The 285,948-nt window shown below is 50.4% G+C and overlaps 2 protein-coding genes across 3 annotated transcripts; one reads left to right on the plus strand and one right to left on the minus strand.

Moving 5' to 3' along the window:
* The first annotated feature begins 36,238 nt into the window (after positions 1–36,238).
* LDLRAD3 (low density lipoprotein receptor class A domain containing 3) lies at positions 36,239–228,505 on the plus strand. Of its 2 annotated transcripts, none has more exons than XM_079789356.1 (6): positions 36,239–36,340; positions 102,370–102,516; positions 136,473–136,598; positions 147,325–147,459; positions 223,599–223,944; positions 225,559–228,505. In XM_079789356.1, exons 1-6 carry the CDS (start codon positions 36,295–36,297, stop codon positions 225,794–225,796), a joined length of 1,038 nt encoding a protein of 345 aa, XP_079645482.1. In that variant the 5' UTR covers positions 36,239–36,294; the 3' UTR covers positions 225,797–228,505. The 2 variants fall into 2 exon arrangements, with proteins under 2 accessions (XP_079645482.1, XP_079645483.1); XM_079789357.1 differs by having other exon boundaries at positions 147,328–147,459.
* A 17,593-nt stretch (positions 228,506–246,098) lies between these two features.
* Positions 246,099–253,484, minus strand: COMMD9 (COMM domain containing 9). The gene is made up of 6 exons (XM_079788453.1): positions 253,370–253,484; positions 251,566–251,691; positions 250,657–250,796; positions 249,419–249,453; positions 248,429–248,532; positions 246,099–247,159 (listed from the first exon to the last, which is right to left on the minus strand). The coding sequence occupies exons 1-6, from the start codon at positions 253,418–253,420 to the stop codon at positions 247,019–247,021; spliced, it is 597 nt and encodes a 198-aa protein (XP_079644579.1). The 5' UTR covers positions 253,421–253,484; the 3' UTR covers positions 246,099–247,018.
* Positions 253,485–285,948: the final 32,464 nt, after the last annotated feature.

Here is a 285,948-nt window from a genome sequence, read left to right on the forward strand (position 1 = left end):
AAGGGTGCGGCTGGCTGACACCTTGAGTTCAACCCTGGCAGACACTGAGCAGAGCCCAGCAGAGCTGGCCTGGATCCGTGGACTAGAGAACTGTGGGACAGGAAGTGGGTATTGTTTGAAGCTGCTAAGTGTTCGTTGCACAGCATACAAACATTAAGAAGAACAAAGAGAGTGTAGCTATATATCAGACAGAATCAGTATTACTAAATATACTCAATGTTACTACAGAAGGACAGTTCCTAATGGTACAAGAGAGTCATTCCACCAGGAAGACCTAACTGCTACCTTTTTATGCGTGTAATAGTCAAACACTGGAAATAACTTCAATGGCCATCCACCGGTGAATGGATACACAAATACAATGGAATACTAAGCAATAATAAAAAGAACAAACTACTGACACAATAATATGAATGTGTCTCAAATGCAGAATGCTAAGTGAAGAAACCAGACTCACAAGTCTCTGTACTCTATGATTCTATTTATATGGCATTCTGGGGGGGAAAAAACCTATAGGGATTAAAACAGATAGTAGTTGCCAGGGTTTGGAGTGGGAGAAGAGGGTGAGTGGAAAGGGGCTGGGGGAACTTTTAGGGGGTTAATGAAACTGGTCTATATGTTTATTATGGAAGTGGTTACATGACTATAAATATTTGTCAAAATTCAGAACTAAACACTAAGGTGAATTGTAATGTAGGTGAATTATCAATTATACCTCAAAAATCTTGACTTAAAAAAACACACACGAAACTTCTTAGATATACCATGTTTAGTTACTAGTGCTTGAAATAGTGTTGATAATCATGAGAAAACATCAGACAAACCAAAACTGAGGGACATTCTACAAAATAACTTTTCCGAAGTGTCAAGATCATAAAAGAGAAAGAAAGACTGTGGAACTGTCGTAGATTGGAAGCGACTAAGGGGACAACGTGGGAATCCTAGATTGGATCCTGAGCTACAAAGAAAACGTTAGGCAAAATGAGATTAGTTCATGGTATTGTGACAGTGTTAACTTTCTGGCTTCAGTATTGTATGATGGTTATGTAATGCAGGGGTCCTCAAACTTTTTAAACAGGGGCCCAGTTCACTGTCCCTCAGACGGTTGGAGGGCCGGACTATAGTTTAAAAAAAACTATGAACAAATTCCTATGCACACTGCACATATCTTATTTTGAAGTAAAAAAAGAAAACGGCAAAAACACCCACATGTGGCCCGCGGGCCGTAGTTTGAGGACGCCTGATATAATGTGTTACTATTGGCAAAAGCTGAGTGAGGGGTACACAGGAACTCAAGTCTAAAGTTGTTATAAGTCTAAAATTATTTCAAACTAAAAAGTTTAAAAAACACAATTCCTGTTTCTCAGAAGATGCTGTGAGGCTGTAAAAAAGCAGTCCACAGAATAGGAAAGTATATTTACAATATGAATATATATATATATATATATATATATATATCCGGCAAAGAACTCATTTCCATAATATATAAAGAAGCATTAGAAATTGAGAAGTATAGTATATAACACTCAGTAGAGAAAGGACAAAAATTGTTCAAGACACTTCACAGAATATCTGAATGGCCCATACACAGAAAAGGGTATGTGAATCTGTTAGTCACTATGAATATGCAAAATAAAACCACAGTGAGATGCCAATACACACTTAAAAGAATTGCTGTAATTAAAAGGCCAATAACACCAAGCACTGGCAAGGATTTGAATTGATGCTGGACTTTCATAGCCTTTTGGTGGGAGTATAAATTGGGACAATCTACCAAAGGTGAATGAACAGATGCATGCCCTGCCCCCAGCAATTCTGCCCCTGGGTACATAAAACTAAGAGAAATATGGACATACATTCACCAAAAACATGCAAAAAAATGTGATAGCACTATTATTTGTAATAGACCCAAAACGGATGCAAATCAAACGTCCATCAACATAAATTGTGGTATATTTATACAATGGAATACAAGCAGTAAAAATGAAGAAATTACCTCTATTCATGACAACACAATTGAAGGACACAGACATAATATTGAGCCAAAAAGAGGAAAAATTCATCTGTGATGATAGAAGTCAAAGTAGTGATTACCTTAGGGGAAAGGCAGATAGTGACAGAGAGGGGGACTGCGAAGGGGGGTGAGGGGACAAGCCTACAGAGGTGTGTTCACTTTGTGAAAATGTATTGAGCTGGATGCTTATCTGCATAGAAGCTATTCTTAAAGATTTTTTGGAAGGCAAATAATAACGAAAAATGGAAATGTTTTCTTGAAAATCCCTTTGTTTTGAAGAAATCATAATTGCGATGTTGTAAACACTTCTCTTTATGGCTCAAGCAAAGCATCGGGGAGGGCCCTTTTACATGGAGGAGGGACGTGAAATCCGAGATTTCAGTAGCAGCAGCATAATAACAAAAGCAAGGAGACATAAAATCAGAGGGAAACTAACCATGCACATCTGGAGAGCCAAAAATAAACAAAAAATTAGCTTCTAAGAAATCAAATTGGAGAAGAGAAAATACATGTTTTGTATCATCAAACCACCATGCCCATGGTGATTCCAGCAATCAGCCTCCTCAGAGGGAGCACCCCAAGGTTACTTTTGGGGGGCCGGAACAAAGAAAGAAAAAGATACACTGCATAATGAAAGGGCATGGAATGAATAGAAGATAATTCCTTTGGACATAAAATGCAATCAAGTCAAGACCCATATTTTATCTCTGCTGGAGGCAGTCTTATTTGTTAGTAAAGTGCTGGGATAATCAGCCATTGTTCTCCCTGCCAAGACTGTCAAAACAAATACAAGCTTCTTTGCTCAGCGCTAAAAACGTCTGAGCCTCTGAGAACAGCTGGGCAGAGAGCAATCTTGTTCAATTTCAGCACATTTTTCCCCAAGTATTAGGCTGTCCGAATGCAACCACATCAAAGCATCCTAGACACCCACTGCAGGGACAGACCTGTCATGAGAACACAGCCTATTAAATTCAAGCAAGCAGAACACACAATGAAACCACTTTAAACGTGGCCAGCTCCCTGTCTAAAGGACCAAGGGCTTTGGAGCATAAACAAGCTACTCCAAACAAATAACACCGTTGAGTTGCCTTATATAAATATAAAAGCATAATGTTGGTCTGCTTGCAAAATGCCGCGTCTTGATAGGCTCGGGGAGCGTTAGAAGTGATTTAATGATCTCTTGGCTCGCCAGATCCATGTGCCTAAGGGACGCTTTCTCCCGTGCTGTTGTGCCAGCTTCTATGAAAGCCTGTCAGACTTGTGGCCTTGTGACTTGTATTAATTAGCAGATATGTCAGGATGTTTGGGGATGCAAGTAACATAAAATTTAAAATCGACTCAACTGGCTTAGACAATTAAAAACATTTCTTTAAATCAAATAACAAGAATCCCAGAGGTAAAGCAGCCTCAGGTGGGTGAATCCAGTTGCTCAAATGGTGTCATCAAGGACTCAAGTTCCTTTCATCTTTCTGCTCTTCCATCCGCACGCTCGGTGCCCTCGTGGTCACAGGACGGCTGCCACAGTTCCGGGCATCACACCCAGCTCCTCACGTGTGATACGACTAGGGAGTATTCCTGTGAGTTTCTTTTTATCAGTGAGAACAAAAAAAATCTTTGCAGAAGGCCTCTCAGCAGATTCCTCGTCGTTTTGTTTTGGTCAGAATGGTGTCATGTGCCAGGGTCTAAGCCAGTGGTCGGCAAACTCATGAGTCAACAGAGCCAAATATCAACAGTACAACGATTGAAATTTCTCTTGAGAGCCAAATTTTTTAAACTTAAACTTCTTCTAATGCCACTTCTTCAAAATAGACTCGCCCAGGCCACGGTATTTTGTGGAAGAGCCACACTCAAGGGGCCAAAGAGCCGCATGTGGCTTGCGAGCTGCAGTTTGCCGACCACGGGTCTAAGCCAATCACTAGGAAGACAAATGGGATCACAACACACCAATGAGACAAATGCATTTCTAAATTCAGTGTTGGGGTCATCTTTCTACGACTGATACGAGGGAGGTGTGAACACCCAAATAAATGTGGGGAGACATCGGCTAATAAGAAAGGGGAGCAGGCTGTGAAGTAGACCACTCCCTGGATTTGGTACAATTGGGATCCAGGTGCTGGGGAGGGAAGCATGTCCTCTTTCCCCTCTTGGTTCTTCTGGCCAAATAACTAGAAATGACATAAGACAGATCAATGGAGAAAATAATCAAATCCAATTATGTATGTACGTACAGGGATTCCAAAAGACTATGGGGGCCGCAAGGACAAATGAGGCAGTTAAGGCCTATATGTCCTGTTTCCTCTTACCCCCACTCTCCCTTCCCATGCCTTCTCGAGGTTAGGGAAAAGGGGGTGAAGGGGAAGTGGCTTGGAACTTCAAAGGGGGAGGAAGTTAATTCGCATGGAGACGGAAGAGCAAATGTTTGGTAAACAAATGCTCCCTGGGCCATCTTGAACAATGGGACGGGGGGGGGGGGGGGGGGGGGGGGCGGGGCGGGACTTTGATCACAGGGGCCTCGCCAGGTTCCTCCCTGTTCCTCACGTTCAGTTCATGTTGAGCTATCGTTCTCTGTGTGAAGGCTCCCTGCCTAGAGCAGGTCCTCTGTCTAAATGCTTTTAGGCAGTTAGGGAGAAGGTCCAAGGTTCTTCCTCAGTCTTTTATTTCTTAAAAATGACCAGCTTGAAGTAATTCATTTTCTACAGAGGCATGCGTTGGGGTGTCAAACTCTGCTCCCCATCATAGAGTAAAATAAGCTTGGGCTCACCGAATGTCTGTCTTAGCGATGGGATGTGCAGAATACCTTTTAGATTGTGACTCTGGCGATTGAAAATGTTCCCTGCAGTGTAAAGTGGAATGACACCTCTGCTTCGTCTACACCTAATGACACCCCTCCCCGCTCTCTGAGAACTCCTGCTCTCTCCCCACCCTCAGGATGGCGGGAGTAAGCTTTGCCAGCCTTGTCTACACGATGGGCTCCTGCCTCCCATGGATAAGGTGTCCCATGCTCCCTAGGTGGACCAATCAGCTTCTTTTCCCTGGGAATTTGAAATGGGGACACCATTTAGTATCTTCAGGTGATCGGGCACAAAACCTCCAGAATTGTTGGGCATCTCTTTTTCTGCCATTTGGGATGTTCAAGAAAAGCTGATAGTTGGAAAGTAAAAGTGAAATAGGTATACACACACACACACACACACACACACACACACACACACACACATATCGCCATCCAAGCCAATTTGAGGTTTCTTATACACTTGCAACCAGAGTCCTAAGCAACACAGCAGAGCACTGAGACTTTTTTCACGGACCATTGAGGATTCTGCAGACCTTTAAGTCACCATTAAGAACTCCCCCTTCTCATTAGTCAGAACTCTGTGTAGAAAACAGAAGACCGTGAGTCATACCTGTAATAAGTTCACCCCAGAACTTGCTACAAAAATTGCCTTTGTTTGACTTAATTCTTCACTACTGGTCCAGTTGCTAATGTTTTGACTCTTTTTTCCTAAAGAAGGCATTTAAACAAAACCCTCAATAGTAACAACAAATAACTGAGTGTTCATGTGTATTGTGTGCTGGAGGGCCAAGGAATGGGATGAGTAGATACTGAGTTCCCACTCTTTGCTTCTCCCGTGTTGTTGACTTTAATCCTCACCACATACTGTGCAGCAATCACTCTAAAACCATTTACCAAGAGGAAGCTGAGTCTCAGAGAGGTACCTTGGTTTCGTTATGGTCATGTGGCTAGAAGTACGTTGATTTCGTTATGGTCAGGAGGAAGATTTTAAACCTAGGTCTGAGGAGAACCTAAGTGGATGATGTTTGAACTGTTCCATGTTACTACACAGAAAACAATGTGTCTTGATTGGGATGGCCTGTTGCACAGTCTATCGAATTCTGGACGTGTGGCTCTGGCTACCAGCACAGCACAATGTAGGGGGTTCTGAATATTCAGGGAAAGAGACAGAGATGGAGAACAGCCTCCTAGCACCAGATCTATTGAGAATACTCCTGCATTTTCTTTAATTTTTTTATTTTTATTGACTTCAGAGAGGGAGGGAGAGGGAAAGAGAGAAACATCAATAATGAGAGAGAATCATTGATCTGCTGCCTCCTGCTCAACCCCCACTTGGGATTGAGCTCACACCCGGGCATGTGCCCTTGACCGGAATCAAACCTGGGACCCTTCAGTCCATAGGCTGACACTCTATTCATTGAGCCAAACCGGCTAGGGCTACTTCTGCATTTTCTAAATGAAGCATTGCTACTTCAGGTGGGAGTAGAGGGCAGCAATTTTTAACATCCTATATAATAAAGAGGTAATATGCAAATTGACCCTCATGCCCTTGCACAAGATGGCTGCCCCCATGTAGTCAAATATGGCCGCCACAAGATGGCAGGCAGGGGAGGGTAGTTGTGGGTGATCAGGTCAGCAGGGGAGGGCAGTTAGGGAGGACCAGGCCAGCAGGGAGGGCAGTTGGGGGCAACCGGGCCTGCAAGGAAGGGCAGTTGGGGGGGGAGGACCAGGCCTCCAGGGGAGGCAGTTGGGGGCAATCAGGCTGGCAGGGGAGCAGTTAGGTGTTGATCAGGCTGGCAGGGGAGTGGTTAGGGGGTGATCAGGCAGACAGGCAGGCGAGTAGTTGGGAGCCAGCTGTTCCGATTGTGAGAGGGATGTCCGATGCCGGTTTAGGCCCAGTCCCACAGGGATCGGGCCTAAACCAGGAGTCAGACATCCCCCGAGGAGTCCCAGATTGGAGAGGGTGCAGACTGGGCTGAGGGACACCGGGCCTCTAGTTTTATTTATAAAGGCGGAATAACCGAACACCAGGCAAGGTAAGAGATGGGCTCAGGACTTTGTAGCCATCTGGGTTCCACCAGCTCAGTAGGTGTACATTCTTAAGCTGCTGATTTTTTGGGGGGTAATTAAAGTTGATTGGAGTCCCTCCCCCTCCGATATTCCACATACTCAAACATATTATCTGTTGCTGCCAATGAGCCGTAATGTTGGAGAAGCATTGGTCCTGCTGTTCCTTGCCTGCAGAGGAACATGTCCTGATGAGATGAGGTTGAGTCAGGTAAAACAAACAAACAAACAAAAAATGTTGACTTCAATGTGGTTTGTTCCTAGCAAGACAATCATACAAATCAAAGTTTAAATCAAACTCCTCGCCACTGATGCAGACACATAAAGCTGCCCATCTGGAACGCCTTGCAAATCAGAGCCCACTTTGAATCGTCCTTGCTGCTGCCCCAGGCCCGTTGACTTCCCTACCTAGTGAATGTTTTGTTTTCTTTTCTTTTATTAATATTTTTATTGATTTCAGAGAGGAAGGAAGAGGGAGAGAGAGAGAGAAACATCAATGATGAGAGAGAATCATTGATCGGCTGCCTCCTGCACACACCCCACTGGGGACTGAGCCCACAACCCAGGCATGTGCCCTTGACTGGAATCGAACCTGGGACCCTTCAGTCCCCAGGCCGACGCTCTATCCACTGAGCCAAACCAGCTAGGGCTGTTTTGGTTTTTTTAGCCTAAAACAAAACCAAACCCAGAACAGCTGACCTGTTTTTCTTGATTGCAAAGAAATGTTACATGTTTACTTTAATGCATTCCATCATTAGGGACAGAAAACGTGGAAAGGGAACATTTGATTTGGAATTTTTAATCCTGTCGGTAGCCTTTCCTGTCAACCCTGCCATTGTTGACAACACCTTAGGGAATGTAAACTACAGGAAAACGCCAATTAGTCAAAATGCCCAGGGAATGGGAGATTCCAGGTGATCTCAGAGTCAACCAGAAAAGCCTTTGAACATCAAACCTCGATGCTGGGAATCTTACTGAAAGGGTCTGAGTGGAGTTTCCTTCCTTAAGCACAGTTGACTCCAAATGTGATTTAATGCTTCTCTGAGAGGTGCGGGTCAAGCTGGCCCTCAGGCTAAACGTTCTGGACCCCGATTCCCGTTGTCCAGACAGCACGAGAGGAGATTGGGTAGAATTTGTCATTGATCCCCGGATGTGTTTTTGAAGTTCCTTAAATATGTTCCATGAATTTGGCTCCTTTTTCCTTGTATAGGGGGGGAAAAAAAGTCTGCTACACTGGGAGTTTTGCCTATATAAATCCCAGTTAACTCAAGATTTTACTGTATTAATTTTTTTTTCATTTAGTCCTAATGAAACGTGCAACCGAGGCCTCAGCCAGGTGGACGTGGAGGAGAAATGAGTCCCGCCCTTAGCCATCTCCTCCACCTTCACACCCCCACCCCCAAGCGGAACACAGAATGGCAGGGCCCTGCGTCTGGTCACTTCTTTCTTGATCATTTGTCACTGCCTAGACCAGTGTCTCTAAGCCTTGGCACTACTGATACTTTGGACCACACACGGCTTTTCTGTAGGAGACTGTCTTGTGCTTTGTAGGGTATTTAGCTGTATTTCTGGCCTTTACCCACTAGACCCCAGCACTACCCCCCCATACCTGCCAGGCTGTGACAACCAACAGTGTCTCCAGACATTGCCAAATGTTCCCTAAGGGGCAACATCGCCCCAGTTGAGAACTGCTAGTCTGGACGGAGGCATGATTATCCCCCCTCCAGTCCCCACTCTGGCCTTGACAAGATTATGCGTTTCCTTAGCCTTGGCAAGTAATTTCGTGACATGTTTCCTATGGCGTTGCATGGAAGAACAAAAATAATTCTCTGATGAAGGGAATGTTTTGACTTGAATTGCATGAGGCAGGCCTCCTTAAGTACAAGGCAGGTTCTGCCTTGTTTTGGGAGACGGTGGATTTGCTTTCTGCATCAGTCCTGATCGTTTGAATACTGCATTTTCACACTCGCCTGAATTTCCCTTGAGGTTACGGACATGGAGTCAGTGCCTTAGCCACAGCCTCTTGGGTTGTACTGTCATCCTCAATTTCAAGAGCATGTCTCTCTCAGAAACAGTTTTACTCCTATTGCTGCTTCCTAATGCCTCATAGATTTTTCACCCACTGATTTTTAAAAACCCATTATTCCCTCTCTCCAGTGACTTGAGTGAGGTTTAAAAACTATGTTCTTGACGAATATTTAGTAGATTGCAAAAATCTGCGAAGTTGGTGAAATTCAGGGGGTTAGTTTTACATCTCTGGTGTTAAGCCTGCAGTGGTGTTTGTGCTGTAGAAAGAGGCAGACGTTAACTTGTTTGGGCTGAGCAGATTTTCTGATTAGGAGGGTTACCTCACCTATGTTGATTACCAATTTTTAAACAATAAATTGGTATTTTATATTATAGGATATGTGTGTGTACACTTACACACACAGTTTTCCAGGCTCATCAGATTTGTTTTAGTGTTATTCTTCCATGGATTGTACAAAAAAAACAGCAAACAAACCTATTATTACTCTCTGACTACATATAAAATTTCCCTATACAGAGATAAATCCTAGAATATAAAACTTTAAATGGTTTTATTGATTACAGCTGATCCTTTTCCCTAGCCAAAATGATCTATAGGTTGTTTATATACATTTAAAATAGCACATATTTTTTTCTGACCTGAAAAGTAGCACATTCCCAGGAAGTTCAGTGAAAACACAAAAAGTGAAATGATGAAAACTTATATCATCACCTGAGACACTCACGATAAGCATTTAGAAAATGTTTCCTTCCAGTCTTTTTTCCTTTTACAAACTTAGATCACTCCCACAAACAGTTCTTTATCCTGTTTTTTTTTTTAACCACACCGAGCTTGGACATACATGCAACCAGTGCATTGAAACTGCACGTGAGATTGTAGGTGACTTCAATGAGTTCTTCACCATTCCATGTTTAATACAACAGTAAAAAAAAAAAAAATCTCTATTACATAATTCTTTGCAAACATGTCTGAATAGCACTTTCAGCTAAAACTTGAGAGAACAACCCCAGGGTCAAAGGGTCTGAATGTTTTAAGACTGAATACAGATTGCCAAATTACCTCCAGAAGGCTGTGCCCAATTTCTGTCTTTTTATTGGCAATTCCATTGTGTTCTATCAGCCTCCAGGCCCGTGGAGACATTGCCCAGGGGACAGTCTGCAGCTTCGCCAATGAAATCAGATCCATCTCGGGATGTCTGTCAGCGGCCTCGCTGGGCCCGTCTCAGGCCCTCTGTCAATAGCAACTCTGATAGATTTGGGGAAGATGCTGATGCACTTGGCAAAAAACAAGTTTGCAATCAAATCAGGCTTCCGCGTCCGTTCAGTTGCAGAATTGAGCTGTGTTAACGACGTGTGACAGACAGCCTTAGTACAATGCCCAGCGACTCCATGCAGGGATGGGTCCTTGTAAAGGTAAGGGCAGCTGAAAAAGGGAGAATGTGGGTTCCCTTCCATGTGACTTTTGTAGAGCTCACACTATCCCAGTGGTCGGCAAACCGCGGCTCACAAGCCACATGCGGCTCTTTGGCCCCTTGAGTGTGGCTCTTCCACAAAATACCACGTGCAGGCGCGCACGTACAGTGCGATTGCAACTTCATGGCCCATGTGCAGAAGTCGGTTTTCGGCCTGGGCGAGTCTATTTTGAAGAAGTGGTTCTAACGCCGAGCCACACTCAAGGGGCCAAAGAGCCGCATGTGGCTCGCGAGCCGCGGTTTGCCGACCACTGCGCTATCCCAACCATGCTGTAAACTTGGCAGCAAGAATCGATGGCCAAACTCTAGCTTCCGGCAAGACTGGGGAGAAAAATACCGCTTTGATGCGGGGCTGTATTACTTGGAAAGGTAGGGCGGTGCCATCTGACCATCACAGAGGTAACTGGTACCTCATGGTGGGCTGGTAATCCATGCCACCGAAGGATCTCTGCCCAAGACACATATATGCTTCCAGGAAGTGGAAAGGATCAGCTTTCTCACGGTGCAGGAAAATGTTCTGTGAATTGCAAAGCACGATACATACGTATTTAAGTTTATTACAGTTGTCCTTGTAGGTGTTTTTTAACAAGCTGAATTATCTTATAAGACTTCCTTTAGTTTTGAGGTTTTATTCTGCAAGTCCATGTGGGATCTTAGGATTTGCAAGTCTTATCGATTTCCAACTGTTGCTGATGCTGCCAGTTTGGGGACCGTGCATGGGGAGCCATTGCCTTAGGACCGTGGTCGGCAAACTGTGGCTCGCGAGCCACATGCGGCTCTTTGGCCCTTGAGTGTGGCTCTTCCACAAAATACCACGGCCTGGGCGAGTCTATTTTGAAGAAGTGGCATTAGAAGAAGTTTAAGTTTAAAAAATTTGGCTCTCAAAAGAAATTTCAGTCGTTGTACTGTTGATATTTGGCTCTGTTGACTCATGAGTTTGCCGACCACTGCCTTAGGTCTAATGAGTTTGCCGACCACAACACCCCATTTAAATACTGGTTGCACTTTAGACTACTCTGGGGGGTGTTGTAAACATATAGATGCCCAAGGCGCCACTCAAACCAATGAAATGAGAATCTCCTGGGGGTGGATCTCACATATTAGTATTTTTAAAGCTCATCGGGCCATTACAAAGCGCAGTTAAAGTTGAAAACCATTGCCTTAAAGTGAATCCTTAAGACAGAGGAACACGGGCTCCTCCTTTCACTACATCACTGAGGAGGGAGGCATCCGTCTGTGGGAAGTAGCCGCTTTAGATTGTCATGTGAACAAGACATAACCGTTGATTATGTTAGGCCCCTGGAATTCTGAGGATGACTTGGTATGATAGCCTGCATTATCTTAACTAATGCGCTAATGTGAACTATTAAGAACAAGCTTCCCAAAGTTCTCTTTATATCTCCTGTCTTCTTCTGCTCTGAGAAAGAGAGTATTGATCTGATTGGTTTCAGGACACTTACTGGCTCACATTTTCTAAAGGTGGGCATTTCAACAGAAATAAGGGTATAGCACCTATGACATAGGTATAGTCTCTTTTTCTTTTCCTCTCTCTTGGGACCAGAATGGCAGGGCAACCCTAGAACATTCTCTCCCTCTCTCCCCACCCCTTCACTTTCTCCTTAGACACACATTCATCCTCCCCCTTGGAAGCAGGTCCAGAGTTTTTGACTTGGCCTGCTAAATACGAAAGTAACCAGATTGGGCCCAAGATGGAGTTGCTCATGCTAAGCCCTATGTCAGCAAACCAAACTCAGTTTGGGTTCCAAGCTCAGCTTTCCCAGAAAAATGAAGGCCTAGGTCAACCAGTCAGCACTTGTGGCTCAGCACAAGTCACCTGACCTGCTCCAAGCCTTCCTTTTGCTCCATATAAGGAAAGGAAGCCTGCTTTAACCAATCAGCAAATGCCCAGTGTCACATCTTTATTCCTGCTTACTTTGGTATATAAGAAAATCTCTCACCTTGTACATCTCAAAGCTCCTTTCTCGGTGTTAGATGGGATGCTGGTCAGTTTATGAATGGCTGAATAAAGACAATAAGGTCTTTAAATTTTACTCAGTAGAATTGTTCTTTAACCTAGGATTTTGACAGCCACTGGGCAAAGGTGGCAAAATGCTCTCTTTTCCTTCCCTGAGGTACACTGAAAATCAACAAACCACGGAACAAAAAACCTGATCCAGCGCACACTGACCAGTGCCAGAGGACGTGGACGTGGAAAACAGACTGGCAATATCTGAGAAGTGGAGCTGAACAATGAGGAGAAGGAACATGAGGTCCACACACTCAGATTTGCATTAAGGTTCTGGACAAAAGCTCTCTCTGAAAGTAAAGTGCTGCTTATTGCCAGCAGGGGGCGCTGTGGAGAGAGGGGGTTGGTGGGCCAGGGCAGGGTTTAGTTGATTCCGGGTCCACTAGCCAAATGTTCTGCATATACCATTCCTTAGCTAAAAGAGTGGTGCCATTGAGACAATAACATAAGCACTTAAAAGGCCTGGTGACCAAAAGAAGAAAATCATGGATGACTTTCATGAAGGAATTCCACCCAGGCCTGTGTTCACTTTAAGGCAGGCCCAGCAACCACTTGGACCATAAACTGGACAGATGTCCCCCCCCTCCCCGCATTAAAATGCCCATCTTAGACGGGAGGAATGGAAAGGCTAATGGCTCCAAAAGCATCGTTTGCAGATTCCGCCTTCTGGTGACAGGTGTAAAGGGACAGCACGCTCAGGCGAGAATGGCTTTCCTGGCTGAAGGGCTGCGACTTGCTCTTCCTCAGGTGTGGAAACCCCTTTCACGTCCCGCGTGGTTCAGGGTTCCAGTTCAGGGTTCGGGTTCTGGAGAAGGCCGCACACAAATGAAAAGAGACTAGAAAAGCATTACTTTGCGAAATGGGGGCCAGGCAGAAGCCCAAGAGAGGACTACACCCCGCTCTGGCTTTGCCATCCCTTTTATTAAGATTATGGGAAACACCCATATCCCTCAGGCAGGAAATTCCAATAATAGCCAATCATAAGACTAACAGGTGGAGGCTGCTTCAACTACCAAGGTCTCAACCAAACAATGAGTGATTAGCCCTGACCTTTCAGAGCAATTAAGGTTGACCAGCCTCCTGCATTCCCTGTCCACACCTCTCTACTAGTGAAACGATCAGCTTCCGGCTCTTATTCTTAGAGCCTCCTCTGGACTTTTCCCAGTAGGAAACAGACAACCCTTTCGGTTGCAAGAAACAAAATCCAACCCGAGACAGCACCGCGCCCAAAGAGAACGTGTTGAATGCCGTAACAGCGCGTCTGGAAGCAGGGCTTGCCTCGGACATGGACTGCTTCGGGGGCTTAAGCCCTGTCCCCTGGACTCAGCGTCCTGGTCCTTTTCCTGGCTGGCCTGCGGCCTTGTCCTTTTCCCAGCCGCACTCCCTACGCGCAGTGGGGTGGCTCTGGCTACGGTGTCTCCAACCCCACGCCTCTCCACGCTGAAGTCCAGCAAGGAGAGAGTGAGTCTCCTTCCCACAGTTCTCAGCAATCGTCTAATCGCTTTTCTCACTGGCTCCAATTAAGCCAGATGATTATCCATGAACCCAGCGTGGACGGCCAAAAAATAAAAATAAAAAAGTTGCAATGCATCGATTGGCTTAGGCCAAAATCGCATGCTCTGCTCCTGAGCCAGAGGTCAAGCCGGGCTAGAAGCATGTGGCTGAGAAGGGAAAGGGACGGTGGGGTTGTCCAAAAAAAGGGGAAATTGATTCTGGGCAGCCAAACAGACAGATGTGCGCCTCAGTAGCCCCCAACTTCCAGGATCAGCCCCAGCTGTGTCCCCCTGAGAGGCAGTTCAGCAGACAGGGCGGATTTCCCACACAGCTTTTTCCAGCTCGTCGCCCTGTGGAGGTAAGAGTACATCCGAAAAGGGACCCGAACTCGGGGTGGGGGGGTAGCGGGGGGAAGGCCTCCTGAGAAGGACAGAGTGCAGCTGGCGGAATGGGGGCGCATTATCCCATCTGGTCACCCTCACTCCCCAGGCCAGCAGCCCATCGACACGGGGACTTTCGGATAAGTCTCACCAGGCGAGGCTTCCCCCCGTCCGCCCCGGGGCCGCGGCTGGCTCTCCCTTCGCTCTCTGGGCGCACACAGATCCTTTCATGATGCTCCATGGAAACAGGGAGGAATGCATCAGGAGTGCTCAGAGGAACCATTGTTCTCCCGGGTGAAAGAACCGAACCCTTGTTCATGTGTTGCTGGCCCTGTGCTGCTCCCCGAGAGGTCCCCACTGGGTGGAGGCTGTAAACAGGAAACGCGAACGCTCAGTCGCCCTTTGTCTTCCTGATGGGGGGCAACTGCAGGGGATGCACAGCCCAGAGCGTGTGCAGGGGTCGGATCCCAGTGGGGAGGGGGGCCGGGTGTATTTCTAAGACAGAGCCCCCAGCGGAGGAACGACGGTTCTTCAAAAGGAAAGCAGAAAAAATCTGACGAACAGAATGGACTGATGAATATAATAGAATCAGGGACACAGAAAGGGAGTGGACTGACAATTCTCAGGGGGAAGGGGGTGTGAGGGGTGCGGGAAGAGATGGGACAAAAATCTTACACCTGTGGATGAAGACAGTGGCGGGGGGTAAGGGCATGGGGTGGGGTGGGGTATCAGGTGGAGGGGAGCTTATGGGGGGGAAAAAAGAGGAACACCTGTAATAATCTGAACAATAAAGATTTATTTTTTTTAAAAAAAAAAAAAGAGATGAATGAAAAAAAAAAAAGGAAAGCAGAAATGAGGCTCGGATGAGGAAAGAGACATTTCTAAGTAGATTTGCAGGGATGGCAAAATGACTTCGGTTTGCGTGGTGTGCAAGCAGCAGGCACCCACACTGTGGCCAGAGGAAAATACCAGAATCCCTCAATTTCCTACCAAGCTGGACGGCTGCTCCTGAGAATACTGAAGCTCTGGGGTAGCCGGCGTCAACGGCAAGGCACAGCCTACTTCAGAACTACCCGCCCCCGAGCACCCAATGTGGCTCCTGTTCAGGTCCAAGGGAACCCTCACTGCAAAGATGGATCCCCATGAGGGTTAAGAACTAGGCTGCTGGTCCAGCACACTTCCCAGCTGGGGGACCTTCCCCTGCATCGCTTTCCTCATCTGTGATGTGGGCACAGTAATAGCGCCTACCGCACCGGGTTATTGTGAACATGAAATCAAGTGCTACATGTAAAGTGCTGAGACCAATGACCAGCACGGAGTAAGTGCTTGTATGTGTTAGCTATCATTATGACTAACCACGGAAACAGACGTAAACAATGTTGTGTAATATAACATAAATGCATTATTCTGTATTTTCTCTGTTCATCTGTGCAGCGGCCTCCGCGTGCCAGATGAGGCTGAGCCCAGCACCAGGGCAGTTCCTCATCACGTCTGCGTTTCTTGGGGGCTCAGGGCCTCTGTGCATCCACCTCACCCCAGTCTAGAGCCCAGCACCGTCACCCTCATTCTCTGTCCCTGGGGCTGCCTCTTAGGGGGATAATAACAACCCCAATATCTCTGGAACTCTCCCCGCAGGGCTATGGTCTCAAACTTGAACCTCAGAAGTTCTTCATGGCTAAGCACAGTGGTCAACTGTCAGTCTAGTTCTCAAAATCTGGGACTTTGCAGTATAGATCTCCAAATCTGGGTTATTCTCCCGCCTCTAGGACGGAAGTCTCTGAGGGTGGGGGCTGGACGGTGTGTGTGCACCGTGCGCCTCTGCCCAGAGCCGGGTCGGTCCTGGGTTTGAGTACTGAGTGGGTGATGGGTCGCTGGATGTCCAGGTTGGGTTTGCCCCGTTCGTGTTCTCAGCAGTGACTGGCGTGTGGGGAAGCTCCGCCTTCTCGGGTCTCCACTCTGTAATTCCTGGTAGCCAGCCACCTCTCGCCCCCTCAAATGCCCATAAAAATGCACTAAAGTCTAGTCTAAGTCCATTTAGGGAGGGATAAAAGCTTTCCTTCAAATAAGAAATAAAACCCAACAATATTGTCTGTGAAACAGGCACTTTACCAAATGGAACATTTCTCCCGGTGAGGACCAAATGGATTACTGGGCACATTCAGCGAGAATCTGGAGGTTATTTGATTCCGTGGGTTGTGGTGCCTTCCGCTGCCCTGAGCTGGTTTACAGCTTTGTAAGCGGTAGATAACTGCTCGCGGGGCAAATCATTCTTTTTTCGTAGACACACGAATGAGTTTTCTGTTGCTGCTTACCAAACTACCGCAAACTTAACCACGAACTCTGAGCATGCCCTGGTGTTCCCTGCGGGTCAGGAATGCGGGCACAGCTTGGCTGGGCCTCCTGCCAGGGCCTCAGCACCGACCCCGGGATGTGGGCCTGGTCGCATCTGCAGCTCAGGCGCCCCTTCCAGGTTCGCTGGTTGTCGTGCACGAGGGGGCATCTCCAAGGAGTCACTCACGCACGTTTGTGTCTTTCCACAGTGCCAGGTTCCTAGGGGGGCCCTCCCCACTAAGCCGATGGGGTCCCACGCAGGTTACACGCAGATAGACGCGAGCAGAACTAGCATCACGTGTGACGTCCGGGTCAGTGGCGGTGTCAGCGAGTGGAGAGGCGGGTGAAGCCTCAAGCCAGGCGGCTGCAATGGTGGCACGCACCCCGGGGAGTGGAAGTAGGCAGGGCCGCGAGCGTGACCCATGGCACAGCCCAGCTCCAGGGTTGGGTGTGCGGAGCTCTGAGTTCTTACAGCCCCAAAGGGTGGAGGTCCCACTCTTATTGGTGTCTAGATGGAGTCCTTGTCCAAGTGTCCAGACCTGTGGTGTGGGGCATTCCAGGCCCCTCGCAAGGGCGTTCCTGTTACAATCCCCAACCCTCCTCCATGCACACGCATGACCTCAGTCTTGACATAGCACCTGACATAGTGTCCTGGCCGGCAGCGACTCCAGCATTGATCGTCTGCCTCCTGCACGCCCCACACTGGGGATTGAGCCCGCAACCCGGGCATGTGCCCTGACTGGAAATCAAACCATGACCTCCTGGCTCATAAGTTGATGCTCAAACACTGAGCCTCGCTGACCAGGTGGCTCAGTGGTAGAGCATCTGCTTCTTGAACTGTCCCTTGAACCTGTTGTATCATCTCACTGGTTCCTTAATTAATGAACATGTTGAACAAAACCTTGGACATGTGTTCATCTTATATTTGTATGAGTCACGCTTTTACCTTTAAAACGATCACCCTGTAACCTCACTTTTGCGTTAATAGTTATTTCATCGTTTCCCGTAAAAGCCGTGGCTGTGTTGCTTACTTTTACCTGCAGAACTAAAGGGCGCTTTTCCTTTTCCAGAAATGCCACAAAGAAGTATTCAAACTGTACCTCCTGAGACCGAATACTGTTCTGCTCCTTTGAAAGGATGATGTTTCCAGCTTTTACCGATCTCACTTTACGTAGCTTAATCCCTGCACCCAGGACACAGCCCTTATTGCCGGAGCCTTAAAAGGGGCGGATGGCAGCCCCACCCCGCCACCCCTAGGCTAACTTCCTTGTCAGGAACCTAAAGTATCAAAGGCCCCTGCCGACGTTTTCTCTTGGGGTATTGGGGTTCCAGGATTTTGCTACTGGGATGGGCAGAAGGTTTTCTCCTCTTTATGTTCAAAATAAGATACTTCCCCCCCATTAGTTATGCTTTTGTGCAGAAAAAGTATCAGTAAAATTAAGTATTACCACCCTAGCCGGTTTGGCTCAGTGGATAGAGCGTCGGCCCGTGGACTGAAGGGTTCCGGGTTCAATTCCGGTCAAGGGCACATAGCTGGTTGCAGGCTCCATCCCGGTCCTGGTTTGGGTGGGTGCTGGAGGCAACCAACCAATCGATGTGTCTCTCTCACATGGACATTTCTCTCTCTCTGTCGCTCCCACTCCCTTCCACTCTCTCTAAAAATCAATGGAAAAACACCTTTGGGTGAGGATTAGCAAAAAACATCAGGTATTACTGAGCTGGCTTAGCATGGCGCCTGGTAGGGAGTAGGTGTTCAGTAAACATTAGCCCTCTGTTACCTTTTCTTTCCAACGTGACGCGTGAACAGAGAAAAGACATAAAGGGGCTCCCGGGTCCCCGCCTTGTCCTGGGATCAAACTCCTTGAAGGCAGGACAAGTCTTTCACACGTGAGGACGGCTCACAGCCCCCTTCTGCTGGCTTTCCTTGGCAGAGCAGGGCCTCGCTTCTGCCAGAGAGGCGAACGGAAGCCTAATGCCAGGTAAACAGTACGTCACCGTGAGGCTATGTCTTGTCTTCTCCTACTCGGCTAACTTTGTAATGTGTAAACACGTGTGGGGCGTACAAAGTCAGACTGTTCAGGCTGTTGTGGAAGGAACGATTCTGATTAGCCTGGAAGAACGCAAGACCCCAGGACTTGTATATTGCTCCCTTTTCTCTGGTCAGGAGCCAGGCAGACATTGCGGACGATCATAAAACCACTTTCCTGTCGAAGTTTAAAAGGCATCCTTCCAGTCTGTAAAGCTGGACCCCCCCCCCCCCCAGGGGACCCCCCCATGCTGCCTCCTTCTCTCTTTGCCTCTGTCTTGAAAGCAAAGGCCATGCCATTTTAGCTTTTCCCTCCAAAGCCATTAGCAAATATTGAGCACGTTTCAGCAAGGTGTATCCTGGACAGACAGAAAACCCACAGGGCTGCCTTTACCCACTTTTCATTACTACGTGGTAAGGATACAACAAGCTAATCTAGAAAAAGCATGAAAGAGCGGCTGAAGATGGGGGAGGAGGTGTCGCTTGCGATGTAAAACCTGAGAAGGCATTCAAGTGTGGGCCGTGCACATCTTTGAATTGCTTCCGAATCCATTGTTATAGGTTCCGTTGTCCGCTAGCTCTATTGATTATTTTTATGTAATTTATTCGTTAGAATTTCTGCTAATGGACGCTTCGGGATCGTCCTCTGCATTTAATGTATCTAATACCCATTGATCAGGTCATTCATTGGCTTATTGGTTATCTACTTTGCTGCCAAATGATTCTCTGTAATTGCTTTTTTCATTACACATTTTTATTTCAGGAGCAGCTTCTATTGTGTCCCATTACACTAATGGAAATTATTGATATGGAAATCACTAGGCACTGGGCTTAACAATTCTGTGATGCACAGTCACATTGCATTTCCTCAGCTTGTAGAACTGTTCTCCTGTAATTAGTGGTACATATTGACATGCTGGTCAAATTGGTTAATGAGTTTAATTCAACACAGAAAGGAAACAACAAATATTTTGCATAGCTAGGTATACTTTGGTAAAGGTAAACATAGCGATTTTGGTATTTATGTTTAACACTTTATGTGTTGGAAATTCTTTAGCCTCCCTAGTTAAGCACAAGAGTGTTTTTGATGACAGTTGCTGTAAATGTGCTCAAGTTACAGTTGGAGAGATAGCCCCTGGGGTGGCTAATATCTGGGTTGTGTTGTCCAGAATGGTAGCCATTAGCCACAGGAGGCTGTTGAACACCTGAAATACGGCTAGTTCAAGTTGAGATGTGTTGTAATTATAAAATACATAGAGAATATTTTTTAATCCTCACCCTCGGACATGCTTAGAGAGAGTTAGGAAGGGAGAGAAGAGGAAGAGAGAGAGGGAGAGGAGATAGAGATGGAGATGGAGATAGAGGGGGAGAGAGAGAGACAAAGAGAGAAACATCAATGTGAGAGAGAAACATTGTTTGGCTGCCTTCTGCATGCGCCCTGACTGGGAATCTAATCAGCAACCTTTCGGTGCACAGGGCGATGCTCAACCAACTGAGCCTCTCCGGCTGGGCTGAATTTTGAAGGCTTAGTATGAAAAAAAGAATGTAAGTCATCTCCTTAGTATTTTTATTGATTATATCTTGAAATGATAATATTTTGAATAGTCCATTATAATGAAATACGTCATTGACATTAATTTCACTGCCTCCTTTCTCCTTTTCTTTCATGTGGCCACTAGAAAAATGTTAATTCCATGTGTGGTTCACAGGGTTTTCCCACGGACAGCAGTGGTTTCAGCAGAAGTCTGACGTGGGGAGTGTCCACCCTTGAGCTGCCCGACATAGTAGTGACGAGCCTCACGTGACAATTACGTGCAAATGGAAATAACTTAAAAGTGAGTACATTTATTTTTTTTCTGTTTTTTAAAATTATTTTTTTTATTGATTTCAGAGAGGAAGGGAGAGGGAGAGAGAGATAGAAACATCAATGATGAGAGAGAATCATTGATTGGCTGCCTCCTGCATACCCCACACTGGGGATCAAAGCTACAACCCGGACATGTACCCTGAGGAATCCAACGGTGACCTCCTGGTTCATAGGTCAACGCTCAACCACTGAGCCATGCTGGCCTGGCAAAAGTGAGTACATTTTAAAATTCAGTTCCTCACTTGTAGCAGTCGCATGTCAAGTGCTATTGCTGCATGTGGCTGGTGGCTGACAGAACAGACAGGGAAGACTTACATCATCCCAGAAGGTCTCCCTGAAGGTGCAGGTCTCACCCATCCCTACACAGACCTGGCTGCTGAGAGGGCCTCTCCGCTCAGCCACTGCCCGCGGAGACTGTAATGAAATGCCCATAAATGTGAAGATGTCATATTAAATGGAAAGCTGTGCAAATAGTGATAGCATGCCGTTGGCAAGGCAATTAAATAAGGTGTTTGTCCTTGGAAATGCTAATCTATTAAGTGCTGCTCAGGAGAATAGCTTCAAAGATGCTATTTGTCCACTGGGGTGACCGCCGCATTGTGATGGGCAGAAAAGATGTAAATCAGGTGGAAAAAGCTGGAAAGCCTTCAGGTGTCTTTAGTACGTTTTAGTGAACAAGACCTTCCATGTCAATGCTACGCCACTTTAAAGGGGTTTGGAGTCTGAGGTCCAAAGAAGTTAAATGATGAAACGGGGCCTGTGGCCCAGCAGCCGGAGAACACCCGAGTTCCTTCCCCGGGGCGGCCCGAAGTTAAGAGAGCAGTGAGAGCTGTGTGTCCCATTAGGGGGTCAGGGGGCTGTGGGATGGGGAGGTCACAGATTTTAAAGTGAGCGCTTACGGGGAAATTTCTATAAAGTCAAGAGTCAAAAGTATTCTTTAAATTTTATTTTATTTTATTTTATTTTGCTTTTTAGAGAGAGAGGAAGGAAGAGGGATAGAGAAATAGAAACATCGATGAGAGAGAAACATCATCCATTGGCTGCCTCCTGAACCCCCCCACCCCAACTGGGGATTGAGCCCACAACCTGGGCATGTGCTCTGACCAGAAACGGAACCAGTGACCTGTGGGTTCCTGGGTTGACTATCAACCCCTGAGCCACACCGTCCGGGCCAAAAGCATTCTTAAACCGACGGCCTCGGGATCACAAGCCCAAGTTCATTTCTCCAGGCTGTCTCTGTTTCTGGCTGTGACCTCTTTCCCTAGAGCCACGAAAGACCCAGGTGTCGTCGGAAAATATGGGGAAGGAGGGAAATGGGGAAATCACTCAGGTTTCTTATTTTCTCCTTGGGCCTGCTCCCTTTTTTGTGACAGCGGGAGATCTTTGTCCAAACACACATATGTGACTGTCCCTAGGATGGAACTCCTCTGTGGTTTCGTTCCGTTTGTTCTGTTTGTCCAGAAGAAAAGATACCGAGGGAATTATCCCTCACGGAGTCCCTTCGTGTTACTGTTGTCCCCAGTGTTCAGAGGAGGAACCTGAGCCTCTGAGTTCAAGGTTAAGTCTACGGTCCAAGGTCACGAGCTGGTTAGAAGCTAAGCCAGGCTTTAAACCCAGGTCTCCCCTGGAAAACGAAACTCTTAGGTTTACAGCAGAAGACCTGCCTTGGGCACCCAGGTGGGCATGGTGGCGTCCCTGCCGCCAGCACTAACGCGGGTGTATAAAGGAGTTAACATTGCAGAGCGTGTGGGAGACTCAGGATGGGGCCTGGGAGCATCTCCGTGGACTGGAGCGCCGAGGCCACGCGCCTTTGCTTTGTCACTGATAAACGATCTGCAGGCCCCTAATCCCGATCCCATCTCCTCATTTGTAAAGCTGTTGGCATATTTGCACTGAGCAGATTGTGCTCTCTGCCAGCTTAGCTTTCCGTGGCAGTTGGGCAATGTTTTCCCCTTTAAGATTTCATAGAGCTGCATATAAAATGTGAATGTTTTCATAAATGCTTAAGCATCTTTAGGGAAGCTAATTTATAGAATTTAAATGTTCCTCTCCGGCAGTGGGGGCAGGGGGGCTGGGGCGGAGAAGCAGGAAACTTCATCGTTCACGTTCCACAATAAAAAATTAAACGGCCTAAAAAGTGCAAGCCAGAGAGGATTTTTTAGGCTTTCTCTCCTCTGCATTTGAGTGATGGTAATGAACACAAAACTTGGATGCTTCTCTTCGTTTGGTTCCCCTCACCCCCATCCTGGGGCCTGGCAGCCACGCCTTGGACCTCCGGGGTGACTGGGCCTGCGTGGCACAGTACTGGGCAGGACACCCAGCACGTCGCTCGGGTCACCTTTGCCAGCAGCTCACCTCACAGCCCTTCCCTGGGGAGCGCACCTGGGGAATGGGTGTCCTGGTGGCGAAGAGCCTGGAGCCATCACGAGGCCTCGGGCACAGCCGCTGGAGAGCTTGGCCCAGCCAGAGTCTGCGGCAAGGTTGCCATGGTAAGATCTTTTTGGAGCTACTTTCTGCTTGTGATTTACATCCCATCCTTGTTTTAGTGTCTGCTTTGATTTCCAGTTTCTGGGATGGCATGGAACCAGGCAGTGTATAAATACGTAGATATTGAATACACTAAGTGGGGAGGTCTTTCGCCTCACTTCTTTTTTTTATATCTTTACTAGTGGCCCGGTGCACGAAATCCGTGCATGGGGGGGTGGTGTCCCACAGCCCGGCCTGCACCCTCTCCAATCGGGGACCCCTTGGGGGATATCCGACATGCCTCTCGCAATCTGGGACCGCTGGCTCCTAACCACTCACCTGCCTGCCTGCCTGATCGCCTCTAAGCACTCTGCCTGCTGGCCTGCTTGCCCCCAAAGCCCTTCCCCTCCTCCCCCCCCCTGCTGGCCTTCTCGCTCCCAACTGCCCCCCCTTGCTGGCCTGATTGCCTCAACTACCCGCCCCCCTCTTCTGGCCTGCTCGCCCCCAACTGCCCCCCCCCCGCCAGCCTGATCACCCCCAACTGCCCTCCCCTCCTAGCCTGATCACCCCTAACCGCCTCTGCCTCAGCCCCGCCACCATGGCTTTGTCTAGAAGGACATCTGGAAGGTCTCCCGGAAGGTCTCCCAGTCTAATTAGCATATTACCCTTTTATTAGTATAGATTGATTTCAGAGAGGAAGGGAGAAGGAGATAGAAACACCAATTATGAGAAAGAATCATTGGTTGGCTGCCTCCTGCACACCCCACACTGGGGATCAAGCCTGCAACCCCGGGCATATGCCCTGATGGGAATCAAACCATGACCTCCATTCATAGGTCGGTGCTCAACCACTAAACCACACTGGCTAGGCTCTAGGGCTCCATTTACAAGGGCACTCATCCCATCCATGAGGGCTGCACCCTGATGACCTAATCACCTCCCAAGGCCCACTTCCTAATACCACAACCTTGAGGTGTAGGATTTCAAGATACAAATTTTGGGGCAGGACATAAACATTCAGACCATAGCACAAACCTTTCCTCATATCACTAAAATAGGAGTTTTAATGGCTGCATCTTATTCTTAGCCCGTAGCAATACCAATTATCTAACTATTCTGCAACTATTTTACATTTCAGCTGCTTCCAATTTTTCACTGTGGTAAGCAACATCTTAAAGAACAGCCTCGTACGTGAATCTCCAGCAGCATCTTTGATTAGTTGCTTAGAATATAATCAGAGAAGTGGGATTACTGGTTCAAAGGGCATGCAAATGCGCAGGGACCCGATAAACATTGGCAGGTTGCTTTCCAGAACGTTAGCACCAATTTACATTCTCACCTGTACTTTCCGCGACGCTGCTTTCAGACTTGTGCCAACATTCGGTTTTAGAATGTTTCTAATCTTTGCCAATTTGTTCCATTAAAGGCTGGTATTTCATTTTAAGACTGTTTCACTGCCTACCTCGCTCAATAATTATTGGGATTTGCCTAAAGTTGAATTTTAATCCCAGCTCTGGCAGCTTCTAACAAGATATGTGACATCTCTAAGCCTCATGCTTCTTTCTGTCAAAACGGTGATATTTATTCTGACTTCTTGGGATATTGGGTGGATTACATATGTTCAGGTTTATAAAATGCGTATCCCGGTGCCGGTCACAGGACAAATAGATGGTAGCTATTGTTATGGGTGTGATCATTCAAAAATTATCAACACGTGAAAAAGCCCAGCCTTTTTTCCTCCATGTCTTGAAGATTCTGAGTGTGCTCCATTGTGTTTTTCTCCCTTCCTTCTCTTCTGAAGAAGGGGCTGCCATTCTTTGTAGCTTTTGAGAATTCAAATGAGGAGTAATGAGACAGAAGAAGGAGAAAGAGACACATTGGCCAGGGACAGACGACCAACATCCAGTGACTGCCGACAAACATTTATTCTCCCACGTAGGGGTCCACTGTTGGCTGCAAGTAGGGGGATCCTGGCTGGGCTCAGCTGGGTGGTTCTGCTTTGGACCAGGGCTGCCTGGGCGTGGCGTTGGGTTATGAATGGGTCAGGTCTGCCCACGTGTGCTGGATCTGCGACCCACATTGAATGAGCAGAAAATACCCAGGGCATGTTCTTTGAGCAAACAAGGTCAAGCCAAAACCCACAAGCAAACTTAAGGCCTCTGCTCCTGCTGCATCTGCTAGTGTTCTGCTGGCGAAAGCAAGGCAAGTGGCCTGGCCCAACACCAGTAGGGGTGGGAAGTCTCCTCCTCCCACAGCGGGAGGGACAAGGGAGTGAGTATGTGCTGAACAAATGATCCTAATGGGTGTTGCCAGGAAATCTCAGGGAGAGGGTGCGAGAGAGTGTGTGGTCTCAGAAAAGTGGGAGAAAAGAAAAGTCAGCATCAGATATGCTGGGAACGTGTGAGAGTTTACAAATCATTTAATTTCTGAAAGCCTCCGGTGAAGAACTTGCAAATTACTTTTTGTCTGTCTGGGATGGGCTTTATCAAATAGCACTTCCCCTGGGACCTGACCTTATGGTGTACCGGCTTCCATGGTGTCACATAATGGAAACTATTACTCTCTTTTTTTACTATTTATCACCCTGCCCGGTTCTTCCTCTCTGGACACTTTAGACCTTTCAAACGTTTCCTGATAGTTCTCTTTCTTTCTCTGCCACTGGTAGGAGAGCGGGGACAGGGGCTTCCTAATTGTGCCTGACCAAGCAGAGATGCAGCCTCTACAGGAAATGGTCACCCTCTCCTTTCAGGCAGGATTGACATCAGCTTTGAGGAAACTTGGACAGGAGGGCCCAGGGGCAGAGAATGAGGGCCACCAGCTGGGCCTCAGTCAGGAAGAAAGAGCTCCAAGTTCACAGAGCCTTCCAGTGAAATCGAATTGATAGCGAGCCTGGGGCACAATACTGATGAAACAGCCGGGAGAGCTGTGATGAGAGGGACCGTGTCTTTTTACGGCCTTTATCCTCTGTGCAAAAACCTTCTCCTCGTATTCCTGGAGAGAGACCAACACCTGGAACCTGACAGGAGACTAAGGTCTCTGATCGCTGGGTTTGCTTAGCTCTGGGGATGGCTGGCAGGTTCCATCCAATATGTGACCCTAATTCTCAGGAGTACAAGGGGCTCGTTAATAAATTCCTCCCAAGTGTTTATTCTCATGAGCCCTGACTGTAGGTAGACCAGCTGAACGTGGACTTGTCGGCTCTGCTCCTCTCTCTAAATGTCATCTCTTTCACTTGACTCGTAACATTTTTGTTTGGCTGCAGAGAAAGCGAGGTTCTCAACCTCTTGAAAAATCTGGTTCGCAGCCTTCCCGGAGCTGTGGCGTGGGGTGTCCGTGGCCTCAGCAGCCGCTGAGCTCTCATTGGAATAATGGGAAACGTGTGCTTTTAAAGATTTGCAAACCTACAGCCAGATTGCCTGTCTTTCCCTAGTTCCATGCAAGGAGGGGAGTGTGTATATAAAGTCTTCCTAATACTGTTTCTCCCTCACTCCCACCTCATCTACAAAGGGTTGCTTTTTCTTTTTCTTTTCTGAAGTCCCAGGATAGGCAATATGTTCACAGCTTAGACTCAGGAGCTGAATAACAGGCTGAACCCTCAGCCATCTGCTGGCTCTGTGCCTTTTAATACGCTCCTTCACCTTTCCATGTCTCCGTCTCTTCTTCTGAAAATGAAGGAAGTGATAGGACCTGCCGATGGGATGTAAGACACCTGGCATATTGGAAGCCTACCCACTGACCATGTGGGGTTTGGGCTGTGGCCTCAGAGGGCAGGTTCCCCAAACCCTGGCTGTGTCCTGCCTCCATCATCCACCGAGTCTCTCAGGGTCTTTTCCAAAGTGGAAGTGGATTTAACACTCAATCAATGGGGGACAGGAGACCATGGATAGATGTCATTCCCCAATTTGAAGGGATAATGTGACGTTGGTCCTCACAGATCCCAGGGAGTCGTGATTAAGCCTCAGCTGCCCACAGCATTAAGCAGCTCAGCCAAGGCACCCTCCATTGACTTTTCTTCTGCTGTTGTCCCACTCTCTGCTCCTGCACTTCTGCTTCCTCCAATTGTCCCCAGTAAACTACGTGCACCCAAGTGGTCTCACACTCTGCTCCGGGAATCCCAACTGAGAAAACTCTCCATCAATATTTGCTGTTATTCCTTCTATGGAAGAACTTTCCTATTCCCAGGAAGACGAATATGGAACCAAAATAATGGTGCATGTTGGGACTTTTTTTCTTCTCATTTGATAGTTTACTTAAATGGAAAAATATGCAAACTAATAAACACTGTCTCTTTTAGTTACACATTTAGCAGATCCCGTGACCTCAGACTGTCCTCCGATAAGGAAACTCTGGTTCCTGTACTTCTCACTCCGCTTTGTCCTGTAGCCTGGGCCCCGGCCCCTCCTCCAAACTAGAAGAGGACAAGGTCTGAACGATTCATCTTCCTCTCCTCTCATTGTACCCACAGAGGGCCCTGCATATAATAGGCACTTAATAAATATTTGATTAATGAATGAATAGATGGATGGAGGGAAAGGGCACCGAGACCTCCAAAACCTCCTGCCCAAATCCTCCCACCTGAGGAGTTGGATTGATGTGTCTGGTTCGCTGTCTGACTTAGGCTTCAACATACCAGTACGGAGGAGGATGTTCCTTCCTTTTCCCACATGAAAACCACACCATCGATCTGCTGTCGCCATGGCAGGTGCTTGGTAAACAATTGTCAAGCCCAGCCGGTGTGGTTCAGCAGTTGAGCGTCAACCCATGAACCAGGAGGTCACTGGTTCAATTCTCGGTCAAGTCACATGCCCGGGTTACGGGCTCAATCCCAGTAGGGGGCGTGCAGGAGGCAGCCAATCAATGATTCTCTCTCTTCCTTGATGTTTCTATCTCTCTCTCCCTCTCCCTTCCTCTCTGAAATAAAACAAAATATATTTTTAAAAAAGGAGCTGTCAAATCAATGAATGAATGAACCAATGAATGATGGCTGTGTCCTATTTTCCAGTCGTTATCATCAGAAATGATATTCAGAAGTCAGGCACCAACCAGTAAGAATGTGGCCCCCTGCTGTGTGAAGTGTTCTTTCGTGTTGACTCCTGTGTGGTCCTTGGATCCTCCTCCCCCAGGCCCCAGGGGAGGAGCTGTGAGGCTGGGGTGATGTGGGAGGCAGTCAGGGGGCTTAGCACTGTTTACCAAATGGTCCAGAAGTGTTTTATTAGTTCGACAACTGGCTGTCTGTACCGATGTGTGCTGCCTGAATGGCAGCCCTGGTGGTCAAGACTGGCATTAGGTCCTCCAAAAGCTTTTCCCCAATCCCTTTTGATCCCAAGTACCGGCATTGGCAGGACCACCGAACAGGATGAAGATTTCAGCCAGCGCCCATAGAGCTTTTTTCTCCCTTCGGTGCACAGCCAACTGGCCCACACCAGTGTCAACCTCCGCCCGGCCTTCACTGGCACTGGCGCTGCGAGATCTGAGCCAACTGGCCTGCGTGGACAGCTTCTCGCATTACCTCGGCCCGCTCTTTTCCACCTTGGAAATTTTCATTGTAATTACTCTGGAGTTTCGCTGCGGCCAGGTTCACGGGTATGTGGCAGGGAGCTGAACACTCCGGGTGGGTTGGCACGGCTCTTGAATGGGCAAGTGTCCTCCTTCCAATTCCCTTTTAAACTCAATCCCTTCCTGGCTTGGCCGGGAGGACACAAGCTTTGCCAAGGTGACTGTATCCTGTGTATCCTGGAGTATACTATTGCCTTTTGTGTGTGTGGTTCTGTTTCCTGGAATTATTATTTCTAGTAGGTTTGGGGGTTGATTTCTGGCTATCTATTCCTCTTCCTGCTGAAATGTTTGATTCCTTCACTTGGGCGTTTTGGGAAGCTTTGCGAAACACCCATCCTGCTCTGGGCAGGTCGCTGTAGACTTTAGAGGGTGTTACTTCTCTTAGCTTCTCCTCCTTCCAGGCCATAGTGAGATAAGTTGCAGCTCTGAAGCTTGGGCTCTAGGACCTTGGGCTTAAAACTTGATTTCCCTGACCCTTTGTTTCCCCAAGTGGGGGTGATTATAGGACAAAAGAGTTCATGTAATTCAAACTACTGAGCAATCTAAGGTATTTATTCGTTTATAAATTTTGAAGGCACTCTTGTCACCCTCAGCTACAGTTCCCAGCCTTAGGGAGTTATGGTTTGGTGGGGGAAATAACATATTAATAGGCAATTAAAATACAGAATCATAAATGCTACCAACAAGGATAAATACAGGCGTTATAAGAACACAATGGAATGAGGCTTCACTCAGTCTTGAGGGCTTTTGGAGGGCTTCTTGGAAGAAGCCCAGGTAGATTAATAGCAGTATTAGTTGTAATTAGTAGGGTGCTTACCATACGCTAGTTAATATCCTAAGCACCACCTCATTTAGCTATAACAATCGTGCTTATCTCAGAGGGCTCTTAATCTCCATTTTATAGTTGAAGAAACCAGTTCAGAAAGGTTAAGTAACTTGCCCAAGGACACACAGCTAAGTAGCATGGTCAATCTGAATTTAAGTTTGATTGTACAACCCTTGGTTTTAACCACTATGCAAATCTGTTCATGCATGTTTCTGCTTAAAACCGACCATAGTGACTTCCTATTGCTCATAGGATAATGAATAAACTCCTTAACATGCCCCAGATCTCCTGTCCACTCCCCTGGTCTCACCTCTCTGCCCTCTCTCCACCCCTGACCCCCATGATAATCAGCTTCAGTAGTAGCTCATAAAGGATATTCTCAGCTAAGTCTAATCGTGTCCTTTGGGTAATAGGGAGCCATGGAGGTTTGCAGCAGATGGAGAAGAAGCAAGACAAGGCCCAAGAAGACCAGTTAGGAGAGGGCTGAAGCAACCCAGGCACAGGCACATGGAGGTCTGAACTAAAGAAGGGGTGCGGGAAGGGGAGGGGTGAGTTGGATTCAAGGGACATTCAGTAGGTAGAGTCCACAGATTGTACTAAACGATCATATCGAGGAGTAGAGGAAAGAGAGGAGTCCAGGGTCATACCCAAATTTCTGGTTTGAACCCAAGGCAGAAGGTGCTGGCTGTTTTTAAGGAGCTGCAATCAATGCCTGACAGAAGCCAACGATACCTATCATTCCACTGTGCTTTCATTACATTATGTTAAAGGGTCCAGGAAACTCAAAAATTTTCCCTTCTCTGTCCCTTTTATTCCCTCCCTTTCACACTGGATGTGGGAGTTCACTGAAAACGCAGCAAAGAAACAAACAAAAACAAACGAACAAACAAACAAAAAACCAAATGTAAAATCATCTTCTCTGCTCTCCCTCCCCAAAGCTGAACTACACACCCACGCAGCATCAGCCCCAGATCAGACAATCAAACAGCACCCTAAATTAAGCTGAGGGGCACTGAGAAAAACCACTCCCATTATTACAGCGGAGTTTTCACAGCGCAGGGAAGATGTTCGATAACGTCAGGTTAAATACGTAAATCTATTGACCTTCCAGATGGTTCTTTCCAGTGCTCTTATTAAAGCCTGCTGCTTACCTGTGTGTCTCGGAGAGTCGGTTACTTAGGGCATGCTGGAATCATTTTACCTGAAGTGTAGCTTTTGGCTCGTTAGCTAATTGCTGAATAAAGTTCCTTACCAAAATGGAGATCTTATTCAGTGTTGGATTCTTCTCGAAATTCAAGTGCCCAGTGTTCATGTTGTTTAAAAAGATGGTTTCTTTTTTTCTCTATGCATTTCCCTCCTTCCTTGACCCCGTGGTACATTTGTAATACTGAAATTACGACATTAAAATCACTTTTATATTTATATCGACTTGGATGCCTAGAACATAGGGGAGAGGGTCTGGAGGTGGAACTAGCTAGGTGGAGAAACTGGGAGGGACATGTCCTCTTGAAGTCAGTGATCTTCAAGTGGACTTGATTCAACAGTGCCACAAGGAATATGAATGGGTCCTGTGCTCAAGCACCAAATGAAAAATTTTCTCTGGAAGTTCTGTTGGGAGCCCCAACTGCAAGCCACATATGAAATGATAATTTTTTTAGGAGCCACATTAAAAAAGCAGAAAGAAACACGTGGAGTTAGTTATATTTTATGTAACCCTATACCTAGGGTTATATTTCAACATATGATCAATGTAAATGCTATTGAAATATTTGACATATTTTTGTACTGTCTTTGAAATTTTGTTTGTGTTTTATATTTAGAGCATATCATTACTCAAAAGAGTCCTATATCAAGTTCTCCACGTAGTGACACGTAGCCACAGATAGTGGTGGCTACCATACTGTACACTGCAGATCTGTACAGCCCAAGGTCAGTTTTCCCCTCAAACTGATAGACCAAGAATAGGTTTATACATTTAATGAATCCACGTCCCATCCCCCCACCCCCCATCCAATTGAGAAAGAAAAAAAAAGTGCTAGTGATGAAAATTGGCAAAACGGCTCTGTTGATAAATTGCAGGTTAAATTCTTTTTCATATCATTGTTTCTTGGTTCCAAGACTGGTCACAAGTGAAAAATCACCCTTTTAAGGGTGTAGACAACTTCATTCAAGGGGCAGTAAAACTGAGGCATTAAAATCAATCACAGGCTGTGTGTTGTTTTGAAATGAGGGGTAAAAATTCCATCCTTTCAGATGGTGCAAAATTTTCATTAATAAATGTCAGCAGATCTCTTCTGCAAGCTAGTGACTATATTAAACATGAATTACAAGAACTCTGCTGCTTCCCAGCAGTATTTTCCTGTAGATTAGTCTGACAATTTAAAAAAAATATATATATATATATACATTTGGCAGCTCTGGGATGAGTTTAATTTCTAGCTGGGAAAACTTCCATACTCAGCATTTTTGGGGGGTGGGGACTGCAATAACTAGATCTATCCAGAAAAGTTTCCTGGGCGGTGAACTATGTTACATAATAAATCAAGTTTGATTCGACATGCCCAGCATCTGTACCTGCCTAGCCCCAAACCCAGTAAGCACAGTATCTTCCCAGCTGCACACGTGTTCTGGGTTTTATGAATTGGAAGTGGTTTTGCAGGTTTCGAATGGCGACCTGGAGTCCTTTGGAATCAGAAGGAACCGGCTTCCAATCTCAGCTCTTTCCTGGGTTATTTTGGGCCAGTCGCTTAGATTCTCGGGGCCTCAGATTCCCCATCTATGCAAAGGGGAGAATAATCTCTAACTCGGAGATTGTCCTGAAGATAAATTTGATCATAAATGTACAGTGTCTGAAGCAGACACAAGTCTGCTCACTAATGATCATTCTGTCACGCTGCCTTCCTCAGCTCCCGGGGGAGGGAGGTTCAGTAAGTGTTCACAGACTCCATGTTTATGGTAAGACCGTTGTATTGGTATCTAATGCTGTGTAACAAATCATTTCAAAACGTCGTAGCTTAAAACAACGAGCACTTGAATTCCTACAGTTTTCCGGGTGGATCAGGAATCTGCACACCGCTAAGCTGGGTGGGTCCCCCTTGAGGTCTCCATGAGACTGTAGTCAAGCTGCGCCCGGGGCTGTGGCCCCATCTGTCACCAAGCTCACGTGTGTGGTTGTTGGCAGGATTCAGGTCTTTGTGGATTAATTTCTCATTGGTTGTTGTCTGGAGGCCTTTACAGTTCCTTGCCCCTTAAGCCTTTCCAGAGGGCAATTCACAACATGCAGCCTGGCAAGTAAGATAGATAGACAAACAGACAGATAGATAGATAGATTGATGAGAGAGAGAGAGAGAGAGAGAGAGAGAGAGAGAGAGAGAGAGAGAGTTGCATAGTGAATTACCCTGAAAGTTAGTGGCTTAAAACCACAATAAACATTTATTATCATGCCCAGTGGTTGAACATCGACCTATGAACCAGGAGGTCACGGTTCGATTCCTGGTCATGGCACATACCCAGGTTGTGGGCTCAGTCCCCAGGGTGGGGCCTGCAGGAGGCAGCCGATCCATGATTCTCTCTCATCATTGATGTTTCTGTCTCTCTCCCTCGCTGAAATCAATAAAAATACATAAAAAGAAAAATGTTTATTATCAGGAATTTGGGAGAGGCTGGGCGGTTCCAGCTCAGGATTGCTCACCAAGGTTACGGCCATATGAAGGCCTGACTGGGGCTGGAGGCTTCACTATCAAGATGGTTCATTCCAATGGCTGTCAAGTTGGCAGGAAGCTCGGTTGCTCCTGGTGTGGGCCTATCCACGTGGCTGCTTGAGCGCCCTCACCACAGGGTGGCTGCCTCGCCCCGGAACGAGGGATCTGAGAGAGGGAGAAAGCAACTGCTATGTTCTTGGTGACTCAGTCTTGGAAGTTGCTCATCGTCACTTCTACAAGAGCCACTGGTCACACAGGCTGGCCCCGTTCAGTGTGGAATTAGACTACACCAAAGCATGGACGCCAGAAGGCAAGGATCTCTGACAGCCACCTTGGAGACGGGCTACCACAGCAGCTGCCTTGTAGCGGGAACCACAGCCACACCCACAGCGACCTTCTCTTGAGCAGTGACTTTGGGCATGGTACTGAGCCAAAGGCTTCACAACCGTGAGCTCATTTAATCCTGACAGCAGCCCCCAGATCCCCCATTTTACAGGTTAGGACACTAAGGCTCAGAGGGGCTAATCCCTTGCTCAAGGTCACAGAGCTCATGGGTGGCAAGTGAGAAGAACAGCGGGGCACATCTCAGACAGACCTGAGCTCGGGGCCAGCTGTTTTTACCTGAGGTGCTGCTGGGCCTGCTGCGAGGAGAGCGTGGGAACATGGGCACTACAGAGTGTTACACCAAAGACCACAGAGAGACAGAAGACAAAATTCTTTCTTCCCTCCTCCAGCGCTGCGCAGCTGTGTCAGAGCACACAGCCAAGGCCACGGCGGCTCACTTCTGGTCAGTGAGACCTAAAGCACTCTGGCTTTGATTTTTATGAAACCAACCGTAAAAAGGACTTGAGACGGGTTCCCTGAGACCCCACTGTGTTTTTTAAAAAATTATTTTTTAATTGACTTCAGAGAAGAAAGGGAGAGCCAGAGAAACATCAATGATGAGAGAGACTCATTGATTGGCTGCCTCCTGCACGTCCCCCACTGGGACTGCACCAGCAACCCGGGCATGTGCCCTGACCTCCTGGTTCACAGGCCAATGCTCAACCACCGAGCCACTCTGGCCGGGCCAGTATCCTGTGTTTTTGATAGAATTCTAAAGAATTGGGAAGTAAGAGAGCATGATGAATGGTTTGACCTCCTGCCCAGCTTACATGGTGAGGGGTCTGGGGATAATTCAGCATAAGTCTAAAAACAGTTTAGCTTAAAGAGGGCTTTAAACTTATCCAAATGATTTTAAAGATATTAATTTATTTAAAAGGAGAGAGAGAGAGAGAGAGAGAGAGAGAGAGAGAGAGAGAGACTGACTCTAAATCATTTCCAGAGTTGAAGTTCAGGTGCCCAAAGGAACCTAAGGAAACAAGAATGACAGGACTGGGTCAGGGCCATTGTCCTTCCATATTCCTGATGTTGGGAGGCAAATGAACAACTGTAGGAGAAATTGCTTGCCTTCTTGGGTATTCTTAGCAAAGGCTCCAACATGTTTCTTAGAAAAATGCATGTACCACACACACCCGAAATTTTGCATAAAATACTAAGGACTTTAAAACGTCCCAAAGCCCGTGGATAGTATCGCTAATGTTCATGGATCCCAGGGCAAAAACACACGAATGCTAAATCTTTAGAAGAATTTATTTATACTTGTAATATGGAACTGGCTAAACTTTCCTACATGGCACCACATTTCCTCATTACCTTCCCTGGGCACTGGTATTTTTAACTCTTGACCTGATCTACTTTAGCTTCCATGTTTCCAGACTTGAGCAGACAATTAGAAAGTAAAGTCATTGAATCTTAGCATCATCTTCTAAGTGGTCTCCAAAGCATCCCCTGTACAACCTCCCCCTCAAGTTGTCCCCCTACCTGCACCCTCCTGATTCCTCCAAACAGGTACCATTTATGTACAGTAAAACTCACCTGTTTTAGGGATGCAGCTCTATACACGTTGACAAATGTACTAAGTTGTGTAACCACCGTCATAGTCATAAGCAAGATGCAAAATAGTCCCAGTGCTCCAAAAAGGTCCCCTTGCACTCACCCCTTTCCACCATGCCCAGACCCTGGCAACTACTGATCTGGTTTTGGTCCCTATAGCGCCGCCCTCCTCCCCGCCCTCCCAGGTCTGAGAAGTGGAATCTTACAGAACGTACCTTTAGGGCTGGATTCTTTCTCTTAGCATGCTTGAGATTCATTCAAGCTGTGGTTAATGACAGCACAATTTGTTTAGCCACTCACCAGTGGTTGGACATTTGAATTATATCCAGTTTTTTGGTTATTTTTGTTTTTACATGAGCTTTTTTTTCGGGGTGGGTGGGGAATGGGAGTGGAGCAGAAGAGTGTCATTGCATTCTTCCACCACCTAACTCTGCCGGGAATGGTCCCAGTGCCGTCCTGGAGCCCCAGATGCAATTGAAGCAGCTGTTCATCTGGCTGTTGGGTGCCTGCCTTTACATCTACTTTCCTTTTCTACAAACTGGGGCCCGGACGTGCCACTGGTCTAGGGAGAACGGATCCAGATGAAACAGCCCACATGGCTAACCTGACACCTGGACGGTGTTAGCCTCCCGCCTCCAGGTGTGCTTCACGGACCATCTGTCTCCAAATCGCCAACAAGTTCCTTAGAAAAGCAGAATTGTAAGCCCCACCCCAGACCAACGGAGCCAGAGTCCGCATTTTAACCAGATCCCCAGGTGTTTGGGATGCGTATTCAAGTTTGAGAAGCCTGGGTCACATTCATCCCACTCTCGCTACTAAAAATAAAGTGCGTATTTTCTCAGAATCTTTGGCCCCTTCCTTCCAGCCTTTCCCCCCCTCCCTGGAGTAAACTTCATTTGTAGTTGAGTCAAGAACTCAAGTTTGGGTCTGGGAGGGGATGAGCGCCGCATCCTCGGAGGATGGAGAAGCAGGGGGCGGAGGAGAGGGAAGAAAGAGAAGGCAGAGCCCGGGCCGGTAGGAGGTCCTCGCCGCCAGAGGGGGTGGGCGGCGGGAGGCCGAAAGGGCGGGACCCGCGGCGGCCTCTCCGAGTCGGGACACCCGGGCGTGTCGCGGGGCGGCGGCGGGAGCTCGGACGCTTGCAAAACTTCGCGGAGCCGGGCAGGGCCGGGCCGGGCCGGCTGGGCAGGGCCGGGCGGGCGGGGCGGGGGGCGGAGGGACCGCCGGGGGCGGGGCCGGCGCGCCGAGAGGCGGGGTCAGCTCCGAGGCCGCGGGGGCAGCGACGCGCCGGGCAGCGGGAGCGGCGGCCGCGCCATGTGGCTGCTGGGGCCGCTGTGCCTGCTGCTGAGCAGCGCCGCGGGTGAGTCGTGGGGGCGGCGGGCGAACTTGCCGCGGGGCTCGGGGCGCGGCGGCCGGGCTCCGACGGCGCCCCCTCCCCGCGCCCGGGCTGCGTCTCCCCGGGCGGGTGTGCAGGGAGGGCGGACCCGGCGCCGGGCTGGCCGGGACCCCGGCGAGGGGCCGCGGCGGGGAGCGCGCGGTCCTATTGTGTGGGCGTGCGCGCCGGCTCCTGCCGCGTCGCGTGTGCGCGGGCGGGGCTTTGTGTGGCGGGGCCCCGGGGAGCCCGGCAGCGGCCCCGATTGGGCGTAGCTCGAGTGAGTCTCTCTGTGTGTGTTGTGTGTTGGGGGAAAGAGGAGGGGAACGGAGAGAAAGCTTCCCCGATCCCATCTTCCCAGACGCCGGGTGCTGCAGGCAGGCTAGCCTCCCCAGAGCCTCTTCCTAGGTGTGCACCCTCGGGCCTCAGTTTCCCCACCTGGATGGCGGGGCGGGCCGTGTCGGCGCTTCCTTGCACTCCTCTCTGGACTGTGTTTGGTTTGAGCAGAGAGAGATGAAGCAGGGCTGGGCCTGGGAATTATGAATCTTTCCCACTGGTCCTGGGAACGGATCATTTATGTGTCATCGGACCATCCCCTCTCGCCCCTCCGTGGGCGCCCTGACTGGCGAGGTGCCCTGGGAGGGGACCCGCGCTTCACCTGGCATCAGGGTAGCGAGCGCATCCTGAGGTCCCGGGAGCAGCAAGCCGCTTTCCCTCCCAGACAGCCTGCTGTTCCCAGGAACTTTTCTGCTGATGTGGGCACGCTCCGGATTCCAGCCCGGAGCCCTTCCCCTTCTGTCCCTGCCCGCCGGCCACAGCTGTCAGCTGCCCCTCCTGGACCCCGCCCGCCTTTGGCCCCTGATGCTCATTCCTGGGCAGCGGATGCCCAGAAAGTGGGTGACCGGGCCCAGGGAACTTTCTTCAGCAGAAGCTCGCTTGCCTGACGTTTGAGCCATCCACATACCCAATGCATGCCTGATTTTCCACAAGGTTTCCAGCTACTTGCTGTGGGGGTGGCTTTGGCGGTGTGTTTGTTGGGGAAGTTGAGGTTCCTTCCATTCTGACCCTTCCCCTCCCAAGGTGTGCGCTAAGAGAAATCTCCCTTCCTTGAAGTCTCAGGTCCTGGCTGCTGGGCAGCCTCCCCACACCCCTACCTATGACATCATCCCCAGCCCTGGACGATTCTGTTTAGACATCTATGAATTTGTTGTGGCTTCCAGTGAGGGCGGAATGCTGGTGGCTGCTGTGGATGTTTAACCAGGTTTGGGGTTTCCCCTGAACAGTATATTATAGGGCCACCCCAGGGAGAGGGCTCCAGGGGACCAGTGGCATCCCCGGGTTGGTGCTCATGATTATTTGGAGCAGTTACAACAGGCAGGTTTCTTGGACATCTCAGAAGTGAGGATCTGCCCATGTTCCACTCAGTCTGTATAGCTATGGTGTGTGTCCCATGATTACACCCAAGTAGGATAGCCTGGAGCCGGCTCCTGTGTGTGTGTCCTCAGTGAGCTGCTTGTGGCTCAGTGGAAACTATTTTTTGCCTCTCCCAGTTGTCCTGGTTGCCTAGGTTGAGTCCCCACTTCTGTAAAAATAGCTATAAAGTTAATTTTGTCCTTCTCTGGTCAGGGCTGGTCATTGAACATGTGTCTGCATATAAAATAGGACTACAATAAATAAAATGGTTGTAATGGGGTGGGGTCACAGAACTGCTTCACCGTCCCAGGGGGCGGTTTTCCGTTATCTGTGGCCATGGAGCCCGTGCGGCTTTCAGTCGCCTTTGCACTTGCTATTTAGAAACCTCTGGGCAGGTCGGGGTGTGTGCGTGTTTCATGTTGCATTAAGCGTCTCCTCTTATCCGGGATTCCTCCTTGACCTGAACTGTTACCAGACACAGGGCTGGTCCTTTTTCCTGATGCCCGCCTGGCGGCCCTGGTTCCCAGCCCATAGAGAGGCCTGTGTGGTTGGGTAGCAGGACCGGAGACCCCGCATCCTACACCTGGATCCTCCTCTGGGAAGTCGAGGAAACAAGAGAGATTGTATAAACCAGTCCTCTTTGATAGTCTGTGGAGAAACCTGGGGTCAAAGTTGAGCCCGGTCTTTGTGGGGCTCAAAGGCCACGGACATTCCAAGAGCAGTTTGGAGGCCTTCGTTATTCAGGAACCTTCTCAGACACCTTCAAGGGTTTCTTCTTCCTTTGTTGGTATTGCCTGTGTTAGGGAAGTGAAGCATTGATGGTTGGCTGTTATTATTGTTTAATGTATCCTGCGAGAGAGCCGCAGCCCACGGGATGGCCAGGTTTCCTCCCTGCGGTGGGCGTGGGGGGTTTAAGTGCGCTGATGGTAGGCATGTCAGATGATGGTCAGGGCCGGCCTTCTCACCTGCTCCCAGGCTGCCCTGTGACTAGATTCCCTGACCTTCTCTCTCTGTCTGTGAAAAGGCTTACGGTTCCCCCATGTGTGCCCCCAGGAGCATGGGGATGGATTGACCTTTTCTCCTGGAAAGATCTGCTTCCTGGTGCCAGCGGGTGGATTATTATTTTTTTTACTGGCTGAGTCGCTTCTGCAGCCCAGCCCAGCCCAGGTAGATGAGACTGTGCACCAAGGACAAATAAACACACCTTGTTGCTTTTCATCTTCAAAGAGCTGAGCTGAAGGCTCCCCCCTGGGGTGTGAGGTGTTTTTTCCTGCCAGCCCACTTTGGCCATTTGCCTTGGGATTAGTGGGGGAGGGACAGGGATGTGAGTGGGAGAGGGCAGGAGGGTAAATTCTGGGCCTCCTAGACAGATTTGGACTTTTTTTTTTTTTTTTTTTTTTTTTGCCAAAGTCACCGGAGTAACTTGAGATTGGGCTTGTATCATCACTTTTGTAAAAACAGTTTAGAGAATTTGGGGATTAGGAAAGTTAATAATCAAATCATATATTAAAGACATGGCCTTTACCACCATGCCTGTGTGCATGATGGGGGGGGGCAGCGTGGGAGGAAAGGGAACCAGTATTTGTGGCACATCTTTGTGTGAGCTGATTTGCTCGCCACTTGAAGCTCACGATCTTGCTGAATTTTTCCAGTGACACGGTGTGGCAGGAAGTTATTTTATGGTTCATGAGAGATCGTCCATGCCCAGGGTGCCACAGGAGGGACTGAAGCTTGCAGGCCAGCTCGAGCTTCCCTTGGCTCCCACCCGGGTATTCCCACTGTTTCCAGGCAAGCGCTCCATGCCTTTCCTCGCACCTGCTTTTGTGAAGGAGCAGTCAGGGAGGCTGCTCCCGGACACCGCTTCCCCAATCTGCTCCCTGCGGTCACTGCTCTGCCCGGACTCAGCAGTCCGTGTTTTTGGTTAATACGTAAAATAAGTCTCAGTCCTGGAGGGAGGCTGGACCCTTTCACGTCACACTGGTCTTCCTGCTGTGTGCCTGGTGGGGAGCCACACGTGGCGGGAGGATGCCACTGGCCACCACCACCGTGCCATTTCTTGTCCCATGCTGTAGTGACACGGGGCTCGCTGTCACTCATTACGCTCTGTCTTTACATTTACCCTTTTCCTGATATGTTTATCGTATTTCCCAATTAATAAATAAAAGGTGACTGTGTGCCATGGATGCGACGTGGAGTAATGGAACTGTCTTAAGCTGTGAGATAGCCCCAGGGACAAATCTGGTTTTGGAGTTTTCTTGTTTGTTCTCTTTCCATCTTTCTTTCCCTTTGGAATATCTTGGAAGTGCTTGGGCCATTTTTAACTGTGCAGTTTTTTTGTTTGTTTGTTTGTTTGTTTTGTTTGTTTTTACCAGCGCCCCCATCTGACAACTGGGGAAATATTTAAGATGTCTCTTCCTGTGTGTGCATGCGCGTGTGTGTGCATGCTTGCATCCATGCATGGCGTGCGTGCATGTGTGTGTGAGTGCCCCTTTCAGTGTAATGGTTGTGAAAGAGTGTGGTCTCTTGGGTGCCGAGGAGTGCCCTTAATCGTGTTTGCTGGGAGAGCACTGGGCGCTCTGCAGATGCTGCATTTGCCCCGCGCGTCGTTTGCCTGATGGTGAGTGTTGCTGACCGGAGTGGGTGGGATTTCGTGGCAGGGTAGCCGCTCCGTCCATTTGATGGCACATACTCACTTCAGCAGGATTGTTGGTTTCTGGAGATGGTTGCGTGGAAGGTGTTAGTCTAGTGCAGGGTTTTTTTTTTTTTAGTCTCGGTGCTGTTGACCTTTTAGTCTGCATAGTTCTTAGGTTGGGGTGGGTGCCCTGCCATTGTAGCAGATTTCGCAGCATCACTGGTTCTAGGTGTCACAACTGCCCAACAGTTGTGACAGCCATGAATGTCATTACCAAGTGCCTTCTGGGGACCACGTCACCCCGGGCCCAGTGTGAGCAGACCCCCTCGCCGTACATCGTGAGCATTATCGCTGCTCATCCTAATCGTGTGTTCTGGGTGCCGTGGGTCAGGAGGTCCTCCTCCCCCCCAGGGCCCTTTTAGTCATCAGGGGTCTGCCGCCCCACAAGTTCATTGTGAAGGTCCATTCTTAGCTAGAAGTTGATCAACACTGACCCTTTCCCTCTTGCTTCCCCCCGGGTCATAGTGCAAACTTCTGGAGTTTTAGATTGTAGATTTATTTGGTTTTCTTGGGGGAGACATGCTGAGGAAGTAGGTAAAAGGCAGGTGGCAGCTCACACCGAAAGCCACCTGGTTCCCTGAACGTCGAACTGGGGGCCGTTCACCGGTGCTGGGAGGGAAGGAGAAGCTGCCTGAAAGTTTGCCTTGGGAGTCGTGTGTTGAAATCTTAACCCTGGAAGTCCCCCTTCCTCCACTCTACAGAGCCCTTATTGTTCTTTCCAGCTCCCCTTTCCCTCCCAGAATTCCGTTTCCCTCCCCATCAAAGGGCTTTACAACTTGAGTCAGTTCTGCAGGTGGTGGGGGAATCATCTCTACTAACAGTAAGTGGGTTTTTGAGAAACTTACATCTTGCACTTTTTTCTCCAGTCTTTTTTTTTAAAAACAATTTATTGCTTAAAGTATTACATATGTCTCCTTTTTCTCTGGTCTTTTTTTAAGTAATGAAGAGTGTGTGTGTGTGCACACACACACACACACTGAGTGGCCAGATTATTATGATCTCTGAACGCATAATAATCTGGCCACTCAGTGTGTGTGTGTGTGTGTGTGTGTGTGTGTGTGTGTATTAGAGGCCCAGTGCATGAATTCGTGCATGGGTGGGGTCCGGCCAGCCTGGCCAGGGGGAGGGGACATGGGCCTCTAGCATATATATATATATACACACACACATATATATACACAAACACAGATATACACACACATATATAAACTAGAGGCCTGATGCATGAAATTCATGCAAGGGACTTGGCCCACACAGCCGCAGCGACTTGCCTCTGCCTTCACAGCCCCGGCTTCGTCTTGAAGGTCGTTTGGCTGTCTGGTCTAATTAGCATATTACACTTTTATTATTGATACATTTATCTTGATTGTTGACAGGATTACAGGTGTTTCTCTGTGTCCCTTTGTAACACTTGGATTCTTTAAGACACCTTGCCTTCCAGCTGTTGTTTTTTGTTTGCTCAGTGTCCAGCCTTCCTTGAATGTTTGACATTCTCCTCTCTCCAGAGGCGCAGCCTGCCGTGTCTGCTGCTGTCCTGTTCTGTGCATGAATTTGCAGGAAGAAAGGAGGCACCAAGAGGAGAAGAGGGCTGCTGGGCTTGCAGGGGAGACGTGCCCTTTGACATATGTCTCAGATCGTGTCCTCTTCCAAAGCCATCTCCAGTGAGGCGCTCTAGCTTCCCGAGCGTGAGAATATTATTTCCCGTTTTGACTTGGGGTAACTAGGCCATTCTTCTTAAAGCTTTATCTGGCTGTTGATTAGTGTGGTACCTGCTCTGCCCCTGTGCTGTGCTCTAAGGGTGGAAAACTGTGTAAAACTGGTTCTTTTCTCGTGAAGACTCAGAGGATCCAGTGGTGGAAATGGGGTTGTTTACCCTCTTTCTGGGAAGAACAGAGGCACTTTTCCGCAAGTGGGAACTCAGGCATTCCTACATGTGAGACCTACTACTGTGGGAACAGAGCCGCATGGACACCCCAGGCTTGGGCAAACATGGGTGCCCTGCCCTGTCTTGGGGATATTTACTAATGGGTCATTCTTGAACAGGTTTCAGAGGTGATGACACATGCCCTAGCTTGCTTCTTTAGTTTTTCAGATAAAATGTTGGGGTATGTGTATTGGGGCTCTAAAACTCTAGGAGCTACTCTTTGTCGGTGTCTAGGAGTTGAGTAAGACATTTCTTCAGTGGCTTGTGGGCATCAGCCTTCTTTATTTTATGGTCATTCTGTCTATAACTATCTATCTATCCTCCCATCCATCCACAAACCCACCCATTCATCCATCCACTTATCTACCTGTCTCTCCTCTTTTAGCTCCAAATCCTACTAGATTATAGGATTGAGGGCCGGGATCATATGTTAAACATTTATGTCACATTTCTTATTTCTTTTGGATCGTCTAGCACAGTAATACCTACCTCTCATTGAAGATTTACTCTGTCTGGCAGGTGCCAAAACTGTGCATGTACAATTTGGTTGTAATCTTGAAGTGAAAACATTACAAAAGTCGAATACATGATTATTATAAAATTTTCAAACAAAATAGAAATAATTACAGTTAAACATTAAAATCTTTCCTCATCCTCCATTTGCATTTCTCTTCCCCTTTCTAAATTACTATTAACTATCTGAATATATCAATTTAGCCCTAAGACGAAGTTATGCACACATTCATAGGTATACACACACACATATCGTTTAATGAGCTCATACTTGTTTCTATTTGCTTTTTTTTTACTTACATGCAGTGATTTGTCAGTTCTGCTTTGAGCTTCATGAATTGGTCACATCTGCCTTCCCTTTGCTTTAGGCCGGTGGTCGGCAAACCGCGGCTCGCGAGCCACATGCGGCTCTTTGGCCCCTTGAGTGTGGCTCTTCCACAAAATACCACGGTCTGGGCGAGTCTATTTTGAAGAAGTGGCGTTAGAAGAAGTTTAAGTTTAAAAAAATTTGGCTCTCAAAAGAAATTTCAATTGTTGTACTGTTGATATTTGGCTCTGTTGACTAATGAGTTTGCCGACCACTGCTTTAGACAGTTGGGTTATTCCAAAGCTTGAGGCAGTCTCACTCACCTTCACTGAATGGCACTCACTCCTCTTGCACCCCTAGTTCAGAAGCAAAATGCCGTGTAGTTTCAGCTCTTTGTGAGTATCTTCCTCCGTAAGGCCTTTCAAGTGCTTGGCTCTTGCTTTCCAAGAAAATACGCAATTGCAGTCATTCTTCCAGTGACAGATATGTTTGCTTCACTGCTAACCACATTTATGCTCTGCTTCCTTGCTTCCTTGTGTGCACAGTAACTTTTCATTTCAACGCCAGATTGTAGTGTAATCTTTCAAAAGACGCTCTACATAGGTAAATTCAGCCTCTGCAGGACCACCACTGCACAGAACTGGCTGGACGCGATGGTGTATGAATGGCTGGGACCAAGTTCCCCCAGTCACTGCGCAGGACCAAAATATCACAGCTTCCGTTTAGGTGCTGTCATAGGATGCTGTTGGCTGTCGGGTGTATCTTGATTTCAGGGGTGTTATAATACCAGAGGTATGTGTCTTCTTCGTTTCTTGCAGTTCTTAGGAATCTTCCCATTCTTTAAAAAAAAAAAAAACACTAACAGCTTTAAAAACATCTTCCAGGATGTGTATATGCTCTGTGTAATGCTTCCACTGCTGATCAGTCTGACTTGGTTTTCACAGCAGTTGATTTGGGTGGGGAGTGAGGTCTGCCATTTGATAGACGAGGAGAGTTGAAAGGTAAGTGAGTTTCTCCCAGCCCTCAGCCTGTATGAAGTGGTTTCATAATTGACATGCAGGTCTGCACAGCTTCCGTCTGTGCTCCTAACCCCCGGCTCTCCTGCTTTGGAATTGAATAGACCGTCGAACCCATGTTTGTTGGCAGAAGAAGTGCGCTCTGTAGCTTGTGCTAGAGAATTCCATCCATGGGCAGTGTGGTCAGTATCGACTCCATGCTTAGGCTGTTGGTAGGGTGCTCTGTTAGAGAGCCGTTGGAGTGGGGGGCATCCTAAATGGATCTTACTCAGGTGGGGTCTTGGGCAGATTGGAACAGATGTTTTGCCCTCCCCTCCTCCTTCCCTTCCCACCTCTCCACCTCCCCCAGGGAGAACTTGTCATAGGCATTTAAACTGGCCTTTGCAGAAGAAGCTTGATTTATTAAAAGAAACAATCACAAAAACACAAGCAAATTATGTCAGCACCATGAGACTTGCCTTTGAATATACTAATGATGGAGAGTGTGTGTCCCTTGGGTGGGAATATTTTTGGTACTTCCCTCAAGTAGTGCTGGGTGCCAAATGGGAGGGCCCACTGTGTAAACAGTCTGGAAGTAGATTTTTAAGACGAAAATAATGCCGGTTATAGTGCCGCATGTAAAAAGAAACATTTAAAGGTTTCTCTTCCTTTCTGATCCTGAGCTTAAGCTTGCAGGGTTCACGTCTGAGAGAACTTTTCCTGAATTTCACTGTGCAAGGTGAACTGTTCATGTCCTGCCCCAGAAAGAAGCTGGAGATAAACGTGTTCCATCTTGTTCACTCGAACCCAGGGGCTGTGTGGGCAGGACGTTGTGCCTGGCCAGGCAGGAAGGCTGCAGGTCGGCAAAGTGTTAAAAACAGGCCAACCTGCATGAGCCTCGGGGTTCCAAAGTCTCAGTCCCAAGTCCTCCCCCCAAAACCAGTCTCTCCTCTAGGGAGTCCTTGTGATACTAGGAGACGGTGAATTGGGTGAAGGCGCTGGTTCCCATATCCACCTGTGATTTTGACAGACAAACAGCGCCGTGTGGAAGCGAGGGTTGTCTCTGGCCTGGAAGAGAGGCCTCAGAGAGGGAGGCAGCCATCAGCTTACTCTGGACCAGGCCGCCAGCAACTGGAGGGACGGGGGATTGATGAATAACTCGATTTAGAAGACTTGCAAACCCAAGGTGCCAAGTGTTGCACGTGGGACGTGTGTGTGTCTGTTGGCATAGAGAAACGAAAGCATAAAGGGTGTTTAATTTTACGGCGCTAGAAATCCCTTTCTGTTATTATAAGGCCCGGCGAGGCTGGCTTTGGGGATATCAGCAGCTTGTCGTCTTTGATGGCATTACTGGAACATTTCCCTCCAGCGTTAGCCTTGAATCGGAGCAGTGTTCCCCAGGAGTCATTAAACTAATTGGACATGGCTGGAAAGTGAGCCCTCGTCACATTGGTAGCTCCACCGTCCGTTGAAAGAAAGCCTCTCAATTGGTTTGGAAAGTTCTAAATTTATCTCCTTTTTTTTATTATTATAAAAATAAAATGAGGGTGTTTGGGGATGCTACGAGAGTGATTAGCAACGTAAGGTGTTTCATCAGAAAAAAATTTCATCAGGAAAACTTTGAAGCCATAAAAAGAATTGTTAATGCTGAGAGAAACCAGAACAGGACTGAACAAGGGGGTACAAAGACAGATTTTATAAAAACAGCGGCCTGAGTTTGATTAAAAAGTGTGATGGCAGCAACGGGGCCCAGCTGACAGGGGCCTGGAGAGGCAGAACTGGGAAGAGGGGATGCTAACTACCATTGAAGAGAGAGAGTTGGAGAGAGTGACTTGCACCACGCTGAGTCTGCATTAATGAAAGGTGGAACTCACCTTGAAATGTTACAGAGAAACTTGCAACATTGGCAGGTTCTGTGAAGGTCAACAGTGATGCCGAAGGGTGAAGATTTAGCATGCCCGACATTTATGTTGCCTCGTAGATGGTAATGACAACATAAGAAAAGCTAACGGATGTCAAAAATGTAATAAGGATGTTCAGTTTTTGAATCACAAACATACCAGAGGAATTGGAGATATACAGAAATTGGAATACATATTCAGGGGAAAGAACACTATCGGACATTGAGGGTGCAATACGGGTATTTTTTAAAAAAGATATCTTTTTATTGATTTCAGAGAGGAAGGGAGAGGGAGGGAGAGAGAAACATCAATGATGAGAGAGAATCATTGATCGGCTGCCTCTTGCATGCCCCCTACTGGGGATCTAGCCTGCAACCCAGGCATGTGCCCTGACCGGGAATCGAACCGTGACCTCCTGGTTCATAGGTCGATGCTCAGCCACTGAGCCACGCCCGGCAGCCCTATATGGGTACTTTTGAAAGTACTCGTAAAATGTGGCTCAGCCACATCACCAGAAGAATGAACTCCTCCTTTCTTGTGATTGACGTTCCAGGAGGCAGGATGGGATCTGTCACGGTCTTTGATGTCCGCCCTGTTCACTGTTTGACTCCAACACCCAAGTGGCAGAGTGTGAGTCACACAGTGAGATTTCCTGTAAGTTACTCGCAGGAATGGAGCTGATCACTACAGTTATGTGACTGTGACTGAAGAAGGGAAGGACTTGAGGGAAGAATTGAAATGTTCCTGGCCAAGTCACCTTTGCCCTTGGGTGGCACATTACTTACCCTTTAGATTTTGGGACAGTCGGATTCATCTCCCAGCAAAGAGATAACTTTGGCTTTAAAAAGGCAAAGAGAAAGAGGCCTTTGAGAGGGAAATGGATTATAGCAATTTAAAAATCAGATGATACGTTAAGACTAGCATGTGGCACGTATAAAACATTTCTGACAGGTTAATGGAAACTGCGATGCATCTTAATTCCATTTGAAGGGAGTTTATGTAGTTTACTTAATGAGTAGGAGACGTTACCAAGAGGGAAAAGGGAAAACAGTTCTGTTTTATAAAGTATGGGTGTTCAAAACATTACATAGAGGAAACTTAAGATTATCTTCTGGTTTAATTTAAAAGGTAATAAAAATTTGCTACCGAAGTCACACAAATGATTCAAGGAAGGAAGTGCATTAATAAATGTAATCTTAGAGGGAAATGGAAGGTGATAGAAGTACATCAATTATAGACTAAATGTTAAAATGTCACTCTTATTGGGAAAAAAAAGAATTACCCAGCTATTCGTTATAGGAGACACAGTAAAAACCAAGAGATATAAACAAAATGAAAAGTTAGGGAAATAAAATCCATTATGCAGGGCCTACTTTTAAGGCATCAGATAAGTAATTCCATGGCATTAAGCATTAAGATAGATAAACAGGATTACTGCAAGTGGCAAAGGTTCATTAAACAACGAATATCCGATAATCCCACATAAAAAGACTTGGAGAATTAGGAACATAATTAAAGGGTGTTGAAGGTTCTTTGAGTATAAAATTAGCTAGGGCTTGCCAGATTTTGGAAGGTTAAAATACATAGCGAATCCGTAACTTGAATGTCTCAAAGAAAAAGGATGGGAATGGGGAAATGCCTGATCTAAAGTGTGCTAGTGGCTTGGTGGCAGTGTCTGGGAGTGGTGGGTGGGACTGACTGGTTCCTGGGGACACCCCCCCCCCCTCACCCTCGGGTGCCCTTCCTCCCGGGATCTGCTCTCTGGATTTGTGGAGATGTTTGCTAATGGAAGCTCTGAGGATAAAATGCTCCCTGCTAATGAGATGAGAGGGTTGATGAAGCTTCGAGTTGGGCTTCGTGAGTCTGACCCCCGTGGCTGGCCAGGGGAGCGTCGGCCGTGGGAATTTGCAAGAGTAGTTTAGGGTCTGCCCTGTGGAGAGGAATGAAGATGTTATTGAGAAGAAAAGTATATTTTTGCTTCTCTATCTGAGTAAGCATTTATTTATTCAAATTCTTAGGAAAGCTGTATTTTCTCCTTGAAGATGACAGTGTAGAGATTGTGCAGAGCCTTGCTACTCCAAGCGTGGTCTCCGGGCCAACAGCATCAGCGTCACCTACATGGAATCTGTATTAGAACAAGATCTTCTGGTAATTCGTGTATAAATTAAAGTTTGGGGAGCCCTGATGTGGCGGCTAAGAATATAGGCTTTCCAGTGAGTCAGGCTGGGTTCAGATCCCCCTCACGGCTTTGACCTTGGCCTTGTTTCTTAAAATGTTTTCAACGTTCTGAGTCTTCATCTGTAAATAGGGATAATAATGGTCCTTAGCATGCGGAAATATTTAAAGTGAGACAGTGCATGTAAACCATTTAGCCTTTATAATTGTCTATGGAATGTTCTTTTAATAGTTACTTAGACTCATAAAAATTTGGGCAGACATATAGAAAAACACGTTATAGTTCTACAACCTGAAGACTGTTAACACATTGGTTTGTTTTCTTTTATTTTATATGGTCTTGATCATACTGGGAATATCATTTCATATCCTGCCCTTTTCACTTGTGAGTACGGCATAAGCGCTTTTCCTTGTTAAACTGACCTGGGAGAACAGATGGTTTAACACCACGGAACGGCTCGGCGCAGGCTTTAGTGATGGCTGTAAAAACCGTCTCACACACCGAGCCAGCGGTGTGCTCTCTCTCCGCTTGTTTTCCTAGCCGGCACACAGCGGATGGTATCACCCGCCCCATCGAATGTTACCTGGTAGTTGTGAGGCTCCACTGAGGGTCGTGTATGTGAAAACAGCTAGTAACAGGCAAAAGGCTGTGCAAACGTGTGTTGTTGCAAGTGGGTGGTCTTAATGTGCAGGAAAAGCCTGGAAACGTAATTACCCCTGGGCCTCACAGTTCCTCTTCCAGGACTTTATTCTAATGAAGTAGTTTGGCTTGTTACTAGGCAGACGGTAAGAAGGATGCTGTCTAGAGACCCGTCCTCTCCAATAAGATACCCGTTAGCCACCGGTGGATACTTAAATGAGTTAAGGTGAGAGAAAATCCAAAGTTCAATTCTTCATTCACACCAGGCACAGTTCAGGTGCTCGCTAGCCCCGTGTGGGTCGCGGCCACCTTCCTGCACAGCCCAGATGTGCACAGCGTGTCCATCATCTCAGAGTGTTCTTTTGGATAGCATTGCCCTAGAAAAATAATTCTTACACGGGAAGAAAATTCTTATGAAGCGGGATGACTCAAATTTGTAGTGTGTGTGTGTGTGTGTGTGTGTGTGTGTGTGTGTGTGTTTTACATTGAGCCCTGCTCCTTGGGGCAGAACATGGCATTTCTTACTTTTTCTAAATTCAGTCAACTCTGACCCTGATGCCCCCCCACTCAGAAAGCTAGAGATTTGGTAAAAGGCAACTCTTGACTTTCCCTCCCCCTGTAGGTCTCTGTTGCTTTTTGTTCCAAAGCCCTTTGCCTAGCATTGCATCTTCTTGTCTGCCAAACATTTCAGCCCACCTCTTCCCATAAATCCCCTCCCCCCATTTTACAGCAATCATTTCCAAAGGTTGGGGGAGAGAGAACCCCTGTACCTCAACCCCATTCAGATTGGTGGGGGTAGTGTTACCTATGGGGGGAAAGGCTGAAACCATACTACATTAGAAGATAGCCCTAACCGGTTTGGCTCAGTGGATAGAGCGTCGGCCTGCAGACTGAAGGGTACCAGGTTCGATTCTGGTCAAGGGCATGTACCTTGGTTGCAGGCATATCCCCAGTAGGAGGTGTGCAGGAGGCAGCTGATTGATGTTTCTCTCTCATCGATGTTTCTAACTTTCTATCTCTCTCCCTTCCTCTCTGTAAAAAAATCAATAAAATATATTTAAAAAAAGAGAAGAAGATAGTAGCAACAATGAAACGCATTCACTTGGAAATGTGTGCTCTGCTTCGGTCTGGTTTGCAGACTGCCTTGGACACTGCAGGGGTGGGGACCCCCCCATCCCCGCCCTCCCAGCAGCACCCAGGCCACCTTGGGAACATTCTCCCTGCCTTCGGGTGGAGTCAGCTGACCCAGCTGGTGCTCAGACTTCCTTGGAAGATGTCCTGGGTGCCCTAGTGCTCCCTGTTGTTTTTTTTCCCTCCCTGTTTCTTTTTGGATTTTTAGCACATGGTTCTGGCCAGCTTGACTGAAAAGGGACGGTATCTCCCAGCGCGTTCCTTTCCCCACAGCTCAATGCAGCCTTTATGCATGTAGTGTGTGCCTTTGTTTACTGTCTGGTCTTCCTATTGGTTTAGGCTATGCCTGTGTTTGTACAGCTTCTCAAAGAAAGCTTCCTATTCACCCTTCGACACTCTGCTGGTGAATCTCCTTGTCCAGAAAGCTGACCTCCCATGGGCAGCTGCCAACCACAAAGCAAATCTCACCTCTTTTTTAATTTTATTTCATGTATGTGCATGTTGCGGAGTGATCACCACAGTAAGTTTAGTTAGCATCCCTCACCTCACGTAGTTACAGAGGTTTTTCCTTGCGATGAGAACTTTTAAGATGTCCTCTGTTAACAACTTCAAATGTACACTACAGGACTGTTAACTATAGTTAATACGCTGTGCATCACATTCTAGAACCTATAACTGGAAGTTTGTACCTTCAGACCACGGTCACCCATTTCTCCACCCACCCCCACTGGCAACCACCAGTCTGTTCTCTGTTTCTCTGAGTTCGTGCTTTTAAGATTCCACGTGTGAGTGACATCGTGCGGTGTGTGTCTTTCTCTGTCTGATTTCTTTCGCTTAACATGACGCCCTCAAGGTCACAGATGGCAGGATTTCCTTTTTATGGCAGAATACTCTTCTGTAATCTCACTTCCTAACGGCTGCCTCCACTTTGAATTTGTTCATGTTGGACTTAAAAACATGGTATTCTGATTTATTTATGTTCGTTCCCTATCCTTGAGTGGCTGTGAAACCTAGATGACTAGAAGAGTAAGCTGGGTGTCTTGAATATGTACTTCTTCATTACCTTAAATTCTGGCATCTCTCGAACATCATGAAAGAACCAAGAGTAATATAACAAATACTAGTGTACCTATCACACACACCTATCAGACTTTTAACATTTGCCATTTTAATTCAGATCTTTTTTCAAAGAAAAACATGTGACAGATTGCTATCAAAGACTTCCTCTCATCTCATTACTTTTTCTCTTCTGCCCAGAGGTGTGTGTACGCGCCCTAAGTTGGCGTATATCCTTTCTGTCCATATTTTAATCCTTTACCACATTTGTGTGCATCTGTATCCAATACATAGTACTTGAAGTGTACCTAAACGCTGTCATACTGTGTATACGTTTGCAATGTATTTTTTCATTTGTTCTTATAATTTTGAGCTCCCTCTGTGTTTCCACCTATAAATGTATTTTTTTTTAAACTGCTGCAGGCTCTTCCATTGTGTGAATGTACATGCGACAGTTTGTTCATTTATCTCTCTCTTTTTTTAAAATATTTTATTGGATTTTTTACAGAGAGGAAGGAAGAGGGATAGAGAGTTAGAAACATTGATGAGAGAGAAACATCGATCAGCTGCCTCCTGCACACTCCCCACTGGGGATGTGCCCGCAACCAAGGTACATGCCCTTGACCGGAATCGAACCTGGGACCCTTGAGTCTGCAGGCTGACGCTCTATCCACTGAGCCAAACCGGTTAGGGCTCATTTATCTCTTAACCAGACATTTGGCTGTTTCCATGACCAGGCACTCTACAGTGAAAGCCCTCATGCACGAGACCAGGGCTTTCTAAAGTAAGTCTTGAAGAAGGATTACAGATCAAAGGGTTTGCACACTTCCAACCTGACTAGATATTGCCGTCTTAGCCTCGGAAATGGCCCCACCCATTTGTACTCCCGCTAGTGGTTTATGAGGGTGCCCGTTTCCCCACATTTCTGACGTTTGGAATAAAGAGCTCTTCATTAGTTTCCCAAAGGGCACAAAGGGGCAACTTGTTGTGGTTTTACTGTCCTTTCTCCTGATGACCAGTGAGGGGCATGTGGTAGGCTGTGGCTAGGCCTCCCCCACGCTCGTCCCCCCTCCAGGTGCCCCAGTGGAATGCGCATGGAGAGCCCCGAGGCCATTGGCACAGGTGCCTGTGCGAGGTGGTGGCTCCTGTGTTGATGTGGAAGGATTTCCAGGTCGGGAACTGCGGGCCTCAGGGCCAGGCGCTGAGGCCTGATTCTGCGGAAAAGTAGAGCATTTGCTTTTTACATGGTTTCTGGGGGGTTCCTACGGCTCAGCATCTAGAAGGCAGTTCTGTGTTCCTCTGGTCTGGTGGGCGTTTTCCTCCGTGAGGGCTGCCGAGACCACTGAGCTAAGGGTGCCCACTGTGAGAGAATCAGCAAAGCCGTGGGGACCCTGCTTCTGATGGGGTGGTGATGGCTCAGAAGCCAGGCTCTAGAATCAGGGCCTGGCTCACATCCCGACCGTGAGCTCGGCCCGTTGCAGGGCCTCTGTGTGTCTCGGGGAGTTCTTTCCCTGTGGAAGGGAGACAAGGATAATCAGCCTCGTCACATTCTTAGGGGGGAGTGGACAAGTTCGTGCACGCAGGGAACTGGGCGGTGGACTTTGGGCTTCTCGCTCCATGGCCCATGCTTTGGTGGGTGGGGGTGGGGACAAGGACCGAAGATGCCAGGGGGAGCTGGGGTGCCCGTGGTTGGCATTGGGAAGCCTTTGCTTTGATCAAAGCTGCTTAGCAAGGCTGGGTTGGCCCTTTGCATGGAGGCTCTCTTGGGTCTGAGTGTACCTGGGCCTGCCCTGGGCGGCCTGGAGGAAGGGGCCTGGATTTGGAGACCTCTGGGTGAGCAGTGTCCCTTCAGGGCTAGAGCAGAGGCTGGGGTTGGACATTAGGGTGAAGAAGTGGAGCTGGGGAGGAAGTGGAGGCAGCCATGCATCGCTTATTGTCGTAGCCGGTGATTCCCAGACTTGGATTGTGTGGACCAGTAAAATCATGAAAAATAAACCCAGAAAGGTCGGGATGCTGATGTAGGCAGGGTCACCTATTTTGATTTTATCAAATGAGAGCAATGAAAACAAATCACTGTTTCTTATATCGCCACCCTATTCTAGAAGAAATCATCTATAATCATAAAAGCATAACATGCTAATTAGACTGGATGTCCTTCCCGACGACCTTCCGGATGAAGCCGGGAAGCCGGTGCCTGCAGCCGGGGGAAGGAAGGCCTACTCTTGCACGAATTTCGTGCATCGGGCCTCTAGTGTTTAATATAAAATGTAAGGGTGGCTCACCCTTAGAACAAAGGATGGTCCATTAAAAAATCAAGTAAGTGGAGTTCTAAGGAGAGTTTGTAGCAATTGTTTCTTCAGTGTCTCATTCTGTTGCCGACCAATGAACACTTTGCAATGGACCGAGATGTTCTTGCATTGCCCACCTGGGAACCACTGGATAGATAGAGGCTGAACTGGCCCCTGGCATGAAAAGGGAGCCTTAGGGCAGAGTCTGGGGGCGGGGTGGGGGGATGTAGGTACTCGGTGTTTGGGTATGTGGGTATTCAGGGTTTTTGCGAAGGGTTTTCTAGGCCAGGGAGCCCTGACTGTGGGGAGAGGAACTGGGGAGGGCTCTTGTGAACATAGGAGCCGATGGGTGGGAAATGCCTGAGAGAAGAGGGCGGGAAGAGACACGGATGGGGCAGACCTAACGTTTATTTAGCACCCGCCAGCAGTGCCTTATGGGAGATCTCTCACTTCACCCTCATAAGATGTCTTTGCAGGAGAAGCCCTGTTGTTCCCATTTTATAGATGAGGACACTGAGGCTGCAGGCATTTGATGTACCTGTGTCACCTCACAGCCGAGTGGCGGAGCTGGGGTTCCGACGGAGTCTGCCACCTTCTTGTATTTCTCCGCGTGGGTCCCTAACTCTGGGATGGTGTGGCTGTTTGGAGCCTTCTGGATGACTGACGCAGTCTATTTTGAGTAACAGCAGTGATGTGTTGGGGCACGTCTGTGTTCCCCGGGGGTCGTTGGTTGCCCGTGCCGGTGACTGTTTCTGTTGGTTGTATTCCTAAAGCACAGCCTCGCCGTGTGGCAGCTGCCGGATGGGGCTGCATTGACGTGCGGATTTCCTTCTTGGGAAGAATCCTTTCCGGTGTGTGCACCAATCCCTGGCCCAGCCTCACGAGCTTCTACACGGGTCTGGGGCTCAGAATCCCCGTGCCTTCCACGAAGGTGGCAGCTGGGGCGCTTGTACCTCCCCCTCAGGAAGTCAGTAGCACGGGAAGAGGGAGGGAGGTCCCCCCTATTCCAGAGCAGCCAGGATTCGAACCCTGGCCCCTGTCTTCTCAGTCTACGGTCTTCTCACATCACCTCTGTGGGGGCTTCTCCCTCTCACTGGCATGAACTCCCCCCCCCCCCCAAGAGGGCTTTCCAGAAAATCCACGATGGAATCTTTGAACAGTTGCCCAAGGCCGGTGTTGAGATTTTTCTCTTGTAATGGAAGCTCTGTCTGGCTAGCTGGTTAATGCGTCCCAGGTTCTCCCAGGCCACTTACTTCCTAATTTTCAGGCATTATTCATGGAGAAAATCCACCCCGTAGGAGCGTAGAAGTTAATGGGCTCAGTCAAAGTCAATCTCAAGTTGTGGGCCGCAGCTTTGAACGTCCTGATGGGCGGTTTGGTTTCCACAGCGGGGTGGGGGTGGGGGTGGGGGTGGGAGAGTGGGGAGAAAGCTTGGCCCATGACTTATTCATCGCTTCCCTGGCTGCAGCATCTCCCGCGCCTCTCCTGGGAGGGCCCAGTGTGCGGGCTGCAGGGGATCCAGGCTCAGCTCCGGATTGTATCTCTGCCTGCAGCCTGTGGGCCCCCAGGGCTTTGTTTCTGGAACTGGTTGCTCAGCTGGAAGGCAGCCAGATGTTTGGGCCAGAGGTGTACACCTTGAGTATACCCTTTTCTCCTTTTATTTATTACCATTTTAAAAATATTTTATTGATTTCAGAGAGGAAGGGGTGAGAGAGAGAGAGAGAGAGAGAGAGAGAGAGAGAGAGAGAGAAATATCAATGATGAGAGAGAATCATTGGCTGCCTTCTGCATGATCCCCACTGGGAATCGAGGCACAACCTGGGCATGCGCCCTGACCTGGAATCAAACCGTGATCTGGTTCATAGGTCAGCACTCAGCCACTGAGCCACATTGGCTAGGCAACCCTTTTCTGCTTTTAGAGCAGCGCATGGGACCCCTTCTTCTCAGACCAGCTCCTTCTAGGTGTGTGTGTGTGTTGGGGGGGGGGGGTGGTCCACGTACCTGTGGGGTTTTCTCAGAGAGACCCACTGGTGAAATATTCACCCCGAGTGACTCGGTACCGAGCCCTGGTTTGTTTGTTTTGAAAGTCTTTTTTTTTTTTTTTTTTTATTGAGGTATTATATGTGTACATATCTTACCATTACCCCCCCCCCACCCCACACCCACACATGCCCTCACCCCCCAGAGTTTTGCGTCCATTGTTTATGCTTATATGCATGCATACAAGTCCTTCGTTTGATTTCTTATCTACCCCCCCTTGTTTTGAAAGTCTTAACAAGACATGAGCCATTATGATGTCAGCTTGTTAACTGTTGGTTTCTTTCGGTTTTTGTGTTTATGAGGAGTGAGGAAGCCAGGCCTGGGCTGGGAGGGAGCCTGCCGGGTGCGGGAGAGCGGCTCCCTTGGGTGGCTGCAGTGAGGGGCTCTCCCGCGTGCTGAGCTTCCTGTGTGCCCGGCGGAGTTCTCCGCGCTTTGCTTCGTGATTGCTTTCATTCTCTCACCATCTTCCAGGTGGGTTGAATTGTGTCCCCTGAAAAGATATGTTCAAGGCTTGGGACCAGTATTTGTCAAGGTGACCTTACTTGGGAAGGGGGCCTTTGCAAAGGTCATAGGTTAAAATGAAGTGAGACTGGATAAGGGTGATCCCAGAGTCCAATGACTGATGTCCTTGAGAGGACACACAGACACACACAGAGGAAGGTGGCCACGTGAGGGCAGAGGCAGAAATCGGAATGACATAGGTACAAACCAAGGAACTCTAAGGATTGCCAGCAAGCCCGGAAGCTAGAAGAAGCCAGGCAAGGAGGCATTCTTCCCCAGAGCCTTCAGAGAGAGCACGGCCCTGCCAACTCCTTGATTTTGAACTTCTAGTCTCCAGAACTGTGAGAGAATAGATCGCCATTGTTTTAAGCCGCCCCGTTTATGGCAATTTTTTAAGCACACCTGGGAGACAATACAGTAAGGGATTACCTAGAAGGATAACCCCATTTTGCTGATGAGCAAACCAAGGCTCAGAAGTGTTAAGCATCCTGCCCCAGATCCTCCAGCTCCTGCGTGGAGACAGACCAGTGAGGGGATTGTGTGATGGTGCTGCCAAGTCCTTCTGTCCCGGTGGGGACTTTCCGATGCCCGTTATCTAGGACGCCTTAATGAGCAGTTAGATCTCAGAGGCATGTTAACCAGTTGCAGGTCAGGTCTGCTTTAAATCCTGCATTCAGCCAGAGGTTTCCCTGTGTGTGACTCTGGGGGAACACTTGCTTTTCCTGAGGTGACGCAGGTATTTTCTGAACAGGGGATCTAGTTATGGGGTGCTCACGGAGGCATATAGTCACGGACCAAGCCTCATTCTACAGTGGTTAGCCAGCTTGCTCAGAGCCTGTCTGTAATTGGAAAAAGGAAGAAAAATAACGAAAGGCTGCCATTTCTACCCAATTTCTGGAATCCTGTCTATTTCCAGCTGTGCTCTTATCTCCATCTGAACTGCCACTCCCCCCACCCCCTCCTGTTCTCGGCTTGTATGTGGGGGGGGGGGGGAGAGCAGTCAGGGGTTATGTGTTGGAAAGACATTATGTCAAGGCCATTGGGACGCCAGTGAAGGTTTCCATTGGGAGTTTCATCGTTATGGGCTGAATTGTGTCCCTTCAAATTCAAATGTTGAAGCTCTAACCCCGGTACCTCAGAATAATTATATGTTAAAGAAGTTAGCCCTTTGTGATGCAAGTTGCAGACATATTTTCTCGCTTTGGTTAGATTTGTGAATTCTTTCTTTCTAGATGAAAACAATTCTTCTATATTTTCACATCACACTTAGGCCTTCCTTGCTCCACAGTTACACATTAAAAACTTGTGTTTTATGCCTTTTGAATTATTTTTTCATATTTAAATCTTTCCTCCATCTGGAATTTATTTCATGTCCTATGAGTCAGGAATCCAACTTTTCCAGGTGGCTAATGTGTTCCAATCATTTATTGAATAATTCCTTCCTGCCCACTGACTTGACCTGCATTAGTTTTTTATTGCTGTGTAACAGTATTATCCCAAACTCAGTGAGTGTCTTAAAAACAGCACACACGTGTTATTTCACAGTTTCTGTGGGACAGGAGTCTGGGCACAGCTTAGTCAGATTCTCTGCGTGGCTCCCATCAAGGTGTCGCTGGAGCTGCAGTCTCATCCGAGGCTGGATTGGGGAAGGATCCATTTTCAACCCACATGCTCGTTAGCAGCATCTGCTTCCTTGCAGGCAGCTGGATTGAGGCCTAATGTTTTTGTTGGCTGTTGGCTGGAGGCCAGTCTCCATTCCTTGTCACGTGGTTCCCCAACATGGTCTTCTGCTTCATCAAGTCAGCAGGAGAAAGAGGGGCCCTACGATCTTCTGTAACACAGGTTGCATACTTTCCATCACCTTTGCCTTATTCTGTTGATTAAAATCAAGTCAAAGGGCCTGTCCACATTCAAGGGGAGATGACTGGACAAGAGGGTGACACCAGGAAGGGGAGACCAGCAGGGGCCGCCTTAAGAATGTGTCTGTCACCCTGCCTTTGGTAGACTTTAAGTTCCCATGTCTATTTGAGCCCTTTTCTGTAACTCCACCGAATTTTACGAAGTGAGTAGAGGAAGAGAAGCCTGCTCAGAGATGGGGAGGAGGCTCCTTGGAGCTGCGCTCATCTTTTCCGACTCTCCGGCCTTGGAGCCTAACCCCGGCCAGTTGTGGACTCCCATTTGTCTGAGACTCTTTGGCAGCTGGCTTCGTTCCATGGCTGAACTTGATACAGAGGCTGCCAGCTGCCTTCACGTCCACGCTTCATGTCTCCAGGCCCAGATAACCTAGCAACTGTGTGGGTGTAATGAAAGTTTGCAGCCTCGCTGCCATGCACTTGGCCCTGGACTTGTGTGCTTTATTAGAGATTAGGCTCATCGTGATGAATATTGCTTTCTGGTCACACCAGTGCCTCTAGATGAAATCAAGTGTGTTGTTGTAACTTGAAAATGTGATCCCAGTAGAACGCCGTGATAGGATAAGCTGTGGGTGTTGGGGATGCTGACATATGGGTCCCAGACCTTGTCCCTGTAGAACAGGAGCGGACAGCACAGGCTTCTGGGAGGAGGGTGGGGACTCTGGCAGCTGTCTTCTCTCCACTTTCGTTTTTCCCATACTTCTTTAAGTCAATTTTGTTATCTGTAGTTTGCGGTATATATATATATCCCAAAACACAACCCCCTATTCCCTTTCCCAAAAGTCATTATGGATTGATTGGCCTGCTTGGAGTAGAGGATTTGAGCAGGAATTAAAAGACGATAGGTTAGAGAAAGTTAACAAAAAGCTCAGCAGTAATAGCTGTATGTGAACTGGTGTGCTGCAGAGTCATCTCTGACACTGGGCTTTGTAAGGTGAGAGATAGAGAATGATGCCAAGGTTTTGATGGTGGGGGTGGAACCTCTGGGTGGGCTGGGGCAGAGAGCTGGCCTGGAAGAGGAGGGAACAGTAGGGGATTTTTGAAAGAGTGGAAGGATGTGAGACAAAAAAAAAAAAAAAGGAATTTCAGTGTTGTTTGGATGTGCTGATGGTGGTAGAGACTTCTCAGAACAAGTGAGTAAGGAATAGAGTGCCCAGGCTCAGGAGAATGGCCGTTGCGAAGAGGCCTTTCTTTGGCGGGGTTAGAGAATCAATGGATGCAGAGTGGGGGCCATTTTGACATCAGGTGGGAGGAGTTGGACTGGTGTGGAGTGGAGGAGCTTAAGTGTCCTGCTCGCTGCTTCATGGCCCAAGATGGATGCCCGAGTACCAGCCATTTCATATGAATTCCAGCCTGGAGGAAGGAGGAACACTCTGAGCAGAATGAGCTCCTTTTCCCCAAGGACCCTTCCTGTGAATCCCACACAGAACGTCTTTTTACATCCCCTTGGCCAACACCTAGTCGCACGGCCACATTCTGCTGCAAAGGAGACTGAGGAGCGTGCTTAGGCCAGATCAGGAGCCTCCGAGTCACTGGAAGAGGACGAAGCACAGGACGGAGGGGGGGGGGGGGGGGCGGGAGGGGGGCGGTGTATGCAGGGTTAATGATGGAAGGGAAAGGACCCAATGCTAGAGTTTTACTTCTGAAAACTTGTTTTAGGGCAAGAGAGGGTAGAGGGGTTGTTTGGATGTGCTCCTGGTGGTAGATGGCCTCCCTGAATTAGTGTATTACAGAAAACATGTCGCATCTTCCCAGGCAGCTTTGAAAGAGGAAAACATGGTATCCTGATCGCGTCTAGGTAGGGAGAGACCTGATGAGGTGCCTTAAGGTGGCGGGGTTAGGGGACCACAGATGGTGGTGTCAGGCCTGAACCCCCCTGGCCACACTGGGCACTCGGGGGGTGGAGGGTGAATGCCGATTCAGCTTCACGCACGTGAAACGTGCTCTGGGAGTGAGGTCATTTTATTGATCTAACGATGACTTGTAATTCTCCAGAGAGATGCAGGATAAGGCGGCCAGTTTAAAATAACTGGGAGCTCTCACATCTTGGGGGAGGAAGGGAAATAACCCTGAAATATCTCCCCTGTTGCATCAAAGGCGAAAATCCAAACTGTGGCCCTCTGTGCCCTAGGTTCCTACTCTCTCAGGTCTCACTCCCCCTCAAGGTTTGCGTGCCTGCAGTTGTCCAGGCCATCCAGGGTGGTCCTGGGTGGTCCTGGGCGGTCCAGGGCGATGCAGAGCAATGCAGGGTGGCCCAGGGTGGCCCAGGGTGGTCCAGGGCAGAGCGGGCCCACCCTTTCTGTTTGTAATGTGACATGTGCCCAGTACCGATGCATGTGAACGGTTTTCCTGCATCGGCCCTTTATGATGGCCAGAGCTCCTGGGTTTAACGGGGGCTGTTTGTCCCACATATTTGGGTCCCCGGCGCTGCTCCGCTTGGTTCCTGTGGTTGGATCCAGCGCCTTAGACGGGTGAAGGCCCCTCTGGGTGCCAGTCCTGAAAGGGTTTTCCCTGCTTTCTTAGCCGCAAGCTCTCACCTAAGCAGGAGGCACCTCTTCACGGAGAGCAGGTTACTGAGCTGGAAAAGCCAGTTAGAAGGTAAATTGGTCACCAGCTGAGCCCGGCGAGTCACTCATTGAAACATTTTAATTTTAAACACTGGACTGGACTTCCAGAGTTCTCTAACGAATGCCTTGGGTTAGGGGAGGGTGGAGGAGTTCTTTTGGAGTAAATGGAGCTTAACCTTCGAGGGCTACAGCTATTGATTGCTTCCCTGAACTCGGGCTCATGTTGGATGTTGTTGACAGTTGCCCACATTTCTCCATTGTTAGTGGATACCAGCATCTCACGTTTGGGAAAGACTCTTTAATGAGGCCATCTGCTTCCAGCCTCTTCTTGCACTTTCTCTAGTATTCGAGTTATTTTTCTTTGCAGACATTGACGGATGCCCCGCTGTGGGTCAGGGGTGTCCGCCTGGGGTGTTAGTTTCATGACTGAGATGAGGAAAGACCAGAAGAGGCAGGTCTGATCTGTAGAAATCGGCCTGGTTGCTGTAAATCGGGGTGGGGTGGGGTGGGGGGAACCCGGAAGCAGGGTGATGTGGCTTCCACTTTGCTCACCCTCCAGAGGGACAGTGTGGTGTGAGAGTGTGGCCACAGGCCCGACCGGGCAGAAGGCTGTCCTGAAAAGGGTTTGCAAGAAAATGCCCAGCTCCAGTTTCCTCATTCCCTGCTTCATCATCTTGGCTAGTTTGGGGCTCCACCGACTTATGACCTCTTTGACCTGAAGTTGCATTGTTTAGCCCAATGGTGTGGATAGGGTGAAGGGTCCCAGGGTCCCTGCAAGGGTGCTGGGGAGTCTGATGGAGCTCCCTTCCTGAGGCAGCAGGGCTGGGCCCCAGGCAGTGGGCGGGGTCAGAGCCGGACCTCTTGGGTTAGTACAGCTTTATTTATCTTCAGTTGTCTGTCTTTTCTTTATTATAGCCACTGAAAAATTTGTAAATTGAGGAATAATTGACATATTAGTTTCAGGCGTACAATGTAATGATTTGATATTTGTATATCCTAAAAAATGATCGCAATAAGTCTAGTTAACATCCATCACCACGCATAATTATGATTTTCCCTTTGGGATAAGAACTTGTAAGATTTACTCTCTCAGCAACTTTCACGTATGCAATACAGTACTATTAACTGCGTCACCATACTGTGTGTTACATCCCCAGGGCGTGTTTTACCATTTCGCCCACCCTGAACCCACCATCTCTGGCAACCACTAACCTGTTCTCTGTATCTATGAGTTTGCTCTGTTCTGTTAGTTTGTTTATGTTGTTGTTGTTGTTGTTTTAGACTCAACATATAAGTGAAATCATATGATATTTGTCTTTCTCTGTCTAACTTATATCACTTAGCATGATGCCCTCAAGGTCCATCATGTTGTCACAAGTGGCAGGATTTCCTTCTTTTTAAAGGCTCAATAATATTTCTCTCTCTCTCTCTCTCTCTCTCTCTCTCTCTCTCTCTCTCTCGTATGTATGTGTCTCACAGTTTCTTGATCCATTTATCTGTCAAGACGCTTAGGATGCTTCCATGTCTCAGTTATTGTGAATAACGCTGCAGCGAACATGGGGGTGCAGATATCTTTTCAAGAGTGTTGAGACTGTGAGTCTCAGCGCTTCCGGTCCCTTTATTTTAGGTTCTTGCTGTTCCTTTGCCTCCTTTGACGGCATTGGTATAAGCAAAGTTAAATTGAGGCAAGTTGGTGCAAGTTCTTTCCCATGCTTGAAAGAATGTGTAAGATACCCTGACCTTGTAGCTCCGTGTAGAGAATGCGGCAGTTGATGTCCTGTCTGAGACAAGGCTCTTAGCCAGTGGCTGTTGCCTGGGAGGGATCTCCTGGTCTCTAGATTTTAGTCTGTCTGGTTCTCAACTATTTTGCAAAAAACATCCTCTTCCTTTCTTATTAGCCAACTGTTGATCAATGCAGAGCTTTATCAAGACTGTTAGAGAAATGTCTGAGACGGCTTTCAGTGTTCTTGTCTTTAATATAATGAGGTGATGGAAATTTTTAAGAAATGGAGCCTCTTAATTGAGCCTTAATTTCCATTGGAGTAGTTTTGAAAGATTTATAACTGAGTTAAGTAGCTCTCTAATGATACCTTCAATTTGCATAATGCCGATTATCGAGGCGATTCAAAGTCATTTATAGCTATATATTCATTACCAGGTGGCAGGTGTTCTCCCCATTTTATTGCTGGGGAAAGTGAGGCTTCGTGTAAAGAAGTAAATGATCCGTAGAAAGTCAAGTCACAGAGGAACTGAATTACCAAGCTTTTCTGGCGCCCTTCCCCTTTCCCCGTTGACTCTTACCCGTATGGACATGATTTCATTGGGGACAAATCTGCTGGTCCTTTTGGAAATGGCATTACTGCTTCTCTTCCTATGTGGGGTGTCCCCCACAATGTGTACACGTATATATTTTTTATAGCTCAATGGATGTTTCTTTCTTTTCAGATTTAACCTACTGGAATTAATAATTATTCAAAGCGTGTATAACGACACCCTGTATATGTAATGGAAATTCTAATTCCGTCAGCTCCCCGACCGTGAAGGTTAATGAATGAACGTGAACTTAGTTAAACAGTTCGGGAGAATGACAGAATGAGAAATGTTATTTTATTAATGATAAACTTGGGTTCTGCTACTGGGCTTCGTGAAGGCGCCTTCCAGCTTTCCAAATGTGGATGACACGCGCTGACGAATCGGTCGGTCTACTTGCGTTCTGTCTCACCCAGCCAAAGACTCTTTCAGACTGTTCCCCCACAAACCAGATGTTTTGAAATAGCTTGTTACCAAACCGCAATAATTAAATAATTTGTATTGCTAAAACATTAATGAAAGACATTCATAAGTGCAAGAGATTTCATTCGAAGGAAGTAGTTATTGTTACCACACGATTAGGTTTTGATTTCAGCCAAGAACAAAGACATCTGATGTGCTAATTACCCAGCATTTAGGCACATGGACAAGTTTGGTGGGTCCTTTTCAATGAATCCTGGGAATCTTTCCTTCCCCGGCATTATGGAGACTCAGATGGAGACTTCTCCGGCCACTGCTGACCCCAGGGGAGTTAAGGCATTCTTATTTGGGTTTTGGTTCTCATATTGATTGGGAAATTTCATATACAAGCATCCCCCCCCCCACCCCCCAAACACAAAAAAAAACAAACAAACCAGGAAACAATCTAGATAATTTTTCTCTCCAGGGTCCATGGTCTACTTAGAGCTGGGACTGGCTGCTTTTCATTTTCTGTCATCGATGCCCCCGGTCACACCTTGGGGAACTTCAGAAGGCAGTTGGAAGGCAAAGTCAGGGAATAGGATTTGATGGTAACGTGAGGGCTCTGTAGGCAGAGGGACTGTGGACCTGACCGTGGACGCTCTTCCTGTGTCAGCTGTGTGACTTTGGCCACGTCACTTAACCTCTCTGATCTCAAGTTGCTTCATCTGGAAAATGGAAGCAGTCACTACCTCCGTGGAGGTGTGAGGATTAAATGGGATACCATGTAAAAGGGGGTGACTTAGGCTAGCACCGGTAGGCTCTTACTATTGTTAAGAACAGAAGGCAACTTGTGGAGACCGAAGATCCTTGTTGGCAGGTACGCATCCTGTTGGAAGGTTTGTGTTCACATCCTCACGTTCTTTAAGAGTACGCTTCTCCCATGTTCCTGTAGAGGGTCCCGATGCTGTGACCTCGCCACTCCCTGCAGAGAGGGAAGTCTGTTTCAGAGCCGTCCCCTCTTAGCCTGCAGTTTGCCAAAGCTGCCAAGGGCACAAACAGCCTCCTGGCAAGATGGCCGCGGAAATCCGAGGGCTCTCGGCCTCTCCCATGGCCGTGGCATGAGCTACACGCAAGGGCAGGTGGTAGCCCTGCGTGGCCCAGGCTGTGGAGGTGGTGTGTGGGGGGGCACGTTTGTGGCTCACGGTCAGAAAAGCTGCATTTCCCACTCTTGGTTCTTCCATCGAAAGCTAAAGAAAGGTCACTTTTTACTTGGCCTCGTGACCTGGGAGTGGGAACTCCTCGGTCCTCCTGTCATCCGTTTTATTTCCTCAGCTGCTCTGGGGTGCAATCATTAGGCCCACCCTCAAGGTCTCCTCTGCCAACTCTTTGAAGACCAGGACCATGTCTACCCTATACTGGGCATACTGGGCTAAGTGAAATATTCTACTGAAATGAATTTCGCCTGTGCCTTTAAACTTTTTTTGTAAAATGGTTACTGGAAACATTTACATTATATATGTGGTTTGTTTGGTATTTCTGTTAGACAATGCCGGTTACAGCTCTCTCCCTTTATCCATGTAATAAACTGCGTGGATCTGCCCAGATTCTATGGCTGGGTTGAGAGTTGGGGGGCAGAGGTGGGCATGAGGTGCTCTGAATGGCTAGCTTACCTAAGCTTACCTGGCTCATGCTTAGACCTTTATAGTGGGGTGTAGGGAGTTGAATGGTGCCCCCCAAAAAGGTATGTCTCCCCAGAACCTATGAATGTCATCTTATTTAGAAAAACGGTCTTTGCAGGTGTAATTACATTAAGGACCTTGAGGTGACGTCAGTTCTGCCTTATTCAGGTGGGCCTTATGTCTAATGACAGGTGTCCATATGAGAACAGGAGGGGACACCGAGAAGGCCATGCGAAGACAGAGGCAAAGATTGGAACGATGCCACCCCAAGCCAAGGGGGACCCCAGGGGTTGCTGGCGCCACCGGAAGCGAGGGGAGAGGCATGGAGGGATTCTCCCTCGGAGCCTCAACCGGGGACCACCCTGCCAACGCACTGATTCTGGACCTTTGTCCTCGGAATCGCGGGAGAAGACACTTCTGTTGTTGTAAGCCACCCAGTGGGTGGCACTTTGTTAGGCAGCCCTAGGAAACGAACACATTTAACCGAGAGTTCATTGGTTTCCCACCACGAAGCCTGTTCTTCACTTCCACAAAGACCTGCAGGTGCTGCGGCAGGAAGGGGGAGGGGCCTGAACCCCTCATGGTCACTCCGTCCCAGGCTCCGTGCTTGGAACATTGGCATGGCCAGGGAAGAGTGGGCAGGAGTTGTCACGTGCTACTCTTCTGATCTTTACCCTGAATGGTACATGTCCCTTTTGACCACATTCCATTGGCCAGAACTAGGCACGTGGCCCTGCCCGAGCTGGGAACTGGGGGCGGTGAGGGGAGGGGGCTACAGGTGGAAGGAATGTCAGGTGAGTGCCACCGAGGACTCTGTTGGTGAAGAGTTCATTGAAGCTCAGGCCTGAGTAGCGTAGCGTTGGGCCCGTTGACTTGACAAGAAAAGGAAGGCCTGGGCTTCTCAACGTCAGGGGCTGTGTTTCTTTCTCTCTCACACCAGGCTCTTTTCCGCCCACTTTCTCAGCTCTCCACAACTGTTGGTTGAGTTGAATGAACGAGGCATTAAAATCTGTTCTGATTTTTGGTCTGATTGACAGTGCTTCTTGGAATAGTCTTCTGATAGAGTTATCAGCTTGGAGAGTTGCTCCTGCCTCATAGAGTGGAAGTGGGTCAAGTCCAGCTATGACAAATTTCTTTATTATGTTAGCAAGAAGATGTCAAAGGTATTGCATTTTTTTAAGGGATGTTCTTCTTACAACCTTCTCACAGGAAAACCAGACACAGTGGCAACATCTGGGCATGGGATTTATTTAAGAGTTAGACAACCTAAGCGTGAATCCCAATTCCTCCACTTGTTCTCTCTGTGACCTTGAACTCGTTACTTGGTTTTTTCCAAGCCTGTTTTCTCATCTGTAACATGCGGGATGAAGATACCTACCTCTCAGGGTTTGTTGTGTGTAAGGATTTTGTCGTATTAAATTGTCAGGGCTGCCGCAACATATTACCACAAACTAGGCGATTTAAAACAACAGGAATTTATTCTCTCCCAGTTCTGGAGGCTGGGAGGCCAAAATTAACATGTCAGGAGGTTGGTTCCTCTTGGAGGCCCTGAGCTAAGTCTGTTCCCTGCTTCCCTCCTAGCTCCCCTGGGTTGCCAGCACTCCTTGGCCTTCCTTGGGAGGTAGATGCTTCACTCCAATCTCTGCCTCCACATATGGCCTTCTTCCCTGTGTCTGTGTCCAGATTTCTCTCTCATAAGGTCACCAGTCATTGGATTAGGGTCCACTCTGATCCAGTATGACCCCTTCTTAGCTTCACTACACCTGCAAAGACCTTCTTTCCAAAGAAGGTCACATTCACAGGTACTGGAGGGTAGAACTTGCACCTATCATTTTGGGGGACAGAATTCTATCCATTGCAGTAGCATAGGTAAAGTATGCACACATACTAGGTAAGGTATGCACACACAATAGGCGGTCCATAAAAAAGAGTTCCCATTATTCTTCCGAGTATTTGGGGAAAACCTACATGGGACTTTCTAACTGAACTTCTCTGTATGTTCAGAGCTTCGAGGTTATAATAGCGATAAAAACAGCATTTCCTGTTGTTTTTGGGTGACGCACAGCTTTCGTTGGCAATGCAATGCTCTTCTAGGGTACGTGTAGGCGCTGCCACGCATCTCAATTACAGGGTGCATTTGGCATTGGGATTTTGAGTGACTTTAGCCCAGTGCTCTCATGGTTTCCTTCCAGGCACTCTTGTCTTGCTTAACGATGCAAAACAGACAACGCACACAAATGGTTCCAGCATGAGGCCTGTCGTTACTGCTTCTTTTACCTCCGGGGCCCCAAACTGCAGAAGCAGTATTCACTGCAAGGCAACGAGGGCTCTACATCTCCCACCTCCATAGATTACATTCCACATTACACTCCAACATGGCAAAATTAATTGTGGCCGAGGCAGGCTAGACAGGCAAAAGCCTATAATGGTTTATCATATTTTGCAGGCTCTGTGAGGGCCATAAACTGAAGGCATGCAGGGATTGTATTTATTCCTTGGGCTTCACGTATTTGTCACCTTCCCTGTCTCGGAGGATGACAAGTTCTTCAAGACACCAGGGTCTCTGATTTTGAAATAGCAAAAGGGGCGACCCTGGAGATGTTCCCAGTGTCCTAGACTGTAGAGATGCCCCTTTCAAGCTTCTTCGATTACATGGCTGTTAATAGCTGAATTATTGATGAGGGTTTGCTGATGGAGGGAGCTGCTTTTGACTGTTGCCTCTCTTCTGACATCAGCTCTTAATAGCCGCAGTTGTAGGAGTCGGATTTCATATGGAGCAGCTCATAAATTGAATCCTAGTAGTTGTGTGTGCATGTGGGTGTGTGAGTGTGTGTAGGAAGGAGCTCATCGTAGCCTCTGACTATATTTTGTGAGTGCCCCTGTGTGTGAAACCTTGCAATGCAGGAATTTACATCTTGGAATTGGATCCACCTTGGAGCTGGTTTAAAGTTAAGGGAAATTTACCCACGACCGGCTTCTGTTAGCAGCAGCTCCTGTCAGCTGGAAATGCCCCGTCTCCATCCTTGTGGGCAGGGAAGATGCATATTCCAAGGCTTGAAATTCTCCAAGATGATAGGAAAGCCCTCTGGCCATGGATTCCCTGGTGGCCGTGTCAGGAATGCAAGTTTGATTTGATGGTCGTTATTTCCTTCTCCAAATCGAACATCCATGAATTGATTTAAAATTGATTGGGGGGAAAAAACAATCACAGAATGGTGTAACTACCCCTTAGTAATCCTGTAGCCCACTGGCTCCAGGCTTTGTTGGCAGTGACCGTAGAAATACATTTATATGTCCACACACACCTTTGCACATGTGTGGTCCATAACTGTGTTATTTATAAGTAGAGGCCCTCGCAGCCCCGGCTTTGTTCGGAAGGTTGTCCGGAAGGACGTCTGGAAGGTCGTTTGGCTGTCCGGGCTAATTATCATATTACACTTTTATTATTATAGATAGCCCCAAGGTGGAAACAACCCAGATGTCTGTCAGTGGTTGACTGAGAAAGAATGTTATATACACGCAGTGGAATATTATTGAGCCATAAAAAGGCGTGAAGTGCTGATACTAGACGTGTTTGAACAGGCACAGACGACTGTGTTGTTGTGTGACGCTGTTTATATGAAAGGTTCAGAACAGGTAAATCCATGAGGACAGGAAGTAGAGTGGTGGTAGCCTGGGGCTATGGTGGGGGCTTAGGAGAAACGGGAGTGACTATTAATGAGTGTGGGGCTTCCTTTTGGGGCGCTGAAATGCTCTAAAATTGATAGTGGTGACGATTGCATAACTCTGAACATACTAAAAGCCCTTGAGTTGTACACTTGAAGTGGGTGATTTGTATTGTATGGGAATTATATCTCAGTGAGGCTGTTAAAATCACATTTACATTGCAAACTAGGACATTTATATGAACTTGACTCCAAACCCACTCTTTTCGTGTCCGGTACATTCTGATTTATTCCGACTAGTCTGTTCCGTTTCTTTAAAAAGCTGGTGGGAGTGACCCACCAAATTGATTTCATACCCACGCTTTTATAGATTCCTCTCCATTGAAGAAAACGAGCCCCAGAGCTGAAGAAGTGGGTTCAAGGTTACACAGTTTATTAGCGACCGAGTTGGGACCACAAACTGGGTAGCCTCCGTGCCCATCCACTGTGCCAGCCGAGAGCCTAGGTGTTCTTGTAAAAGAGTGAGTGGAACTTGGAATTGACAGAGGTGCTGGCAATGAATAGCCTCCTTGTAAACACCTCACCGTGGGTCTGGAGGGGGTAGGCAAGCCCGGGACAGAGCGAGGGGCTGGCGGCGTGGTTTTTAACCGAGCACAGTATTCATTGCCCGGCACACCCCACGGCCACAGCTTATCCAGGAGGCTCCACTTGTGTACTTTTCAGGCAAAGATGCCATTTTCTGAGCGTTGCAGAGTGAAAACGGTAGAAATTTCTAACTGCCGGGCTTCTAGCCCTTCTATGGAAAGTAAAATTCGAGGTAGGGACTAATATAAAAATGATGAAAAATGCAGGAAATTAGGGAGGAGAGAGGAGCTGGATTCCCCTACAGCTCTTGAATTAGCCAAGTGGTATCAATTAATTGTGCTGCAAGTACACAGGGATGCAGAGGAGAGAATTTTGCTGGGTAGAGGATAGGGAGGAGGGTGGAGAGGGGAGGTACCCAGGGGTCCTGGGTTAGCCTGTGGGCTTGGTACATTCTCTGCAGGGGTCATTGCTGAGGACGGAGGGGCCGATTCCCACCTGCCGCCCCTCCCATGTCCGTGAGAGGCCATTTCATGGCTGGGGCTATTTATTCACCAAGTTTTGCTCAACACTGGACAGCACACTCGACCTCCTTAGTTAATTATTTGCATAAATATTTGCTTCTTCCCGGCAGGACCGTTTCCATGTGAAAAAGGACGGTCACGTGTTTCTTTCCTCTCGCCCATTGTGAAGGTAGAGCTGGCGAAAGGGGCCACCCCAGGGACAGGAAGTCTCCTGCTTAGTGAGGGGTCCGAGCTGGCGGTGGCAGGAGCGGAGGTGGGGGAGGAGCACCTGTTCTGTCACAGGGCTGGCCTTCTGTGGGGAGCCCAGGCCCTCCCACCTGGGAGGGAACTCGGCCTTGGACTGGTTTGCATGGCTGTAGTGAGAATCCTGTGTGCATGGATTCAGTGTGGCGTGGAGGTCGGTTTCTGATCAGAATCGATGTCCTTCCTGGCCTCATCAAGAAGGCCAAGCGCAGGCCCGGCCATCATGGCTCAGTGGTTGAGCTTCACCCTGTGAACCCGGAGGTCACAGTTTGATTCCCGGTCAGGGCACATGCCTTTTGCAGGCTCCACCCCCAGTGGAGAGCGTGCAGGAGGCAGCCAAGCAATGATTCTCTCTCACCATTGATGTTTCTATCTCTCCCTCTTCATTCCTCTCTGAAATCAATAAAAATATATATATAAAAAAAAAAAGAAGAAGAAGAAGGCCAGGGCAAGGAGCACGCTGAGGGGGAGCAGCACATATAAATAATACTAAATAAAACAATAACAGTTAATACATTTTGGGTTAAAGTTTCTCTCAACCTCTCCCAACATCTTAGGATAGGCTAAGAACTGCTGAGAGTTGGCAGCCCTGCCTCAAGGCCTGGCTCCTCCATCGGCTCACTGTGTAACCTTGGGAATATAGGGTCACCCTTTCTAAGCCTCGGTTTCCTCATCTAGCAAACCAGGATAGTAATGTCCTCATCTCAAGAGATGACAGACAGCTGAAGTAAGGCAATGCACGCATAGCCCTCAGCATGCATAACGGCCCTGGGTAGGTGCTCACAAAACGATAGCTATTTGTATGAGGTGGCAGCTTTTCCGATCCCCATGGGACAGACCAGGAAGCCGAGGCCCCAACAGGTCATGTAACCTGCTCAGGAGTCACAGCCAGGAAGGAAGCAGTGGGGCCAGGACCTGAGCTCAGGTGTGTCTGACTCTGGACCTCACGCTCTGACCCCTTGCTCTCTGCACCGATCACCTGAGGAATGGCTGCAGAGGTCATTTGGAGAAGTCACCACGCACGGGCACCGGACCTGGGCTGCCCTTTCAGGCTTGCAGGGCTTCTCAGGAGGGAGGCGACTCACCCAGGTGACCTCAGGGATGTTCGCTGGAAGAAGGCGAACCGCGTGTAAGCGTGGACCTCCCTGATAAGCCCCTGTCTCTCACTTCCTCTTCCTCTGTGCCCAGAATCCCTGAGGCCAAGGGCGGGTTTCCCACTCCCTTTTGAACGAAGAGCTCCCAGCTGGGTTTTGGTAGCTCCCATTCCTGTGTCATCCAGTTGCAGTTAAGTGTGTGCCTGTTGTTCACCTGTCTGGTAGAGATTACAATCTGTCGTGTGGCAGATAAAGGCCTTCTCCCTCCCTCCGTCATCTTTGATGCTTGCAAACGTTCCCAGGGGCTAACCAGTTATTGGATGCATCCAAGAAATAGAATAAACACACTTAATACTGCATTGATTCCCTGAGGTCTTCCCACCAGCCTCAGCCGTAGCATATTCACTCTGTAGCCGGCTTGATGTGTGAAATCCCTTTAGAGCCTGTGGGGTGGGCAGGTCAAAACAAACAAGCAAAACCAATCCTGGAGCCCTGGCTGGTTTGGCTCAGTGGACAGAGTGTCGGCCTGTGGACTAAAGGGTCCCAGGTTCGATTCCGGTCAAGGGCACATGCCCGGGTTGCAGGCTCAATCCCCGGTGGGGAGAGTGCAGGAGGCAGCCGATCAATGATTCTCTCTTATCGTTGATGTTTCTATCTCTCTCTCCCTCTTCCTTCCTCTCTGAAATCAGTAAAAACAAACAATCCGAGAAGGAACCTCTGGAGAGGATTGGCTCGTGGTTTGTAAAGGCGGCGGATCTCTAATTGGAGCCTTGGTCTGATGGTTCACGGAAGCCCTTGGACTTAGTGTGGTAATAGTCACAGCAATTTAAAGTAGGCTCATTACTGGAACAGTTATTGCTTTTGTTCAAAATGGCCCATCGAAGTCAGGCCCTATTAAATACAGCAATTTAGCTGACACTTAGCGTCTTTAGGGAGATGAATGATCCTTCGGCCTGGTCACCTCCACTTTGAAATGTGGTCATTGGTATGAGTCCTGGGAGAGTGGTTCAGGCCGAAGCGTTGGCTCATGGGAGCCCCCGAGTCAGTCATTCGTTCAGGAGGACCTTTTAATGAGGACCTACTCTGTGCCCAGCCCTGGGTATATGATGAAAATGGGGACGATGTGGCCCCTGCTTTCAGGGAGCTTGCAGCTCTTATTCAGTTATGAAACGCTCATTGATTGTGTGCAAAGCCCTGCGGTTGGCATTGTACAGGAGTCAGAATACGGGCAGAATGTGGGTGCCCAGGGGGCCTTACACGCCTGTGCAGAGGGCAGGCTTGGAGTCAGTTCACGGGACAGCACAGGGCTGGGTGTACTAGAGCTGCACATCGTCAGAGAGGTGCAGGCAATGCTGTGAGCACGGCGGGGAGCGCGTCCATCGGTTGCACTGAGGAAGGCCGTGTGACCTCGATGGAGCCTTGAAGGTTGTCCTGTCTGATGAGTCAGCCAGGTCACCTGTAAATGACCTGAAAGCAGGGCTGCTCCTCGGGGCCTGGACTGGAGCCAGAAGCCTCTCCCATCTGTCTTGACCCTGCATGGTCGCTCCTGCTGGGTGTCCCCGGCTTCTCTTTGCATGCCTGCCCGCTGTGTCTCCATCCCACTTGCTCCCTGGTGTCCAGGCCATCGCAGCCCCAAGTCTCCCTCAGGCTCCTCCCGCTCAGCTTCCCTGCTCCCTGGCCAGCCTGTGTCCTGAAGACTCCAAGGGCGGAATGGGGGGCCCCTGTTGGACTTCCCCGGCCATACCGTGCACGTCTTCCCATCTTGGCTCGATGGCCTCCTCGGGTTCAGTCAGCAGTGGTCAGAGTCCAGAACCAGCGACCACGGTGGCCCGCTCCTGAGGAGCCCTGGGCACAGCAGTATCCAGGGCGGGTGAGCCCTGTGTCCTGTGGACCCGGCATTGTCGCTCACCAGGAGGTCCTGCATGTACCCGTGGAGATGCCTCTGAGCATGCTCACTGCAGCTCTGAATCCAGTAGTGAAATGTTGGGAATGGGCTCATGGTCCATCTCAGGGGACTGAGTAAGTAAATGACAGCATCGTCATAAAGTGAGTGCTATGTAGCAACCAAAGTTGAATAGGCTAGACCCCTGGTCGGCAAACTGTGGCTCGCGAGCCACATGCGGCTCTTTGGCCCCTTGAGTGTGGCTCTTCCACAAAATACCACATGCGGGCACGCACGTACAGTGCGATTGAAACTTCGTGGCCCATGCGCAGAAGTCAGTTTTCGGCTCTCAAAAGAAATTTCAATCGTTGTGCTGTTGATATTTGGCTCTGTTGACTAATGAGTTTGCCGACCACTGGGCTAGACCTGCACCCCAACGTGGATAGCCTCTCAAGAAATGTAGAGTGGGGCAAAGGAAGGATCTGTATGGTACATGCCACCTGGGCTTATTTCAGAACCCCCAAAATGGGACTGTCTGTCTGCTATCTGTTATATGTAATGTGTGTTTATACGTAATTACATATAGAAATGCGCACAACTGAATTATACATGTGTGTTACAAATAGAAATCATGGAAAGAAGAGGCACACCTGGATTGTAGTTGCTTCTGGGGAAAGTGGAAAGAGAATGTACGGTGGGCGGTAGGGTGCTCTCAAGCATCCATTCCAGTCGTACTTTATTCCTTAAAAAAGATAGGAACTGTGGCAGGTATATTTTTTAGGGCCCGTAACGATGTGTGCATTTATTTCTGTGTGATCCCTCTTTTGTCATATTGGCAGTTAGCAGAATATCTGCCTTGACTTTTATTTTACAGTTTTCATGACCTTCTTTTACTAAAGATCTTCCCACATAACAAACTTCGAAAAATGGGCAAAATATTAATGTTTGTGTATTTGGGGGCGGGGGTCTGGGTACATGAGAGTCTATTATGTTAAAATCTGAACTTCTTTATCGATTTGAAATATTTCATATTATTAAAATGTATGTTTACAGCCCTAGCCAGTTTGGCTCAGTGGATAGAGCGTCGGCTTGCGGACCAAAGGGGTCCCATGATTGATTCCAGTCAAGGGCACGTACCTCGGTTGTAGGCTCCTTCCTGGCCTGGGCCCTGGTTGGGGCGTGTGCAGGAGGCAACCAATCCATGTGTTTCTCTCACATTGATGTTTTCCTCTGTCTTTCCCTCTCTCTTCCACTCTCTCTAAAAATCAATGGGAAAATATCCTTGGGTGAGGATGAAAAAGAAAAGGATGTTACAGAATGAGAGTTAACGTGGGGTGTCTGGGACTTAGTTTGCACAGGGGATTGTCCTGGATGACGCAAGTAGAAAGGTACATGGGATCTCGGTCCTACAGGCTGAGGGTCTTCCAGCCAGTCAGGTTTTGGATGGAGGAGCTGGGGACACATGAAGTAGAGACTGTGACACGATCGGTCCTCTGTGTGAAAAGTGACAGGGGTCAGAGCTTGGGCGGGGTCCCTGAGATTGGGGAGAAGCTGCTGAACTGGTCCAGGCAGAGTGGATGAGGGCCCGAGTTCGGAGGGAGGGGGCAGGGGATGAATTAGAGCCTGAGCCAAGGCGGCAGGGCCTGGCGAGGCCCAGATGTGGGCAATCACGTCTAGTGGAGCCCTTGCCGCCGGAATGTTGGCTGTGGAAGTGGTCCAGCTGGTTTACCCAGATTTGAGGGCTCTCTGTTCTAGCTGTTCACTGGTACCTTCTCAATCAGGAACTGCCCTGAAAACCTGATTCTGGTTGGAAAGAGAGCTTGGAGGGGGGGAAATGACTCCGAGGACAAGGTGGTTGACTCCCAGGGTCTGACCGATCAGGTATAAGTCCATAACGTTCTGTGATTTGAGACATGTTTGAAATGAAATGTATCTGTTACTTTGCCAAGTCACACACTTAGATGCCACTCAGAACAGAAAGATTATGTGGGGAAATTATTTAAATAATGAGCTCCAGCCCTGACCGGTTTGGCTCAGAGGATAGAGCGTCAGCCTGCAGACTGAAGGGTCCTGGGTTCGATTCCAGTCAAGGGCATGTACCTTGGTTGCGGGCACATCCCCAGTAGGGGGTGTGCAGGAGGCGGCTGATCAATGTTTCTCTCTCATCGATGTTTTTAGCTCTCCCTCTCTGTAAAAAATCAATAAAATATATTTAAAAAATATAAAAACATGAAAAATTATGTGTTAATGTGTAGTTTCTTTGTAAAAAAATATCTTTAATGAAATACTACCATTTACGACAACACAGATGGATCTTGAGGATATCACGCGAAGCAAAATAAGTCAGACAGAAAAAGTCAAGAACCATATGATTTCACTCATATTGGGATATAAAACAGAAAGCAACAAAGAAACAAACAAGACAAACAAAATCTCCTGGACACAGACAACAGTATGGTGGTTACCAGAAGGAAAGGGGGTGGGGAGAAGGAGGTAGTAAAGGAAAGAGGGTGTCAAATATATGGTGACAGGAGAGGCTTGACTGTGGGTGGTGAACACACAATGCAGTATGAGGTGTCATAGAATTGTACCCTTGGAAAACCTATATAATCTTATTAACCAACTAGCGACCCGGTGCACGAATTTGTGCACATTGAAAGGAAATTAATTAGAAGGTGGCTGGCAGGGTGGGACTGGGCGAGAGGGGCTGGACACGCTCTGGAGCCTGCCTCTCCAGTGTCTGCAGAGTGAGCGGGGTCCCTCTGGCAGGTGCGGTCCCTTGGCCTGACCTGTGGGGATGGGGCCAAAACCTGCTCTCTGACATCCCCTGAGGGGTCTCGGAGTGCGATAGGGCACTCTGCAAAGTAGTTGTTGTACAAGGTGTAGAACGCAAACACAAGTGTGCAATAAACCAGATTCGGGGCCAACAGTGCCCCAGCAACAACATAACCCACGGCTGAAGGTGGAATCGCGTGGCCCTGCAAGGAATCGGGCTCCCTCCATTGTGGTTTCAGGGTGTGTCACCCAAGAACCACCTCTGCCAAGTCACTGCAGCTCGGCAGCTCCTACATTGAGCATCTGCCCCCTGGTGGTCAGTGCGTGTCATAGCTACTGGTTGGATGGTCGGACACTCAGCATATTAGCCTTATATATATATATAGATGTCACCCCATTAAGTTTAGTAAATTTTTGAAAGTATCTTTGATTTTTCAGTCAAAGCTCAGCTTACTTTGACCCTGTGACAGTTTGGTTCTGGGGTGGTCTTCACCCCCCTTAAGGTTCTGAAAAATAACATTTATTACTATTCTTCCTGCCATTTGTTGCTGAAGAAATAGTTAATCAAAAAGAAGAAAACAAAAATCATCAGTCATGCTACCATTCTGAAGAAAATTGGTGCATTATCCTTCATATGTGTTATATGTGTGAGTGTATAGTTTTTAACCTTTTTCCATTTTGCGCATGCTGATCATTTTTTCTCTAAAACATGTCTATTTTAGTTTATCTTCAATCTCCTTTGCCCCAACTCTATTGCTCAATATAATTTTTATTAGCTTTATTTCCTGTAATCTACATTATGGGAACAGTTGGCTTTTATGTTGTTTGTCTCCGAATTTAGGATGTCTAGTCTAATAGTAATTGATTTCCTGAAACCACACAGCATCCCTTTTAACCGGGCTGCCCTTCCTCTGGCCACCAGGTCTTCCACACCAGCTTTAGCGACTGCATTAACTTCTGTCCAGATGTTCCATGATTTATTTAACCACTCCCTAATTGGGGGCATTGGTGTTGTTTCCACGTTTTTTGTTTATTATAAGCATCACTGTGGACAACGTGTTTCTAGCTATTGTCTGTGTATGTCTGTAGTCATTTCTAGCAAACTTCCCAGAAGTTCCACACCCATAGGGGCCCCCCCCAAGTTGGACCAGGAGCAGACAGCTACCTAGCCCTGTCTCCTGGGGGGCCAGGGCCTGGTAGACGTTGTCACTTTTTCCTGAGTCATCTTTATCATTCCATTAACAACTAGGGTAGCTAGTACTGCGTTATTCCGTTACTGCCCTGACTGGAGAGATCATTTCAAAGGACCCCATGGATACCCCAAGGTAGCAACATCTCCTCCTAGTGCCTTTATTTTACTTTATTTTATTTTATTTTTTATGTCTGGCTCTTTGTCGTAGCATCCACCCAGGGTGACATTGGGTCTTCCCAGTCCGGGCATCAGGCCCCTCCCAGACGGGGGAGGGTCTGCCAGCATCTCACCTGGCCTCAGGATGATGAGCCTCACATCACAGTACAGGTCTCAGGAGGTCAGGAAGGTTGTTCCAGATGAATGGCTCTCACACAATTTTTATCCTGGCTTGCTTAGCTGGGCCAGGGGCCCCTATGGCACACCTACCCCGTGGCTTCCCACTTTTTAGTAGAAAAGAATCAAAGAGGGACCACCTAAGTGATGAGGGGGCGTTTATGCCTCAGAAGCTCACAGCCGTCCTACACGTTTATTCGTGTAAGGACAGCCATTTCCTATACAACGGTGTCAACTTTATTTATGGGCTCTCTGGTAGAGAGTAAGCCTGCATGTGATATTAGGTTACCATAGACATTTTTATTAGGTAAAACCATACACATTTCCAATTAGGACAAAGAATGTGCAATTTCCTGAAGTCGGGATTGAGGCCGTAACCTTGAGTGCTGAGGAATTCCAAGTCTAATTAATCCACCAAATTATTATTACTAAGAGGAAGCGTCCTATCAATATGCGATGTGACGTGACAGCGATCTGGCTGGGACAAGCCGCTCTTGCGATAGCCAGGCCTGATCTGAACTTACCTGGCTGGTCCAGGCAGTCTCTGCTGAGGGAGTGAGCACGTGTCCCCTCTGGAAGTCAGCCACCGTCTCTTCTAACGCCCTTCCTCTGTGGAGGCGCAGGCGACACTCCGATGTGTTGGAAGTTGGTGCGTTGCTTTTCTTCCGTGTTACCTGTGTTTTCCTAGCCTCGCTTTCCCGCCGACGTGCAAGTCCCTTCCGTCAGGAGGCCTGTGCGCTTTCCCCACGAAGTGGCATCAGAGAGATTTGGTTTTGTGTGAAGAGAGCCCTGCCGCGCCCTGCTCCCGGAAGGAAAGGGATGCTGTCAGAGTCTTCGCCCCTCTTCTCAAGAGCCACATTCTGCGAGAGCATCGTCTTAGTTCATCTTAGATCACGTGGTCTCTCCCTTTGACTGGAGCCTGGAGGACCCCTGATGGTGGTCCTGTGACACCATAGCCATTGAGGGAGAGGTGGTTGCACTAAAGCACACGTGGATGCTGGGAATCGTAAACAAAAGGACTGGAAAGCGGCCCCTCACTCTCTCCCCTGGGACCCTGTGGGAGCTCCATTGCATATTCTCCCTCGTCCTCAGCAACTGGATCTTTTACATCCTTTTCCTCCCCGGATCGTGTAGGCTGCAGAAGGATCGGAATTCTGGTTAACTCCCAGAGGAGGATCTCGGTTTGGAGGGGAAGGCTTTGAGTTTAGGAGATCTGGAGATGGGTTAAAATTGGGGCTCTGCTACTTACCAGCTGGCTGATCTTGACGTTGCCTCAGTTTCCTCCTCGGTAGAGTCGGCACGGGTTCCTTCCTCCTGCGTGTGGGTGTAGTGAAGGGTCCCGTAAAGATGCAGGTTTTGTGTGTTAGGTCAGTGCCCGGCACATGACCAGGGTGAAATCTCCGGGTGGGCTCCAGCCGGGGATCCAGACCTCACTTCCTGCGCCCCCTCCCTGCTGTACCCACCCGGCGCCCGTCTCCCTCTTGCAGGAGAGGCAGCACTTTTAGCTCCAGAGAGGGAGGAAGGTGCTGCTGAGACAGCATCGCCTGCTCTAAGTTTGCAGCCCTGCCAGCCCCTCGCTTGGGTCTTCATTCCCGTGGGTCCAGCCTCAACACCACACTGGGATCCTCTCCCCATCTGCGGGGAGAAAGTTAACCATCCTCATGCCAAGCGCCTTGGAAAAGTTCCACCTCCCCACCAGGCATTATTTATTTATGCTTTAATCTTCGGAGATGATTCTGAGTTGCTCGCAGCTCTCTGGAAAGGTGGGTGGAAGTGGAAGTAGGGCCTGCTCCCGAAGTAATTAATGCACTTTCTACGAGCGAGGGAACATGTAATTTGCAGGAATGTGTGTCAGGACCCACCCAGCTAAATTTATACCCTGTAATTTGCAAGGTTTGCTGGCACCGAATGGGCCGATTGGGGAGTCTAGCCTACCTGCTTTGCAATTATCTCTGCTGGCTGCTGGTCTTGCAGGATTGAGTAACTGGGAGACAGAGATCTCAATCACTTAAGTGAATTAGAACCGGCTCCTGGGACCCATCTGAGATCTGGTGGACGAGGCTGCTTAATGATGTTTCCTTTGTACGAACCTGAGTCCCTGATAAGGGCGACGAGGGGCAGAGGCCAAGACGCAAGTCCAGGCTTTCCTGGGTGAGGGTGGACCCCAGGCCTGGGGCGGCGTCTCCAAAGGGCCTCTGGAGAAGGAAAACACAGAACTCATATAACAGAAATGGTTTTATGGTCTGTTTTATGAGCTGCATCAGCCCTAATAGTCGGCTCTCGGGAGATGCTGGTGCGTCTTTAAAACTGGAAGTCACTTTGCTGCCTCTGCAGACCGGTGATTTTGTCAAATCCTCAGACATTTTTTTGTTTTGGGAAACCTGCGGAAGGAAGGATCGGGTGGGCTGACGTGCAGGTTTCTTGTTCTGCAGGGGCCGGGCGGAGGGTGTGAGGCTGCTGGGTTTCCCGAGGTTGTGTGTGTTTGTGGCCAGAGGAAAGAATCAACAGGAGAGAGAATGAACTGTAGGACCTGGTATAAATCCCGGATCCTCGCTTACTCCACGCTACCCTAGGCAGAGCTGTTTCTTACCTCCCTGCGCCGCCCTCCTCTCCTCATGGGTGAAATGGAGCTAATGAGTCCTTTGATTGAAGCTGTTATAAATATTAGATGTTTGTAAAGGCATCTAGCACATGGAGAACTCTCAATAAATGGTAATTATCATTTATATTTTGGGGTGAGGCATGTTATTTGCCAGTTGTAAAGAAGCTTGGCTACACAAACCAGGCAGAATTGGTAAACAAATTGGGGTAGAGTCCTTTATTCTTTCAAAAAGCCATTTGTGTGTGTAACCCGAGGCCTGAACATGCAGACTGGACCGAGGTGGTGCTATTGATTCGAATGGGCTGGGCGCTGAAGACAAGGCTCACTCAGCCCAGCTCTAGGGTTCACTGAAGAGGGTGGGGTTCTTATAGGGACTTCCTCAGGTCTCAAAAAATAGAAGGAGTGATTTATAATATGGAGAGAGAGAGAGAGAGAGAACGAGAGAGAGAGAGAAAGAGAGAGAGAGAGCGTGAGCGACTGAGGCACTGAGATTGTTTCCCCTGGGAGTTGGTCATGATCAGGGACCAGAGCTTGCAATGCGCCTGTTGCAAGATTGGGTTTGTAAGTACATGGACAATTCGTAGGAACCCCAATCCTGGGGGGGGGGGGTGATAAAGAATGAACATTCAGTATATGTGTATGCATGTGTGTGTGCGTATGCATATGTGACACACGTGCATGGTGTGTGTGTGCACATGTGGCACATGAGTGTGTGTGTGTGTGTGTGTGCACTTGTGCGTCCCAGTCTCCTTTATGGGCTGGTACACGGTAACTGGGAGAGGCCCGTGTTTAACTGGCTAAATATTAATAAGCACGGTCAGAGAATCGAGGCCTTTGTTTTGTCTTCCTCAGAAATGAATCGTCCTTATTCACTGTTTCTGCAGGAAGCTGTGCTGAGCGAGGAAGAAGTGAGGCTTTGTTTTCCTTGTAGGCTTTCCAGCTTGGACTTCTCTTTCTACTGAGGCCTTATTTTTAAAAACATGTTTGTGCAGCAGAAATACAGCTGTGGAGGCCAGAGCCGTCTCTTCCAACTTTGGTTATGAATGTCGTCTATGCAGTGTTTTTATTTCTTTCAATTGGCCATTCTCTCACCTTCCACTGTATTGTTTCCTGCCTCCTCCAACACCCTGCGGTCAAGGCCAGGTACACCCCCCTTCCCTTTCATCCAGCGTCCTGGTGTCCGGTGAGATGGGTTTTGTACTGTTGTAATGTTCATCCTTTCCTCCCAACTCCTTTCTGTGGCTGCTTCTGCTTTTTTCTTTCTAGAACTTTCCTGAAGAGTTCATTTCCTTATCTTGGCCTCACCTCCTAGGAAACTCCCTTTTCTGCTCTGAGACTGATTTTTTTGTTTGTTTGTTTCATGAAATCTAAGGCTTCCAAAGGACTGCTCAGGCCTGCGGGCTTGGGGGCCGTCCTCACTGGCAAGGCTTTAGACCGAGTCCATTGGTTGGCCATCCCGGGCACCGGGCTGATGAGAAGGGTAAGGAAAACAGTACAGGAGATGGTCCTGCATTATTTTCCCCTTACGTACCCCCCAAATTAGTGTCCATTAGAAGAGAGAAGGGCCTTTCCCCTGGCAGTGGTTTCTGTTGAAAGGGGCCAAGTGGACGAGGGAGGATGCAGTGAAGCTGCAGGAAAGAATGGGTCTCCCAGCCCTTTTATAACCCCTCCCGGGCCGGCTCATGAATGGGGTTGGTGCCATTCACTCTGTTATCGATTTGCTTACAGAGAGTCGCAGAAATTGAATCCATGCAGAAAGTGCTATGAGTCACTTGATCTCCTGCAAGAGTTCCTGTGTTGTTATTGCAGAAAGGAGCTCATCAAAAGGCAGGTCCAGGGAAACACAGTGTTCAAATAGCTGGTTTTATTTGTCTTACGGAGCAGTCCTTTTCCAGAAATCCGCCACCAGAATCAGGAATTTTCCACTTCTATTGCTCTCTGATTCTACTCCTTGCTATTTTTTCTCCTTGGTTGTCTTGTGGATTTTGAAGGTTGGGAGGAAACCGGTCAGAATTGTTTGCAGAGTGCTCAGGATCCCCCAACATGCCACCAGCACAGGAGACTGAAGAGTGGAATCTACTCTGGTGTAGGTGTGTGTCCGGGTTATCCCAGGGTAGCTTCCTGGATTGCTCCTGTGAGGCGGCGCGGGCTGAAGCAATACAGACAGAGTGCAGCGTTAGCCGGAGCAGAACCTATAACTAGGACAGCGGATCCGCTGCCAGAAAGACCATCTGCTGTTTTCCAGAGCCAGAGATTGATGGCCGGGTGTCCCCTCCTTCAGCAAATAGTCAGAGACTCCGTCTATTTACTTCTTTTAAGGGCGAGCAGCCTTTTGTAGTACTTATTGTTTAAAGGGGGAGTACATGTCAGAGTCAGTGAAGTGAGGCCCAACTCCTTGATTCCCAAATAGGCGCCTAAAATGTTTACATGGCTTCCCCATTGGATTCTCTGACTGTTGCCTACCCCAGGGTCTTTCGACGTAGGGCCGCCAGGTTAACCTGCCTGGAGCCTTTCTCATCTCACGTCACCCCCCTGCTCAAAACGGATGTGTGGGTTTCTCACTGTGGGCAGAGTCCAGTCCGAACTCCATCGTCTAGTCTGGCTTTTAAAGCTTTTCTCAGCCGTCCATCCCTTGATGGTCTTCGTGACCTTTTGCATTCGCGCCTCCACTTGGCTTACCGTTGCGTCTGGAATGCAGGTCCGCATTGTACTCACCCTGCAAAGCCAGCCTGGGTGAAAACGATTCCGCGAGGCATTCCTCGATGCTTCCCCGGAACCACGTCCTTCCTCCTCAGCGATTCCTGCCTCCCATTTCCTAGTCCTGTCTCATGGCCCCTTCACCCCAGCTTTCATGTAGGGGCCCACTCCTCTCTTCTGCTCAACGGTAGACTTTGAACGTGTTCAAACTCCGTTCCCCACAACCTGCGTATCCCAGGTGCCCAGGAAGTTCTCTCGGGATGAATGAATGAACCGGTTAGTTGAATGAATGCTTACCAAGCAGCAGGTGATGGGTAGGTATTAAATACCTCGTTCTGTGGACCCATTGCAGTGCCACAGAGAGCACTGGCTCCGCTGTTTGAGCAATGAGAATACAGCGGCTGCCCGTGTAGACCTGTTCCACGTTTGGACGGTCGACCCAGCACTTCAGGTGGATAATTAAGTTACGATGTGCATATCGGGGGGTCTGCTGTTCCACCAGTACTCACTCATGACTTTGAAAGGGTGGAGAGAGAACTATAGCAATTGAAGCTTATGTGTTCTTCATGAGAAGGGGCCCTGTTGTAGCTGTTTGGGGAACACGGTGGTGGTAGATAGGAAAGAGTGCTTTGGGGAGCCAGGGAGACCTAGGCTCATTGGCTGGTTTGTCATCTTAACCTCATTTCTTCATCTGTCACATGGGGGTAAACGCTACTCCCTAGGGATGCCGTGTGGATGTCGGCGTCGCTGCGAAGAGAAGTTTGCGTGGGGCCCGTCACTGGCGTTGCTATTCCTAGTCTGTGGAGCTGCCTGAAACTGCGTTTTCGTTGTTGATTTTAACGAGTAGATTTAGATGGCCTTCGTTCTGCAGTCTAAGGTTAGGAATTCTTCCGTATTCCCCAGAGGTTAGGAATTCTGAGTGCTCTGCCTCCGTTTAAAGACGTAAACTTGTGGGCATTTTGAAATAGGAATGAAAGGACGGCGTGGAAAAGGTAGAAACAAACACCCTGGTGCGTGGGGGCGGAGAATGGGATTCCGTGTGATGCTTACACCCTCCTCTCTCCACGGTAGTTCTGAAGTCGTGTTAATTTTGAAATGAAAAAAGTTGTGCTCGTGTTGAAGTCGTGTGTGCCTTTGCTCGCCCGTCGATGGTTTTGTTTGGCACGCCGAGAGAGAGGAGTGCCGTCCTATTTATGTGTGTGGACATTCTGGGACCTGTTTTGACTTCTCAACGTTCCTTAGCTTTCTTCTCTCTTGTTCTTTAAGACGTGATGGGGGAGTCGTGCCTGGTTCACAGGGAAGTTCGGTAAAAACAAACGTTTTCCTGAAATTATGTGCTTGTCGGTGGGGCCCCTTAGCGTCCTGGCAGCTTGCTCACAAGGAGGAGCTTTGCTTTTGCAAATTCTCTTCTCTTCTCCCCTCACCCGATTGTGACCCTCAAGGAAATGTGTTGGAGGCTTTTCTTCTGTTGAGGGGTTCCAGTGGCGGACAGTGGTTGTTCCTTGAAATCTTCCTGCCTCCCATTGACCAGTTTTGCTGACACCCCCCAGGCAGGAGGCTTTCGTGGCTCTGTTCCCCATTTTTGTGTGCTTCTGCTAGGGTCTGGAGGCTGAGCCGATGCTCGGCCAGGCTTGCTGGCTCCACTCCTCTCCCCCCCCATCCCCCTTTAATAAAGGAACTTTTTCTTCTTTTTTTTTAAGTCTTCAGTTGGTTCTTTCTTTTTCAGGCTTTGCTGGTGTGATCTTTGGATCTGTGACTGTGGCTCTGTGGTTCTTGGGCCTGGCCCGTATTCCACTGTGGCCTGAGGTATTCCGCTCACACCTCACCGCCCCCTGCTCTCTGGAGTCTGAGCTTTACGCTGGCCTTCCCGTGTTTACACCAACTTCGGGATTTTTTCCTGGAGTGGGGGAGGTGTCAGGAGATGGAGCTGCTTTCCCCTGAAGTTTGGGCAGAAGTGTTTGTTTTGTGGGAACACAAGGAGCTGATCTGAGAGAGACTAGAAAGGCAGAATGGTACCCAACAGCCATGGGATGCATCTGTGTAGAGAACACAAATGCGTGGTCTACCATCCTGGCCTCGAATGACATGCTGAGAGAGCATCGCGTGGAATGATGGTCCCTGCGGTGCCAGACAAGTCGAAGTGGCTGGGAGGATGCAGCGTGCAGATGTGGGCTGTCGCCCTTGGTGACGGCTGGAGTGCTCTGCAAACCAGACTCCCCTGGGCTGGGGGGGGGTTTGCCTCGCCTGCTCCCCGTTCTGCGGAGGGGGCAGCCGCCTTCCTGGTGCGCTAAGACCAGTCTTCCTTTCCCGGAGTGGAGGCCCCCTCCCTGAACATCTGGGCAGTGGTCCTGGTGACTTGGCAGGGCCTTTCTGAAGGAGTGGTTGTAGCAGGGGAGAGAGAGACAGCCAGATCAGACCGCTCACTGGGCCTCGGCCAGAGGCCCGCATGCAGTTGCCCAATTGGTGGGCTCATCGACTGTAAATCATTCTGCGTTGCTTTGCATTTTCTATAAACTTTACGTTTTTCTTTTTGTCAAAGATAAACAGAAACCTTTTGTACTTAAAAAAAAAAAAAAGGAGAGGACCCCTCGAACGAACTGCTTGGAAAAGTTCATTGAAGACCCCTAACACCCCTGATAGCCAAGAAGAACTCCGGAGGCGCTCGGGGAGAGAGGCCGAGAGAGAGGCATGACTCGTAGGAGGGGAGTCCCGCCCCGGCTCAGACGCGTTTTGGAAGGGGACCTGGAGCAGCCGTGCGGACTTCTCTGCATGCCTCCCGGCGGCCTGTGGCTGGGACCGCAGAGCCTCGGGCCAGGCCTGAGAGGTTTGCATGCTTGGGGCTGACCAGGGTGTGGCTGATGCCATTTTGGGCCCCGGGGAAAAGGGGTGGGACTGTTTTGATATTAGGGGAAAGTGAGCAAGTCAATTAAAAATAAGTGCTGGACGTTCCCCTCTCTTCACCCTGCCAGTCCCCTGCCGGTCGCTTGGCATGATTTGGACTCGGCGTGACTTGGACCAGTGGGTTTGCTGGTGGCTCCGGCCCTAGCGGGGCGGGGGGGGGGGGGGAAAGGAGAGATTGAACCTGGAACAGACAGCCACGCGTTCAAAACATTTCCTCTAATTATTTAAGTAAACTTCTCATAGTTAACACATATACTGAGAATCGCTCAGATGTTGAGTAGGGAGCTCCGTGAATTTTCATGAAGTAAACATGACTGGGAACCAGCGCTCAGATCAAGAACAGGATTACCAGCGCCCCAGGGCCCTCCTGTGCCCCCGCCTGGTCCCCCCACTGCAGATCCTGGCTCCCAGTGGCAGATTACTTTTGCCTGGTTTTGAACTGGCAAGAATAAGAGCGCCTGGCTCCTTTTGCTCAACATTAAAAGCATCTAATTTCCGCCCCCTCTCCCAGGAGGTGGGTTGTGGGATGACCCTCCACCCACTTGGGTTGCGAGGACAACTCTGAAACCTTGGCGACCAGACGCCCCGGCAGCCTGGGGCCCCGGACTCGGGCTCTCTCCAGGCGCCCTTGAATGAGCCCTTCTGTCTTCCAGCAGAACGCGTGGCCCGATGCCACCCGAAGGAGCCAGGAGCGCGGCGTCCAGCGGCCGTAATTGTGGGCTTGCAGTGAGCACGGGCAAGCCCGGGAGAAACAGGCTACACGCCTCGCAGAGGACACGTTCAATTCATAGCCCCACGCGGAGTCGGAGCCCCCGGGGCTCCCGCCCGGGCCACGGGTGGGGCCTCTCATGGGCAGGAGGGAGGGAGACGTGACCGTGGAAAGGTGGCTCAGAACCTCTTTTGTAGAATATATTCGAGTTCTGAAAGGGACTAAAAGGGAGTACAGCCCCAAGGCAACGTCCCAGAATGAGAAGCAGCCATCCACAGGTGTTTCCAAATGGTTTCCTAATGAGTTTTAAAAAATGTTTATCTTTACTTTGGGCCAATGTCTGGGGCTATTGGTTTCATAACTGTGTAAAAGTGCTCTTACCCAGACGTGTTTCTCTTAGGTTTTCAGGAATGCTTTGTCTTTTTATAGTTTGAACATTGGTGAGTAGGATGACCTTTCCCTGTTGGCTTCTGCTTCTTAAAGGAGCCAGTATCTGTGTGTGTGTGTGTGTGTGTGTGTGTGTGTGTATGTGTGTGAGAGTGTGTGTATCTATGTGTGTATGTGTGTGTGTGAGAGAGAGAGAGGGAGAGAGAGTGTGTGTGTATGTGTGTGTGAGAGTGTGTGTGTGTATATGTGTGTGTGTGTGAGAGAGAGGGAGAGAGTGTGTGTGTATCTGTGTGTATGTGTGTGTGTGAGGGAGAGAGAGTGTGTGTGTGAAAGTGTGTGTGAGAGAAAGTATGTGTGTGTATCTATGTGTGTATGTGTGTGAAAGTGTGTGTATATATGTGTGTGTGTGAGAGAGAGAGTGTGTGTGTATATGTGTGTGTGTGAGAGAGAGTGTGTGTGTGTGTGTGTGAGAGAGTGTGTGTGTGTGTGTGTGTGTGTGTGTGAGAGAGAGAGAGAGAGAGAGAGAGAGAGAGAGGGAGAGAGAGAGAGAAAGTGTGTGTGTGTGTGTGAGAGAGAGAGAGAGAGAGAGAGAGAGAGAGTGTGTGTGTGTGTGTGTTGCTGAGTGGTGGTGGGCAATCCCTCCCCTACCGTCTCAGTTGTACTTAAAAGTTCTCCAGGCATATTGACTATGGTGATATTTTAAGAAATCTCTTTTGAAGCAGAGACACCAGTGGACAATAAACCTATATTTTTCGAGGGCCTCTCAATTCCTTCTCCCAGAGTGTATGTTCCAGGACATTGCGGATCTAAACGTAAACGCAGGTGCCTGTATATTATCACATAAATCTCTAGAGGTAAACGAAAGGGACTCATGCTATGCATGTGGCTCTGTAGCCTGCTTTCCCCTAACTGCACTGTACACATCCTTCCACGTCAGTCCATTCTGTTGTGCGGATGTGCCATATCGCATTTACCCATCTCCCTCTTGTACATATTTAAGTCCTTTTGAGATTTTCCAACTAATTATGTAAAGATAAGAAAAAGCCTTCCCTATGTTTCTCTATGCATTTATATATTCCTAAAGATAGAGTCTTAGAAAGGGAAGGGGTGAGTCCAAAGGTGAGCTTGGAACAGATAGTGCTGGGTCCTGCCACATGGTCTCAGAGAGGGGGTATCAGCTTCCACCCTCACCAGTAGCAGGAGAGCGCTGGTTCCTCACACCTTGCCAGCTCGTGGTGGTGTCCCCTTTTTACCTTGTGCTGCTCAGATTGCTTTAAAAGGTGGCATTTCCCCTTGAATCGGTCTCACTACCGGAGAGGTTGTACATCTTTCCATTTATTTATTAGCCATCTTTATTTTTGGTGCCATGCTTGTTTATTTCCTTTATCCATTCTTCCCTTTGTTAGCACTTTTCTTATTGATGTCTAAGAAGTTCTCTGCAATTAGGGGCACAGAGGATTGTTTTAAAAGATCCATTGAGGGGGAAAAAAATCATCTTGATTGGCATTCCTGGCTAGGAAGGTCCATAAAAGATCAAGTAGCCTCTCTCTCTCTCTCTCTTTTTTTTTGTTTGGCACTGGTTAAAGGCTTTGGTGTTCTGCTTTGTTTTTATTTAATTAGGTGAAAATTTCCCCCCTGGCTGGAGAGTCCTGGCTGTCTGTAAATGCATTATCGTTTGTGCAGCGCCGGGTGGATGGTGATGTGAAGTGGAAAGTGCGCCGTGCCAGGCAGGGGTTGGCTCCCGCCGGAGCTGATTGTCGCGGATGTTCAGTGAGAGGCTGGATCCCTTGCCTGGTGTCTCTTAAAAGAACCGTGGCCTCTCCCGTCTTCAGCATCCAGGCACCCGATCAACAGAAGAGGCAGGAGAGTCTCCTGAGCTGTGCGGGCAGTTCCGGTTCCTTAGGTTTCTTCGTGCTGCTGGCATTTCCTCGGTCGGTGTGGCTCCCTCCACCCTCTTGGCAGGCCCCGGTGTTCTCCTCCTCACGTCCAGAGCCGCTGGAGGGTTGCCACCTTCCATATTGGTAAACACACCGGCTGTTGGTGCGGAGGAGGCCAGGGCTTTCGGAATTGGGGGAGGCAGCGGGCTGGGGTCCCAAGGCTCCCATGGCCATTGAGATGGGAGGCAGACCCTTGACCGAACCCCTTCCAGGCCCCTTGGTTCTGCCAGACCACCCTCCCAGGGCTTCTTTGCCTGCTGCTCTGGGTGACAGCCCCAGCCCCAAATGCCACTGTCTTCGCTGCAGCTGTCGCTACTCCCTGGATACAGAAAGAAACAAACAAAGGCAGAGGCAGGGTGCTGATGGTTTGGGATTTACCGTGAGGAGAGGGGAAATTAATCTCCCTGTGGATGGAGGTCCAAAGGCTTGACTGGGACCGCCTCCAATCCCAGGCAGAGCAGGAATAGGGGGCTGGCTCTCATGGGTGTTTTCAGCAGCTTAGAGGCACCTGGCCTGGTTCCTCTCCCCCATGACTTGTGTCCAACCTTGGTTTCTTGTGAGCTGGCTCTGAGACAATGGGCCACCACAGCATGCTGGATTTGCCTCATGGGCGACTGTGGCAGATATTGCTGACAGCTCATGCCATATACAGAGTCCTGGTGCCCCAGAGTTTTGGTGGCAAGCTCTTACCTCTGAGCTTATGGTATAAAGTATTGAGTTACATTTGAATGTTTTACTTTGAACCCTGGAGAATTATTGGTTTAAGCTCAAAATAATCCATAGGTAAAGACTGCCATCCCTCCATTCATTCATCCATCCACCCATCCATCCATCCCTTTGTCTATCCTTCCACCCCTCCATCCATCCCTACCTCCCTCCATCCATCCATCCCTACCTCCATCCCTCATCTGTCCCTACCTGCATCCCTCCATTCATTCTTCCAGGCATCCATCCATGCATCCATCCATCCATCCACCCATCCATCCCTCCATCTATCCTTCCATCCTTCCATCCCTCCATCCATTCCTTCCTCCATCTAGCCCTACCTCCATCCCTCCATTCATTCTTCCATGCATGCATGCATGCATCCATTCATAGAGTTGAAGGGGAGAGAGCTGAGTTGGAGGTTGAACTAATGCCAGGTAAGGTTGCTTATCTAGGGCAGATGCATCTCTCGAGCAGAGGCAGAACACTGAAGGCTGTCGAGGGATGGTGGGTGGAGGGAGAGGAGCCTTCAAGGTGACTGAGGAGGAATGGACAGAGAGCCAGATGTGGGGGAGGCCAAAGGAATGGGGTTTCACAAGGAAGGAATGACCTGTTTGGTCCAATGCAGCAGTGCTGTGTGTAAGAGAAAGATTGAAAAGCAGCCTTTGGGTTGAGCGATTGGGAGGCCGCTGGCCACTTGGTGAGGGCAGATTCAGGAAACGAAAGGGGGTGGGGACCAACTGGATGTCAGGGGATTGAAGACGGCACAGACTGTAGGATTTGAACCTGTTGACAGTTTACCCCAGCAGTCAGTGGTTGACTCCTTTCCAGTGAATGGGTGCTGAGCACCATAAGTAACCCATCGGGAGACATATTTGATATCTGGAAAAATCATTTCTTTTTTCAAAAATATATTTTATTGATTTTTTACAGAGAGGAAGGGAGAGGGATAGAGAGTTAGAAACATCGATGAGAGATCGATCAGCTGCCTCCTGCACACTCCTCACTGGGGATGTGCCCACAACCAAGGTCCATGCCCTTGACCGGAATTGAACCTGGGACCCTTCCATCCGCAGGCCGACGCTCCATCCACTGAGCCAAACCGGTTAGGGCTGGAAAAATCATTTCTTAATGAGCTGAGCTGCGCCCTCCTCCTGATCGCTCATCTCACCTGGTAGGATTCTGTTGTGCTCCTTTCCAAGGGCGTCCTTTTACTCTTGCGATCATCCTTCCTCTAATTACTCATCCTGGAACGACACTATGGTGGTATGTCAGGTGTAATGACACGTAAGGCACCTGCATTACATCTAGTCTTAATTAGTGAATAATAATACCTTTCACAAATGAACTCTGGCTAATCTCATGGCCTCTATTAATACCTGTTTTTTTCCTGAAGAGGTTTTTGTGGTCCGAGTGATACGCCACGAGAGTTCTAATGTTTGCAGATCTGTATCTATGTAACTCCAATACCCAGATGGACAAAATACCCAGGGAACGTGTCCAGGTGGGGTCCACCTCCATGGTATAGATGAGGGACCGGAAGGCACAGAGGGGTCAAGGTATTCCTGGAGCTTGGAAGGCGTGGAGCTGGAGTTCAGAGTCTGTGGGCCGCAGGGCTGGCCAGAGGGAGACAGGCTCTGTAATTGCTCTTTAATTTCTCATTTGCTCGGTTTCCTGCGCTGTCAGAAGCTCCCCTCCGTGATCTGGAAAACCCGAACAGGTTCGTGGGCACGGCCCAGCCCTTGGATTGACCAGACCCGACAGGTCTCTCGCGGAGGAAAATTGCTGCGCTCACTCAGACACGCACATGGAAGCGGGGACTCCAGCCGTAAGTGCCGCTCAGCGCTGGCACTTGCTGGATGCAGGAACGTCGTTCGCTCAAGAAGGCAGCTAATTCCCCATGAGGGAGGGCCTGCCGGGCTCAGCCCCGAGCGAGGGTGCCCGCAGGAGAAGATCGTGGAAGCGAATGGACCGGTTTTGTGGATTAAAGCTACTTAAGAAAATTCCAAAAGACGCCTTCCCTTCCTGCTCAGGGCCACCCGGCCGGCGTGTTTGATTTCCCTGGCACAGTTTCTCTCCTAATCGGCAGTGATAAGGCAAACCGGCCTTCGTCAGCTGAGACAGGATGGACGGCCGTGGATAATGGAGGGAGCGGCGGGGCCCTGACTCCCTAGGGAACGGAAGGCAGGCCTGATGGCTGGCCCTTGGGAGGTGGCTTCCTCTTGTCGCAGGGGAGTGTGGGCCAGCCATTCCCAGGGCGGGGCGGGGGGGGGATAGCACGGAGGGGGGCTCAGAGTTCTGAGGCGCAGAGGCAAGAACTAAGTGTCCCCCAGGGGCTGACTCCTGGCTCTCGGACCAGCTCCAGCCCCGCCTTCGGCCGGGCTGGTCGCTCTCTGGGTCTTAGTCTCTCTGTATTTGGAAAAGGGGGGCTACCTTTAGTGCCTGCCTCGTAGGGATGTTTTTGGTTCTTTAGAGGAGGAGCTCTGTGTAAATCCTGGTATTATGTTTAAACGCTGAAGAATGAGTCTAGAACAGGCAGATGGTGGGTGCCTGCCTGCCATGAGAACTGGCCTCTGTCCCCACAAACAAGAAGGGCGAGTGGAGTGCTGAAAAGGAACGTGGGTGTCATCTATTTCTGTCCTTGGTTACACGTGGCGGAAACTGAGGCCAGGGAGGTGAGAGGCTCCCCAAGATCCCAGTGGGGGATCCCATGTGCCTTTCTCTTTGACCTGCTTCATCACCTCCTTGTTTGGAAGGGGGTGGGTTCATGTTAACAGGTTGGCTGCTGTTAAAGAGCCCGAGGAATGGTCCAGGCAGGGCCGCTTACTTCTTAGGAATATTCAAACCGAGACTGTTGTATTAGAAGACACACAGCCAGGTTCGCGTTAGGAGCTTCTTAAAACCTGGTGTCGCCCGGCCAGTGTGGCTCAGTGGTTGAACGTTGACCGGTGAACCAGGAGGTCATGGTTCAGTTCCCAGTCGGGACATGCCCAGGTTGCAGGCTCCATCCCAGTGTGGGGTGTGCAGGAGGCAGCCGATCAATGATTCTCTCTCATCGTTGATGTTCCTATCTCTCCCTTCTCTGAAATCAATAAAAAAATATATATATATATTTAAAAAAACAACAACCTGGTGTCTATCCCCATGGACCTAGGTGGCCAGGGGCCTCAGCCAGCCAGCCCCCATTCCAGCAGGCTTCCCATCTCCCCAGGCTGCACCCTTCCTACAGAGACAGGGAGGGAACAGGTGCCCAGCCTTGCCTGAGTACCCCTGGCAGTGCCAGCATTATGAGGAGAGTCAGGGAAAATGCGAGTAGGGAAGGAAGGAGTCACAAATCCCAGTACTGTTTATTGAACCCCAAGTATATGCCGCCTATTCTATTTACTTTATTCCTCTATCTGTTCTGGATAGACAGACAGACCGATATATCCCTCTGTACTTCAGCCACCCTGGCTGGGAGGTAGGGCTGCCTAGTTTTACAACTGGAGAATTTTAGCTCAGAGAGGGTAACTTACTTGTCTGAAGTCACACAGCCGGTTGTAGTGATGAGAGCATCGGGCATTTGGCATTTGGGACTGGGCGGGCCAGATCCCCGCCTTGGCTGCCGCAGCGAGGCTACCTTGTCTCAGCCTCCTGCAGGCCCCGGCCGAGGGCCGAGGGCCGAGAGCCGAGGAGGCGGACGGATGGCGTGGACTATTCTGAGAAAGAGCTTTACTGCCGCTCTTCCCGCCCCGCTGTCTCAGGGAGCTAGTATTTAAGAAATATCTGACCTTCTGGCTGGGCCTGGCTATTTTTATTTTTGGAATGTCATGGCTTAATAAGTTGGGTGGGTAAGTCTGTCTTGTGGGATGTGTGTATTTTTTCCCTCCACCGTCGGCGGCTGCTCTGCAACTGTTGCTGCCTTTCGGAAAATGAAAGGAGTTCATAATAGACCGAACCTCCCAGGTGGGCGTCCTCGCCTGTGCTTTTTTTTTTTTTTTTATCCCAGTGTGAACACTTGCCCCCTTTTGCCGCCCACCCTTTCATAGCTGATGGGGATTTTGAAGCTGGAATATTAGTGGTAAAAGGCTCCATATGTCTTTCGTGGATTGTTTTCCTCAAATGTTAACGTGACTTTTGTGCTTTATAATAACCTTTACGAATGAAACGTTTTTTAAAGGGTGGAGAAAGGTACCAAGAGTCACACCAAGAAAGCCTGCCTGCCATCCACGCAGCTCCCTTGAATTCTACCCTGTTGTCATGCTCCCTTGAGATTGTTTTAAAGAAGTAATTCTTCCAGTTGAAGTTCGTCGTGTACCTCTGATCCCCTTCGCCAGCGGGTGACCACTCCCCTGAATCGGGTGTTTTTCTTTCCCACATTTTCATAACTACGTTTACACCCGGTGGCATCCGTTGACTTGCACCTGCGCAGTTTGCGTTTTCACTAAGCGCGAGGCTTCCCAGGTTGTCCCCTGTCGCTTCATGCCACCCCAGGTCAGTACGTTGAAGCTCTGGGTGGGTGATGTTCCATTGGTGTGGACGTACCAGAGTTTTCATCCGTTCTCCTTTTGGTGAGCGTTTAGTGTGTCTTGCAGTTTCGTATTGCAGCAGTGCCGCTGCGAAATGTTCTCCGTCTTGTCTGTGCACGTTTTCCCCAGGCCTAGGGTGTGTGCTGGAGAGGGCTGGCCGGGTCAAAGGGCATTTACGTCTTCAGCTGCACTAGGAATTGCCAAACTGCTCTTTTTTTTTTTTTTAATGTATTTTTATTGATTTCAGAGAGGAAGGGAGAGGGAGAGAGCGAGAGAAACATCAATGATGAGAGAGAATCATCGATAGGCTGCCTCCTGCACGCCCCCTCCCGGGGATCGAGCCTGCCACCTGGGCATGTGCCCTTGACTGGAATCAAACCCGGGACTCTTTAGTCCAAAGGCCGACACTCTATCCACTGAGCCAAACCGGCTAGGGCCAAACTGCTCTTGAGTTCATCCACCACGGGTGGGCACGTGTGATTCCTGTGGCTCCCCATCATCTCGCCACTTGAGGTGGCCACACTTCAAACTTTTGTAAGTCTGATGGATGTGAAAGAGAACTTCCAGTTGCATTAATCATTTGTGATTGCAGGTGAGCTTGAGTATATATAGTAAGTGACTCTTTGAGTTTGCTCATCAGTGAGAATACCTGCTCAGATGCTCTGTCCAGTTTTCCACTGGGTTGGCTGTGTTTTCTTACCTAGTCCTGTAAGATTTCCTAGAGCGCTGGCCAGTGTGGCTCAGTTGCTTGTACATCATCCCATGCACCCAAAGGTTGCTGGTTCGATTCCTGGTCAGGGCACATGCCTGGTTGTGGCCTCCATCCCCAGTGAGGGTCGTGCAGGAGGCAGCCAATCGATGTCATGCTCGTATATTGATGTTTCCCTCTTCTCTCTTCCTCTCTCTCTATTCTTAGAAACAAACAAAAACAGAAAGAAAGAAAAAAAATGCTAGATATCACTCTTTGTGGGTTCTATATGTAGCAGATACCATCTTCTAGAGTTAATGGCTTATCTTTGAATTTTGTAGTGTTTTTTTGATGACTGGGAGTTTTATGTTTTATGCAGTGGGTTGTATTTATCCGTCTTTATGCCCTGTGCTTTTTTGAGCCTTATTCCAGAAATCCTTAGCCCTGAGCTCAGGAAGATACGATTTTGGGCCTAAATGAAGCTCATTTAGTTTTTTCTGTCCGTATTCTTTGATTTGCTTTGGTATTTTTCATACTTGCCCTGTGAGGGTGTCTCTGGGCAGCAGAGTGTAGGCGAGAACGGTTTGCAGTGAGTGACCGTGAGAATGGTGGCAGCCGTCCCTGGGCAGACGGGGCTGGGCTGAACTTGGGGTGGGAGCAGGATCTTGCTTCTTGACCCCGCGGCTGTCTCGGAGAGGCGCTGACGTGCAGGGCTGACTGGCTCTCTCTTGAGCCCGGCTTATCTGCAAGCCTGATGAAATTCATCGTACAGTTGTCCTCATCAGCTCGCCTCCCTGCCTGCTTCTCACTTCCTGCTGCTGCTGCTGAGTGAAGCTGACGAGAGAACACGCGGGGGACAGCTTCTGCTCCAGGCTCCCACCCGGCCGTGGCGAGGACAGGGTGTGTGGGGAGAAGAGAACTCAGAAACGTTCATCCAGACTTCTTCTCTCCTGTTCTTCCCTCCCAGGAGCTCAGGAGCGCTCTGCAGACCCAGGCCCACCGCCCCATTCATTGTGGAAATGGATTCAGGCGGCGTTTAGACCCATTCCCAGAACCTGAGAGTGCCATGCTGGAGGGGCCCTTAGGAGGCAGCAGGTTCTGTTCCCAACGCATTCAGTCAGCAAGCATTTACTGCGCGTCTGCTGGGGGGCCTGGCACTTGCTGGTTGTTGAGGACACAGCGGGGAACGGGATGGCCAAGGCCCCTGTCTTCGTGGTGCGGGGACAGCCACTGAGCCCCAGGGCTCGTTTCAGAATGTGGTGGATGTGGTAGGACAGAGAGGAAGTGCCTTTGGATCGGCACCTTGGCCGTTCCGTTATTTCAGGTGGACCTGCCCTCTTCTAGCCCAGGAGTCGGAAAACTATGGCCCATGGCCCCAAGCTAAGAATACTGGAAACATTTTTAAATGGCTAACAAAAAGACAAACTTTACAGTAGAGTTTGATGATAGGGAGCACTAACTTTGAACCTCCATCCAGTGAAATGTTACCTGTCCCCCTCCCCCCTTGCAAAGGATTTCATTCTTTTCCTTAGTAGGCCTGTATTACAGGAAATTGTCCTCAATTATTATGTTTTGAATTTCATCACTAAAAATGTCATGCAGTGTTGTTTTCTCTCCTCTTTGTATGACTACCTATATCATATCTTTAATGTGTCCTCTTACTCCTTCAGACTGTTTCGTCGTCTGCACAATGGGCATGGTGCCTAGTTCATAGCGCAGCTGTGAAGGAGTACAGAGAATTGATGTTAAACTTCTGCCATGTGTTAAGAGCTTCAGCAGATGTTAGATCTTCCCTAGTGGAAAGTCCAGAATGATTGGTTTCTTAAAGGCTGTGAGAGGGAGCAGAAGGGGGGATGGGACCAGGGTCGATGGGGCTCAACGCTCCCCTTTGAGGCTCAGCATCCTCCCGCAGATCCCCATGGCGTTAATGCTGCTCCGACATAATTTTCCTCATGAAACGCGATGGAGCGCAACTAAACAATGTGAGTAACAGCTTCGGGCCCGTAATGAGGCTGTAAATACAGGACAAAGATAATTTATGGAGCTTTTTCCTGTAAAGAATTGTCCTTTTCCAGACCTTTTCACTTTCTCTGTGCTTTTCTCATTAATACTAGCCATTCGCTTCCTTTGCTAACTCGTTTTAAGAAGGAAACAGAGCATTTATCATTTTGTGAGCATTTGTCGTTTGATCACTGCACGGGAGAAGCAAAGAAGAGAGCTGTGCGAAGTGCAGACGCTGGGCGGACAGCTAGGCCCACTCACCGTCCGGGTGACCCCCACCACTCACGCGTTTCCCTGCAATAACATTACACACGATCGTCCTTCATGGCCGGTGTAAAGATGACATCTGTGTCCATATGAAATCTGTCAATGCCCAGGTCGCCAGTCCTGGGCTGAACCCACGAGCCACTGGGTTGGCTGGATACCTTCTCACCAATTTCTTCCTCGAACAGATGGGTAAACGGAGGCTGGGGCTGCTGGAATGAGCTCACAGGCAGGGCGGGGTGCAGTCTAGACAGAGCTGGGGTCCTGGCTCTGCTCAGGTACTTGGAGCCAGAAGCACATCCTCACTTCAGGCTCAGACATGCACACGTGACTGCTCCCTCCTTGGTGGCAGCGAGCGCTCCGCCCAGCAGGACTCCGGCAGGAAGCAGTCTGTTTGATGAGAACCAAATGGCTCTGGGATATGCTGGGGACAGATGTCTCTCACTCCATCCGACACGGATGCCACCACGCGGAGCCGTCTGGAGTTGAAGGGACCTTCGGGGCTTTCCCAGGGATGTTTGCAAACACATGGTTGCCGACCAGCCCCCTGGGTGCTTTGCCTGTGCCCGTGCACGGAGCGTGTGTGTGTGTGTGTTGTGTGTGAAGAAGTGAGTCAAAGAGAATACAGATGGCTGTTTTCAGTGGCCTCCTGACACTGTGTGTGTGGGCACCAGGCAGCGGGAAGAGGTGTGTTCATTCTCCGGAGAGGTTTTAGGGAAGAGATTTTTTTTGAGATCTGCTAAATGGAATGCTAAGCCGTATGTGTGTTTGTGCATATGTTGGTGTGTCTTGCTTTGTTGTTCATGGAGCCTGCAGACCGGATTGCCAGGATCAAAACAGAGGCAACTGGGCAGAAATCTGAACTCGGGGCCCATGGAGAGTTTGCAGATGTCAGTTCTCTAGGGCGTCATGACAAGGGATGTCCCCGAGGGGTGGCCGATGAGCAGGGGGGAGCAGAGGACGGGGCGGACTGCAGCTGCTCCCGTGGAATTCCCGTTTCTCAGCTGGGAAAGTCGACATTGCTAACTGCCCATTCCAGGAGCGTGGGCGGAATGCAGCAGCTGTCTGCGTGTTCACAGTTGCCCCAGTGTGGCCCCCTCATCGTACATAAATTTGTGGATGCCAGAAATTTTGGAAGATGCTGCTGCAGTGGGCTGTTTGCCTCTGCCCAGTGGGGGAGGACTGGGGACTTTTTTTTTTTTTTTTTCATTCTTGGAGAGCAGGTATAGTTATGTTAAGTAAGTGATGTGCTGCAGTGAACATGGGCAACTCTTTTTCATTTTTCAGCTTAATGAAAAAAAGGAGAGGGAGGAGGAGAAAGCCCCGCTAGCCTACTTCGTGCTAATGCTTGTCTTTTTGGATTCTAAATGTGTCCCCAGACGCTGAGATGGGATAAATATTTCAGCCACTGGAAAGTCCTGCTGTCGGGGGTGAAAAGATTTCTCACCTCTTTTAAAGTAGACAGGGTAGGAATTTACTAGCACAGATCCAGACACCTCATGTGCCTTATTTTTAACTGTATGTGTACAGATCCCACTCACCTTCAGCGTCATGACAAGGGATGGGTGGGTAGAACGTTCCATCCCTTCGGGAGGGATGAGGGATGAGGCTAGAACGTTCCAAGGAGGAGTCTGGGGGTGGGGATGAGTCAGTAACTGTGCGCTTGGTTTTCTTCTTGGAGCGACCACACATATTCTTCGGGGATCCACTGAGCATTAGATGTGAAGGATGCGGAGCTGGACGAGGCGGTGGCCCATGCCTTCCTGGGTGTGCCTTCCCATGGGGAGATGGTACAGACACATCAGTCAGCGCAGGTTACGATAAAGGAAAACGGGAGACAATACCCGACTGAAAAATGGGGACCAGCTTTCCATTGGGTCAACACAGAATCTCAAAATGAGTGACATAAAGCTGTTGTCGAAAGACTGAGTGACATTAGTCAAATGTATTCATTTGCTAGGGCTGCCATAACAGAGTACCCCGGCGTGGATGGTTTACAATTCAGGGGTGGGGAACGTCCGGCCCGTGGGCCGTGTAAGGCCCACAAAATCATTTGGTCTGGCCCTGCCAAGGCATGAGGGGTGAGTTCATTAAATGTTTGACCAAATATAGCAGGCTCATGTTTAAGTTGGCAATTCTGTATGGCTTGCGAATGATGTTATAAATATCTAAGTGGCCCTTGGCAGAAGAAAGGTTCCCCACCCCTGGTTTACATGCTAGGAATGTACCTTCTCTCCCCGTCCTGGAAGGCAGACGTCTGAGATCAAAGTGGGCAGAGTTGGGTTCCTTGGAGGCCTGTGTCCTCGGCTTGCAGATGGCCGTCTTCTCCCTGCGTCCTCACATGGCCGTCTGTGTCCTGATCTCCTCTTTGTAGAAAGGCGTCGGTCAGATTGGATGAGGGCCCACCCTCCCGGCCTCATTTTACCGTAACCACCTCTTTAAAGGCCCTGTCTCTGAATTGAGTCACGTTCTGAGGGACTGGGGGTTAGGGTTTCAGCATATGGGTTTGGGGGGATGCAGTCCAGCCCCGAACACCGGGGAAAGGGGGGTGGGAGAACCGGGATCCGAGAGCAGCCTGGGCGGAGGCCTCCCTGCAGGAAGGACATTTGTGCTCCAGGAAGTGGTTGGAAATGAGGTTCAGAGGGAGGCCGGGCTGGATCCCGCCGGGCCTGGTCAGCCACGGCAGGAGTTCCAGATGTATTGTAAGGGCACCGAGAAGCCATCAGCAGCCTGTTAGGATCTCCCTCTGCTGTGAGGAGAAGGGACTGGGGCCCTGAGGAGTGAATGCTGGGAGGTGGGCGTACGCTGGGACTTCTCAGCCCCGGCCTCATTGGCATTGTGCGCTGGCGATTCTTTGATGGGCAGCAGCATTCCTGGACCCACTAGACACCAGAATCCCAAAGTCTCCAGATTCTGCCCTGTGTCCTCTGGGGGGCAAAGTTGCCCTGTGTTGGGAACGACTGGCAGCTTGGATTGGCGGGTACCATCTGGGTGAGGCACCCTGGGTGGGTTGGGGCAAGATTTTTGAGGACAGAATCCATGGGATTTAACAACTCTCATTGTCTTGGTTTCTCCCGAGGCTTTTGATTTTGATGATACTGTCATTTCCCTAAAGTGCCGGGATCTGTGCCCCCTGCATGCATAATAGAGTTACTCAGAAGCCCTCAACACATGTTCCTCTGTGTTGTCAGTCGCCAGGCCCTGGGGATCCCTGGTCAGGAGCCTGCAGAGCTCTGAGCCCTTGCTGGAGAGCCACCTGTGTTTGACAGACGTGATGTTTACGTCCCTGCGTCGCACCCTTTCATTTGTCAAGTCCGCGTGCTGCCAGCCTGTTGACTCTCAGAGCGAGCACGTTGGAATCTAATCTGGCCAATTTTCTGCCTCCGGAAACCTGTTTATCAGAACAAGATTTCCCCACTGCAGCGACTCCTCAGGCAGCTCGCCTTGGAGGAGCTGGCGCTGCAAGAGCAAGTGGAGGTATTTCTAACAAAACAGCATGACAGTGACGTTCAGAGCCCTCGAGAGTTCCCTACCTGCTGGAGCGGCTGGAGCAGTGGTTAAGGAAACAGCCGGAACGTGTGGGGTTTTCTGGGCTGTGCCTTCCATGTCTGGCCGGGACCCAGCACCTGGCTGTCCTTCGAGGCTCCTCTCCTGTGGCTCCCCCTCTGCCACCTGGAGCCCTTTCCTGGAGACGGGAAACTGGTGTCACGTTCTTCTCGGGGTGGGGGGTGGTTTTCGAGGAGTCCAGTCTCCAGAGGGATCTGGTAGCGAGTGTGGGCTCAGAGGACAGCGCCGTGGTGAGCGATGTCTGACTTGCTGGTGGAAGAAGGGCCAGAGTGGCACCATGTGTTTGCAGTTCCCACAATCACTGCTCTTTTTTTGCTCCGTTCCCTTCAGAGCTCTGGGCACTGTGTCTTTGCTGCCTGTCTCTCAGCCCGAGGGGCCCTTAGGCTCCATCCCTGCATCCATCAGCACCCACTGCAATGCCGCCTCTCTCCTCCCACTTTCCTTAAAGCCTCGGATTTTGACATTATCGGATGGCTTTTTAAAGTAAGGAAGGGTCATGATGGACTTGCTCCTTAAAAAGGTCCCTCTGGCCACAGAGAGGGGCCGGAGGGGTGGCAGGGAGGCCGAGTTTCAGGAGATTGTGGCAGTAACTCTGGTGAGAGATGGGGCGTCCTGGGCTGGAGTCATGGCTGTGTGCCGGACTGGGTGCTTGGCCGTCAGTGGGGGATGACAGTGAGGAGGGGACATGGAGGGTTGTTAGGGTTTGGGTGTGGGTAGTTGGGGCAGAGGGAGGCCCCTCGCTGCAGCTGCTCTTCTAGAATTCTCCAGTGAACTCTGAAAGCTCGTTTTTAGTGGGGAGACATGCCTGTCCATTATTAATTCACCCGCACGGGGCAGCTGGTCTGTGGTCGTGTCCACGGCCCCGGGGCTGCTGTGGCTCTGCTTGCCTGTGGCTGTGTCATTCCAATGGGCTGTTGCCCACTTGTTCCAGCTGTCAGACGTGTTTAGTATCAGCCCCGTGGAACCGTAGTCACACAGAAGAATAAGAGCGCGTTTCCGCTTGGGGAAGTCAGGGGACACCCCAGAGGGGAGAGCAGCTCATGTTGTGTGCTGACAGGTGCGTAGAGGGTTGCTCGGGGACCCCTCAGGTCGAAGGGCACGCCAGGTAAAGGTAATAGCGCTCGTCAAGAACAGTGGCATGGAAGATGTGATGTCACGGACCTGGAATGCGATGCTTCTCTTTGGCAAAGCGTGTGAAAGAGGCTCACGGGCCCTCCGTGACCCTCAGGCAGGTCCGGGCACCCCTCACAGTCCTTGGCAATAAGATGGTTAGTAGACCCACGTGCCCTTCCAGCCCTAGGCTTCATCTCTCTGCATCTTTAGGACCTAGCACAAGCGTCTGGCCATACATGTTCAATTAATGCTCATTGGCGACTCAGGAGGGAGCCCTGGGAGGATGGGTCTTCTTTTCCCCTAAGACGGTGTTACTTCCAGACGGCTCCTTCTCTCCCAGCCATTGATCATGCTAGCTCAGGCCCATCAGATGGATTCCATTCTAGTTCCCTTGAAAAAATCACCCCTCCCAAGTCCACTGGTGGATGAGTGCAGGCGCAGCCCCCCCCCCCCCATGCCCTGCTTGCTTTCTAGCCTAAGGGTGAGCGCTTTGGGGTGAGGGCCGTGGCACTCTGTAACTCTGTTCGGTGGAGTGGCACCTACACCTCGGGGCCTGGCTCTAAATCCCCAGGAACGCTCGGCCAGCAGTTTGGTGACCTTGGCGCTCCCTCGGGGGTTAGAGGCCTTCGTGTAATTTTCAGTTTGGCTTTTCCTCCCCGTTGACCTCAGGCAGGTCGATTTTGCGGGCCAGGGCTCGCATTTTCTAAAGTGAAATTATCTACCAATATCCCTGTTGACTTGGCCCAAGTTCAAGGATTCTGCGATGGTAGAGTCCCGGAGTCTGAGACCTGGCAGGGGCCCGCAGTGCCTGCGGCTGGAGGCTTTGGGGGGTCCAGTGCTCACTCCTGTCCGGGAACCTTCAGCTTTGGTCACGGCTGATGGCCAGGAAAGAATGTGCGTTATTTTACAGCCCACCTTTTTGATGGAAAAAAGAAGACAAGTCAGTAAGCGCCTAACGTGCGTCAGACACCTGCCCCCACTTCTCAATTTCCCCCCATTCAGTCCTCTCAGAATGCCCAGGGGTGGGGCAGGGAGTTTTATCAGTCCATTTCACAGATGAGGAAACTGAGACCCAGAGAGGTCTCGCCTATACAGCCCACACCAAACAGGAGCCCCCTTCAGTGTGGGGGGGGGAGGTGGGGGCTCAGGTCCTGCCGCCTTTGCCATGCCGTCTGATGGCCCTGTCCCCTCTCTCCGACAGAGAGCCAGCTGCTCCCCGGGAACAACTTCACCAACGAGTGCAACATTCCGGGCAACTTCATGTGCAGCAACGGGCGGTGCATCCCGGGCGCCTGGCACTGCGACGGGCTGCCCGACTGCTTCGACAAGAGCGACGAGAAGGAGTGTTGTGAGTGCCCGGCGCTGCGGGGAAGCGGGTGGGGGGGCCTTGGGGGGAGGGAGGAGGTCCCGACCTGGTTAGGTCCCACATGCTCTCTTTGCTGCCCGGGGTGGGCGTGGGCCTCTGGCCAGCAGTCCCGTCCTCTCCGCCTGTAGCCCTGTCTCAGTGCAGAAACGGGGGCCTTGGTGGCGACGGAGCCACCGCGCGGGGAGAGCTCTCCTAACCCCCATCCTGGGGGACTGTCGTGGCCTTGACGTTACACACGAGGAATCTGAGACCTACGGGTTATGTAGCCTCAGGATCCGCCCACCAGCAAGCAGCGGACCTGGATTTGAACCCAGGCTGCCTGACCCCCAGGCCCAGGCTGATAACCCTCTCGCACGTCTTGTACGTTGTGGAACGTTCTTGGCAATTAAGTAAGAGGCAATGCGCCAAGTGTCCAGCACGTACTGACATGGAAGGAAGCTGGTACTGACTAGGTAGTCATTTACTTCCGCGTGCCCTTTCCTCAGCCGAGAAGGTGGTGTGGGCATCGTCCTTCAACTGGGCACCACCAGGACCTAGGGTACCTGACCCTCCCCGTGTAGTGCCCCAGAAATAGGTGTGAGATTCAGGGTGGGGGGGGCAGTCTATGAGAAAGGAGACACCTGGGATGTGCATAGAGGGCGCCAGGTTGTCCAGTGCGTGGCTGCCTGGCGTCCACACAGCTGGACAGCGGTTCTTGGCCCTTTCCTGGGCTTCGGGCAGCAGGCCTCTGTCAGGAGGACTGTGTGTGGCTCCGAGGCTGCTGTCTCTCTGAAGCCAGCTGAGGAATTGGCCGAGGAGAGGCTGATCAGGGGACTTTGAACATCGCTGGTACCGGGGTTTAAGGCCGAGGCCATTGACCCACGGGAAGGAGCACTGGGTGTGGAGTCCACCTCTGCAGCCGGTCAGCAACCACCCCCCACGTGATGTGTTTCCGAGGGCAAGCTGTCGCTCCGCGATGCCCCTCACCCGTATGAGGGTCCAGTGTTCTGGCTGCTGGCCCCTGCTCTGCAGAGACGTTCTGGGGGCTGGATCGGCAGTATGTTTTTTTGTGGGGAGGGTTTCATTTTGTTTGTTGCTGTGGTTTTTCCTGAATAAACCACCGTACATACTGCGTTTTTATTTTTGCAGTTTCTTAAACAAGTATTGTCTCTCTCAGCCTTCTCTAGTTTCTAGCGTGGCTTCGACATGGCTAGAAACGTAACATTTGTCATTTGAGTTCACATGACCTAGCATGTGTAAACGCCATGATCTGTCCAGCTCGGAGCATTATTAAGGCTGCACGGAGGTGTGGACTGGCCACTTTAGGACGTGGTTTGTATCCAGGACATGCAGACTGTCCCTGGCTGAGGGGAAGTTCGGCACAGGATGAGTTTGTGGAGGAATTGCAGGGCTGGGGGTTGAGATCTGTTTTATTCGCAGCTTTGTCAGTAGCGCTCTGTGCTGCCAGCGTCCGCTGTGACATGCTGTGTCCTCCGTCAGCCCCGGGCCGTGATTGCAGAATCCGTGCGCAGACTGGAAGGGGTGGTGGAAAGAGATGATAGAAAAAAAAAGGATGGTGCGGGCAGCTGCCTGGCGCTGTTCGGTTTGGTTTGGAACAGGCTCGTCTTGGCGGTTCTCCATCCTTTTTTCCTCATTTCCTACCCTTAACCCCCAAGTGGAGCCTTGATTGACATTTATTTAGTCTCTTGATCAAAACATAATTTTAAAAACCATACACACAAACACAAGCGTTTAAAAAAAAACAACCCTCTCCTCTGTTGCCTTTTTTTTTTTTCTTTTTTGGTCTTTAAATAAAAACAGAAGAACACGAGAACGTTTAGACAATAGAGGGAAGGAAAAGAAGTCCTTCTTTAAAAAAACAAATGCTTGCATTTTAAATTTCTGACATTGCCTTACAGTCTGGGAGTCAGTCAAGAAAGATAGTGTCCAAATCCCAGCCCTTTCTCCCACCCTTCTCCTCCCTGCTATGTGGTCTTAGGAAAGTTACCAGAATGTTCTAAATCGTAGCCATTGGGAGGATCAAATAAGGATTCCTGGTGCTTCAGTTCCCTCCTCTCCAAAATGAGAATAAGGCCTCTGATGGCATTGTTGGGAAGTTTGAATGCATGTTAACCACACGGCATAGTGCCTGGTAGACAACAACTGTTACTGGTCAGTCTGCACAAACTGTTTTATCCGGTCGTCGCCATGGGAACGCATGATTGAGTAACCATTATTCTTCTTCACATTGGAGGCCCTTGGCCACATTAGCATAGTTGGCATTCATAATTGTTGTTTTGTGAGCTTGCCTATTATTCCATCAAGTAGATGCACTGTAAGCTAACCACCCGCTATTGTTGGGGGTTTAAGTCTCTTTTGCTTTTTTGCTTCTGCTGATCAAAAGGTTTAGGGCCAATGGAGGAAGTTTTACATACGCAGAGGACAGAGCCAGGAGGGGCGGAGCTGAGGTCTCCAGGGTACCAGCTGGCCCATCTACATTTCGTGCCACTCCCTTCCATGTCTTGCTCAGAAGTTGCAAAGCCCTTTCTCTGATTCTGTGGAGCAACGTGGTACTCAATGGGGAGGAGTGTGAAGGCGGCCGGTAGTCTCTCCAGGGAGAGGTGATTGCCTCAAGTGCCCAATGAAATAGCTTTGGCCTTTAGAAGATAATACCCTCAAACAAGAATCCTTGCCCTTTTCAGAGGGCGAGAGAAGGGCCCAGAGCAGGATGTCACGGTGGGATATGAGGCTGTGAGCACAGCAGAGGAAAGATTGTCATGAGACAGGGAGAAACCTTATCATCTATACCAGTGGTCAGCAAACCGCGGGTCGCGAGCCACATGCGGCTCTTTGGCCCCTTGAGTGTGGCTCTTCCACAAAATACCACAGCCTGGGCGAGTCTATTTTGAAGAAGTGGCGTTAGAAGAAGTTTAAGTTAAAAAAATTTGGCTCTCCAAAGAAATTTCAATCGTTGTACTGTTGATATTTGGCACTGTTGATATTTGGCTCTGTTGATTAATGAGTTTGCCGACCACTGATCTATACTAATAAAAGGGTAATATGCTAATTAGACTGGGAGACCTTCCGGGAGACCTTCCTGACTTCCTTCCAGACAAAGCCATGGTGGTGGGGCCGAGGCAGAGGCGGTTAGGGGCGATCAGGCCAGGATGCGGGGGCAGTTGGAGGCGAGCAGGCCGGCGGGGGGGGGGGGGGGCAGTTGGGGGCGAGCAGGCCAGCGTGTGGGGGGGGGCAGTTGGGGCAAGCAGGCCAGCAGGGAGAGTGGTTAGGGGCAATCAGGCAGGTAGGCAAGTGAGTGGTTAGGAGCCAGCCATCCCGGATTGCTAGAGGGATGTCCGCAATCCCACCAGGGATCCCAGATTGGAGACGGTGCAGGCTGGGCTGAGGGACAACCCTCCTCTTCCCCCCTCCCCCTGTGCATGAATTTTGTGCACCAGGCCACTAGTAAAGGTAATAAAATCATCTATTGGTGAAATTGTAGGAACAGGGAGGATAAAAACAGCAGGGTCACACAGAGTGGGTCCTCTAACAGAACTCCAACAGCATCTTAGAAGCTGTCATTCAGCTGTACTCATGGGGTACACATTATGATATGATGATTTTTTCCTTTATCATTTGTAATGCTTAGATAAATAGTCCGTTCCCTTGCGTAATGTCGTTTACTTACTCATTATTCAGCATTTGTCTTTTTTTAGTTTTTCACTGTTAGAAACGGTGTTCATGTCCTGCGGGTGGACGTGACTTTCTCCTGCTTTGAGAAATCCTCTTAGTCTAGGTTCTCAGAAATGAAATGACTGGGTTGAGGGACAGAGGCTTTTTCTGGCTCCTGATCCCGGACCGCCCACGTGTTCTGCCGAGGGCTGGCACCGGCGTGCTCTTCCCTGGCACCGGCTGAGAACTCTGGCTTTCTTTCAGTCTTGGCAGCATCCGCTAATATCTTTAAAAAAAACACATGTTTATGGTTCATTTGATAGTTGAAAACAGTTCTGTCATTTAAGTTTAATTTTTTTTATTATCTAAAGAAATTGAATGTTTTCCCAATACCTATGTTTGCTGGTTATATTTCTGACTTGGTGAAATATCTGTTAATGGACTAGAATACATTTCCATCTGGGTTGAGTCACTGCATTTTCCGCCTCATGAATCTGAAGAACCTCCCCTTCTTAGAGTTCTGAGAGAAGAGGCTCGTTTTGGGAGAGTTTTGGAGTGCATTTCTGTTCTTGGTTAGTGGCATGCCCTACATAATCGTTTTATCTAAATAACTGTTTCTGGCAGTAAAAGGAATAGAGAAACGTTTTAGAAAAACGTGGACGCTTCAGGAAAACACTGTCGTGATGTGCCCTGACTTGAGCTCGCCTGGGCTGCACGTTACGTTATATTGACTCGGTTGTCACAAGTCCGTATGAGGAGGAAGCTGAGCCCCAGTGAGCTTGCACAGCTTGCCTGCTGGCCCAGAGCCCGAGTCCCCATAGCCTTCCTCCACCAGAGGCCACAGGGGGGTCCTTCAGTCTTTCCCTGCACATGGAACCCTGCCACTCAGCTGACTGAGACCCGACTGTTGCCACCACTAATCCGCTTTTTTTAAATGTAGAAACCTCGATGATGGTTTCCCATGGAAAAGATTTCTAAAATGGCCATTGGCCCTGCGAGTCCCTGAGAGAAGAGACTGCGCTCCATTGCTACTACTTGCTGAAATAATAAAGCAGTGATCCCCACCTCCAGGGCCCACTGTGACCCGGAATCCAGGGCCTAACATCCGCTTCCAGCTTCCTGTCGGATCCTCGCTGCCACCTCTGTGTCCTGACCAAATGGGGGCGAGGTCGTGGAGGTGTGAGATCCGCGGCTCATTCTTCTCTTGGAGAAATAATATTGATCTGTGTCTTTGAGCTGGCACGTGCGGACTTTTAAAGTCACAGGCCCTTTATGTTTGTGTGGGGTGGGGGTGGGGGATGGAGGGAGGAAAGAGGAAATGGGGATAAATGCAAGGATTTTGTCCAGTAATAAAATGTTAATACATTTCCAAGTTCAGAGACATTGAAAATAGGTCAAAAATGGAATTTAAATTTTATTTGCTTTTACTGTTCCCAACCATTTCTTGAGCATGGCTTTTAAGGGCTCTGATGTGATGCAGAAATCCATGAGTGGGTTTGGACTAGTGATCACCAAGAAATATATAAGGCGAAGGGATTAGCCAGAGGACATACCATGGACATGGTCAACAGTGTGGTGATGGACAGAGGGAAGGGGGGTGGGGGCTGGGTGGAGGGGGACACAGGGGAGGGGAATGGGAACATGTGAGGTAGTGTCAACAATAAAAATAGAAGAAGAGGGAGGAGAGTGGGGCTTCCTCTTTCCTTTTCATCATCTTTCTCACCTTCTGCCTCTAGGTGGTGCCACATATAATGTTTTCTTTTAAACCTGGTGCCACAGGGCAAGCAGAGATGGGGGGGCGGGGGAGGGGAGAGACTGGATTCTGAGTTGTTATTCTTACCAGACTTTCACAGCAATTCAGCCATGTCACCAGACACCCTGGGTCACATGCTAAATGCCGCAGGAAACCAGGACGTTTCTACAGGATGGATATGGCTTGCTGCGTCTTCTCTTAGACCCATGGTCAGCAAACTGCGGCTCGCAAGCCACATGCGGCTCTTTGGCCCCTTGAGTGTGGCTCTTCCACAAATACCACAGCCTGGGCGAGTCTATGTTGAAGAAGTGGCGTTAGAAGAAGTTTTAAGTTTAAAAAATTTGGCTCTCAAAAGAAATTTCAATCGTTGTACTGTTGATATTTGGCTCTGTTGACTAATGAGTTTGCCGACCACCGTCTTAGACTGCGCTGTCTTTTCCCAGAGGAGGGGCTGCTGACGGGCTGTGGCCTGGGAAGGGAGCCTGCCCGGGAACTGGTAGATGCTGCCACAGTGGGGTTGAGTCCTCCCCTTTAGCTGCCTGTATAGCAGAAATGTCACCACACCGTCGTTAGGGGTTGCATTGTCATCCCCCCCGCCACTCCTCCTCCCCTCCCCATTCATAACGTTGAAGTCCTAACTTCCAGCAGCTCAACACGTGATCTTATTGGGAAGTAGGATCTCTGTAGAGTTAATCAAGTTAAAGTGAGGCCGTTGGGCTGGGCCCTACTTCCATGGGCCTGTGTCCCTATAAAAAGGGGGTATGTGGATGCAGGGGTACATACCGAGGGAAGATGATCTGAAGGGACCCAGAGAGAAGATGGCCCTGGACAAGCCAAGGAGAGAGGCCAGGACAGATCCTCCCAGGCCTCAGGGGGAACCAGGCCTGCCGACACCTCGATTTCGTACTTCTGGTCTCCAGAGCTGTGAGACAACACGTTTCTGTTGACGAGGCCGCCCAGTTGTGGTACTTTGTCATGACAGCCCTCGCACACTAATCCAGCCATCCACCCCCTCGCTTGCTTCTTACAAATGATTACTTAGTGAGTGACAGCTGGCCCACAGCTGTGGAACAGGGTGACATTCACAGACATCCTGCTCCCATTCTTTTCTTTAACAATTTGAAAGTAAGAATCTTACTGTTATGGCTTGAATTCTGTCTCCCCCCCGCCCCCCCCCCCCCCCAAAAAAAAAAGATAATTAAAGTCCTAACCCCCAGGACTTCAGCATGTGACCTTATTTGGAAATAGGGTTATTGTGAGTGTAATTAGCACGCTGAGGTCATACTGGAGTCACGTGGGTCCTTAATTCGGTATGACGGGTGTCCTCAGGAGAGGACAGTGTGAGAATGTGAGGGAAGAAAGCCATGTGACAGTAGAGGTAGAGACTGGACTGATGCAGCTGCAAGCCTTGGAACGCCAGGAATGGACAGCTGCCACCAGCAGCTACCAAGAGGTAGGGAGAGATTCTCCCCAGAGCCTCAGAGGAAGCGCGGCCCCATGCACCCCTCCATCGCAGACTTCTGGCCTCCAGGAATGTGAGAGAATACATTTCTGTTGCTTAAAGCCACTCAGTTTATGGTACTTTGTTTTGGCCGCCCTAGGAAACGAATATACTTTGCAGGGACAATGGAAGCCATTTGGGCTTCAGTGGGCTGGCTCAGCCCGGTAGATATGGGCATTCCTTCAGCCTCCCGCGCGCCCCCCCCCCCCCCCCCCCCCCCGCCATCCCACCTGACCCCTGTGGAAGAGTCATGCTCTTTGTTTCTGCTGGACACACTGCCTTGTCACGTGATCCAGGTGTCCCCTCTCCTCCAGGTCTTGGTTCTGGCAAGCCGTTGTTCAGTGCTGCATTTCAAAAGCCTTATGAGGTTGAGCTTCAGAAAGCAAAACGGGCCCTTACAGAGTCTAGAGAATATCATTGCGCTTTGGCGCTATGTCTGTTGGTGGCCAAACGGCACCGGAATGTTACTGGTGATTGGACCTCGGTTCAGCAGCCTCGGTCCTCGAGTTCTAGCTAAGAAAAAATTCAGAGCCAAGACTCAAACACAAGCAAAAGTTTATTTAGAAAGTCACAGGGGTAGAAGTGAGCCATAAAAGACATGGGCTCAGGAAACAAGATACAGAGGCCAAGGGGGTGGGGTGTGGGGAGAGTGAGAGAAGGAAAATGTGCCTAGGGGAAGGAGTGGGGGGAGGCTGTGTTCTTAGCTGAATCCTCAGTCCTAAGGGCTTTTAAGGGCAGGGATTTTAGGGGAGGTCCCGGGGGAGGATCATGATAGAATAGCCATCAACTCTCCAGGTGTGCCATTTCAGAGCCATGGTCTGTACTAATTGGTTGGCTATACGGTCATTGTGTCTGGTCCTGATGTTAGCCTTGATGTAGGTCCCTCTGGTTTCGCTACTTTTCTGGGCCTGGAGCTGAAACACGACTGAAGCCTAGATGTTATCTGAAGTTTGACCAAAAACACTGTCTCTGTAGTCTACAGACCCGAGGCTTTGTTCCTAAGATTATTTGATGCTGATCAGAACCTCATTGTCCTGAAGGCTTAATGCTTAAGGGAGTGATTGTGCAAGGGCTTGTATGGGAGTCTTATGAGGCTATTCTCCGACCCCCTTGTTCCTCCGCTAAGAGGGTATAAACCACGTGACTAGCGATATGCTAGGGGAGGAAAGGTCACCCTTAGAGTGAGGTCTTGTTTTTCCCAGCTTTGCCAGTTGCTAGGTACCTGGGGCTTTCTGTCCTGGTGACCTTCTGTCCCTGGCCCATTGTCCTTGCTCTGCTCATGTCCACGAAACATTTCAGAGCAGAAACTCAAGTTGCTTCACAGCACTCACTGTGCAGAAGAAATCCAAGATCTGTGTGTTAATGTTGCCTCCTTTATAACTTAATCATTTGGTTTATGTATTTGTTTGTTAGTTTGTTTTTTAATCTTTTTGTTGAGAATATTACAGATGTTCCCCTTTCTTTACCCCATTGTCGTCCTCCACCCGCTTCCTTCCCCACCCCAGGCCTTCACCACCCTATTGTCTGTGTCCATAGGTAATGCATATATGCATATAAATTCTTTAGTTAATCTCTTCCTTCCCTCTGAGATTCGTCATTCTGTTCCATGCTTCTCTGCCTCTGGTTCTATTTTATTCATCAGTTTATTTTGTTCATTATATTCCTTGTTTGTTTATTTTAGGTTTAATTGTTGATTGATATGTATGTATTGCCATTTTATTGTTCATATTTTTAATCATTATCATCATCTTCTTCTTCCTCTTCTTAAAGAATACACTTCAACATTTCATATAATACTGGTTTGGTGGTGATGAACTCCTTTAGCTTTTTCTTGTCTGAAGCTCTGTATCTGACCTTCAATTCTAAATGATAGTTTTGCTGGGTAGAGTAATCTTGGTTGTAGGTCCTTGCTATTCATCACTTTGAATATTTCTTGCCACTCCTTTATGGTCTGCAAAGTTTCTGTTGAGAAATCAGCTGTCAGAGCTTCAAAGGACTTAGTGAGACTTTCAAGGATCTTAGTGAGAATTTCAAGAATATTAGTGAGAACATAAAAGACATGAAAAAGGACCAGTCAGAAATAAAGCATACACTAACTGAAATAAAGGATAATTTACAGGGATTCAACAGTAGAGTTGAGGATTCTGAGAATCAAATCAATGATTTGGAATCTGAGGAAGCAAAAATCACCCAATCAGAAGAAAAAAGAAAAAAAGAGTTAAAAAATATGAAGATAGCATAAGGAGCCTCTGGGACAACTTCAAGGGTACCAACATTCGCATTATGGGGGTGCCAGAAGGAGAAGAGTGAGAGCAAGATATTGAAAACCTATTTGAAGAAACAATGACAGAAAATTTCCTCTACCTGGTGAAAGAAATAGACTTACAAGTCCAGGAAGTACAGAGAGTCCCAGACAAGAAGAACCCAAAGAGGCCCACAGGAAGACACATCATAATTAAAACGCCAGGGGCTAAAGACAAAGAGAATCTTAAAAGCAGCGAGAGAAAAGCTCCCTACAAGAGAGTGCCCATGCAACTGTCAGCTGATTTCTCAACAGAAAATCTGTATTTGTTTTTAAATATCTCAGGTAATACCGGGCATACCTCCCACTTCACTTAAATTCTCCCATCTCAAATGTGAGACCATAAGTGCTGTGGTTAAGAATAGGGGCATGGGGGCCAGACAGTGCTGGGTTCCCCCACCCCTACCCCTACCCCTCAGTCTCTAGTTATGGCCTCTGGTGCCCTGGCACCATATTACCTTATTCTACACCTATTGTCCCCTCCATAAGATGGAGATAATAGCAGTACCTGCTCCACAGGTGATATTTAAAACATTAATCAGGCCAGTACGTGCAGGCCATAAGCCAGTTAGGAATTAGCTGACTTGAAACAACAGGCACTATTTCCTGGTGCAAACCGGGTGAAGATCCGCTCGGCTGGCCACAGGGCATTGTTCTAAATCCTAAATGAGTCATGTATCTGAGGCTCGGAGCTGGGTGCCTGGAGCAGGTTAAGCATTTGGTAAGTGCTAACTGACATATTCCCTTAGAAAATGCGAGTGACATTGTCCTCGAACCAAACTCTGCTGTGACGTGCCTGGCCTGTGCCACGCTAGCCATTACCGTTCCAGCCCACCCCGCCCACCTCCCCAGCCCCGCACTTTCCCTTGTCCTCCACCCCCTCTTCTCTTCCTGCTCTCTCTTTGAGAGCCTACACCATTGAAACACCTTCCAGTGCTGGGTCAGTCTCTTCTTTTCACTTGAGTCTTCCACACACAGGCATGAGCTGTTATGAAATTCTCTTCGGCTTAGAGCTCTAGGGAGCCAGGCAGACACGGAGGCTGGCGCACAAGGGAAGGAAACAGGTGTTTGAGGGCCTGCGATGAGCCGGGCAGGCCCTTCGGGTCGCAGGAAGGGAAGCTGGGAAGTAGCTGTGCTGCGTTGAGTAGGGGACCTGCAGGTGTCCCCCACCCCCCAGAGAGGCTGCTGAGGGCTTGTTCCCAGCTCTGCCGGAGCCCGGCACAGTGAAACGCCCACGGGGATGGCGATGGTGGTATTTCGCTTCCTCACTTGAACCGTCCTCTTCAGTCCCCACCTTCACGGCGCTGGCCTGAAACCGGAAGGGCTCCTGCGGCCTCTAAGGTTTTGGGTCTGGACCTGGTAGAAGTAACAGCCTTCCGGATACTCTCTTCTCCCCCTCCCCGTGTGCTCTCTGTGCCCTGAGCCCACGGTGAGCAGAGACGTGCAGTCCAGACGTTGGGATCACAGCACAGACTCCCAGGCTGTCACCTGAGGGCTGCATAGGAATTGACAGGCTACCCTTGACCTAACAGGAATTTGCCCTTGTGCACACTTTTCTCAAAGGGCCCTGGTAGCTGTGTGAAGATGCCAGCCATTTCACACGACGTTGAGAAAAACAACGTGTTCTGAAATGTTCATGGTATGTTATTAGTTCCCCGAGGCTGCTGTGACAAAAATACCACACGGCGATGGCCTACAGCAGCACTCTGTGCTCTCCGTTCTGGAACCTTGAGGTCTGAAGTCCAGGTGTGGGCAGGTCCAAGCTCTCCCTGGAGCTCTAGGGGAGGGTCCTTCCGTGCTGGTGTTCCTTGGCTGGTAGATGCACAGGCCAGCCTCGGTCCCCGCCATCATGTGCGGCCTGCTCCCCGGGCCTCAGATCTAATCCAGATTGTCCTCTTCTTCAAAGGATACCTGTGCGTGGATTAGGGTGCACATTCATCCAATCTGGCCTCATTGTAACTTGGTTATATATGCACAGACCCTAGAAGGTGTATTCCCAGGTCCCGGATGCCAATAACCAACCCCACCGGTCCCTGTGGAGAAGGGAGAGAGCCCGGCGTGACCCCCACAGGATAAGGCCTTTGCGCTCACTCCCATTCTGTGTGGGTTCTCCCTGCGTCCACTGTGGGTATCTCGTTGTTTATTTTGCCTCCCTCTGTAGCACAGAGGTCATGGAACAAGACCAGGTTGTCAGTGGAACAGGAGTGGTTTGAAAGCCTCAGAAGAGTGCTTTGTATGAGAAAATAAATATTAGAAAAGAAAACTCAGCACTACGCAGTCTTCGTTCTATCACCTGGCGCCTGGGCTTGGCCACTTCATGGTGAAGAAAGTCCTCCGAACTCGAGTTGGTGTGTGTGGCAGCCTGTGAGAATCCTGTGCCTTTAAAAGGCACGGGGGTGGGAGGTGCTGTGATGGAACCCACGCTTGGCAGCTCTGCCTTGAGCCCCTGGGAGGAAGTGGGAGGACGCCCAGCCAGCTGGAGCAGCCGCCCGGTTCCGTGCGTCCCGCACAAAGACCCTAAAAACTCCAATTAGTTGCCGATGTTTCTAAAACTTGCACATAAAAATCGGGATTATCGGGTTTTCTTGAAAAATGAGATTCAATGTTAGGATACTCCCTGCATTCAGAGACTTGTTTCCTCTCTGCCTCTCAAGCACTTCACCATCTGGCTCATGCTGAGGGCCTCCAGCATTCATTATTTTCTTTTTTTAAAAATATGTTTTTATTGATTTCAGGGAGAGAGGGGGAGAGAGATAGAAACATCAATGATGAAAGAGAATCATTGCTCACTGCCTCCTGCTCACCCCCTACTGCCCGGGAATCGAACCGTGACCTCCTAGTTGCTGAGATGATGCTCGGGACTCCAGCATTTCTTTCATTCCACATGCAGATCTCTGAAATTGAGCTGCCTCTTATAAGTGATAGGATTGAAGGAAAACACACACACACACGGTGTCCCCGTTTAATTGGCTGCATTTTTTCTTTCCGACTTATACATAAAGGAGTGGCGTGCCTTGCAGTTGGCAGCATCTTGGAGTCAATGAAATACAGGCGCCACCACGCCCCTTCTGGGTCCCCGCTGCGGGTGGGCCTGCCCCCACTTTCCCGAGGGCCACCAGCTGAAATGCCAGTGCTGTCGCCACCTAAGTTAGTGGCATGGAGTCGTCTGAAAGTCGTTTTTAAACCAACCCTTTTGCACAAAGATCAGCCTCACTATCTCCCTGGTCCTCCCGAGAGCTCCGCTGGGATCCGCCCTGGGCTCGGCCTTCCGCCTGCAGGGGAGCGTCCTAATGAAGGACCGGGGCTAGGAGGGTCCTTGCTCCCACGTGGCGGGACTGAGCGTGGCCAGGCCGTGGTCACCCGGGCCCGTCCTTCAGGCACATCTCTGGGCCAGGACTTGGCGGCTGTAACAGCAAGGGACGTCGTGGGTGCTAGCAGGCTGAGTGATTGTTAATAAAACTTATGACTGCAGAATCACAGAACATTAAAAGCATTTTTTTTCCTGGCAGGTCTGAATCTTGCTGATCCAATTGGGCTGTGACTGCGGCCTTTTTATTTTTATTTTTTGTGTGCAGACTTAGCACGTTCGTGCGTCGGCGACACGGCTAGTTTGCCGTTGCCAAATGGATGGTTTTTAAAAAATTCGGACCGATGAGAAAGTGAGAGTTAAAAGAAGAGATACGCGCCCGGAGTTTCTTTGGCTGGTGATACTTGAAGACTAGTTTTCTGGCAGTTGAGAGTGGGAGGCAATGGGGTAGAGCCGTGGTCGGCAAACCGCGGCTCGCGAGCCACATGCGGCTCTTTGGCCCCTTGAGTGTGGCTCTTCCACAAAATACCATGGCCTGGGCGAGTCTATTTTGAAGAAGTGGCGTTAGAAGAAGTTTAAGTTTAAAAATTTTGGCTCTCAAAAGAAATTCAATCGTTGTACTGTTGATATTTGGCTCTGTTGACTAATGAGTTTGCCGACCACTGGGGTAGAGAATCTTTGAGGTCAGAACGTAACTGAATGGCCCCGTTTCAGGAACATTGGGCTTTTGACGTGGTTAGGACCACGTCCTTTGTTAAGATTGTTGCAGGAGGGCTCCATAAAATGTAGGGGACATCTTAGGGCTCAAAGGCTCTCAGGTTTTCTAGAAGGGAAGGGACGGAACTAGGTTACATGCATGTAATTGTATGTTCTAGGCATGGCAGAGCTTAAGGTTACCTTTGGAAAGGCATAGTTTGCATGCACCTGAGTTTTTTCCAGTCATCAAGGCCCTTCATTTGGGGTGGGGGGGTGGCGTGGATGAGGGACCACCTTGGCCCCTGCTGTCAGGTGGCCCTTGTCAGTGGGAGAGCTGTTTGCTTCTCCACTTCTTTTGGGATCCAGCGTAAAGCCCGTGCTGTTGGCTGACCTGAGCTAAGAGAAGGTGCTTCAGGGCGGGCGGGGCCCTGGTGGGAGGGGGGTGACCCTGGAGGGGAGACTCTCAGCGGTGCATGGAGAGCATCGGCTGTCCCACAGAGCATGGCGGGTGGCCCGCTTGCATGGCGGTGTGATGGTGGTCACCCAGCACGCTGTCTTTTTCCTCTTGGCCATGTTGAATATTTTGGCCAATGAGAGGGGAACCCGGAGCAGGAGCCTGCCCGTGGCCACACCCGGGCAAGCCCATCGCCATCACTGTGCCGTGGGTCTTCGGGCCTTTACTGTCCTGCTCCTGGCACAGCTCACTCCTTGCCACACAGGCACATAATTCTCTGAGGGCCTGGCAGTGGCCAGCAGCCCGTGGGAAGCCGGGTGACATGGAGCAGATGGTCTTGGTTTGGAACATGGAGGGTCTCTGGCGCTAACACTCAAAACCAAACCAGTGCTCTTCCCAGTTCCCTGGAATTGGGGACACTGGCCGGTCCGATGCTGGGAAGGGGCGAGGGAGAGAGGTCCCCTGCTCCCAAGTTCACCGTGTGTTTCCTGGGTGCAGCGGTGGCGTTGCCGGGTGCTTGGTGCACAGCTCAGGGCTGCGCCCACCTCGTTCCCTGTCCCTGCTGCCGCTCAGCACCCCCTCTGGGATGGACACGGAGGCCGGGCCCCTGCGCTTTCTCCACTTCCCCGCTGAGCCGTTTCGTGGCAGAGGGAGGGGGTGCGGGTCTGGGGGTGACTTGAGGAAGAAGTGGCCCGGCCACCCTGGCTCGGGGACGGGCCGTGGAGTGGCAGTTACGGCTCAGGCTCTGCCAGTGCATTATCTGGGGCAGCTGAGACGCAGCCACCAAGACAGGAATTGGTGCCCAAGAGGTGGGAGCAGAAGGCAGGGGAGCCGGGATGGGGGTTTGGCATTTGTGGAGGGAGAGAAGGAAGGAGGAGGAGGACTAGCCTTGGGCTGAAGTGCGGCTCCACGATCAGTCGGTTAGGCCAGGCCCTGGGGGGTCCAGGAGCCGAAGGCGCCTGCCGGAGGAGTCCTGAGGTGGGCCTCAGACATGCTCCCTGCCCCAGGAGACCTGAGGGCTGCACTTCCTGACCCCCACAGCCACCGATGAGCTATGCTCATTCATTCATTCACTTAACAAGCATTTATCGAGCACCTATTGTATGCTCAGGCCTTGGTGGCCCGGGGGAAACGATGAAGGGGGAAATCCCTGTCCTCCCTCTGAGAGACCTGGTGGAGAGATGAATCAGCAGACAGGCATCTGCAGTGGGGTCTGGGAGAGGGGCACAGCCTGGGTGCTGTGGGGTCCCACAGGAGGGACACCCGATCTCACCTGGCACCCGAGGAGTGTCTGGGAGAACCAGTGACGAAGCTGAGACGGGTCGGGTGAGGAGGTAACCCAGTAGCAGGTGGGAGCACCTGCACGAAAGGGGAAAAGCTAACAGCCCCGAGGTGAGAGGGGGTGGTGGTTAGGCCTGCCGGAAGTGGTTCCTGTGGCTGGGGAGGAGGAGAGGTTTTCGGGGGGTGTTTAGAGGAGTATGTGGTGGGGGGCCCTGACGCGGGGACCTTGATGATCTTGCCAAGGGGGCCACACACCCTGAGGAGCCAGGCCTTTTGCAGTTCCCACCGGAGCTGCCTGGAAGCGTGGCGTGTGGATCCCACTCTAAAGCCGTCGCCCGCATCCTGACCATCAGCCACACCCACAGACAGGGCCAGGGCGCGGTTCCCGTGGAGTCCCCACTCCTCCCTGGGCTCTGCCGGGCCACGTCGGAAGGGAACCTCGTGCTCTGGTGCCGACCGCAGCTCGGAGAGCTGGCGGCGGCGAGCACGGCGCCCGTGTGAAACGTGCTTTCCCGTGCCCTCCGACGTCCCAGTCCTGTGCCAGGCGCCTCCCGGCCCCTCCCGGCCCCTCCCGCCACGTTCTGCATTTCACAAATATTTTGTTTTTCGTTCCAGACGGGAGTACAAAGGCAGCTCTGTTTCGTGGGCTGGTCCTGCCCGGCCTTTTCTCCCCCAGATCAGTCCTCCTGAAAGTCTCCCCTTTAAGGCTGACCTTTAGGGGGATGACAGGGGAGCCGTCTGCTGCTTCCCCCGTGCGTGGCTGCAGAGCGCGTGGGGAGCGAGACAAAAGGAGACATTCAGGAAGCAGAGCAGCGCCTCTGTGCGGAGTTCCCTGGCGGGCATCCTGTGCCCCGCTGAGCCGGGCAGGGAGGACCCTCTTTTGTGCTTGACCCTGCAGGGTCCTTGGGGCTTGTGATTTTACTTTTCTGAGCCTTCTTTCCCTTCTAAGCAGAAACCTGCCCTCCGGCATCTGCCCCGAGATACCCATTATTTAAGGGCTGCGCCGCCTGTCCTGGGGCTTCCCTGTTGATGGAAGTACAGAATTCAAACACCAGCAGAGGCCGCCGCTTAGAAAGAATGAAGCTGGGTGGGTGGGTGGATGGGTAGAAGGATGGATGGACGGGTGGATGGGTGGGTGGGTGGATGGATGGATGGGTGGGTGGGTGGGTGGATGGGTGGGTGGGTGGAGGGGTGGAGGGATGGAGGGATGGAGGGATGGGTGGATGGGTGGGTGGGTGGATGGGTGGATGGATGGGTGGATGGGTGGGTGGGTGGATGGGTGGATGGGTGCTTGGGTACATGGATCACTGGATGGATCCGTGGATAAAGACAGGGACCTCTCCTTCTTTAACCACGTTGCCCCCTGGAAGCCTTCCCGTCCTTTCTCCCCAGGCGGGGAGATGCCCCTTGTCCTTCCTCCCACAGCCGTTTTCCTCCTTTGACCTGTAGACAAGCAAATGCAGTAAGGGGTGAGAGGTGCCATCTTCCAGGTGACACTGGAGGCACATCTTTGCTCGCCTTCTTGTATCTCCCACCGCTGCTGTCTCAGCTGGTGTTTCTTAGCAGGAGCCAGGTGGGATTGCTAAGCAGGAATAGGATTCCTCATCACACACACACACACTCACACTAACACACGCACACGGGATTGCTAAGCAGGAATAGAATTCCACACACACACACACACACACACACACACACACACACATGCACACGGGATTGCTAAGCAGGAATAGAATTCCTTGCCCCTTACACACACACACACACACACACACACACACACACACACACAGGATTGCTAAACAGGAATAGGATTCCTCGCCCACACACACATACACACCACACACACCCACACACACGGGATTACTAAGCAGGAATAGAATTCCTCATCACACACACACACACACACACACACATACACACACACACATACACACGGGATTGCTAAGCAGGAATAGGATTACACACACACACACACGGAATTCCTAAGCAGGAATAGGATTCCTCATACCCCACACACATACACACACGGGATTGCTAAGCAGGAATAGGATTCCTCATCTAACACACACACACACACACACACACACACACACACACACACACACACACAGTCTCTCTCTCTCAGGACTTTTCAAGGCGTCACCCAGCTGATGTGCTTTACCAGCTTCTCCCGATAGCCTGAGTTTCTGCCTCCCGAGACCCCCTTCCTCCTCGTGAATGAGTCTTTTCCGAGGATAGACAGCCCTGTGGGTCCTCGCCCTGCTCTTTGTGCCCCACGGGGTGTGACCTCCGGGAGGCCGCGTCTCTCGCCCTGCCTGAGCCTTTGCGTGGACACCTGTTACCATCAGCTCAGTCACTGTGTCCTGTGCTTGGATTAGAGAGCAGAGGCGAGGGCTAATGAGGACCTTTCCGTTCAGGACCAGGGAGGGGCACCAGGCAGCGTCAGCAGGTTCCCCGTTTAGTTCCAGGCTTTGGGGATGCTCACTGTGCTTAGCACGGCCAGGGCAGTGGCAGGGACCACTCTTGGCCTTCCCCTGCTCAGTCCTTTCTACGCAGCCTGGGCAGAGGAGGGGCCAAAACACGGTGAAGGAGGCTGGCCTGTGGTCTTCCTCGTTAGTGCATTTGGGGAAGCATCCAGCTTGTCCGGGCCTTCATTTGCTCATCGGTAAAGCGACTCGATCATCTCCAAGCCCCCTTAAAGCTGCAGGATCTGCCATCTAAAATAGGATGTCCACTTCCTTGTGAAAATATGGATTTTTCTGGCTCGTGGGCATATGCACATAGAGGGGGTTATGTTGGCTTAGGCTTACGCAGAACAGTGGGGACCCTCCATGAGCATGGAGTGTGGGGGGGTCCTGGTCAGACTGGGGAGCTTTTAACTACATACCAGGCACTGTGCCCGGTGCTCTGCGTGGATGACCTCAGTCAGTCCTCACAGCTGCCCCACGAAGGGAGCCTGGTAGCACCCCCATTTTACAGATGAGGATGGCAGCTTAGAGAAGGTAAGGAATTGGCTCAGGCGCTCACATGGCCCAGCCACACTCGGAAGCAGACAGACATTAGCAAGCGGATTGATCTCTCTGCTATGCTGCCCCCTGCAGGGAAGTGAGTGCCTTGCCGGTCTGTGCAGGAGGTTTTCAGGGTTCAGGTAGGACTCTGGCCTCCCTTGCAGTGTGAGTGCAAATGAAATGCCACGCATAACACTTCCCCGCCCTGTAAGGAAGGGTTGCATTTTAAGTGTCTGCAGTCAGGCCTGTCTCTCTCCTCGGCCCCGGAGGGTGCAGTGGGGCGTGGAAGCATGAGAACCCACACGGGGGTTCCTTTTAGCAACCCTTTGCTGTCTGTGGGAAAAACCAGTGGCAGGCAAATCCCTAGGCACCCTGCACCAAATACGCCTGGTAGGGTGCCCAGGTACCCCTCCCCTCACCCTAGGGACCATCCCTCCATTCCAGTCCCAGACTTCTCAAACTGACATGTATTCAGAAGGCACAAGGGATCTTGGTGTAAAGTACGGATTCTGATTCAGTGGGTCGGGGCGAGGCTGATTGTCTGAATTCCTAACAGACCCGTAGAGGGTGTCGGTGCTGGGGGTCGAGGGTCTGTACTTGGGGCAGAGAGGGTCTAGAGGCTCTGGTTCCCAGGCCGGCTCCATCGGGATGCTCCAGGGTCCTCAGCAAGCGGGGGATTTCCCATCAGCAAGTCTAGGGTGGGTCCCAGGATGCCGCAGGTGTTCCTGGGACCACACTATGAGAAACGCCGCCCACCCCCGTGCTTCCCGAGCCTCTGACCATTGGAGTCTCCGATGCATTGAGCCACTTTGGGAAAGATTGGTTCACCGGCCGGCAGTCGGGCCAGGACCCTCTGTGTCCTGTTCCCCAGGGGAGGCCAACCGCACTCAGGTCTAGGAACTTACCACCTTGTCTTCGGTTTCTGCCCTGGCCCCAGACTCTCCCTCTGACGACAGTCCTGCTCTGTCTTTTCTCTTGTTGTGTCCAGTCTGCACCTCCTCGGTCCTCCGCAGCCTGGCTCTGCGTTCCCACAGGAACCAATTTGCCCAAGAACCTCTCCGCTGTCAGGTTCAGCGGGCACTGACATCTGACCCTCCCCGCCCTCCAAGCAGCATGGGACACCTGGATCTCACTCTCTACTCCCCTCTATCCCCTGGGGCCCACCCCGATCTCCCGGCTGCCCGGCTGCTGCACAGGGAGCCCCTCTGGTCTGCTCCCTGCATCGTCCTTCACCTGGGAATGAATTCCATCCTTGGTTCCTCATGCACCCTCCCTTGGAGAGCTCATCGGCTCCCATAAACCAGTGAGGCCCAAATACTTACTTTCGGAATGATCTTCCTGAACCGCACATCAGATCATGTGCCTACTGTCTTACTGAAGACAGGGGGCAGAGGACTGGGGAGCCAGCTGGTCTGGGCACAGATCCTGGCCCTGCCACTCACCAGCCAGGAAATCTTGTGCAGGTCATTGAGCTTCCTCACCTGGAGGAGGGGAGGGGATGGAGCCCCTCACCTGGGTAGAGTGCCAGGCACTGGAGCTGGCGTACTGGGAGCGCTCAGCAGGCGTCTGCTTTGAGGATCTTCCCAATCATGAGTAGTAAGGAATGCGAATAATAGCAGCAGCCCCCGGTGGTCCAGGTCACCCAAGGAATGAAGTGAGACCCCGGAGTGCGCCTCACAGAGCCCTCCTGGCCGGCCGCCTGTCTTGTCGGCGCCTTCCCTCCGGCACACCTCCCCAGCCGCCCTCCCTCACCCCTGTGCCTTCGCACCTGCGTCTCCCGCAGGGAGGGCCTCTGGCCTCCTAGGATAGCCTTTGTGCCCCGCGGAGCTCTCCTGCCTCCCCGCTGTCTTATTTGTGCTTCTGCTCAGTGTCGGGTTTGACTGGCGCACGAGTCATACTGTACCTACCTGCTTCGTCTCTGTCTGTGTCCCTGTCAGACTCAGCTCTTGCAGTCACATTTGCATCCTGGGCATCAGGTATGGCTGTCACTCACTGGGGACAGTGGCACTCACTGCAGAACGCGTGAATGTGTGAGTGACGGTGAAATCAAAACCAGCCCACCGGCATAGAGGAAAGCACTCGAATGTCTTACCTTGTAAGGGTAAAAATTTAGGAATCATCCTTGGGGCCTGTCTTACTGCTACCCCCTCCCTAGTCTCCTCCATTAGCAAGCCCCGCCCCTGCTACTGCTAAAGCTGTGGTTCCCAGCCAGGGGGTGGGACATTTTTGATTGTCCCTTGGGGTGCTCCTGGCTTCCAGTCGGTCAGGGTGGGGATGCTGTGAAACATCCTGCAGTGCACAGCACGCCTCTCACCTCCCCCCACTCCCCACACACCAAAGAATCCTGCAGCCCAAATGCCAGTAGTGCAGAGGCCCAGACACCCGGTCTGGAGGGCTCTCCATCGTCCCCACTCCCACACTGGCTGAGGGTGCTCCTGTCACCCCCTGGATGGGTCTTTCTGCCTATTCCTCTACGCCCTCAGTCCATGCTCCACTAGGCAGCAGCTGGTCTTTTAAAGATAAATCAAATCAAAGGATTCCCCTGGAAAGCTTCCCTCCACACTTGGGGTCCAACCCAAACTCGGGCTGAGGAAGCCTACCCTGACCCGCGCCTGCCCTCTCCCTCCACCTGTCACCCCCCGACCCCTGGCTTCCGCTCTGGGTCCACCCTGCCGCCCAGTTTTCTGGTGCAGGCTCTGTCTAGTCTTCTTTAACTTCAAAACTATGGACATTCGGGGGCCAGAGAATTCTCTGTTGGGTGGGGGAGGGCTGTCCTGCACCTTGTGGGATGTTTAGCAGCATCCCTGGTCGACCCACTAGGTGTCAGTGGTACCTACTCCCTTCTCTCCGACTATTGCCAAAGGTCACCTGGGGAGCAAACCGGAACCGGGGAGGAACTTGGCCAATTTAGAACCTACTTGGAAAGGGACAGCCATTTTATTTCTGATGTCACCACCCCTCCTCGATCTCAGGGGTTCTTAGAAAGTTTTGATTCTTAGTTATATTCAGAGAGTCGTGCAACGTGTTGACACTATCTGGTTTTAGAACACGTTCATTTCTCTCCCCAAAGAAACCTGTTATTCATTTCTAATTTCATTCCATGGGGACTGGAGAACATATGTGGTATGATTTCATTCCTTTTGCATCGACGGGGGTTGGTTTGATGGCCTAACATTTGGAACTCTCCCGAGAACGATTGGCGTGCACCTGAGAACAATGTGTGTTCGCCTGCTGTTGGGTGGCGAGCTCTGTGGAGTCTGATGGGTCCCCTTGGCTGATTGTGTTGTTGTCTGTGAGTCCTGTTCCCTTGCCGATGCTGGTCATTCTGTCCATTCCTGAAGGTGGGATACCAAAGTCTCCAACTCCTCTTGTGTCGTCTGTTCCTCCTCTCAGTTCTCTCAGTGTGCGTCATGTATTTTGTGGATCTGTTTTTACTTGCATATGATTATTATGTCTTCCTGATGGTCTGGCCATTTCCTTGTATTTAGGGACTTTTCTTTTTTTGTCTCGCATTCTGTTTTGTCTGATTCTGTCTTGCATAATCTCTCCAGCTCTCGTGATTTTGGATATATTTTTTAAGCCCCTGGGATTATTCCAATGTGCAGTCAGGACAGAGTGTCACTGCTCTCAAAGGACACATCAGAAGCTGAGGATTGATGTCTTGTCTTTCAAATTAGCCCACAGCCACCAAGAGATGGTACCCAGGGGGTTACACGTGCCCTGTGACTGGTGTTGAAGGCACCATGGAGACTCCCGGATGCCTCGGTGAAAACCTTTCCCCAAGCGAAGTGTGTGGCGGGTTGAGTGCTGTTGTTCTGAGACAGCTGTTTTCCATTCACCTCCTGATGGACGGAGAATGTTCTCTCGCTCAGCCTGTCAGAGCAGCCTGCTGGTCGCCGCCTCCTGCTCTGTGCGTTGACACTACCCAACCAAGGACTGCCTCTCAGTGCAAGTCCTGGTGTCCCGGGGGCATCACCACAGGTCATCCTCCCATCACAGGCCTCCCCCTGCTGCTCCTGGCAGGTGTTGTGATCACAATGAATCTGAGCTCCAAGTTTCTCTCTGTGTGTGGACCGTCTGGGGAGGGGGGTGCAGGTAAGGAGGACGGTCAGACACTTGTAGAATGCTGGTCAGAAACAAGCCTTCTCTTCTCGAGCCTGAAGGGAAAGAGGATGCACAGAAAGGAAGGTGTGTGAAGAAGAACCTCAAAGCTTGTCAGGGGCCCAGCGGGCGGGATGAGGGTGAGTGCTCTGAAAAGTAAATCCTCCTTTGGGCGAAGGCTGTGACCCTCGTTGCCCAGCAAGATGGAAAGTGATCTCAAGGGGGTCCTTCTTCACTCGTCTTTATTCAGACCTGAAAACTGTCTTTGACCCTCGCATCCCTTCCTTCCCCCTCCAATTTTTTCCTTTTCGCGTTTCCTCTCATTTCGTGGGAGTTGTCCCTTAGATCCCCTTTCATGGAGTGGGATGCTGCCTGGCTGAAGTGCTGCTTTGAAGGTGGAAACGGTCCTGTCCTCTCCGTGTCTGTCCCCACATCTGTTCTTAATCCCAGGACTCTGATCCACTGTCAGGAAGTTTTCCCTCCACGCAGCGATGAGCCTCCCGAGGCTAAGTTATCTGACCCACGTTTATTTATTATCTTCTCAGAGCTTTTCTTTCCTCCCAAGATGTGTCTGTTGAAGAATCGGTGGGGAATGGGTTTCCTGCTTATAGATTCTCTGGAATTTTCATACACACACACACACACACACACACACACACACACACACACACACAAACACACAGTCATACGTATATATGTGTGAATTATAAATAGCCAAAATCCATAACCTAAAAAAGAACACCCTTTAGATCAGGCGTCCTCAAACTACGGCCTGCGGGCCACATGCGGGTGTTTTGCCGTTTTGGTTTTTTTTTACTTCAAAATAAGGTATGTGCAGTGTGCATAGGAATTTGTTCATAGTTTTTTTTAAACTATAGTCCGGCCCTCCAACGGTCTGAGGGACAGTGAACTGGCCCCCTGTTTAAAAAGTTTGAAGACCCCTGTTTTAGATCATAAGATAATTTTCTAATTCCAAACTTGCTAACTTCTTCTGCCGTTTCCCTGTCATCTTTAATAATAAAACTAGTTCAAAGGGCAGTGGCAGGCCCTCTGAAGTCCCTTATTTATAGCGCCTTTTCCCCTAAAAGCCCAGCGACCATCACGGACTTGGCTCCCTTCGGTTCCCTCGGGGCTTTGGGGGAGTGAGGAGAAGAGTTCGCTGACTTACAGAGCCTCATAATATCATCGTCAGTCCATAAAAGTTTTCTTCGTAATAAAAAACGCAGATCCGACACGTCTCTTTCCTTTATAAAGATGTCTGCTGGCTCCCAGGGTAAGTGTCCAAACCCCTGCCTGCCTCTTTGGCAGCCTCCCCTCCTGCCACACATTCTGCCTTCCAGACACCCTAACTTCTCCCAGATCTTCCCACAGCTCAGCTTTGGCTCACGTCCCTCGTTTGCCTAGAATGACCTTCCTTGTCCCTTTTCATCAACATACTCCTACTCACCTTTCATACCCAGCTGAAATAGCACCCCCTGTGCTGTGCTCCCTGGGTCCCCCAGCCTGGGTGTTTTTCTTTCTTTCTTTCTTTCTTTCTTTCTTTCTTTCTTTCTTTCTTTCTTTCTTTCTTTCTTTCTTTCTTTCTTTCTTCTTTTTCTTCCTTTCTTCCTTTCTTTCTTTCTTCCTTTCTTCCTTTCTTCCTTTCTTCCTTTTTAGTTTCTGGCCATCCCCCACAGATCCATTGAGCATCCACTGATGGGCAGAAACCTTTTGGAAATAATAGTAGTAAATGATAACAGTAATAATAATAGCTAGTACTATGTAATAATACTGGGTAATGCTATAGAACTCTATTACATACTACTATATTTTATAGCGTAATATCAAATAATAATAGCTTACATTTAATACATATAACAATAGCTAGTACAGTATTAATTGTCATAGCTAATACTGTGTTCCAGAAAAACACGAAGCAGTTTTTATGTTGTCTGCTTTAATCCCCACCACAATTCAGTCAGGTAGGTGCTGTTAATATTGCCCTTTCCTGATGAGGAAAACGAGGCACCGAGAGGTGAAGCAACTTAACCATAAACCGTAGCCAGTAAGTGGAGGAACCAGTATTTGAACCCAGGCAGGCTGACGTGTAACCCTACGTTCTTAACTCCTGTAATACAGGGATGAAAGGCAAATGTTTATGCAGCTCATATCACACTCATCACACCTCCTTGCAATAATCTGTTTATTGTCTCTCTTTTTTTTTTCTTCTTCTTCTTCTTCTTCTTGACCGGGTGTTCCTTCGCTAGGGACCTCTTGCTAGCAGCAGTTAAGTTTGAATGTTACATTCTCTTTGCAAACCCCCACACGTGGTCCTCTGTGTGGCTAAAGCATCTGAGAATTAACATTAACTGAACGAAGAACTGAATGAGTAAAGCTGTAGACTGTCTAAACATTCCACTGGACCCGCCTCATTTTCTCAGGGCGTCCGTAAGTGTGGAGAAGAGTAGTTAGTAGGACCACAAACCACATTAGGGAGGGGAGGATGGTATCCCTTCCCTGCTAGATATCAAGCATTATGCTGTTTTCTCTACATGCAGAATCCTGTATTTTTTTCCCAACCACGGATGAGGTCTGTGCTCTCTTTATGCCCCCTTTCCAGATGGGGACACGGAGGCCAAGGAGGTTAAGTGACTTGTCCAAGGTCTCAGCTATTACGTGGCAGAACCAGTATAGAAACCCAGATGCCTGGGAGCCCTGAGCCCTTCTGACCTCTTAGCCCCCAAGGTCATAGGCCTCCTATTCTAGTTATATAAGAGGAAATGTTTAGAGAGGGTTTCTGTCTGAGAATCTTCGGGCAAAGCTGTTTCAACGCGATGTCTTCTTTTCTGTGTTTATAGTCCAGTTAGCTTGTGGTCCTTTGCTGTCTCCGCTCCCCAGCGTGTATCTCTGAAAGCCAATATGGCATTTTAGGAACAAATAATACGTTGTGATAGCTGAGCAATAAAACGTGGAGCCCACACCAGCAGTCACGCAGAGTTGAACTGCTGGGACAAGCACAGGGCTTTTTTGATGGAGCAATAATGAATTGGGAAAGGCTTGAATTCCAGGTGTGGATTTCACTTGCTGGCTTTTTGTCATTTATTTGGGGCCGAAATGGAAGACCTGGGTTTTTTCCCTCCTTTTAGAAAATCTGGGCATACTGCTTTTTAGAAGTCTTATTTTTTATAAAGCCTATTTTTTGTTCTCAACATGAAGTCATTTTTTACTTTTAAAAGGAATCACAGTTTGACTTTTTAAAAATGAACCAGGTGACGGCCACATGTTGGCTATCATATTGGGGATTGTGTGCATGTTGATTCAAAGTATGTGACTTTTGTAATTTGATTTTTTTTTCTAATTTGTACTTTAGTGCAGTACTTGTAATTCTCACATCTTTAGCGTGAGCTGAATTGCAACTAGCTCGTAGCACATTTCTCCTGAGAAATAGGGTTTTTACTAGTACTTTAACTTTTAATTAAAGAAAAGATACCGGGTACGTTTACTGGTATGAGAAGCAAATTCATACTGGCCCCCTTTCAGTTCTCCCATTGCCACATCGTCCCTGCCTCCAGCTTTGCATATACTGTTCCCCTTTTTGGAACAGCCTTCACTCCACCATCCCACCAGCACTAAACTTCATCTGTGGCAAGGCTATCGCCTATGTATCCTTACTCTTTGCAGGTATGACACAGTTTGTGAATTAATGATAGTCGAATGAAATGAATAACTAAATGAGTAAGGCCTCTGATTGTCTAAGCATCACACTGGTTTCCTCCTTAGGTGCGTGTGTCTCCACTGAGGCTGGGTTTCCTCTCAGAATCATTTTCTGACCTCAGCCTCAGGTTGAGATTGGGTGTCCTCTAGCGCCCCCATGAGAGCACTCCCGGAACTGCATGCAGAGGCTCATTGACCTGTCTGTCCTACCCTGTGGGTTAGGGAGTGCTGTTCAATGGCCACACACAACAGATTGCCTGATGATAGGAGGATGCTGGGGGATATTGTGATATTGGCCAAGAGGGGGCAGTATAAACATTTTTGGTATCTGAGCCTATTTTGTGTTGTGCACAGGTGAAGTGTTAATCCTTAAAAAATGGACAGAACTCGTTAAGAGTTTTTTACGTTCTTAAAGGGCCTTTTTGCCAAGACAGCAACTGTTTGAGTAGGAGCCCACAGCTTTTTGTGTAAATCAGAATGATTCTGTTGCTCATGAATGCGGAAAGAGAGAGAACTGCTGAAATGGGGAAACATTTGCCTGGCTGGTGTGTCTTCGTGGTTGAGCATCGACCTGTGAACCAGGTGGTCAGGATTTGACTCCTGGTCAGGGCACAAGCCTGGGTTCCTCAGTAGGGGGCGTGCAGGAGGCAGCCAATCAATGATTCTCTCTCTTTCTCCCTTCCTCTCTCTGAAATCAATAAAAAAAAATATATTTTTTTTTAAAAAAAGAAATGGGGAAACATTATAATGAGGCCTGTGGTTTCCTTGTGGGTGGGTGCTCCTCTCATGTAACTACACTATCTGGGGTTGATGATCAAATATGCCCCACATTGGCCTTGCAGCCAGAATTCTTGGAGTGGCCCTGGTTGGTGCCGTGGCACCCTCAGGGAAAAGACGGAGGGGGTCATTTGCTCTCTGGACATAGACAGGTAGAATGCGAGCAGGGTGTTTACACGTTAGTGTTCATCAGAATCCTCTGGCTGCTCCATAAAAATGCAGAGTCCGCTGGGAGAGGCCCCGGGACTCACATTTTCACGAACATCCCTGGAGATTCGGCTGCAGGAGGCGCACGACCCCCTTCGTCATGGAACACTGCCGTGTAGGACAGGAAATCCTGGGGAAAGGTGGCTGCGGGGACAGCCCTTGGCGGGAGAGCCCGCCCTGTGTCAGAGCCTCAGATGGAGGGCAGAGCCGGCTGGGAAAGCCAGGCCCAGGAGCGTCACTTTGCAGGAGCCCGTGATGAGTGTCACCCGGGAAACCAGTTCCAGCAAGATGGATGCCGGCCCCCGGTGCACAGTTAAGAAGATAAAAGAAGAGCCATGGTTTCCGTGACCGGATAGGAATGTCCGCCACTCTGCGGAGTAATGAAATACACAGATGTTCAAATGGGGAGAGACAGAGATAGATGGAGAGCAGTGAGCAGCGGCTGCAGTGAAGGACCAACGTCACGTAAACGCAGGGGAACCGTGGGGTGTTCTCGGCCCGGGCGCTTCTAGGAAGATGGTCACCAGCTGGGGAGGATCAGCCTCCCGGACAGTCCTGGGCTGGAGGCTTCCCCGGAGCCCTCGGTGGCCAGAAGACGGTACCAGTTCTTCAGGCAGGAGGCAGTCGGTAGTCGAAAGGACGCCAAAATGCGAAATATGTGTATCCTTTGACCTAGCAGTTAGACCTTCAAGAGTGGGGAACGTGATACATGCGTCTAGATGTGCTTCGTTTATTGAAAACACCCCAAATACCCACCCGTCACGGGACTTGTGGGTACACAGAGGCAGTAAAATTACTCGTAGCCGTCCAAAGTGATGGTGTGGATCTGCAGCGGCCGATAGAAAAACAGGTCACAGCGTAGTAGGTGACAAAAGCAGGGTTCGGAAGAGAGTAATATTTCACGGCGCCTTTAACCAGGTACCCTCTGGTCTCGGTGTAGTAATGCGGCCCGTCGTTACTGAGTCACTTACGTGCCAGGCGCTGGTCTGGGTCTGGGAGGTAGAGCCGCGAGTCAGACAGTGGTCCTTCGCTAGTGACGGGCTTGGAGCCGGCAGCATCCACGTCGCCGGGGAGCGTGTTAGGGATGCGGGGTCCCAGGCTCCCCTCCAGACTCCCTGCATCTGAACGAGGTCCCAGGGCTCTCCGTCCGCACGTGTCGTCTGCAAGGCTGTGCTTCGGGAGCATGTTAACCAAAACGGCCACAGTGGCTTTCCCCGGGTGGCAGCAGTTTGGGGTCGTTTTCACATGTGCTGCTCTGTGTTTCTCTATTGTTGGAGTTTTTCACAGTGAGCAATGCCTTGCGTTGACAAAGCAGGGATGGTAATTATGCACAAGAGCCTAAGGCTCCTGCTTCTGGTTTCCTGGGCCGCCTCGGGCACAGGCTGGCAGCGTCCTGGTGCAGGGCGGGAGGTGGCCAACCACAGAGGCCCCGGGGAGAGGCCCTGCAGAGGGGTCTGTGGCTGGGGCTGTTGCCAGGGCCTGGGAGAGGCTGCGGGTCTGATGAGCTGAGTGCATGGCTGTTTCTGGCTGAACAGAGAGGCTCTGGCATTGCAGTTTCTGCGGGATGACCACGTGGGGACGGGGAGTCTGAGTAGCAGCTGTAGGGAGCAGGCCCGCCCTGCAGCGCCCGTCATCCGGGGCCAGCGGGCAGCCCCGAGCCCCTCTGAGCAGATCGGAAGCCACAGGCACGATGCCTGGTGAGGAGCGTTTCTGTCCGGGGCTCAGGAAGGCCTGGCCCTGTGGCAGCGGGCCTGTCAGTCTCATGATTCCTGTTCTCGGGGCCTCTGCTGAATGTGGTCCCCGATGTGGGCCTGGGCAGGGTGTGGCCCTTCAGCTCCCGGCCTCAAGCACGGTGTAGGCCAGTGATGGCGAACCTATGACACGCGTGTCAGCACTGACACGCGTAGCCATTTCTGATGACACGCGGCCGCCGAGGCGGCCACATGCCGAGGATGAAACATTTGCTGCTCCTGAGGATGAAACATTTGCGAAATAATGTTTTTCCTCAAAGTGACACACTACCCGAGTTATGCTCAGTTTTTTGGCGAAGTTTGACACACCAAGCTCAAAAGGTTTCCCATCACTGGTGTAGGCTCAGATCATGAGAACGGGGTTCCAGAGCAGTCTGACCCTGAATGGCCCTGTGGCTTCGGGTACGTCCCCAGTTGCCTCCTTGGGCCTCAGTTTTCCCCATCTGTGAAATGTGAGAATTCGCTTTTGAAAGAGCCTCTGTGGATTGCCTGCTGTGCTCTAGATGTTGGCATGTGAAGGTCAGGCCTTTGATCTGAGGGCATCACGCCCTGGCAGCGCTGGCATGTCTCCTGGTCCCCCCTATCTCTGGCATGACCCCCAAACACCGGTCCAAGGGCCATGTCTTCCTGCACTGGGGATGCTAAAGCAGCCCTTCATTTAGGGCGAACGGCAGTGATTGCACATGTGTTTGCTTATGTCCTTGCTGGTCAAATAAAAAGTCAGCAACTGTGTTCGTCCTTTGTCCACTCCCGTCTAGTTAAACTTTTTTGTTTTTATTTTACTGATCTGTGACATTCAGAATGGTAACAGCCAGGCTCTGAGGAGGGGAGGACTCTGATCAGGAATGAACCAGCCCCGGGAGAACCCTGTCCCCTGTCTGGCTGGTGAAAGCTGCCGCCTTGCAAAGTGATGGGTTTGAATACGTGCTCAGTGGAATGGAGCCACCCGTTCTGCCTTTGTCAGTGCGATTTTAGACACAGGGTCCTTCTCCCGCCTTCTGCCAGGGCTGCTGAGGTTTGTGCTGAAGTCTCCCCTGCGTGGAAGTGGGGGCCAGACTTGGTCCCCTGGGCCCCACAGCGGGTCACGCAGGCAGGGAGCAGCCGACAGCTGCTGTCAGTGACGGGCTTCCCTCTGAGCCTCGGCCAGGCGCTCGGCTGGCCGCCTGTGATCCGCCACGGAGGTCGCCTTAGCAGGCGTCTGATGGCGCAGATGTAAATCATAACGGGACAGGCTCCCTCCGACAGAGACAGCATCTGAGCATCCCCGCCACGGCAGGAAGTCTCATGACTGATTCCCGAAGACAGTGCAGGGCCAGGGCCAAAGAGCTGGTTAATTGAATGGTAGCTAATTCATTTACAATTACTCATGTTCTCACTCTCCTTTCTCTCTTTATCTTACAGAGTCTAGTCCTTTGGAGCTGGGCTGGGCCTTAAGAAATCTGTAAGGAGGCAGATGAGGCAAGAGCAGAGTTTGAGCTTTGACTCTGTTTGTTAGCAGGTTCAAGCCACTTTACTTCTGGACCTCAGTTTTCTTATCTGTAAAATGGGCTTTTGTGAGGAGTCAAAGAGATGATGTCTGTAAAATATGGAGCGCAGTGCTCAGCCCATACTGAGCATTCTGTAAATGCTACCTATTATCACCCAAACGCATTCTCTCCTTTAACGGGTTCATTTGTATGTTCAGCAGGTATTTATTAGACATCCAAATGCAGGCACTGTATAGTGCAGCTCCTTCAAAAGTGGCAAATGCAAGTATTCCAGTGAGTGTATGTTCATCGCCAAACAGCCCCACGCAAAATCCATGACATTTTGCTATAAAGAAAGGAAAGCAGAATAAGAGCTAGAGTGACTGTGGGTGGGAGGTGGGGTGTCTCCTGTAGACAGTACAGTGGTTAAAGAGACCTAAATAAACAGGAGTGAGCTATGCCAACTCCTGGGAGAAAGGCATTCCAGGCAGAGGGAATGGCAGGTGCAAAGGTCCTGAGGTAGAACTATGCCTCATGGGCTGGAGAAGGAAGCCAGGAGGCCTTCATCCCTCCCTTCCTTCCATATCTGTCATCTATATCTGTCTGTCTGTCTGTCTATCTATCTATCTATCTATCTATCTATCTATCAATCTATCCATCTATCTCCTTCCTTCCTTTTTTCCTTCCTTTTTTCCTTCTTTTTTCCTTCCTTTTTTCCTTCCTTCCTTCCTTCCTTCCTTCCTTCCTTCCTTCCTTCCTTCCATCATCTATCTAAACCTCGAGTTCATTCTGATGCCTTCAAATCCAGTCCAAAGCCTCAGGGCTCATTTTGGCCTTCCCACGCCTCATTTGTAACATCTCCCTCTGATAGTAGAAAACCTTGCTCTTGCTGCATTTGTTCCGCCTGGTACACACAAAAGCTCCTTTCAGAATTGCTCACCCGTACCCTGTGTCAAACAGATACTACCGGAATACCCTATTTGTGTACAATTCTTTTTCTCTTTAGCCTTAGCGTCCAGTCGGAATAATGATTTCGTGGTTACTCCGTCTAGTTCTTTTCTTCCTCCTCCCTTTCAGTGTGATGTTGTTATTCATCTGTAATATAGTTGGGCCTTTGTTGCTGTTTATATTGCACAGGCGCGCGCACACACACACACACTCACACTCTCATGGTTGATTTTAATTGCTTGCTTTTGGGGTAGGTGAGATACCACCATGGTTCCAAGAGCCGGAGTTGTACGGATAGACTCAGAGGAGTGTGCAGCCTTCTTGTCCCTGCAGCTCATTCCATTCCCATCTCCCATCCTTCCCACCCACCCCCTGTAGGTAACCAGTGTTTTTAGTTTCTGGTTTGTCCTTCCTGTGTTTCTTTCTCACAGACGAGGCGGTACACATATATTTTCTTATATCCCCTTCTCTTTCACACATTGCTTTTGCACTTACTAATCTCTCCTGGCGATCACTTCACGTCAGTTCATAGAGAGTTTTCATAAGGAGCTCTATTAACTGTGGTAATCAGAAAAAACACTATCCAGCAGCCCAGATATCAATTTTAAAATTCTATAAGCTGAGGGATGATGATGTTGATTGATGATAAATACCATAAGCATTATCACCAATTGAGCATCTACTGTGTGCCATGCTCTGTGCTAAGCATTTCATATACATTACTAGAGGCTTGGTGCACGGAATTCGCACACAGGGTGGGGAGGGGGTTGGGTCCCTCAGCCCACCTGCACCCTCTCTGATCAGGACCCCTCGGGGGATGTTCGACTGCCGGTTTAGGCCCAATCCCACAACCGGCAGTCAGACATCCCTCTCGCAATCCGGGACTGCTGGCTCCTAACTGCTCACCTGCCTGCCTGCCTGCCTGATCACCCCTAACTGCTCTCCCCTGCTGGCCTGATCGCCCCTAACTGCTCCCCTGCCAGCCTGATTGCCCCTAACTGCTCTCCCCTGCCGGCCTGATCTCCCCTAACTGCCTCTGCCTTGGCCCCCGCCACTGTGACTTTGTCCGAAAGCTTGTCCAGAAGATGTCGGTCTAATTAGCATATTACCCTTTTATTAGTATAGATCGCATTGACTCCTTCCTAGAGCTCTATGAGGTAGGTGTTAGCTGCAGTTTATTGAGGAAACAGAGGCTCGGTGATATTTGGAAATGTGCCCCAGGCCATTAAAAGTGGAGCCACAATTTGAACTCTGTCCCAAGTGTGTGCTTTGTGAAGGGCACACCAGCACTGACAGAAGTTCCAGGTACAACAGAGCCATATCCCAGGCCTTCCCACCCACCCTCCTTCAAAATCAAAATCAAAATCCCTTTTGATTGTGGATCAGCTGCTGCTAACGGTGGCATGTGGCTGATGGCAGGAACATGAACGCAATTTATTGCCTGTTTGTTCCAGAGAAACGGCTCTTCCATTTTGAGGATCATGACTCCTGCCTCTAAGACCGGCGATGAGAGGGATGCTTGGTGGGATCAGCTACCTGGGATGCAGTAATAGATCCCATCTCACACCTCGTTAATCGCCGGGCCAAGCAGCCAGCGCCGTTAACGGGAAAGCACATTACACCACAGGGCCGTGTGGTTAGCGGGACACTCCATCAAGCCCAAGTCACAGCCGCTTCTCTTAAAACTGTTTGTGCGGCAGAAGTGGAAGAAGAATGTCTTTGAGCAGGAGTCTGGCTTCTGTTTCGAGAAGTGACAGCCTCTGGCAGAGAGGCAACACGGCAGAGCTGGTTGGGAGCATGGCTTCCACGTCTGAGTGCCCGGTCCTCATGCCAGGGCCAGCGTCTCTAACTGTGTGACCTTGGGCAAGTCACGTCACTTCTCCGAGCACACGTGGGATATGGGGATGAGAACCAGACCCATCTTTGTACTGTCCCGAGGTCCAGTGATGTGCTGGGCGGAGTCACAGAACTCAGCCTATCATTGGTTACAGCACAGGAGAGAGGTGAACGGAGTGAGGGCCAGAGGAAGCCAAGTTCAGACTTCCTCTCCCAGGGGCGTCACCGCAGGGTGCACGTAACCCCCCAGTTACAAGTCGTGGCCATGCGTGTAACATTTTCTGCTGGGGAAGCACAATAGAGACTCAGTGCCTGGGGCTTTTCCTGGGAGCTGGCCACACAGACACCCTCTCCCAAACTCTCAGAGTAAAAGCAGGTGTTCCGCATACACTGCACTGTTGCATAACTAGTCTGGGCCAGTGGTCAGCAAACTCATTAGTCAACAGAGCCAAATACCAACAGCACAACGATGGAAATTTCTTTCGAGAGCCAAATTTTTTAAACTTCGACTTCTTCTAACGCCACTTCTTCAACATAGACTCACTCAAGCCGTGGTATTTTGTGGAAGAGCCACACTCAAGGGGCCAAAGAGCCGCATGTGGCTCGCGAGCCGCGGTTTGCCGACCACGGGTCTGGGCACAGCGAGCCACTGTTGTGAGAGAATGGAGCGAGCCCTGCCAAAATCCAGGTTCCCAGATGCCAGCCGAGCCAGGGCCACGCTTGCCAGCCAGGCTTTCTGAGGACAGCAGCGTCGGGCCTGTTGAGTTAACCCCTTCCTCGAACCCCCCGCCCCATGGGTGGCTGCTGGGTGGGTTAAGAGATGATCCACGTGGAGGGTTGGCTGCTCCATCTAGTGTCAGAAGCACCCAGTGAATGTCGGCGATTCCTGCGACAGCCAGGGGATGGATCTGGAGTGGCTCATTAGCACCTTGAGAACAAGCCCCATCCATCATCCATCTCCTCACCCGTTGCTTCCCGTGCGGCACGCTGTCGGCCTCCCTGGGGCTTGGGGAGCCGCGGGAGCCGCCGCTCCCTTCCCGGAGGGTGATGCCCGTGGGCTTCCAGTCTGGCGGGTGTCGGGGGTGGGTGGGGGTGGTAAGTAACTTCCGGAGGCTTCCAGGTAAATGCACAGGGTTAGCGGGGTGGGTGTGCCGTGTCGGAAAACGTAACCCCCTGACGTCTTGCTGTGTGTCCTGTGTCCTCCCGCAGCCAAGGCCAAGTCGAAATGCAGCCCGACGTTCTTCCCCTGTGCCAGCGGCATCCACTGCATCATCGGCCGCTTCCGGTGTAACGGGTTCGAGGACTGTCCCGACGGCAGCGACGAAGAGAACTGCAGTAAGTGATCCCGTGTTCACTCCAGCTGCCCCCCACCACCTCCGTGCTGGCCCTTCTCAGCGCTGGCTTCCTCCCCCACAGGCTCCGGCGTTCTCTGCTGTGCCCCAGACTCTGTGCTTTACCGCTTCCGTCTTGTGTCAGTGCTCAGCTCCCCATTCGCTAGGACTGGGCCTTGGGTGAACTTTGTTTTCAGTTCTGACAATAGAGGTGCAAACGCAGGTGTATGATCCCTGTGAACAGGTAAGGCATCTGCGGTGTAGAGAGGGAAGTGAACTCATCGGGGTCACGCAGCTCACAAGTAGCTGAGCCAGTTCCAGGCTCATTCAGACTCTCCTCTGAGTGACTCTCCCACTCGACACCCCAGGTCTATGCGCTTGCTTTCCTTCTTGCTTTGAATTCTTTTCAAAAAAAGGAGTTTCTAGCCTGGCCAGCGTGACTCCCTGGTTGAGCGTTGACGTAGGAACCAGGAGGTCACGGTTAGATTCCCGGCCAAGGGCACATGCCTGGGTTGTGGGCTCGACCCCCAGTAGAGGGCGTGCAGGAGGCAGCCGATCAATGATTCTCTGTCATCATTGATGTTTCTATCTCTCTCTCCCTCTCCCTCCCTCTCTGAAATCAATAAAAATATGCTTTAAAAAAAGGGGAAAAAAAGATGTTTCTATATTAATTATACACATATTAGAAGGATATATTTTTGAAAAACATTCAAACAGTATAGAAAGCTAGCTTTTTTTTATGTGTGACCACCCTGATTCCTTTTACCTGCTGTATAATATTCCTCAGTGTGGACACAAACACCCCCCCCCGCCCACCTTGTTCTCTCTGCCCCACCTTGCCTCTAAGCACTCTCTGTGTTGAGCGTCATACTCCTCAGCCTGGATACATGCAGCCCCTTCCTGGCAGCATCTCTGTGTCCAAAACCACTTCACACACAGCGGCCTCCTCCGTGACCGTCAAGCGTGTCTTCCCCGCCCCATTCTGTCCCATCTCTCCCAGCAAGTTGCTCTGTGCCTGCTGCTGGCCATGGGGTGGCTGCTCACTGATTCTCCTTTGCTTTCCCCTCAAGTGTTTGGACTGCTGGAGCCCTGGCCACTGTCTTGGCTCTGGACAAATTGACCCATTGATTTTCTGTGTCCACATATTTTAGTAACATTTTTTCTTCTGATTATTAAAAGAATTTACAAAATATAGGAAAGTATAAAGAGGGAAACGAAACTGCCCAGAATGAAACAGTATTAGTATTTGGGCTATTTGATGCTGGTCCTTTCTCTCCCCTACCCCCTCCATCTCTCTCTCTGTCTTCTCTTATATGTTTAATTGAGATGTCCTCTTTCCTGTGACCATTCTCTCCTGTTATCCATTTTTTCAAAACATAAGTTTTAGCGACTTCCACGACTGGATCCATTGATTTTCCCTCATCCCGTCGGTTCTGTTTTAAGTCCCTGAAGAGAGGTGGCTGTCTCCTGGGTTATGTATGTCTTTCCAGGGAGCTGTCACGGCTCTGCCCTCCCAGCGGGACAGAGAGGGCTCATAACTCTCTCCTGTGCCTTCTCCTGTTGCCTTATTTCACCTGCTGGGTCTCCGATGGCAGAAATACAGCCCAGCCAGTCGATTACCGAATGGTTAGTACAGTGGCCGAAACCCACCTTCCCACTGACAGGGTGCGTGCGGCTGGCTGAGCAGGGTGAAGTTGGAGCTGGCGTGCCTGGCCTGGTCTGTGTTTGCCCTAATGAGGCAGGAGGTGGGCGAGCTACAGGATCTCTTTGCACAGGGGTTCCCTGGTCTCCAGAAGCCGTGCTGAGAGCCTGCTCCTGGGGCTGTTGTGAGAAGTAGATGAGAGAATACCTGAAAAGTGCTTGGTGCAGTGGCTGGCACGTGGTAATTGCTTATGGAAACATAGAGTGAGCCCAGCTGGTGTTGCTCAGTGGTTGAGTGTCAACCCATGAATCAGGAGGTCAAGGTTCAGTTCCCAGTCAGGGTACATGCATGGATTGCGGGCTCAATCTCCAGCAGGGGGCGTGTGCAAGAGGCAGCTGATTAATGGTTCTCATCATTGATGATTCTCTCTCGTCCTCTCCCTTCCTTTATGAAATCAATAAAAAAATATATTTTAAAAAACAGAAACAAAACCCCCTAAAAATGTATAATGACTTAAAACTGTGAGAGGTTAAGGGGAAGACCATAATTGTTAGGATTTCATCTTTGGCTTCGGATGTCCAAGGACATTCTTTTTTTTCTTTTCTTTTTTTAACACTGTAAACATTTTTATATTTAGAATTAGCCAGCTGGACTCCATTTAGATCATGCCAGTTTTGTTGGCAACATGCAAAGCGTCCTAGTGGGGGGCCGGTGGAACATATGCCTTCTTCTCTCCATCAGGCCTGATCAGGGTGTTGACCTCAGCCACCGCAGCGTCATAGAGCTTCCTCACAGCCTGTTGGATCTGGTGCTCGTTGGCCTTGACATCCACAGGGAACACAGTGTATTGCTGTCTTCTCCCTTCTCCATGGCGGACTCGGTGGTCAGGGGGAGTTTGATGCTGGCACAGTGGGCAGGCTTGTTTCTCCTGGGGGCGCTCTTCTGAGGATATTTGGACGTGGTGTCTTGGGCCACCAGAGGTGGGTGATGGGCTGGTCTTGTTGGGCTCTTTCGTGGCTGTGGACGCCTTTCAGCGCTGCTTTCGTTGCCTTCAAAGCCTTTGCTTCGGCTTTGGGAGGGCAGGGGCTTCCTTCTTCAGTTTCAGCTCCATCTTCATGAAAACGACACGCTTCTGTTATAGTCCATTTAGTGTGTCTGAGCTCGATCTTCGCTTCCTGCTGTGGGGATCTTAGAGTTTAAGGGGAGAATTATAGGTATGTTATATCTACAGGGTGTCCCCAAAAACTGGACACGCACCTTAACAGCCAAGAGCTCCATTTTGAAAACGGAATGTATTTTAATAAACACTCACTGCCTTTATGATTCTACAAAGTGTGTGTATACATTTGTGGGGACACCCTGTATTCATAGGTCTATCCTAGAGAGTAATCCAACGGCAATCAAAAGCAAGTGGGACACATTATAGAAGGTGCATGCTAAGTGACTGCCATGCTACATACTCCCTGCTGCGGTTAAAGACCCTGTGTGATTTAACTACGTGGATATTGGTCTTTAATTATCTAAGTGAGTCTATTATATCCATTCCAAATTAAGCCAGCATTTTCCTTTGGCTTATCTACCATTTAAAAATACGGGTTCTAACTCACTCTTTGGAAAACTGGGAAATACAAGGAAAGAGTCAAGCACTTACCCTCCCTTTCCTATATGATTTGTACGTCTGAGTAATTAAATACCTGACTTGGAAAGTTTTCTTTTAATTGAAGAGTAACAACTGTAATAGAAGAATCAGTGAATGAGGGTCTCTCAGTTTTATAACCGCTAATTGAGAAAGGGGTCACCAATGGCGGTGAAACCATGAGGTGAAAAATTGATGCAGGGCTTTACAATCGATGGACAAGGGTGGAAACCACGGAGACCAGCAGTCAATCACCCCACAGACTGCTGCGAATCAATGTGGTACCACTTCAGGTGGAATGGAGAACCCATCACTCTATAGATCCATCCGTCAGCGGATTTTCAGCCTTTTTCATCTCACGGCACACACAAACTAATTACTAAAATTCCGCGGCACACCAAAAACTAGATGATATTTTTTGCCAGTTTGACAAAAAAAAAAAGGTAGAATTCTGAGTCATTCACACCGGATGGCTATTGTTGTGTTGGCTGTTGTCATTTTTCTATTTGACAGTCTAAGCGGAAAAAGGTCAATGCCCTTGACTGACTAGTCAGCGATTTTTATGTTTTAAAAATTCTTGTGGCACGCCGGTTGAAAATGGCTGCTTTATGTAATAGTTGTCTTTAGTGCATCTACATACATTAAAAAAAAACAACCCCAAAGACTGCATTTTGATGTTTGCTTAGAACGTTCAAACACATTTTAAAATGCTCCAGAGGGGGAAAAGAAAGTCAGGGCAGGAATAGTTACCCAGATAGTGACTATTTTGTTTGCTGCTCCTTCATTCCTGATGTTGCAGGTCTCCTGCTGGTGTCATTTCCTTCCTGTCTGGAGAACTTCCCGCAGCAGTTCTTTTAAAGCAGGTCTGCTGGCACCGGCTTCTCTTCGTTTTCCTTCATCTGAGAATGTCTTTATTTCACCGGCACTCCTCGAGGATATTTTTACTGCCTATAGAATTCTGGGTTGACAGTTCGTTTCTTTTCTTCAAGCATTTCGAAAATGTTGTGCCACTTCCTCTGGCGTCTACGGTTTCCAGGGAGAGAAGTTTGTGCAGTCGTTCCGATACTTTCTCCGTAGAGAATATATCATTTTTTTTCTCCGGCTGCTTTGAAGAGATTTTTTCTTTCGTTCCAGCAGTTAGATTATAGCGTGTCTGGGTATGTGGATTCCTTTTGAGTTCATCTCTTGAGGGTTCTATTTGAATTGGAAGGTCTTTGTCTTTTTCCATACTTAGTACATTTTAGGCTATTATTTCTTCAAATATATTTTTTTAAGTACTTCACTTTTTCTCCTTTTCTTGTGGGATTCTGGCAACACAACTTGAGTCCTTTTGTTACTGTCCCTCATGCCCCTGAGGCTCTGCTCATTTTTTAAATCAGTGCTTTTGTCTTTTTATTGTTTGGATTGGATAATTCCCATCTTTTGTCAAGTTTACTTTTTGCTTTCAAGCCCATATAGTATGGTTCTTTATTATTTTGGTTACTACATTTTGTTCTAAAATTTCCTCTTGGTTCTTCTTTCTAGCTTCTGTTTTTTGCCGAGACTTGCTATGATCCATTTGTTTCAAAAGTGTTTGTGATTGCTTGTTTGAGTATTTGTAAAATAGCTGCTTTAAAGTCTTCATGGCATAATTTCAACATCTGTCTGATCTTGGCGTTGATGTCTGTTGAACATCTTTTGCCACAAAGGAATCATGCTTGTGAATGGGGTGGATTACTCGCAGAGAAGTCGGTCCTGGACCAGAGGACGTCTCAGTCAGCTCTGTTTCCCCCAGTTGCCTGGTTTCCAGGGAGATGGAGCTGGGAGGACAAGAGCCCCCCGAGGCTGGGATGCGGGTAGAGGAAGTGAGGGGTAACCACTATGGGATGGGGAGCAGATGGGAAGCGTGAGGCCTGGTGACAAGAACTCTCTCATTGATGAATGTTGTCAAGAAGCCTTTGAGGTGGAAGAGGGACCGACTTCACAGACTCTAAGTGGATTAAAGGCGACATTCCCTGGGTCCTACTGGAGCCAGATTGCTTCATTTCCTGCCCTGAAGCTGGCCAGTTGGTTTTGGGCCCTTCAAATGTGGTGGAAGTAAATGCCACCAATTCATTTAACCACCAAGCCAACCGTAACTCATAACTCGGCCCGCCCGCCCTGCAGGGAGGCAGGTTCTCTCTGCAGAGCTCATGGGCTGGGAAGCCATCCCCAGGCCCTGCGTTTGTTGTGGTCGTAACAGAGGAGCTTGTAAGTCCGCAGTTGAGTTTTTGAAATGGACTCTGCAGACAGTTTTCCTCATTCCCATGGAAATAAATACTGTAAAACACGTTGTTCCTCTCCCTGGTGAGCTGAGAAAAACAACGCATTTTTCAGTGGCTGGTACACTTTAGCAAGGACAAAGAAAACTCAGATTACAGAAGCGGCGGAGACATAACATCCTCAAGTTCAAAGCGCTTCCTGGCCAGTTTATGAGCAGCCTGTTGAGCCGTTACTATTTCAGGTTCCAAGAGACCACAGGGCCCTCTGGCCTTGACCCCTGCCCGCCCTGAGCCTGGATCCTGCAGCGTTGGCCCACTGCAGTCCCACGCAGGCACGGGGCCCGGAAGCTGGGCGAAGTCCAGTCCATAGCTGCAGAGGCCTAGGAAGCAGTGTCGTGGGACTTGAGCAATCTCGGGGCGTCGGGGAGCTAGGCTGCCCCGGTCAGTGAGTCGGCCTAGTAACTGACCATGTATGCCTTGGAGGACCAGTGCTGACAGGGACTTCTCTGAGATGGGCTGCATCAGAGTTTAGCTGGTGAAAGCGTGGGGCTGTTTTTAGGGGTGTTCATTCTTAGACTGGGCTGTAATCCAGGGTTGCCTTTGGCTCCTTTTAGAACGTTCTGGTCTCTTCCGAAACTATCTTAGGCTGCTCTGTTTGTGGCATTCTTAAGGTGGTGTTTTTTTAAATAGCTTTTCTAGTTTCCCTTCTAATTTGCTGTGTCCTTGGGAACCTGAACACAAACCTCATTCGAATTTGCATAAACAGAGAATCAGCAGACCCTGAAGGAGGGGAGGCCCACGGCCCTTCCCCGGAGCGCCCAGGAGGGCGTGGACCACGTGTGTTCCGATGGTTCCGAGGCCTTTTTCCTGGCCTTCTGCGGGTTGGGGGAGCGTTCCCCCAGCACCCTCACCTGTTTTCTCTGCCTGCATTGGGGGGCGAGTGGGGGCGGTGTTTTATGAGGAGCCTTTGGCAAGGACGAGTCCAGGTGTGGTGGTTTACAAGCACATAAACTGGGCAACTGGGCACCTAAGTGTGAAAGATACCAAAAGCAGGTGTTTGTGAGCCCAAGAGAATCGTGAGGAAAAAGGAAAGGGAATGATCACTAAAACATGTCTGCCAGACTAGACCCTTAAAACTTTTCAGTGAAGTCTTTCAAACGTAGTGAAAAGGAAAAGGAAAATTGAAAGGACTTCTGTGTTCCCAGTACCCTGCTTTAATAATGATATGACCTATAGTTACTATTCTATTATCATAACTACATTAACTATAGTTAATAACACTATCGTATTATTAATACTGCATTACATTATGATAACATTACAACTATATTAACTATAGTTAATCATACTGCACTGTATATTTGAAAGTTGCTAGGAGTATGTAGATCTTAAAAGGCCTCATCACACACACAAAATTTGTAACACTGACACAAAAATTTAATTATGGATGGTGATGGATGTTAATTAGACTTATTGAGGTGATCTGTTTGCAATATATACAAATATCAAATCATTCTGTTGTACACCTGAAACTAATATAATGTTCTTTGTCAATTATATCTCAATTAAAAAATCATATTACCATACTGCTTCTTTTTTGCCTCAGAATTTAAAATACTAAGATGCTATCAAATTTCAAGCCTGCAGTATTTCCCTCTCAGATCCTACCCTTCTCTCCTGGGGTGCCCACCGTCCTGAATTTAGCCTTGTTTCTTCCAGTGCAGGTTTTTATTCTTTCGGTACATATTTTTTTATCCATTGATCATAAGTAGCATTCTTTTGCATGGGTACCTTCACGCAGGTGGTACAGTATTGTACATATTCTTCCATAACTTGCTTTTCTCCCTCACTATTATATTTATGAAAATTATGCTTCTTGTCTCCGGTTCATTCATTTTTCACTACTATTGAGCAGGGGTTGGCGAGCAATGGCCCCTGGGCCAAATTTGGCCTACTACCTGCTTTTGTAAATAAAGTTTTATTGGAACCCAGCCATGTCCTTTGTTTATGAATCTTCTGTAGCTGCTTTGCACTACCATGGGAAAGTGGGGTAGTTAAGACAAACATTGAAGGGTTAGCAAAGCCGAAAATATTTACTGTCGGGCCCTTCACAGAAAAAGTGAGCCCAGCCCTGCCGGTAGAATTTGGATGCAGCAATCTAGCACATTGTAGCTATTCTTCTATGGGTGACATTTGTGCCATTTTTAATTTTTTAATATTCTACAAACAGTGCTCAGTAGCACTTTTTCTTTTTCTCAAAATTCTTCGTAGAGTGTATAGCTGGATGCGCACATGCACCTTAAATTTGACCGAATATCACTAAGTTGGCCTCCAAGGCGGACCCACCAATTTGCACTCCCACCTGCCGTCTGTGAGACTTCCTCTCCCCGCACATCCTGCCAGCAGCCTGGTGTTCTCAGACCTTAAGCTGGGCTCGTGGAGGCGGTTAACGTGGGCCTTCATTACAGGTCAGCGTTCTTTTAGGTCGTTGTTGACCATTTGTCGTTGTGGGAGTTGCCTGCTCATCATATCCTCTGCCATCTCCCTACTGAGTTGCCTTTTTGCTTTGGAGTGACGAGAGTTCTTTATGTATTCTGGCTTCTGATCCTTTCGGTTATGTGTGTTAATACCCGCCAGTGACTGGGTCTTCGGTCTGGATTCTTTACCAGAGCTGTGTCTTAAGGTCTGGTCAGCCTTAGTTCATCTTGAAGATATGAGCCATCTTAATACACACATGCACACATATGTACACATGTTTGTAGCATGTGCATATGCACACACACGGCTTCTTTTTCTTGGGAAGGCTTGCACCGTCTACCTTTGTGAGAGTCCGAGGGTGAAGAAAAGGAAGTGGTTGCCCACAGTGGCAGCGAGGTTGATGGAAAACAGCCTTCCCCACTAGGAGAGTCACGGAGGCTTGCAACCAGCCGGTCTTGGAGCAATTCGAGTGGCCTCCCGAGGCTGTTAGAGCGAGCTGATTGTTGCCCGGGCTGTGGCTGTGTAGACGTGACCCGCAAGGTCTCAGGGAAGCTGAAGGCCACCGTGGTGGGGCACAGAGGGTTTGGAGGGCTGCCTTGGACAGAAACCGGATGTGATTTGAGGTTTGGGGTTTCTCGATTTTGGTTTTGGCTGAGGTCAGACCTTGGTTTCAGCCCGATCACGTTGAACCATTCTGTGGCCCACAGCGATTTAAAGACTTAAACTCCCATTTCCAGGCCAGATTATTTTTGTTGGACTTTGCACTGGCCCGTCCTCTTCAGAACTGAGAGCACTGGCTTCCCCTCCCACTCCCCGTCCTCGGACCTTTCACTTCAAACTTTCTGAGTTGAATCAAGAAGAACCCTGGGGCCTTTCGGGTGTGTGGACCCTGTGCATTCACAGTCCCTGCAGCCACGATCTCTGCCTGCCTTACCGGGGCTCAGTGAGGCGCGTGGGAAGACAGATGACAGCTGCTATCTTGCTGTTGCCAACCCCCCCCCCCCCCCCGACCTCGAGAGACCCCGGAGCTCCTTGCCCCTGACCCCATAGCACTCTCCTGCCTGGGCCCGGCCTCCTGCTCTGGTGCTCTTCCCACACGCGTCATCCAGGTGTGGGCTCAGTGCATCCCCACGTTCCAGGATGAGCCCGCTTCATCGTCACCAATTCGCTCCTTCAGAGAGCGCCACCCTCCGGAGCCGGCACAGGCAGCCCGAGGGGACTGTTCCCCGTGCTGTGCCAGGTGTCAGACCGCACTGCACGCTTCCTCACCTGTCGTCTCGGGTGATGCTCACAGTAGTGCCGTCTGCAGCCGGGCCGGCTTCCTGGGCCTGTGACCAGCACGTCGTTCAGGGCCTGTGCTTCCCTTAGAAGGAAGGGCACCACCACGCTTGCTTTTAAGCCCTGCACTTGCCTTCTTGAATTTTTAAGTAATTTCTCAACAGTTGGCCTACGTTTTCCAGCTTGCACTGAGCCCTGAAAATCAGGTGGCCGGTCCTGCCCACAGATCGAGGCGCCGAGGCTTGAGAGGGGATGTAATTTGCCCGAGATTGCACAGCTAATGCCTGTCAGGGCTGGGATCGGAGGAGTTTCTTCTTTGCTACTTCACTGATTAAAAATAGAGCTCCGGCCCTGGCTGGTTTGGCTCAGTAGATAGAGCGTCAGCCTGCGGACTGAAGGGTCCCAGGTTCGATTCCAGTCAAGGGCATGTACCTGGGTTGCAGGCACATCCCCGGTGGGAGGTGTGCAGGAGGCAGCTGATGGATGTTTCTCTCTCATCGATGTTTCTAACTATCTCTCTCCCTTCCTCTCTGTAAAAAATCAATAAAATATATTAAAATAAATAAATAAATAAAAATAGAGCTCCGAAGAGCCTTGTGGGAATTGCCCCACCAGGAATGAGGCAGATCGTGCTGTAGAAACACTGATTTTCTGTAGAGATTTGTTTACATGTCATTAAATAGTTTTGTGGTGACCCCCCACACCGGCCAGTTGCCACCCTTGTCTGTGAGGGAAGAACCCTATCGGTCATTTCTTTTGAGGTCCCTGAAAGTGCCTGCAACAGGGCGCCTCCCGGGGAGCCAAGCAGGCCGACCAAGCAGGTCAGTGGGCTCCTTTGACTGCAAAGAAGGGAGAGAGACCACTGGGTGTAGGGAACTATAACGATGTACGAGGAATTAAGATGCTGGCCCACAGGGAGCCGGGAGGGTCCGGCATAGCTTTGGACCAGATCCTGGCATCCCTCCCTGGGTGGCAGGGGTTCCTGGGTCCCCGACTCAGCTCCTCCTGGCTTTGCTGTTCTGTGTGTCTCATGCTACCAAGCATTCCACTTGCAACTCTGCCAGGACTTTCCCATCTGGCCCAGGCCCCTCAGGCTGCTGGGCGGCCTAGAGGTTGACCCGGGGGCCAGGCAGTGCCCTCTGGCTGTGTTGATATGGTTACAGGCCACTAGCCCGGTGTTGATATGGTTACAGGCCACCAGCCTGGTGTTGGCATGGTTACAGGGCACCAGCCTGGTGGCTCGGGCGAAGTTGCTTTTGGAACGGGGCAGAGGGAGTCCTGTCCTGCCCAGGTCACTGTCTGCCCAGGCTCCCAGGACGGGCTCTGATCGAGTAGGCCATCTTCGGAGGTGAGCTCACTGCCTCCAGAGCAGGACACCCTGCTGGCTGCAGAACGTTCGGGGGTGCCCACGGGACTGGCTGGCTCCCTGGTGATCGGCTCTCCCTTCCCTTCACAGCAGCAAACCCTCTGCTTTGCTCCACCGCCCGCTACCACTGTAAGAACGGGCTCTGCATCGACAAGAGCTTCATCTGCGACGGCCAGAACAACTGCCAGGACAACAGCGACGAGGAAAGCTGCGAGAGCTCGCAAGGTAGGAGGCGCCCGGCGCTAACCAAGGATCGCAGATCACAGCCCCACCCACAGGCACCCGGAGAGGGAGGACACGACCCCCGTGCCCACCTCCACACGCGCGCACTGTGTTCATGCTTGCACTTGACCCCACAGCCCTGGCACGCGTGGTGCCAGCTAGAAGCACCATCCCTTTTGCTTTTCTCGTGTTAAGTAGCATACGCACATTTTCTCAGAAGTGACGTTGGCCCGCTGCGTGATGCCCTGTGGGCCTCTGCTGTGGCTTTCTGAGTCGCTGCATCGTCCGGGGCCCTCGAGGCTGTTCCTCACGTTGGATTTCTCGTGCGGGATGAGTTCTGCCGGGCGGGCCGTGTGCGCGGTGCACGGCTCCGCCTCGCCGTGCAGCTGTTGGGAATCATTTTTTTGCTCGCATTGTCTGCACACGTCAGTTTCCCCGGGATACCCCAGGCGTTCGCTGCGGTTCTGTTTTCTCCATTTTTGCTAATTTTGCAGGCACAGAATGATGGCCTCCCAAATGCTTTCATTTGCGTTGCTCTGATGATGAGCAAAGCTGACGTTCCCCATGTGCTTATTTACTCTTTGTTTCCTCTGTGTGGATCGCCTGCTCCTCTCAGAGCTCTCGGCCTCAGAGCTGTTTTCTGGAAGCCGGGGGATGCCGTTTGGGGTGGAAAGATGAGCGTTTTAGGGAACCCAGGAGGGCACAGCAGGGTCTTATCCTCTCCGGTGAAAACTGACCGGGTACCTTTCTTTACTCATTGACTGTTTTCCTGTAAACATGTGTTTTCTTCAGTGGTGAGGTCAAAACACAAAGACTTAAGAATGTACGTCCATTTTAAGGCAACCTAAAAAATACGTATTTCGGGTATAAACTAGTACCACCTGAATGCGAGCTTTACCTTTTTTTTTTTTTTACTTAATATTACATTGCTGTGATTCATCCCTATTATTGTTTGCTGGTAGAGTTCACTTTCTTGACTGTGATTCAGTATTCCACTGTATGAATCTACCACAGTTTCTAGACGTAATAAAACTGCAAAAAGCAAGGCAAGGGAAAGATGTAACTGGCCAGCTCCTGTCAGGAGGTGGGATGGATGGGGTCGGCTCCATGTTTAGTTGGCGCTTGTTACGTTATTAAAAATGAATAAGTGGGTCATTCATAGACCACTGGTGACAGTGAGTCACAAGCCAGGGATGGTGATCCATCCGAATCTGTACGCTCGAGGTCCAGAGACAAGGACAGACAAAATGTGCATCCACATAGCCTCGGCCAAAGCGTGTGCAGAAAGCAGCTCTGGAGCTCATTCCTGGGTAGCATGAGCCTCTGATTGCCCTCGGGTCTTCGCTTCACCAGGGGTTCTCAAAGCATGGTCCTCCAAGAAGCAGCACAGGGAACCCTCCAAAATGCAGAGCTCAGGCTGCACCCCAGACCAGCGGAGTCACCCGGGGAGCCGTCCGTGCTTCCAGAGCCTTCCGGTGATTAAATACACAGGGAAGCCTGAAGCCCCTGTTGCGCACCAGCCTCAGAGAGGTCTCTAATCTTGCCATTTGCCGAGGAATTTCTAAACTTCGATGGAGCGGCAGGGTATTTCTAGCCTTCACGCAAAGTCACGGTTTTATAAACCGAAAGTTAGGCCAGTAAACACTCGTATGGCCTGTGCCATCCGCAGCGATAGATAGCAAATGGGGGGCACCGGTCACAAAGTCGAGTACATATTAGCATAGATAGGAGGGATTGAGGGGGTTTTCTGTACTATTTCTTAGATGGTTTCCTATGTGTTTACGAGACTCACTAATGGTGGCCTGAGATGTTCAGCAAAAGGACTCCCAAATCTAAACCTGGGAAGTTAGGGAATTTGCCCTCCCGTCCCACCCCCACCCCCACCCCATAGGTTTGTCCCCGCATTTTTCTGAAGCAGATTTTGGCTTACCCTTAAGCACTGGCTCTCTGCAGGCTGGGCGAAGTTAGTGTTTCTAAGCCCAGCCCCTTTTTCTCTGTACACACTGAACTTTCATATAAACACGGGGCGTAGGAAACGTCAGCGCTGGCCACGTGTGCGGAGCCTGGTGTTGCCAGATACCGTACGTGGAGCAGCCTCCCTTAGCGTCTCAGCTTTGTGCCTTCCACAACCAGATGATACCCCCCTGGAAAGTAAGCTGTGTTCCCACAAGCGCTCAGAAGACAAGTCCCATCAGGGCGGGGGGTGACGGCTGCAGTCGCCATCATTATGACAGCCTCCGAGCAAGGGAAAGGCGTTACCCTTAGCTACCCGAGAGCAGGAAGCCTGCCCTTTTTTGCCTCTTGAATCCCACAGGTCCTACCTAGCAGCTGAGTGCCCTGCACATAGTGGATTCCATAAGGACTGGAGACTGGAGAAGATGTCTTTGTCGGGCGTTACGCTGTTAAGCTGTGCTTAATTTGCCCCCTATGTAGTATTACATTGTGTCATTTTAAGTTACGTGAGTCTTAAGATCTACAGTCTATTAAAATACTCATCATGCCCTGGCCAGTGTGGCTCAGTGGATAGAGCGTCGGCCTGCGGACTGAAGGTCCCGGGTTCGATTCTGGTCAAGGGCATGTACCTTGGTTGCAGGCACATCCCCAGTAGAGGGTGTGCAGGAGGCGGCTGATCGATGTTTCTCTCTCATCGATGTTTCTAACTCTCTATCCCTCTCCCTTCCTCTCTGTAAAACATCAATAAAATATATATAAAAAAATAAATAAATAAAATACTCATCATAAAGGATTGTTATTGTTGTTTAGATAGAGCAGATGATGCTGTCACTCCCTCGGGGGAGCGTACCCCGCAGTGAGCGTGAGATGGGGATCGGGCCTGCTGTCCCCTGGACTAGTCTGCGGTTTCGCATCCCTCTTACGGTGTGACGTCCCCCTGCTCCGAGTGTGATTCTGGTTTTGAAGGGTATGCTTTCCTCCTGTCAGGTAGCCTCTACATGCAAACTGCCTGCTACTTTGGGGCTTGAGCAAAGAAACACCAGTGAACTGGGGCCCGTCTTGTACTGCAGGAGATTGGGCCCCTCGTCACCTTAACGGTAGTGAACGTTCATTGAGCCTTACTGGGCCCTAGACACGGTGCTAATTCATAAGCACCTTCTGTGCACGAGCTCCTTTAGGCAAAACGTGTCCTGTCTGCCTCTGCCGGGCTCCCAGTCCTTCCCAAGGCATCTTTGCTTCCAGTCCGTGTGGGCAAAGGAAAAGGTATTTTATACCATCTGCCTGGACGGCGTGGAGAAAGCCGGCCCCGCGACAGGAAGTGCAGGTCTTAAAGTACTTTCCTTCCAGCTTGGTGAGGGACTGGGGGAGTGGTGTCCCACCCTAGAGACCCCAGCTTTGTGTGTGTTTGCCTCACCTCCCTCTCTGCTCATCCCCATCAGTCCCTGCCTCACCCTTGGCCTTGAAACCAATGACCAGCTCTGCCGTGAATTGATGGGATGGGACGGGACCAGGCTGGGATGGGACCGGGAATGTGCAGTCATTACTATCTTTCTATTCCCTGTGGGGTGTAGGAGAGAGCAGAGAGCACTGGGGTGGAATGGGATCTTAATTGGGCTCCCTTGATTGGGAACACAACCTGTTCCCCAGGTAATTCCCACAGCAGTGGCTGTGGAGCAGGCTTGCGTATGGGTCTCCTGTTGCCTGGCCACTCTCCCTGGGAGGGCACATCTGGGGGCCAGCAGGTGCTGCCCTGCCCATGCTGGGCGTGGCCAGCACTGAGGTGGCCTTAAATACGTTGACTTCGATCCAATGGGACAGTTAGATTCTCTCCAGCTTTGGGTAAGCGACTGAACGTGGCAGGTAGGCTTGAATGACTCCCAGCTCCTGGGGTTCACACCTGGTATAATCCTAATCCCTTGAATGTGATCTGGACTTTGCGACTTGCTTTAATTTTTTTTTTTTTTTAATAATTGTGGCAAAATAGACTTAATATAAAATTTACCACCTTAACCGTTTTGGAGTGTACGGTTCGGTTGTGTTAAAGTATATCCACATCGTTGCACCCCAGTCTCCAGATCTAGTCCATCTCCCACAACTGAAACTCTGTACCCATTCAAAAAGGCCCCAGTCCTTCCTCCTGCCCCCAGCCCCTGGCCACCTCCATTCTCCGTTCTGCCTCTGTGAATTTGACTGCTCTAGGTATCTCATATAAGTGGAATCACTCAGTATTTGTCTTTTGCTGACTGGCTTATTTGTTCCTTAGTGTAATGCCTTCAAGGTTTCATCCGGGCTGTGGCAGGTGTCAGAACTTCCTTCCTTTTTAATTAAGGCCGCACAGTACTCCATTGTATGCCCGTACCACATTCTGCTTACCCACTCACCTGCTGATGAGCACTCAAGTTGCTTCTACCTTTTGGCTATTGTAAGCAATGCTGCTGTGAACACAGCTGTACAAATTGTGCCTTGCTTTTTAACAAAGATGACAGCATCAAAGGGGGTGGTATGTTGGTTCCAAGATTAGATTACACAGACTGGCATCTGTTTTTGCGCCCTTTCTCTCTTTCTCTCCCCCTCTCTCATATGTGGATGGAGCTGCCATGATTTAACTAGCCCCATGGGTAGGCCCTGGCCAGTAGCCAGCAAAGAGCTGAAGCCTCCCAGTAGCCACGTGGTGAGCTTGGAAGTGGCTCCTCCTCTGGGGAAACCTCCAGCTATCCAAGGCCCAGCAGACACCTTGACCTTGGCCTCGTAAGAGGCCTTGAGCCAGAGCTAAGCTGCTCCTGGATTTCTGACCCAGCGAAACGGGGAGATGAAAATGTTTGGTTTAGTTAAGCCTCTGAGTTTCGGGTTGATTTGTTATGCATTGCTGATAGATCACTAATACACTGAACACCTCTCACCCGGGCCCCAGTCTGACTGTCCCAGTCCCAGAGTGCTGTGGAGACGCAGGTGATGGCGAGGCGTCGCCTCTGCGAGGAGGTCAGGTTGGGTGTTATAGGGACCGCCGGGACTGAGCACTGACCGAATGGCAGGCACCAGTCCCAGCATTTTACTGGCCTCATCCCTTCAGTCCTCACAGAGTCCCCGTGAGAGGGACCGTCTCACAGAAAATGAGCCCGTTTTCTAGATGAGGAACCCAAGGAACAGAGAGGTGTCCACGGCTGTGCCATGTCCGCAGCGAGGAGTGGTGAAGCCAGGACGGAAACTCAGGCCACCCAGTGTGCAAAGCAATGCTCTCCGTGGTCCCCCATGGCCCCCATCGCCCCGATACTGCCGTCTGGTCATCACGGCATTGAGCCCGGAACACCAGGCCCAGCTCTTGGTCCTGTGATCCCGTCAGGGCGGTGGGTTTGAAGGCTGGCATGTGGTCCCACCCTTGGTACCCAGGTTGTCCTCTCAGGAGGAAAGACCGACGCTGCCTGCCGCCTGCCTGCAGGGGAGGAATGCTGGGTGTTCACCCTCCTGCAGAGGCACCGGGCCGGGGAGGGACTGCGTGTCTTGGCTGCAGGTTGCAGTGCCTTTATCTCGCCTGCTGCATTCTGGTGATAACGCTTCAGGAGCCTTTGGAAAGCTGGCTGCGGGGCTTGGCATCTCACCAAACGCTAACAGTGCCAGCGTGTTTCTTCTGCAGAAGTGTGTGTGTGTGTGTGTGTGTGTGTGTGTGTGAGAGAGAGAGAGAGAGAGAGAGAGAATGAGAGACAGCGCCGTGCATTGGGAGAAGGGAAGCGTGGCTCCCCTGGGGTGGACAGCAGGAGGAACCTGGGAGGAGCCGGGGAGATCAGCAGTGGCCGGTGGGCGGGGGTCCGGGAAGCCACAGTAAGGATTTTGGACTTGGTCCTACGGGCAGTGGGAAGTCACCATGAGACATGTGGAGGTGAAAGCCGTGGGTGGACAGGGCCATGGCTTCAGGGAGTATTTGAGACTCGGATCGCTGAGATTCGGTGACAAACTGGGTGAGGGTTGCGAGGGGTCGGAATAGCCACGGCAGCGCGCGAGGCACGGGGATGCTGATCCTGGGGACCGAGAGGCTGCCCTCCGGCCGGCCGGCGGTGCGTGCTTCCCGCCCTGCGCCCGGCTGCCCCAGGCGAGGTGGTGAGAGTGAAGGAGGGATGCTTTCGGAAGACACCTTTGCTTCCTGTCACAAGATACACCCAGTCGCAGCCCAAGCTCATTTCTAGGGAAATCGTGGTGAGCAGTCAGATGGGAAAAGTGCTAATTTTTTAGTTTTTCAAGTATGAATGGGAAAGATGATAGATAGATAGATAGATAGATAGATAGATAGATAGATAGATAGGTAGATAGATAGATAGATTTGAAAGTAGTTGCATTTAGGAAGCTTTTTTCCAGAAGGGCCAGTTGGATATTTATAACCTCACTCGTGGGCCATACAAAATTATCAACTTAAAGATGAGCCTACTATATTTGGTCAAACATTTAAATTAACTCACTCCTCATGCCTTGGTAGGGCCAGACCAAATGATTTCTCAGCCTTATATGGCCCTCCGACCAGATGTTCCCCATCCCTGCTTTAGGTGATCCCACCAAAAATGTCACAGCGTAGAATTGGTTGGGTGGTCGGTCTTTATCCCGACACTCCTGGCTGCCGTGTGATGTCAGGAGGGGCCCTGGGAAAAAACCATCACCCCGAAAGCATTCGTTTGGCTGGAGGAATGGGAAGCCTTTGTTCCACTTTTAACTCCAGAGTGAAGGCCCAGCTGAGCTGGGAAAGGCCGAAATGCTGACGTCGTTAGAAGAAACAGGAGGAGGTTGGAGGGGTTGATTGCTGCCTTCCGGTACCTGGGGGGTGTCTCCTTAGCGACTGGGTGTTTGCATCACCAGGTCGTCCTTACCATTAGCCACTGCGACGGGAATTGGAGGAATTCTAACGTGCCCCTTCTCCGAAGAAAGGCAGGATTCTCCCCAGGACAGTCTCTGCTTCCTGGTCTCGTAGCCATCGTGCTAATCTCAGAGCTCTTTCTTTCGTCTCCCCCATTCCTTGTGCCCTTCGCCCCTCTCTGCCCTCTCTTGGCCCCCGGCTTTCTCTACCCCTCCATCCCCCAGGCATGTGGTAGCGTCCGGCCTGGACACCCGGCAGAGTGTGCCTCCTCTGGAGGCGACCGACCATGTTCCAGGGCCGTCGGACTGAGTGTGGGCCGTGCTGTCTGCCTGCTCTGCCGGTTCTTAGCCACGTGACTGCTGCGCTGTGCTGTGCTTATGTAGGGCCCTTTATCCTTCCAGTCCGTGGACAGCCTGTGGCCCTCAGCTCCCCACACTGCCCCCGACTCGTTTCTTCTCTTGACTCTTCTTCATAGTCATTCAAACTCCAGTTGTTTGTGCAGTGCCTGCTATGGCCCGGCCCCACCCAGGTTCTGAAAGAAATACAACGTAAGCTCAGGTCCAAGTGGCTCCCGGTCTGCAAGGGAGGAACATATTGCCCTACAGGTAATGACCCTAACTCAGGCGTCCTCAAACTATGGCCCGCGGGCCACATGCGGGTGTTTTTGCCGTTTTGTTTTTTTACTTCAAAATAAGATATGTGCAGTGTGCATAGGAATTTGTTCATAGTTTTTTTAAACTATAATCCGGCCCTCCAACAGTCTGAGGGACAGTGAACTGGCCCCCTGTTTAAAAAGTTTGAGGACCCCTGCCCTAACGTATGGTAAGTGCTGTGATAGAGCCAGCAGCAGGCCCTGGGAGACAGGACGTGAGGGGCAGCGAGGAACGACGTTTTCCTAGGGGAATATGGCAGAGGCTTCAGAGAAATGAAATCTCTGCCCAGTCTTTAAGGATAAACAGAAATGGACCCATAAGCAAGCATGAGGCTGGGCATCGAGCCAGAGGAAGTAGCATATTCAAAGACAGGGATTCCTTATGGCTAGAGCGACGTGTTGGGGGTGGGCGGCGTGCAGGGTGCGTGAGGCCGGCTGTGGAGGCCCCCTCCCCTCCCTGCCTGGTTCAGTGGGAAGGTGGAGCCAGAGGAGAAGTGAGAAGGGAATTCACAGCAGGGGCTGACTGTCCTTGCACAGGGTGAGAATCTGGTTCTCCGTGGTCTTACTGGGCTCTGCTCTCCCATGGGCAGGGGAAATCTCAGTGAGACTTGGGGACACCACGCAGGGGGCTGGGATACAGTAGGTGCTGTGACTTCTCCAGGATCAGCATCGTGGGGGAGGGTGGATGACGTTGGGCCAGATATTCCCACCCTCCCACCCTTGACTGTAGTGGCTTGAACAATCTTTCTTGGGTTATGCAAGCCAGTAATGACCCTTCTTTTTTTGGATCCAGTCTGGCTCCCTGGGAGCGCTGTGGCCTGGGAAAAGTGGTCATGTGCTCTGATGTTGCAAATATCTTGCCAACCCCCTCCCCCGCCCAGGCACCTATTTTTCTTTCCCTCCTTGTTTCTCTCTGGAAATGCAGCAGGTTATCAGTGGTTACCCTTTGGCTCTGGAATGCCACGGAATGCCACTTCCCACGTTCTCCTCTGTGAGTTCTCTCCCTGGAGGTCTCACGCCCTCGGTGAAGTGTGCGTGGCTCCAGTTGGCATCGGTAGGTCCGCTTTTGCTGAAGGCCTCCCTTTGCAGGGCACACTGCTAGGTGCTAGATGAGGTCCAGAGAACTCCCAGGAGCCGCTCCATCTCTGGTAGCTAATTTCTCAGCTGGAGGGGAGGGCCCGGAGTACACTGGCACCCTTTGACCAGCACCGTGAACTTGAAAAAGGTTGCGTGGGGCCGTGCATCTGAAAGGCAGAAAGGGGGGATGGGTGGCTACCGGGGAGCAATGAGCCACAGACGTTTACTGAGTGGCACTGAGTCACACAGCCGAGGAGAGAAGCTCTGCGTGTGCTTTGACCGGTTGGGCTCCCAAACAAAACCGGTCTGAGCTGGAACGCTCTGCTGTGCCAGCAGGGGAAACCGAGGCACCTCACCAGCAGGGCCGGCCCCTCTCAGACCCTCAGTGTCTGCTTGAAGAGGCTCTGCCCATCTTTGTTTCTTCCTCATTTCTTGTGAACCTGTTGTGACCCTTTGAGAGCCAAGCTTTGACCTTAATTTTGGAGTTTGATCAGGATGATTGTTATTCCTGGCCTGAAAAAAAGTGGGACTAGCTGTGGAACGTTCCAGAGTGTGGCTGTTCAGGTATAGGTGGGGGTGGAGCAGAGCCTCCGCCATTCGAGGCGAGGGTGGGGGGTGCTCAGGTGTCCTTGACTTCCCCAGGCGTGACCTTACAGAAGCTGCCTTATCGGTCAATAGCAGAGGCGAGTCTCATCGTCCCCTGTTCACGCAGCAGAGTATTAAGTGCCAGACATCGGGGGTGCATCACTGAAGGAGAGGCCCCGAGAGTGTGTGGCTGTCCCGGTTTCTGAGGATCGGCGCCGTTTAAAAGCCAGGTGTCCATCTTGCTTCGTTTGGAGGAAATGACTTGGATTATTTCTCAGGCAGAACAAAGCCTTGCCTTTGGACTGTGGGACTTGGAGAAGAGACGTTGTGAGGTGGGACCTGGGAGAAAACAGGTCTGTGGTGTCCCTGCTCACCCATTCTAGACGGTCACATTTGGAGGCAGTTGCAAAAGACACCTCGCCTCAGACTAATTTATGGCGTGTTTTCTATTAGAATTGCAAAATAGGGTGTTAAAATATGGCTTCACGTTATATTTAATGCAGGCTAGATTTAAAACGGGGATATGAACTGAGCCGTGACGCAGGAACTAGAAGGAACTTGACTAATTTATTGGATTTCTGAAGTAATCTTGGTTCTGTTATTATAGTTGTTGTTGTTTCCATTATTGCTCCTTATTGTTTTTCATTAAAAGTAATTTGAATTAGCCTTAGCCAGTTTGGCTTAGTGGGTAGAGCATCGGCCTGTGGACTGAGGGGCCCCAGGTTCAATTCCCGTCAAGGACACATGCCCGGGTTGCAGGCTCGATCCCCAGTAGGGGGCACGCAGGAGGCAGCCAATCAGTGATTCTCTCTCATCATTGGTGTTTCTATCTCTCTTTCTCCCTCTCCCTTTCTCTCTGAAATCAATAAAAATATATATTTTTAAAAAGTGATTTGAATCAGAACCTTACCATGGGTGTTTAGAACCAACCACTCAGCTAGAGGGCACCTGAAGCTTGTGGCTCCCCAGCTGAGCAGGAGCTGACCCGCTGGTGGAGTGTCTGGCTCCCACTCAGTCTGACAGTGTGTGCGTGATGGCCGCGGCTGCAGCCGTGTCCGTGGGACTGTGGCCCCATGTGGGCTCTGTCACTTCACGGGCAGTGTCAGCATTAGCGAAATGCCTTAGTTGGTGGTGGTTCTCTGCTTGGTCTTCCCTTCAGCTCTCAATCTGGTAGTAAAATTCAGAGATGATTCTGTAAGATGTTTATACCCTCTGTGAAAAGATCTGGAAAATGCAAATGAGTGTGATCAGGGTTCTGTGGAGACAGGAGTTATTAAAGGCCAGCGACGAGGTGTTATGTTGAAGGGTGTCTAGTTACAGGGATGCTTAACCAGCAGTGGTTGAAAAATGTAGGGGAGAGAGGGGGAAATGCTGATGGTGAGTTTCAGAATGCTGGAGTGGTGGGGGGAAGAGATGTGATTGTTATTTCATCAGAAATAAAATGAATTACTGCTACAACATAGATGAACCTTGATAACATTATGCTAAGTAAAACAAGCCGGTCATAAAAGAGCCCATACTATAGGGTTCTATTTATATGAAATGTGTAGAAGTTGGGTGTATACCTAGGAGCGGAATTGCTGTGTCATATGGTAACCAACTCTGTGTTTAATTCTTTGAGGAACTGCCAGACAGTTTTCCAAAGTGGCTGCACCATTTTACATGACCACCCACAGGGGTCTGATTTCTGCACATCCTCACCAACACTTGTTTTTATCATTATATTATTACTAAAGGTCTGGATTCGTGCACCAGTGGGGTCCCTCAGCCTGGCCAGCAGGGATCAGGCTGAAACTGGCTCTCCAACATCCCCTGAGGGGTTCCAGATTACGAGAGGGCAGTTCTTGGGTGACACACCCCAGAATCAGGCTCCCTCCTCTCTGGTTCCGGGTGTGTCACCCGAGAACCGCAGCTGCCAAGTCACTGCAGCTCGGCAGCTCCTGCATTGAGCATCTGCCCCCCTGGTGGTCAGTACGTGTCATAGCTACCAGTCGGACTGTCGAACAGTCAGATGGTCAGCTGGTCGCTTAGGCTTTTATATATATAGCTAGCTATCCTTGCAGTGTGAAGTGGTACCACATTGTGGTTTTGACTTGCATTTTGCTAATGACTAATGATGTTGAACTACTTTTCATGTCCTTTTTGGCCACTTAGAGAACTATTTATTCAAATCTTTTGCCAACTTGTTAAAAGTTGGGTTATTTGTCTTTTTATTGTTGAGTTGTAAGGGTTTTTTATATATTCTTCAAACAAATCATTTATCACATATGATTTGCGAACATTATCTCTCATTCTGTGAATATTCTTTTCACTTTCTTGACTTTCATTTGCAGCACAAGTTTTTCATATTGATGAAGTCTAACTCATCTATTTTTTTCTTTTGTTATTTGTGCTTTTGGTAGCATATCTAGTCATTGCCTAATCCAAGGTACCAAAGATTACTCTTGGGTTTTTTTTTGTTGTTTTTTGTTTGTTTGTTTTTTAAGAGTTTTATCGTTTGGGCTCTTATTTCCAGGACTGTGGTGCATTTTTAGTTCATTTTTAAGGATGATGTGAGTTAATAGTCCAACTTCCTTCCCTTGCGTGTGGACATCCAGTTATCCCATTCCCTTTTGTTGAAAAGGTTATTCTTTCCCCCACTGAGTTGTCTTGGCACCCCCGTCTGCTTTGTTTTTAATAAATTCACTACCTAGACTCCTTCAGCTATATTTCTCATCAGGGGACAAGTTCACAAGTAGTGTGTGACAGTCCTTGCCTCTTAGGGATTTATGCTCCTGCAGGAAGAGCCGAGAAACAAATGTGGAAAAAAGACACAGCTGTGTGATGATATAGGGGACATTTTTTAAAAAGTGGCCAGTTCCCTTCCTCGTTGGATGACTTCATCATACCACGTACCTCTCCTCATAAATCCAGCGGCAATTTCCTTCGCCAGAATAATAATGTATTTTCCTCCACAGGTATAGTGGTCGTTGTAGCTGGAGTTGTATTAAGTGGAAACTGTCATTGGAGTGTTAACTGTGTGCCGGGGACTTCTCTGAGCACTTTATACACATCCTTCATTCAAACCATGCGAGAACCCCAGGAGGCAGTAACTCTTATCCATGTTTTATGGATGAAGAAAATGAGGTCCCGAGAGGTTAGTTCGTTTGCTCTGGGTCACTCAGCTGACAGGTGAATTTGAACCCAACAACCCAATACCAGGCACCAGTCCACACTTGGTGCGTGTTAACAGTTCACTGCCTCTCCTCATTCACTGTTCTGTCCTCAGCACCCAGTGAGTAGTTGGCACTCAGTAGCCATTTGTGGGATATACAACTGGATGAACTGAATAAATGACTAAAGGATAATCCAGACAGAACAGCAGTGGCCAAGGAAGGAGGATTGATTTATGGGGGGGAAATTAGAGGAACGAAATCCATAGGTAGGGTTTGCCTAAGTGAGAGTGATGGCTGAAGCCAGAAGGCGCCCTGGGGAGAGGATCCGGGTAACAGGGCAGCGAAGGGGAGGAGGAGGAGTGATGGGGTGTTGGAGCGCAAAGTCCAGGCTGGAATACAAATGAGGAATCACGGCTTGCACTGCAGCCTGCGGACCGGTCTGTGTGAGAACAGGATGGAAATGCCATCCGGTGAGCGCAGACACCCAGAGCGTCCAACCCCGTCCTTCGAAGGGTGCCGGCTGGGAGAGGTGGGTGCAGGGCAGACCCACGAGCACTCACCTGGGATCCAGCAAGATGCCGATGGCTCTGAGAAGATGGTGCGATAGTGTATCAAAATTATTATCGTCCTGGCAAATACTGCTTGTCACGGAAGGCAGGGGCAGCGGTATCTCAGGCAGGCCGAGCAGGGTTTTGTAAGCGATGAAAGCTTGATGGTCTGTCGGGGGTGATGGATGCTAGGAATTTTTATCCCTTTTGCTTTTCTCACGGTATTGAAGCCAGAAGGTCGCCTCCCAGCCGGGAGGGGTGAGGCTGTGCCGGTGTGAGAGCCTGGGCAAAGCTATGAGGCCATCATCCTTGCAGACGCAATGCCCACCACCTGCAACAGTCGTTAATGGCATTGCATCCTCGCCGCATGCCAGGCGCCCGTCATTAGCATTTTCTTCTTATGGAATCAGTTGAGGGAGTTTCTCCTTCTATTATGGTTCCTATTTAACAGGGGAGGGAAGGGAGGGTAAGGAGATTATAGGGCTTGGTCATTGTGATGGTTGATTTTATGTGTCCCCTTGGCTGGGCTAAGGAATGACCAGGGAGCTGGTAGAACATTTCTGGGTGTGTCTGTGAGGGTGTTTCCAGAAGAGATTAGCGCAGTCAGTAGACTGAGTAAAGCAGACGGCCTTCCCCAATCCATTGAGGAAGGGGGTTATATTTCCCCTCTCTCTCTCTTTCTTCCTCCCTCTCTTCCTCCCTCCCTCCCTCTCCCCTTGAGCTGGAACATCCTTCTCCTGGCCTTGGACTCGGGGACATTGTTGCTCCTGGTCCTTGGGCCTTTGGACAGACTGAGCCTGACACATGGGAGTCTTACATCGGTTCCCTTGGTTCTGAGGCATTTGGGTTTGGACTGGAACCACCAGCTTCCCTGGGCCTCCAGCCTGCAGAGGGCAGATCATGGAACTTATCAGCCTCCATAATCGCCCCAGCCAATCCCTCACCTTAAATATCTATCCATCTATCCATCCATCTATCCATCCATCTATCCATCCATCCATCCGTCCGTCCGTCCGTCCGTCAGTCCGTCCGTCCATCCATCCATCCATCCGTCCATCCATCCATCCAGTCTCCTATTGGTTCTGTTTCTCTGACTGTACCGTCATCCAGTAAATGGCAGAGCCAGAATTTGAACCCACACTCCTGTGACCTTCCAGGCAAAGCTCTTAAGACACAATCCCTCCCCCGAGGATCTTACCGTTTGGTTTGGGCGACCAAGCGAACAATCGGAAAAGGACAAGTAAGAGCTGTTCCGCGTGCCTCAGAGAGCAGGCGAGGGTGTCCCCATGAACAGCTCAGAGACGCCGTCCAAGAGGGAGCTGTGTTGGAGGAGGTGGAGCCTCCATGTGGGAGAAGATGGAAAGACTCGCTCTGTACACGTGGGGGTCAACAACTGACGAGGCAACCTCTCCAAGACTCCGTTTTCTCCTCTGAAGAATGGGGACAAGACCCGTATCATGGATTGGGACGAGCAAATGAAATAGTGTTGGGAGAGAGCTCAGCGCAGGGCTTGGCACCTAGGAAGCACTCAGTAGATAGTAGCTGTTTATTCATTGACGCTGTGGTTCTTGCTTGTTGTTGTTGTTTTATTATTATTATTATTATTATTATTATTAAGTAGGCACTGTCTTAGGTGTGGGTGGCCAAGAGGAATACGACCCTGTCCCAGGCCTTGAGGAGCTTAGAGACAGGGAAGGAGCACACAGGAGAACACACCATTCCCACATCGCTTGCTCACTTTTCTGTGCTCGCTCCACTTCCTGATGGAAGTCCTCGGGCAGATACTGTCAGCTGAGGAAGCCACCGGTGAGTATTATGAATGCCATGCGATACGGGCAACATGAGAAGAATATCCAGTCTCGTTTGGTAGGGTCCCGCCCAACTAGGTCGGGCTTGGCTCCATTTTGAGAATTGGATTCAGGTTGGTTCTACCTGTTTCTCTCTCTCTCTCTCTCTCTCTCTCTCTCTCTCTCTCTCTCTCTCTTTTTTTTTCTGAGAGAAATGGGCTACCCAGGGCATGTTTTTCTCATGGTAGTGCCAGACAGACGTGCAAAAGCCCACACCCAGCTGCACAAGCATATCTTAAGCCCGTACCCAGGACCCTGCTAAGGTCCCGTTGGCTGGAGGAAGTCACACGGTCAAGCCCAAGGTCAGCGGGCGGGAAGATAGTCTGCCTCCAGTGAGCGGGAGTGCTGGGTTGCATGGCCAAGGGCATGGGTGCAGGCAAGGTGAAGAACAGAAACAGCCTTGTATTTCACACCGAGCTTGGAGGGGAAGGAGGCTCTAGCCACAAATGGCTACCCTCGGCCTGGCAAACGTTTCGTTTTCCGGGAGACTTACCCTGCCGTGGCACAGCGCCTCCTCCCACCCCTTGATCTTCCGTGCCAGCCACCCAAACCCCTGAAGGCCTGCCTGTGGTCCCACAGCCACACTCTGGCTCCAGCCAGCGCTGCCTTTTATTGAGTCTGTCTCTGACTCATTATTTACAGAGACTGTAAAATAAAGCTTAACTCAAAATTACCGTAAGTCAGCTCATCCGAGTGCAGCGGCAGGCAGCTGGACCTTCACAGCTGAAAGCAGACGGAGTCGAGGGGGGAGGGGGTAAAACGGAGAGCTGCAAATAAAATGTCAGGGGATGCTTAATTATGTAAAGGTTATGCGTCTGCCTGCATAATTGTCTAAAGTGGCTGATGGCAACAGCTGGAGAGGGAGCAGCCTTCGCTTCTACTTATGTGTTTATCTGGTGCCTGTCACCGTAATGGCTGCAAGCAGTATTGACTCCAAATTAATTTTGCCTCATTCCTTCTCTTCCTCGGCTCTTCTTAGTCCTGCACGAAAACAGGAGACCAGTTGGCTACATAGGGAACACTTGGAGTTTGGGAAGGCGGAGTCTACCAGATAACACAGAACCAGCTCTTACTAGGTGCCTGTGGCTAGCTTAGGTGTTTTTTTTGTTTTTGTTTTTTTTATATTTTATTGATTTTTTACAGAGAGGAAGAGAGAGGGATAGAAAGTTAGAAACATCAATGAGAGAGAAACATAGATCAGCTGCCTCTTGCACACCCCCCACTGGGGATGTGCCCGCAACCAAGGTACATGCCCTTGACCGGAATCGAACCTGGGACCCTTGAGTCCGCAGGCCGACGCTCTATCCACTGAGCCAAACCGGTTTCGGCTAGCTTAGGTGTTTTTGACATGTGTTAGCGACTCCTCTAATACAGGCAACCACCGTATAAGGTATTATCACTACTCCTGTTTTGCAGGTGAGGATAGTTATGCGTTATGACCAGAGAGGTTAGGTAACTTGAAAACAGTCACACAGCTTGGAGAACCCCATTGAACCTTAGCACTTTTGATTGGCCTCTGCAAGGTGGTATTTGGGGAGTTCTTTGTCCTCGGAGTGAAATCCAAACTCTTTACCAAAGACTACGCACCTGGTATGTTCCCTCTCCCCGCTGGTCTCTGTCCACATCTTCTCCTGACATTCTCCTTGTCCACCTGGCCCAAGCCATGCTGCTTGTCTTTCCATTCCTTAGACCAGTGATGGGCAACCTTTTGAGCTTGGTGTGTCAAACTTCGCCAAAAAACTGAGCATAACTCGGGTAGTGTGTCACTTTGAGGAAAAAACTAACTCCAAGACTCTAGTAGCAAATGTTTCATCCTCGGCATGCGGCTGCGTGTCATCAGAAATGGCTACGCATGTCAGTGCTGACACGCGTGTCATAGGTTCGCCATCACGGCCTTAGACACACCAAGCCCTTTCCTGTCTGAGGGCTTTCCTTTGCAGGTGCTGTTACCTCTGCCTAGAACTCGGCCGCTGCAAAGATCGCCTTCCCTGGTCCCTCTTTAGGCAGGCTGTCCTCCCCTCGCCCTCTCTATTCTTGGCACAGCGTCCTGCGTCTTCCTCCCCGGGCAGTGTTTAGACTTATCAGTTATCGCAGGTACCCCCTCTGGGACATAGAGATAATGGGGTGCATCAGACCCTGGGCCCTGGAAGCAACTGCCTGAGTTCCAACCCCAGCCCCGCCACTTGCTATAGACTGTGCGACCTCAGGCCGATGACTCTACCTTTCTGTCCTCGGTTGCTTCTCCATCTGTAACATGCGGGTGGTGGGATTCTTCCGTAGAGTGAATTCACCCACCCCACGTTAAGGTGCTTAGTACAGTGCCTGATACACAGTCATCGCTCCGTACATGTGCCCTGTGTTATTGCCATCACCGTGAATACCCGTTTTATTATTAGCACATGTTAGGTAGCCGGTGGTTGTTGATGGAAGATGAACGAGTTGCTCTTTGTAGAAGGTGAAACAGAGGCCTCAGCAGGGACCCCAGCGGGCCCCGACCCAGCAGTCTCCTTGCACCTCATCACTCAGCGTGAGCCGCACCGCTGAGATGACTCGGCACGGCGATTTGCAGGGCTGTTCTTGGGTCCAGTGCTGCTGGCCCCTGCCCAGCACCCAGCTGTCCGAGCCCAGGCTGCTGTTTAAAAGTCAGTAGGTTTGGGAGACCACCCTTTGGGCGAAGCTCCGTAAACGCTCTTGGCGGAGTTGGGCAGATGAAGTTGTTGGGGAGAATGATGTTTTCCTACTCAGACGGGCGGCAGCATGAGTCCAAGCCCTGTGGAAGGTGTGGCCGGCGGGCCGTGTGGTCCTGCTCCCTCCCCTCCAACACCCACCCCCATCCAGGCTATTATGCAAGGCCGCTCCCCTCCCCCGTTCCCCCCCTCCCCACCGTTTGGAGGCAGCGGATGGAAGAAGCTGTAGGATTGTCCTGGGGCCCCGCCGCGGACAAACAAGGCCAGTTTGGAGCTGCCGGGGAACGAGTTGGATGGCACGTGGTGATGTGTGCGATGCCTCTCCTGGCCCTTCATTGACAGTCTGTTTGGAGCAGGCGTCTTCAAACTACGGCCCTCGGGCCACATGCAGGTGTTTTTGCCGTTTTGTTTTTTTACTTCAAAATAAGATATGTGCAGTGTGCATAGGAATTTGTTCATGTTTTTTTTTTAACTATAGTCCGGCCCTCCAACAGTCTGAGGGACAGTGAACTGGCCCCCTGTTTAAAAAGTTTGAGGACCCCTGGGAGGGTCTGTTCCTGTTTCAGCCCTCATCTTCGCCTCTGGTCTCCAAGACTTAGGAAGCTCTAGCATCCCCCCACCCCCCCTCCTGTCCTCTCCCCTCCCTCCTGGTGGCCCCTGAGGCCTGCTCCCCCCATGCCTCTGCTGGCTCTCGCTGGCTCAGCATCACCCCTCGGTTCCTGGACGTGGGTCTGCTCTCCTTGGCAGCTTTATTGTCTCCGGTCCTGTGCCCGGTTCTTTCCATCCACTGAGAGCAGGTTTCCTTTACCCCAGGGTAATGGCTCACCCACCCAGAATGCTCAGCTCCCCTATTCAGGAGAGGAGCTCACGGCAGAAACCCCTGCCAGGGTAATGGCTCACCCACCCAGAATGCTCAGCTCCCCTATTCAGGAGAGGAGCTCACGGCAGAAACCCCTGCCAGCTCACCTCAGCCCTCCCGCTGTCAGAGAGGTGAGGGAAGCCGGGCCTTGGAGTGGTCAGGAGCGGGAGGCTGGTCCCCAGAAGAAGCCAGCGGCTGTTGGCTGTGGCTCTGGGGCCGGGCGGTCTGGTGCCCCGGTCGGGTCAGCCACTGGGGCCGTCAGCCTCGCTCGGGTTTCCGGTGGCCGCTCGCTCCATAGCCCATCCTGGAAGCTGGGAGGGCCGAGTGGCCCCTCCATTTTTCATCTCCGGGAACTCCGGCGTCCCTGGGGTGGTGTGGCACGTCTGTGACTTTCATTTCCTTCTGAATTTCTGTTGGAAGGAAGAAAGAACTCCCAGAGTTACGAGCGCAGAGGACCTGTGTTGTAAGACCGTGGGCCCCTCGAAGGGCTAAGTAATTGAACACGAGGAACCACCAGTGTGAAAGGTGCCGTCACTGTCGAGTAGGGGGTCCCGTGGGCTCGAGCCTGCAGGCATCACAGAGGAGAGCAGGGGCATCTCGGGGGGGGGGGGGGGGAGGGAGGGACCTTGGAGACTTTCCTGCCTGGTTTTAGGCATGTTCTTTTTTTGCCTTGAGAACATAACTTTCATGTTTTGAAAGCGAGAGATACACATTATCTCTGTATGCAAATCACCTGCTTCAGAGTCTTCTCCAAGATGGGAAAGTCGGCATTTACCAAAGGTGAGATTTTCCTCATGTACTGAGGTCTGAGCTGTCTTTTTTAGTTTCTTTGGGGCTGGAGGGCATTGTCCCAAAGCCAGAGATGGTACCTGATGCATTAAAAAAAAAAAAAAATATATATATATATATATATATATATATATATATATATTTATATTTATATTCTTTTATTGATTTCAGAGAGGAAAGGAGAGGGAGAGAAAGAGAAAAACATCAATGATGAGAGAGAATGATTGCTTGGCTGCTTCCTGCATGCCCCCTACTGGGGGCTCGAGCCCACAACCCAGGCATATGCCCTTGACCGGAATCGAACCCGGGACCCATCTGTCCGCAGGCCGATGCTCCCTCCACTGAGCCAAACCAGCTAGTGCAGTGGTTGGCAAACTCATTAGTCAACAGAGCCAAATATCAACAGTACAACGATTGAAATTTCTTTTGAGAGCCAAATTTTTTTAAACTTAAACTTCTTCTAACGCCACTTCTTCAAAACAGACTCGCCCAGGCCGTGGTATTTTGTGGAAGAGCCACACTCAAGGGGCCAAAGAGCCGCATGTGGCTCTCGAGCCGCAGTTTGCCAACCACTGAGCTAGGGCCCTGACTACGTTTTAATGATGAAAATGCTGTCCCTGTTATTAGGGATGGTTTGCCTTTCTTTTTATAATTCCTTTTTTTTTCATTGTGGTGAAATATACATCACATAAAACTTAACGGTCTTACCCATTTTTAAATGTACAGTTCGGTAGTGCTAAGTACAGTCACAGGGTTGTGATTAGTTGCCTTTTGAAATCCAGGAAAGAAAGCCTGAGGGTGTTTCACCCGGAGAGGTGGGGACAGGCCTGTGCTATTCCTTCACTGACTGCTGCTGCCGCTTGGGTAGTGAGTTCAGATTGCGCAGTCGAGCCCAGGTCTGGCCTCAGGGAACCCTCTGGGGAGCAGTGGGGGGGGGGGGGGGGCGGGTTGGGGGAGGCCTGAAGAAGCCCAGGTGCCTGGCACCTGTGTGTCGATGTTCTAGTGCCATCTAGTGTCCAGGGCGCCTCGTGCCAGCCGGGGTGAGGCTGTGATTTCCCCTGCTCTGGGCAGCGGCTCCGTAAGCCCAAATGGCTTTACGAGAGTGCCGAGGAGGTATTTGTCTTTTTAGATCAGCTCCTTTTTTCCCGGCTCTGATCGCTTGGGAACTTGCAGCTGGATCCATTTCATTAACAGTCAGAGCAATTTGTTCCTTTGAAGCTCAGACAGGGTGAGTGAGATTAGCATGAACCCAGTATTAAGCTGTTAAGCGTCAATTTGGCAAAACTACGCATAACGGAGAGCCAAAGACAGGAAGTACAGGAGGCCGCATTGAGGGGCTCCTTGGCCATGTCTCTCCTCTCTCTCTCTCTCTCTCTCTCTCACTCACCGGAAAAAGTGACTCCGTCACCGGTTTTTATGTAAGAGAAGAGAAAAAAACGTGTGTGTGTGTGTACACACTGCTTTGATGATGTGTGGTTCTTCTAACAGTAGTAAGAGGAGGGAATAATGCCATGTAGCTAAACCTGTGTGATGCCATGTGCCCAGCACTATTCTAAGCACATTACCTTGTTGATTATTTAGTTCTCACAATAGCCCAAAAGGAGTAGATACTCATATTCGCCATGTCATAGGGGAGGAAATGGAGGAACGTACCGTGGCCAAGGTCACAAAGCCACAGGAAGTGTGCTGTGATAGAGACATTGGTGAGGACTTCGGTTCACCTGGATTTTAGTTAGGGCTCCAGTCTCCCTTGCTGCCCGCTGTTACTCAGGCGGCCTCTGGCGGGGGCTCCTGGCTCTCACACCCACGTGTCCCTCCCAGCTCCCTGCAGAGAGAGGCCAGGTGGAGCTTGTTGAGCAAACGGAGCCGTTTGGGGCAGATTTGTTCTAAGGAACCCCTAGCCACAGGCTGTGCCGTTTCCTCTCTGGCACCTCACTTCCTCTGTGAGGGGGTAATAGAGTGAGTTTCCCGGGGCGTAGTTTGGAGAGGGCACCTGAGGGAACGGCTGACCTAGCACCTTGTCCAGTGTCTGGCCCACAGTACGTCCTCAGTGCATTTGACCTTCGTGCGCTTTTGAAGGTAAAGTTGCTTTAGCGCCGCCCCCACGTGCTCCTGCTGTGGCGGTGTCTGCCCTGTCACCCGAGGGCTGTGTCCGTTTCTGTTGTGGAGGATAGACTAGTCCAGCTCTGAGCAGATACGGGCGCGCCAGTGTCTCTTCTAGTTGGAAGACTGGAAGCTGAAAAAGTTGGCTTTAATCACCTCTTCCCCTCTTTCAGAGTCCCGTACACCTGTATGCACACATACAGGTAACATAGATGTACACACAGACACCACGCATGCATATCTGTGTTCACACATACATATACTGGTATAGGATGTACACAGACACACATGTATATTTGTAATCGCACACGCATGTGTATGGTGTACACACATACTCAGACACATGTGTACCTGTGTTCGCGCATAGGCATGTTACCTCCTACAATGCAGAATCACAATGTCAGCATCTGACGGACCCCGTGAGGTGGGCGAGCAGGGACATTTCCTGCGAGCAGGGGATGATGAATCGCAGCGCTCTCCGCAGCCCTCATTATTGCAGTTTAAATGTGCAGAATGTCGCTGCCGGTCTTCTTAACATGCGGCGTGTGTTGTAGGCAGGTGAACGGACAGATTTCATAAGCGCTTTCTTAGGCCCCGTCAGAAATGGAGCGCTCCTAATCCTATTTTCCCATCAGTCTTAGGCTGCTCAGTTCCAGGTTCTCTCTCCGCGGGGTCTGATACCTGCATGTCCGAAAGAAGTGCTTTCTTAACCCAAAGGTCTGAAGCTCTGCGAGGGGATTTTAGCCGCGCTCTCCAGGGCAGGGTGGGCAGTGAGGGGTTTTTGTCCAGGGAGCTCTCCTGGTCCCCATCTCCGGCCGGGGGGAGGCAGCAGTGTGATTTACAAGCGTGGGCCCGGGCTTTCGGCTGGATGGCGAGGACTGCAGCGGGCGCAGGAACTCAGGGCATCCGCTGCTGACCGTCCTGGAGAAATGGGATCATCCATCCATTCCCCCTTGGGCTCCTTCAGTGACAGCTGGAACCTCCCATCTGCCTGGGAAACCGCCACCTGACCCGAGCAGGAGGGATAGCTTGGAGTTGGCACAGTGGTGATGGGTCCCTCAGCGTCCTGCGTACCTGGAGAGCATCAGCTGCCCGGTACCTTGAGGCTGTGAAACGGGGTGAAAGGCTAATTCTTCCAGTTCTCTCTCCTCTGGTCCCCTCTCCTCGCTCCTTGCCCAGTCCTCTCACTTCCCCAGTCCTCCACTCTCTCAGCATCCTTCTTGTCTTGATTTTCCCTCCCCACCCCTTTCCCTCTCTCCTTCCTGGTGTAGAGGCAGCGGAGTAAGGGTGATGGTTGGTGGACAGTTGGGATGCCCAAGGCTCCAACTTGCGTTGCCTCGGCCCAGAGATGCCTCCCTCCCCCGTCTGTGTCCACCATTGCACCTCCAGGTTTAAGGAGCACAGGGCTTAGCTGCGGCTTGTTGTGTAACCGGCTCACCCAGGTCAACGCTGGGAAGTCCAGGGAGACGTCTGAGAAGAGCTGTGCCTGCACCTTCCAGTTCTGTGCCGTCTGATTGTGGAAGACTCGGTGCCAGCTTTGGTCCGTGCCGGCTGGCGTCTGGGGAAGTCAGGGGCGAGTGGCCACTTCCGGCCCTTAAGTCTTGGGGGTGGTAACAGCTCTGAGTCTTTGCATTAACCTGAACACCTAAAATGCTAACTTTTTCATGCCCCCTCTCACACACCCCCGGAAAAGTTCTGTGATTTAAGAAGTAGGGGAAGCACCGGGGAAACACCAAATTAAACCGTTTTCTTCGTTTTGGGACAACTGCAAGTGAGCTTCGGGTGCACTGGGTGCATTCGGAATCCCTAAGTGGGGGAGGTAGCATCTGGCGTTTCCCGAAAGTACTCAACCCGAGGATGATGTTTTTGAGTTACATCTCCTGGCCCAGCACGGCCAAAGGTCTGCCCCACAGTCTTCCTGTTGTCATCCCTTCGGGGTGAAATGCGCCTTCCCTGTGACCCAGCTCATCATCTGTGGGCGTGGACCGGACGCCCGGGGTCCTGCGCTCTACGGCACTTTGCCTCTGTTGGGGGGGGGGGGGCGGGGGGGCGGGCGTGCTGCAGTGAGCGCGCTGACCGCCTACAGAAGGATTAAACCAGGGGTCCTCAAACTTTTTAAACAGGGGGCCAGTTCACTGTCCCTCAGACCGTTGGAGGGCCGGATATAGTTTAAAAAAAAACTACGAACAAATTCCTATGCACACTGCACATATCTTATTTTGAAGTAAAAAAACAAAACGGCAAAAACACCCGCATGTGGCCGCGGGCCGTAGTTTGAGGACGCCTGGATTAAACTGAGGCACGAACCCCTGAGCGCTTGCTGAGCCCACGCACTTCACATCCTCGCTCCTGTGTGGACTTCATAACAGCCCCGCAGCGTAGCTGGGCCTCCTCCTCCCTGTTTCACAGAGGAGCCCACTGGTGGACGGGGGTACGCTGAGCTACCCAAGCCCTGAAGCTAGTAAGCGGCAGAGCCGGGATTCAGCATAGACATTAGGAAGTGTCCAGGGGACATAACTAAGCCGCGCTAAGCACCCGTCGTCACTGGCGATGACCTGAACTGAGGTTGACCAGGGAGCAAGGGTGGGGCTGGGACCCTCCTCACACTGTGTATGGGTGTGATGAGGGACATGGTCCCTGTTGCTGCAGCCAGGCTAAGCGCGCCTTTTAAAAGACTCCATTCAAATGCCTACAAGGTCAGTTTTTATCCACCCAACTTCTAATGATGTAACCACCTTAGTTCCTTTCACCTATAACTCCTCCTGCCAGAATTAGCGGATCCTCTGCCATTTGGGGGCCCCGTTCAAAACCAGGGGGGGGGGGGCGGGGAAGAACGTGATGGCGAAGCCTCTGATTCCAGGGGCCCCAGTGGAACCACCAGCACCACCACAGCAAGCCTCTCCTCGGCGCTCAGCCCGCCCCCTGTCCCTGGTTTCCAGGAGGGTTCAGGGTTCGTGAGCGCAGTTCAGCAGAGCTCAGCAGGTATCAGTAAGTGCCTCGTGCACGTGGGCATCGGTGCCCATCAATACAGTCTCTGCTCCGATTTCAGATGATAAATGAGCACCATTATGGCCTAATTAGCAAGACTCATATTTTTAATGGATAAATAATAATTCAGCCGCTTTACCCTAAACCACTTCTTGAAAAAGGCACAGATGGAGGCAGAGGGAGCAGAGAGTGTGTATACTTGGTCTGTTTATTTTCTCCGCCGGCAAGTTGCTGTTTTGTCTGGATTTGCCGACTTCTCCAGCTCAGCTGGGCTCACTGTTTTCTTAAGGTTAGATAATATTAAAGTGTCCATATTTTTATTTTTAAAAAGCCAGACTGCCTCTCGAAGGTGGAATTTAGTGGGATCTACGTAGCTCAGGGAGGTCGAGGGCTGTACCCTCACCCTTTCATCTGATGTATTTGAGCAGCACCAACCTGGGTACTTGGCCGAAGGTCACAGCATCGGGTCCAAGGTCGGCAGCGACACCGCCCTTGTGGGCAGGAACCTGGGCTTCGGAACCGCAGAGACCTGGGTTCAAGTCCTGGCTCTGAGCTTTCTTACTGTTTCTGAAGGGCAAGCCAGTGGGGATGACAAATGATAGTCCTTCCTTTCTGGGTTGGCTGGGAGGACGCGAGAGATGGCGGGGCCAGTGCAAAGCACAGTCCCCACAGGGGACAGAGGGCTAGATCAGCGTTAATTCTTATTGACGGTTTCCCTAGACCTGGGGCTCATCTTCTGTGTGATCAAGTGATCGGACCGCATCATAGGTTCCCGAAGTGGGGTCCTCGGATTCCTAGGGCTCCATAAATACTCCGGCGAGGGTGGCCCACGTGGCATTTCCAACGGAATCAGAGATGCCTGCTCTCTCTGCTCGTGTTGGACTCCTTTCAGCTTCATAGCAACGCCCGTTGTTATCTCGTGCGATCAGAGGCTTGGGCTGGCAGTTACATTTGTGCGTTATTAATAAAAAATGGGAATCAGATGAAACGGGCCTTAATAATTGCATCATGGTGACAGATGTTGCCGCCAGACTTCCCTCACACGTTTTATTTGAAACGTGCCTGCGGTTCAGGAGATGGCAGCTGCCCGATCATGTCACCCTGGGGGGCGGGGGCTGGCTGGGCAACGAGGAGGCTTCGCGGTGGTGGAAGCTCGGAGCCGCTGGCGGGGATGGTGTCTCCGGTTTGCCTTCTGACGCTGAGGCCAGCCTGTCAGAGGGCCTGGGAGCCAGCAGGGACTCCAGGCAGCCGCCGGTGACCTCGGGTTATTATTTTTACCAGGAATCCTGGCCATTTTTACCTATTCATATACCTTGCCTGCCCCTTCCTCTCCACCCATCCTGCCTCAGCTTGTGGTCTTGGCTTGAGCCAGGTACATACCCTTACGGTCTCAGGAAAACGCTGCACTCACTTCTGCTCCATAACCTAGGATGCCCTAGGATGCCCTTCTATGCCCTTCTCTCTCCCGCGGGCTCCCGCAGGCTGCTCAGCCTCGGCGCTGGTGACATTTGGGCTGGCTAACTCTTCACTGTGGAGGGCTGTCCTATGCACTGTAGGCCTGCCGACCACTAGATACCAGTGGAACCCCCATCCTCAAGCTGTGGCAGCCAGAAATGTCTCTAAGACATTGCCAAGTTTCTCCTCCCCACCCCTCTGGAGGCCAGACCCAGGTTAACATCCTCCTTCTCCTTGGAGCCTTCATTCCCAGCCCATAGGACTCCTCAGTTAATTCCTGATGGCCCCAGCTACGATGTGTGTGTCCTCGTCATTTCTCCCTGTCCACAGAGCTGGTCTCGTTGCGTGTATTGATTTTTAACAAGGGCCTCTTGGCTTGCTGTCACTTACCATGAATGGAGGGCCTGCTATTTTCCAATCACATCATGCATATGTTCTCTTCAATTCTTACAACAACCTGCCTCCGTACCGGGAAGGTGTCTGTGGCTCAGAGAGGGTAGGTCACTTACCTGTAGTCACACAGCCGATGAGGACAAGCGCGTGCCCTTTCCACTAAAGCGCCCGGCCCTGCCAGTTCAAGGACGGCAGCCGTAAGCGCTGCTGCCTCTGCCTGACTGGGGGTCCGACCGGAGGGCCTTTGTGGCCAGCGTTCCCATGGTCTCCAGGAGACCAGGGTGCAGGGGGAGCTGGGAGTGCCCTCTGTGAGTGGGTTTGGGGAGGCCCATGTGTGGAAAGAGCGGGCGATAACCCTCTTCCTCCAGGAAGGCCTGGCAGCAGGAAGCCGGCGAAGGACAGTGTGCTCTGTCATTGTCGCGAGGGTGCTGGGTGGGTGTGGGTGCTGCAGCCCGGAGGGCTGCGTCGGGGGTGGGGTCAGCCTGACACCCTTGGGGGAGGCCTGGAAAATGACAGGGGCGTGATGGGTTTTGCCTTGGAAAGCTGTGCTTGGTACCTCTGGCTGAGGCTCGTCTGTTCTTCAATACTGACGTGGGCAGTTCACAGGAGCAGCACACGACCCGTGAGCCTCTGGGAGGATGCTTGCCCTCTCCGGTAGGCAGGGCAAGTCCCGCCTCACCCGGGAGGGCCTCCTGCCATGTGTGTGAAGGGATGTGATTAAGGATAGTCTTGTCCTCATTGCTTCCAATGATGAAAAAAGTCCGAGCGCTGTGCATGCCCATCAGCCGGGGATTAGACACGTCGTGGTGGAATGCCATACAGGACTTGAGTTTGACAAAATAGCGAGATGTTCCCGATGGCAGAGTAACATTACAGTTTTTGTAAACTTGACAAGCACACAGTAACCAACCATGTGGTCGGTGATGGTATAAACATGTGTATGAAAGTATTTAACCATGACTTGAAGGGTGCAAAACCAACTGAGGAAAAGGGTTCCCTGGAGTCCGCGGGGTGAGGGGTAGGCAGACAGTGTGAGTGAGAGGGCTGTGTGAAAAGACCTTCACTGGAAAAGGTTTTTGGTTTTTTTAAATCAATGGAAATATGACCAAATCCTAGCTAGTTTTACATCTGGACACACACACACACACACACACACACACACACACACACACGTCAAGCGTTGTTCCGTGTATTTTTAAGTCTCCCCCTGCTCTGTGCGGGGCTGTGGTGAGGCTGCGATGGCGGTAATGGGTGTGAATCGCTCTGTCCACCAGGATGCAAGGCAGGGCCGGGCGGTGTTTATTTAATTAGAGTCTAAGCAGCATTTGGAGGCCTGCGTGGATTTGCAGTGATTTACACTCCCCGGGCCTTGAAGTTCATGTTCGTTTGTTTTGTAAGAACTCCCCCGAGCCCACGGCAGAGATAAAAGTAAAGGGAAAGCGGGGGAGCGGACGTTCCTGTGCGCCTTGATGGCTGGGGAGGGTGTGGGAGCGGATGCTTCCTTCCAGCGACGGAGACAGCTGTCCGGGGCCGGGTTGGATCTCCCCAGCAGTCGCATTCTCTGGAGCAGATCCCATAGACGGGCTGCTGGGTCCTTGGTGCCCAGCATTCGAACCCTGGGAGAGTTTGGGGGGGGGGGGTAGTTAGGGACTCAAGGGGAGAAGGCTGTCAGGAGGGAGGAAGGATGTCAGGTAGCCACTGTAGAGGAAGCGCTAGGTTTCTCTGGAGGTTTCTATGACAACGCTTGGCGGAGCCCGGTGTCCCCAGCCAGAGGAGACAGACAGGCGCTGCCCAGAGCTGTTTCCTTTACCTGCAAAGGTAGCCAGCCACCGCCGCCACGGCCATGGGAGTAGGTGGCATTGTTGGGCGAAGGCCGGCGGAGACAGGGAGCCGCCTCCTCTGCATTTCTGAGGGCGATACCTTCTCGTTTAAGCTGCAGTATTGATCTGCTCCGTGAAAATGCCGCATCGGTGATTTTTTTTTTTTTTCAAGCCATACCTTTCCCTGAATCTCAGACAGGATGTGCAGGGGCTAATTTGTTCTGTTTTCTGAGAAAAATAAATCTCAGTTGCTCACTCCCAGCCCCCAGCCCTTCATCATGTCCCAGCGTGTGTGTGTGTGGGGGGGGGGGGGGAGGGTCCCTGTGGCCGTCCGTCAGGGCTGCTCTGAGCATAGTCACACACTGATCCCTGCGCCCCGCCCCGTCTGTGGCCTCTGGTGCTGTCTTCTGGTGACAGGGTAGACTGCAGTCGGACCTCCCCCCGACACCCCCACTGGCTGTGTTGGGGGGCAGCAGGAGAGCTAAACGCAGGAAGACCCGCCCGTGGGTGCCCGCTGAGGAACGCTCCGGTCTGACTCTAATTGCGATCACGTTCGGTGGAGTAGCTCCTGGTGAAATCTTGAGGCGGAATTCTTCCTAGTGCAGCCCGTTCACGCGCCCGCTTTAAACACGGCTCTTCATGGACTCTGTCTGTGCCATGGCTTTTCGTCACAGCTGATGAGATCGGTTTCCTGTGGGGCGTGCCGAGCCCACTCTGGTCCCCACCCCCTCTCTCTGCACCTGGAATTGAGGTGCAGTGTCTCCAAGAGGCCGGCCAGGTGGGACCCACACACAGAGGAGGCACGCGCTCCGTGAAGCCCCAGCCCGGCCCCAGCCAGGCCCAGTCATGGGGGAGGACACCTCTGTCCTGCTGGGCCTTCTGGTTTATCAAAAGGACGCAGGCTGCAATTTTGTTTGGAAGCTCTTGATTTTTAAATGCTGGCTGGGGTAAAAAATAAATAAATAATAAATAAATTCAAGATACGGTGCAGTCCTACAAACACTAAGCCCCCAGGCTCCTGTAGCCCCCTGGGCGGGGAGGGACTGCCCCAGTGAGCTTTAGGTACAGCTTTGAAAGGAGCCAAATTGTTGCAACCTTTTCATTAATACCTAAGAAATACGTATTAAGCACCTACCGTGTGGCCGGCACTGTGCTGAGTGGGTGCTCAACTTTGCCCACCGGGGAAGTGGGTGAGTCAGCTTCACTGTACAGATAAGGAAACCGAGTCTCGCTTGCGGAAGTAGTTTGTTTAGGGTCACAGAGGAGTGACTGGAACTAGTAAGTGAACCCATTTCTCTTCCAGAGCCCCAGCCACCACCCCTTGCCGCCTGCAACCTTGTGTCTGCTGTCTAACAGTCACGAAGAATCCTCTGGCCGGGAAGGAAACCTGCGCCTGGGTATACACACACACACACACACACACACACACACACACACACACACACCACCCCACCACCACCCCTCGGCCGGGAAGGAAACCTGCGCCTGGGTGCCTCCCCCCACACACACACACACACACACCACCGCCCCATCAGTGGTGGCTGTGGCCGTAAATGAGGAACCAAAGAGATTGGCATGTCTAGCGAATGTGGCCTTAACCCCCCTTAACCCCTCTACCCACCCACCAGGCGTGGCTGAAGATAGATTTGCCGGAAGTCCTGGCTGTTGTTAGCTCAGAAATAACCTCCCAGGCTGAGAAACCTGTAGCTGGGAATGACACAGCTTCCTGCTTCCTGTCTGAGCCCAGGGAGGATGCCACGGAGAAAGGAAACACAGACATGAAGGTTTGTCCCAGCTCTCCTAGGGGTCTTCGTCAGCGGGAGCTGACAACACACCATGCCCCAGACTGTGTGGCTTAACCACAGACATTTCTATTTCCAGGATCTGGAGGTCAAGGTGGGGGCAGGGCTGGTTTCTCTGCGAGCTCTGTCCTTGGCCTGCAGATGGTCGCCTTCCGTCAGTGTCCTCACCTGGTCTCTCCTCTGCGCGTGCAGGATCTGAAGTCTCTCTTCTTCTGTGTGTCCGAATGTCCTTTTCTTGTAAGGACAGCAGGCAGAATGGGCGAGGGCCCGCCCTGATGGCCATGCAGTGCCCCCAGTTCGGAGAGCGGGCCTTCCCGGTAAGTAGTTGGCCCACAATGAATAATGATTGAATTTATACGGCAAGACTGAATACATGTCACCTTCCATTGCCGCCAGAAGGACATGGGCCTGGGAGGAGCCAGAGCTCATTGTCAGGCGTGTGTCTGTCTGACCCACGGCCAGGATCTGGTGGAGGCGGGAGAGAATCTTTAACTGAAGGGCTTTGGGGGCGGTCGGTGGGGGGGGGGCGGGCAGGAAGGGTTGGGATACTCTCCACTTTACCAAGACCTGCCCCGTCTGCTGAATCATCTATCCAGACTTAAGGAGCAAGCTCCCTTTCCCCCCAAGCGCTTCTCTCTGGATTACCTTGGTTCATCTCCTCTTTCTGGATCAGTCTGGAAAGTCGTTGCCTCTGTAGACCCAGTTACCAAGTACGTGATCTAATTAGCGAGGCTCATTTTGAACAGCTAAGTGGGACATCATCCCCCTCATCACCATCCCAGTGACCCATTTCCCAAAGGCTCCCTTTATGCTGCTGTTTTCTCTGCTTCTTGAATGAAGCCCAGGGAAGGAAACACCATTTGCATATTGATTGGCGCCAGTGGTGGGCAGCCCCTCACTCTCCCTGCCTGGGAGTTTCTCCAGGGAGCTTTCTTGCTAATGTTTCTCTTCCAGGATAAATAATGTGGAGGTGTCATTACAGACCAGCAAGAGGTGGCAAGCCACAGGGAAGGTGACAATTACTGCCTCCCCCAAAGCCCAAGGACACTGTTCCTCTGGAATGTTAACGGGGGCGGGGGGGGGGGGGGGGCGGGGGAGCAGGAGAGCCCAGACTCAGGGACCCCAGGTTCTAGTTCCATCTCAACCTCCAAGTTATCCCTGAAACTTTGTCCGTTCCTCTTACGTAAGTTGGTCCAGAATGTTCCCTGACATCTCTGGCGTTCTCTCAGACAGTCAGCACACAGAGACCCAATTTAATCTCTGAGACTAGGACACCCACTTGGAAGTCACACTTTATCTACCAGGCGGAATTAAATGCAAAGAATAGACTCATTCTGCCCCCACCTCCAGTGACCCCAACCCCAAGGTGAGGCAGATGGGCAGTGGTGACTCACCTTTGGTGTCCAGGAGAGGACATGGACCCCACTCGGCACTACCCGTGGAGCCTCACTCAGATCTGCAAGCAGGTCTACTCGAGGTCACCAGGATTTAGGAGACATGGTCCCACTTAGAAAGCATGTAAGAGATGTGGAGACATCTTACTGAAAAGAAACCCGTTCAGCGTTATGTAACCGGTGTTTCCTGAACTTAATTGACCAAAGAACCCATTCTTTCCCACCCCTTTTCTTACCTCCTTTACTCTCCTGTGCAAACCCTTTCCAGAAGCTGCGGCCGCAGCCAGCCAGGTAACTTAGCTGGGGATCTGTTCCATGTCTCACCATCTATCCTAATTTTCTTGGGGGCTGTGACAGTGTATTAAAGACTAAACATTTGTATCCCCTCCACATTCATACATTGAAACTTAAAGTGACAGTGTTAGGAGGTGAGGCCTGGAGGGAGTAATCCGGCCACGAGGGTGGAGCCCTCCTGAATGGGATTAGTGCCCTTGTGAGAACAGGCCAGAGGGGTCGCTCACTCTCCTTCCCACCTTGTGAGGACCCAAGGAGAAGCCATCAGTCTGCATCCCCGAAAAGGGTTCTTATCAGAATCCAGCCACGCTGGCCCCCAGATTTTGACACTTGGAACCAACTTACAAATACATGTCTGTTGTTGATAAGCCACCTAGTCTATGGTCCTTTATTATAACAGCCCAAACTTGACGAAGACTCAAAGGGACATCCATGTCCATCCTAATGGTATCCTCATTTGGGACAGAATTCTCTAGCGTGGACCAATAGAACCCCAGCTAACCCCACCACAAGTCTCTCTCCTCTGGCCTATCCTGTCTCCGGGCTCAGTCTGTCTGTCTGTGTGCTTCTTTCTCTCCCTTCCATTCTCCTTCCTTGGGCGCACACTGCTCCTTCATTGCCTCATTCTTCATCCCCTCTCTCTCTGCCTGAGTGTGACCTTGACTGGGAAGGGGGTGATGACCTTTGACCTCAGACCCACAACTCTTCCGGGTTTGGACTGTTTTATCTGCCATTGATTTGGTTTCTCATTGATCGGGAATTGACTGGTGGCCCCCGGGCTCCTCACCGTGGATTGTGGCTGTCTAGGAAGTCTGCTGATCGGGGAGACTTTCAGATGTTAACCACCCCGAGAGCCCTTTGTCACGTGCGTTCTTCCTCAGATGCTCTTAGCACAGCCTCCGTGTGATTCAGCCATTCTGCTCTGGGTCCTTCGGTGACATTCCTTATTGATTTGGGGCCTTTGAAGCTATGCCTCAAAACGCCATTAAGACTTCTAAATTATTTTCTTTTCTTCCTCTTTTGTCTAAAGAATGGTCACTGAAAGCTTTGTGTTGAGACGGCCCAGGGAAATGGTGGCTCTGTGGACTTACTCTGCTCCCCCGTTCACTTTTGCTCCCTGTTTTCCCCCCAGTCTGGCTGCGAGGCTTAGAACCAGTCAGGCTGGGGCCCCGTCCTAGCTCTGTGGCCTTGAGCAATTGCTTCAGGTTCCTGAGCCTCGTTTCCGGGCTCTGCAAAATGGGCAGAACGATACCTCCTCACAGGTCAGCGAGGATTGCACGAGGGAAGTGGAGAGTGCAGAGTGCATAGTTATCTGTAAGGGAAGGAAAACTTGATCCTCTTGGGGGCCTGCAGATTAACAGGGGTGCTTCCGGGAAAAGAACTGGAAGCCCGAAGAAGTGACTAAACCTAGGGGTGGTCAGATACCATGTTAACGAAGGGCGATAAATTGTGAAGTGACTAGAAAAGGGTAAGAGGTTTGGGCTTCTGGGGTAGTAAATTGTGGGAAGATAAATCTAATGGTAGATGAGGGTCGTTTAGTCAGGTGTGTTTATACACACTCAGCTAGGCACCATCTTTGTCTCTGGTGATAATTATTTTTCCTCCGGTAAAAGGGGGGGGGTACTTCACTAGGGGCATTTATATCCCCTTTACAGAGGGAAATTTATGCTCCGCTTTTATGCAGATAGGGGGCAGCCAAATATTCCTCTTTCATCTGCTGTTTCTCAGTTGTCTTCAGCTCAAAATAATCCTTATGCCAAAGTGGCATATTTTGGGATGGCATATTCTGATCCCCTTCATATCCATTACTTTAGGAGAAGAAAGGGTCCTCTTCTTTTTTTTATTTTTTAAATATATATTTTTATTGATTTCAGAGGGGGGGGGAGAGGGAGAGAGAGAGAACGAGAAACATCAGTGATGAGAAAGAATCACTGATCGGCTGCCTCCTGCATGTCCCCCCAATGGGGACCGAGCCCGCAACCTGGGCTTGTGCCCTTGACCGAAATCGAACCTGGGACCCTTCAGTCCCCAGGCCGATGCTCTATCCACTGAGCCAAACCAGCCAGGGCCGGGTCCTCTTCTTTATTCCTGTATTCCCAGGGGTGTCTGGCTCATAGTAGATGCTCAGGGAAGCGTTTACAATGGAACATCGAGGAGTGAGACATTTCCTACTGTGAGGAGTCGAGTCAAGGCCCTCAAAAGTCCTGAGCCTGTCTTCTCCTGGGGTCACCCGAGCCTGGAGGCCACCTGCAGGGTTCTCTGAGGAAAGAGCTGTGGGCCGGGAAGATGCATTCCTAGAGAAGTCATTTTCTGGCTCCGTCTCCTAGCCGTTCTCGGCCCTGGTTGCACAGGGATCCCCCAAGGATGGTTTTACAATTATTGATGCCAGACACAGGCTCTCTGCTCTGGGGTGGAGCCTTGTGATTCTGATGCACAGCCAGGTCAGAACGCCTTTGCTCTCATCCAGGACACCGTACCGAGTGGAGAGTGTATTCCCTCCTGGAATGCTGAGCACTGAGCTGTGGAAGCGATAAAAGAGAACTCCAGCAGCCGGCTTCTTAGTGGGGCTTCAAGACTGAATCCGAATCAGTTAGTTATCTCTGTGGGGTGACACGATCCCCAACTTAAGAACAGCTTGTACATACACATGGTCACTGCAGACTCACAGCCCACGTTTGTTCACACAGCCAGCTCTACCCAGCAGGTGGGGCCAGGTGCCTGGGCGGCAGGTGAGCCAGGTGGTCCAGTGCCACTCCTTCCTTGTCATTACCAGGAGCTGAAGAAAGGGGGGTTTTCCCAAGGCAGTTCCACACCTCGCAGCAATGAGCTGCAGCTTTTGGAGACTCCCCGTAAGCACAGATTGAGTTTTGTTTGTTTATCCACACAGAGCTTTTTCTTGGGGGAAGGTGAAGTGACATGTTCAGTACACACACACACACACATACACACACACACACACACACCCTACGTGGCATTATATGCAAACAATGATTTGTTCATGGGCCACGTCCCTCCTCCCTCCTGCCACTCAACCCGCTGATGGAGGATCGCAAAAGAGGGAGGTGGGTATCCGTCATCTTCAGGAGGACGAGGTTTCAGAGGTTCTTAGCATTTGATCTGTAACGTTTTCGGAAGGCGCCATCAATCATGCGGGTGATGTGTGTTTAATCGTGTTTAAGAAGAAAAGAGGAAAGCCCGAATCCGCCTGGGAAAGCGCGGGTGTCGGTCACAGCCTCTTGGGGTCAGTGGAAAGCAGTCAGTATTTTCCTGCCCGCAGAGTACATCCCGGTTTTGGGTTTGGTTGACTGTGTCCTTGTTGGTACAGATCTCCTGGGAGGGGGAGGGGTCGGGGTGAGGGGGCTCTGAGGAACTCCGGGAGGAGGATGGAGGATGGAACAAGGGCTGTAATTTTCCGCCCGAAATAGAAGCAGCAATTTTAAGCAATTTAAAAAATTCTATTAAGGGCAGTCCGTTGGTCTCGTGGAAAGAGCGGGCCTCCTTCAGAATGCTCCTAGTGATGCTGCCAGGGGCTGATGGGGTCTCCAGATTGTTCCAGTCTCCCGAACCCCCAAAGCCATTATAGAGGGACCCCACCCCCCTATCTCTTCTCCTTCATGCCTTTAAACAGGGACATTCATGATGTCCTGCTTAGTGGGGAATATGTTACAAACACCAGAAATGAGTTGTCCAGATAAAGCGAGACCTCGGAGGGGTGCCAGGCGAACTTGGTTTTGTCGGAAAAGAGCAATTTGAGGGGGGTGGACTGAAGAGTTTCCCACATTGCAGCTTGTGAGCAGACGAAAGGTGCTTTTGCTGATTTTTACAAGTTTCTCTCGATGGAGTCGTCATTTTGTCAAGTCCCGGGTGAGCCATGGATTCTGGGCCAAGAGGACAGACGAATGTGGGTTAGCCAGGGAGTTGTTTTCCTGCGAACTGCCCGCGGATTAGACTCCACTCTGTGGCGTGGGGGTCGTCGGGAAAGGGAACTCCTTCTCATTGTGTGAATATCTGTTAGGAATGTCTGAAAATTCTAATGAAGCGAGACCCGAGAGAACCTGCCCCAAGGTCCGGGTGCAGGGTGTCGATCTATGGGGGAGGTAGGGAATCTCGATTTCCGTCATTCCTGGCATAAGAAGTGTCTGGTGGGTGAGGAAATGTCTTTTGAGCCTGTGTTCTAAGGCAGTGGTCGGCAAACTCATTCGTCAGCAGAGCCAAATATCAACAGTACAACGATTGAAATTTCTTTTGAGAGCCAAATTTTTTAAACTTAAACTTCTTCTAACGCCACTTCTTCAAAATAGACTCTCCCAGGCTGTGGTATTTTGTGGAAGAGCCACACTTAAGGGGCCAGAGAGCCGCATGTGGCTCGCGAGCCGCAGTTTGCCGACCACGGGTCCAAGGAATCCGATTTCTCAGGGGCAGGTGCTCTCAGGTGCTGGGGGCAGAGGGCACAGCCACAGGGAGGCTGACCGGGGCGTAGTAGAAGGTAGCCTGTGGGTCTGTCGCCTTCAGGCTATTTTGACCCCAACCCACAATAAATCACTGTTTTAACATCACAGTCCAGTGTCCAGATAGGAGTGCATTCTGTGTGTGGTGTGAAAGGCTCGGAGTGGGCCGGGGTCGCGCACCTGTGACATGAGACCATAATGTATCAAAAGAGATTTTATGCCAGGCACCTGGGTACAGGTGGGCTGAGACCGAGAAAGGCATCAGTGAAGAGGTCAGGGAGAGGTAGGTTTTTATTCATCCTTGCTGGCTGTAAGCCGCTCTGCTGACGGAAGGGTCCGGTCCGTCCTTGGTTCCTCCCATGCCGGGTGTCTTCTGGTTGTCTGAGCTATGCTGTGCTCAAGGCTGCAAGCTTTCTGCAAGATATCTGCTAAGCACAGTAAGTCTTTCTCTGCCCTGTTTTATTCTCTTTAACCCTTTCATGGTGCACTGATATGTTTCCCGTACTCTATCTCCTCTTTTTAATTTTATGTGGGCCCTCACCCAGTAGGTTAGTTTCTCTACTTCGTATGTGGTCCCTGCAGCAGGGTGTTCATTTCACGAGGCACTTCAGCTAGACCATATCCGGGAATGTTGTATCTGGGTTCATTCCCTTCGTGTGCCATCGACGGTGAAGGAACAGGCCCCCTTGCCAATTCCTCAGATGCATCAGTGACTCCCTCACCCCAGGATCTCTGGGCTCACTCTTCCTTCCAGCTCTCCGAGGGTCTACTTTCAGCTCTTTTCCAGGCGTCACCTTCTCTATGAGACACCCCGACTGCCCTGTTTACAAGTAGAGCCCATCCCCCACCCACCCATGCCCATCCTTCATTCCACTTCCCACCGTCTGGGTTTGGGGGTTGTGATTTGGTTTTTGCCACAGTGCTTAATTGTCTTCCAGCAAACAGTATACTCTGTGATTTATTTATTGTGTTTATTGCCCATCTCCCTCGCTAGCTTGTAAGTTCCCTGAGGACAGAATTTTTGTTGTGTTGATGAATAACATCCCAGACAGTTGGAGAAGGTACTGCTACATGATATATGCCCACTGAAGACTTCGTGGAATGAATGAATGAATGAATGAATGAATGAATGAATGTCTTAAAATGACAGCCCGAACCCAGCCGGCATGGCTCAGTGGTTGAGCATCGACCTATGAACCAGGAGGTCACAGTTAGATTCTTGGTCAGGGCACATGCCCTGGTTGTGGGCTGGATCCCGAGTGTGGGGCATGCAGGAGGCAGCTGACCAATGGTTCTCTCTCATCGTTGATGTTTCTATCTCTCTCTCCCTCTCCCTTCCTCTCTGAAATCAATAAACATATATGTTTTTTTAAAAATGACAGCCTCTTCCTGCAGCTTTCTTGAATTGAGGAAAAAGCTGGAAAGTCCTCGCCCTCACTCGGATTAGAATGGAAATGAGGAGGACCAGTGGGACGAGGAGATGACGGAGAACGAAAATCCCCAGAAAAAGAGGGGGTCGGGGAACCAGCCTCAAGGCGACAAGCGCTGGTGACCTCTGCCCACAGGAAAACCCACCCCCTCCCCAGGGGCCGGACATGAGTAGGGGGCCACCAGGCTTCCTCTCACTCTGTCCCAAGCCTGAGTCTGCGTTCACTGATGCCCGGGATGGGCCCTCCAGCACCTGGTCAGCAGCGCCCTGGTGCAGAGCTTCCGGTGGGGCCCCTGGAAGATGCTCGGCTCTCCGCGCGCTGCCTGTGGCCCGTGGCTGATAAGACCACTGCGGGAGGATTTATAACCCCGCTGCCTGGGAGGCTGTGGCTGAGGCAGATAAGCAGCGTTCTGACACAATAAAAGCATCTTTCCTTCCTCCTTCCCTTTTCTTGCCTGAGACACAGAGTCGACCTGAATCTGTGTGGTGAATGAACATTCTGGGAAAGTGAAAATGAAAAATGAAGACATTCCAACTTGCCCACCTTTGTTCTCCGACCCCTCCATCCTTCGTGCAGGCCAGCTACGGGGACCTTTGACCCCTGAAACCCGGAGGAAAATTGCACTCACAGAAAGCCAGCCTGGGTTTCCGGCCGGAGGCGATAAGGCTGGTGGGAGCTTATTTGAAGCTTTAAGCGATGCCAGTGAGGCCAAATCCGACCTGAAATATTTAATGAGGAGGTGCATGAATGCATATCCCTACAGTCGTTTTTTCCTTGTAGCCCATATTTAGCCTTGCAGCCAAACAAACAAACAAACAAAAATCCCTGTTCCTGGGAGTTTATCTTTCTTTCAGTGAGGTTCTCGGAGGTCAACTTTTAAAATGTGTTTATCCCGTTGTTCAAGCCAGGAACTCTGCTTGTCCAAGGAGCGGCTCTTTGAATAAAATAACGTGTCTGATTCCCTTGATAGTCGCAGTTTCCCCTTTTAAATCGGTTTTCAATTTTAAAAAGTCATTTTGAGGGGAGACAGTAGAGGTGGAGGTGAGCAGAGGGGGGAGTGGGGGAAGCCTGCGAAAATGTCAGCATTAAAAATTCTTAGTAAAAAAATAAAGTAGAACGCATGTTCCCTGGAAGGAGTCAGGGCTGAAAATGCACTCGTGACCGCCCAGCGTTGTGCAGTGACTCGGTGAGGACCCACGGAGCCGAGCTGTACCCACAGGAGGCCATCTCTCCATCCCCTGCCTGGCAAAGCTTCGGTCTCCCCGTCCCCTCTTTCCAGTGGGAAAGGGGAAGCGCTTTTGGGGAGTCGGGCACTGTGCACCCCACAGGCTCTTCCCTGGAATCCTCTGAAGCAGGTTCTGTTGCCCCCATTTTCTGGTCGGCGAAATGAAAAATTCAGAGTCTGACTGCAAATGGAAATCGGGCATTGGCCTCTGTCCGAGCCCCTGCAAGCGGCTGAGACAGGAACTTTCTCCGACAGCAGGGCGGCCACCGGTATGCAGATGTATTTATAAATAGCAAAACAAAACAAGCAGCTAAAAATCCCTGCCCCTGGAGTCTGCCTTTCCTAAGTGCTTTATTTTGGGATGGATGGATGGTTAACAATCCTCAGAGCCAGCTCCATTTCCAGTCCAGGAAGGATAATTAGCCCCTCGCTAAGCGGCTAGAACTGATGCACGTGTAGACGTACATGACCTGGGCTTCAGACCAGGCAAGTCTGATCTGCCAGCAAATTCAGTCCGTGTGGCAGCACGTCTCGCGGCTTCCTAAGATGCCTGAGAATACATGTGAGTTTTTGAAGACGGAGCCTTAATCGGTTCTGTATGCCCCTCTGTACTTCACACGTCCTGGGTGCTTACTGGATGTTTAAATGAACGCGAGGCACACATCAGTTAACATGCGGCTCTCGGAGACTGAATTAGCATCTGTGGAGTCTCGCAGATCACGGACGTAGATGTATCCAAAAATAATCACCCGTAGAGAAATCTCTGAAAATCAGCAACGAGTGCGCTAAACGGAAGCCATAAATCGCTCCATTACAGTGTCAGCCAGTGACAAGCAAGTGGTTATTGGAAACAAGATCGGTGTGTAAGCTGCACCGAGCGCTGGTGCACTAAGCTCATTGGAACCAACTCTGTATTCCTGGCGTGGTGTTTCCAAGCCGGGGAGGGGAGGGGAGGTGCTGGGGGAGAAAGCGAGTTGGAGGAACCTCAAAGCTATCTCTGCAAGCTTCATCTCCATTGTTAGATGTGTTTTTGAAGAATTGGAATATCCATCACCTCCCACTGGCAGGGTTCTTCATCGGGGGAGAAATGACAGCACATCCGATCTTCCCGGGGTCTCTTCTGAGCACGTTAGTAAAACTGTTCTCGTCGCTGTGTACCACGTGTGGGAAGCAGCCCTTCGGTGGCCTCCCCGCTTGCCCTTCGCTGCCTTGTTTACAGCCGGCGATAGGCTTGTTGGGTGCGGAGGGAGAACCCGGACAGAATGCTAATGCGGAGAAAGGACACAGGCCCGTGACGCCCGCCCTGGCCTGTGGGTGCACTTGAGGGTGGGAGGCCTGCCAGCCGCGGCTCTGCTCCCTGCGTTAGCTCCTTGCTGGACGTCGCGTGGAGAAGGAATTGGAGCCTCGGCCACGGGCCCCTCCTGGGGGAGCCAACCGACGGTCCTTACGTTTACAGCCTCCTACCCAAGACCACTTAAGTAAGCCAGGGTCCCCAGCGTGGCTACTGGTGGGAGCAGTGAGTAGCTGATTTGCAATGGAAATCCACTTTTTGGTATGGAGTCTCCATTTTTTAAAAAGCCCTGGCTAACCTCGCAGCTTCCCTCAGCCCCTTTTTATGACAGTCTCCTTTTCTGGAATGTTTCAAACGTGAGGGATGAAACGGGGTTGTCGGTAGAACTAGGTCCCCCTCTCGGGGGGACTCAGCCGTTGGGATGCTGGCATCTTCCTCCCCACGTAGTTAGAGCAAAGACCTACCCTGCCAGCGCACGTCTGTGTGGATGTCTGATATGGGGGGAGCTAGGGACTAAAACGGGGGGGGGGGGGGGGCGGCAGAATAAGCAATGCAGGTGCATTAGGCAGGAAGCCAGGGGGGTTCAGGAAAAGTCTGGAATTATGGCAGGTTGAAGGGAAGCACTTTCGCTTGGTTTGCAGCATGGGCAGTGGCCTGCTTTAACGTCTGGATATGACTTGCTCGGAATTGATAGATGGTTTGCTTGGATGCGAATGGAGCCTGAAACGAATCTATATTCCCCTCCAGCAATGAAGCACACACCCTCCACCCCCGCTTTCTTCACCCTGTTCAGACCCCTTCTCCTTGGCCCACAGCACAGAAGTGTATCGTAGCCCAGTCTCCTTTGAATTGGTCCTTGGGCCCCATGGATGAAGTTTGGCCTTACCTGTGACCAGGTGGAGTGCAGTGTCCAGAGTGGATTAAAGGATGTTGGAGAGGCTGGTGTAAGATACCCAGCAACCAGATGTGGGGGAGCTTTTAAGTATTCCTTCACTCATTAAGACTTAAAGACAGGAAACTGTTATTTTCTGCTCCCCCGCCCAAGCCCACCCCATCACTGCCATGCCCATTTGATAATCCATGTAAGCATTTAGAACAGCTTGATTTAGGGTTCTCGTAGGTATTTTCTTACCTTGAAGGGGGAGAAAAGCTTTCTATTTGATGCACGAGTGGATGGACAGTCATGTATATAACATAAATTGATGTCTATGTGGGGGGGAATGCAGGTGTGTTTTTAAGCACTCATTCATGAAAATGGTTAATAAAAGGTGCCAGAAGTCCACTGTGCAGGGCCCTGAGTGAGGCACCTAGCTTTCCCCCCTTTTTTTCGTTGTGTCCTTGATGCTAAACGGCTTCACTTTCGGCACCTTTTGTACTGTCTGATGAAAAGAGAGAGCCAGAGTGTCTGGTGAGGAGAAGGTCGGTGACGTGACTGGATTAAGATGCGCCCCTCCCCCCACCCCTCCGGAAGGAGCCTGTCTGGCCTCTCTCCTCGGTTCCCAGCCATCTCAGGGTTTCACAGGAACCGACATGCAGAGAGTCCTGGGGATCTCAGCCATCTGCTGCCCCCACACTCCGCACAGGAGCTTCCGGGGCAGTTCCAGTTGAGATGCCGTATGGGAAGCACATGGGCCTTGGGTTGGCCCATCACAGGAGGCCCAGCCCCCTATCCTGCTCTGCCATGCTGCCATTGAATCGCCTTAGGTGACCCAAGTGCGGCTTTATGTAAAACTGAACAAGATCCAGCCTCTTTGGAAATACACCAATAAGCTCATCGCTCAAATGTTCCCCTACCCCTGCGCCCTACCTACGGCCTTAGATCTCTTTTCATTCCCAGAAACAGGTGGTTTGCTTCAAAAATTCATGCCTGAGCAGCGTCCAAAAGCCGGAGGTGATAGCTTTCAAACACAGATTTGCAAAAGGAGGGAGAGTGCTGGGATTGGGCGTGATCTCTGGCAATGGGAGACGTCCACTCCAACCCACGCCCGTCCACCCTGTGACTGCTCCTTCCAGTGAGTGAATGAACTTCAGCAAATGGCGTGTCGGTGACAGCTGTTTGACTCATCCTGGCGCCCCGCAGTTTAAAGCTGACAACCCTGGCTCTTCATTTAACTTCTTAAGTGCACCGTTTTGGATTGATATAGATGCTTTGGAGGCAGGCAGCCGGCCAAATTCTTCTGGGTCCCAGATCTGGACGTTAGATGGTAAATGTGGTATTTACCAATATGCTCCACCTTGAATTAGCCACGATTCAATTGTTATTGTTTGTGGAAGGGGATGGCTTTTAAAACCTTACTTATACAGTTGATTTGCTTTTCAAAAGTACAATAAAATCATGCTTCTATTATTAAAGTACATACACTCATTATAGACCATTTGGAAAATATAGAAGAGGGGAAATTCTTCCATATTTCCTTCTGCCATAAGTAATCATTATTAGCTATTGGTGTGTTTCCTTCCATATTCTTTTCTGTACATATGTAATAGAGGCTTTTTGTTCTTGCAACCAGGATATCACTTATTGTTTTGCATCCTACTTTTCCCCCACTTGTATTAATAAGTATTTTCCCATGTTGTTATAAGCTCTTAATAAGCATTCTTAGTGATTGCATGATATCCTATCAAATGGATGCACCTTATCTTACTTAGGTTACATCTACTAGTGAACATTTAGATTCTACTGTCGGATTCTTAACAGATAAAGTGGCAATGGTCTTTAAAGCTTTGTTTCTTATTTTAGACTAGAGGCCCGGTGCACGACATTCGTGTACTTAGGGGCAGTCCCTCAACCCAGCCTGCACCCTCTTGCAGTCCGGGACCCCTCAGCAGACATCCCCCGAGGGGTCCTTAGCGCTCCGTGGAGGTGGGAGAGGCTCCTGCTGCCGCATTCACCAGCCGTGAGCCTGGCTTCTGGCTGAGCGGTGATCCCCCTGTGGGAGCACACTGACCACCAGGGGGCAGCTCCTGCATTGAGAGTCTGCCCCCTGGTGGTCAGTGCGCCTCATAGAGACCAGTCATTCTACTGTTCGGTCGATTTACATATTAGGGTTTTATTACTAGTATATAGGATTACTTCCTTAGGATAGATTTCCATAAGATTTATATCAGGTATGAACACTTTTAGGGCTCATTGTACTTAAGTTACTAAGTCATTTTCCAAATGGGTTGTATCTTTTTCACACCCTCACAATTGAATAGAACCTTTTCACCGCATCCTTGCCAACACAGGGTATTATCTTTTTTTAAATCATTCCTGCATTGCTAGGCAAGAAATGACACCTCATTTTCTTTAATGCTGTAGCTTCCTGGTATGAGTTGATCCAGGTTTATTTAGGAAGACCTGCTTTGTTTTGCATAGTTCACAGAAATTTGAGGAAAGTGCTGTTGAAAAAGAAAACAGTTTATTTTCATTCTTTTTTTTTTTCAGCTCTCATCTTCCCCCCCTCCCACTTTTAAGCCATCTCATGTGAAGAACTACACGACCAACCTATATAGAATTAATACTCCAAAGGTTCTAGTGATTGAGATGGCCATGCAGTTTTCAGGCAACCTGGATTTTAATATTTCTGACTTATGCTGTTTAGCCACTGAGTGCCTACTGTTTACAGTCCTTCCTTCCTCCCTTCTCTCTCCATCCTGTGACTGCTTGGGTGAAGGTCTGACAGAGGGAGATTAACTGGCTCATCCACGCGCTGCAGCCCCGGTTCCTGGTCCTCCTCCTGCCGAACATGATTTATAGCTGTTTGGCAGAAGGTCAAAATCTGATTCCTCGGAGCAGGGGTGCAGGGGGAAATATTTGATTTCTTTGACACAGTTCATTAACAATTCATATATATGGATCTGAAATGAAACATTTCTTCATGTCAACATGAGTTACGGTAGAAGCCTCGGGCAAGGCTTCCGTATTAGAGTGCGACACTGTTCCCGAGCAATCACATCGGCGTGGCCGTGTCTCTCCGCGTGACAGGAAGGGGGAAAGGTGATCCGGGCTCCAGACAGTGCAAATGAAATTTTTCTCTCTTTTGCCTGAGGGCTTTCCTTGTAACTAGAAGCTGGTGTATTAGGAAACCTCTCTATCTTAAAAAGCCCACTTTATTCCTTTGTCCACTCAGTTGACAACTATTTTATCAAGTCTCAGCTATTGGTAAGGTGCATAGTAATGGGACAAGACTAATTTTAAAGCTCCCTGCTCTTTGTACTTTCTTTCTTGCTCTTCCCTGACCCCTTACTTTGGAGCCATCTGACTTTGACAGTGCCTCTTATTATAAACTAGAGGCCCGGTGCACGAATTCGTGCACCAGTGGGATCCCTCAACCTGGCCTGCGGGATCGGCCGAAACCAACTCTCTGACAACCCCCGAGGCGTCCTGGATTGCAAGAGAGCGCAGGCTAGGCGGAGGGACCCCACTGGTGCACAATCGGGGCCGGGGAGGGACACGGGAGGTTGGCCAGCAGGGGAGGAACTGCAGGAGGGCTCCAGGGCATATCCGGCCTGTCTCGCTCAGTCCTGATCAGCCAGACCCCAGTACCAAGCTAATCTACTGGTCTGAGCGTCTGCCCCCTGGTGGTCAGTGCACGTCATAGTGAGCGGTTGAGCGGCCTTAGTATATCATTAGCATATTACGTTTTGATTGGTTGAATGGACGACTCGACACTTAGCATATTGGGCTTTTATTATATAGGATGGTTGGAAACATGGCCTTCCAGCCCTGTGCTTCTCAGACTGTAATGCACATACCGTCACCTGGACATCTATGAAAATGGAGATCCTGACTCACCAGGTCCAGGTTGGGACCAGAGGGCAGCATATCTTCCCAGGTCCCGGGAGATGCCGTTGCCGCTGACCCAAGCACCACTGAACAGCTTGGCCCTAGTCCGCATAGCTATACTGGGTTGAGTAGTGTTCCCCACAAATGCATGTCCACCCAGAACCTGTGAATGTGACCTGATCTGGAAATAGAGTCTTTACGGATGTAATTAAGTTAAGAGGAGTGTATTAGTCAGGGATCTAGCTATCGAGAGAAAAAGATGGATGAACTGGTTTTAAGGAATGGGCTCATGTGACTGTGAGAGCTGGCCAGCCCAGAATCTGCAGGGCAGGCCCACAGGCTGGAGACCCGGGGAAATGTTGACATTGCGGTCTTGAATCTGAAGCCGTATAGAGGCAGAATTCCTTCCTTGAAGGACAGCCATCTTTTCTCTTAGGGCCTTCAACTGCTTGGATGAGGCACCCCCACATTGTGAAGACTAAAGTCCACTGATTTAACTGGTAATCACATCTAAAGAAATACCTTCACAGCAACATTTAGACTGGTGTTTGACTAAAAGCTAGGTACCATAGCCTGGCCAAGTTGACACATAAAATTAACCATCACAATGAGGCCACATCGGATTAGAGTGGGCCCCAAATCCAGTATCACTGATGTCCCTAGAAGAAGAAGGAAATTTGGATACAGACACACACAGGACCATGTGAAGATAGGGGCAGGGATTGGAGTGGTGCATCTACAAGCCAAGGGATGCCAAGGATTACGGCAATACCAGACGCTAAGAAGAATCAAGGAAGGATTCTTCCCTAGAGCCTTAAGTTAGGTATGCTCTTTAAGCCACCTAGTCGGTGGTACTTTGTAGTCCTGGGAAACCTCTACAGCAAGCATGTCAAACTCGCGGCCCATGGGCCACATGCCTCATTTACGTGACCCATGTTAGCCTTTGAGTTTGACATGCTTGCTCTACAGTATCCTAAGTCATAGGCATTTACAAGCCTAAGAACATCATCACAATTGCTTGACTCTTCTGGTCACCTGCTACCTTGAAAGATGAACCCAGAGTCTGGGAAGTGCACAAACTGAAGTCATTGATCGGAGACGAGAAGTTCAGAGCTGCTGTGGCCAGGAATGGATCAGTCAGGGACTCCGTAGTTGATCTGAAGTGTGCAAGGGTCGCCTCCTCTTCGTTCTCTCTCACTCTGTGTCCAGGTTGCAGAGCAGCTAAGTGACAGATGAGGAGTTAAATTTGCTTTTCTTTGAACAAACTCTACTAATTAACATGGACCCCACTGGGGTTGCCATTTGCCACAATTAATGTGTATTTCATTAACATTTGCTTTAAAAACCAACAAGGTCCTAAAGTTAAGATTGCTTTAGCCTAAACGCTGTCCAGAGTTAATGTGCATGTTGTAACCTCCCGGCGCAGAGGTAAGCTTGAGCAGGCAATTTTGGGTGCCTCACTGATGCTTGTTTCTCACAGGAGGGGAATCAATACTGGGCGAGGGTTAGACTAACAATGAGCGCTGTCAAGAACCGAGGAAATAATTAAAGATGTAATGTTAACAAAGCAACATGGCTGTGGGGGGATGGATAGATGGTGTTCTTCTGGGTGTTGTTTTTTTTCTTGCCGTGGGCGCATTTATTGGCATGGGAAAGAGATAGAATGAGGAGGTATTTTTCTGCTAGGGAATGTTTAAGTAAATGTCACTTGTGATCAATAGGCTAGCTTCCACCAGGGAAGCAGAGCTGTAAATGTCACTTGTTTCGCTTTTCAGCAACAGTTGTGTGTGTGTGTGTGTGTGTGTGTGTGTGTGTGTTAGAGCTGAAGTACGAAACAAATGAATTCATCAGGGGTGAGGCAGTAAAATCACCCTGAAAAAGTTGAGGTTCTCTTAACCGTGAGAGGAGAAACCAAACTCCTAGATATTATGATTTCTCCAGAGTCAATGACTCTTAGCACTGCTTTGAGGTGGTCTTCAGACAGAATACACCCCATGTCGTTCTCTGAGAAAAGATGCTGTAAAAGTGTTGATGTTCTAGATCAGTGGTCGGCAAACTGCGGCTCTCGAGCCACATGCGGCTCTTTGGTCCCTTGAGTGTTCTAACGCCACTTCTTCAAAATAGACTTGTCCAGGCCGAAAACCGACTTCTGTGCGTGGGCCATGAAGTTTCAGTCGCACTGTACGTGCGCACCCGCACGTGGTATTTCGTGGAAGAGCCACACTCAAGGGGCCGAAGAACCGCATGTGGCTCGCGAGCCGCGGTTTGCCAACCACTGTTCTAGATCAAGAGCATTCAGAGCTTCGATTCCAAGGGACTTCTTCACCCGCTAACCCTGTGGCCCAGCAAAACAGGAGTATCGTTCCCCAAGTGGATCTTGTCACTTCCCTCCACGTGGAGTATCCCCTCTCCACTCCCACTTGCTAGAATTGTTTCAAGACTCACCTCCAGTGCCACCTGCATGGACTCTCACGACTGCACCCGAACCCGGTGCTCCTGACTCAGAGCATCCATAGTGTGTAGTTAGCCCTGCTTTCCTAACACCTTTATTGGAAAGCTTATATTCCTAATAATGGTTTCCCTTGATTACTTCGCCTGTTTGGTTGTAAGTTTCTTGAGGTCAGGAGAGTGAGAGAGTGCCATGTCGCCTTCATAGCCCTCCTCAATTGTGAACTGGATTGCACTCTCCACACGACAGAGTCCGTCTCTATTTGGAGCTTGACTTTTCCCCTGACTTGAATGGTGAGTCAGGCGGGCAGAATGCCTTGGCCGATAAGGGACTTCCAGGGCGTTCCTGGGCAGATTCTTGGGCCGAATCCCTGGAGATTCTGAATCAAAGGGTCAAGCCCAGAAACATGTATTATTAACAGACATCTCAGAAGTTGGAGGCTGCTAACCCCTCTCAGGAACCACTGGTGTGGTGGATCGTGGACCCGAGTGCGAATCCAGTCCTGCAGGTTCTTAGCTGTGCCGAGCTGGGCGGCCTCCCTGTCTGTAAAAGGCACAGTCATACTTGCCTCTTTTGGCTACTGGTGGGCGAAGTGAAACAGCATATGGAACGTGGCCAGCCCAAAGCTTAGATCCAAGAAGACACATGCAGTTCTGAATCCCGGTTCTGGGCAGTTCTTACTGCCTCGGCCCACTGCCCTTTTTCCTCCCTGGGATATTATTTAAGGCCGCCTCCATCCTAAGCTGGCAGTTCTTCTCCAGCTTGGGGGGGGGGGGGGGTTGTCTCTTTCTTCACTCCTTCCTGCTGCTGTGGCCCTGTGGACCCAGCTGCCGAGGACTCACTGCTTCTCTTGGAATAAACGCCTTTAGTCGGTGTCATTGCCTCAGCATATACTGAGGGCATGCTGTGTGCCAGACACTGCTATCGACACTGGGCGTACAGCAGTGAAAAGGGGGGCAAAAACCCCTGTCTGCAAGGGGTTTATATTCCAGACAGGCTAGAAACATGGTAAGTAGGAGGATGCGCAGAGAGCCCCCTATGGCTGAAGCAGAGCAAGGGAGGAGGGAAGAAGGCGCCCAGGGTGGAGCGGAAGTGGGAGTCACATGGTGAAGCTTTCTGAGGTGTGGGAGGGGCTTGGCTTCTCCTCCCAGCGAGATGGAGCAGAGGGTTTTGAGCAGAGGAAGATGACGGGATTCAGGAGGGTCTCTCACAGGTTCTCCTTGGCTGCTGTGTTGAGAATAGACTGTAGGGGGCAGCGTTGGACGCGGGGAAGCAGTTACCTGGGAGCTGAGAGGATGGTGCTGGGACCAGGATGGGAACAGTGGAGGTGGCGAGGAACGCATGGGTAGAAACAGGCTGTGTTTTGAACGTGAGGGCCATTGGAATTGCTTATTGATTTGACGTGGAGTGTGAGAGGAGTCAAGGATGATGCCAAGGTGTTTTGGCTAAAGAAATGGAAGGATGGCCAATAACAGAAATGGTGGGGGTGTGGCAAGAGGAACAAGGAGCTCAGCTGGGAACATTAGTTTTCTCAAAGTTGACTCGGGCTGAGGGTAGCTGATCTCTGGGACACACTGGAAATTCTCAGCCCCCTAGGGGGCTGACCATTACATTTTTAAGGACACAGGACTGAGGTGAAAAAAAATAATTCTACCTCACTACTGCTGTGCTGCCCTGGGATAGTGACTGTTCGATTTGGGGCTAGATCTTTTGTGGGTGTTTTGGTGGGGTTTTTTTTGCAGATCATACTTTTCTACATGTTGTTATACTGGGCTCTGATCTAATCAGTGCTTCTAAGCATTGCCTCACAAGCAGGTACCTTTATTATCTCCATTTTACAGATGAGAAAATGAAATCAGATGGAGGAAATTTCCCAAGGCCAGTGAGGGCAGGAGCTCACAGTAGGTCTTCAGATTCAAGAGCCTCAGCTCTGGACTGTTGTCGGGGGAGCACGCGCCCCTGGCTGACACGACGGAGCCTCTGAATCTTCTCTAGAGTCTCCTGCTCTGGGGTTGGTTATGGCCGTTTTGTGTAGAAATGAAAGTACAGCTGACTAATTAAATGTGGCCTCTTTATAGACTACCCTATTTCTAATTGCAGCTTTCCTTCTCTCCTGCAAAAGCAGCCTGCCATTGTTTTTGAAAAGTTGCTCAATTGTTTACTGGTTGGAGAATACTTTGAAAATGCCAAGCATCATTAAATTATTAATAAGAAGGCCCTGAGCGGGGGTGGGAGTTGGTTTTGCCTGCCTGCCTGCATCCCTTCCCCCCAGTCACCCACACACACATCCTTATTTAGCTCACAGTTGACCCAGAGCATTAGAACTAAAAGGTCAGACCCACCGATCTTAGCTGCTAGGAAACATCTAAATTGCCTTCCCTGACTCTGGCGCTGACACTTCGGTCTGAGCCTGCAGATAACAGAAAGGGGGGGTCTTATCTAGACGGGAGCAGGAGAAATAGCTGGAACAAATCATCACAGTGAGAACAGGAACTGGGGGAGATAGATGGGTCCGCTTTCAACAGGCGGGAGCTTCGCCTTCCTCTTGCTTGGAAAGGGTCCCTGCGATGGAATTATGTCCCGGGCGTGAAGTTGTTGCATATGATCCCGTCCTTCCCAGACAGAGAAAGTGAAGTCTGAAATGACAGTGTACATCTCTGATCACCAAGCGGTGTGCAGCTTTGTGGGTTTCAGAGTCCCCAGACCACCCCCCCCCCCAAAAAAAAAAATGATACAAGAGACTTAGGAAGTACGTGGGGAAATGTAGGCAAGAATGACTTTGTGTGACCTTCAGAAGTCAGTTCCCCAGCTTCAAAATATCGGCACCGTCTCGGAGTTTTTCTCTCCTCCTAGGCGCTCCCACCCCAGCCTGCCCTTCTGTCACGAGGTCAGGAGTTTCCATCTTGGCCACGTCTGCTGCTTATCAGTGCGTTTGCACTCTTGGGAGACTTGTTCTGTGTGGCGTCCGCCGGCCCACAGCCCCTCGCTCGCTCCTCCTGGCGCGGGGACACTGGAAGGTTGCCAGTCTCCTTTGGTTCCCCGGGGAAGCTTGGGCAGACCCTGGACAGGGAAGACCATGATGACAAGTCACAAAGGCTTCCCGAACCCTTCATGTTGTCTTCTGCATCTGTGGGAAGCTATTCCTGGGATCACCAGATGCTGTCATCAGTTTAAACATGCGTGTTTCTAGTTTTTGTTAGACGCACGCGGAGCCTGATATGAAGCAACAAGAAAGAGAGGCGGGCTAAAACCCTGGGGCCAAGACGTCGCTGTCTTTGAAGAAGAACGAGGAATTTGGAGAGAAAACAAAAAGGAGGTCTCCAGGGCTGGGGCTGCAGTTCAAGAAGTGGATTCCTCTTTTATGAGTAATGGTTTCCAGATTTTGAGCACTTCCAGTGTAGCAGGCACTGCGCTCAGCCCTTCTGCATGTCCAGGTCACCTCGGGCTGATCTTCCCTCCCACGATCACCGTGAGCCTCCACACAATGAATGCCCTTCGATTAAGGCAGGGGCCCTGGACGGCTTGTGTGATGTGCGTTGGAAAGAGCATTCCAGTTTCTCCCACTGAACACTGGGAGATAGTCTGTCCCGGGCGCTGTCCCTCTCCTTTCATTCTTCCCTCAAGAGGATTAATTGGCCTCTTGAGGTGGGATTGCCACCGGTTCCCAAGGAGGCCTCTCTTGGGCACATCATGGCTCGCCCTTCCCTTCACTCTCTTTCTGAATGTCGCTCTCAAAAACACACACACTCCTCTCCACCTGCGCGGCCTGATTTATCAGCCAGGTCCGCAGGGAAGAAACAAGATAAAAGCCTCTGCTGTAAGACGATAATGCATTATGCTCTGTGGGTTTTGTGTCTAGACAGAGCTCAGAGACGCCTTTGTGGCCCTGGCGATACCTTGAGGTTGCTGTCCCTCGGCCTCTTTGTAGAAGAAAGACGGACTTGACAGTTTTATGTATCGGACAGAGGCTGCGTCTGGCAGAGAGAGCTCCAGCCAGGAAGTCAGGAGGTGACACCGTCAACCTCAGCCCTGGCCAGTCCCTCCCCAGTGAGAGAAAGCCAGTCCTTCCCCAGTGGCCCGCACGGTTCCAGACTTGACCTTGGGCAAGTGACTCACACCTCTGCCTGAGCTCCCCCGCCATAAAAAGGAGATTAAAGATAAATCATGTCAATTGCTTAGAATATAATGCTTAGCATCAGCTCTCATGATTGTTATGCCAGCCCAGAGGAACAGGGGCAACATGCAGGTACTGTCAACCCCTGGAAAACTGTCCCCTAGGCCAGTGGTCGGCAAACTCATTAGTCAACAGAGCCAAATATCAACAGTACAACGATTGAAATTTCTTTTGAGAGCCAAATTTTTTTAACTTAAACTATATAGGTAGGTACATTGTTATTAACTTAATTAGGGTACTCCTAAGCTGGCCTTTGCTAAAAACTCAAGTGGCCAAAGAGTCGCATGTGGCTCGCGAGCCGCCGTTTGCCGACCACTGCCCTATGCCAAGGGGGCAAGGGGCGAAGGGCTCCTATTTTGAAAGGGGTCATTGATGGTGGTAGCCAGCCTGTTTGAGAGAGCCGGTTCACTCCCAAGGATCTTTTCCACTCGGTACATCCTTGCCAAACTGATAGCACGAGTGGCCCAGGGTTATCATGTTCACTGTCAAGAGACAGGTGAGTTACTGAGCCAAGAGACACCCAAATGAGGAGTGCACAGAATCAGGAAGTCTGGAAAATGCAGAGAGAAGACGAGAGAGCACCACCCGCGAGATGGATAGGGTATGAGTCTCATTCTGGACCAACCCCTGGCCGTCACTGGCTGTTGGACTTGAGACGGCCCACTGCTGTGTTTCACCATGGCCACGTGAGCTCATTCCCTACAGATCCACACCTCTGCATACAGCTAGGAGGTTGTGATTAAAACAGATTCTCTCTGTAGATTACTATGTGCACTTGTCAGAAGTCATTGAATTGAAATTACACCATTTTTTTTTAAAAATGGGTTTCCTTCTCCTTAAGTTCCTTAAGTTGGTAGTGGAGCTGGCATAGGTGCGCAGGTGGTTGTCATGGCCTGAAGGGGATTGTTTCTCGGTCCCCAACTGGGAGGAGCTACACCTGTTGTATGTCTCTGGCAGAAATGTGTGATCTGTCCCCGACCCCTGCCAACCCTGACCCCTTCTTAGCATCTTCTCTATCCCTCTCTGACTTCTTATTGCCTTTACCTTTCCCCAGATTCAGTTTTCATTTTTACTCTTTTAATTTACATTTGTTTTTTCCTTCTTAGGATCAGAAATGATATATGCATGCTATGAAAAAAAATTAAACAGCTCAGAAGTTCAGAAGTGTCTAAGTAAAATGTGGAAGTCTTTCCCCTTCCTCACCTCCAGTCCCGTTTCCCAGAAGTAACCGCCTTGAGTGGTTTGGTGGGAATGCAACCACTTTTGTAATGTATGCAAATGTACAGATACGTAGACATACACACACACACATACAAGGTCTTGTTTTATTATGGCGATGGAACTGTTCTCATGGTTCTGCCTTTCTTTTTATCCCTAACAGACCATGAGTATCTTTTCATGACACCATCTACAGGGCCTCCACCCCGCTCTTTTCCAAATGGCTACAACCACATGTAACCCGTTGTTTAGGTATGTTTAACCCCTCTTTCTCCTGTATTTCTAACCTCAGTGAAGATGGCTGTATAGAGCTCAGCTAGGAGAGAGAGACCCATTGTGGAATGGACCCCCAATAGACTTCGTCTCACTCATTTCTTCGCAGTCACTGTCTTGCATTCTGGATGTTTGTTTGGGGTGGGGTGGAGTCAGCTGGCATTGGCAGCTGACGGGAAGATGTTGGTGAGAAACACTCTCCCGAGCCATGTGTCTGTGTGACAGAGGACATCCTTTTGAACTGTCAAAGGGTGATTTATAAGATCACTGGAGACAAACCTCTCTCCCCTGAAGGCAGGCGAAGATAAGGTTAGATTGAATTTCAGGAGATGAAAGCGAGGCTTTAAGTCACGGCAAAGCCTTGTGTTTCTCTCGTGCGTTTTGAAATGCGTTCGCAGTCATTACCCTGCTCGGTCCCTTGAGAACCCTGAGTGCAGAGATGGGTGGGATTACCCTGAAACTGCAGGTGAGACCGATGATAACAGAAGCAGAGCTGGGATTCATCCCCTTTTTCCTATTCCGGGGCCACTGAGAAGTGCACCAGGCCAGGAAGAGACGTAACCACAGACCAGACACCAGGGATCCCGTTAGCACTCGTCCTAAAAACCCAGGTGCCCTTGGTCGCTGAGGTTCGGAGGAGTAAATGAGAGGACTACCTACCTTCCAGGCTTCTTGTTTAAAAAACAGGCTGTACAAAGAGGAGGAAACAAGTTTAAACCTCAGAGCTAGCTGAAAATACTGCATTCTTTTATTTTTTTTTAATTGATTTCAGAGAAGAAGGGAGAGAAACATTGATAGGCTGCCTCCTGCACGCCCCCTACTGGGGATCGAGCCTGCAACCTGGGCATGTGCCCTGACTGAGAATTGAACCCGGGACCTCTTGGTCCTTGGGACGATGCTCAATCCACTGAGCCACCACAGCTGGGCAAGATACTGTGTTCTTGAAATAAAAACAGGATGTCCTTTTCAAGGAGCAAACAGGAAAGAACGCAGAAACTTAAAATATGGAAAGGCTGAAGCATACATATGAGGCTACGTCCCCGAAAGTACAAAAACGCAAAGAAACACAAGGCAAGGTTGAAACGATAAGAAAAATAAATCAAGGATGTGGTTAGATTTACTCCCAAATAATAGGAATTCTAGAGATAAGTGAGAAAATTGGGAAATTAAAGGAAATTCCCCCTGAACCGAGGACGGCGTTTTCAGATAGGAAAGAGTCCGAGGAGTGCTCAGATCTATGAATGGGAATAAACCACACCAAGCCCGTCAGCATGGATGTCAGAACATTGGGCAGAAAGAAGACCCTGCAGGCTCCCAGAGAGGGCATTACAGTGTGTTTGCATAGATAAAAACAGGCTTCATGCAAAGGGTCAAAAATCAAAATGGCATCAGACTTCTCGCCCTAGCTGGTTTTGCTCAGTGGTTAGAGCATCGGCCCGCAGACTGAAAGGCCTTGGGTTTGATTCTGGTCAAGGGTACGTACCTCGGTTGCAGGCTCCATCCCCGGTGCCGGTCTAGGCGTGTGCGAGAGGCAGCAGTCAATGTATCTCTCTCACATCAATGTTTGTCTCTCTCTATCTCTCCCCGCTCCCTTCCACTCTCTAAAAACTAATGGGGAAAAATATCCTTGGGTGAGGATTTAACAACAAAAAAATGGCATCAGACTTCTTTATAACTCTGGACATGTGTCAACTGTTCTGAAGTGAATAATTTCCAATTCTGCACCACAGAAGCAAGAGAAAAAAAACCACATGATTTTCGTACAACCCTTTCAGGAAATTGCTAATGAGGATGCTCTACCCAAAGCAGCAGTTCTCAACCTGTGGGTCGCGACCCCTTTGGGGGTCCGAACGACCCTTTCACTGGGGTCGCCTAAGACATCCTGCATATCAGATCTTTACATTACTATTCATAGCAGCAGCAAAATTACAGTTATGAAGTAGCAACGAAAATAATTTTATGGTTGGGGGTCACCACAACATGAGGAACTGTATTAAAGGGTCGCGGCATTAGGAAGGTTGAGAACCACTGCAAAGTAAGGGAGTAAACCGAGAAAAAAAGAAGACACGGGGTATCCAGCCTCAGTGAGTGAAAGGGGACCTCCAGGCTCTGATACAATACTCAGTGGATTTTAATGAGTTGAGAGGGGATTTACAAAGCTGGGGAAGGCTCTGTTTGGATTAGTGAGAATCACATGTAATACTAAACAAATACACATACAATACTAAACAAATAGAGGGGGAAAGGCTATGGTAACTCCAGGGAAAACAAAAAGTTCTGCCGGGAAGAAAAGTGTTAAAACCGTAACGCCTTCCATGATGTGTCAGTGAATATCATTTTCATGATCAAGGTAACAAAAACACTGGTTATCTTAAAATTACTGTCTAACCAGGGGGCTTGCACATGGGCCCGAGAGTGGGCCTGCGTGTGGTGGCTGCTGAGACGGTGATAAACCAGAGCTAAGTCCTCACCGTCCGGATTGGAAAGTTGGTAGCTGATTCCTGAAACTGAAAATCGAGACATAGCACGGTAAGCGTGTTATTTGGAGATACGGAGGGAAACGCAGAAAAGATTCAACCGAAATAGCAGGAAGCGATGGCTCCTGGCGGAGGAGGGTCAAAGAACGCTGCTGCTTTTATTGCGCATTCCACAACTGTTTGCCTCTTTAAATTGTGTGCACATGTTCCTCTGATAAAAAATAAAAATGAATTTAAAGAATGCAGGGGAGGAACAATTGGCCGGTAAGAGCATTTGCACTTTCAAAGCGAGCTGTCAGAGAAGAATCTCTTTCAAGCATTCCTGGCCTGGCAGCGGATGGCCCGGCGAAGGCCCCTCTGGACCGCCTCCCCTCTCCCCCCCCCCCCCCCCCCCCCGGCCCGGGTCTGCAGGTCTTGGATGCACGGTAATGATGGAAGCAGAGATGCAGGGCTGACATTTCAGAAGCCCGTGACCTACGTTTTTCTCTGCAGGATGAGTGGTTTATTGAAAAATCCAATTCTGAGCATTTTTGGTTTACCACAAACCAGAAGCGGTGGCCGAGGTGGCCTCTAAGTGGGACTGGGTCACACACAGCATCATAAGGCCCCTTTGTGGAGTAGCTTGTCATTCTGCCCCTGTTTTCAAAGCAAAGCCACCTGGCAGCTCTCTGGGAGCAGCAAAGGATGTCTTCTCTTTTCTCCCACACTCCCAGGCAGCCTGGACCAGGCACCTTCCTGTACAAGCTCCAAACGCAGGTCCCATTACCCGATGCCTCTCCCGGCAGCCTCTGGGCAGAATGGCAGACGCTCCTTTTCTGAGATGGGATCCTGCCCCGTGCACCCAGGCACGTAGCCCGTCCAGCCAGGGCCGCCGAGGCCACAGGCACGTGCTCATCGGTGTAGTGGTTCAGAGCGTGCAGTTTGGAGCCAACCCAAACGGGGTTCAGATCTTGATCTGGGAACAGACCCCTGAGAGTGAGTGCCTCCACTTTGTCTTCTGTAAGATGGGGATCGCAGTGGTACCTGCGGCACAGAATGAAATACAGGAGACGTGCTTGTAGAAGAGCACCTGTCACGTATCAGCTATTAACTGGTCGTTGTCATGCCTGTGTCATGGTGGGAGGGTCGCTGACTCTCTGAGCCTCAGTTTCCTCCCTTGCACAACGTGGTAACACTGCATCTCCTGAGATGCTTGTGAGCATTCTGTGTGCCGATGTGTACATCTTAGCCCAATGCAAGGCAACTAGCGAGAGCTTGATTCCCAACGGTAAAGATTACTTCCTTTCCTTTCCACTTCCTCAGCCTCTGTCCTCATTCAGGCCTACCTTTCTCTTGCCTGGCCACCAAAATCCCTTCTCTGGCCACCCCGAGTCTCTCCCACCCCCACCCGGAAGGCATCTTCCCTGCACACCACTGTTGCAGCCGCACCTCACCACTGCCGACAGCATCGTACGGGGTCCAGGCAATCGGGTGATTCCCCCGCCCACTGTTTTGGCCTCTCCAGTCCTACCGTCTTGTGCCTTTAGGACATGTAAATCGCTTTTCACTGTTAAGGTTATGAACATGCGAAGAACAGCTGGATGTGAAGTGCACATTTTAAAGGGGGAAGAAGGGGCTGATAATTGTGAAAGCCAGGCTAAAGGGCAGCAAAGCGGCCCCAGGAGACATTAGACCAATCCCAGGGAGACGTCTTCATGGCCAGATCTTGGTCACTGTTCCCGGGGAGAAATGGATTCTAAGTTCCTCTGGGGCTCCCCACCCTCTGTCACCCAGGACACTGGACCAGGCCAGAACATGTGCCGTCACCCAGGACACTGGACTGGGCCAGGGCATGTGCCGTCACCCAGGACACTGGACCAGGCCAGGGCATGTGGGTTTGGCCGGAAGGACCCAAGAGCCAGAGAATCACTGCTGTGATTTCCCCAGATGTGGGCAGAACTCACGCTCCGGGGTCCATATCTACTTGTGTTTAGGTTGGGCAAGTGAAAAGAGGGAGTCACCCTGGTCACTGCTGGTCATTCAGACGTCACCTGAATCGAGAATGTACCTAAGCCATCATCAGCCCATCCTCACCTCTGGCCAAAATGTCCATTAAAAAAAAAAAAAAAAGTATGTGGCATCCAAAACACTGGCCTGGTGATTAAATCCTGGCAGATTGCCGCTCTTCCACAGCTGCCTGGTAGCTGGCTGTTTCTAAGCTCTGGCAGGAAGAGGACACATCTGGCTTCGCTGAGTTATTTAAGATGTTTGGCATGAGCCAACGGATGGTAGACATGGCAGGAAAATGTGTTCTTCCTCGAAGATACTAGGGAATGGGGCGAAATATGTTCTTTTCCGTCCTCCCCACTTGATTGTAAATGACCCGGGGAGGGAGGTGGAGTGTGCTTTGGGGGAGGGGGGTGACGTGTACTTCGCATTCCATCTGTAGGACACGGTGTCGGTGTCTGGTAATTCCTGTGGACTTAGACATGGGGCTGCCGTTTAACCGTATCACATGCTTAATGAATTGAGGCCCGTCTCATCGGCATTCATCGTGGCACTGACATTACATACGCTAATCCCGAAACAATAAGCTCCACGGAGACGCTTTCTTTCTCGGTTCCAAATGAATGGAGCAGCCCCCCCTCTCCCCGTTTGATCCCGGCCTGAACCTGGAGGGGTGCCAGCGTGCTGGGTTGTACCCTGGGGAATGCGTCTCCCGTGCAAGCTTTCCTCCGGTCCGCCTGCCAGTACCCGCCGTCCTAATCCCTTAAACATTTCTCGCTAACAATGCACAGGGGGCCCGTTAGCTCCACAGACAGCCGTGTTCCGCGAAGGCCATGCAAATAGAACCGCTTCTGCCTGCTTTCATTTAGGGCGGCGTCGACAATTCCCCCAGGCTGCGTGGCTTTACCCAAATCCTCACACAACGCACGCGGCCCTGGGCCGGTCTTAACCTCAGCGGGGCACACCGCCCCTCCTCGGGGGCCGGGTTCTCTCACTGCGCACCTGCGAAGGTTTCAGGTGAAGGACTTACTGGCTCTCCCTTTGCTTCGCCACGTACTCGGCACCAGACCCTTTGACTTGATCAAGTTATGGGAACCGGAGTCTGGAGTCCCCGCTGGATTATGTGTGAAGAGAATGCATTGAGCCCGGCCGGTCCCTGGTCCCTCTGGGTTCAGGGAAATGAAGACATCGGGGCTTGTTGTCATGAATGAACCTGGGAGGAGCGTTTTCTTCAGAGCCGAGCACTTTTCGGGAGGGAGTCAAGCATTTTGTCGGGAAAGAAATTTCTTTCTAAGAAACTCCGGGTTTTCTCCTAACTACTGCTTCTATTCTGCTGGCTCATTCCCAGGGGGGTGATTTTTTGTTTGTTTGTTTGCTTGTTTCCCTGTATCCAAATAAAAGAAGATAACATGCTCAGGATCCTAAAAAGGAATGCGTGATAGATGGATAGCCTTTTCATTAACACATCTTTATCAGGCACCCCTGGGTGCTGGGGTAAGTGCTGGGTAAAAAGGCGGCTGCGTGTAGACCCAGGAGCCCAGGGGCCTGGGTGCGCATCCTGCCTTCCGTCCTTAGTAGCTACGTGAGGTTGCGCCGGGCATGCGGCCTTCCTGTGGGTTCCCCTCAGGTAAAGGGGGATGTCGACCGGACCTCACTCTAAAGCCCGTAGGCTAGCTCCTGGCACTTAGGAAGTACTGTGTGAGTGTGTGCGAGTGCGAGCTGCCACCTTTGCTGCCGCCGCTGCTGCTGATACTGTTATCATTCCTATTGTTTGATGCTGGGGACAAAATTGTCCACAAAGACAAAACCCACCATCGCCCCTGTGCTTTGGGGGCACAGTTTCCTGGGGAGGCAGCCGCTACATGAAAGAGCGCAGTGACTGTAACGGATACACGGACACTGTCATTAGCATGTGCTGAGGTGAAGGAGAGAGGACGGGTCCCAGGCAAACACAGGAGTTGTCCTCATCGGGACAGTCAGCAGAGGCTTCCCCGAGGAGGGGATGATGGATTGGTGATCGAAGGAAGGGGAGGCCTTCACTCGTGACAAAATAATTATATCAGAAAATACCACCCCCCCCCCCCCCAACATCGCCCATCGTAGTAACCACTATTAGCATGTCACTGCAGGGCACGAAAGTGACGTGTCCTGGGTGCTGTGTGGTGTTTGGGTCCTGAAAATGGGTCCTGGTAGAGACACTTGGTGTGGAAGTGGAATGGGGTGATCATGGGAGCCACATGCTGTCCTCTCTGGAGATGCCGTTCTCGAAGAATAAAATGATAAGCCCGCAGCCAGAAGACAGCCAGGCCGTTGGCCGCCTCTCCATCCATCACCCGTCTTTCCTTTGTTGCTCTGTTGTAGGAAAATAGAGATGTGACTACAGGGGTGTTTGTGGGACTGGCCTTTTATTATAGCGGGACGTGTACAGCCCTGCATTCAGGTGAGAACAATCACATCACCTTCTCAGCGCCCATCCAAGTCGCAGTAACCACGTTTGCCATAATGGCTTCCGGTGGGGTTTTTGTTGTGTGGCTGTTGAATTTTGAGTGCGTCTTTTTGTACCTTTTAAATTAATTTTCAATTAAGCTTTGAAATGACAAAGTATAAAATTAACCAACTTGCAATTAATTCCAACAGTATTTATGCAAAAATGCGAGGCATCTGAAAGATGGGGCGCATGGAGTAATTAGTTGTGGGTTTTTTTCACGGCCATAATTGCCGTGATGAATATGTATGAGGCCGGTTAGGAAAGGAACGCACAGCAAGCAATTGTATTTAATTAAACTTTTCGCTGGCTTAGCTCGGGGAGCCTGCATTGCGTTTTAGTCTCCCCAAACAGCTCGCCCACAGAATGTAAAGGAGACGGTCACATGCGCCTTCTTTCTCGCTCTTCTTTTGAGTTTGCAGACTTTCTCGCTTTCCTGGATTTTGATGCCCAGGGATCATCATTAGATGATCGTTGGATCGTCGTTGTTCAGGGTGTGACCCCAATCGTCCTTGAACTTCCATTTCTACTCCAAGCACAGGCCAACCCTAGTGCATAGGCCAACCCTTGTGTCATTGCAGCCCGTGCCAAAAGCCCTTCATTGGGCATCCCTTGGGCATCCTTTTCTATAGTGCTGGGTGCAGGGAGTGGCTCCTAACAAGACTATAATGGTAACAGCATGGTGTAATCCAGTTCCGGCTGGACTGTCCCTGCAGGCTGCTCAGTGCGCTAAGCATGGGCCATGCGGGGTTCTCTCATCCTCCTCGCCACCGTGGTCCGAGATCAAGGTACATGCCGAGTCACTTGCTGAGGAGGTGGCCGAGAGAGAGTTGAACCCAGCTCTTTCCGATCCTAAGACCTGTGTTCCTTGCCACTCACTCACTCTCGTATTTCTCCAGTTGGAAAAAAAAAAAAAAAAAGGAATCGTGTTAGTCCCCACTGCAAGCTGCAAGTGGAATCTATTCAACTCCCTTGTTTATCTGAGGTTGCCTTCCCGCTCCGGATGGATGTTCCAGGGAATCCGAGCCAGTAAAGCAAGGCCCCAGCAAGAAGCCATGAGGGAGAATACAGCGGAGGCGCTGATGATGCTGGTACAGTATCAGCAACAACTATTATTAAGCCCTCAGACCTTTCACCAACCATTGTGCTGTGTGCTTTCTAATGGCCATGTCCGATCTTCACAAACACCCCGCGAGATGGCCGCTATTGTCCCCATTCTACAGATGAGAAAAACTGAGGCCCCAGAGTTTCAGTAACTTGCGAGACTTGGCAGAGCTCGTAGACGGTAGAGCCAGGATTCAAACGCAGGTCTGTCGGCCTGAGGAGCCTGTGGTCTGCACTGGACATCCATCCCCTGTCATCTTCTCGACCCCTTTTTGATGTCCGTGGGCAGCCACCCACCAGGTAGGAAAACAGTCTTCAGTCTTGTCCCCTGGTGGGAGGAGCCAGAGTCTGAGTGTTTGGAAACCTTGGAAGATTTTCCCCGGCTGCGAATGAGGTGCTATTTGGATGATTGTGAGGAACTTTCTAGAACCTCCAGAGCGAAGAATCATTGCAGGATCTTGTTTTCATTTAACCCATAGCACTTTTTCTGAGGTTCCACTTCCACATGCATAACCTTGCCAAGGCCCTCGACCTTACCCCGCCCGTCGGGCCTCTTAGCCAGTGACTTCCTTTGATTTTTTAAATGCTCTGAGGTCAGTGGCTACTGTCTAGAATAGTGTGTGATTTCTGAGGCAGGGTCAGCTCCCCAGCAGGACCAGGCTGGCCCCCGTGAATGCTGGTTCCAGGGCCCTTTCCCAGCTCTCATTAGGGCTCAATGGCTTTATTTTGAAATAAAAATAAAAAATCCCATCACAGACGTGCATACCAGACTGCCATTAGCAGAACAGGGAAGAACCCTTTGCCAAGTGAAGCAGCTTCCTCCTGCTGCAATTAAAGCGACTTGGGGCTGAATGTATTTGCGGGCAAACTTGCTGACGTGAGTGAGACAGAAGCGCTTTACAACGAACACGCGGGTCAAAGGAGAATCGGGCTCTGGGCAGCCATCCTGGTGTCTCCTTCATAAATGTGGCGTTACAGGTGTCAGGTCTCAGCCAAATCGGGATGTCGTGTCGGGCACATCGTAAAGCGATGAGGAAACTGAGGCACAGGGGAAGTAAGCAGTTCGCCCAAGTTGGAGAACCAGCCAGCCAGTGGCCAAACTGGCCCGTGCCCAGTCCTCCTCCCTCTGCCCCCTCGTCCCTCCCAGGGTGTCCAATGACGCTAAGCTCCTGGGGCCTGGGCTCTTCTCGGCTGTTCTTTGAGTTTTCTTGCTGTCACTGGAGTTTCTTTCTCAGTGGTTTCCGTTTTCCTCTAGTTCTTATATTTGTGACGTTTTCCCAGAGGATTGTCTCACATTCCCGTCTCCTGCCAGCCGGGCTCAGGCCATGATGCCAGCATGTGCCCTGCAGAAGTCTGCGGCGAGCTGGCGGCCACAGGGCGCAGGCCGCCTGGCCCCGTGCACCCCCTGCCCGAATGCGCAGCCCCGGCTTCCCTCCAGGTCCCAGCTCCTTCCTCCTCTTTATTAATAAGTGGCCAGCATTCTCTGGAACTCAGGTGTATGTTTCACAAGCTCCTCTGAAGCTCAAGATCAATAAGTCATTCCATTTGGATTTGCCGTGTTCTCGTTTCTAACAAAACCTGTGCATTTAGGATAAGCTCAGGCAGCAAAACCCTGGTCCCTCTGAGGTCTCGTGGGCGTGGAGAGTCCCCGTCCGCTGGACTCACCCGCCATTGACTGTCCTCAGTGTGCGAGGCCAAAGGAACTCGCCGCTGGTCTCTGGTCTCTGCATCGAGCGGAACCCCAGGGCCCTTTTCCTTCAATGGCTCTGTTTCTCCTCTCTGCTTCTTGGGAAATGGCTTTCAAGAAGTGGGGCGGGCACAGGAGTCACGGGCCTAGCCCTGGAATTGTTTGGACCCAGTGGTGCCCACACTGAAAGGCTATTTGCACAGCATCTTCTGTCCAAAAGGACAACTGAGGACAGTGGAGATGCCACAGACGATAGTATCTCTAGCTTAAGACTCGGGGTTGAATGGTCTTCTAAACCAAGGCAAGCAGGGAGGTTTGCAGCACCTCTGATCCCCTCAAAGTCTTCATAGACCCAAAAGGGTTACGTGCTTGTCTACCTGCCGTCAGACAAGCTGCTGCAGAGTAGCTCCCGCTTAGGTCTGTGTGGAGACCACGCGGGAAGTTTGTAATCATGACTGATGATGAGATTTCCTCCTCTGAAGCCAATTTTAAAAAAAAGTTAGCCAAGTCTCCCTTTATCTCCCTCGTTTGTGTGTCCAATTAGTGCCATCGGACAGAGATGCTGTGGCAAGAGGAGCTTTGCAGGGGGTGATAGCAGGGCCAGCAAACGCTCAGAAGCGATGAGGAGGATGTTAATTGGCCTGAGTCTTGTCAGTGCTCCTGCTCCATGAGTGTTGGGGGAAGACTTGGGGTCGGTGTTAACACCGGTGTCCCCTTGCTGCTCTGGGTAGAGGCATCACCAGAAGAAGCATCTGAGATATAAAACCCACAGAATTGAACTAAAGGCCCTCACCTTTTGGTCGGGAGCTATTTCTTATTTCCTCTAAATTTGCAGATTCTAAAATTGGGGAGGGAGCTCCTGGGTGAGTCCAGAAAATTAAACCCTTGTTCGAGAAGGGACCCCTCATTCATGAAAGTGAGTGGTGGTAATACCGGTTATAATAGCTACTACCGTGCCTGGTAAGTGTTGTAACTCCCAGCAGATCCTCAACCCGTAATTTCAGGCTCATTGTTACTTCCTGATTCTGCAGATAGTATAGAATCCCTGACATATGGATGAGCTTCGTGCTTGGAAGCAAGGGGGACAGGGTATAAACATGACTGAAACGGGAAGTCAGTCCTTAAGAAATGTAGGGCTTTCTTGACAGGAAACTAGCTGTCTCAGTAACTTCAGCCCAGGAGGGAGTAGGAAGGGCCCTGACGTGGATCGGGGGAGGTGCGGTGGAAGCTGAAGCAAAGCAAAGTGATTTCTAGTTGGAAAGCTGTGGGGAGAAGCCAGGGAGAGTGTGGCTCGGTGGCCATTCGAGTCTTGAAGGCTGGCCAAGATAAGGACAGCAGGTCACGTAGGGAAGGACCTGGCAGGCCAAGACAGCAGCATGCCAGGCAGGAAGACCTCTAGGAAGATTCACCCGCAGAGCCACCGCAGCTCTTCTAAGACATGAGTTGATTTTGCTCTCTGTACACTAGTAGCTCTGGCTCGGGGTCTCTCATGAGGTTGCAGGCACCTGGTTGGCTGGGGCTGTGGTCTCATCTGAAGGCTGGGGAGGATGTGCAGGGAGGCTCCCTCGTGTAGATGATGGCGGGATTCAGTTCCTTGTGGGCTGCTGGAAGGAGGGCCTCAGCCCCTCACTGGCTGTGGCTGGGTGGGGGCTTCCCTCAGTACCACCACATGGACTTCTCCACAGGGTAGCTCTCATCATGGCCCTCAGAGCAGGAGAGAGAGAGAGAGAGAGAAACATCCATCAGCTGCCTCCCAAAAGCACCCCAACTGGGGACCAAACCCACAACCTGGACATGTGCTCTGACTGGGAATTGAACCGGCGACCTTCTGGTGCACAGGATGACACTCAACCAACTGAGCCACACTGGCCAGGGCTAGATCCTCGCTTTAATGGTGAAACTATGTCAGAAAAACCCAAGTGGAGGGACATGCTCCGAAATAACTGATCAGTCCTCTTCCAAAGTGTCAAGGTCAGGGAAGACAAGGAAAGACTGAGACTCTGTCACCGATGGGAGGATCCTGGACTGGATACTAGAACAGAAAAAAGGACATCAGTGGGGAAAACTGGCAAAATCCTAATAAATTCCATAATGCAGTTAATACAATTGTTTCAAGGTTAATTCTTACTTTTGACAGTCGTTCTGTGGTTAGGGAAGGTGTTTTAAAGAATGCTGGGTGTGGGCTATATGGGAACTCTTGCACTATTTTTTTCAACTCTAAACTTATCTCAAAATAAAAAGTTAAATTATTTTTAAAAAGGAGAGCCTAGCATAAAGTACGTACAGTGTAGGTATTTATTAAAACAGGCAAAATGACACTTGGTTTAGAAAAATGTATGTCTTTGTGTGGTCCATTAAGTGAAAAAAAATTTTAATTGCCGTGTGACTTAAAAATACTGGGTATTTGCTAATGTCTGTCTGGACTATTTCCTAAGAAAAGAAACTGGTGCCCGTGGTTGCCTCTGGGGACAGGAATGTGGTGGCTAGAAGGCAGATACAGACTTACTTCTTCTGCAAATCCTTTCTTACCTTTTGAGTTCAAATCATGCAGATGTTGCCTATTCTAAAAGTAAGTTTTAAAAAACCTCAGCAGCCAGGGGAGCTTTGAGGCTCCCAGGGTTCCCTGTCCATCCCCAGTAACTCCTGCCCCGGATAGTCACCCAGATCTCCTGGCCCCCGGCTGGCCCTCAGTAGATGTCAGTAAATGGTTAATGCCTAAGCAAGAGTTCTCTGCTGTTGGCCCTTCACAGCGTTGGTCTTTGTATCACATCCATCCATGGGGTCCTCTCCCTCCTCCTTCTCCTCTCCTCCTCGGCCAGCTTTGGCCCTCTGTCGGTGACAGAAGGCTTAGTTCTTCATCTGCTTGTGTTAACGCAGCCCCATTAATGTTTACAAATTCTGGCCCGAGCTCTCTGACCTCTCACCGGTGTCTGGAGAGCTTTTGACAGGGATACATGGATTCTAAAACGTCCCTGAGGATATGATAGTTGGTGATATTTTCCTCTTTAAAGAATCAAGCAGGGCCCTAGCTGGTTTGGCTCAGTGGATAGAGCATCGGCCTTCGGACTGAAGGGTCCCGAGTTTGATTCCAGTCAAGGGCACATGCCTGGGTTGCGGGCTCGATTCCCAGTAGGGGGTGTGCAGGAGGCAGCCAATCAGTGATTCTCTTTAATCATTGATGTTTCTATCTCTCTCTCTCACTTCCTCTCTGAAATCAATAAAAATATATTAAAAAAAAAAAAAGAAGAATCAAGCAGGTAACCTTGAATCCTCCCCTGCCCCAGGCCCTGTAGTTATTCATCTGCTATGGAACAGCCAGCCTCAGTGACCACTGCCCAGGAGGCTCCAGGTGTTGGCATGGAGCCCCAGGACCTTGTGCTGGAGAACATTAAAACCTCCACCAAGCCCTCATGTCCGGGAGCACAAATACGCGACATCCTGGCATCTCTTATGGCTGGATCCACAGTCAGGCAGCATTGCCCAGCCACCCAGGGAGGTGGTGCTGGCAGAGAGCAGGCAGATTTTTAATCACGAAGGTATTTCTTTTTATGTTTAAAAAAAAAATATATATATATATATATATATATATATATATATATATATATATATATATCTTCATTGATTTCAGAGATGAAGGGAGAGGGAGAGAGATAGAAAACATCAGTGATGAGCCCGCAACCCAGGCGTATGCCCTGCCCAGGAATTGAACTGTGACCTCCTGGTTCTTAGATTGACGCTCAACCACTGAGCCACCTCAGCCAGCCAGGAAGGTATTTCATATCCAAGATGAAGACCAAGCTCTCCGTTTTCTGTGGGAACATTTCATTCGCTCACTTCTACAAACAACCAAAAGCAAAAGCCAGTTAGGGTGCATGGCCAGGGAGGGTGTCCTTGGTTTCTCCCTTGACTTCTTCATTTTTGCCATTTCCTCTGTGGCAGTTACGGTCACCTTGCCATGATTGCCACACTTTGTGTAATCAAGTAATTTTCCAAAGAGACTGTACGATGCATAACAGCAGCTGGTATACCTCTTAGCTCATTGCTCACTCCAGTGTCTGCTCAAGGAATCAAACTTAGACCAGTGTGGGCTAGACAGTCAGTATTTTAGGGTTTGTGAGCCTTACAGTCTCATGTCAGAACTAAGCAACTCAGCCATATTGCATGAAAGCCGTGCAATATGGATCATGCACAAGTGAACAGCCACAGCTGTGTTCCAATAAAACTTTATTTATAAAAACAGGCAGAAGGCCAGACTTCACTGGCCCCTGGGCTAGAGCGCAGGGTGCTGGGAGACAGATGGCTCAAGACCAGGTTGAAAACAGTAAAGGGCCAGATCAAGAGTTCTCTCTAGGCCAGGCGTCCTCAAACTACGGCCCGCAGGCCACATGCGGGTGTTTTTGCCGTTTTGTTTTTTTACTTCAAAATAAGATATGTGCAGTGTGCATAGGAATTTGTTCATAGTTTTTTTTTTTAAACTATAGTCCGGCCCTCCAACGGTCTGAGGGACAGTGAACTGGCCCCCTGTTTAAAAAGTTTGAGGACCCCTGCTCTAGGCCTTTCTTAGGAGGTTGGGTTTTGAGTACAATGAGCAGTCATCTTACCTCCTCAAAAGAGTTTTCTGGATGAAGTGGGGAAAATGGATTGCATGGGGGCAAGATTGGAAATTGGGAGAGCAGCTAGGAAGTGCCTGTGGTCATCTCTGTAGCAAATGATGGTAACTTGTCCCAAGAATTGAAAGCAGAATTAGCAGGACCCGCCCCTGGACATGAGTTGGATGTGAATGGGAAAGGGTTGGACGTGAATGGAAAAGAAAGGCAGGGACCGGGGCTGATGCTGGGATTTCCCAGCACCCAGGGTGGCTGGGGTGCCCGTGGGGCCGTAACTGATGTTTGTTTTCTCAGCCCCACAAATGAAACTTTATTTGCAGTGACAATGGCACGCCTGGGGGAGTTTTCTCCCCGCCCCGGTTCTCAGGGTCAGCTTTTCCCTGCAGTGCTGTTGTGTATGAGTATTCGGCACTCAGATTCAGGAAGCATTGCCGTTCCCTGCATCCCACTGGAGTTAGCAGTGTTTGCGCCGGCTGCTGACTCCGCAGGCCCAGTAACCCACTGTATTATAACTCGCCCAGCCTTATTACCGGGCCAGAAACCAACTGACCGTCGAGTTCAAAGAATGTCTGCTAAGCGTTTCATTTCGCCGTTTCCACCAGACGCTACAAGTAAATAGGTACAGTAAGCAATAGAAATAGCAATCTGTCCAGCCCTCCTTATTCAGCTAATTCCAGGAAGCACATGTCTCCACTTTAGCCCGTTGCCTGCAAGAACAGTCCAGAATGTCACGTGCAGGAGCCTGGGTCGGTGAGCCACTGCGTGCTCAGGAAAGAGGTGCGTGGAGACCCCTACATCGATGGCCAGATTGAATAGAGCCGTGATCGGCAAACTGCAGCTCGCGAGCCACATGCGGCTCTTTGGCCCCTTAAGTGTGGCTCTTCCACAAAATACCACGGCCTGAGCGAGTCTATGTTGAAGAAGTGGCATTAGAAGAAGTTTAAGTTTAAAAAATTTGGCTCTCAAAAGAAATTTCAATCGTTGTACTGTTGATATTTGGCTCTGCTGACTAATGAGTTTGCCGACCACTGGAATAGAGCATTGACCCCAGTGCTTGAGCTCATTCCTGAGGTGCACCCCTCCCCGCCTGCGCTCTTTGGCTGTGGCGTTCTGTGTCCGCAGAAGAAATGGCAGCAAAGAACTTCGCTCCCCCTCACTGCACTCTCCTGTGACCTTTTGTAGGCCATCACACCATCTAGCAGAGTTCTAAAAAGGCCCCCGGGGCCCCAGCTCCCAATCTCCCTCATCACTGAGTTTTGCCTGCAGTCTGAATCCCTAGTTAATAATGCCCTTTTCTACCTTAAATAGCCAGTTCCGTTTCTTATCCTCCAGCCAGTCTGCAACCGCCCTGGGCCTGTTTCTCAGCCAGGAGGCCATTCACCACCCACTCCCTGGTTTGTCACTGGCACCTTTCCTCGTCAGAGGGTCACAGTGTCAGAGGCCCAGCTCCAGCTCTGAGGGCAGAGCAGGTCTCAGCGGCCTCAGAGGGCGCTGGGATCACAGGGGCTTCCTCCACACCAGTGGTCGGCAAACCGCGGCTCGCGAGCCACATGCGGCTCTTGGGCCCCTTGAGTGTTCTAACGCCACTTCTTCAAAATAGACTCGCCCAGGCCGAAAACCGACTTCTGTGCATGGGCCACGAAGTTTCAATCGCGCTGTACGTGCGCGCCCGCACGTGGTATTTTGTGGAAGAGCCACACTCAAGGGGCCAAAGAGCCGCATGTGGCTCGCGAGCCGCGGTTTGCCGACCACTGCTCCACACCAACGTGCTCTCCTCGCTGTCCATTAGGGGCCTCGGGTAACAGCTGGCTGTCTCAGTAGCACTTGTTGAAAATGCAGGGTCATCTGGCCCGTGTGGCTCAGCGGTTGAGCATTGACCATGAAGCAGGAGGTCACGGTTGGATTCCCGGTCCGGGCACATGCCTGGGTTGCAAGTTCAATCCCCAGTGTGGGGCATGCAGGAGGCAGCTAATCAATAATTCTCTCTCATCATTGATGTCTCTATCTCTCTCTCTCTCTGTCTTCCTTCCTCTCTGAAATCAATAAAAATATTTTTTAAAAAGAAAATGCAGGGTCTTTCAGGGATGCTTCCTTGCCTCCTTGACCCAAGGGCGGGCATGGGGCAGGGTGGGAAGGACCAGAACCCTTGGTCTTTTCCAATAAGGACAACTGAGAAGTCCCAGGGAGGTGTCTGCCTCCTTCTGTCTTCAGCCCCAGAGCGTTCTCATCTCTCACTTTGAATTTCATGGTGCGGCGCTTCTCTCCTGCTTCTGGGTGGTTCCCTCCGGGCAGGTGGGTCCCTCTGGTTTCCCTCGGGTTCAGGCTAGGATGGCTCTTGCTGTGGTCCGGTTGATGCTGGGCGGGCTGGCCTCGTGGATTTTCCCGTCACCCTCCCTTCGGTTAATTTTAGAAACTTGGGTTGCCATGGAAATGGATCAGTGGGGTTTTCATGGCTCTCTTTTGATTCAGTCATGTGTTGGTCTGCCCTTTAAATTAAACTTTTTCAATCTGCATCTAAATTGGCACAGGAGATGAGCTTGGAATGGGATCCCCAAAGGTGCTGCAGCCCCACAGGGTGGGTGTGGGGTGCCCTTGGTTTACAGTGGCCAGGGCGCTCCCGTGACTGGCTGCAGGTGGGTATGGGTAACCCAGGGGGCACGCTGGGGAGGGGCGGGCCCAGGGCTTCTCCCACGCGTGAGCTTCTGCCGTTAGGGTTCCAGAATCCCCAGCACTGAGCTCAGGGCCCGACTCACGATTGGGACTTGGTTAAGTGGATAAAGGACTGTGGATAAAGGACTGCTCAGCCAGACTTCTCAGCTCTCAGCACAGCCCTGAGAAGGTCACGTCCCCACAGCCCTGGCTGGTGTGCGACCCTCTGGGTGGCACCTCCTCTTCTCGGCCAGTCAGCATCCCAGGGCGCTTCTCACGCCGGGTGTGAAGGCATCCGATAAAAAGTCCCAGAAGCAAGCTCACAGTCCGCTCTCTGGGCTCAGGTTCAAAAGAACAGTCTTTAATGCTCATATCAAGCCTGGGTGGGTATGGGCTTTCAAACCCAAGTTTACAGATGAGGCTCAGAAAGGGGCAGTAAATGGGCCAAAGTCACTCATGTGGTCTGTGTCAAAGCCAGACGCTAAGCCAGACAGTCAGACTCCAAGCACAGGCTACCCACCGTGCACGCTGCCTCTTCGTGGATTGGATAGACTTGTCCTCGGCCTGCTTGCGTCTTTCCCGTGTGCACAGGCAGGCACAGAACTGTTCGCGCCGCTTCTGCCCACCCACCCCCCCCTGACGGACGCCGCCTGCATCAGCTCTGAGCCCCACAGCGCCTCTGCAAGGTGGTGTGTGCTGCCCCTACTTTGCCGATGGGGAAGCCGAGCATTAGACTTGCCCTGGGTGTCACGGGGGCTGGAGCAGAAGGGGGGTCTGGGCCACACCTGGGGGCGTGGGTGGGATGGTCAGTGCGAGACACCATGTACAGACGGACACTGGCCAGTGTGTAGGAACAGAACGCTGCTGCCCACCACCTACAGCAGCCAGCCTGGGAGCTAAACACTCACCCCTTAAACATGGGCCCCAAACAGCCACGGCTGGATTAATGCCTGGCCGCTTCCCTAGTTTTCACCCCCATTTCCAGCTGAGCACCAAGCAGAGAAAGCTAGCTATGCTCCCCTAACCCATCACATAGGCCCCCGCTTAGCCCCCTCCGGCAGCCCCAGGCAGGACACCCTGACGCGCCCTCTCCCCACTGGGAAGCTGCCCGCCCCTGGGCCTGCCTTTGAGTCCCGACCAAACACAAGTGACGGCAGCCACTCCCTTGCTACGCAGGCTCTGAAGCCGTCCCCTTTGCATCGCTCATCTGGTTGGTTTTGTTTATTTCCACGTCGGGGTGCCGACGGGAGGAAGGTGCTTCCCGTGTGGGGTCCTGAGCACGGCGTGCAGGGCTGGTCAGCCTTGGGCCGGAGGGACAGCCGTTGCCCCTATACCACGGGAGCCACCTCCTAAGCCACCTTGCCTCCCTTGTGTTGTCAGACGTGGCACAAAGCGGGGTGCCATTACGGGCGAGGCAGGGGGAGGGGCGGGGTGTGCGGGGAGCACGAGAGGAGCCTCCCCGTCGAGAGGAGCCTCCCCGTCGGAGCAGAGGGGCAGTGGACGGCTTCAGGAGCGTGGTAGCATCTGAGCGAAGGCCGGGAGGAGGTAGGACTGGCCCGGCTGAGAGGGGCGGGCCCCATGAAGGTCGAGGCAGGGAGCAGGGATGCTCTGGACCCGCCGTCTGCAGCCCGTCTCCTCCCTGCGGGGACTCCGACCTTCGTGACTCTCCGCTGGGCCCCTTACCGTCTGGCTCCGGTGGCTCTGGTCAGTAGGAAGCAGCAGCAGGAGGCTGGAGGGCAGAGAGAGAAAGGTCAGAGTATCTGTCCCCCCAGCTTCCTGTCTGCGAGGCCACAGATCGGCCGTGGCCACGTTCCTCCCCCAAAGATCTCAGCTCCTCTAGACCCCACATCCTCCCCCTCGGGCCTGAGGCGGGAAAGCTTCCCACGGCCCCTTCATTCAAGTCTTTAAACCAGGAGGCTGTGGGGCCCACGTTTACCAGCCGGAGGCACCGGGAGGGAAGGTGGGTGTGTGGGAGGAACCTGAGCCCCTATTTTTAACCCACGAGGCCAGCACCGGGCAGGGGGCGAGGGAGGCAGTAGGAAGGCAGAGACGAAGGGAACCAAGTGGGAAGAGCTGAGCATCATACGGAGCTGGTCCTTCACCCTTGAGGTAGAAAGTTCTGGAAAGGTTGTAGGCGGGGCCAGAGCCGGGTCAAGTCTGCAGGTTCCCCTGGGGTTGGCCTGCTAGAAAGAGTCTGTGCTGGTCCGAGGGGACGAGCGGCCTGGCGCTGTGCGGGACCCACCAGCTCACGCAGGCGGCCGGGGAGCCATCGGCAGCTCCGAGAGCCCAGTCTCTGGGCCCAGGACCCAGATCGCCGGAAGGAGCGCAGCAGACCTGGCCGGCGCAGGACAGGAGCTCACGCTGTTGGACAGTGGAGCCTGAGGGCACCGGCTGGAGGACAGCAGAAGAAATGGAAGCTCCGTTATCCATGGGTTGTGGGCCTCGCACGCGGGTCCCAGGCGGCTCTGATGTTAGTCGGTTAGCCAGCGGGCTCACTGAGCTCTTAGGAAAAGTGAGTCTCGTCAGTGAACTAACACAAGCTGACATTTACACACAGAGCAAAGGGGAGACCAGGCACCACCGAGCTCGCAGCATCGTTTCTCCGGCGGGTGGGATTGCCGCGTCTCGCCTGGGAGGGCTGCTTTGGAGACATCAGTGAGACCATTAAGATTTGCAGCGTTCTGCATTCCATTCGTTTGAAGGATCTCTCTCTCTCTCTCTCTCTCTCTCTCTCTCTCTCTCTCTCTCTCTCTTGTGCTAAGACCACACGTGGTCACACAGAAGTGGCTGTTTCAAATCTGGACCCATTTGTTCTCCGTGTGAAAACCCAGCCCCTTTCCTCTTTTTCAAGAAACTTATCTCACTGGAGAGGAAATGACTCCATCCTGATGCTGTCCTCCACTTTACCCCCAAAGCAGCCCCTTCCAGCCTCCGGGTCCGTCCGGAGAAGCTGATGAGGATGATGAAGGCACATGGACCCCGAGACTTAGCATGGGCTCGTTTGGGATGATGAGACGTCTGGAGGTGGGTGGTGGTGAATGTACGTAATGCCACTGAACTATACACTTAAAAATCGTTATGTGGTACATTTTATGTGATAGATATGTCTTCTTTTTTTTTTTTCACAATAAAAAAGAAAAAAAGGCCCCTCCAGTTTGGTTCAGTGGTAGAGCATCAACCTATGAACCAGGAGGTCACAGTTTGATTCCCAGTCAGGGCACATGTCCAGGTTTCAGGCTCGATCCCCAGTAGGGGGTGCGCAGGGGGCAGCTGATCAGTGATTCTCTCTCATCATTGATGTTTCTATCTCTCTCTCCCTTCCTCTCTGAAATCAATAAAAAATATATTTAAAAGGAAAAAAGAACTAGCATTAATTGAGCGCAGACCTCTCTGGCACTTGGCTCTGATCTCTGTGGATACCGTGCAGTGTACTTTACCCTCTCGGTGACCCAAGGCGATGGCTACTGTTGCTCACACAGAACTACCCCGTTTTAAAGATAAGGCATCTGAGGCTCACAAAGTCCAGTAACATGCCTGAGAACAGCGAGAAGTGACGGCCCCAGGATGCAACCCTCTGCTCTGTGCTGCAGACAACACAGTGAAGAGGCTGTTTTATTTTACGTCTGAGTTCTCACACACACACATACACACACACACACAGGCCCCACCCAGCTTCTGAGGACATAGCTGAGAACAGACAGAACGCCAGCGGGTGCCTGAGTGACAGCTGATCGTCTCCAGAGGGCCCCGGCGCGGCCGCCCTCCTGTGACTGTCTGGTGCATGCTTCTGCCTTTCGTCTGGGGCTCTATTTGCTTCTTTCTGTGCAGTTGATCATTGAAACAATGACCCACGGGAACGTCGTAGCTTCCATTCATGTTTGAGCGTAGCTGGAAAGAAAATTAGCACAAAGCCCAGAGCTTACGGGGGAAGATCTGTGTCAGAGGAGGATTATTCGGGGGAATCTGGAAATATTGAGATCAGGAAGGAAGATGATGTGTTTCACAGCATGTGGATTTTTGAAGGAGGAATATCTGGGTTCTGATGCTGACCTCTCTATTCCGTGTGTGACGTTAGACAAGTTAATTCACCTCTCTGTGTCGATTTCCTCAGCTGAAAAGTAGGAATCATCTATAATAATAAAAGTGTAATATGCTAATTAGACCAGACATCCTTCTGGACGAAGCTGGGGCTGCGAGGGAAGCCCAGGTCCTGGGTGCCTGCTGGCGGCCGGAAGGACCGGGTGCCAGAAGGAACCGGTGCCGGCAGCCGGGGGGAGGAAGGCCTACTCTTGCACGAATTTCATGCATCGGGCCTCTAGTAAAACAATAAAAGCACCTGCCTTACCAGCGTATGTGAAGACACAGATTTTTTTTTTCATTAAGTTGTGTGCATTTATTGAGTACCTACTATGTTCCAGGCACACAGTGGGCATACCGTGATGAACAGAACAGGCACACCTTGAGTTTTGAGGAGTGTAGTAAAGTGTAGCCCAGCGCCAGGACACTGTCCCAAGAAGCAGGGGTCGCTGCTGCTGCCGTTACTTGTCATCTACATTTTGTCCCCTCGGGCCCATCACCACCCCCTCACCGCTTCCTCGGGTGGGAAGACCGCAGGGTGTGGTCACCAGGTTTGCTCACCTGGACTGTAATTAGATGATTCTTCCAGCTGGGTCGCACCCGTGGGTAGTTGGCTCTTCATTCATTTCATGCTCACCACAGCCCAGGGAGGTGGGGGACTGTCCCTCTCCCTCTTGTATAGATGGGGCAGTGCTGCACAGAGAGGTTGAGCACTTTCCACAGGGGCACACAGCCAGTAAGCTGAGGGGCTGGGATTGGGACCTAGTCTGGCCCCAGAGGCCATGATGTTGGCCTGTGCTATGCTGGCTCTCTCTCTTGAAAGCTTGGCATGGGGCCTGGCATAAAGTAAGCGCTCTGCACACGTAAGAACCCAGACATCCTGGCCCGTGTTCCTTGTTATAGTATACGGACGTTATGTTATAGATTTCCCAGGAATTATGCGCCTATTTCCTGTGGGACCTGGTGGTGGCCATCGGGTCTGAAGAGAGCGATGTTGGCCTCTGCTTTTCCTGCTTATTTTCTCCTCCCTTTTCACTTTGCCAGTAGAACACAGTTGCGGGTTGCAAGCAGCAGCAGCAGCGGAAGCCGTGGAGCTGGTAGTGTCATAGGGATTTTGATGATGAGAAGATCCTTACTCGGCACCAAAAAGCAAAACGTTTTCAGTGCCATACATGTCCTAAGCAAGTGTACACAGGACCTGGCGTGGTATTCATTGCAGGCAGGTGCACAAAGACACAGTAGATGCTGTACCAAAGGCAGTGCCCGCGAGAACAGACTGAGAGTTGGAGATAAAGGGATGGAAAGTATTCCAGAAAGCCCAGCCGGCGTGGCTCTGTGTTTGAGCGTCGACCTATGAACCAGGAGGTCACGGTTCAATTCCCGGCCAGGGCACATGCCTGGGTTGTGGGCTCAATCCCCAGTGTGCAGGAGGTAGCTGATAGATGATTCTCTCTCATCGTTGATGTTTCTATCTCTTTCTCCCTCTCAGAAATCAGTAAAATTATATTTTAAAAAATAATAATCATAATAAATAAATAAATTTCCATGGAAAAACTGATTTCTGCCACAGGAACCACTCCTGTTCCCTGGATATTGTAGTTCCTGGCACTGATTATTTTTTTAAGCAACTTTATTGAGGTATAATTTACATAACAGGAAATTTTCCCATTTTAAGTGTGTCGTTCAATGAGTTTTAGTAAATTTACCGATTTGTACAGCCATCACCATATTCAACATTTCCCTCATATCCATTATCAGTTCATCTCTGCCCCCCCACACCCCTACCCCCCTAACCCGGCCTCTCCAGGCAACCATTCTACTTTCTGTCTGTAAATTTGCCTTTCCTGGACACTTCATGTAAATCAGTGGTTCTCAACCTTTCTAATGCCGCAACCCTTTAATACAGTTCCTCATGTTGTGGTGACCCCCAACCATAAAATTATTTTCGTTGCTACTTCATAACTGTAATTTTGCTACTGTTAATGAATCATAATGTAAATATCTGTGTTTTCCGATGGTCTTAGGCTCTACAGCAGCGGTTCGCAACCTGTGGGTCGCGACCCCTTTCACAGGGTCGCCTAAGACCATCAGAAAACACAGATATTTACATTACGATTCATAACAGTAGCAAAATTACAGTTATGAAGTAGCAACGAAAATTATTTTATGGTTGGGGGTCACCACAACATGAGGAACTGTATTAAAGGGTCGCGGCATTAGGAAGGTTGAGAACCACTGATGTAAATGGAATTCTACAACATGTGGTCTTATGTCTGGCTTATTTTGCTTCGCATAATGTTTTTGAGGTTCCTCCATGTTGTAACATGTGTCGGTCCTTCATTCCTTTTTCTTGCTGAGTAATATTCCATGTGTGGACATACCACATTCTGCTTATCCATTTGCCGGTCGATAGATATGTCGGTGGTTTCCACTTTACGGCTATTGTGAATCGTGCTGCTACAGACATCTGCACGCAGGTCCTGGGACTGACTACCACGCAAGGGGTGAGCTAAATCGGTAACCTCCTCCTTTTCTCTCCCCTCGGGGCTTTCTCAGAACCGGGCAGCGGGCAGGTGTTTGTGACGTCGGAGAACCAGCTGGTGTACTACCCCAGCATCACCTACGCCATCATCGGCAGCTCCGTCATCTTCGTGCTCGTGGTGGCCCTGCTGGCGCTGGTCCTGCACCACCAGCGCAAGCGGAACAACCTCATGACGCTGCCCGTGCACCGGCTGCAGCACCCCGTGCTGCTGTCCCGCCTCGTGGTGCTGGACCACCCGCACCACTGCAACGTCACCTACAACGTCAACAACGGCATCCAGTACGTGGCCAGCCAGGCCGAGCAGAACGCCTCGGAAGTGGGCTCCCCGCCCTCCTACTCGGAGGCCCTGCTGGACCAGAGGTGCGTGCTGGCTGGAAGAGACGGGGCGGGGGCGCAGGGAGCTCATCCGATACGGGGAGCAGAATGGTGACAGCCTGGGTTCCTGGTCGTGCCAAGAGCCTGCATTCAGGTGCTGTAGGCACAGCAGCGTCTGGCATCTGCTGAGTCCTTGCAGGACAGGTCCCATGCATCATCTCAGTTCATCCTCTCAGGGACTCACTGGGGATGGTGCTGGGTCTGCCCCGATTTCACAAGTGAGGAAACGGGGGCTCTTGGACTTCAGACACTTGTTAAGGACATACAGTTAGGATCCGGGCCGACTCGGGAATGCCACACTGACACCTTCAGGCCACTGGCCGGCTTTCATACTCTGGGGCCTCCGTTGCCACCGCAGAACAGTGCCTGTCGGAGGCTTGGTTAATACGTGTGGGATGAATGAATGAAGGAGGGAGTGGATTACTGAGTCCCTTTACTTGGCTTGGCTGTGTTAAACAGTGGGACCCTCTTACCAATGGAGTCAGTATTAAAGACAGAAAGTAGAGCTCTGGGGCTGACGTGGGTGATGGGCCTGAGTCCTGCCTGCCCCGCCTGCCTCCCTCCTTTGGTGACCTCCAGGGTGTCCCCACATCGTCGTTCTAGAAGTCCCTGGACAGAGCTCCCAGGGTCCCCTGGGTTCTGAGGTTGCCATGCCCCCTGCCGAGCTCTGCTCAGCGTCCCCCTTTCTCCGAGTCCACATGCACCGTGTGGCATGAGTATTTTTGCACCCCTTGTTCCTGGGGTGACTGGGGTCCTCTTGGGCCCTCTTCAGTGGCAGCTCTTGCATTATTTAATCTTTTTTTTCCCTCCTCATAAAAGGTAGCTTCAGGGGGCGGTACTTACGGATTTCTTGGAAAGTAAGCATAAGTGTTCAGGATGTCACTCACCCCCCATAGCCTGGGCCCCGATCCCAGCCCCGTGCTTACAAGTTATTGGTGATTCTCTGCGAGTCGTTCAGGGCCCCTGCCTCAGTTTCCTCCCTAGTACTAGGACATAAAGTAACACCTACCCCTTCGTTCTTGTGATCCTTACCAAAGGAATGAGTGTGAGGTCCGTGGCATGGACCCACGCACAGTGAGCTCTCAGGAAGTGAGAGCTGGAAAGCCAAGTGCCTTTCCTCTTACTTCCCTGGGAGCAAGATGCCGTTACTGTCCCCTTCTACAGAGACGGAGGTGTTGGGAAGATGTCCTCTCACTTACCCAGGTCCACACAGCAGGTGGGCTTCAGTAAGAACCCCGAATTCTGAGGCTCATCAGAGGCTCCACCGAACACCAGGCCAGCGGCTTGGCCACGGGACCCCCGCTGATGGAGCAAAGCCGCTCTGCCAAATCACTCGGCATCCTCGCTCTGGCTCCACCAGAGACTGTGGTTAGGCCCTGCCCCGTTGGCACAAGCCAGCTGGCGCGCACTGACCCTCCCCATTCCGTCTTATTGCACACCACCTTGGATGGCCTCTCTGCTTGGAGGGCCAGCCGCCTTCCTCACACCAGCACCCGCTCAGAAACAGGCAGAAGTCAGCCCTGCCCTGGCTCCTCCTAATGCTTCTCTTTCTTCTCCTCTCCCTGCCTCCCCCGCCCCACCCTGCCTTCTCCATTGCAGACCCGCGTGGTACGACCTCCCTCCGCCACCCTACTCTTCCGACACCGAGTCACTGAACCAAGCCGACCTGCCACCTTACCGCTCCCGGTCGGGCAGTGCCGACAGCGCCAGCTCCCGGGCAGCCAGCAGCCTCCTGAGCGTGGAAGACACGGGCCCCAGCCCGGGGCAGCCCGGCCCTCCGGAGGGCACCGCCGAGCCCAGGGACTCCGTGCCCAGCCAGGGCACCGAAGAAGTATAAAATCCAGCTATTCCAAACTCCACACGGGTCCATCTGCTTGCTCTGACTTGTTACCATCCTAACAACCTGCCCTCGGGAAGTCGGGGTGCCTCAGGGACTGATCTGGGGTGTCAGCTGTCTCTCCATCCCCCTCCTGCCCCAGATTTCAGGGATGTCCTCTGGTGGGGGGCCTGTCGTTTTCCTGGCCTCTCCATTGGCACGATGTGTGTGGGCATCTGTCCTGGGAGGTCATTCTTCTGCTCGGCCCAGGTCACAGCCTCCCTCTCCACGTCATTCTTCCGTTACCGCTGTCACCTGGCTGAGGAGGGGACAGGATCACGTGGGTTCGGGGAGCGCCTGAGGAAGCAGTTTCTGTGGCCTGTCGGATGTGCAGAAGGGCAGGCACTGGGCCACATGTGCTGTGGGCTGCCGTCTGATAGCTCTTTGGGGGTCCGGGTGCCTTTCTCCCTCGGTTACGGTCTCTGTTCCTGCTAGCTGTCCTCTCTGTGCCCCGCCAGCCACAGGGCCCACCCACCAGGAGGCCGCCACGGGATGGCTGCTCTGCAGGGAGGCCAGGCGAGCATCCAGCACTGGCCTACACATTCCTCTCCGTTCAGCGGAGGCAGTGGCCAGAGAACACGTGTGACACGAGGTACGCTCTTCAGTAATCAGCCGTGTCACTTAGATGTTGTGAATGACCCTGAACCTGTCCACTCTGGGTAGATTCTGGCTTTAACACGTGGCCTGAGAATCCCCGTTTGGAGAGCGTCTCTGGCCGCGTGTATCGTCAGCCTCGTCCCAGAATAGGCAGGAAGTCCCCACCGAGTTCCCCCGGGTTCTCAGCTCCTGAAGGGCAGGCTGCAGGAGCGGAGCAGAGGCCTGCTGTGTCCATGGTCCCTCCCCGGCTCCTGGATCGGCAGCCTGCCAGCTGATCTGCCTGTGGCCCAGCGATGTGCACCCGGCTGGAGTGGCCCTTGGTGCCTGTGAGCCACACCCAGCCGGCCGCCCTTCCTGCAGCTTCGACACTAGCCCCCCAGGTCCCCTTAACACGCAGAAGTCATTTTACCTGTGTATTTGGACTTGACACTGCGGTTTCTAACCCGTGTGAGAACCGTATTCAGTACCTCCCCCCAGAGCTCCCAGCTCCCTGCACTGCACACTCTCTCCTCCCCCAGGCCCCGATCGACGTAGGGTCAGGGTTACAGTTAGAGTTGGGCCCCTTCGAACATCCCATCGTTTCTCCCCTGAGAGACATGGACAGTGGACAGTTTGGAGTCAAGATTTGCCATTCGGACTTTTTTTTTTAATCTTTTAGAAATGCATTTGAAACAGTGTGTTTGGGTGTTTTTTTTTCCCTTCTAGTTAAGGGACTATTTATATGTGTATAGGACAGCTGTCTTTTTTGTTGTTGTGTTTTCTTTAGTGAGGTCCAAAGAAAGATGCAAACGGGGGTCCGGCCTGTGTCCCGCTGATCCCCCGGTACAAGTCCCTCCAGACGGGCCCGAGTGCCAGGCGCTTGTGCACTGTGGCACTTGGGATTGTCATTCATGGAGTCCTCGAAGGATGCTGAACGAGGGGTGCCTTCTCCCTCCGTCATGGTCTCTGTGTTCCTGCTAGCTGCCCTCTCTGTGCCCCGCCAGCCACAGGGCCCACCCCCTGGGGAAATAATGGGTAGGAACCTAGGCCTTATTTGGCAGGACACTGACAGGATAAAACTGGAACCAGGCGGAGCCACTCTGGGCAGCTCCCACCCACTCAGGGCTTCATTCGGCAGCATCTCTGATGCTCACTCACAAGGAGCCTGCAGAGGGGGAGGAAGGGGACGTCCGATGATCCTTGTTCCGTAGACTTCTTTTCAGACTTCTTTTCTTAACCAAATCCAGAGGATGTTACGGAAAAGCTAACCATGTGGTGATTTTTTTCTTTTTTTTAAGGAAAGGAAAGGAACCTAGTTGCTTGCATTTTTTATTTTTAAAATAACACTTTATTTTCTGAGTCATCCAGTAAGGCAAGGACTTGCGATGGCGGCCAGAGTTTTAGGACTCAGGCTGAATGGTGCCTCTCCTGCGAGTCAGAATGGCTGTATTTCTCTCTCTGCTTCTGCCTGGTGCTCGGGAAGTGGCTTAGAGCAAAGGATTCTAATTTTAATTAATTGTGCAGTGAACTAATCTCACGAACAATTCTGCTTCCAGGCGTTTTAGGGAAACAAATGCTGTTGGTAGATAAGGGGAACCTATTAAATGTTGTTGTTTTAAAAAAAACAAACACAGGGACATTTTTATTATAGATTTGATTTCTTTTTAATGAATGTTTTTAAAAATATGTAAATAGGACACCAAAGCTGCAGGGGTTTTGGGGTTCCCCACCCCCTCTACTCAAGATAACAAAACAAGTGGCCCGAGGTATTTTTTAACTCATTCCGGTCAGGATTTTTTTATACATTGCCTAAATCGATGCCAACTGGAGAACCATCTCTGCTCTCCTTTCTCAGATGAGATCATTGAGTCCTTTTTTATTTTCGCATTAAAATACTTTCACTGTGATAAGCTAGCTTACCACCAGCCTCCGCTCCCTCTAATTTGAAATCAACAATTCTTAAAAATGCAACTAAGTGGCTAATGGTGTGTAACGTTTAAAGTTGATGTAAACTGGAAAGGTGTGTGCAGTTGTACTTTTTTTTTTTGGCTAGGGTTGTGTTTTGTTTTTTTAATTTTATACTTTTCAAATAAACATGCAGTTTCATTCTTTCTATTGGTGTGAATGGTTCTTCGCCTTTCTTAACCCACCTTGCTCTTCTATGGCGATGTAAACAATGGACACCTCACATCTATCATGACTTCTGCAGTGAATTTATGCCATGGGAAAGGTGGGAAAAGGAAGAGTCTATTGACAGGATCTCAAAATGTGATGGGCGTTTAAGGGTTCCACAGCTGGTGTGATTGGAAGGCAGAGGTGAAATCACGAATTCCAGTTCATATCACTGGATGTCACTTAAGAAGACGGGTATGAACTGCTTCCACTACAGTGCTGTTTGGGGGAAGGGAGAGGTAACTGTGAAAATCAGTAACAGACCCTGACCTGCTATGCCAGGGCACACTGCAGCTCTGGCACAATGTGCTGATAATGAGTTCAGAGCCACAAATGGTGCGGATTGGCCCCATCAGTGATGGGGACATCCTTGCTGGTCTTACAAGTCTCATTTTAGAACCACATGTTGACTGATGCCTCCAGGACAGTGGCATAGAGAGTCAGGAGGTCACCTCTACCGCCACCCATGAACAGGAGAAGCAACCTTGGCCTTGGTCTTGGTCAAAGTTGAAATCCACATGGGAAACTAAACACAAGGTCTACAAAACCTACATTTCGATCATGTACTGATGCGCAGGTGTCTCAAGAGGAAGATCAGGCTATGAGATAGCGCTATCCCAAGTAGTCTAGAGTGGTGTGCCCCAAAGGTTTGTCAGGATGTTCATTCCTTGGTCTCTCAGGGTACCATTTTCAATAGGTGCCACAGTGAAGAGATGGTTGAGAAGCGCTCATTGAAAGCAGAGATCAGTAAACGTTTTGTGTAAAGGGCCAAATAATGAATATTTTTGGCTTTGTGGCCATATGGTCTCCGTAGCAGCTACAGAATCGCCCATAGACAATACCTAAGTGAACGGGTGTGGCAGGGTTCCAGTAACTTGACAAAAATACATGACTGGCCAGATTTGGCTCATGGGCTGTCATTTGCCAACCCCTCATCTAAAGGATCATTTCCATATCGTGTCCATGGATCCAAAGCTAGGGACATTTTAGAAAAGCATGTTCGTGGCCTGGACTATTAGAACCTTTGAAATGGCACCAACCTTTAAAAAATTAAAAATAGACAAGCTCACGAAGCAGGCAGTTTGAGGACTGTGACGTTAATTGACACTATAGCCCTTTTCCAATGAATAAGGAGATCGAGGAGGAGTAAAAATGAGTAGAGGCTTTCCCAGTAACACCCTACACAGCTGGGTTGAATGCAGCGGTCCTAGGCAAAAAATAAATAAATAAATACTCCCACTAGCGATTCTGTAAGATGATAAAGTGACACAACAGAATGTCTTTTAGAGAAAAAGACAGGGATGACTGATCTGAAAGTTACTACCTGTGTTCTCCATGTAGCTTGCCATCCTCAGGCAAGGCAGTGGGTCCAAAGAGTAAACTGCAGAGGAAAGACCTTCAGGTGGCCACAGTAGAGGTGCCATCATGTACATAGGAGAGGAAATGCTCCCAGTGAGACCCATGGCAGAAATGTTAGTGAGAAAACAGGCAGACTCCTTGGACAATCAAATCAATGGAAATGGTAATTGAACCTCCAGTTGTAAATGATAAAAATTCAACCCACACGAGCTTAACCATGCAAAATTGTAGAAGACGTATTGGCTAATGCAACCAAGTCCAAGGGTATGGGACTGTCGGTTTGGGGCAGGAGTGGATTCAGTTGTTCAGAAACTGTCATCAGGAATCTGCTTCTCTCTCCCCAGCTTCCCAGCCCAGCTCTGCTCAGCTTTATGGCTTTACATCAGGTGGAAGAGGGTCCCAGAAGATCCAGGCTAACAATCTCAGAAAAAGAGAGAACTATCTTCATGAGAGTCTATAGAAATCCCCCCCTTTTTTATTGCCTTTTATCTTTTATCATTGAATTTATTGGGGTGACATTCGTTCCTAAACCATACAGGTTTCAAGTGTACAATTCAGTACAGCCTCATCTGCCAGCCTGGGAATCGGCTAAGAGCACACACGTGCAGGACACTTCCCAGGGCCACGCATTGTGTTTGGAGATGGCGGCATCCCCAGTGTAGAGATGAGGACTGACATCTGGCTCACACCGGTAAAAGAGACGTTCTAGAAAGAAAAGAAGGGGCTGGCTTCTTTGTACGGGGAAAGTAAACTGCTTAACTCATCCCTCAAGTTGGAATCAGTTGTCAGGAAATAATTGAATGTGAGTGTCTCGACCCTGCTTGCTGGCGTGGCTTAAATCAAATAATTGGCTCTTCCATGAATACGATGTTGGTGTGTGTCCGGTGTGTCCGCAGGGACCAATCAGAGACACTACAGGTATTACAGGAAGAAGGGGTTGAATATGGACATTGGGGCTTTCACTGAAGGAGAGCTGGCGGAGTGATGGCCTGGAAGCATCAGGTGGAGGATTCGAGACACAGTTACCAAGGACACCAGCCAGAACCCGGGACAGGTGGTGGCACCGGAGCTAGTAAGGAGGGCCAAGAAGCCACTGCATAGATTCCCAAATGGTCCTGCAGCGAGCAAGTGAGCTCAGGCTCACGGGGAGGACTGCCAGGCTGTATGTCTAGTGAACCCAACCCCCTGAGGATAATGACTGAGCTTCCATCGACACACGTGCCCCTAGGACCACACTGGGAAGGGGTCTTAAGAAGCATGGTCCTCAGGAGAGAGTGGAGACAGCAGCATTCAGCCCACCTGGGGACTAGGACCTTGGGCCATGCAGTGGTTTGTGGTACAGACACTCCGTCCTCCACTGAAAGGAGTCTTCCGCAGTAGCAAATTGGGACTCAATGCGTATTAGACCTTAACGTCTTTGTGTGTAGTGATAAAGGGGAATGTCATTCTTTAATTTTGTAGGCATAACCCATCATTGGAGTCTGTAGTTATCAAAAGTGCAATGGTTCCATTATATGATTTGGTATGATCTCGGGTAAACTGGACAGTTTATGTTAGGAAATAGAAATACATGACTTTGGAGTTATTTTTATTAGGGACCTGAACAGAACTTTCTGCTGCCCACTGTGGGCCCCAGGGAGACTCGTAGAGGGACGGTGGTGAGTGCTGGGGGAGCAACTTCCAGAAGATGGAAGTAGGATGCCGCTCTCTCCCCTGAGAGGAAGGCCAGTAGGTTGGCCATAGGTTTGGCTATGAAACCATATGAATTAGAGGAGAAAAAAAATGTTGAAAAGTGTAAGGTTTCTGGCCTCCTGTCATGGTTTTCCTCTCCTTTCTTTACTGACACCTTCTCATAGGAGCAAATTTCCTAGGTAAGAGTCAGTCAAGCAAAAATATCAAATGGTCCATGTCAACCAGAAACCAGATTGCTCCAACTGGGAACAGAAGTGTCAGGGATCCCAGAAGGAGAGGGAGTCAGCCTTGAAAAGGGAGTGGAGATCCACTTTCTTTCCTACCCTTTCCCTCTCTTCCTCTCCTGTCCTCTTTCTTCCTCTGTCCCTCCTCTCCTCTCCCTCCCGTCCTCTCTCTCACTCTGCTCCTTGGCTAATGCATTTTTATGACCTCAGTGTGGCCTTGGAGCGAGCAGGGTGGCTCAGTGCCCTCGAGTTCACTCTGCCGTCCCCATCCTCCCCAACAGAAGATCTGAAGGTTTAGATTTGAGAAATAGAATGTAATAGCAGGCTCTCATTTGGTTTTAGTTAATAGCCATGATTTCTTTATTTTTCAATTACGATTGACACTCAGTATTATTTTATACTAGCTTCAGAGCCAACATTATTTTCTTATCAGCCTTTACTAGGGAGACCTGCACTTTGAAAAATTACTGGGCACTTGCATCTACTCTTAAAATGGATGTATTGATTTCATCTTTGGTTCTTGTCTCTATACTCAAACCAACAGCCCAAGGTAGTATTCAACCCACAGGCTGAATATTTTAATTGGCTTGTCGACGCCTCTCTTTTTATGGTGAACCTGTTGTCAGCGGTTGAAGTTCAGGGTATTTCACATAAACATCTGGATGCATGGCTTCTTTTACAGAGCCAGAAGATATGGCAATTTTGGGGCTGCCTTCCCACATGTCAAACTCTGCAGAGCTGAGGGGCAGCTGCCCTTTCAGATGGAAAATTAAAATTTTTTTTCAATTACAGTTTACCTTCTATATTATTTTGTAATAGTTCCAGGTGTTCAGCATAGTGGTTAGACAGTCATATACCTTACAAAGTAATCCCCCCAATATTTCCAGTACACACCTGACTCCACACATAGCTATTACAATATTGACTATATTCCCTATGCTGTACTTAATATCCACGTGACTATTCTGCAACCACTGATCTGTACTTCTCAATCCCTTCACCTTTTTCGCCCAGCCCCCATCCTCCCTCCCCTCTGACAGCTGTCAGTCTGTTCTCTGTATAAATCTGTTTCTGTTTTGCTTGTTCGCTTATATTGTTCTTTAGATTCCACATATAAGTGGAATCATACAGTACTGGTCTTTCTCTGATTTGTTTCACTTAGCACAATGCCCTCTAGGTCCATCCATGGTGTCACAAATGGTAAGATTTCATTCTTTTTTATGGCCAAGTCATATTCCACTGTATATAGGTACCACGGTGGTTGTTTTTTATAGGGGCAGGCATCTTAAAGGTGCCCAGAGTCAGTGTGCCAGCTTGGTTCCTGCGCCAGGAGCGTCTGCAGCAGAGCCCTGGGCATTATCACTGGGGTGTCGTTCTCCTACGCAGCCTCGAGCCTGATTCTCCAAGCCACTTTCTTCAGGAATTCCTTTTTTGCTTAAGCCAGCAAAATTGTAATGTGCAGCAGAGATCCTGACTAATCCAATGCTCAACGCAGCTGGAATGAGTCCACAGACATGCGATCGAGTCCCAGCTCAGTTCCTGACTCCCAGCACGACTTCACACAACTCAGTCTGTCTTATCAAGCTGTTTCCAGGGGGTGAAATTGTTCCGTCGACTTTCCTTCCTCAAGCAGTGGTGAGAAATGCACGCCGTCTTGCATGAAGGGCGGTAGAGAGGTTTAATGGGAAGTCAGGTCCTTGTTACTGCACAAGGGGTCCAGCTGCCTTCCCCTTGGGGAGACCAGTGCTCTAACCCCGCATAATGGCAGCCTGCCTTTACTTCTAACCGCTAAGCGATTGGGGAGTCTGCATCAAGCAGACCATTTCAGGGCAACATCTTAAATGCTCTGGTCCCCAGGGGTTTGAATTAATTCATTCAAGTCCCCTTTTTTAGAAATGTACTTGGGTTGGTAAAGGCAGGGAGAGGGGGAGTGGAGGGATTTACTAGGCAACCTGATGATCCAATGGCCAAATACAGAGTGATGATGATGATAACAGCCATTGGTCGGTTATTTTATGCCACGCACTTTGACTGTCATCTGCATTGTCTCATATAAGCCTCCAAATCAGGAGTTGGTAAATTGTGACGCACAGGCCAAATCTGGCCCACCACCTGTTTTGTAAATAAAGTTTTATTGGGACATAGCCATGTTCATTCATTGACTATTTCTGTGGCGGCTTTTATTCCACAATGGCGGAGGCGAGGACTTGCAATAGAATTCATACGGCCCAAAAGGCCTACGATGTTTGCTGTCTGCCCTTCATAGAAAATGTTACTGAGAGTTGGGTACTGTTACTCTACCCACTTTCCAGATTGGGAAACTGAGGGACAGAGGTGTAAAGAGCTTGTTCTAAGACCTAAACCTAGTACGTCCCCGATTTCAGATTTGAGCTCCAACCACTGAGTTTTAAACCTTCCATCAGTTTATGACGGCAATGTCTCCTTTTTCTGAAGGGCCCTCCCAGCACAATTATAGCCAACAGCTGTAGCTGTAAGCTTGAACCTATGGTCCGAACACCTGGCCCCACGTGCCTGAGTGACGTGGGCTTGATAGAGTTCAGGTGCATGTAGTTGAGTAGGATCGAAACCCACGAGAATGTTGTAAACATCTTGACCATGCCCTTCCTTTGCCTCGTGGCATCTGCTATAACATAAAGACACGGCTTGTGGGCGTTGTCGCTATCTCTCAGAGAAGCAGCGTCCCACCGAGACCCAGCTTTCCTTCTCTTGTCTGTCTTTTCTAAGCTTTTCAGCCGCCCCCTCTCAGGGTCACCGTGCTGGTGCCGCACGTTTTTCCTTCCTGTTCCCCGCGCCCTCTGAGAAGACAGGTGCATGACATCGCTGCCTTCCACCTTCCAGTGCGGCTCCGGCCTGGATGCAGGTGTCCACTTCCTGCCTCCTGCTCAGAACTGGAGGTTTCTTCCCAGGCGGCTCTTTGCTGCTCCCGAACTCACTCAGTCCCCGAAGCCACGGTGCGAGTGGCAGGCAATCCGTGCCGGTTTGGGAGCCGAATCCAGGGACCCAGGGGAAAGCAAGATTGCCGGAATGGCTGGCTTTGTTGAAACCCTTCCCTCCCAACGAGTGTTCCCAGGGTTTCAGCTCACCTCCCTTTGGCGTCCCTGCACCTCACCTCCCACTCCAGGGAGTCCTGGGCCCAGAGTGTGTGTGGCGTTTTCCTGTCCTTCTCATCTGTGCCCACGGCTTCCTGGGGACGGACTCGTCCCTGACAGGACACAGCCATAGACCTGCTGGCCACGGAACGTGCCCCTTCGGAGAGGCGCTCGGGCTGGGCTCCTGCGCTCTGCCTGGCACTGCCTGATGGGCACAGCTAAGAAGGAAGGGCAGAGGTCAGACAGCCCCGCTGTGCCGCCTTCCCGGCTCAGCCGCTTCCTCGCCTCTGCGGTTTTCAGTGACTTTGCCATCTTAATCCCGACGTCTGTGTGACCGACACCACATGTCAGGGTCGGGGAAACCGGCCGCAGGAGCCAGTCTGGAAGCCCCTGGCAGCTGGGCCCGGCAGGAGGGCGTGACCCACGGATATGAAGCCTGGACAGTGGGTTTGTGCCTGGGCTCTGAGCAGCCTTTCAGGTGGGTGAATACTGATAGGAGGATGAGTCTGATTTTCAAAATGAGGTTCCCTCGCCCTTACTTCTGCTCAGCATGGGCTCATTTGTCATCTCGGGATGTGCCCGGGAGACACCCTGTCAGGCACAATTCCCTAAGACAGACAAGCCCGTGTCAGCCCTGGTTCCCATGTCCCCAGGCGTAAGACCTTCTCTATGCCTCAGCAACCCCTTCGGTAACATTCAGGAGCGGCTGGCCAGTAGCCCAGGGATCCTGGGTCCCAGGAGATAAGTGTGTGGCATGGGGAGGGGGGTGGAGCGGCTGGAGGGAGGGGCGGGACATACCGCACCACTGGCAGCAGCAAATTTCTGCCTCTAAGAGGGAGGCGGGCTTCCGCAGATAGCCTCTCAATAGGCCTTATATCTGGAATAAATTGCATGCTGGAATTTAATTTGGAATCCCTGCTGCTCCTTGATGAACGCAAACCACGCTGCAATTAGAGTGATGCAGCGGGCCGGGGCTCCTGACGGGCAGTCTGTCTGAGCGAGGAGCGGGGGCGGGCAGTTGGCAGGTGACTGGTGTGGCCACGGGGCCTGTTCTCGGAAAGCCCCTCAGGGGCGAGGGCTGTGTGCTCTAACCTCGGCTCAAGGGGCAGGTAGAGGAGAGAGGGCTTCCAGGGGACGGTCTTGGTTTGCCTCCCACGGCTCATGGCCAAGGGCAGCTCCCTGCTAACGGAGTACCGCTCGCGGCTACACCGAGGACCTCTGATGGGGCTCGTGACTCGGGTCCCAGAACCTCGCCTCCTGCACCGTCTCCGTAGGGAAGGAAATGGACATGTACTGAGCGCGCACTCTGTGCAAGGCCCTGAGGTAAGTGTCTTCGGCCTTTGCTCATTGCATCCACGGAGCAACTTCCTGAATGGGCACCTTATCGTCTCCGTTTCACTGATGAGACACCCGGGCTCCGAGAGATTGAGTATCGCAGGCACGCAGCGCAGTGATGGTGGTGGGTAGGATTTGAGTCCCATGGTCTGGGTTCAAGTTTACTTCCCACCTGACCCTTGCGTTCCCCAGGCCCCAGCCTTCTAGAGGCTGATCATTTGCTGCCTCCTCTCCCACTCCCCATACTGGCTCTCTGAAAGGGGACCCTGCTCTCTCTTCACCCCCTCCCCGCTCCTCCCCCACAGGAGGGGCACCGCCTTATCTGATGGCGGCGTTCAGGAGAACTGGCCATCCCGGGACCATGGGAAACAGGCGCAGGGAGCAGGGTTTGCTCTCCTGCTCCTGCTCCTCCAGCTGGGACTAGAGAGAGTAGTCAGCGTGCCCTTTTTACGGAAGGACAGCAGGTGGAGGTGGTGAAAAGTCTCGCCTTGGCCTCAGGCCCAGGATGCCTGCTCTCAAAGCTGACTTTTGAGCCCCAGTGCTTTGTATTGAAACACCGAAGGCCAGAATTCAGGAACGGAAGAGAGGGACGGTCCCCTCGAACCAGCGCCTGACTCCCAGGCACCAGAACTGCATGTCCAGCTCCCAGCCTGTTCCAGGATCTGTCCATGGCGCCCAGACACAGGATATGTCCTGCTGAGTGCCCAGCGCACTCTGCTCTCCGCATCAGAGACAAGGGGCGTGAAGGCCCAGGAGGCTCCCAGAGCCGGTAGCGGGGGGAGAACAGAAGAGGTTCCATTGGAAAGGGACCAAAAGAAGGCCATTTCAGAAGGCTGTTCCTCGTAAAGGCAGTGGGATGCTCGTAAATGTGAAGTGTGGCAGGTGATTTCTATTCTAAATTACTTCCTTAATGTCCTAGCTGGTTTGGCTCAGTGGATAGAGCGATGGCCTGTGGACTGAAGGGTCCTGGGTTCCATTCTGGTCAAGGGCACATGCCCGGGTTGCAGGCTCCATCCCCAGTAGGGGGCATGCTGGAGGCAGCCGATCAATTATTCTCTCTCATCATTAATGTTTCTATCTCTCTCTCCCTTCCTCTCTGAAAGAAAATTAATATATATTATTAACTTCCTTAAGTCCCCACAATCAAGGTATAAGGCTCGTTTCTCCCTCCCATCTCAGTCTGACAGCGGTGGGGTGGTCCTGCTCCATCGTGAGCTAAGCCACGGGGAACACCTGTCCTCACCCTGACCAGTGCTGGGAGCACGCTAAGCCTCCGTCTCCTCCCATGTGAATACGAGCACACCATCCCCCACCTAGGGCGGCTGCGATGCCGGTCGCCTGACCCAGAGCCCGCGCTCAGTCGGACCGGTTGTCATTACGGACTCCTTTAACAAACGTCCGGAATCAACGTGACAAACTCCCTGGGCCGAGGATACAGCCCGCTGGCTTTTCCTGGCTGCCTGCGCGCTGCCCTGTGAGCCCTGCAGATAAGCCGCGTCTGCCAGCTCCCTAGTTCATCAAACACACAGCTGGCCGGGAGCCTCGGGCCGGAGCTGCCTGCGTCTCGGTGGCTGCTGCCATCTGGATGTCAGAGGGAGCACAGGGAAGGGCCGGCTGCCGAGGCACAACAGCTGGGCGGGGGCCCCGGAGAGTCCTGGGCCGCCATCTGCTTGCTGCACACTCATTTGAGATGCAGGGTTTGGGGCAAGGAACAAAATAGCATCTCGGGTCACAGCCCGGCACTCTAGCCTTCCTTCTCGGCACGCAGGAGCGTGAGCAGTGAGCGGCCCTGAGGGCTGGGTGATCCAGGTGGAGGAGAGATCAGGACTCCGGCAGGACAATGGAGGGCTTTGGCCATCTGGGGAGGGCCTTTTCCTTCTGCTGCTTCTGCCATCAGATGCAGGAAGAAGGGCTTGAACAGGAGTTAGGAGGTGGCAGCGTTGATCTGTTCATTTCGTTAGCTGCAGGCACTCCACTGGCGGGAGGACTAGCTGCCGGAGGGGAGAAGCGGCGTACCAGCAGAGTGCAGGGTTCTTAAACTTGAGCATGTCTCAGACTCCCCCGGAGGGCGTTACAAAGCAGAGCGCGTTGATTCCGTTGACCTGGGGTGTGGCCCAAGGGTTTGCATTGCCAACAAGTTCCCAGCGATGCTGATGCTGCAGGTGAGGGTGCCACACTTTGAGAAACGCCGACACCAGTGGTGCTGGGCTCTGGGGCCAGGCTGCTGGGTTTGACTTGAAGTCAGCTCAGCTGTTACTGACTGTGGGGCCTTTGACAACTTAGTCTCCCTGGGAGTCGGTTTCCTCATCTGTCAACTAGGAATGATCCTGGAAGTATCTACCTCCTGGGTTTCAAGTGAGCTAAACCAGTTAAGGCACGCAGAGAAATGCCCGGCTTGTAGGAAGCTCTTAATGTGCTTTAGCGATTATGACCTGGAATGCTTTAACATTTTACAGTGAGAATGATTACTTGCTGCTTTTATTGATTTCCGAGAGGAAGGGAGAGGGAGAGAGAGAGAGAAACATCAGTGATGAGAGAGAATCATTGATCGGCTGCCTCCTGCAAGCCCCACATGGGATTGAGCCCACAACCTGGGCATGTGCCCTGATTGGGAATCGAACTATGACCTCCTGGTTTCATTGGTCAACGCTCAACCACTGAGCCATGCTGGCCAGGTTGCTTTTATCTATAAACAAAAGATGAGTAAGAGTAGGTCTGTATGAATTCATGTACATACACAATGTGCTCATATGAATTCATGGGGTTCGCAGACCCAGGACAGCGCATCCGTCCTCAGGCCCCTGGTTTAGGAGGTCAAATTGCTACTGGTGGGAGCCTGGCTACATTGCACGAGGTGTGGCAGCTGGTTTCTATCTAAATTACTTCTTTACGTCCCCACAATCGCTTTATAAGGTGTTCATCACCACTACGTTATGGACAAAACAGTTCACTCAGAAACTTGCCGAGGGAGTCTCGGAGTCAGGATTTGCACACAGACCCATCAGACCCTCCATCACAAGGCCACTGTTTGCTTCCTTAGAGCTATGACATCACCCATTTATCTAGAAGAACGCATTTAGCGATGTCAAAGTGCTCAGCCCTATGGGGAGAGATAAAAGAACTCAAATCTAACTGAGGAATCAAGAGGAACATAAAATTTGCAAAACAGTCCATAATCACAGGCCGCGCTCTCTTCTCCTTGGTGCCAGTGTCCGGTAGCAGCGCCCACTCCAGCTCAGAGATTAGCCTGGGCAGCAGGCAGCGGGCTAGCCTGGCAGCGGTCGGGGAGAAAGGAGTGCCATTCATTCGCTCGTTCATTTCTGCCTGCACGCCTTCTATGCTGACGGAGCAGCTACCAGGGGCAGACAGTGACCAGGAGCTGGGGACAAAATGGTGAGCAAGACCCAGTCTGGCCTCGGGAACAGGCAGAGCGACAGCTGGACACCCTCGCACTCCCTTCTCCCTCCCCCTGTGCCCACGGCTGTCCAGGATCATCGCCCAGGGCCTCACACTGTCTCTTCTGATTGGAGCCATTTGGTTCATCTTGTTTCATGCGATGAAAATGTGGGGAGAAACCAGGTTGTGAAGAACACTGCGTGGCATGTTTCCGAGTTTGGACTTGATTCTGGGAGCAGTAGAAGCCGTGTGAGTGTTTTAGGCAAGGGGATGGCATCGATCTCCATCGAGAGAAGACCTGCAGCTCCGAGGAGCAAGGATAGAGGCGAGAGCAGGGTGGCAGGACTGGCGGCGGGGGACCACGTAGGAGGCCGTGGGAAGAATCTGGAGGAGATTCTTCCTCCTCCTCCTCCTCTCCACCCCTCCCACCCCATTCCTGCCACATCCCCTTACTCTCAGAAGAGAGCTGATGGGCCTTCCGCCCCGAGGAAGCGTTTGCCCCACAGAGGCATCTGTACGTGTTTGAAGTGTAACCCACATTGATTGGGCAGCTTCCATGTCTCAGACACCTCCATGTATAATTAATTCCCTCTAAGCTGCATTGTCAGGAAAAATTAAGCCTCCTCTCTCTTCCTCAGCGGCGAAGACACAGACTGGGCTCCAAGCCCCCCTGCGCTTGAACCCTCGCCCTACCACCTGCCCCACGAACTGATAAAAAGAAGAAACAGCCCTAAATGGAGTCCCTGGGGCGAAGCCCACAACACCAAACCCTGATCTAGTTACAGTTACAACTCCCCCCAGGAATGTGGTCGGAATTCTGCGCTCAGCGCCAGTGAGGTAATCTCCCACTTAGGGCTTCCCACCCGCAAAGGCAGGTGAGACAGTCCTCCTGAGAGGCCCTGTGGTCCCCCACAGGGAGGCGGCCTGGCCTGAAACCATCCTTTATTTATTTTCTGTTTGTGCTTTCCTCGTCCTGCCTTTTAACACATCTCCCTTTCTGCAGCCCTTTGGGGTTCCCTTTACTTGCTGGATGAGATGCTGCCCAATTCGTGAATCTCAATAAAGCCGATTAGATCTTTAAAATATACTCTGTTGAGCATCCACCTAGGAACCAGGAGGACACGGTTCGATTCCCTGGCAGGGCACATGCCCGGGTTATGGGCTCGATCCCCAGTGTGGGGAGTGCAGGAGGCAGCCGATCAATGATTCCCTCTCATCATCAATATATCTATCTATCTCCCTCCTCCTTCCTCTCTGAAATCAATTTTAAAAAGTTTAAAAAATAAAATGAACCAGTTGAATCTTTATTTAACAGTATAGCAGGACAGTTACACAGTACAAGGCCTTGTGAGCCAAGCCTTGGACTTGGGTGGTTGCTGCTAATAAAACCTCGCTTAGCCGAAACCGGTTTGGCTCAGTGGATGGAGCGTCGGCCTGTGGACTGAAGGGTCCCAGGTTCGATTCCGGTCAGGGGCATGTGCCTTGGTTGCGGGCACATCCCCGGTGGGGGGTGTGCAGGAGGCAGCTGATCGATGTTTCTCTCTCATCGATGTTTCTAGCTCTCTATCTCTCTTCCTTCCTCTCTGTAAAGAATCAATAGAATATATTTAAAAAAAAAAAAAAAAACAACCTCGCTTAGAGGAGTCGTATCTAATGGGTCTCAGCGGTGGGATTCCTGGCACCCATTACTCAGCCATAGAAGCCATGAGCTCAGCCTAGGAACAAGCTTAATGGGCTCCCTCAGGGGCCTGCCCTGCCTCCAGTTCCCTCCTTCTCTCTCCTTTGGTTGCTCTGGGCCTGAGAGTGGGGGAGGGGAGTCCTGTAGGGAAGGGGACTGGGCCTGGGGGCTTCCTCTTCTCGCCAGGGGTCCTAGGAGAGACCCCAGGTCCCTACTCTCCTGATCTTTGTTTTCCCTATTAGGCCAGGGTGGAGGATAAGGAGCGCAATGGCGCCACCTGCTGGGCATATTGGGCAAGCGTCAGCTGCACCCGGGTGAGGAGTAGGCGGACATTTCCCTTCCTGTGTGGCTTTTGGGCATGAGAGGAATCTTGAGTCACCAACGAGGATATGGCCAGTGACCTCTTCTCTAGGAGTCACCCTGGGAACAGAACCCATCTCAGCTGGTGGCAGGAAATGGTGCCCACAGGGCTGCCTGTTACCTGTGCACTCAGGTGAGAGCGAGGAGAAGGTAAGTACATAGCCAATTACAATGCAGTGGTAAGAGGAGTGATTGAGGCAACACAGGCAGAGAAGACAGGCAATCAATTTGATGTCCTAGGTCCCTGGTAGGGGCTGCTCCTGATCCAGAAGTGTGATCAGCAGTTAAGGCAGGATTAAGGGAAGACACTCCAGAGAGAGGGCCCCTGGAAGTGCGTGCCGCCTCCCTTCCTGGCCCAGCCTACCTTCTTGCCTGCCTCTCCGGGAGTTGGGGAGAACTTGGCACCATCACGCCGCTGGCCCCTTGGAAATGCTGGTCTCTGTAATAGGGACAGGAGCTCAGCATGCTGATGCTGCTCCTCACTATCAACCTCCTACCCTCCCCCGCAGCTCCTATCCCTTCCTCCTCCTGCCCAGGGGAAACTCACTGGTGTGGTTGGGAGCTGCTATGAGCAGCCACCCCCACTCCACACACCTGGAGTAAATTAGGCTGGGAAGCATGGAGGTGGGATGGGAGCTTGGTCCTGGTCGGTGAATTCGGGCCCAGTCACCAGATCCCTCTGCAGGTGTTTTGTTGTTTGGTGTGGTTTAATCCTCACCTGAGGATATGTTTATTGATTTTAGAGTGAGGAAGGGAGAGACATCTATGTGAGAAACATTGGTTGGTTACTCCCATATGCACCCTGCCGGGAATCAAACCCACAACCCTTTTGGTGTACATTGGTGTACAGGATGATGCTCCAACCCATTGAATCACCTGGCCGGCGCCCTCTGCAGGTGTTGAATGAAATTTTTTAGGGTAAAAGGCAATGAGCAAGTCAAGTCAATGTTAATTCCATTGGTCTGCCATTCCGATCAATTCACTGTTATTCAACCATCACTTACTAATACAGATGAAATCCTGTGTGGGTCTGTGGAAGGTAGGACACAAGTGAACCTTTATTGGGAAGTCTACTGTGTGCTAGGCACCGTGCTAGCTCCTGTGAGTACCAAGTTAAGGAGACCTGGTCTTCAGCCTCAAGAAGCACCCACCACCACTGCACCCACACCCACACCCACACCCGGGCAGCCTTTCTCTTCTCTTCTCTTTTCCCATGAAACCTGGTCTCAGGAAAGCAAGTGATCAATGAATCTATGTTTTTCTCACTATCCCTTCTCTTCTGTATTTTAGTGATGAGTCTCTCTCACGTCCCCGCCCTGTGTGTTGTGGCTAGACAGACACGTGACTGCCCAGCCAGAGAAGGTATTTCCCAACCTACCTTGCAGCTAAATATTGGCCATGTGATTGCAACCAATGGGATGTGTCAGGGAGTGAGTGATGAGCAGAATTTACTCACAGGGATGAGGGCAACACCTGATGGTGAGGCAACACAATGGAGAGAACCTGGGTCCATGGACCATCCCCTGGAGCAGAACCATCCGACCTCAAACCTTCCACCAGCCCGGACTTCTATGTGAGAGAGAAACTAAATTCTCCAGACCATGGAAATTGGGGTTTTGCTGAAGCAGTGAAATCGATGTCCCGGTGACACTCGCAGAAGCTGAATACACCAAAGGAAAGCCTGGAGGGGTGGGAGTTTTCTCAGAGCTCCTGACATCCTGACCAGAGGCCATCTGAGCTGCAGGTCCGGTGTGCTTGTAACTATGGCCCAGTGCCGTCACCTCCCTGAGTAGCTCTCAAGTCGTTTGCCGTTCAACTTGCTGAGCTGTACTGTACTTCACCGTGTGGTACGTGTCCAAGGCCGTATGGCTGGTGCAACGTTGATGCCAGCGGCCAAGAACATCCCCTTCTTCAGCGGAGGAGTCTACTTCCTACTTGACTGTAAATCTATGGCAGGCATTACCTAAGCAGGTATCTTATCTCCACTCACAGACAAGGCATTAAAAAGCCATCAGAGTCTTTCCCAAGAGCCCACGGCTAATAGAAGCTCAAGACTTTCCCTCTATGAGCTCTTAACATTTCCTCGAAGGAAGAATGGTCCGCTCTCCTGGGGGATTAGGGTCCTCTGGCACCAACCAGAGAATACCACCAGGAAATCTTTTTTTTTTTTTTTTCTGGCTTGAAGCAGTTGTAAAAAGGACAATTAAACCACAGACATGTGCGCGCTAAACAAGGAAGTTGTACAAAAGTCAACGCCATGCAGGTAAGAGAATGCTTAGGAATTATCAGTATTTGGAAGTCAGCAGTTACAGGTTCAAATAGTTCTTGTAAATGATCAACCACTGGAAAACTTTCCAATTGCCAGGTAGCCAATGGTTTCTAGAGTCAAAATACATACATTAGAAAAGTAACAAAAACCCTCTCTCGTTTCTGATACCATCTCAGCTTAGAACAAAATTAGGGAGGGCCTGTTGCACCACACTGGACGCGCTTCCTGGGAATTTGCAAATTCCAGACCACAGAGCTTGACTAATGCCTTTTGGACGTGGTGCCCACTGCGTGTGTTTAGAGAACTGGTGTGGGAAAGACCCGAATGTCTGGTCCTTACGTCAATGTCTTTGGCCTTGAAAATCACCAGAAAGGGGAGGCGAAGGTACTGGATGAGGGAACACTCCTATAGCCCAGAGCCCGCCCACATTATTCAAACCAGCCAATCCTAAGCTTACCCATTCCTTCCTGAGAAGACCCCAATGAAGGCCTGCTGTCCCCTTGGCCCCTCTGCCTCCTGACCAACCCGGGTCCTTCCCCATGTGGCCCTTTGTGACGGAAACGAACATTCGTCAGGAGGCACGGCTAGGTAGAAGCTAGGCTTTTATGAGGGTCAGGCCCACCAGAAGTATGGTGTCTACTACCCATCTTCCCCAAAGGTGGAAAACAAACCTTTAAATGAGCGTGTGAGGTGAAGGCAGCAAACACTTACTGATGGTCCAGCTACTGATACCCGCTGTCTCCCACGACCCCCAGATGGCTCTGCTCAGCAGGACTTGGCTAAAGGAACGCCCAGCTCTCCTGACACCGACGCTGGCTCCTGCTTCAGGTTAGTTTTTTACTGAGGCCCACAGGACAGGATTTGAAGACTTTTGTGGGTCAGAGGGAGTGGGAGAAAAACGGGAATGAATTCAAAAGGCTCTCAACCTGGAATAGTGGGCCGCCTTCCCGGTCCGTGAACTCGTCGCCAATGTAAAAAAGTGTTCACTTCCCGCAGGAAGGACCCCCAGCTCGCATCAGACTGCCAGCGGTTTGGCCCCACGGGGTGCAGAACTGCCATTTGAACAGAAGGGAGCTCAGCTCCCAGGAGCCAGCAGACAGAGGCACCTGGGATCCTTCGACTTCTCACCTGGTGTCTCCCAGGTGGGAGGGTTTCTCACCTCCACTGCAGTTCCCGGATCCCCAGTGGAGCCAAAGCCACCGAGTTCCGTGGCCCTTGCAGAGTGGTGTGGCCGAGGAAGCTGGAGAAAGCTGGCCTGAGTCCTAACCAGGCCACTTACCAGCGGGTGACTTAACCTTGATGAGCGGGTTTCTGCACCGACAGAGGGAGGATGAGAACGTGGTCACACCTGCTGCTGTAGCAGATGAAACAGTGAACGTGGGGGGCTTGCTCCTTTCCTGCCATTAACAACCAGAGCGGGCACGGTGCAGCCTTCCTGGCCACAACAGTGCTACGTGCTCTTGGGCGCCTTGGCATTTAATCTTCACAAAAGCCCTAGGCGTAGGTAACATAATTACCCCATTAATTTTAAACACTAGGAACTGGGAGGGTTGAGGCTTAGAGGTCAAGCCCTTGCCACCAAGGAGTGGAACTGGTTCCCACCTCTGCTGCCTGTTGGTCTCTTAACCCGGCTTCTCCTCCATCCGCCCTCCCCCACCCACACCACCTCCATCACCCACACCACCTCTATCCGCCCTCCCCCGCCCACACCACCTCCATCCTCCCTCCCCCACCCACACCACCTCCATCCTACCTCCCCCACCCACACCACCTCCATCCTCCCTCCCCCACCACCACCTCCATCCGCCCTCCCCCACCCACCGACACCACCTCCCTCCTCCACCCACACCACCTCCACCTCCCTCCCCCACCCACACCACCTCCATCCGCCCTCCCCCACCCACACCACCTCCATCCGCCCTCCCCCACCCACACCACCTCCACCTCCCTCCTCCACCACACCACCTCTATCCGCTCTCCCCCACCCACACCACCGAGAAGCCACCACAGCAAGTTGCGGCCCTCCGGCCATGAGTTTGACATGCTTGCACCACGGGGAAGCACTGGGATAGCAGGCTGCTGCTCGGGGAGCGATCTAGAAGGGGGCAGGTCACGCACTGAGTCCTTTGAGGTGTCAGGTGACTAAGGGGTGCTTTCATCACAGCTGTGACAAGCACACGCCAACCTTGCCTCTGCTCTACGGGACACACAGGTGACGGAAGGCGCGAGGGTCCCGTGTGGTTTCAGGTGGTCATGGGCTTGGCTGGGCATCAGGAAGCTGGGGCCACCCGCACACAGGAGGCAGCCCTCGCCCAAGGCAATGAGCTCAGGCTCAGCACAGAAGCGACGAGAAGCGGAACAGAATCAGAAGTTTGTTTTCAGAACTGTTATTTATCACTCCCACTTCACCACCCTGGAGGGGCTGCATGACCCCAGGATGGGCCCCAGCTTCACGGAGAGAATCGGCCCCCATTTCAGACCTCCAGCGCCAACAGGAGGCTCTGGCCTTGTGACCCTGCTCTGTGGGGTCTGCCTGGCCTCTCGGACAGAGAAGCGGGAGCCACTGGCACCAGCCACCCGATCCCCTCCGTGTCCCAGCGCTGGCAATGAGCTCCTCAGAGGTGGTGCTGGAAAGGAACTTACTAGAGAGCTCCCCAATGGGGCCTGAATTTTCAAGCGGCCACGAGGCCGCTGACAGGCTCATGCGCCCCCACACGGCCACGGCTGTGCCTCAGGTGCACGCAGGAGCCTTTCAAAGGTGGAGGCTTCTGCCCAGCAGCTTGGGAAGAGGCAGATGAGTGAGGACAGCGTGGGGGTGTGGCTGCGTCCTCCAATCCAGCTGTGCCTTCCGATGGCAGCCCCTCCTTCCCCCGGCCGCCTGCTGTCGGCTGCAGCTGCTGCCACCAGGGCAGCCCGCTGGTGTCAGTCAAGTTGCTGGTGTCAGTCGAGTCGGAAGATGCTCCATCGCTGGCAGCAGCCGGGGCGTGGCAGTGGGGCCGGCGGCTGGCGGGGTCATTTGTTGGCCACGGCAGAAAGCTGGTCCCGGATGCGGCCCAGCCCGTCTAACATAGTGTCCAGCGTTTCCTTGCTCAGCTCCATGGTGACAGCGGAGACGGAGGGGCTGTCCCCACACAGACTGGGATCTTCCTTGATCTGGAACGAGAACACAGCCCCAAAGTCATCGCCGTCTCACCTCAGCAGGCGAGCCCTGGACCCGGGAGCCCCACCCCCATCAGGTGAACCTCTGAGAGGCTCTTTGCTCAGAGCTACCGTCCTAGCCCTGGAGTCAGCCAGCAACTGGGGAGGAGGAAGGAGGTGGCTCTGGGGCTGGGGTCAGTTTCCATTCGCCACGAGGGCTCAGGGCAGGTATCGGGGAAGCCGAGGCTCACCTGACTCTGACTCAGCCTTCAGGTGAGAAAACGTCACGTGCTCACACTGACAATTCATGCAATGGGCTCTAGGGGTCTGTGAGAGTCCAGGGGGATGCAGGAAACATGCAGGGGTGGGCAGGAGCAGGTTTATAAGGAGCTCTGTGCCACAGTGTGCTTGCGTATAGCAAGGAGACTGGGAGGATGTGTAAATAAAGGCAGGCAAGTTGAGCACTCACGTACCTAAGTGCATTGTGCCACCTGCCGTTCCCTGAGTTAATGAAGCGATTGTAATAATCATAACCTACATGTTTTGTTCCAGACAAACAACCGCCAGCCTACCTTTGCCCACCGCTGTACTACGACCTGTACTTATATTTATAGCTTTCTTAAAAAGCTTTACTAATATCTAAAAACTTCATTGTTAGAGGCACCCTTATGTTTTCATTTTCTTCGAGGTGCTGAGTTTCTGGGTGTCTGGTTGAGTAAATACAGCATTGCATTATCTAAATTTAACCAAACAAACCCTTAAAATGGATCCGTGGCTTTAAAAGATTCCTGGAAAGAACTGTGATGAAGATACCACCAATGAGGCAAGAGCATGAGAACAAGAAAATGAACGGGCCAACTGCCGGCAGGAGCTCCCACCCATGTCAGGAGCAGCGGTGACCCGGCCACAACGGACAGGCCGCTGGCCGGCGGGGACCAGCGTATCGAGGCCATCTGAAATCTGAACGATGCTCTCCCGTTAGAACTAGAGTTTCCCATGGGTGTACAAGGTAGACTTTAGGCATCGGCAAATTATTTTTAAAATTTGATTTGCTGTCTCATTATTTTAAAATTTCTCCTCTCGGTGTGTGCTCCATGTGTCTATGTGACTGCGGTAGAGCACATATACTTCGTCATAAACGCCGTGTCTGGGGGGGAGCTGAAGCTTTTTTACTTATGGAGCGAGAGAGCCCCGAACCCGGAGACTGGCATTTCCCATGGCCCCCAGGGGTGCCGAGTCACTGCCGTCCTCCTGTCCTTCTAGTGAGGATGACGATGGCCGTACCTTCATCTGGAGCAGGCAGGTGGGCACCACCATGCGGCTGATGCTGTCGGAGGCGGTTTTGATGTCCACTCTCCAGTCCAGGTCCACCAGGCGTGGCAGAGAGACTGCGGGGGAGGAGGAGGAGGACAGCCCAGCTCAGCGCTCACGTCCCGCCATTTACCGAGCCGTTACTCTGTGACAGGACTGAGGGCTGTCACAGCCTTCAAGTGAGAAAATGTCAAGCGTGTTCACAATGACAATTCACGCAATGGGCTGTCCACGTGTGATGCATGTGATCCACGGAGGGAGACAGCCCAGTGCTCCCTGCCACCTGCGCTGAGTGCTGACTCGCGGTGGCAGCCTCTCCAGGCTTCTGCCTGAACCCCCGGCCCTCCGGGAGGCAGGACAGGGTGAGAAGGGACACTGGTAGAGGAGACGGGTGGAGGCCTGAGGCTTAGGAAATGTGCAGCTTCAACAACAGTGGAAAGAGCTTTTGTTTGAGAGACAAAGACTTGGCTGGGAGATGGGTTCCACTACTTGCCTGACCTCTGAGCCTCTGCTTCCTCATCTGTAAAATGGGGATAATCTGAGCCTCATTCCTGGTTGCTGGGAGGACTAATGAGCAATCAGGCAGAGTTCTTCAGCGGGGTGACTAGCCCCGAGTAAGTTTCATGATCCTTTATCAAATACCCACTTTGATTCAATCTTTCACACTAATTTCAATTACGTTTTCCTTTCCTAATGGAAATATCATTATTTTAAGTATTTCACTTACTGCTTGGAAATTTCAGTTGTGGTTTTTTTGTTTTTTTTTTTTTACAACATGCCTGTATTATATTAAGTTTATAATCAGAAAAAAATTAAAAAGTGGAATTTAAAAAACCCACATACATGTTGAGCTTGGGATTAAATTCCCTTTGATTTGCGGTTAAAAAAACTCGCCACCTGGCAGGTTCGGAGCTGGGCTGGGAAGGAGGGTGAGGAGGAAAAGGGACATTTCTTGGTACTCACTCAGATTAGCCTGGGCTTCCGCTCTCCACGTAGATCTGTGTAAGAGGAAAAGATGAGGTGAACATGATGGCAAAGGATGAAAATGGCGTCTTCTGATAACAGGAGAGGCCCATGGACCTGGGCCTCTGCCCCCCTCTGTGACCCCCAAACCTGTGATCACCTCCTGACAGGAAAGGACCACAGAAACACCGCATTCCAGTGAGAAGTCGTTTGCTTGTTTGTAAAGCTCAGTGACTTTAAGGACAAAGTGCTGTTCGTTTTCACCACTTAAAAAAAGGAAAAATGCTGAAACCGGTTTGGCTCAGTGGATAGAGCATCGGCCTGCGGACTGAAGGGTCCCAGGTTCGATTCCGGTCAAGGGCATGTACCTTGGTTGCGGGCACATCCCCAGTGGGGGGTGTGAGGAGGCAGCTGATCGATGTTTCTCTCTCATCGATGTTTCTAACTCTCTATCCCTCTCTCTTCCTCTCTGTAAAAAAAATCAATATATTAAAAAAAAAAAAAGGAAAAGGCTCAATGCATTGCCATCTTCTTGGCTATCGATCTCAGACAAGCAGAGAAAAGGTTAGCCTATCCTCTTTTTTATATTGATTTGAGAGAGAGAGAGAAACATTGATGCAAGAGAGAAACATCTATCGGCTGCCTCCTGCATGCCTGCTACCGGAGATGGAGCCCACGACCTGCAAGTGACGACTGGGAATGGAGCCAGCAACCTCTTGGTGCCCAGGGCGAAGCCCAACCAACTGAGCCACACTGACCAGGGCCGCCCATTGCCTTTAGCCCAGTAAGAGGATAAGTACATAAGTATGCAGGTGAAGAAAGTTTCTATGACAAATTGTTCACTGAAGTGAAAATGGCCAACAGCTTAAGTGTCTAAGCCTTGGGAATTTCTTAACTGAATTACACAGAATTTCTTTATACAATGGAATATGTTTAGCCACTAAAAATGTTACTGAAGGTAAGTATGTACGGACCTGAAATATCATTAATGTTGATACTGTTCATTACAAACCAGCTAGTTATAAAGGGGCATCATCCCACTGCGTTAAAAACAAAAATGCCTTCCTCTCTGAGAAACATAAACACGCCCCGAGAGGCTCCCGCTAAGGAATGCACACTGCCCACCCTCTGGGGGGCGGGATCAGGGGTTTCTTTTTGCTCAGTGTGCTTTTCAAGAATGAACATCAGGAAGAACAAATATAAACCTTACAAGGAACTCCCGAGAAACGAGCACTCACATGTTTTCTAGGATGATTTTTGTCAGCAGGTTTTTGAGGTTCTGGTGGAAATTTGCAGGAAAGAGAGCCAGCACGGCCTCGGCGGAGGACAGGTCCCGGAACGCCGCCAGCCTGGTGAGGCGGTGCAGGGCCTGGAGCAGCTGCGGGAGAGATGGGGAGCCCCAGATGGTGAGGAGAAGTGGGCCAGGAGATGGGGATGGGGGATGGGGGACAGGGGACAGGGCTCTCCCGCCGGCCTGCCACATATTGCTAGTCATTCAATAGAGTCCCACCAGCCCCGAGGCCTCTGCTGCAAATGCCAATGTCCATGTGCCAGCTTCAGTGAACAAAGCTCCAGATTGAAATAATAACACCACCACCAACAACATGGGCCAGTTTGGGTGACCGCCTGTGTTAGAAAGCTGTTTGCCCTGGAAAAATAAGGCTGTGAGCGCTCCATGCCAGGAGCCACTTTCCCCTTCCTCTTGGCCATCAGCTGAGCTGAGGAGAGGTCCCGCCGGCGCACATCCTCCCTAACAGCACTTGGGGCCTCGCAGTTTCTGCCCAGGGATCCCTGAAAAGTCTGCCTAAGTATCCAACCGACAATTAATAAATGTCAGCAAGTTCAGGTCAGGAAAGAAAAAGGTTGCCTTTTTGCCACTGTTTAGGTAACAAGTCAGAAAAGGAAATGGTCAGGAGCTCTGATTCTGGGTAAGTTCTCCCAGCCATGCCTCATTTACAACAAGGAAATAAAGGTTCAAAACAAAGGTGTTCAGTTCACTGACACTAAAAAAAAAAATCTAAGTTTGCTTTCATGTCAACACATTTAAGGGGAACATTTCCTGGACACAGCAATGACGGCAGGGGGTCAAGAAAGAGACTGATGAGTTGAGAGTCCGATGGTCAAAGGTCATTGCTGGTCACACTTACTTGCTCTGCCTCCTCCTGGGTCACCGACAAGCTGGAACACGTGGTATCCAAGAGTTCTTTCGAGCCGAGGGCTGAACTGGCAAAGCTCTGTTGGCATAGCTGTCTGACAACGTCTTTTGAGGAAGCCTATGAATTAATCCACAGATGGAAAACAAATTAAGTCACCGAAAATACATGCTTTAGAACAGAATGTACATAGGGAAGATGGATGAGAAGCACTTTTCCTCCTTCTTCCCATGAAGTACAACTAGCAGTCCTGGGCACTATATGGAAAACAACCTAAGACGACTCTGAAAGGGGGAGTGGAGAAGACAACCTGCTGTGGCCCTCCCTCATGACCAAGAATGACACGGTGGTGCGTTCCCTGGGTTTTCTTTTTGTTCATACATCCCAGACTTTGAGCTGAAGAACAGGGCAATGGAGAACGCCAATGGGTGCAGAAAGCAAAAAGCACCCACAAATTCCTGCTCTCTCTAGCCAGCGGACCAAGAGGAGGCAGCCTAGCAAAACAGAAAACCTTAGACAATACCTGCTCTACTCCAGCCAAACACCACAGAAAGAACTGTGGCCGCACCCTGACCCAGGTCACCAAAGGCCGAGTGGGAAGCCTAGACTTCCACCTTGGGAAGCTGTAAGGAGGTGTCCCAACATCCCTGCTGCCAGGCTGTCAGACAAGGCCAAGTAGGAGGCTGGGACTAAGTGGGGAGCTCCCTGCCAGTCACAAGTCCCATCACCCAGAGGTATCAGCAGAGGCTGACCTCGAAAGTCCATACCTCCAATAGGCATGCGGGGAGACAGCGGGGGGCAGCCACAATGAGGGTGAGCAGAGAGCTTTAGGTTTCCAGTCCCAGCTTTATTACGTCCTTCATTAATGCATCCAACAGCTATTTATTAAGCACATGCTGTGTGCCAGGTGTTGGGGGGTACACTTGTTGGCGACACCTTTGTGAATAAACTAGATGCCTTTAGGGACGGAGAATAGGACAGAACACTGGGGGGGGGGGGGGGGTGGTTAAAACAACAGAGGGACCACTGCATGCATCAAGGATGTTGTGCCATGAATGATGGACGTGTGCTGCACACAAATGCTGAGTATTATTAACTCAATCCTCTTCGTCTGGTGTGGTGTTGTTTTTTTAAAAAGTCCCTCATGGATCTTACATGCTTGTGAGGAAGAAAGATGACAAAACAGACGCATACTGTCCGCTAGTGACAAGAACTACGAAGGAAGATAAAGCCGCCCCTTCCTATTGAGGAAGTCAGAAGTTAAGCAAATAACTCCATCATTTCATTAGATCCTTTGAAGCTCTATGAAGTACGACCCCTTCAACCTCACAATCCTTCAAGTGATCATCAGAAGTTTTTGGCCTTTACCTGGGTCAAAGGAGGTACAGAAAACCCTGGCCTCGGAGAAGGAAGAATGCACACTTGACTCAGGGGCTGGCGCACGCAGAGATCCAGCCCGAGGGGCTGCTGGGTGCCACCTGAACTGGCCACGCGGGCCTGGCAATTACCGCCCGCCTGCACCCATCACGAAAGCCGGCCCCAGAGGCTACTGGTAGGAGGCATCTGTACGGCGCCTTCACAACCCATTATCTTATTTGTTCCCCCACCATGGTTAGGGCGGTATAAATTATATTAATTTTTTTCAACGACTAGGAAACGCGCAACGACTTCCCCGGGCCACAGGGATGTAGTGTCCGAGTTCTGACTCCAAATCAAGGACCCTTTATTCCCAATTCCTACTCCGTCTAAAATCCTGGGGACAAAGGGCGCCTCGGCCTGTCCCCACCCCTCCATTTACCTTCAGCAGGCTCTGGAGCGCCCCAAAGTTTTCCGCAGTCAACGCAGCCATTTCCCCCCAGTCATGTGACCGCCTCACGGGGGCAGAGGCGCGGTCACGTGGTCCCCTCGGCCGCCGCGGGGCATGCCGGGGACTGTAGTCCGTCGGGGTGGCGGAAACTGCCCGGCGGGGGGCACTGCGGGTTGGGGAGGAGCCCAGAAGGGCACGGGGACTGGCTGGGTCAGCCAGGCGATGGGGCTGGGAGGACGCGGGCGGGGGCTTTCGGAGGAGGAAATGACTGGGCTTGTTTACTTACGAGATCAAGGGGAACTCTGATTTTCCTTGACCCAAGTGGATAGGCTGGCTGCTTTGAGGAAGGCGCCTGCTCGGCGGACGCCGTGGAAGCGCGGTGACCCACTACCTGGCTGGTTGGAAAGACCGTGTGGCTGTGCATTATCGGAATTCTTGGAACTCATCCCTCTCCCCTAGCTCGAAGAATGCATAATTGCTTTCGCGTGTATAGTTTCCTTCTGTGGGCGATAGGTAGGAGCTGGTATCATTTGCCTTATCCAGATGGGGAAACTGATTCACTTAGGGCTTTGGTGACTTCCCCGTAGACCGAGGGGAGGTCTGTGCTGAAGAGCTGGTGAAGAAGCCTTTGGAAGAGGGGAGTAAGAGGGAAATCGAATGAACTGAATGTTGGTTCAATAAATCATAGCAAATTTAATTTAATTTTGTGACTTTTTAAATTAATTTCTGTGACTTTTTCGGTGGGGACATTGCCTTATTATTTGCAGCACGGTGCCTTCTTGGCTGGCTCTAGAAAGGTGAGCAGCGTGGTCACCAGCCGTCAAGGTGGCCCCCAATGACCCTTGCCGCCCTGTATTCACACCCTGGTGTAGTCCTCTCCGCGTTGCACCAGGATTGGTCTGTGTGACGCGCAGCAGGTGGCAGAGGTGATGGTGTGTCACTGCTGGGATCAGTTATAAAAGACTGCAGCTCCTTGATGCTCTCCCGTTTGCCTCCTCTCTTTCTCTTGAATCTCTTGCTCTAGGCAAAGCAAGCTGCCATGGGTGAGCAGTCCCCTGGAGAGACCCATGGAGAAAAAAACCGGAGCCTCCAGCCAATAGCCAGCAAGAAACTAAGGCCTGCCCACGGCCTCATTCCTGAGTTTAGGAGCAGGTTCTCCAGCCCTGGTAGAGCTTTGAGACGACAGTAGCCTTGGCCAACATCTTGACTAATCCCTCATGAGGGGTTCTGGGTCAGAAACATCCGGCTAAGCCACTCCTGGATATCTGACCTTCAAAAACAGTATGATTATAAGTGTTTATTGTTTTAAGCTACTGAATTTTGAGGTAATTTTTTTACACAACAATAATAACTGATACAAGGAGGCAATAAAGGAGAGGGACTTTAGAATTCAATCTCAGTTTGAATCCCAACTCTACATGTTATTAACCATACTTTGAACAAGTTCTTGACTTTCTCTGAGTCTTTTAAATAAATATATATATATTTTATTGACTTCAGAAAAGAAGGGAGAAGGAGAGAGAGATAGAAACATCAATGATGAGAGAGAATCATCAATCAGCTGCCTCCTGCTTATCCCCACACTGGGGATGGAGCCTGCAACCTGGGCATGTGCCCTGCCTGGGAATCAAACCATGACCTCCTGGTTCATAGGTCGACGCTCAGCCACTGAGCCACGCTGGCTGGGCTCTGAGCCTGTTTCCAAATCTGTAAAATGATATTGATCACAACTGCCTCAGAGAGCAGAGCTGAGTAATAGGTGCTGCCCCGGTGGGAGGGTACTGGCTCTCCTTGGCCTCATGGGCAGGTAAGCTATGAGGGGATCCCCTGGGCTCCATTCTGCCTGGCGGGGCCTCAATTCTCAAGCCTGCACCTTACCATCCACTGGGGTAGGGCTGCCCGGATTGCCACCACCAGGGTGCTTTTAAAGGCGTGCCTATGTGTGGAGAGCGGCCACAGTATTTGGAGAAGTTCAAGCCTTGGACTGACGAGAGGGCACAGTCCTCTCGTGGCCACGTGCAAGTCCCAGCTTGGAAGGCAGAGCCCTCCCCGCACAATTATAGCCAACAGCTATAGTTGTAAGCTTGAACCTATGGTCCGAACACGTGGCCCCATGTGCCTGAGTGATATAGGCTGCAAGTAAACAAAGCTTGACCAGGTGCATGTAATTGAGTAGGATCAAAACCCACGAGAATGTTGTAAACATCTTGACCACGCCCTTCTTTTGCCTCGTGGCATCTGCTATAAAATAAAGACTCGGCTTGTAGTCTGTGGCGCTGTCACTAGCTGTCCATCAGAGAGGACAGCGTCCCACCGAGACCCAGCTTTCTTTCTCTTGTCTGTCTTTTCTCAATCCTTCACCGCCCCCACTCAGGGTCACCCTTGGCCGTGCTGGCGCGGCACACCTATGGAGTGGGGAGCTTCCAGCAATTCCTCAATCAGAAACCTTTTCACGGGAAGAAACAGAACAGGATGTTAGAGGTCATTGCCATGCGTCGGTCCCTCTGCCTGGCTCTCCTTAGGACTCATCTGAATTCTTCCCAGTTCTGGGTATGTCGAACTGTGCTTTCTTTCCTTTATTTCATAAACTTGCCGCTTGCCAGCCTCCATCTAAGCCTCTTCCACACTTACTGATTTATTTACTTCCCATAACAACCCTATGTGATACACACACACACACACACACACACACACACACACACACAGTACTGTTCCCCCATTTTACATATGGGGGGAGACTGAATCACAGAAAAGTTTATCACTTGCCCAGCAGAGCCCACATTCACACTTGAACAGACTAACTCCACTGTCTGTGCCGTTAACCACCAAGCTGGTCCTGTCTCCTTGTCTTCCCAGAGCTAAAAACTCATGCTGCTGCTTTTTAAATTTTTTTTAAAGATATATTTTATTGATTTTTTTACAGAGAGGAAGGGAGAGGGATAGAGAGTTAGAAACATCGATGAGAGAGAAACATCGATCAGCTGCCTCCTGCACACCCCCTACTGGGGATGTGCCCGCAACCAAGGTACATGCCCTTGACTGGAACCGAACCTGGGACCCTTCCTTCAGTCCACAGGTTGATGCTCTATCTACTGAGCCAAACCGGTTAGGGCTCATGCTGCTTCTGTCTGGACATCTGACTGGCTTCCCCCGGGAGCCAACCCAATTTAAGGGTGTCCCCGGGCAACTGGCCCAGTGGTACGGTGAGAGACAATACGACGAGTAGAAGGGGTACCTTGGGCTTTGGAAAAAGACCCAGGTTCAATTCCTGGCTCCTGTGTACTTTTGGCAAGTTACTTCATCTCTCCGAACCTCGGTTTCCTCATCTGTAAAATGGGGACAGCAGTAATGAAATTATCTTTTGACTGTGAGGAGGAGCTTAGGGATGACTTATACCCAAAAGGGGGAGGATTGTTTATCTGCTGACTCTGTCCTCGCCGCTGGCAGCCCTAAAGGGTAGAGCTTCCCTGTGCTATGGGAAAGGGCTTGCCCCAGGGTGATCGACCATCTCAGTTTCCCCGGGGATAAAGGATTTCTTGGGACATGGGACTTTCAGTGCTAACACTGGGACAGCATTGGGTAAAGCAGGCCAGTGGGTCACCCTGGTTTGAGGTCTGATCCCCCGGGGAAAGCATCCTTTCAGAGCCCTTTCCTGTCTCTCCAGTGGGGCTGATGTGAACAGAGCAATATGGATGCAAAAATGTTTTAATTGAAGGCAATTAAGGGTCACAATCATAGTTTGGGTTTCTTTTTTTGGTAATAGCTTTATTGTGGTATAATTCACATATACAATTTACCCACTTCAAGTGTATAGTGCAATGGATTTTAGTTACTTACAGAGTTATGTAACCATCACCACAGTCCATTTGAGAACATAATTACCACCCCAAAAAGAACACCATGCCCTTTAGCCACCAACCCCCCAAAACTCTCCATTACACCCAGCCCTAGGCAACCACTAATCTACTTTCTGTCTCTATAGATTTGTCTATTCTGGAGATTTTATAAAAATGGAATGATATATATAGATTTGTCTATTCTGGACATTTTATATAAATGAAATAATCTGATATGTGATCTTTTTATTGGTCCCCCCCCATCTTATCCCAGTAGTTTTGAGGTTCATCCATGTTCAAAGAAGAAGAAAGAGGGAGAGAGAAATAGAAACATTAATGATGAGAGAGAATCATTGATTGACTGCCTCCTGCACGCCCCACACTGAGGACTGAGCTTGCAATCTGGGCATGTGCCCTGACCGGAATCAAACCACGACCTCCTGGTTCATAGGTCAATGCTCAACCACTGAGTCACGCTAGCCAGGCTACTTCATTCCTTTTGATTGCTAAATCATTTCCATTGTATGATAAAGCACATTCTGTTTATCCATTCATCCATGGGTGGGTATTGGGATTGTTTTCACTTCCGTGTGGATTTATGTTTTCATCCCTCTTGGGGGATATATATCCGGGAGAGAAATTGTCGGGTCACATGGTAACTCTGTTTAACTTTGTGAGGAGCTGCCGACTGTTTCCCAGAGCGGCTGTGCCACTTTACATCCCGTCAGCAGTGTAGGAGGTTCCGGTTCCTCCACTCCTCACCAGCTCTTATTATGAGGTCTTTCAGATCACATCCCATCAACAGCAATCTTTTTGGGAGTTGCACGTGCATAGAAGCACATGTCACAATTAGACTGAAGATTATGGGGGCTTAAGTCCCCAATCTGCCCTTTGGACCCAACACTAAATTCTGACTTCTTTTTTTGTTTTGTTTTTGTTCATCCTCACCTGAGGATATTTTTTCCATTGCTTTTTCAGAGAGAGTAGAAGGGAGGGAGGGAGGAGGGAGGAGGGGGGAGAGAGAGAGAGAGAGAGGAACATCAATGTGAGAGAGACACATCGATTGGTTGCCTCTAGCATGGGTGCCAGAGATCGAACCTGCAACCTAGGTACATGCCCTTGAACAGGAATTGAACCCACGACCCTTGGGTGCATGGACCAATGCTCTCACCACTGAGCAACACTGGCCAGGGCCTGACTGCCTTTTTTATCAGAGGAACACCTGCATGGGGTGGATTAAGCCACGGGGCCTGGGGTCCTTTAGGGTGAGCCCCCCTCATTTCCCCGGTTTCCCTTTTCGTCACCCCCAGGTCATGGACTGAGATGAGGGTGGTGTCCAGGGAGAGGGGCAGCTGTCTTTTTGGTCCTCTGCTCCAAGCCAAAGAGTGGCTTTAAAGCCACCTGACCCGCTCACCAGTAGACTACAGGCAAATTGGGGACAGAGGACTGATGGTGACAGGCGTGCACTGGATGGGCATGTCATCTGTGTCCAGATCAGGCCTCACAAGCCACGTGATTTGGGGCTAACTCCGCAGTGACAATGTCTTTAGAAACACAGTGTTTAGAAATGGGGAGATCTGACATAACCCACATTTCTGGCTCTTTTATAATATGTGACCGGCCTAGCCATGCTGTTCCCACCTTTCCACGCGGCAGCCGTTGGCAGGAACTGCGTCCCGGCTGCCCCTGAAGACTGGCGAGGGCTCTCGGATCTGCCACCGAACCCACCACCCTCGGTGTGTCACAGCTGACCCCTCCATGCATTTGTCACCCGCCTCATCCCTGGGAGTATTTGTCAGTGACGGGGGCCGTGGTGGGTGGCGCGGCTGAGTTTGGGTATTTGGGACCCCGGGTTTCCATCCATCTCTTCATGGATCTAAGCAAGTCCTCGGGGCAATGTGGGCATCTAAGTTGCCGTTCATACTTCCCGAGTGATGTCTATGGAGTAAGCACTGTTCTAAGACTTGTACACGTATCCACTCGTATAATCCTGACCGTAACTCCAAAAGAATCCCAGTTTTCAGGTGGGGAAATTAACGGTCTGGGAGAAACATCGCTCACGGTCCAGGGGTAATTAGTGGCAGAGCCAGGATCAGAGGCGGGAGCACATGAGGTCATTCTGCAAGCTTGCTCCTCGCATTCGCTCTGGTCCGCTGTGGGGTTCCCATGGATGCCGCCACACGATGGCTCACCTGGCCTTGCCAACTGGGGCGTGTGGGCTGTGTGGCTGGGCAGTGGTCCCAGCCAGGCGCTCCCTCACTCAAGCCAAGATTCGGAGTAGAGGATCTGCGTGTTTGGAGAGGTGATATTTGTGGTTCTTTTCAGCGCTAACTCGAGGTGAGTCTCTGGAAGGTGATTAGAGAAGAGAGGGCGCGGGCATGCCTGAGCAGGCGCCCCTGTCCCCGTTACAGAACACCGCGGGCTCCCACGGCTCTGGTGGCTCTGATTCGTGAATTCCAGAGGCATCCGACCCAGGAGGGCACTGTGGCCTCGTTTCTCATCCTTCGGTCCCCAGGAGTGACACAGACGCAGCTGATAACACACAGCATTGTCCTCGCACACACAGGGCCCTATTGTTTCCCCCATGCCCAGCGAGGAGGCCCTGACAATGGCCTTGAATGGCACCTTGCTCTCCTTTCTCCAATGTTACACTTGTGTGTTTTTTTCTCAGTCCTGGATTTGGCTAAACAATGGATTTCCTGCGGGGTGTATCAGCTTTTCATCTTCACCACCTCTTTCTCCTTCAGTCCCCAGGCCCCGTCAGTGGGGAGGCATTGGAGAGTCAGTGGGGAGGCATTGGAGAGCCAGGCGATGGTGGTGGGGGGAGTGGGGAGCTGGGCCTGTTGCAATGTCACCTTCTCAGGAGGCTGGAAGGCGGGGGACCTCGCCTCTGCCCTGCAAGGTGGGACCTGCCCTGGAGGAAGGAACCAGACCAGGTAACAGAGGAGAGAGGCTGAGAGCTGCTGGGGAGAAGGGGGGCTGGAGGCGGTGCCGAGGGCCCGGCCCCAGCAGGATGGGCTACTGGGTTCAAGACATTCTGCAAACAAAACAAGACAAGCAACTGCGGTGACTGCCTGTCTGACCCCCATTCAGTGCCTCTGAAGTGTCTTGGAGACTAGAAACTTCAGGACCCACGTGAGTTTACTGAGATGCCGGTTCCCTTAGTAACAGCTGCCATGACGAAGCTCTTACTACCTGCATTGCATCTGCATCCATAGTGCTATACGCATCTTTATCGACAGCAATGATAGCAAACACGTATGTGATGTGCTTCCCATTCTTGCATACTTGCACCCAGGCAGTCTGGTTCTGGAATCTGTGCTTTCCCTCACCACGCCTCTTGCATAGTGTTCTTTACAGGAGACCAAGGTTTCCCTTTGAGAGGAAGTGATGTGGAGTGATCACCATGTGTCTCGCGGCCTCTGCCCCGTGCCGGGCACTGTTCTCAGGGTTGGCACCTATTTCCTCCTTTCTCCCACCGAGTGCCCCTGTGGAAGGGGTGCTTTTAGTATACCCATTTCGCAGATGAGGAAACGGAAGTATAGAAACGTTAAGCAACTTGCCCAGGGGTCACAAGTGGCAGCGGCAGGATTCGAACTCAGTTCTCTCTGGAGTGCGGTGTGATTCTAAAGCCTGCCCCGCCCTGGGGCCGCTCTGGAGCTACGGAGGGTGGCGTTCTGTCCCGGGCTTGACAGGACTTGACTTGTTAGCTAGAGGAACGCAGGCGCTGTTCGATGGTTTGTCCGATGTCCTGAGCTTTGTCTTGCTCGAAGAAGGTGGAATTGCTCAGTGGTGAGGGAAGGAATTTAGAATGGTGACCATTGCTCAGTGAGCACTCTCTCTCACTTGGCCAGACATGGGCTACGTTGCCACAGATGGAGGAGGATGGATGTTAAAGAAACGGGACTCACAGGGTGTTTTCAGGAAGCCACCTACGTGTTTGCCTGTCACTGCCCCCTCAGTTTTTTCGGTGCAATCCCACTCTTCCCTTGCCCAGGGATGAACATGAGGGCCGGTCCATGACTCTCTGGCTGCCTTGCTGGTTCCAACACGGTCTCAATTCAGTAACTGGTATGTCCACATCTGTGGAATAACCCAGACTGTAAGACATCGTGCCAGGTGGACCCTCCTCCAGCTGGGGCCTGGAGCTGGGAGAGGGTCTGTGGTCAGTCTCCCGCTCCCCCCTTAGGCTCCATCTGGCTCTCTGAGGGGCCTGAACCCTGGTGGGGAGAAGGAGTCGGGGGTGGGGGGACAAAGAGGGAGGAGAGGAGTAGGAAGTTCTTGCTGGCTGGCACCCCAAAGCCCTCTAATAAAAATCATCCTGGCAAGTCATTTGTGCCCACACCAGGCACCAGGCACCACTAGGCTTCAGGTATTGCATATGCATGTCGTTTGATCCTTGCCACAATTCTAGGACCCAGGTATGGGTGCAGAAATGGGATTTGCGATGCTAAGTGACTTGCCCACCGGCGCGCTGCTGGTCCGTGGCTGAGGGCGAAGCTGGCTAAGATGCCTTCACTGTGAGTCAGGAGCCTTGCCCCAGGATGCTTTATCGCCTCATTTACAAGCGAGGACATCCTTAGGCACGTGCCAGGGGCCGCTCCTGCTGCAGTTCAGTGATGTGCTCAGGATGCTCGTTCACGTCTCCATTTCTCTGACCTGCCATCTTCCTGCTGTTCTCAACTTCAGGAAGGCATGGGGCTCTGGCAGTGACATCTAGACGTAGCGAGGGTCAGAGAAAGAAGGGAGCATCGGTTTCTTTCCAGAGCTTTCTCCTTTATCCAGAAGCCCCTCCCCACTCCTTCCAGCCATCTTTCCCTACGGACACACGATTGCCTCCTTGGCCCACCTGTTCCCGGACCAATCGCTGGCAAAGGGAATGGAGTTACCACTGGGCACATTGGGCCTATTCCCGGGGTTTCTGTTGGAGGTGAGTCATTTTCCTGGAGCAAAATTAGGGTTCTATTTGAAAGGGAGAAGAGGAAATGGATGTTGAGGAGCTGAGTGGAGGGACCAATGGCATTCAGCACGCCGAGAGGATTAAGCGTCTATTGTCAGGCTCAGGGGTTCCTAGTTCTCCACGGGTCTACGTCTTGGCCAAGTCGTCCCTTCCATTGCTAGAAATTGTGTAGGATGGAGCTCACGCGTCACCCACATCGGCCCTTCTCTGTCTGCAGGTCCAGTCCTCTCTGAGGGGAGACCTGAAAGCTTGATTTGGGGGAGACCAGGCGGAGGGAAGTAGCTGACGTGAAATATCCCAGTCTCCACTAGATCAGTGGTTGGCAAACTGTGGCTCGCGAGCCGAGGTTTGCCGCTCTGTTGACTAATGAGTTTGCCGACCACTGGGATAGGGGCTCAATCACAAGGAACAACAACAGCCTGTCATTATTGGAATCGAGAGTCTAGGTCAGTGGTCGGCAAACTCATTAGTCAACAGAGCGGCAAACCGCGGCTCGCGAGCCAGCAGCAGTTTGCCGACCACTGCACTAGATCATTTCCACGTTGGGGATCTCACTGGGAGACTGCTGTTTTGCTCCCCCCAGGGTCCATCAGGAAAGGCCCTCTGGCAGGCTACCTGGATGAATGGGGCAGTATCCATCCCTAGCTTTACGGGATTTGGAAGAGATGTGCTTCACTCCCTTCCTGGGAATCCAGCTTTTAGCTGACATGATAGATTTGGAGTATTGTGGAGAGCGGCTACAGCGTTTGGACAGGTTCAAGCCTTGGACTAATAAGAGGGCACAGTCCTCTCGTGGCCACGTGCAAGTCCCAGCTTGGAGGGCAGAGCCCTCCCAGCACAATTATAGCCAACAGCTGTAGTTGTAAGCTTGAACCTATAGTCCGAACACGTGGCCCCACGTTCCTGAGTCATGTGGGCTTGATAGAGTTCAGGTGCATGTAATTGAGTCGGATCGAAACCCACGAGAATGTTGTAAACATCTTGACCACGCCCTTACTTTGCCTCGTGGCATCTGGCTATAAAATAAAGACACGGCTTGTGGTCCATGGTGCTGTCGCTAGCTGTCCATCAGAGAGGCTTTCCATCAGAGAGGTCAGCGTCCCACCCAGACCCAGCTTTCATTCTCTTGTCTGTCTTTTCTCAATCCTTCACCTCCCCCACTCAGGCTCACCGAACCTGGCTGAACTGGTGCGGCACATAAGGCGCCCTGGGGCTGAGTATGCCATGGCTGTGCCAGCTCGCCACAGAGTGTTACTCAGCAAATCTCTCCTCACCTCCCCTGTACCTTGGGGCATAGTATACATCTTGCCCCACTAACCTTGGGCTTAATCAGTGACTTGCTTCGGCCAATGACATGTGAGTGGGTCTAATGTGCACAGTGTGACTTCTCTGGGCTCCTGTAACCATTACAAGGAGAGCACACCTCGAGTAGCCAGCCCCTGCTCTCTGGGCCCCAGACTTAGCCCCATGGATCAGACCCAAACCCGACCTGAATCAGAGTTGGCCTAGCCACACTGCAGACCAGTGAGCGAGAAAAAAAAAAATGCTTGTTTTTGTAAGTCACATGTTCTTACTTTGCAGCAATAGCCGACTGCTACAGGCGGTGTTTCTGAGTGTTGCCCAACGGGTTTAGATGGTGTGGCCAATGCGTAGGACCAGCCGTGAGAGCACGTCACATCCGGCAGCCCCCGGAACAGCGAGTGCTGAGTATGGCTCAGAGAGGGGATGACCTGGAGCTGTTTGGGTGAGTTTCTTAGAACAGCGCAAACTGTAAGAACTTTCTATAAACTCTTCTCTGGCCCATTTTCACCAAAATACGCTTCATAGCCAAGAAATTACTACACAATGTCTTTCGTCATCCATGCTCAGACGTGGTAGGATGTAGAGGAAAGGGTACTCACTGGCCATGGTGTGTTTTTGTACCACAGTTCAGCCCAGGTCTGCGACTTTGGGTAAGTCATTGAATCTCTCTGAACCTCACTCTCTTCACCTGCAACTGGGAGATAAGAATAAAATGATGGTGTACGGGTATGGCTTTCAGAGTGTACTGTTAGTAGAGTGAGATAGGCAAGAGAAGGCAGTCAATGGTATGTTTTCAGGCAAGTTGCCACAATGGGCTTGATCCTGCTGGGGACATTGGAAACAACATAGGGTGCGGCCCTTGGCCTGTTCCCACCTGCGTGGCTAGGGAGCTGGGTAATGTATTTATGCCGAATTTGGCCAGTCATCGGTTGAAGGCTGTGGGGGTGGCGATGGTGGTATTCATTGCTGGACGAACACTGGCAGCCAGAGAAAGCGTAAGGCAAAGGGATGCAGATGCCAGTCATGGAAAGCCAGGTCTGTGTGCCCTGCAATGGTGCCACCCACGAGAATGTGGGCAGGGCACCAACAGCATCCATGACAGGGAGGGAGGAGGGAGGAGCTAGCTTGAGAATGCAGTGTCTGAGGTGAGGGAAGGCAAGACTGTCAGGACAAATCAAAGGGCATGCAGTTGTCCTCATGCACAGTTTTGAGGGCTAGTCCCATGTTAAAGGGATGGCTGCTTGGCATCGCTGTTTTTAGTGAAAAGGTATGGTAAGAGAAGAAACACATACTCTTTCTTTTTTCTTTTCTTTTTATATATTTTTATTGATTTCAGAGAGGAAGAGAGAGGGAGAGAGAGATAGAAACATCAATGATAGAGAATCATTGATCGGCTGCCTCCTGTACGCCCCACACTGGGGATCGAGCTGGCAACCCGGGCATGTGCTCTTGACCAGAATCGAACCTGGGACCCTTCAGTCCACAGGCCAATGCTCTATCCACTGAGCCAAACCGGCTAAGGCCACATACTATTCCTTGATGACAAATCAAACACCGTCGTGACATTTTCACAACCACAGGGAGCATAGACCTTGCATCTCTGGCTTGGATGGGGGCGGGCTGGGGGCACTGAGATAACTGTTGCTTGGCCCCCAGTGGCCCCTCTGGAGTTGGCAGGCTCGGCTGGCTTAAATTGTATGTTATCTTAACAAGGTTATCTTGACATTAGGTTTTAAAATGTTCTATGTATAGATGACCTCGCTTAAGACGTCACTTTTTTCTGGGCCGAGGAGCAATGGGAACTCTGGGGCAAGGCGAACATGGCGCGCTCTCCTGGCGCAGCAAGGTCTCGTGCAGTGGGGCTCCTGTGGAGTAGGCTTTGCTTCTCGGCTCTGGTAGACACAGTGGTGGGGAGTGTGGGAATGTGGGGGTGCCCAGCACCTCCCTCCTAACCAGCTGAGATCTAGACACAAGGGGTGAAAGTTTCAACTTATGAATAGAAGAAAGGTTGAAGACCGTTTGAATGTTTGTTAACAGGAGGAAGTTAAGTAAATGTAATCAATCCACAAAATGGAATACACAATGGGTATTCTCATGGGAAGAGATCCAAGAAAATGGGCAGGAGTGAAGGGGGTAATATACTAGTAAGTGTGTAGTGTCTAACGTGTACATAAGGAGAATTTGGAAGGAAGCACAAGAACAGTGGTTCTCAACCTTTCTAATGCCGCGACCCTTTAATACAGTTCCTCATGTTGTGGTGACCCCCAACCATAAAATTATTTTCGCTGCTACTTCATAACTGTAATGTTGCTACTGTTATGAATCGTAATGTAAATATCTGTGATTTCCGATGGTCTTAGGCGACCCTGCTAGTGGTTCTCAACCTGTGTGTCACGACCCACAGGTTGGGAACCACTGCTGTAGAGCCTAAGACCATCGGAAAACACAGATATTTACATTACGATTCATAACAGTAGCAACATTACAGTTATGAAGTAGCAGCGAAAATAATTTTATGGTTGGGGGTCACCACAACATGAGGAACTGTATTAAAGGGTCGCGGCATTAGAAAGGTTGAGAACCACTGCACAAGAAAATAGTAATAGGTAGTGCTTGGGGCTGCGAACAGGATGGGCAGGAGACTTTGCACTGAATGCCATTTGTGATAAACGTGTAAATCTATTGCCTGTATAAATGGAGAGATCTAGAGGGTGGCTCAGAGAGGAAAAGGCATCGAGGTGATGGATCAAAATAGTTGCTTTGCCGCTCACTGTCAGTCACCTGGCTGGCTGTTATCATGCTTTGGGAAAGGGAGAAGGAAAAGGGCAGGTGGGAGAATGCAGGGGGGCGCGAGTGAAGGCTGGAGGGTGGGGGTGTGCTCTGCCTGAAGGTGGAGAGCCATCTCCATGTGCTGAGGATGCCATTGCTGTGCTCTCCAGGTCTCAGTTCACTGGGCGTCCTGAGCAGGTGCGTGGAAATACGGCTGCTAAGGTCTGAGGCCGCCCGTGTGCTGTGTAACCCACAGCACCGCTGTTGATCGCCACCCACCTGGGAGCCAGGATAGGGTAATGGTTAAAGGCATGGAATCCGGCATCAGAATAAACCTACATTCAAGTCCTGGCTCCACCGCTAACTAGATGCGTGGGCTTGAGTATCTAGTTCGTCCCTCCGAGCTTGAGTTGACTTCTACAACAGGAGTGATACCAGCACCCACCTCACTGTTATAAAGCGTCATGTGAGGGCCTGTTATAGAGGCTCAGTAGCCTTTGCTGTTGATTTTTACAAGGCGAGCCATTGATTTGTGTGGCCAGGAGCATAGACCTTGACTCTTTGTACTTAAGACAGAGCAGAATCTACCGTTTCTCGCCGGGGCAGGGCAGCCTGCACCCCCTAACGTGTTCATTCGCTGCGAAGCCTGGTGGGAGGCTCTCCGGAGGAGCAGGCTGCAGCCAGGTGTCTCCTCTAGGATGCCACGGGTCGTGCCAGATGTTGGCGTGCAGCTGTGCTCACGGAACACCCATCACCGCCTATTCCCCATGTAATGGCAAAGTAAGCGGCTCAATGTCATTGTGAAAATGACTCTAAAAGTTAATGGTTCCTCGAACAGGAACCCCCTCCTCCCACCTCCCGACCACACCAGATTGCTAATTCTCTGTCTTCCTTATGTCTCGTGGAAGGAGTTCCTTTTGTGATGAGCTAACCTCGCTTGGGGCGAGAAGTAAAGCGGCCGTCAGCCGTGTTATTGGGGATCCCCAAGTCTTAATATTATTTTGTTTTTCACTCCCCTGTCAAAGACATTGGAAGCCACAGGACCAATGTCCAAGGTTCAAAGAGTTAAGTGCATTTCAGGGTCTGAAAACGTCTAATACATCAAAGCTCATCCTGTCCTGGTCCCCATGTTCTGGTCAGAGACAGGCTTTGCTTTGTTGTGTTGCCAAACGCTGTCTCTTTCTGAAGCAGCAGGTGAGCCAAGGACGGACAGGCCTGCCCTCCAGATGTAATCGGGTCACCGAGGCTGTGCTCAGAGCAGGGCGGGGCCCGGGCACCATCCGGCTCGAGCCCCATGCGTTCCCCGGTGTCTTTTCCTGTGTGAAAAGCCAAACGCCTCAAAATCCATCGCCCTTACCTGCATTGCCAGTGAACTCGACCTTGAAGAAGACTGCGAGGTAGAGTGTGGGCACTGTGACCGCAGGAGCTGTGGACTGAGGTCGGAGGGCCCCGCGATGACTGCCGTTACCGCATCGCTCGGCGCCCTGCCCTGTGGGCAGCCTGCACACCCGGGACATTGCAGGCTCCATCCAGACACCGCAACAAATGGAGCCATCTTCTTGCTGGTGGAGGGCCTTGCCTTCAGGTTGTAAATAAAAAAATAAAAATGTAACATTCGTGGCCTTAGCAGAGGTTGGCTCAGTGGATAGAGCATCAGCCCGCAGACTGAAGGGTCCCGGGTTCAATTCTGGTCAAGAGCACGTACCTCAGTTGCAGGCTCCATCCCAGGTAGGGCACACGCAGAGGCAACCAATAGATGTATCACTCTCACATCGATGTTTTTCTCTCTCTGCCTCTCCCCCTCCCTTCCACTCTCTCTAAAAATCAATCCTACCTAATAATAGAGTAATATGCAAATTGACCGTACCTTCACAACACCCACAAGCCACGCCCACCAGCCACGCCCACCAGGAAACCATCGCAGGGGTGCGGTGGAGCCCAGGGCCGGGAAAGCCTTGGGCGGAGGCTTTCCCGGCCTTGGGCACCAGCGAGGAGCCTGCACGGATGGCAGGCAACGACCAGGGGGTCAGCTCCTAAGATCTGTAGCAGGGACGCTGGGTGCGGCTGAGCCCAAGGCCGGGAAAGCCTCGGGCACCAGCAGGGAGCCTGCACGGATCTCAGGCAATGACCAGGGGGTCGGCTCCTACGATCCTTAGCAGGGACGCTGGGTGCGGCTGAGCCCAAGGCCGCCACCCGGGGCCAAGCCCCGACCCTGAAAGAAGGCAGAAGGCGGTGGCCACAGCCAAGGCCTGGGTCCCCGGTGCTGGCAGCCAGGTGAATGAAGGTCTATTGCACGAATCTTCGTGTAAACGGGCTGCTAGTGGGAAAATATTCTTGGATGAGGATTAACAACAAGAACAACAAAATAAAAAAGTAACATCTGTGAAGCGCAATAAAGCAGAGCGCAATAAAGCGAGGGGTGCCTGTCGTGGTTCGGATCCTAGCCTCTGAAACCAGCCGGCCTGCGGTGAAGTCCCAGCTGTGTTCGTCACCGGCAGCTGTGGGGTTTCCATCCGGCCCCTGAACTTCTCTGTGCCTCAGTTTCTCTTCCAAAAAATGATCGTAACAGTAACTGCTTCACAGGGCTGCGTGAGGGGCAGAGGAGTTGATATGGCAAAGAGCCTGTTTCCTAGTGAGTGAGAGGGAAGCTGAGTCTCAATCACCTTGTCGTGAGTCTACTTTTTCTGGTTGGTACCTGGTGCCACAGAATCCTTGATTCCGTTGGATCGTGTGGTTGGCCAGAAGGAACTGGAATAAGCTCCCTGTGGCTGACGTATGGGGCGGGGATGGCTGTCAGTGGGCCCCTGGGGCTGGGGCTCTGTGTCCACACAGATAGTCTCTATTGTAGCCTTGAAACAATCCAGATCTTGGTGCCTCGTTGAGTTACCCTAAGACCGTGGTCGGCAAACTGTGGCTCGCGAGCTACATGCGGCTCTTTGGCCCCTTGAGTGTGGCTCTTCCACAAAATATCTGTGCGATTGAAACGTACAGTGCGGTTGAAACTTCGTGGCCCATGCGCAGAAGTCAGTTTTCGGCTCTCAAAAGAAATTTCAATCGTTGTACTGTTGATATTTGGCTCTGTTGACTAATGAGTTTGCCGACCACTGTTGTAGGAGAATCTCCTTGCACGTCAGTGAGCATGGTGGACTCTCCTAACCATCTCCTGGCGAGCTCTGAGGAAGGGATGCGGGGTGCCTATTGTAGTGTGTACACACACACACACACACACACACACACACACACACACACGCGCGCGCGCGCACACACCACCGCAGACTTCAACCTCTCTCCGGGGATTTCTTGCCTCCAAAGTCCCTGTGTGGCTGTGCTGTGAGGGTTTCTTTCGGTGCCCTTTCCCCCACACCAGCTTCCCATGTTGCTCTCTCCTCACTGCCCCTTGGGAACTTCACATTTCTTACTCCTTTTGCTAAGCACAGCCCGGCCCCAGCTCCAGCGCACAGACTTACCCAATCAATGCGTCATCGCTCCGCGTCTCCAACTTGAGACATTTGATGTCTCAAGACTGTGCTCTCCTGAGGGGCATCCAAGCACTTTGCAGTTGCCCAGTCCTCCACTGGGTCCTGACGGCTCTGTCAAGTACTCGCTCTGTGACGGTGGCCACGTTTCTCAACCTCTCTGAGTCCCAGGTTAGGCATCTGAAAAATGAAGAGCATGATAGAACTGGCAGGGCCGTGCCGATGACGTAGTGAGCTCATGCCTGCAGAGCCCAGAACAGTGCCTGCTGTTCTATAGGAATGCAATCCGTGCTTTTTGAGTAAATAACAGCCGAATCTCTCACAAATCATAAATGGGATTTCTCCCAGTCGATGACTTCTTACAAGATGCATATATGGCACTGCGGGGCAAAAGGGAGTACACACTTAGGTCTGTCTAGATGGCGATAGGAACTTTTGCAAGTTAATTCATCATTCTTCCCCTTAGTTTCCTCCATTGCAAAATGGGGATAATAATAGTACCTATTTATATGGATGTTGGGAAGATTAAATGAAATCATGTATATAAAAACAGCCTCATCCAATTTAAAAGTTTAGAAAACTGTAGCTATTATTTTTATATTATTATTTCTTTAAAAATATTTTTATTGATTTCAGAGAGGAAGGAAGAGGGAGAGAGATAGAAACATTAATGATGAGAGAGAATCATTGATTGGCTGCCTCTTGCACGCCCCACACTGGGGATCAAGCCTGCACCCCGGGCATTTGCCCTGACCAGGATTAGAACCGTGACCTCCTGGTTCATAGGTTGACGCTCAACCACTGAGCCACCCCAGCCAGGCTGAAGCTGTTATTTTTCAAAGTTGTGCCTTGAATTGAACTATTAGGATAGGAAAGTGTCCTAGCCTCCTTTCCTGGTATAAAATTCAAATTTGCCAAGTCCAGATGTACTTGGGAAACCTCAATGCTGTTTTACTGAAGGCTTTAGTCAAGACAGAAATTGTTTAATTTAAGCGGATAGCCTTGGTTTTAGAAATTTTAAATCACTACACAATTCCTAAACTTACTAATGATTCTCTTGATATGCAGTTTAGGGAATCTTAACTTCTCTGGGGGCTGCTAGCTTTGTAGTCGTTTCCTTTCATCAGCTACATTAGGAATTAATTTGGGGTATGAGCTAATAGCCCCGCACTCCTGACCGGTGTTCCCTTTGATTTTATGTAAATTGTGAGCAACTGACCATATTCCACGAGCAACTAGTTATGAAGATGGAATATGCATGAGCAGAGTTTAGTGCTGGGATCAAATAAGGCTTGTAACAAATTTGATGTTGTGTTGTAAAGGATATGTAAAATGCTACCGTGCCGCGGAGTGAGTCCACAGCAGTGCGATTCTCAGATGACTGTGGTCACCTGGCCCCAGGCAAGTCCCCTCAGGGTTAGCTACCAGAGGAGGGGGGGGGGGGGCAGTTAGAACAGAAAGCATCCCGATGTCTGTCTTTGGGGATGGAGCCCGAGTGACCAGGAGACTTGTTGTTTGGGGCCAGGACATGATGAAATCAATGTTCTCCTGGTCCCTATAGGGGTCTGACTGCAGGAAGTTTATTCGTCTAATAGGCCAAGGGTTGACAATTATTTTCTATAAAGAGCCAAATAGTAAATAGATTAGGAACAGAGGGCCATATGGTCTGTGTTACAGCTACTCAACTCTGCCCTTGTAGGGCAGATGCAACTACAGACTGTACATAGACTAATGGATCTGGCTATGTTCCAATAAAACTTTATTTCGGAAGCAGGTGATGGGCTGGATTTGGCCCACGGGCTGTAATTTATAGACTCCTGGTCTAGGCTGAGGCTCTGAATGGGAAACTGGAGAAGAGCAGAACCCAACGCAACATCTTCTTGAGGCAGGCCAGCATCTGGGTTGATGGGTGATATCGGGGCGAGGGAAGTTGGGGCACAGGGCAGCGTCAAATGCCCTCTTCTCTTCCTTCCTTTACAGGGTTTGCCTATCCTTGTGAAGGCAACCAGCTGGAAAGGTAGGACAAAATGGGTAAGAGTGTGGGGACTGACTGGGATCAAGTTTAAATCCTAGCACTTTCCGATTTAGCCGTGTGACCTTGAGCACGTTTTTCTACCCCTGTGAGCCCATCTGTAACCCTGGGTTGATGGAACCTGTCTCATAGAGTTGTGAGGATTAAATGAACTTTGTTATATAATCTGCTTAGCACACATTCAGTGGTGGATTCTGTGTGTTATGGGCAATTTAAGGAAAGTTCAAGAGTAATTTTGCTTTGGGGGGATTTTTTTTTTTTTTTTTTTTTACTTCTCCCGCAGACTTTAGAATGCACCTCCCCATAAACTGGGTCTGTGTTATTTGACTAGATCCATGATGTTCCCAGGAGTGGAATAGTTAAATCATAGGTTTTCCATGTTCAGCTTTAGTAGATACTAATGTGGTTGGTAGATAGTAACTGGGTTTGCAAAATGGTTATACCTGCCTGGCTGGTGTGGTTCTAATGCTCATTAAGTTAGCCAAACACTCCCAGTCTCAGATTCCTTATCTGTCCATGGTGTAAATGATTCCAGGCCTCTTATAATTGAAGAGTAAATGAGAGAATATTTTCAGAAAGGCTTTGGATGATATATATATATATATATATAAGTGACATAAATGCATGGCGTTTTTACTGCTAAAGAACATAACAGGAATATACAAATCCCAAATGCAGCATTTCCATTTAAAGTTTGACTTCTGAAGCTCATATTCCTGCAAAGTAAAATTTTGGATGGGCCATCAATAATACTGATCAGGATCATAATGTGGAGTGTGACAAAAACACGAACCACTAACATCTATCAAGGGCTTCTTACGTGCCAGGCACTGTTCTAAGCATCTTTTCATATATAATTTCATTTAATCTTCAAACAACTTTATGAGCGAAGCACCATAATTATCCCAGTTTTATAGACGAGGAAACGAAGACACAGAGAGGTTAAGCCACTTGCCCAGCATGCCCCAGGTAGCAATGGCAGAGCTGAGGTTCAAGTCCAGGCAGCCTGTCTCCAGAACCCAAATTCTAAGCTACGATGCCATTATCCATGGCTCAGAGTGTTGAAATCTACCGCTTTGCAATTCAAACAATGGAGCCAAATTTACCTTCACCATTTTGTGCACTTCTATATCAATTAATGCAAAAGTACATTAATGGACTCATTAGCCTGTGGAAGTAAATACCTCAATAAAAACATTTATTATGCTGGGTTTTGTTTTTTCTTGTGGAGACCTGATTCTTTAGCTTTGATCTGTGGGTGTATGGACACATCCCAAGGCAAAAGCATATTTGTGGGATTACCGTTCGTGGAATAAAAAGAGTCTGGAATCAAAGGATGAGAATTACGGGCACAGCCCAAGGACCAGCTATAACCATCTCACATTTCTGTTTTCTAATCTGTAACGTAGAGATGCTGCTACTCCCGAGTGAGCGCGGGGCCCAGATCAGATGGTACGTAGGACTGTGCTTGGAGAGCTGCCAAGCACTATATACCTCTAAGACACTTATTAATTTTCTTATTAATAATGCTCCCCAAGACCATGTGTGCTGTCACTGAATCATGTCCCATAGAAACCGCTTTTAACCCTGTCTGTATTTCCATGGGATTGTGCTTTTAAATTCCCTTGGAGTCTGGCCCTCCTAAGTAGCCTGATTTCCGTCTATGGGGCTGTCCGGTGCAGGTGTCAGTGTGAGGCAATGGGTCACCTTCCCGGTTTGGGGGTTCACCTGAAGTCAGCATAAAGCGACGCTTTAGGAGGTCCTTGGGGGATAACGGCAGCCGGTGTGAGCAGACAGATTTCTAGGCATATAGAGGAAGGGGTTGTTTCTCTAGGGAAAATTAGGGGGCCATTATCAGAAGAACTGGCCCTGGGGTCTGAATCTACTCCATTAAGACAGGGAAGAGTTCCCAACTCAGGCATGTTCAGCAGGCACCCCACACACGAAGCTCATCGGAGGCAGTTCTGTGTTAGGTGAAAGCTCTCTTTTGACAGAAGACCTGCATCCTCGTTGTGCCCCTGCCACTAACGTGCTGTGTGGCTCTGGGCAGGACAGGAAACGTCTCTGGGCCTTAGTTCTTCAAGTACCAAAAGAAGGGCATGCACTAGGACTCTTGAAGGCCCCGTTGAGTGCCAGGTTTGGAAGGTTCTTTCCACATCTCAATGATCGTGCCTGTCAGTGTCTAAGACGAAATACTCTGGGTCCCGTGTGTGGCTCACCCTTTTGCATAATCGCCAGCGGTGGGAGCTCCCTGCTCTTACTTAATGTCTGTGAGTATGAATTGCCACATCTGCTATTGGCCCTGCCCTGGAGAGTGGTGTGAGGGTTAGATTATGTACGCTATGTGCCTAGGAAGGCAGCTGTGCCCTGGATCTGAGTAGGGGTTTGGGAGTTAGATTAATAGGACTCGATCCTTGTTTGGCCTTTTCCTTACTGTACCCTTGAGCACATGATTTAAACTCTTGGAGTCGTTGTTTCCTCATCTGTAAAACGGGGATATTTATAGAACCCTGTTCATGGGATTGTGGTGGAGGTTAACTGAGACACTGCATATCACAGGCTTAGTACAGGGCTTGGCACATGGTAGATAACCTGTAAAGGATAATTGTTTATTGTAACAGCTTGTAATGATTTTACCTGGCCCACTGCACACCCATTAGAATACCTGACATTTTAACAGGGTTTTGTTTTGTTTTGTTTTTTACTGTTTTTATTGTGGAATTTTCCCAAAGAAATCCTTTGGGTTTTAATGCTGTTGGTCGCTTCTAGTTATTTCTCTAAAATTGTAAAAGTAATACACGCCTATTTTAAAAGTGTTTGATTTTGTAACCATTTTAGTAGGATGCTATATCAGAAAGTAGTAGGACATACTTACCTCAGAAAGGTCATCTATTGGTCCACGTAATTGCAAAGTCATCTAAAATTCAATAGAGCATTCAAAAGTGTCACCAAAGACTGTTTTCTTCCTCTGTCTACACTCTGCCTTCTGTGGGGACCATTTCATGGCAAAACGACCTCAAGTCACGGCCATAGATGGTTGCCAGCAGGTTCAGGCACTCACTGGTTCCTCTCTTACCAGGACATTCCCCGGAAAGGGGAAAGGTCCTTCCCAGTGGCTCTCTCGGAAAAGCAAGAACGTTTCTTTCCCATCGGCCTCTAACGAATGTCTATTCAAGATGAATGTGCCCAGATTAGGTCAGGAGCTCCTCCTGAAAGAAGCTGTGCCCGTACAGGTTGGGCATCTCCAATGTGCTGAGTGGCCACGCTGTCTCAGAGGCCCGTGGGAAGGACCCTGGCAGGCGCTCCCGGCACAGGCTTCTGGTGACATCCCCTGAGTGACTTTGAGGCCATCCACGGGACTGAGGAAGGGTTTTCAGAGCCACTGGAGACGATGACAGAGTTGCCACTGATGCCAAGCCATTGCCAGTTCTCTTTGAGGCGACTTGGACACCTACAGGGCAAAGAGGACCGTGGTGAGGAATAGCCTCTGGCTTTAAATGAGCCTGGGTCTGAGACCCAGCCCCTCGGCTACGTAACCGGAGAGATTTTCTTCCTCCTCCTACTTAACTCACTACTGGCTCTAAATCCATTGCCTCCTAAATATCTCGCCAATCCACCCTTCTCTCTCCATCTTCCCAGCCCTCCCTTACTCCAGTCCTCCACTATCTCTTATCTAAACCACAGGAGTCTTCTAATTGGCCTTCTTCCTTCCATTCTTGCTTCCTGTATTCAACAGGATTAGCTTTGGCTGAGAGTTAACAGAAATTCCAAAAGAGCATGGCCTAAACACAATTAAAAGGTAATTTTTTTGTTCTCACACAAAAATCCAGGTAGCCCACTGCACACCCATTTAGAATATCTAAAATTGAAAGTACTGGCAAGGAGGTGGAGCAACTGACACTCTCGTTCACGGCTCGTGGGACTATAAAACATGACACTGACTTTGAAGAATAGGCTGTTTCTCATATTGTTAAACAGACACCTACCATATGACTCAGCCACTCCATTCTTAGGTATTTACCCAGAGAAATGAATCATATGTCTACTCAAAGGTTTGTACATAAATGTCCATGGCATCTTCGTTCACAGTAACCCCAAACAGTGAACCCAGATATCCATCAACTGGTGCATGGATTAAACAAATTGTGGTATATCCATACCATAGAATACTACTTAGCAATGAAAAGGAAAGAACTACTGATACAACAATATGGACCAATCTCTAGATAATTATGCCGAAAGAAAGAAGCTGGAAAAGACAGTACAACCTGTATGATTTCATTTATATAAAGTTCTGAAAAATTAAAACTAGTCTATAGGGACAGAAAACAGGTCAGTAGCTGTCTCATGCTGGGAGTACGGGGAGGGGTGAATTGCAAAGAGACAGGGAAATCATTTGGGGAGGATAGAAATGTTCTGAGTCTGCGTTATGTTGGTAGTCACATGGATGTAGGCCACTGCCAGAACAAGCCAAGTGGTGTACTTGAAATGAATGCAGGTATATAAAAACTGTACACAAATTGTATTTCAATTAATTAAAAAGTTAAAGGAGCAGTCCAGGGCTGGAGCCTTTTTTCTTGTTACTCCATCACACATGGCTTCTTGCTCCTGTCTAAGACAGCAGCATTCGGTTCCCAGGCTGCGGGATGGAGGAGGGGACAAAGAAAAGGGCAAAGAATGCAAGCCGTTTGCCTCTTAAAACAGCGCCTTAGGAGCCTGATAATTCTGCGTGTATGTCATTGGCCATCATTTGGTCACATGGACAGACTAGGTCTGTAGACCAAGGGGAAAATAGATATGGAGGGACAATTGGCTGACTTAAAGCTCTTCAATGGCTTTTCATGGCTCTGAAAATCAAGTCCAAACTAACTCCTTGTCGTGGATTCCAAAACCCTGTCCAGTCGGCCCCAGCTTATTTTTATTTATGCCTCCCTCTCTTCTGTTTCAGAACTGCAGCCTCCAGCCCCTCTAGTCATCAGCAGGAGTTTGCTCATTGTTTCCCTCTGCTTAGAACACCTTTCCTTCCCTCTCTGCCTGGTTAACCCCTCTTTCTCCTTCAGCTCTGCATCCATCCTGACTCCTCAGCTTAGGCTCAGATCCGTCCCCATGCGACACTTCCCACCGTTTGGAATTTTGTATTAGTGTGACATTTTGATCACTACCTTTCTCACACGCTGGCGTGTAAGCTCCTTTTGCTCACCTTTGTATTCCAGTGTCTAATTCATTACCTGACAAGCAGAAGGAACTAAACACACATTTCCCGGGGGAGAATGAATGAATGCACGTGCTTTATCTAGTACTATTGATGGAAGGGAGGTTGCTAAGGTGCAGATTTTAGTTCCACTGAGCCCTGGCTGCAAAACAGCTCACTCATGCCTTAGTTAGGTGTCAGAATTGAAAGACTCAATAGCATTTCATTTGATCATTTGCTCTGTACCGTCACCTACCTTTTTATTACAGTTACCACTTTGAGAACTTTCTATGAATATTGTCTGCTTGGATGGCAGTACATGGGGTTGGGGAGGGGGGGAGTGATGATGTAAAAGGAGTAAGTTTGTGGAAATAAAGGTTCCTGTGCTGTTCAGGAACTCCTGTCTCCCAGTGGGGAGCTTTGAGTTATGTAGGACAGGAACAGGAGTGGTAATGCAGAAGGCAGCAGCGGGCTGTGATGTGTTTATGCTGTGCGTTTCACTTGCAGGTGAGGCTCTGTTGATCTACTGGAGGGACAAACCATTCTCAAGTTCACGGTATTGATTAGATGCAGGTACAGGATGGGCTGCTGAAGCGGGCGCGTTGGCAGGATAATGACAGGATACTAATAGATTCAGAAAAGCGGGTTCTCCATCGTGCAACTTGTGGTCAGCCAACCACATAATAAGCAAGAGTGAAAACCACTTTCCTTATAAATATTTTCTCATTCGGCGTTTCCTTGATTTGCACAGCTTTGCCCAGTTAATCCAATTAGTGGGGTTCCTTATAATTCAGAGTGCAAATACTCTGATGTTATCTTAGGTACATCTCAAAACATAGTCAAAGAAATAAACAGAAAACTCGAGATATAAACAGAGGAAGAGAGGGGTTTGGGGTGGGGATGCAGCGGAGCGTTTCTCGGTCAGAGCGCCATTCTGGACACACCTTCCCACGGGCTCTACTAGTAAATGGCCTGCCTCTGGCCCAGGACATCCCAGATGCAGCTCATTTTGTACCCCCTTTACCGTTTTGGCCATATCGGCCAACCAACCAGGTATTGTTTTACTTAATAAGATGGATTCTATTTTTCAAACTTCAATTATTTTAGAAAGGCCAACTAAGTTAATTGCAAAAGAAAATGAATAATGCCAGCTCCAGTGGGTCTGGATTTTTCTGTTCTGCTCTCTGTTGGAGTCCCTCAGTGCCTAATCCAGGGCCTCACGGAGACTCAAAGACTGTTTGTTAAATGAATAAATGTCATTGTCATCACAGAGAAGCAAGTATTTCTCTAGGACACGCTGTCAACATACAGCTAATGAAAACATTTTAAAGTGATCATCTGCTTCCCGTGTAAAGTCCCTTTGCGTGCTACCCACCATGCACCACACTTTTCTAGGCCACAGAGCAATGGCCACTGACCTCATCATTTACTTAGGGTCTTTCTCAGCCCCTAGATAGGCAACTCCATTCTTAATGGTTTTGTCCGTCCCTATATCCCCAATACCTAGCCCAGTATTTATTAAAATATATAGTGGAACATACATATACCATTATTATTCCCTTGACTATAGGAATATTTATATGCATACACACACACACACACACACACACACACACACACACACACACATTATATATACACTAGAAGCCCGGTGCATGAAATTTGTGCATGGGCGGGGTGGGGTAGGAGGTCCCCTCAGCCCAGCCTGGACCCTCTCCAATCCAGGACATCCCTCTCACAATCTGGGATCACTGGCTCCTGACTGCTCACCTGCCTGCTTGCCTGGTCACCCCTCACTGCCCCCACTGCTGGCCTGGTCACCCCATGCAGCCTGCTGTTCGGTTGTTACTGTGAGGGCGTCATGACCAATTTGCATATTACCCTTTATAGATGCATGTAATCTTGAGTTTGCACATAGGATTTTTCCCTTAAGTCTCACTGGTTTATATAAAACAGAACTTAGTTACATGGCTGCACCCAGCTACCAGTGAGCCTGAGAAGTATAGTCCATTCTGGGGAAATAAATTAGATGTTTTGTTTAAAAGGAAGAGGGGGAGCCCTAGATGGTTTTGCTCAGTGGATAGAACATCAGCCTGTGAACTGAAGGGTCCTGGGTTTGATTCCCGGTCAGGGCACATGTCCGGGTTGTGAGCTCAATCCCCAGTAGGGGGCATGCAGGAGGTATCTGATCAGTTTCTCCCTCTTCATTGATGCTTCTGTCTCTCTCTCCCTCTCCCTTCCTCTCTGAAATCAATACAAATATATTTAAAAATAAAAAATAAAAATGAATAAACAAACAAACAAATAAATAAATGGAAGAGGGGGAGACATCTAGCAGTCTGTACCCTAGCCTGGCATCGAAGGCCTTTTAAAGTCAAGAATCAACCCAGCATTCCAGATTTTCGTCACCTCCCAGCGGTTTTAACACTCTGTCCCCACTAAGCTCCTGTGCTGGCTGTCCTGAACACTCAGCACTCCCCTCTCTCTCTGTTTACTCAGCCCTCCTGGAATGCCTTGATGCTTCATGTCCAAGCTGCACCTTTGTTTCCCTGAGACATTCCCCTGACCACCCGACTCTGAGATGGTTTGTCCTGAATCCCAACTCGTCCAGCCATGAGCCTGTGTGTGATTCGCTCACGTAGCCACACTCTTCTGCCTCCGCTGGCTCTTCTTTCGATGACTTGAACAGCGTTCAGGCTTTCGTTGTTCACTTTTTACACATTTAGGTCTCATCCCCCACACCCACCCCTCGTTCTAGATTCCCTGAGGACAGGAGCCCCTTACTCAAGGAACATTCCTTGGCCTCCTACCTCTCATGTGGCCCTTGCACCATGCCGGGGACTTAGTAGTGAGTAAGACATGGGGTCTCACCTCACAGTCGTAACATTTCCCATGGTGCCTGTTTTTAAAACTTGCACATGTGTAGGTGCTTTATCAATTTCTGATGCTTTGTTGAGCAAAGGAGCTGACATTTGTTTAAATGATTGTTACTTACTAGAGGCCTGTTGCAGGAAGATTCCTGCAAGAATAGGGCTTCCTGTGGCCTGAGTGAAGCAGAGAAGGGAGTGAAGCCCGCCAAGGTGGGCTTCCCTCCCACTGCCACCCTGTGCTTTCCCTCCCACTTTCTGCTTTCCCTCCCTCTTCCTTGTACACTGTCTTCAGTCTTCACTCCGCCAGCATATGCAAATTAACCACTATATTTGTTGGGTTAATTTGCATACTCACTCTGATTGGCTGGTGGGCGTAGCCGAGTGATGGTTAATTTGCATGCTTCTCTCTTATTAGTGTAGATATTCATAATGTTTATTGAGTAGTTACTATGTGCTAGGCACAGTGCTAGCCCTTCACATGCATCACTTCCTTTCTTATGACAGCTCTGAGGTAGGCACTATTAACTTGTACAGGGAAAGAACGAGGCACAGAGAGGTTAAGTTATTTGTTCAAAGTCACTCAGCTGGGAAGGGGTGGAGCCAGGATTTAATCCATGCAGCTCGATTCCTGAGCTTCTAGTTACTGTGCTATGTTAAGGTGACTGGAAAGTAAGGGCGATCTCACGAGGCGGAGACTCGGCGGCATCGTTTACCACAGCCACCGCACTCTGGGCAGCGCCGGCACCCTGTTCCAGCAGGAGGCTTTCCTGGGCTAGGATGCCCTTTCCCGAGGAGTGCCCCCAGCTGGGCACTGCCAACCTGCCGCTCCCCACCTGAGCCTCAGCTGCCCATCCTGCATCCCCTCTGTGTCCCTACGCTGCATACAATAAAAGCAGCTCACCCACCTCTGCATTCCCTGGCGGCTGCCAGGCTCTGCTCTCATCTGCTCTCATCCAGGGGCAGGAGGGAGCGACCAAGCAGACGGTGAGGTCTGGAGACTCCCGCTGGATCAAGACCACCAACTTGTTTTGTCTTGCCCAGTGCTTAATAATGGTTTTTAAAAATTTGTTGTCAGCATTTACCAATTGGAAAATGCCATGCAAAATCTGGACTTTCAGCTTCTTGGGAAAAACTGGAAGATTTGGGAAACATCGAGTCAGGCTGCCAGGTTCAGATGGAGCATGTCTGTCTGAATTGACACAGTGCCCTCCCGTCTATTACCCAGACGCCCACTGCCACAGTCATTTCTCCTACCAGCCTGCAGCAAGTAAGAATAAGAATACAGACACCATCCTAAGCGCTTTCATTGCCTTTCATTGCCTCAGTCCCCTCTGGAAGAGGTGCTGTTACTACCCCACTTTACAGATGAGAACATGAAGGCCCGCACTAACAATAGTGCACGGGCTGCACTCAGACCCACGTGCTGGGCTCCACGCTCTTTGCTTTGCAGGACTATCCTGCTACCTCTCCGTGCAGCATTGGCCTGGCCCTTGTGCTGCCTGAAGTGGACTCACTGAGAACCCACAGAGCTGACTCCCGGCACAAACGGCAGGCAGCAGGGCAGGGCCGCCTTTCCTTGCGGCTCTGAACAAAGCCGAGCCTGCAGAGGACGTGGGGACAGCGAAAGGACCCGGTGCACACCTGCCAGTCACTTGGGGCCATCTCAGAGCCAGCTGCGGGGGAGCGTTCCCCCTTCTCTCTCTTCCCTCTTGAACGGAGGGAATTAATTCTACTGAGTCTCCATCCAACGCTCTCTTGAAACATTAGCCCAGAAACAAGTGCAATCCATCTCAATCCCGAGTCTCCCCCCCCCCCCCCCGAGGTGGGCAGGGGTGAAGCGCAATGCCAGGCTGAGCAACATCTCGGCCTTCAGCTGGGGTCCGAGGTGGCCGCCCAGCCTGCCTGAGCCCCTCCCGGGCTGCCTGGTGAGTCCGCAGGGAGATCCGTGGAGCCTGCAGCTCAGAGAGAGAAGCATTTGGTCAGGCTAGCTGCCTGCGTCTCCGGAAACAGCCCCCTTCACAGGCTCCCAGGAAGAGGCAGGGGGTGTAGCCACGCCAGGTGGGTGATGCCTGTCCCAAGACCCACTGGGGAGAAGTGTCTCAGAAGCTACTCACCAAGCACTTCCGTGCGCCAGGTGCTGTGGCTGCAGAGATGAGCAAGCCTAGGATGTAGTTAGGGTGATCATAGGGTTCCAGTTGGGGTCAGGAGGAGGAAGAGGAGACATGAAGAGACAGCTGAGGAGGAAGGAGGTTGTGGGGGTGGTGATGGAAGGAGACAGCTAATGGAACACTTGGAAGTTACCGCTGTGCAGCATACTCTGTGACTCAAGTCTAGTGCCCATCTCGGCATCTGCCTTCAGGGGAAGACCCGCTGCTCACGAAGGCCTTCTCGATGTTGTGGAGGATGCAACAGACGCAGGGTGGGTGGGTGGTGAGAGCTGAGCGCCCCCAGAGAAGAAGGCTCACGCCACGTGGAGTTCCTGAATGCCAAGTGCTCGCCCTCCTGCTGGTCCACAGGGAAGGCTCCCTAAACGTCAGCTCCTGCTCTTACATGGCAACTGTTCTTATCACCAGGTTCCCCCTCTCATCCCAACCTGCACACGCGAAGCTGAAAACTAGTGGGGCAGACAGCATGGAACGTGCCCCGTGAGTACAAGGGGAGTGTTAGTCTAGCACCAATCCGAGGGAAGCCTGGCATTCGGCAGGACAGGGCGCAGGACGGACCTCGGGCAATCCCAGCCAGCCGTGGGCAGCTCAGCTCCTGGACTGGCCAGGCCCACCTCCGGCACCCCTCCCAGCTGGGTTGTTTGCAGAACCAGAGGAATGTTAATTAATCCTGTTATCTGAGCTGAATGCTTTCTGGTTTAATTTCTCTGATAAAACCTCCCTGAATGGAGAGCTCTCAGAACACCAAAGGAGGCCTTTCTTTGGGATTCCTGAGGTGCAGTGAGACCTGGCGAGGGTGGGGGTGGGGAGGGTAGCCTTTCTGGCCCCAGGAACCCTGAATTCAACAGACTCTTTCTTCTCAGTATTCTGACTGCAGACCCTTCGCCATCCAGTCTTCTTGCCCCAGTAAACGTGGCTACACTTCAGAAAGGAAGGGGAAAATATAAGTTCATTGAAAGACGGAAAGAAAGGAAGGAAGAAACCATAGTCTAAAAATCTGTAAGGGGGTACATGTAGGAAATTCAAAATTCAGAACATGGGGTTACCTGGAATTTTTGCACCAGATTTAATAATCATGTAATAGTTGCGTGCTTACATGTCCCAGGAACTGTCTTTATTGCTTTATAGGCACTTTGTTTGTAATCTACTCTGAAACACTTCAGTTTAGACTGTGACACGTAGCTACATTATTTAAAATGACAGCACAGGACAGCCAAGGAGGCATCTGTTCTTGAAGGGAGGTCAGCTAGAATTATATCAGAAAAGTCTCACTCCAGAAGAGGCCATTTTAAGTGTTTTGGCTTTCTTTTTTGTTTTTTAGTATGTTTTAATTTTTTTCAGAGAGAGGAAGGGAGCGATAGAAACATCAATGATGAGAGAGAACCATTGACAGGCTGCCTCCTGCTCACCCCCTACTGGGGATCGAACCTGAAACCTGGGCATATGTCCTGACCAGAAATCAAACCGTGACCTCCTAGTTCATGGGTCAATGCTCAACCACCAAGCCACACAGGCTGGGCAAGTGTTTCGGCTTCCTTAACCTCGAGAAAGACCAAATGTTTTGCCAGTTAGCAAACTGTCAGAAACGGGCTTTCCTTGATGACATTAGTGGCATGTTGATAGGTTTAGTGGATATTAGAAAGGGGCTCTCAATTACCATTGGTGAGTGGTGTTCAAGAGCATATAAGAGTTCAAGTCTTGATTGGACGTGACTCTTTAACTGTCTGGTGGCCTGAGGCTGACTATAAAGGTTTGTTCAGTCCCATCTCTGTACAAACCTCTGAACTGTTGGGGACCCTCTCATGTGTTATAAAACAAGACAACACACCCAAAATGGAGTTGTGTATGTTACACCCCATGTAACCAAATCGAAACTTAACAATTCCAGTGTCAGTCTCCCAGAAATGGAATCTTAAGTCAATCAGGAATCGCTTGATCGGAACTAGATAGGCAATGTGCCTGATAGACCCCCTGCCACCTCCCAAGGAAAGTGACCTTGAAATAACCAATCGGCTTTTTTGCCTAGTATAACTTCCTTATTCCTGCACCCATCCTTCTGCCTGCAAATGTTTTTCTATTTGTACAACTCCTCACAACTCCTTTCCGTCTGCTAGATCCCATTCTGCCGAACTAGAGGGTATTTTTGCTTTAAATAAACTCTTAAGATTTATAATACGCCTCAGTTTATCTTTTAACAAGAAAGGCAGCAGTTGGTCTGAACATCTAATCTAAAAAAGACAATGAGGAGGGGCTTCAAATGAGCATAGAGTACAGGTTGTAGAAGTTATATTATTCCTGTTCACTCATAAGAGTTTAGCAAATGTTGGCAGGGTAGGGGAGGAAAAAAAACTTGCCTCTATTCAATTAGGTTCAGAATCTGGGGTATGTGAATTAAACTGACCAAAGACAGATCAACAGGAAAAAAGGTTTGTTTTGTATGTACATAGGAGGTTTCACAACACACATACAAACTCCCCCAAAGTGGTTGGGCCTGAGAGCTTACCTACCATTTTAACAACGAGTGATAAATTGTGGCAAGGTGACAAGACAAGGGACACTGGGTTTGGGCTTCTAGGGGTGGTAAACTGTGAAAAGGTAAATATACGGGGGAACTGATGGGAGAGAAGGGTTGTTATGCAGACTCAAGTCATACTACAATTCTGTGATGCAGGCTTTATTATTACCTCCACTTGCTGCTGAGGAAACGGGTCTGGAGAGATTGAGACACTCATCCAAGGACACAGAGTCAGAATATAAATCTAGGTCATTTGATTTTAAAACCTGTGCCTTTTCCGCTATGCGTTTTACTATTAAGTTTTACTATTTTATTCTTGATTTTACAAATATCCCACGATCACTGGAAAACATGAATATATAAAACTAGAGGCCCAGTGCATGAATTTGTGCACAGGTGGGGCCCAGCCGGCCCGCCCCGATCGGGCCGATTGGGCTGGGCCTGCTGGGGGGATGGGCCTCGGGTGGTTGGCCGGCCGGTCCCACCCCATGGTCAAACTCTGGTCGAACTCTCAGTTGAGGGGACAATTTGCATATTGCCCTTTTATTATATAGGATAGCCTAATTCTACTACTCAGAGAAAACCACATTAACCTTTGGTGTATTACTTCCAGGCATTTGTATGCATATTTCGTTGAGATTGTACAGTGCTTATGGCTTTGTCTTGCTTATTTAATGTTACAAATGTTTCCTTATATCCTTAACAATTCTTCATTAACATTATTTTAATGTGAACATTTCATCCTATAGTTGTGTCATACCACTTGTTGTCAGACATCTAACTTTGTTCTGATTTTTCACTACCACAGTAACAACAGGGCCATCTCTGAGGGAAACCTCTTGTTTAGATTTCTTACTATTTCTTCAGGGAAGATTCCTGGAAAGGAAATTTATGGGTCAACAGGCAAGAATGTTTAATGGGCATTATGAAGCATTGAACTAGACCACAGTGTGCTCTGCCTCAGTGAACAACAAAGGCAAACATTACTTTCTAAGACAGACCTAAAATCAAGATAAATTACCACTAAAACTGAGCATTTTGACTAAGAGCCGACAGACCAGCAGTTTACCTAGTGGTGCTACTTTTCTAACCAGTAGGGGGCAGCACAAACAAATGCCATCAGAGGTCCTCCTTGGCCACTGAACTTGACATTTTTGTAGTGTGTGTGTGTGTGTGTGTGTGTGTGTGTGTGTGTGTGTGTTTGCCAAATTTCCTTTGTTAAAATTTAGTAACAACGAAGTCATCAAATTTACAGGGAAGGGCCAGAAAGGAAAATCTATTTGACTTGAAAGATTTACAATTTGTAGGAATGTTCTGGAGAACTGACTCAGATGGCAAAGGGCTAAAGAGAAAAGGGTCTTTCCAATGTGGGCTTGCTCCAGGGGCTAGGGAAGCAGGTCAGGGTGAGAGCAGCAGCGGGAAAAATGGTGTTGGCCCGTGGGATTGATGGCGGT

This window comes from Cnephaeus nilssonii (assembly GCF_951640355.1).
Source record: "Cnephaeus nilssonii genome assembly, chromosome: 13".
Classification (NCBI taxonomy): Eukaryota; Metazoa; Chordata; class Mammalia; order Chiroptera; family Vespertilionidae; genus Cnephaeus; species Cnephaeus nilssonii.

Excerpts from the sequence above, each read along its gene's own strand:
- LDLRAD3 (XM_079789356.1), top strand. The coding sequence starts at position 36,295 with ATGTGGCTGCTGGGGCCGCTGTGCCTGCTGCTGAGCAGCGCCGCGG. Across the intron at positions 36,341-102,369 it reads GCTGCTGAGCAGCGCCGCGG|AGAGCCAGCTGCTCCCCGGG; the intron begins GTGAGTCGTGGG and ends TCTCTCCGACAG. Across the intron at positions 136,599-147,324 it reads CAGCGACGAAGAGAACTGCA|CAGCAAACCCTCTGCTTTGC; the intron begins GTAAGTGATCCC and ends TTCCCTTCACAG.
- COMMD9 (XM_079788453.1), bottom strand. The coding sequence starts at position 253,420 with ATGGCTGCGTTGACTGCGGAAAACTTTGGGGCGCTCCAGAGCCTGCTG. Across the intron at positions 251,692-253,369 it reads CGCTCCAGAGCCTGCTGAAG|GCTTCCTCAAAAGACGTTGT; the intron begins GTAAATGGAGGG and ends ATTAATTCATAG. Across the intron at positions 249,454-250,656 it reads AAAATCATCCTAGAAAACAT|ATCTACGTGGAGAGCGGAAG; the intron begins GTGAGTGCTCGT and ends CCTCTTACACAG.